This window comes from Phodopus roborovskii, unplaced genomic scaffold (genome assembly GCF_943737965.1).
Source record: "Phodopus roborovskii unplaced genomic scaffold, PHOROB, whole genome shotgun sequence".
NCBI classification, from domain to species: domain Eukaryota; kingdom Metazoa; phylum Chordata; class Mammalia; order Rodentia; family Cricetidae; genus Phodopus; species Phodopus roborovskii.
The window spans coordinates 24,404,787-24,693,144 of record NW_026126470.1 but is presented as its reverse complement, the minus strand read 5'-3'; the positions used below and the strand labels follow the sequence as shown (position 1 = coordinate 24,693,144).

Here is a 288,358-nt window from a genome sequence, read left to right as displayed (position 1 = left end):
ATAATATTTGCTACTCTGCCTCCAAATAAGTTCTTCCTTTTCAACACTGGGTTATACTCTGCAAGCATATTATTGAGCAAAGAATCTTGGGTGGCATATAAACTGATCCTGGAGGAAAGCACCTGGGGGGGGGGGACAAAAAGATGATGCCTTAAGGAACTCCATGAGCAATCTATTAAGATGGAGAAAGGGCTCCCTGAGGGTTCCTCCCAAGCCCAGCACAGAAATGAGCTCTTGGCCTAAGGCATGGGCCATGGCATCAGGGCAGGCAGGCAGGCAGGGTGCACACCTAAAACATGGGTGTCCTTTAGCTGTATGTCAAATTTATTTATGTTTATTTGTTTGTAGCTCAAATTTTAATTTAAACAGCAACTGAAGACACAAAATGTTCCGTCCTCTTACGTATCACAAAGGAAGTGGAAAGAAAGGTCCAGTGACTGGAAGTAGAAGCAGCAATAGAAGGAAAGGAAGACGACAGGCCTCTGGCACCAGCAAGGGCCCCTCCCATCACCGTGCTTCTGTGCTCAGTGACTTCTGTTTCTCTCTTACTTTTCTTTGTTCTTAAGATATGGCTGGCAGCGTAGGCCGACTTAGAACTCACTCTGTAGCCCGGGCTGATCTTGAATTTGTGAGCTTCCTGCTTCAGCCTCCCAAGTGCTGGGATGACAAGCATGTATCCCAGCCCCTCCCATGTGCGCCAGCCGAATCTTTCCAACAGATGCCATGTGTGAAGCACTCAGGACGTTGTGTCAAGCCTTTCTATGACTGATGCCCTCTTACCCGCTCGCTCCTTCCAGAGAAATGTGTCTAAGAATGATACCAAAAGACCATTTTTATTTAAGACACAAGGCATTTTTTAAAAATAAACTAGAAAATGATATTAACAAATAAAAATATCGCCCTAAGTTTTATACTCACAATGGAAAGAAGATGTCCCTAGTTCTACATGGTCTATCACTCCAGCTGCCAGCTGGATGTCACTGCTTAAATATAAATTAATTAAAGTTTTAAGAATATTTAGCATTAGTTTGGAAATAACCACCATTTTGGACAGCAGACACATAGGACAATCTTCATTATCACAGATACAAGTGTCAAAGGCTTGAAAAAGGAAAATATCATTCCTCATTTATTCATTAATTTATTTTGAGTTTTTTGTTTGGTTGGCTTTTGGTGGTTAGAGACAGGGTCTTACTCTATAGCCCAGAATGGCCCAGAATTCCCTCTGTAGCCCTGGATGGTCTTAAACTTGTAGGGATCTTCCTGCTGGGCTTCCTAAGAACTAGAATTACTGGCACGGGTCACCTTGCACAGCTCTTGTTACTCATTTTAGGGACAGGCTGAGTTTCCTTGATACTTCATTTTTAAACAGCCTTTTATGGCCAACAGACAAGCAGAAATACAGAATTGCAGAACTTCTTCCTGGAAGCCTGACTCGGCTCCAGAACGCTGGCTGGCAAGCCGTTCAGATCTCCTCGGGGAATCTGCTGAGCTGTGTGATGTCATGGACAGGCTGTTTCTGAGAAGCTTCCATGGCCCCTCTGCTAAGCACACTGAGCTTCTTCGTACCACATTCTTTACCCATGGCTGTCTTTCTCAGTTTCAGTTCCCTTTTATGTGAGTCACGATTTAAGGCATCAGCCCCCCCCCCCTTTCTTTTATGAGTAGATCTAACTGTGAACATGGATGAGAAAGGAACATTCCGGAGTATTTGGGGAACTCTGTCATCTTAGAGACTAAGAACACAAGAGGCTTATTTATACTTACTTTAGACAAGAAATATCAAGACATTTGACAATCCGAGACTTCAGGTCCTGCACACTGCCTTCCTTCCTGCCACAGAACAAGCTAAACACGTCTTTGTCAACATTTAACTTTTCCTCTCGCTTCTTCCTCTGGGGAGGAAATACATATATATGATTAGATCATCCACAACCATTTTTATTTTCCAGTGAAGATTCCTTGATATCTAAGAGACCTGATGTAGTGTTAAGTTGGAAAATGTCTTTTAACCTTCTATAATGGGAAAAATCTGCACTTAAAACTACACCGTGTCATACCAAAAGGACAAGGTCCCTTTACAAGCATCAGTCGCCACTAGAGCAACCCTTCACCTCACCCCGGGGGAGGGCAGCCAATAAGGAAACAACCTTGTAAGACAATTCATGTGTGCCTTCAGTGTTTGCTGTACCCTTCAACTATATGGTTTCGGGACAAGCAGACTTCTGACGTTTAACTAACACAGCAAAGATGTCATTTTCATAGTTGTAGGAGGTACATTTTCTAACTACTGGAGAATTTGACTGAACAGAAAGTGATTCCCAGTTTACCCCTCCAGCCCCTTCTTACAACCGAGGAAAGGCTTAGAAAATCCCACTTTGGAAAACTACTTGATAGGCTTGAGTAATTTAAGGAACTTGAAACTGTTTGCTTCTTACAGTTCCTGAGGTCTTCTGAGGATTTTCCCAGTGTAAAAAGAAAAATAAAGCCCCACATATAATAATAATATAATTCAGGGAAAGAGGAATGAAGGTTAGGCTGGAAATGAATGGTAACAATTTTGAATTTCCAGGAAGTGAAGAATTGCAAGGAAGTCTAGGTGAGAAAAAGGAAGTGACAGGAACAAGGCCACGACCCACCAGGAAGGGGAATGGAACCCTGCAAAATGCTTTTCAAAACTCAAATATAACAGAGACTGCATTCTGCTATGATGCAACTGTTGGTTGGGCCCCTACATACATACACACTTGGCTTCTAAGGGACATGACAGCTGCTGCTGTGTGGCCCACATTTTGAGTACAGTGCCCCCAAACCACCCCAGTTACCACAATCATTAAATAACTCAAGTTTATATTGATGCGTTACAAGACTGGCCTTCACGTATTTTGCATGGGTGTGATTAAGTGAATAGGACAGGAGTCTGTGAGATACTTCGGGTAATTGTAACTATTCTATGAAAACATGGCAGAAGAGGCTCGGGGGACTCAACTCACAGCACCTTGTCATTTGATAAATCCTTTTATCAAATTCTGAATCTCACCTCACACCTGTATTTGCCCTTCCCAGGCTGGATGAAGTTAGATACTTCAGTAATAAAAATGTTCTGGGCCCAAGTAATTTGAAAGTGTTGTCTTAAAAAACAGAGGGAGACGTGATGAGCAAAGGGGTCAAGACCAGGCTAAAGAACCCCACAGAGACAGCTGACCTGAACAAGGGGGAGCTCATGGACCCCAGACTGATAGCTGAGAAACCAACATAGGACTGACCCAGACCCCCTGAATGTGGGTCTCACTTAGAAGGCCTGGGAAGTCTAAGGGACCTCTGACATTGGAACCAGGATGTATCCCTGATGCACAAAAGGACTTTGGGAGCACGTTCCCCATGGAGGGATACTCCCTTAGCCTAGAAGCAGGAGGGAGGGCCTAGACCCTACCCCAAATGACTTGACAGATTGATGACCCCTCCTGGAAGGCCTCACCTTTCCTGGGGAGCGTGTGCCTGTGTGTGTTAAGTGTGCATGCATGCCTCTGTGTGTATATGTGTGAGTGTGTGTGTGTGCGTGTATGTATGTGTGTGTGCCTGTGTGTGGTGCTTGCAGAAGTCAGAGGTCAGGGAGGACCTGAACTAAACAGTATCTTCTAGACGAGACAGGATACTTTATTCATGATCTCCCAGCAGCCATGCTTGTCTACACAAGATCACGCCAGTCAACATTCCAACTCGGAAGAGCGAGGATTAACCGTTGGTGGCTTCTGGGGAACGGAGAGTCACTTCTCTTTAAGGGCACGGCTCCTGGGGTGTCAGCCATGTTCCAGTGGTCAGCTCCATACCCAGGAGTCTATGGGCAGTATAAACTTAATGTGTTATTAAAATAAACAAAAAAAGGAACATGAAGTGTGGGGGTTCAGGAAGAGTCGGAGAAGGGGTTGGGGTGAATATGATCAAAACTTTGCATGAAGTTCTCAGTGAATTTATAAAATAAAATTTAAAAAAGAGACTTGTCCACAGAGCCCCATGCTGTCATCACAGGAACCTTCCTCACAACTGCTATGGAAGCATCCCCACACTGCGTGACTTTTAAAACATGTTATTTAATACACAATGCATATAATGTGTTTTGATGAAATCCACTCCCCTATTCCTCCGCCCTCGCCCAATCCCCCCCCCATCCCCCCCCCTCAGTGGTAGTTTTGAATGAACTCATTTTCCTATTCTACAGACACTGCTTAAAACAGTGTAACCAATATATAAAAACAAGTTAGTAATGAGGTTCTGAAAGGTGGTGATCACCTTTGTAACAGTCGATCCGATCGGGTCATGGAGAAAACAAGGGAAACAATATCATGCTGAGGATGTTCACACACAGTTACCAAGCTGAGACTGTTCAAAAATCACCATTTCACAGCTGCCACATGACTATGATCTACAAGGAAATGATAGTGGCCACAGCTTTCCAGCTTTGCCCACACAGCACCTCGTGATCTCCGCCTTTGAGGGTAAAGATAAAGACGAAACAACTCCCACATGCAGACCTTGGAAATCTTAACACACCGTCATCCGCTAGGGTGACTAGGGGAACGAACGCATCTACCTACATGAAATGTTTGACGCCCAAAGCTACAAAATTGCCTCTTGGATCTTTCTTTGGGTTGGTCTTATCGGAATAACTACTAGATGGCGGTTTCTCCCACAGCAAATAGACCCAGGCGATTGACAGGCCATGAATTCTAGATATGCAGTTAATGATTTGTTCCTTCTAATATAAAACATGACACCACCTTTTACACAGAGATAGAAAAGAAAGTCACAAATTTGTCCCACTGTGGCTAGATGAGCCCCCCCCCACCCTGTCCAGATATCAATGATCTCTTTTATAGGACGCTGTGTTCAATAAATCTCAAAACCTGTCTGCCTCAAAGTCACCCAGAGGGCTACAAGCCAGCCCGGAGTTTCTGTTCAGTGGGCCTAAGGATCTGCATTTATCAGAAATTCTTGTTGCTGCTGTTGCTCCAAGAGGCATGACGTGAGGGCCCCAAGCACACACACACCCATGATGACCTGGCCTTCGTCCACTGCCTTAGACAGAAGAGTCTGAGGCAATGATGAACTTATAACTCACGATGGATCCAGTAAAGCTCCTCAGGCTGTGAGTCCCGAATGTAAACCCTGTACTCTATGGCTCTGTCTTCCCCTGCTGCTTTAGTCATGAGAGCAGCCTCAAATTGTGGTGTGTAGATCCTCCCCACACAATCACCCTCTCCATTCCCTTATCAGGAAAAACTGAGACTTTGAGACGGTCGGCGGAGATTACTGTGGGTCCTGTCTAGTTTTCCAGGCTACCTTCAAGGCCTTTTACTGTCTTTCACCTATTTTACGACTCTATTGATTCTTAGAACTGAGAGTAATGAATATGACTCTGTTCTGAGAAGCGAATGGATAGAACCCCTTAAAATACAATCACCTGGGGGGGGGGTGGCAGGTTCTGCCCAGGTGGCTTCCAGGTGACCGATCTGAAAGCAACAGCTGCCAGGGAATTATATGAGACATATTTTTACTAAATCCTTTATAAAAGATAGTAACTTTGAACACCACAATTGCAGCCTTGAAGATTCAAGTCTATCTTACCCAGAGATCCAATCACCACAGGCTCCAAGAGGAAAAGACCGGAGCCATATAGCTTGGGAAAACCCCCAGCTTCAGGACTCTCTGAGCCTCAGGCATCCCCTACCATGAGCCCTGAGCCCCTACTCCCCGGACCCCCGTGACTTTCCTACATCTGCTAGGCTAAATCATTACAAACAGCACAAATCTGTGAAAACCCACTCTCTTACAACTGGAGAAGTCGAAGTCAGACATCAGCCTCGATGGGCCACGGTCCAGGTGGAGCACTGTTGATCTACTTCCTGCCTTCCCCAGCTTCTAGGGACCCCACATCACTATTCTTATAGACCTTGCTTGCATCGTCAAAGCCAACTGCACAGCCCCCCACCCTCTCTGATGCCGAGCCTCCTGCCTCCTGATGAGGACCCTTTGGTGACGATGGGCCCTAGATGGCCTGCAGAAGTCCCCATCTCAGGGTTCGTAACTTGATCCCATCTGCCTAATCTCTTTTTCTCTGTGACATCATATTCTTAAGTTCTAGGAATTAGGAAATGCTGGTCTTCGGGGAACAATGTCCTAGTGATCATAGCAGAAGCAGACCAGACAGTTCTGTTCTTTGGATGGAGTGTGAATGCCTCATTCGACACTCAGAGTCCATGTGTCAGGATGATTGATTGGCTCTCTGGAGGGTGATAGGAGAGATAACAGACTTTGGAAGCAGGGTTCCAAGGGAGGCATTTAGGCCATTGCAGGCACTGCCCTCAAAGTGATTAACAGAGTTTTCTGGGGACACTAGTTGTTCCCAAAGGTGCAGTGGGCATAAAGAACATGCCTGACCCCTCCCTGCACACCAGTTTTCTTGCCCCTTGACCTCTGCCTCTACCTTGTAATTTTATCATGTCATTCATGGTGTGACACAACCAAGGGGCCCTCACCAGCCAAACATCAGACCCCTGAGCTTCCAACACTCAGGGGAAAAGAAATACCATCTTTCTTTATACCTTAAAAAAAAAAAAACTACAATTGATTATTTGTCTGTAAGTGCTACCAAATATACATTTATTTATAAAACTGTCATATGTCAGCATTCTTACTGCCTGTGTGTATGTGCATTTTTAATCGTCTTTTGGCCTACAAACAATTCTGTAAAATTTATAAGAATCCCTCAAGAATTTCTGAAATAAAATCTTAAGACATAGTTTCATCAAATGTTTTTATGGCTTTTGTACTTTATGAGCCCGCCTTTTATTAAAAATAATCTTTCAGCATTCCATAGTCTCCTAAAATGGAGGGTGTAGTTCTTGAGTGACAGAATAAGGAATACCACTCACACGCTTTTCCGTAAAAGCGGTGCGATCTGTGGCAAGGATTACCAAAATCGAATTTCTTGAGCCCTAGAAACTAAAGTGCTGCAATATTGTATTGTATGTGCACATTTATGAAAAATGATTGAGTCTCGGGAAGAATGCTTGGTGGCGGTTCTTGCTCGACATAAACCCTTACCCTCCCCCTAACCTCCTGGCTGCGTAGAGTGTTACAAACCAAGGCCCTCGATGGTAAGGAAGCTGGTCCTACTTTATGTTTGTTGTTGAGGTAAAACACCTGCCAAAAGCAACTTGAGGGGGTGGGGCTTATTTCATATAGCCTCATCACCAGGGGAAAGCAGGATGGGGAGCTTGAGGCAGCAACCTCAAGAAGGCAGGAACTGAAGCAGAGGCCGCGGAGGAAGGCTACACACTGGCATTCACCCCCTAGCTTGCTTAGCTGCCTTTGTGATACAACCCAAGCCCATCCTCATAGCGATGGTGGTACCCAGAGCAAATCCTCCTATAACAATTAACAATCATGAAGATGCCCCCAGCAGACATGTCCGCAGGCCAATCTCGAAGAGACGTTTCCTCTTCCCAGGTCACTAGCTTGAGTAGAGCTGACAGCCAAAATCAAAACAGCTACGAGAACAGGTAGTCAACAGCCTCTAGAGAGGAAAGAGTGGGCTGGGAACCTTCCCGAAGCCCCATCATGGATAAAAATTTACCTATGCAGCTGCTTGTTGAAGACTTCCAATTTCAGGGCTTGTCTTTATTTTAGGTGACTCGGAAGTTTTTTTTTTTTTGGTGTGCCAACAGCTAAAAGAAGAAGAAGAAAAAAAATCAAGGGCAAACCAGGTTCAGTGGCAAATGCTTCTAGTTCCAACCACCAGTGATGCTGAGGTGGGAACACATAGCTTAAGAATTTGAAAACCGGTGAGGGACTTGACCTGGACAAAGAGACCCAGGCGCAGGCAGTCACCCCTGGGCTCCAAGCAGAAACACGGCACCAGGAAGGTGGGCGGGCACTATTTGGTGAGCAAACATATGGTGCCGCATGGGAGAGAGAGAGAGAAGGGTTCGTTTCCTGTAGACAGGCACATCTGAAGAGGTGAAAGCAGGCTGAGGGTGGGTGACTTGATTGTCATGGTGATGCGTGGGCCTGGGCTGCTGCTGGGACCCGTATCTGCCTTCACAGCCCTGATGCAGCCATGGACTGTGATGATGTCGGTAGCTCCTGACACCGCCAAAGGCCAAGAGGGCAGTTGGTCCCAACTCTCACCGGATGCAATGCTAAAGGGAACTAGTCCCGCCTGTCCCGCACTGGCTGAAGCACTCTGGAGAGAGGGTTCTACTCCTCAGCTGGTCACAACAATAGAGCTGACCCTATTTGCAGGAGCATGGGTAGGCTGGATCTGACCCGGGGGAGGGGTAAGAACAGGAGAGCAGGTCACACCCCTGTCATGTGCCATGTGCTGGCATAGGTGATGGAAAGATGCCCTCCCCTCACCCCTTAACAGCTGCAGCTGGTGGGGACCTGACCCAGCCCCTTACCAGCTGCAGCATGGGAGAGCGGGCCCTGAACCTCGGCCAGGGAGGGTGTGGGTGAGCCAGCCCTGAGGGCATGAGTGCCTCTGTCATCTGGGTGTGGTGGTGGGGATGAGGGAAAGATACCTCCCCCTTGCCCCTACCCGATGCCCTCCCCACTTACCCCTACCCCCTCCAGATGTTGAGTGAGCTGATCCTTCGCCTTTACCAGCTCCAACACTCTGGAAAGCAGGCCCTGTGCCTCGTCCAGGCGGCACAGCAGAGCTGACCCTGAGGGCAGGAGCTGAACCTGCCCTGAGAACATGAGCTGGGAGATCTGGTCCCCCCCCCCCGCATCTGCCAGAGAGATCCCCACCCCGGCCGCCTGCGGCACGTGGGAGAGCTGTCCCTTGCCTTCACCACTTGTAACACCCGGGAGAGTGGCCCCTGAATGTCACAGTAGAGCTGGTCCTGAAGGTACAGGTGTGGGAGAGTTGACCCTGAGGGCCTGACGTAAGAGAACTGGCCGCACCCCTTACTCACCCCTGCTGGGGCCATGAGCTTGAGCAGTGCCGGTGGGCTCACCCTGGTGATAGGGACAGGGGAGAGCCGGTGGGCTCACCAACACTGCAACTACCCAGGCCCAGAACCAGGGTTAGGAGTTGTCCCTCTCCAACACCCACCCCATCTGTGATCTGCTGGAGCACACGAGGAACCGCTGTCAACTAGAACGCCTTCATTCTGTTCCCCATTGAGACCACCCCTCCCCCACGTTACACACTTTCCCTATCTTCCTGCCCCTGGCTGATGGGAGATGTCATTCTGTATATGTTTCTCATACTGGTTAATGAATAAAGCACTGTTGGCCAATAGGAAAGCAAGATAGGTGGGACTAGGAGACAAGGAGGAAAGAGGAAGTGGTAGGGAGGAGTCAGCATGGCGAGAACAGAGGTCCAGGCCCCTCTCTCCGGTAAGATGAGACCACACGGAAATACTTAGATTAATAGAAATGGGTTAATATTTAAGACAGAGCTAGCCGATAAGAAACTAGTAACAGGCCAACAGCATTATATCAAATACAGAGTCTCTGTGTGTTAATTGGGGGCTGGCGCCGCTATGGGTCCAGACCGGCAGGGAAAAAGTACTTGTAACACCTATCCAGAGAGATGATTCAGTGAGGGGATTGAACGTATCCTCCCCTTCACCACAGCAATCACTGGGCCACCTCCCGTCACCCCCAGAAGCCCTTTCTATTGGCTAAAGGGGACACCTCACACCATCCTTTAGAACCTCGGTGAGAAAACATCGGTAAAAACTGAAGTAAAACTTAGTGTATCTTCATCATAGAGACAACACCTTGGGCGTCCGCCGGGCACTTGGCACATGCTCACACAGGCTGGTGTGCTGCTCAGGTTTTATTGTCAACTGGACACAGCCCAGTGTCACCTGAGGAGGGAACCTCAACTGTAAAATTGCCCCCATCAGATGGGCCCAGGGAGCGGAGTGGGCTGGGGCATTTTTGTGATGGCTCATCAGCCCACTGGGGGTGATAGATACCATCTCCCAGCTGGCGGACCTGCGCTGTGTAAAAAAGCTAGCTGAGCAGGCTGGATGGAGCAAGCCAAAAACGCAGCATTTGCTCATGGCTTCTGCTTTACTCCTGCCTTGACTTTCTTCAGTGACGAACTATGACCTGGAAACACAAGCCGATGAACCCCTTTCCTTGCCTGAGCGGTCTTTGGCCACGGTGTTTTCCACAGCAACAGAGGAGGCGACCATAAAGTATGCATGCACAGGAAACACAAATGGCGTGCCCACTTCTCAGCAACCGACCTTGTGAGAAGAAACGGTGTTATCTCACCCAGCCAAGGGCTTCTTCTCTCCGTCCTTATTTCTGTTGTTGCTATTTTTAAACAAATGGGTACCTACAGAAGAGCTCTGGGGGTGTAGGCAGAAAACCCCACTCCTGTGACCCAGAGCTAGAAAGTGCCACCCCAGCACAAGAGGAAGGTTGGAAAGGATTGAACGGGGGCTTTCCTGAGGTGTGGCAACACTGAATGACTCATGCCACTTCCTTATTCTAGCCCTTTCCATTGCTAGGGTGGAGAAAACTCAGACAGGCTGGGAAAGCGCCCTTAGAGGATGGCCTTGGAGAGCTGAAAACCTTTTGCTTTATTCTTGCAACAATGCCAGGCAAGAAACTAAAACTGCAGGGCAAGATGGTGAGGGTTTAGAACTATAACAGATTCAGTGCTGGGAAAATGCCTCTCCACCCTCCCCCCTCCAGGCTCTGCCGTCTGTATTTCCCGCTGAAGGATGCTCGACAATGCCTCCTCGGAGGCCCTGTTGAGCTCGATGCTTCCCACTGGAGGATGCCAGAAGCAGCCTCAGAACCAGGATGTCTCTGACCTCATACCTTCCCGCTTCTTCCCTGAAGCAAAGCATCAAAACAAGAATTCATCTGCGTGCAATGGCTCGTGGAAACCAGAACCAATTTTCATCAAGGGAAGGCATAGAGCGCACGATAGCATGGTAGCTGTCTCCAAGCTCTCTGTAGGAGCCAAACAAATAAAGACTCTAGCCTACCAAACCATAAGACCTCTACTCCAGAAGGGACCTGCCATGTGCTGAGGAGGAAGGGATGCTGCGTGGCAGCCAAGAAGACTCCCAACAGGCTGGGCTTGCTGAGTCTCTATAGTTAATGTTACACACAGGTCACACCCATTTCACACATCAGTCCATTCTCTTCTGAACCTACACACACACACACACACACACACAAAGAGAGAGAGAGAGAGAGAGAGAGAGAGAGAGAGAGAGAGAGAGAGAGAGCCTTTTCTGAGCCTAAAACTCACATGAAGTAAACCTCAAGTGCTTGTCTCTTATTTTGCGTTTGTTACAGGAACGTCAGCCATGACCCTTGAGAAAGAATCAATTCTGTTCACCGCAGCAGGTACAGGAGCCATCTCTGAGATCAATTCAACACAATCTAAAACTAGTTCCCCACTGTGTATACAACTACAGAAAGGCTCAAACTCAACACATTCGTCTTTGGGAAGTCAGGAACGAGAGGGGCTCAAAGCTCACAAGGCAGGCAAGGAGGCCAGACAAAGAAGAACGGACAGAGGAGCTGTAAGGAAGAGGTTACCCTCCATTAGTTTTGCAGACTAGTGAGCCTAGGACCACCTCAGCCCCCCAAGCAATTGGATTTCCAATTTCATTCTGTGACTTTCTGAGGTTTCCTCTCTCGGCAGCTAGAGAAGATAATGGTTCCAGACACGAAATCCGTCTGAAAGCAAAGCGCTCACGTGCTCACAGACGGGAATAATTGGGCTTTTTTATACCTCGTGAGGCTTTCAAATCACCAGAGATTAAGCATCAGCAATTATATAAATCCATCCATAATTCAAAAAGAATCCAAGCTGTTGAGGAAGCCAGAGCCAAAACAGAATGGCTCTTTGCTTCATGGAGCAGTGCTGCTTTTGAAATGCTATTATTGAGCCCATTCAGTAAAAATCGCTTGCTTAAAAGCTCCTTGTTGGAAAGAGGAGCGGAGAGTAGGAAATCATAAATTGCTGTTTCATAAACAGGCTCTGTGTGGGTACAGAAGAAATTACATTTAAAATTTTTTGTGCAATACCTACTGCAGTGTGGGAACCTACGAAGGGACCAGAAAACAAACAAACAAACAAACAAAAAGACTTGGGTGTTGTAAGTATTGTGCCCTTTATCATTTTTTAACTCCACAGGTAGATTTACGAATTACAAAGACTTTCCGGTAGCTGTGTAACTCACCCAGATCACCCAGAAGGCTCACAACTGACCTCGTGGTCCACAGACAAACTATGTTCTGCGAAGAAGCTCTGTACGTAGTAAAGACCCTGAAGTTTGTTTGATGCAGGATGCAGAGAATATTATGGTGGCGGAGAGTTTGGAGATCACCTATCAAAATCACCTTGGGCCACATTATGCCTTCAGTACTCAGTTTATTTATTTATTTATTTATTTATTTATTTATTATTATTATTATTTTTTTTTTTTTTTTTTTTTTTTTTTTTTTTTTTTTTGGTTTTTTGAGGCAGGGTTTTTCTGTGGCTTTGGAGCCTGTCCCGGAACTCTGTAGACCAGGCTGGCGCCTCGAACTCACAGAGATCCCTCACAGAGATCCTCCTGCCACCAACCCCCAGCTTAACTTCTTTTGTTGTTGTTGTTGTGTTTTGTACTTCATGGACATTGTTGTGACTAATAGATAAACTTCTCAGGCAGTTATCACAGACCTCTCTCTTCTGCCAAACACAAAGCTAAGCATGTTTTAACATCTGACACCTTTAGAACAAATGTTGCTATTTTGCTGTGACCCTGATGATCTGCCAGTGTGACAGGGAAGTGTGCTGACTTGTTACTCCTGTTCTGCGACCATGCAGATTCATGTATCACCTTCCACAGGGAAGCATGCCATTCAGTGAAGTTTAGATACAGCCGTGTTCCCCGACTCAGGGTCACTCGATTGGCTTTGAATAAATGACCTTCTTATTTCTTTTGGTAGAGTATTTTATGTCGGTACACATAGGGAGAATTAATAGTCATGTTTCCTATCAAACTATAACTAAATGCCATGCCCTCAAAGAAATCCTTGTTATTATCTAAAATGAATTGCAACTTCAAATTCCTGAATGTAATTTTTAATTGTAGGAATTATTGAGAGTGTTCCTGACCTAGAGAAGATACAGTCCCCTCAAATAAGCCTCTTGGTTTTTTGTTTTTTAAAGAGAGAGCGAGTGTGTGTATGTGGAGATGTGTGTGGTAGGAGATGAGTTAGGGGAAAGTATGATCAGAATTGTATGAAAATGAATTTCTCAGTTAAAATAATAAAAATAATTTTAAGAAGCTTAATCTCCATTGATACCAGGAAAAAAAATGGCTAAATCACCAGAACTTGTTATTAGTGGGAGAGACACTCATTTAAGCTACAACTTCTGCATCCTGGTGCAGCAGAAGATGGCAGCTAACCCAGAAAACAAGGCCACACCTTTGAATTACTGAGTATCCCCCATGAATGCACAAGTATACCATTGTTGTTAGACTAACAGGCTGGCACGCCTATTAGTTTATATTAGATGTAAACTGCTAAATTTCTATGGTTTTCTTGTTGGTGTGCCTTTTGTTTTAGAGATCTGACCCAGTCAAGCCCTCTGAAGTATTAAGAGGAACTTAGGTTTATCACCTATGCATCCCAACAACTAAATTTATCCCTTAGTTCATTTCTGTCTGATTAACCATTGCATAAATATCAGATATACCAAGATTATCCTGTACAGAAAAATTACACTAAACATGTGAAAAAAAAAGGGGGATGGCTCTGTGGTAAAGTGTTTGTTACCCAAGTATGAGGACCTGAGTTCAGATCCCAGCACTCACATAAAAACCTGGGTGTGGCCACGTGCAGACTTGTAACCCCAGGACTCCCCAAGAGCAGGCAGGGGGATCACTGATGGTTGCTGACCACCTTCCTGCTTCTGATTCAGTCAGAGGCTGTTTCCAGGAAATTATACAGGAAATGGCAGAGAAGGACAACCAATGTCCTCCACTGGCCTACACACACACACACACACCACACATGCATATACACACACCACCACATACACTCACACATGCACATACCACACACACACATGCATATACATACATACACACACACCACACACATGCATATACATACACACACACACCACACACACATACACACACATGCATATACACACACCATATACACACACACCACACACATGCATATACATACACACCACCACATACACTCACACATGCACATACACACACACACCACATACACACACATGTCACACACATACACATACCACACACACACACACATCACACACACATGCATATACACACACCATACACACACATACACACACATACACACACCACACATGCATATATATACACACCACCACATACACTCACACATGCACATACACACACACCACATACACAAACATACCACATACACACACACATGTTGCACACATACACATACCACATACACACATCACACACACACAGGTACATATACATATACACACACCACACACAGGTACATATATATCACACACACCACACACATAGACCACATACACACCACACACACACCACACACACACACAGGTACATATTCATACACACACAAACACACCATACACATATGTGCATATACATACACATACACCAAGACATACCACACACATGCATATACATATACACGCGTGTTTATATACACACACACCACACATACACACATGCATATACATATATACATACACACACTACACACATACACATATAGAAGTACACACATACACATACAGAGGTTCATACACACAGAGGCACACACACACACAGCATGCACAAGAACTCTAAGTTCAAAGTCAGCTTGGTTTACATAGTGAGATGCTATCTCAAGAAAAGTAAAACAGTTTCAAATGTACTAAGTAATCTGTTTGGGCTAAGATTATTTACCCTTTCTAGACTATTTTGCAACTCTTTAAATATACAAATTAGGACTGCAGAGATAGCTTAGTAGTTAAGAACACTGGTTTCTCTTATAAAATTCAATCCCCAGCACCCACCTGGTAGCTCACAACTGACTAGAACTCTAGTTCCAGGGAATCCAATGACCTCTTCTGGCACAAGGCACATAAATGGCACACAGACATACATGTAGACAAAACACTCACTAAATAAAATAAATTACAATTTTTAAAAACTAAAAATAAGCCAGGTGGCTGTGGCACACACTTTCATCCCAGCACATGGGAGGTAGAGGCAGGTGGATCTATGTGAGTTTGAGGCCAGCCTGGTTTACAGAGTGAGTGCCAGGACAGACTCCAAAGCTACACGGAGAAACCCTGTCTCAAAAAAACCAAAAAAAAAAAAAAAAAAAAAAAAAGAAAGAAAGAAAGAAGAAACAAAAACTAAAAATAAGCATACAAATTAATTTGGGAAAGTTTGAGTAGAATATAAATAATTTCCGTGTAGAAATTAAAATTGAGTTTTCATATCAGGACTACCTGTGACCTGTAGGCCACATGTGTCCCAGGATAGGTATGAATATGGCCTGACCTTTAGATGACAACATCACATCACAATGTCAAAAGTATGGACACCTTTGGCTTAAATAACCGTCATTCTTTCATGGCTTACGGAGAAACACATTCACTTTCTCTCCAAGGCCATAATAGTGTCCTCCTTCCTGCAGCTTCTGTGGAGTCATCCTCAGAGAATCTGTCAGTCAAAGACGAGTGACTAAGTGTGCAGGGTAAAGAGCCACACCCTGCCATTGTGAACGGCATTTTCCTACACGAGAAACACAACTGTGATGCTTCCAAGTGTAAGCCATGAGCAAAGCAGGAAAGGAGGCCACCTTGGAAAAGGATTCAGAAGCCAGACTTTGTCATCACACGAGCGAATTCACAACAAAGATGTTCTCTGTTTTGAGAAAGGAAAACAGTCAGAACTCTGTTTTGTTTCATACTTTACCACTACAGTTGCACTTCGAAAATCACAGAGGAAGAATGGATCCAGCAACTTTATCCTAGGAAACACGTGGCTGGCATGCTGAGTTTTGTTTTTAACTTTAAATCATATATAATTACAGAACTCAACATTTTACAGCTATAATGTCATTCTAGTCATGGATCATTTTTTGCAGTTGAAATAATTATACAGGGGGAATTTAATTAGCCCATCCATACAACAATTAATGTCAGTTATAAAGAAACTTAAAATATATGTCTATATGGATGTGTGGTGTTTCTGACAAGAAAGACACCACGTTATAATTTTATGAATAGATGATGATTCTCGATGATCATTATTTAGTGGTGCAGCTAGGGAATGCTGAATAGGAAAAAAAAAAAACAAAACAAAATTCTGTCTGTGCATACAGTGAGGCACACTCAAAGGGAGAAGGTAGGAACCTTCTGATAGCTAGTTAGAATTCCTATCGTGTCTATTTTAATTATTTAAACATAAAATTGTCAAGAATTTAATTGTTACATGCTAATATTTATTTCTTTTTTTTTTATTAATGTGTGTGCTGTGAAGATCAAGGGTAATGCCATGCTGCCATCTGGAATATAATAAGTGATCAATAAAGGGTTAGTTAAGCATTTCCTTCTCTTTCCTAATCATCAGTGAGCTTCTTATAAGTATTACATAATATATAGGTATATATATATATATATATATATATATATATATATATATATATAGTGTGTGTGTTTATATTTTTAACTCTACACGGCATGTGTTACAAACAGGTACACATTGATCATGGAGTACACACGCTCATCACTATACGTTTACTGTATAAAGCGAAACAGGTGATGTAAGAGAAGACAGGTACCAGTGAGATGACAAGCACCCTAAGACTCATGCCTCTCACACGGTCACGTCTTCATTCGCTAGGCTGCCATTGGAGTTCACTTTTTCCTCCACATCGCTGTTTTGATAGCAGTGTTTAAAAGCACACGCGGAAACACTGAGCAACCTAATAATGCTTGCAAAATGTTCCTGGCCTTTCCTGTTTATAAGGAGAGGCGGGTGTTCAAGCCTCATTAAGTATGGATAAAATATTTGCCCAGGGAGAAAGATCTAGTTCTGCCTGTCTGTGAAGGGAGGCAAAGGGGCGGGGCAGTGGCGCTCAGGAGGTGGGGACTGCAGAGTAGGAGGCAATGACAAATCCTGCATGATGGTTCAGCTTCACGGTCACCGGTCACCCCCTGTCACACACACACCTGTCAAGCCAGATGTCAGCCAGTCTTGAACATGCCATTCTGGGTGCTTTGTCACATAGGGATTCTTCCCCCACGACCACCCTTCCTTGAGTTTTGTCCTGTGATCTCTGCAAACCTTTATCAAGTCACCTACTTACGCCCACTATCCCACCCATTCCCGAAAGTGGGGGGGGGGGGAGAACAGAAGTGATGTCTTAAAGCCCATTCCCTGTACTCTACGGAGGGTAAAATATAGGCGGTTCAGACACATGTGAATTCTAATAATTGATAAATAATGTGGATGATGAGTCTGTCTCCAATATTCCACGAGATAGTATGTACTACTTACTTAAAGTTTCACTTAGATTGTAGTTATTCTTACTACTGATTTGTTGCAAGTTAGGCATTTGACCTTACTAGAGAATTAACTATTTTACTCTTTATTAATTAATTCAAATAAAATGTCATCATTTTCCGCTTTAAAAAAAAAAGTTTCACTTGGCACCCTGTATTTTTATTTGCACAATCTAGCCTTCCTGTTGCTCCTTGCTGTGGAATGGTATTGGGCAACTTGTCTCACAAGTAAATATTATCATGCTGCGGTCTCTTCGAGGCCAGGAACGGCACCCAACCCTTTTGTTTCATCACTGCCCCTATGTCACCCCCCCCCAATTCCCATAACAACACCGCCTTAAACGCTGGGAAAGCAGGAATGGGCTCCCCATCCATTCTCCTCCTCCTTTGCACTGAGAAACAGCTGCCAGGCACTGAAGATAACACCGGAAACAAGACTCAGCATCAGCAGGTTGCTCCCAGCTCCAAGAGGAGCGTAGACAGGTCAGAACCCTTCCGTCACTGTGCAGGCTTGAATGCAGGTGAAAGACGCCAACCACATGCACTCTCCTAGGAGCAAGCATCAGGCTGAGACTTAACGACTCATGGCGGTTTGCACAGCTGACAGCACACAATGAGAGAGACAGACACTGATGATCAATGCGCTCAGCTTCCCCTTAGTCCAAGCTCGCTCTGACTTGGGCCGTCGCTCACTGTCTTGGAGGCCTCGAGCTCTTGTTCAAGTCCTTCAAGAAGGATTGATGGCGTGTTCTTCTGTGTATATATGTTTCTCTTATTGGTTGATGAATAAAACACTGGCCAATAGAAGGGGAAGATAGGTGGGACTAGGAGATGAGGAGAATTCTGGGAAATATAGGCAGAGAGGGACCACAAAGAGTTGCCATGTCGAGACCAGGAAGATAGGATGCACCAGACGTTCTCTGGTAAGATAAGGCCTTGTAGAAATACATAGGTTAGTAGTTATGGGTTAATAATTAAGACAGAGCTAGCCAATGAGAAGCCCTAGCCATCGGCCAACAGTTTTATGATTAACATAAGTCTCTGTGTGTTCATTTGGGGCTGAAGCAGCAGGATCTGGAGGGGAAAAGAAAACTATAGCAACAAAGGATAGCTCCTCTGCTCTTCTTCCCTTCTCTAGACCTGGGCTAGACTTTCTCTCTCTGTACAGCCTTGGCGTCTTCAGGGATACAGAGCTGAATGCAACCAGGTGTCTCTCCCCACCTTGCCGCCCTCCATCCAGCTTCCCCTCGCTACTCTACCAGGGGTTCTTGTTTTTCTTTACTCCCTCCACCTCCCATCACCGAGCTGACACTCCCCCTACTGCCGCCTTCTGATCTTTTGAGTGACACTCTTCACTGCTCCTTCTGCACTTCCTGCATCAAAACAAAACCAAACCAAACCACAACACAATGGTGGTTGACAATGACATTTGCAGGTCCCAACTCTGAAAGCACAGTCACAAGAGAAAGCAAAGCACATGTCTAAGGAGAGGCGCACAAAGTGCGGGAGGAAGTTCTCAGGTACAGCCCTTGAGTCGCACTTCCTAGGCAGTATCTGTGAGCCATGAGGCAGCTTTTCTTTCTTGCTTTTGCGTACCGACCCGTGCCTAGCACACACATGAAGCTGGAGGTGCAAGGATTTACATGTAATTAAATCCTCAGTCCCAATTAGATGTTGATATAATTAATGTTTGATGATGGCCAAGTGATAGCATTAAACAAATAATGAACAGTAGCTGCTTTCTGTGCTATGTGTTGAGCAAAATTTTACAGGGTGTGAACTGAGGTCTTACACAGAGCCCAGGAAAGCTGACCTACACAGAATCTAATCACAGCAACTAGACTGTATTTGGCTTCTGGAGGCCCTGTAGCCAATTAACTAATAAAGCTATAATAAATAATTAACAGGTTAGGCTGTAATCAATCGTGTGATTGGCTGACTAAGCTGGGACAAATTAACTTGTTTTCTATGACATGCTTCTATTTTCCTATAAGTGCTGTCAGATCACACTGTTGGGAGAGTTCTGGGAACCTGCTGTGACCCTGGCAGCTGCTGCCCAATTTGTGAATCGGCTGTTTTTTGTTTTTTGGCGTGCTAAACTTAATTGGTCTAAGGTACTTTCATTTTAACATGTGAAGCCAGGAATGTTGAGTGCTTTGAAAAAAAATCTGTGACAAGAGAGGGTCTACAATGGTTAATTTCACATGTCAGTTTCATGTTCGAGCAATATTCTGGATGTTTCTATGGGGGAGTGTTTTTACATGCAATTGCTGGTATTTAAATAAGCAGAGAAAAGCAGGGTCCCCTGTCTAGAGCCGTATGCTTTTTCTGAAACAAAAATGCTGGCTGTTCTCTAAGCATATAAAAATTCTTCCTCCTTGTTGCCTTCATAGGAGCCATGGGCTTCCCCGGAGTCCTGAGCCTCCTGCTCTATGGACAGGCTTGAGGCCTTTGGCAATTCCTCAGTCTCCAGCTTGCTGACTAACTCTACACGCACTTGAGTACTCTCCTGTCCTATAAGCTAAATCCTTTTTGCACACTTATGTGTGTAACATACATAGATGATAGCTGATACATAGATAGATAGATAGATGATAGACAGATGTGTCTGTATTGTAGCTTTACACACACACACACACACACACACTACTGATTTTCTTTCTGGAGAACCCTCATGCACTCTCGCTGAAAGCAAAGCAATCAAAAGCCACTTTGAATAGAAAACTCATCTTTAGTTTTACTGGCAAACCCTTTTGATTCAGATGTACCCATCTCCCCATGTTCTCCTACACTAAATCAGACGATTTCATTCCTACAGGTCATTTTATTATTATTATTATTATTATTATTCCCATATTCAATGTCAAGGAGTTTTGAAGAATATTTGTAATTAATTATGTCCTTAGTAATCCTCTAACCAGAGGCAAGGGAATACTCACCACATGTGTAACTAAGACTTCAAAGTAGGTGAGGGGATAGCGTTGTATTTGAGGGAGAGTCAGAAGACAGCGCAAAGTCTGTGAGCTCTGCTATTCAAAGATCAAAAGGAGACAATCTGGGTAAAGCTAGCTGAGACTTCTTCATCAGAATTCCCATAGTCCATGATAGTACTTTGTTTGTTTTGCAGAAGTGAAGGTTCTGAAAAGGATGAAGAACTCAGTTGGGGGGGGGGGGAGATGAGGTGAGAGGTTTAGTAAGGATGTTACTGGGATCCGGATGCTGAGTGCATCTCACTGAGCAGCATCACTTACAGATGTTCTAGAGTCAGGTGGGTCCCGAATGGCCAAAAGCTCCGCCACTGCATCGAGCTGCTGTATAATATTTTCTGTGTTGCTCTGGGCCCTGGAAGTTTATTCATTTTCCCATCCTATAGTGAATTTGATGGCCCACTGATTGCAAAGCACACCGAGGTCCCATAGTCTCCTCTTTCTCCCCATGGTAGGAGGAAAATCCAGCCAGCCATGAGAGTCACCATCAGGAGCTGTGTCCAGGTAGCCTTGTGCAGGCATGAGAAAATACGAGTAGCTATTCCCCGCTCTTACAAGAGTGTAGAGGGCTGTTTCCAAAACCAAGGTGTGACATCATCTGCCACTAGCTAGTGAAATGTCTTACAAGTCCCCAGACCAGAAACTGAGCAACATGACAACATTGTCCACACCTTCATTTGTCATTCCTCACCTCTGATGAACTTCTAGCCATAATAAAAGGAGTGAACAATTGGCCCTTATTATTTGATATTCAAAGGCAATGAGTCTTAACTCCACACTATGCTGAAGGCAGATCAAATAGATTATTTCCATTCCATAGACAATGATATCAGTGCAGTATCGGTACACTGGTAACAGTGTTATCTTTGGAGAGATGTTTGCATTTGAAATACCTTGGATGTATGGTAAAAATGAAGGAGTCTACAACTGAATGATAGCTTCTTGAACTCAGAGGGCAGATGCTGTGATGACAGAGGCTCAGACTGCTGAGGTGGCAAACGTAACCATTTCCTTAAGTAAGAGAGGATGCCAGTATGACTCGTGGCTACTCTGAATGGTGTGAAATCTACTCAACACACACACACACACACACACACAGACACACACGGAGAGATGGAGGAAGGGAAGGAAGGAGGGAAGGAGGCAGGAGCTGAAGTTTGAATGTGGAATGCCCCCCACAGGCTCTTGTTCAAACATTTGGTCCCCAGGAAATGTTTTAGAGGTTGGAAAACCTTTCAGGCAGTGTTCTACTCAGATGAGTCTACACTTGCTTTACTCAGCTCTTCAGTTGACTGCACATTAGGGTAGGCATCCTGTGCTACTCCCGTGCTCTTAGAGACACATTATAGAATGTCGTTTGACCAAATAACGCTCCGTGGAGCGCACATTTCAAATTAACCATCAAAGCCGTGTCACCAGAAACGCCCTGCAGCGGCTGACAAGATGGCTGCCCCACTCTTCCCCATGTCCCTTCCCTGGCCTGGATCACTGTGTGCCTCCATTTTGGATGGTAAGAGAGACAGACGCCCCTCACTGTAGGCCCTGAAGACTTCCTGCAGCAGAACCTCAGATCGGTCCAGGACTTGGCATCCGTCTCATTTACGTAAGAGAAGCAAGAAGCACTGCCTGCTTGCAACCCTGCCCTGCATAGCTGATTCTCATCCTTTCTCAAGGCTCCCGCTGCCCACAAAACGCACAAGCTAGAAGAAATACCTCTGTTCAAGTTCAATTTCTGTGGCTGGGGTAAAACACCTTTAACAACAAGCAAGTTAAGGAAGAAAGGGTTTGTTTTATCTTGGAATTCCGATTCACGGTCCACCAACGCAGAAACGCCAAATCCGCAGGACCTAGCCGCAGTCGCATCACACCCACAGCCACGAGCAGAGAAAATGCTTAGTGCTCAGCCCTCTCTCAGAGCTCTCACACCGTCCAAGGCTCCAACCAGGGAGTGTGCTACCCACTTCAGGCTGGGTCTGCAGGTGATCAAGTGTCCCCCCAGAGGCCGGCCTGATATAGACAATCCCTCATGAAGATGAGATGTTCTTCCCAGGCCCTAGATTGTATGAGGTTGACAATTAGAACTGTCTCAGCTTGTGATCAAATATAGAGAAAAAGTAAGACTGTCCGGTGAGGGAGTGTCCCAACTGCGTATAGGACAGAAACATACACATTCTGTCACATCACTTCCTATCATACCAAAGACGACCACAGAGAGCTGGCTGGCGTTTTATTCCCATTTTTCTTTTCTTTTCTGAATGTTGACAGTTGCATCTGCTTAGACAGCAATTTGGTTTTAATTGACTCCTCTTATTAAGCTAAGCAAAGACATCACATATCAAGCAAACAAACCAAATGTCTTACTAAATGGAAGGCTGTCACTTTGGACTCTCCTACTGGGAGTTTTTTTTTTAAGCTGTGAGGCAAGATTAGGAGATATAGATGAAATTCTACTTCAGCATGGTGTTCAATTTAAATTGTGTTTCAATGAAGACCCATGGTCACAGAAAAGCAAAGACATGGTAAAACCTGCCGCCTGTTTGCCACAGGGTCTTTTGCCGAGTTATTGTTACTGTTGGTGCTGGGAATCAAATCCAGGGTCTGGCTCACTGCTCAGTGATAACCCCAGCCCCTGGGTTCAGCAGAAAGTAAGGAAACAATATTATTGATATCGATTGGTGTTAATATTAAATATCCCAGAAACCGTCACACCGTGAGAACTCTTGCTTATGCAATGGTTTTATTTGGCCTTATTCTACCTTCTCCTCCTTCTTCTTTCCAATATACGTTTCGGTATTTTAGGCACTGGTGTTGAAAACTCACATTTTCCCAGAAACCCCTTACCATACCTTATTCCTAAGAGCTTTTCTTTCGATCAGGCGTGGGCCAGTAGAGGGAAGCATCAGAGGGTTTGGGCAGTGATACAGATACGGTTGCTCAGCCTTCTCCACACCGGCCCCTAATCAGGATTACTTACATGTCTAAAATGCACCGTTTATCCCACCAATCAAAACTAAGACAACTACCCACAATTTTGAGCCAAATTTGAAGCAAGCTTTGATTACATGCTGGCCAGGAGGGTTGGCTCTGGCCAGGAAATGGCCATGAGTCACGGTTTTTTGTTTTTGTTTTTGTTTTTTTTTCCTTAAAATGGGCAAAATCATAAGGCCACCATATTTCCCATCAGATCCAATCAGAGGCAAGCATATATCCTGATGTACTTCGTGCCTGTGTACCTCCCACCTACATCCAATCAAGTGAAGAGTACATCTTGAAGTATTTCCTGCCCACGTAACTCCCACCCACGTGTGATCAATCACCTCTGGTGCTGATGAGTCGGACAAACAGGAACTTAACTGTCTTAACTGAAAACAGAACTCTTAACCTACAGGTGATATTTTCCTGTTTGGTTTCACAGTACACTGGCCGGTTAAAAATGGTTTTCAAATGAACAGTAAGATCTTAAGACAGAGATCCATGCCAGGCAAGACTGGGGGCATAATTATAGTAAAAGCATTAGCAGTTGTCCCTGTGAATCCTGGGATTTCGCTGAACAGCCTGTATTTTCTCTGGCAACTCTACCCCGATGTCCTGAAGAGCATCTGCTTGCTGTTTTCATTCTGACTTGTGTATTAACAATGCTTCGCTGCTAGTCTGCCACAGGACCAAATGTGACCAGCCTGAGCATCTTGTCCTTTTGTTTGCTTTGCTTTGCTTCTTGCAAGAGTCTCCTTCCCCTTGCAGTCCTCCTAAACTCAACCTCACTGGTACCCGAATTACAACGGACACCACTGCCGGGTGCAGCTTGACCCCGTTGTGGCGGTTCCTTGCCACTGAAGGCGGTCCACCTGTTGGAGTTGGTCTGTGCTAGAGATTCATCAAGTCTTTCCTCCGCCTTGCTCAGTACCTGGTCCAGTAGCTGACTGGGTCTAGCGAACCAGGCTCCTGGCCTCTTGCTTGGCCAATGGGAACCACCCAGAGAAGATGGCAAAGGGCAGGAATGAGACAGATATTCATCTTCTCCTTTTCTCTTTGCGAAGCCCTGATAAGCTGGGACTCTGCTCCACCCAAGGTCACACTCTGGAGGCCAGTCAGTGGCCAGGGTAGGGTAGGGAACCTCCCCCATAGACACAGCTCAAGCACATCCATCTTGAAGCTTCCTCCTTTGTTCATCCTTGAAGGCCAAGAAGCTTTCCCTGGTGGCCAACCCTAGCCCCGGGGCCTTGCGAGCCCCAAGGCCTGCCTGCACAGCCCTTCTGATTTCCCTGGCTCTATGCCCTGTTCTTTAAACAGTCCCTCCCTGGGATTGTCCTTGGTGGCCCTTCTGACTGTACTCCCCTCCCTATCTGGACCCTGGATTTCCTGATGTGACTTACGAACAGCTGAGCTTCCCGATCTCAACATCGCTTCTGGTGTTGTTGGGGTTCCAGCATCCATGTAGCCATAAAGGGGGCCTCCCCCTGGCCCCCCACTTCTGACTAATTCAGAGACCCACGAATGCCTTTCCCATTGCATAGGCTGAATGTAAAACGTTGTTACTGTGATGGTCAGCATTGTCACCAGCATCCTTGATACCACATGTAGACTGAATGGTTACTGACACCTTGGAGGTGGGGACCAGAAGTTTTCGTTTTTATTATTCATTTTACATACCAAGTACAGTTCCCCCTCCCTCTCCTCCTCCTGCTCCCCCCACCTCTCTACAACCCCCCCTCCTCAGAAAGGGGAGGTAACAAAGCCTGGGGACCAGTGTTTGTAAGTGCAGTCAATGAGCATCTCTATAGAAAGGTCGAATACATGCCTGTGGGCCTCATGACAGGCTGGAGGCAGAGGTCAGGGTAGGAGGGTGAACCTTGCCTCCTGCCTGGGCTCTGAGGTCAGACCAGCAGAAGTTCGGTGCCCCTGTCAGAATGCAGGAAGGCCTGAGGCATGGTTGTGAAGCTGCCCGCAGGACACTTAGACATGAGGCAGTTTACCCGGAAAAACTAAAACAAACAGAAGAAGCCATCCAAAGAATCTCACCCTTATCCCCACGACCACCCCCAAACCAGCTATTTTAAAATAATCAAATCAACCACTGCCGTATCTGTGGCATTTTGGAGATGGCGGGGAAAGTGAGTCATGTCCATATTTACAGGAATGGTGGGGGAAGACGGCTTCTTCAGCGCTCTCTCTGTTTATGAGCCCTGAACAGCAATCAAGAAGCTGGGGGGGGGGCGTTTCTCATGCAATTGCACCTCGTCCCAAAGTCTGTCTATCTTTGCCTTCTCAGGACTCTGACCTGAGAGAAGAGCCACTGCCCAGGCACGTTTTGGTGACATGGTGCTGGCCTGCCATCCTGGAATCTTGTCTTGGCTACAGAAACTTGGATTCTTCCTTGAACACCCTGACTCAGTCTCAAATGTCATTCCAGACCGTCCCTGCCCACAGTCCCTGCGAAAGTCCAACTCCTGAAGTGGGGGGGGGGGGGGGGACTCTGTGTTCCAGTGTGTGTGACTCAGGTGATCACCTCATGGCACAATCAGGGCCTGGGTAAACAGCCAGCCCTCGTAAAAGCAACCTTTATCTGCTGGCCTTCAGAGCCGCTGGAGCGGGACACGATGAGAGACCTGAACACAGCGTTTCCAACATCTCACCGCAACACTCTCCTTTCCCCCCAAGGCCAGAACTGGCTTACACTATGGGAAATGAAAGAGCATACCCCCACTTAGTAAGAAGAGGGTCAGAGCCACCGAGGGACAATGCTGTCAGCCCCGGGGTGTTTCCTTAGCCCAGGCAGGCTTGGATCCACTGACCCAGGCTGACCTCACACTCATCTGCACCTTTGCACTCTAGAACTTTCTTCCTGATGGTGTTCGTGTCCTCTGCTCTGACAGCCAACACTCTTCAAACACAGCAAAGATGACAGCTGGGCGTGGGGGGAGTGTGAACCTGGAATCCCAGCGTTCGGGAAGACGAGGCAGGGATTTTTATGAACAGCAGGGTATGTCCACATGTAACATGCTAATGGAAACAAAAGAGACAAACTCAAGACTATTATCCTGCTAGGCAATGTGGTATTGCTAAAGGCTGGTTTATTCTCTTCTAAGAAGTATACTCATTAAATGGTTTTTAAAATGCACATCAGTTCTGCCTTCTACCCGTCATCCATCCCTCCATCAAAATACGTACATATATACATATATACATATTACAAATAATTCTACACACCCTTCTAAGTAACATAAAATGAGGTAAATTTGTAAAAGGAAACCCTTAAAATCCACTATCCTAGCAGTGATTACATTACCCTTACCCTTGTAATGTAACACACTTAAAATTCCTGCATAGTGCCACTTTGCAATTAGGACTGAGACCAAACAAAGCAAAACAACAAACAAAAAAGCTCCCCAGTATTGAGAATTTCACACATAAAATGTGGTTTGATGGAACCCATGCCCATCTGATGCCCTCCAGGTCTTTTTCCCTCCCAACTTCAAACCAACAAACAAAAAGCGTGGAGTCCACTCAGCGCTCGCTGCTGGGCGCACATGGCACAGAGCTACTGGAGCTCGCCAGCCATCAGTTACCAGTGGCTTTTCAGGCAGTGGCTCCTGCTGGCCACGAAATGCCATCAGGCAGGCACACTGGCCTACCCCCAAGTCTCTAAAGCAGTGCTGGGCCTTTGCATGTCCAGATCTTCTCCGCCTCCTTCTGTGCTCCATAGCTCTTACTCATCCATCAGATCTTATCTCAGTACTCATCCACTGCCAAGCCATCAAAGATTCCTCGTCTCATCCCTACCCCCGTTTTATACGCAATCATAAATGCTATCTTTTTCCTGTTTGGCTCTTACCCCGTTTGGCATATTCCTTATCTTTTATTGCTTAACCAGTCACCCCCAAAATTTAGTGGCTTAAAGGCACAAGCATTTGCTGTCTCAAACTTCGCAGGAACCAGGAGCTGCAAGCAGCTTGCAGGTGGGTCTGGCTCAGTCTCTGATGAGCTTCTGGCAGCCTGCAGTCACCGGAAGTCCTGCCTAGGGCGGGAGGCTCCGCCCTGCTCATTTCTATGGCCGTTGTCAAGGACATCAGTTTTAACCCGGGGGCCTCTCTACCCCACCCTGATCTTCACAGCCCAGCACGCTAACCCAGAGAGAAGGCCAGGGAAGGCACGCCATGCCTACTGTGCTTTGCCTTCAAGTGTGGCCTCTCCCTACATACGTATTAAAAACACATTTTTATGTCACACCCATACTCTCAAGGAGAATTGGAGTCCACCTTTTAAGGGAATCTTTTTTAGAAATATTTTAAGCTGACCTACATGATTACTTAAGTAAACATATATCTTCCTTCCTGGATTAAGAATTTCTTGGGAATGGGTGTTAACGATAAATCGAGAGGGGAACATTGAGCAGATTCCAAGGCAGCCGAGGATGCCAAACAGAGATTAAGTGATAAGTTTTGTTAGAAAGGAAAGGGGGGGGGGGAGGAAAGAAAAGAGAGGTAGAGACATGGAGACAGAGACAAAGACAGAGATAGGACAGAAGGGAAGAGGGAGACAGGAAAAGTCCTGTCTGCCCCAGGGGAACAATGGGAAAGAGAGCTGTAAAGAGAGATGGGGGTGGGGAGCATAAGTGGCCAGGTCTGTCTTTTAAAGGGTCCTTTGCACCAGCTTGCAGACTATGCAACCATGGAACCCTGGGCTGACCAGGGTACTGCCTGCGTGCATTCTGCCAGGTGACATGGGCAGGCCAGCATAATGCCTACACACACACACACACACACACACACACACACACACACACACGCGCGCGCATGCGCGCAGCCACGCGCGCACGCACGCACGCACGCACGCACGCACCATTCCCACTGTTCTCTGCCAGAGGCCTGCAAGTGCATAGCTAGTGCATATCTGTGCAGTAATGTTTCGTGGATGGGAGGAAAGATGGAGGGGTTAAAGGAGTAAGGGATGGGCGGCAAGGCCAGAGGGGTGGGGGCGACATGAGTGGGAGTGGGGTTGGTATCTTTGTAACTGAATCCTAGAGCTGGAGAATTTTGCATGAACTATAGAATCTTAATGTTCTAGTTTGGGTGAATGAGTTTAAGCGCAGCCACTTGGTGGGGGCATATGTAAATGGCATGGTGCCTACAATATGACAGATATGATTTGTATGCATACAGCATGAAATACAAGAGGAGTGACTCTAAAGGGGTTGTCTGCCGGAGAAGCACAGCAAAAGAAATGACAGAGTACATATTTTCTCTTCATAGCAGACCCAGATTTAGTCATGTACACACACAGCTATATCATGTGTCTATGTTGGGGGTTCTGTGTTTCGTGACCTGAAAACCTAAGAGGGGTTATAGGGAGGCAGGAAGGGGACCAGCCAGTCACAGTCACAGGGGATTGAGGAAGTCCAGTAGGGGAGTACATTATGAGCAGAGTGCAATGAATGCCTATCTGTTTTGTATGAAAATATAATAACAAACTCATTTTGTGTGCTAATTGAAAATTATTTAAAAGGTGCTTCTCTTGTACAACAGATAGCACAACGAACATGTAAGAATTATTCAATTATTCAATAGCTAGATGACACCTGGACCTAGAACACCCTTCGAGTGTGACACAGAGGGGCCTCTGGGACCACTGAATCTTGTCCTCCTCCTCCTCTGTTCAAGTCACGTTTGCCGTCTATTTGATGTGGACCCCATTTCGGGTGTCTTTCCCATCCCTCCTAACTGCTGGTACGCCTCCACGGCTATTACTCCAGGGCCCCTGAACATTCCTATGAGCCTTCACCAATTTTTTTTCTAGTACTAGCTCTCTCTTTGGGGCAACCAACACGCTACAACCGGACTAGTTACCTTTAACTCTTTATACCATTCGCTTCCGCAGTCTCTGATGTTGCCGTGTTTGTGAAGTATGTCATAGATCTGGCGGGGAGGTGAGTTGCATTTGAATTTCAAGTCCATTCTGTTCCTTGTTTGTACGGAATTGATAATATACCCTAGCCCTCTGTGACTTAGAGAAACAAGCTCTGCCAGTTCCAATAGATTTGGCCACTGGCCATATTTGATCACATTCTTTCCATGTCTGCACAAACTAAATGGCCCACAAATAGCAGATCTTTTAGTAGAGCAATTGCAAAGTATAATGAGATTTTCATCCTTCTTTAATTCTAGCTCTGAGCCTTCACACTATGGCTATTAAGGCCTCTGTGTTGATTTTTGACGTTCTGTAATATTAACCATATTGCTATATTAGGAATTCTTTCATTCTACTTTTCCTTTTTGTGTTGCTAGGGATTGACTGTAATGTCTCACTCAGTGCCAGGCCAATACTATAACTTTGGCTCTATAATGTGAAAATGGCAAATTCTCAGTGATCTGTAATAGACAGTTAATATGCGGTGGTAAGTAAGATTTGTGGGAAGTTGTCAAAACAATGACAAACGCTGCCTTTAGGTTTCCCAGACACTCAATAAAATAGATGATACTTTGGAGACAGGCATTTCTGTCCCATCCAGTCCCACAGCCATTTCATTCCAAATAAACACACAGAGGTTTATATTAATTATAAACTGTTTGGCCTATTGTTCAGGCTTCTTGTTGGCTATCTCTCTTTTAATTATTAGCCCTTTTTTATTAATCTGTGCATCTCCACGTGATCTTGGCTTACCGGTGATGCCTGGATCTCTTGCTTCCTCAGCAGCAACATGGTGTCTCCCTGACTCTGCCTAACACACACACACACACACACACACACACACACACACACACACATATATATATATATATATATATATATATCCTTGTTTGGATTTCCCACCTGGATAAATCCTTCCTGTCCATTGGCCAAAACAGCTTTATTCATCAACCAATAAAAGGGACTTTATATTCACAGCACACAGGACACCCCCCATCAATATTTCATGTTTTAATAAATTGAAATCTACTGAAAACACATACACTCAGGGCAAATTTTGCTTTGGAGGAACACATATGTATATTTTTGAAACATTGACATTAGCAGGGTTTCTAGTGTTATTCATACAATGATTCTGTGCCATAACCCCGGAGATACCCTGTGGTAGTTTGAATAGGAATAACCCTCATTGGTTCATAGATTTCAATGCTTGGCCATGGTACTTCCTGGCAGGGATTAGGAGGTGTGGTCTTGTTGGAGGAAGTGTGTCACTGTGGGGTGGGCTTTGGAGTTAAGTCAGGCCCAGCGTCTCTCTTCCCACACTTGCCAGCATTGGTTCAGCTCCTCTCCAGCACCGTGTCTGTCTGCAGCCTGTCACGCGCTCCACCATGATGACAATGGACTAACTCTCTGAACTGTAAGTCAGCCCCGATGAAACGTTTTCCTTTGTAAAAGTGGCTGTGGTCACAGTGTTTCTTCACTGCAGTAGATCACTGACTAAGACACATCCCAACAGTTTTACCTGCTCTAATATCCCTCCTGCCAGAGTGGGGACTTAGAAGCTATTTCCCTGTCCTCGTCCTCTGCATAAGGTCAGGACTGCTCGAGTTCTACAGACGTGTCCAGTGACGGAGCTCAAAGCCAGTGTCCCAAGCTTAGTGAGGCGCTCTTCTCCTGCTACTCAGGGAGCCCTAGAACTGTGTACGTTTGGTAAGATCCCTTCCTGTTGGTACTTCTAGGCTTGGTAGTTACTACAAAACAAACCAAAGCAGGCTCTATCCAGAATCACAAAGTTTTGTTTGTTTGTTTGCTTGTTTGTTTTTGCTTTGTGTCAAGTATTAAAGCAACAAAAGGTGTTCTGGCCTCATGGTCCCGGAACCATACACATGAATCTGCCCCTGGCTTCCCAGTCTGTGCCCAAGATCCCCAGTGACTGGTTCAGCATGAGGAAACATCACTCTTTGTCCTGCTGGCATGTCACTGAATGGGATAACTCTTTTTGAGGGAAGGCCGCCCTGAGTGTGGTATCATTCTTAGGCTTTGTCCTCCATACTAGTATTGTCCTCTACCCTTATTGTGGAAACCAAAGATAAAGGGGCTAATGTGTGATAAATAAATATCTTGGAAATGATAGGCTGACGGATGTTTATTCCGGGAGAAATCACTTACACCAGAAACAGATGACCGCTGCAGGTTCCTGTCCCAAGGATGCCTCCGGATGCTCTCTGTCTCTGACCAGGAAGCGAAAGAGAGTGAGGGAGCTGGGGTCTGGGACCCCAGACCTAGTCCTCCCAGGTCACGCCCACACCTGTCCCCATGTCCTAATGGGCGTGGTCAGTGCAACAGGTTCAGGCAGGGTGGACATCTCACTACAAGGGGCAGCAAGATGGCTGGGCAGGTTATTGCTGCCAAGCCTGAGGACCTGGGTTCAGTCCCAAATCACTACAAGGTAGAAAAAGAGAAGGGATCCAAAAGTCATCCTCTGACAACTACATGGGCAGCATTGCACTCTCGAGCGTGTGCACACACACACACACACACACACACACACACACACATATGTATCTTTAAAAGGAAAGGAATGTCTCTAGACACTGCCAAGTATCCCCGGGGGTAGGGGGGTATCATGCCTGGTTGGGAACCGCTGTCTACATCTCATAGTCAGTATTAGTGCTCTGAGTATTTTAGATGAGGACCCTAGGTGTTTGCCTGGAAAAGGACATCATTTCTTTTTCAACGCATAACTGCTGAGAATAAATTCTAACCAGGGCAACTCCAAGCACACAGGGCTTAAGGCCGAAGCAAGACACGGGGCTGCGCGTTTGATACACGTTTAATGAAAAAGAAGTCGTGTGAATAGAAATGGACACAGAACAATGGGTGGGAAGTGCGGTAGCTGGAAGGAAGGGAAATCACTTTACCCCTGAATTCACAAGCACATTCCTGTCAGTTACCACTGATCTAACACGTTTCCGGAAACCCCAAACACTGCAATAGCTGTGTCGCTCTACTGATCTGCAGACACCCAACCGAGTAGTGTCTGAATGGTTTCTTTCCACTTTCCCCAGGCCCAGATCCCCAAGACACACGCAGCAGAGGCGAATGTGTCCAATGTGCGCTAACTAGGAGCGAAGGAAGCGCACCAGCCTCAATTCTTCATTACACAGCAAGTCAGCCCTGGCGGGCACGCTTTGGGCATGGACACAATGCCTGCTAACGTTTTCATGAGAAAGCACTTAGGCTATGCAACCATTTATTCTTAGGACAATCGATCACGGGAGAGTTACGTCTGACTCAACCAACTTCAGCTATGTGGAGAGAAGTTTCTATGGTTTGTCGTTAAGCAGACTTGAAATAGGAAAAGGCATAAAATTTTAAAATACACAGATGTGAAACTACAGTGAACATCCTCCTGGCTTGTTTTACGGCTCGTGGTTTTCAGGGAGACCAATCAGTATTCTATTTTTTTTTATTATTTTCTACTATAATGTATAGTATGATCACATCTTTCTAACTAGGAAATATATATATATATATATATTTATATAAATCTTTGGAAAAGAACTCTGATCTCTGAAAATATACACTGGTGGTGACAGCTTTGCATTAATGACCCCCCACTTAAAATAAAATATCCCTCTCTCAAGCTGGAAGCTAGGCAGCACTAAACTCATTCTAGACATTTGCCATGTGGGTCATAAAGAGAAGCAGCAATAGATTTTGCTCTCTGTCCCTTTAAGATGCAAATCTTGTTGGCTAGCACATGGCAGCCAGCAGCCTCGCTCCTCGGCTGAAGCTAGGACGACCCTTGCCTCTTCTGATACTGGATTCTGAGTTTTTCCAGTTGTTCCACACACTGAGACTGGGCCATCTTCAGCGTCCGGTTCTCCTCCGTCAGAGCCTCAAACTCTCGAACCAGCTGGGCAGCATCCCTCTTCTCCTTTTCTGCCTGGTCCAGCTTGGCGATGAGCAGTTTTCTGAAAGTCAGGGCACAGGGCAGAAAGCACAGGCTTCATTGCAAACATACCCAGCAATCTGCGCGCCTCTCTCTGCACTTCTCAATTGTACCCAGTGACATACCTTTACTTTTCCCTCTCGGTTTCGTTCTCTTCCCTTTTCTTTCAGTTTGTCTGTCTGTCTATCTATCTATCACCTATCTATCTATCATCTATTGATCTATCTATCCATCCATCATCTATCTATCTATCATCTATCATGTATCTATCATCCATCTATCATCTATCTGTCTATCTATCATCTATCAATCTGTCTATCCATTCATCTATCATCTATCTATCATCTATCTATCATCCATCCATCATCTATCGATCTATCCATCCATCCATCTATCATCTATCTATCTATCATCCATCTATCTATCATGTATCTATCATCTATCTGTCATTTATCTATCATCTATCTATCTATCATCTATCTATCGGTCTATCCATCCATCTATCTATCACCTATCTATTATCTATCTATCATCTATCTATCATGTATCTATCATCTATCTATCTATCCATCTATCTATCTATCTATCTATCTATCTATCTATTTTTATTAGCTTACAAAGCAACGGGTTTCCTTCCACGTGGGATTTTCCCGCGTTTCTCACTCTCCCCTCGTCTCCCTGTCCTCTTTCGCCCACTGTCCCCTTGGCCCCCAGGCCTCACTTCTACTTTGTTCTGTTGTCTTCTCCACATTTCCCTTAAAGCCATTTCTTCCACTTCATGGGCCTCTTTCCAGATTCACATTTACATCCTCCTGGATGTGTGTATTTACCAATTAGAAGTTAGGACCCACACACAGTGTTTGTCCGCCTGCGCCTGGGTCGTCAGGACGCACATACGGTACTTGTCCATCGGAGCTGGCTTACCTTGCTTGCTATGCTTTCCAGTTCTAGCCATTTTCCTGAAATTTTCATAATTCCTTTTTTTCTCCACAGCTGAATAAACTCCACTGTGTGTATGAACCACACTTTCATTATCTGTTTCTCTGTTTATGGCATCTAGGTTGGTTCTATTTCCTTGCTATTGCAAAAGGAGCCGTGATCAACACGGATAGGCAAGCGTCTTTATAGCAAAATGTAGAGCCCTTTGGGTGTGTGCCGAGGAGAGGTGACTAGGTCATGGGCTAGGCCTATTTTGAGTTTTGGGGAAGCCTCTCACTGTTTTCTGTTGTGGTTGTAGTAGTTTATTCTCACATCGACAGGGGATGAGGCAGGGTCTCACTCTACTGACCCAAGTTGGCCTGGAACTCACTATGTAGCCTAGGGTGACCTTAAAATGTATAGCAAACCTCCTGCCTCAGCTTCTCAAGTGCTGAAATTATAGTTGTGAACCATAATACCCTAAGCACTGGTCTTTTTGTATTTTAATCTATCCCAATTATAAGTTTTAGGACCTTTTACTTGGTACCTCCATTAGACACATCCAACATGCTAAAATTGTTCCAAAGACCCATAGGTCTTTCAATCATCCGAAACAAACTGTGTGTGTGTGTGTGTGTGTGTGTGTGCGTGCGTGCGTGCGTGCGTGCGTGCGTGCGTGCGTGCGTGTGTGTGTGTGTGTGTGTGTGTACATGTGTATTGCCACAGCCTGCACTGGAATCAGTTCTTTCCACTATGGGTTCTGGGGCTCTAACTCAGGTGGCCTAGCTTGTGTGACAAGTGCTTTTATCTGCCAAGCCACATCATTGGCCTGTGATCTTGTTGTGGAATATTTGACTATGCAACAATGTATTGCATTTCTTAACTATGTAAAGATTGTTGCATTTGTTTAATGAAATAAAGATGTGATGCTGTCTTACCTTGCCTGCCTAAGGCCCCTGACTGGTCTAATAAATAAAGTTGAGTGGTCAGTAGTGAGGGAGGAGGTATATGCAGAACTTCTGGGCAGGGAGAATGACTAGGAGGAGGAATTTAGGCTGGGGAGGAAAAAAAAAGGAGACATCAGGGAGACGACAGGGGCCAGACAGACAGACACAGAGGAAGCAGGAAAGTAGGACATACAGAAAGAAAGAAAGGTTAAAAACAAAAACAAACAACAACAACAACAACAAAACAAACAAAAATATAGATGAATAGAAACAACTTAAATGGTTAAATAAAGTTAAAAGAGCTAAGCATTCATAATTAATAATAAGTCTCTGTGTCTTTATTTGGGAGCTGGTTGGTAGCCCAAAGAAAATGCCAACTACATGACTTATTTTTTGTTAAGCGCAATAAAGTTAAGTGTTGGCTGCTTAAAAGACAGCTATGCATTTCTGTTTCTGAGAAAGCAAATATTAAAGTTTTTTAAAGGTGCAACAAGTTATTGAAATTACTACTTTTCAAAGGAATGAAAAGACCATCAGTTACTAAGGCAATACACGCTAAGGCCCTGCCTTCTGTCTTGTGGGGAGAAAGCTACTTTGTCTCTTACTGGATCTTTGTCCTTGGAACTTAGTGCTTAGCTTCCTTTGTTGTAGATATCAGTTTAACAAATCTTTATGAGGGTTTGGAGCTGGAGGTCAGTGGCAGAGCACTCACCAGCCATGCTCAAGGCCCTGGGTTTGATCCTGAGGATATAATTTTCCATGTCTTTCTCTAGTCCTCACACTCATACAGTAATCCTTTAATACCCATCAGGCATTGAACCCAGGTCTCCCATGGATCTGCTGATGCTCAAATAAAATAGCGTAATATTTTTATGTAACCTGCACATGTCCTTCTGTGTGTTTAACTCTGGATATTTTTAAATGCCCAACACCACATGCATGCTAAGGAAAAAAAAATCAAAATGCTATTTTGTATTGTTTGGGAAAATGGGACAAGAAGCCCTAAGAGCACAGCATCTTGATGTGCAGTTGGTTGGATCATGGATGTGGACCTCTGCACGGGAAGGACCATACTCCTGAAAGTCTTTTCTCTTTGTTCTTACACTACCCTGATACTCTATAAGATAAACAGAAGGATGGGAAAATACATTTCTACAAATAATAACACTCATGTTTATACTGAAAATAAGTCAGGGCGACTAGAGCAAGAACTGTTTCTGATCACAAACCCTATCTGTAATGTTCTAATAATCCATAAATAGAAGATGACATGACTGTCCTATTCAGCTGTATCTCCCAAACCATTTGAGCATTTAAGACTATTAGTTAAAAATTATATGTGATGGGTGCATGCCTGTACTCCTGGCCCTTGGTGGCCTGAGCTAAGTTACATAGAGACACCCTATCTTAAGAACTAAAAAGAAAAATTTACTACTAGTTAACACACACACACACACACACACACACACACACACACACACACGGACTATTTGAAATCCAGACTATTTGAACACATGCATACTCATTCATGAATTCTGTATGTGTTAGTGTGTTCTGTATACTTTAAAGCATACTCAAACATGGATATGTAATGAGCTAACACTGGATGTCACTCACTACTGAGGAGATAAACAGGTGCCACATGCCCTGTGAGGAACATGCATTATATCTGTGGTCTTTCCTACCAACCCAAGACGCACACAATACATCTAACCACGAGGAACATTAGACAATAAAAGAAAAAAATCCTTCACTGTTCAGGAAGAACAAGGCACAATTAGGGAAATTTCTAATAGGAAACCCAGTAAAGGACACATTTGGTGTTTTCGGTACATTTGAAACCATCAAAATGATCCCCGGAGGGACAAAGTTAAATCAGAAGAGAAATTCTAATATTTTCTTCCTCCGCCTGATAGACTCCCTTAGCCACTCAATTTGGTGTCAGCTGAGCAAGACCAGCACAATAAAAGGAAGACCCAGAAGGATCGAGGGGGAGGGTGTGGAACACACAGGCACATACACTAAGTTCTTGAGCTCCAACTGGTCTCTGGGTCTTCCAAGATGTTTAAAATAGAACAGCTTCCCAATAAACACTTGATGATTGAATAGCTGAAGAAAAAATGTACTTTGGGGGAAGATCATTTATACCCTAAAAGAAGGGAAGCCTAACTCAAAGTACTCCATCTAATTAAAAAGCCACACAGCTAATAAGTAAAGGTAGACATCAAGCTGATCCTGATTATAGGCTCAATGCTCTGTGTCCCTGAGCACGGTCAAAGCAGAAAATGCCGATAATTAAATATTGATCAGTAAAAGTTCTCTTGTAACTATCTTAAAGAAATTAATGAGAGAAAGGGAAAACAAAAACCTACATGGGGTTGAGAAAGAGAGCTGCTCAAATCCTCCATGCATTAGGTCATCCCTGGTCTGGCTGGGGCCCCCTGCCCTTCAAGTCACCATTTAGTTCTAAATAGAGTTCTGCTTTCGCTGTACAGTCTGGGGGTGGGTAGTAGCAGGTGTACGATGGCTATTTTCCTGACTCCTTGTTTGACTTCAGTTAATCCCCTGATCCCATTTGTCTGTCTTCAGTTCTGATTTTTAAGGATGACCAGCCACAGAATTACGGACTTTGTTACTGCAAGGAACGGGTGAGAGACTGTCTAGTCCCATCTTTCTGCAATAGAGAATGCCAATAATAATAATTTCTTCTTTACCACAGTCAAGAAGCCTCGGCTGATAGGTTTCCAAATTAGCTTCATGTAAGTAATTACATAGATAGCCAATAAAAACTGCCAAGATGTCTGCTGTCTCCTGTTTGGGACTTATTTACTTAGACACATTTATGTTCATCCATTAGCAAGTCATGAGTAAGCCTCAGCACACCAAGTTACTGAAACTGTTTCATACACGGATGATTCCAAGAAGATTCATTTTTTGCAATGAGGTAAAATATGGTCCCAATTTTGATTTTTCAGGCTACCATGTCTATCACTCACTCAGTGTCACAGGAGGTGAGGTGGAGGGCCATAGCTACAAGAATCTTACTTTGATGCTAAGAACCTGTAGTGTAACACTCTGTGTACATGATGCATCCCAACAGTCTGAGGGCCATGCCCGTGGGATCCACCACAAATCATCAGATGTTCCCATCCTAAGCCACAGACCTGGAAAGAAAAGTTTTACTTGGAGAGAGAGAGGGAGGGAGGGAGAAAGAGGTAAAAGTGTTAGTAAAGAAAAGATTAAAAGTGTGTGGAAATGAATTTCAAAATGTAGGAAATTCTTTAGGTTCCAAGAAACTGATTCAAATATTTTTTTCAACTAGAAAGATCACTATTGGGGTGGAGAGGTGACTTAGACATTAAAGGCTCGGCTCACAACCAAAAAATACAAGAGTGGGAAGATCACTATCAAGATCCTCAGTGCTTGCAAAATTAACTGAGGATGTTTGTTGAGAAAAAGTTAAAATTCTAGATGGTTTGGCTCTGATAAGCTAACAGGGTAAATTTTTTTTTTTAATCCTTGAGTTGGTGGTACTTTTATGTTCAAAGGGCGATATTTATATAGAGGAGAAAAAAACAGATGCCTCAAGATGATTGAAGTATCTTACCTTCCCCCATTTTATTTATTTATTTTTTTATGATGGAAAGATAACAAATGGTATTCAATTGAAGCTTGCAAAACTCAATCTGGCGATGGCGCTGAAAGCTCATGAACAGTGAATGCTTACGTGTACTAAGATTACTAAGGTATGAGGATGCAGAAGCTGGGGGCAAGGTGAGATTAAGTCCAACCAAGGGTTTGTTCAGTTTTAGTATGATTGACAATTGGGCCTGACGAGTCTGCCCTAGGCAATGGCATTAGAGGAGGCTTAGCATCATCCTCAGCTTTCCCTCACTAGATGCTAGGTAACATCCTCACTTCTTGGCCATGAAATCAGACATTTCTCTAGACATTGGCCAGGTCCTGGGTTGGAGATGGGAGCAGGAAAAGCCCCTTGTGAGAAACACGCATTAAATAAAGGAAGCTGCAGGACTCACTCTGTCAGTCACCGCGAGCTGATCCTGGTGTGGGGATAAAGTTTAAAAAGAAAAAAAGATGTTTCCTTGTTCTGCTGCTCTGGAGATTGCACTGGCACTACCTCGTTGGTAAAGGAAATAAGGATATACTCATTCAGGGAATGTAAGTGTCATGTCGCTTTTAACAAGGTCTCAGGCAGAGGGTAAGAGAATTCTAGTCAAGAGGCTGGACAGCCCTGGTGTTGGAGACCCAATCGTTATGACTGGGGCATTATGACTGGAATGTTGATATTCAACAAAAAGTAGCTATTTAAATGGAAAAAAAAAAAATCCTTCTGACCCTTTCTCTGCCTCCTCAAGCAAAGCCTTCAGCAATCCATTTCCAGGGTCCTCTAGTCGCTTGCTCAACAAGCATTACGTCCAAGCCCAGACCAGGCAGTGTGTTTATTCCTGCTGGTGGGCTGGTCTCGGGAACCACATCCTCACTGCTGGGAAATGGCCTCAAATCCCATGCTTTACCCAGCCTGCATCACGTCAGACATCACCGGAAAGAGAATAGATGTTTGTGCCGAGGGCCCACCTATTATTAGAAACACCTGTGGGACACACCACTTACATTGTTTCTTTATGACCACGAAATCCCAATTTCTAGACTGAGTAAATGTGTCAGACCCATATACCTGGAGGACAGAGGGGGGGGGTGTTCTGGTCTCTGTATGTTCACACTACACAACCTTCTTTTCAAGCCTCACCCCCTGAGTGGAGTGGTGCAGATAGCCCTGGCCTTTCTCTGTTCGCTCTGTGACAGTGGCCTACTAATATCCTCTCCATCCCCAAACTTTAAGAGACTTTCCCAGAGCTGGTCTTAAAAATATTTCTTCGAAAATGATCGAAGGCAACAAAGGTTCCTATTGAGACACAAAAATCTGTTGGCGGTTTCAGAATGAGTTAAATAACATGATGAGAAGCAAAAAAGAGGCTAGTTTTCACATTAAATTTTTACAAGTAACCTAAGTACCCCTTCCTATGTTTCAATATTCCCCTAGATACTATTGTTCTCCATAATCACTGTATATGCTTTAATAAGACATGACATGAGCGAGCAGGTCTTAAAATGTTTGTGGGTTCCCAATACAAAAAAACACAAACAAAACAAAAAAAAAACCCTTCTAATGTTTCAATTGACCCCACTAAAGTTATACGGACCTTTTACTCAATGACAGAATGAAAACCCTCTTAAAATTGGGCAATATGTCTAAATAAATATTTCCCCCAAGAGAACAGAAATGGCCCAGAAGTGCATGAGAAGTTGTGCAACATCACAGCCATCAGGGAAATGTAAATCAAAACCACAATGACACACCATTTTCCATCTGCCAGCACCGGTGTCATCAGTACACAGCAAGCACATGCAGAAATGTGCGACAATTAGAACTACTCACAAATGTGTATAGCAGCGTTATTCAAAACACTGACTGGTGCAAATGGCCCAGATGTACATTAACCAACAAAAAGCAAACGAGATGTGGACAATAGTGTATTATCCACAGATAAAAGGAACAAGGCGTGTGGTATGTGGATGAACTCGAAACATTAAAAAAAAAAAAAATGTCCAGCAGCAAGGTGATGGGCACAGTAGACAGGTTTGTCTGCTAAAATAGCTAGGAAATAGGGACAATGAGGGGCCGAAGAAAATCACCCACAACCACGACAGCTGTAGAACACTGGGTCACTGCAGGGCCCTGAACTGTCAAATGGAAAAGTTCATCTGTAGCAATGATCCTTTGCCGGTGTTGTCCATCTCCTCAGGGCAGTGTGCATAGAGATCGGAGAGCTGCTTTCTCCACCAGACAAGACAGGATCATGTCTAGAAAACTCAGCAGCCTTTATAGCAGGTTGTATATTTTATATCATTTCTGTCTATCAATCAGTGCTAGATTTCTAAAGCTGCATGCTGTACAAAAGAAGCTATGTATACTTAGAATGAAAATTCTTATAGGATATATCAGAAAGATACATCATGTGTGCAATCATAGGGAATATGATCACATGCAAAAAGATCTAGATGTTCCAACTAATATGGAAACTGATGCTATACATCACTGCTCATAAGCCAGAAAGAAATTTAAATAAATAGGATTTATCCCATGGTGAGTAATCCATGAGAAGGTTTGGCTATCTTTATCCACCCAGCGGACATGCCCAGTAAGAGTTACACCAAGTCTTGGCATCTCGAATGTAAGTTCTCCCAAACTTGATCCAGGGAGACCTCCTCTGGAAATATGAGAGAAGTTCAGTCTCAAGTTCAAACATCAGGCTGTGCACTGCACAAACAATTCCAAGACAGAAAACATATCTTTTAAAATACCTTAGAATCTTTGTGTCTCACTTGCATGAGACAGTTGTCAAAGGCATCAAGTCAGCCATACTTTATGAAGTGTTGGAAGAGAAATTCTCCTCAGAAATCATTTTCTTTTTAATGGAATGCTAATTGCTTGGGTCAGATCCATACAGCCTGATTTATCTTGCTTGGAAACAAACACTTCAGAAAAAGATCTGTTACAAAATGAACCACTGGTAATGAAAAACAGTACAGCTAACAGCCCTCAGAGGACAGATTCCGTACAGTGATGACTCCAACCACACTTTGTGATTTAACGGTTATCTTAGTAACTTTTACTAACATCAACTCCATATTTTAACACAGGACCATAGCAATACAAAGAGAATATGCTTATGCAGAGAGCATTGCGGCAACCTCTAATGAATGGGCTACCTTAAATCAACCTCATTCATATTTGACATCTATGATCAGATCCATGGTGGATGATACGGATCCAAAGAGACGCTAAAGGAAGTGGGTGTGTGCCTGCAGGAGAGACGGAGCATCATGAAGATGGGAATAAGCTTAAAATGATTACTGGTAGCATTAGCTTACTGAAAGTTCAAAGGATCGTACGTTCACTGGCTCTTTCATGGCTGAGGAAAAGATCTGGTCACCGTGGGCAAGGGCATGGGCCAGGCCTTCCGACAGGAATTGCTGCTGGTGTAGCAGACACAGCTCCATCCTGGGAGAGCTAATAGGCCTATGCAGTTGAGGCAGGGTCAAGGTAGGAAATTCTGTGGAGGTTTCCAGCAATATCATGGTAGGTGGTGAAACCCAGGGCAGAATTGGGAGTGAGGACTTGGAGCCCAGGTCAGTTTGTAGGGTGCTTGCCTAGCATGCAGGAGGTTCTGGGTTTGACTCCCGGAACTTCAAAAACCAGGTGTGCCAGCACATGCCTGTGACTGAGCCCTTAGGGAAATCAAGGCAGGGTGACCAGGAGTCAGGCCATACTTGGGTATATAGTAAGCTTGACGCCAGCCTGAATCCATGGGAACGCCCCGAGAGAAAGAAGGAACAAGGGGGAAAGGAAGACGCAGAAGATGCTATTAATTTTAAAGAAACGCACATATACGCACAAAGAAAATCAGTTATAACATCGCACCAGCCAAGACTTAAAGCACAAAATCTTAAACCCAGTTTGTCCTTGAGTTCTATGTAGCCAACTATTTAGAGAATTTGGATACAACTGATGAAGGAATAATAAGATGACTTCCACAGAAACACATGTGACCGTGAGTCCCTGGCAGGGGAGGGGATTCTCCTTAGTTCTTTGGGGTCCTGGAAGGTTATATGAGGCTTAATGCTGCTTTCTAAAACCAACTTTTCCCTACCGGGCCATCCCCGTTTGTGTGCGCGCGTGCATGGGTAAGTATTGCCCAGGCTGCTCATCCTACGTCCTCCTGTGGCTACGACACTGGTCACTGTCAGAAGTCACACGGTGCTGACAAATGCAACCTAAATAATTTGGACAGCTTATCAAGGCTCTGCAACCAAGAAGAAAGCCTCGGACTTTAAAACCCGTGCTTTCTGATTCCCTAACAGTTTTCAATCCCGGATAGCCAAAAGTCCCAGGTCACTTTTTGTGTCTCAAGGGAAGCAAAGCAGTGAATCAGGAAGAGGCTGAGTTCATTTGGCAAATGCAGTAGTCTGCTTACAAAACCCACAGTTTATAGATATCCTACCTCTATACCGCAGTCATCGAGAGTCCTAAGGTTTTCTTAAACAAAACACATTTCACCTTCTTTCACTTAGAAATTAAACAATATAAATACAGTGTGTCACTGCAGTAAAAAAAAAAAAGGGGGGGGGAGAAGAAATAAAATGTTTAAAAAAAAAACCTGCCCTGCTTGTGAGTTCTACCTCACACCCAGGCAATAATGCGTTTAGCATTTAGGTGTACATGATGGGCAAGGCTTCGGGAACTCAGCAGTGAGAAATGTCTGTAGCTATGTTTTAATGTGATCACTTCTTAGTCTGAAGTAAGAATACTACCAACAGATCTCCCTGGTAAGTGTGTAAGAACAAAGTGGCCAGTGGGTGAAGACACAGTGTTTACTTTGATGCTTTTAAGTCACTGAGGATAGATGCTGGCAGAACCGAGCACAAATGAAATGGGTTTTTGCGAAACAGTCCGTAAAAATTAAAGTGCTCTAATTAATTGAACTTTATAACTTTCCATAGCAGAACTATAATGATAATAAATGCTATCATGATAAAAACGTACTGGGACTATAAAATGCAATTAGTTCACTAATACATTTACATAACTCTATAAAGGGTTTCCATTTAGTGTGGGACCTCTACTGTTTGAATATCAATTAAAATTCACCCCAAGTCAAAGCGCCCTGAGGCGCTGGGTAGAGCCATAGAGAATACCGCGACTCTGGATGGTAATGTTAATTTCTTTAACTAAAATCTCTCCTTTAAAAAACAATTGAGTTCTCAGTGGAAGCCTACCCCACAGCTCTCCTTCCTAGTCCACAGGCAGAGGCACTTGACTTGCTGAAAGGCTGTTGCCTCTTCCTCCATTCCCCTCCATTCCCACCAGCCCTCTGGGCAGGGAAGTACTTACTTCCTTTCTTCCAGCAAGGCGATCTCCTTTTTGACCTCATGGTACTCCTCTGCTATTTGGCAGTGCTGTTTAAACACCTGCATGGATTCTACGGAGTCGTGACAAGGTGGCAGAGGCTGCACAAACAAGGAGAAGCATCAGTCCATCGCATCAGAGAGCCGCACTAACAATGAACGCGGCACAGAATGGGCGACCTCTATTTGAGGGAACCTAGAGAGAGGCGAGGTGATCATGCTGACAAGGACTATCCTGTGACATTCATGGGCATCTCGTCCCAGAGCCCCGAGACCTGGTGCACGTCGGCTACCTGCCGTGTGTGAGTGAAAAGTAAGTTTCCCATTGATTTGTGGTTCTCCTTGGAAATTGTAAACTGGCTTAGAAAAGACCAGGGGAAATACTCCTGTTGTTTGTTTCAATGTCTCATTTTGTCTACGCCCATGATCCTGAGGCACAAGCCCAGAACAGCCCTCTTCTGAGAAGCGGCTCCGCTCAGAGACAGGCTGGAGGGTATGGAGGACCAGACCCCTAAGTCCTGCTTGTCACACAAGAGGTTGAACAGAGAACAGATTTGTATCCCATCTTCCCTGCCATGGATGAGGAAAATAGGTCCATGCATCACACTTTTCTACATATAACAGGGAAAAGAATCCCTAACTCCAGAAATTATTTTTAACTAAAGCTGCCATGAGTTTTTTTGTTCTTATTTCCACATTAGTAACGTGTGATTGAAAACACTACTATCTGGAAACATCTGTAAATCCAACTCCAGGGGAGTCAACACCCTCTTATGCCCTCTGTGGGCACTGTACTCATATGGTTCATGGCATACGTATTCAGGCAAAATACCCATACACATAAAATAAAAAAGCGAAAATAAAAACCAGAAACAAACAAACAAACAAAACCACTACTGTTTGGAATGGTAGTTACTTGTCTTTTAAAGAGTTTTTTAAATCACCCCCTAGTTACTTATGGAAAAAGATCTCAAATCTGAGAAGCATGGAAGTTTGTTACTGAACAAGTTCTTTGGTCTTATCTGTCACTGTGATCTATGTAGGTAAACTGTGTCTGACTAGGTACGACTCTGGCTCACTTATACTAGTAAAGTGTGAACGGATGGATTTCTTATCTTAAGCTCCTATTGGTAAAGTGTAAACAGATGGATTTCTTATCTTACTATTTGCTCCTATATTCTTCAAAAGCACACAGATTTCTTTAGGTGTCATATTTACTCAGTAAGTAACAGCAATCCAATAAACTGTGTACTCTGGGTGATAGCTAAGAGGATCCTTCTCACTCAAGGAAGCGAAATTCTAAATAGACATATGCATTATTGACACGTCACACTGAACGTTGTTAATATGCACGATGAATACATAATAATCATAGTAAGTTCCACAATGTTCTCCAATTCTGATTAGGACAAACTTTACATTTGTGTGAAATCCTCCTTGTCACTTAACTCGTGTGGAATCTAATAATCACTTTTTGTAATGTCTTTCCCTGGGCCCCTATGGGCACGTTCACATCATCAACCCAGCTGGCTGTAACTGCTACACTTTTTAATACAGAAATAATTGGAAAAGCAGAACACAGTAGTATGACAATATAATTCACCCCAGGGGATGAAGTTGTTGCCAAAGGAATTCAGAACTCCCGGCTCCTCCAGCCCGTGTCCCAGAAATCTCAATCCCTTTTCACCTGTTACCCTGGCAGGCTACCAGGTTGTCACAGTGAGTGGAATGAAAGTAACATACCCCAGGCTCCCGAGCCAAGCTTTTAAATCATCTGTGCCCTGTTAAAGGACTTGGCTACTGGCAGCCATGAGATTGCACATGCCATCCTGCTCTCATGAACGCCACATAAGCCATATTTGTTCAAGCATGATCCAGCACGTCGATTGCCACTGCGAAGTCTGTGCACTGCAAATATAGCAGCTGCCTAATGTCATAGTCAAAAGAGTCTAAGGTTCTGCACAAAAGGCTCTGCACGTCTGGGAGATTAGAGACGACAGCAGTCAAGGCAGCAATGTCCTTTCTGCTCTGCTTCAAGAAGAAAACTGGGGGCTGGAGAGATGGCTCTGAGGTTGAGAGCACTGGCTCTCAACTTCCCGAGGTCCTGAGTTCAGTTCCCACCAACCACATGGTCTGGTGCCCTCTCCTGGTGTGCAGGCAAATATGCAGACAGAACACTGTATACATAAAGAATTGATATTTTAAAAGGAGGAGGAGGAAGAGGAGGAGGAGAAGAAGAAAATCACAAGTACACTTCCTTGTGTGACAGTTCCTCTTTGCTTTGCACCTTGCAATTCTTTTAAATAACTGGGATTTTACCCCCTGCCCCATGGCTTTGGTTTTATTTTTTAATCTTATGAGTACATGTGTTTTGCTCATGTGTTTATTTGTGAACCACATGCATGCAATGCCTGACAAGCCAGAAGGTGCTGGATCCCCTGGAACCCGAGCTACAGACTGTTCTGAGCTACCATGTGGATGCTGGGAATCAAACTCCCATCCTCTGGGGGAGCAGCCACTGTTCTGAAGTGCTGAGCCATTTCTCCAGCCTCTTTCCTTCTGATTTTATTTGCACTTTAGCGTGCTACCACTAAGTGACATCTTGAGGCCTTTTGCATTTTTTTTTTTTTTTTGGACTCGCACAAACTAGCCTTGAGTTCATGCATTATGTCTCCCAGTGAAACCTGTCTCCTCAAACTTCAGCTCTCAAGCAGCTGGGATTACAGGCGTCCACCACTGCATCTGGCTAACTAGCATCTTTTAATTGTAGAAATTAGATATTGTATTTTAGAAGAAGGAGGAGGCCTGTGGGAGAGAGGAAGAGGAACAGGTAAGGATAGTAGAAGGAATATAATCAAAGCACTATGTACACAGATGAAAATGCTATAATGAACTATTTTAAATGATTTTTTTTCCCCTAGGCAGTGAGGTCATGTGGAACTAGCTGGGCGGCTGAACTGTACACTCGGAATTGTTGTCCGTGGTGATGCAAAGACAGTTTTCTATGAGTCGGTTCCCTCTCTCTACCTATCCAAGCTGCTTTCCTCCTGGAGTCTGCTGGCTGAGTCTCACTTCATTTCTACTCAGTCTCTTTTTGTCTGCCCTGACCCTTTTACCCGTGAACTTCACATTTCTCACCACTTTAAAATTTCACCACAAATGCTGGGCAAACCAAAAACATTTACTGGCCAGCAGAACCGACTGTCATCTGGAAACGCTAGACATTTATCCCAGCCCAGAAAATTCACTGAAGAATGTGTTGACATGCATCCGGTTTGCATCCTGGAAAGAATTCCAATCAGTGACAGTTTTATAACTACAGCAATCCAGGATAATGATGCGCTGCCCTGAGCCTCCTACTACTCGTTGCCATTTTCTTTTTTACAAACAGGTTCTCATGTCACCAAGTTGGCCTTGAACTGACCTTGTAGCTGAGGGTGACCGTGAATGTCTGATCTCCCTACCCCTACCTCTCTGTGCCACCACACCTGGTGTGACAACAAGCTTGGGGTGTGCAATACTGGAGATTAAACCTGGCGCTCTCTTATGCAAGCAGGGTACCAACTGAGCTCCAACCCCAGCCCCTCTAATGCCCTGTATAATACTACTGTTAGAGCCCCACAGCCGGTAGCTCTCTTTGGCCTTCTCAGGGTTAAAAGAGAAAGGGGCGTGACCAGCAGGGTTCACTAAATTAAAATTCTGCCTGAGGAAATACATCCCTAGTATCCAAGCATACGCATATGACGTACAGTTTAAAAACCGAGCCACCAACTCTCAGTTGAGAGCCATCCCACACCAAGGCGGGAAGATGGTATCTGCCAGAAAAGAAGATGAAAAAGTCTCTGGAGCTGACCAATTCCAAGTTCCAATTTGTCATGAAAACTGGAAGTTCATGACTCTGAGGATGAGCAGATGGAGGAGAGTGAGATTGCTCATCCTTGCCAACTGCCCAGCTTTGAGGAACTCTGAAATAGAATATGATGCTGTGTTGGCCAAAACTGGTATCTGTCACTACAGTGGCAGGGATACCGAACCAAACATCGAGTGTGGGAATACCATAGAATGAGCACCCCGGCTGCCATTAGACACATGTCAGCACAGGCTGGAGAAACGTAAACCAGGGATGTTTCTAGTGAAAACTTACTAGAGCTTGTTTAAAAACAAATGAATATCCAAAATTTAAAACAAAAACAGAACTACCAGTAGGTTTAAATAATGGAGCCTATAATTGGGTTTTTTTTAATCCTGCTTAACATACGCTCAAATTGAAAACTAAATATAATCTACAAGAATTCCTGGAAGAGCTGGACAAGAAAACCCACTAACTCTGGGGAATAGAAGTAACCGTTTCTGCCAGGTACGGTGCACACCTACAGTCCCAGGACTTGAAGGTCAGAGAACCAAAACTTCAACAGTTACCCTTGTGTACTTACTGGGCTCAGCGCGAAACAACAATTAAGAAAAATAATACCGCTTTTATTGCCAGCACTTGATTTAAAGTGTTAGTGGTAAGCCGACTTCCTGGAGTGTTTTCCTCTTCCATGAGGAGGAGGAACTTCCCTGTTACCCTCTTTACCATTTCCTACACTTTGATGCATTTAGTCCACCCTCTCCTCAAAGGGATGAGGCTGCATTCCAAAGGAACCCCAAAATAGTGAACAATGAAAAGGTACAGATATTCTTCCCAGCATCCTAGAGCCCGAGCGACCAGCAGCAGAGCCCATGCCTAGCATTTGGGAGGCCTGGGTTCCACCTCCATGGCCCTCACCTCCACCACCACCCCCAACCAACAGCAATTGTTTAGGATTCTAGAACATAGCTGCTGTGTTATCACAGAAACTGCTTCTTGGTCTCACTCCTCATGGAAGTCTCTTACTGGAGTCTGAAACAGGTAAATAAAGATGTTCTCCCAGCCTTGCTTCAAGACAGCTTTGAAATACTGGTTCCCAAGGCACGATTGGAGCTTGGATGAGGTCAGACAGAGCCCCCGGAGGGGGGGGAGCAGTCACTTCCTCTTCACCCCCTGTCCTGAGAGAACTGAGCTTGCAAAGGCTTTAAATTACACCCCAGAGTCAGAGTCGGGGCAACTGTCACAGCCTCTGGGACCTAGCCCGATCACCAGGACTAATTTAACACGATGAAGTAAGAGAGAAACCAAACCACAGGCTCCTGTTCCAAGAATGCGGCTTGAACATCTCAGCCATCAGTTCACGGCCTCCAGAAGTGTATTCCATCCTCTGGAAATGAGCCCGTGAGAAAGCATGCGGCCAATCCCTCAGCAAGGGGCAAAGCCGGCTTAAGCGTTTCCGTTTTGTGCTTGGCTACTTCAGAAACTACTGGCCCTGTCCACTTCAACAATGCAAGAACTGAATTCTCCTACCCCAGCTTCCCACACAGAAGATATATTTAGGAAGCCAAACATTCTACAGTGGTTGAGTGGACTTTGTATTTATTCCCTGATTCTCAGCATTACCTATGGGGGGGGGGGGGAGAACAGAGGTTACATTCCACTTCAGTGCCTGTCAAAATTAACAAGCAACGTCTGCTAAGTCTAAGAGGAGAAACCTAGTCCAGGCTGGAGGAAGGAGGATCTTAGAGTACATTTAATTATGGTCACTTGGATTTTATTATTTTAAGTCGTTAAAGGTTTGAAATAATATTATAGTAACAGCCACTTCTACAACATACAGCATGATCCTAGTGAGTGCTGGAATTTATACAGCTCGGTGTAAAACACATTTATGTCCTTTCTGTTGACCCAGAGAATATAAAAGCGCAAAGTAACTCAAGAATTCTGAGACTTTTCCCACAAGGTACAGCCTATTCACCAAGCTTTCAAAAACCTACTTCGGCAAGGCTCCTAAGTATCTATCTATATATGTTCTCTGAAGTCCGCTTGGCAATGTGTGGCCAAGAGAGAACATGTTGGCTGCTTTCAGTGACCCCCTCTCCCAGTCCCCCCCAGCTTTCCTGTCCTTAGTTCCAAGAGGGTATTAAAGGTATCATGGTAGAAGAATCCAGGAATGCTGGGCTCACTTGTCTTTCGGCATTTTCATTTCCCAGGTGTCGAGTGATATACTGAGGAAAGTACTAAAAGAAGTTTCTGGAGAGGCTGCCCGGATATCAGTATGCTGATACTCAAGGGAAACTGAAATAGTCTATTTGTAGAGGTGACATCAGATTGTTGTGGACTTACTGGACCCTGTCTGAGAAAAGGCGAGTTCAGTGTGTACCACAGAGACACCTGTCACCGCCATCCCATCAGAGGAGAGGACGAAGGCTTTGAAGCTATTGCTCAATTTAGTTTTATTTTAAAGCAGGTCATTGTTTTCCAAATGCCTGGGCCTGATGAAGAGATCATCCAAAGGAATCCAGAGGCATGCATGCATGCATCTTTGGGTTTGCTTTACACATATAAAAATAAGTCACTTAACCTTAAATCTTTTGTCCAATCAAGAATTTCACCAAGGAAGACTATTTATGTTTACTGAGCAATTTTTTTTCAAGGACTTCATTAGCCCTCCTTAGTACATCTGTCATTCCTATCACAGTGTGGGGTAGCTATTGTTAACTCCAGGTACTGGCTGATGAGAGTGATTGTTTGGGAGTGCAAGCTTTGAGTTAAACTATAGTGACCAAAACATAACTCTTCTACTTGGGCTATAGCATTGGCCTTGCCCTGGACCATGGAAGAATTCCATCATCTTTCCAGACACAGAAAAGACAGAAGTCCATCAACACTGTTCTAAATAGAAGAAAACCACCTTTCCCTAAAGTAATATGTTTTCATTCACTCTCCAAGTGGACATCGAATACCTCCTTTTATTTCCTGCCCATATAATCTAAACCTGCTGTACCAAATATTGCTCCTGATACCCACAAGGGGTTTGGAGTGTAAAATTAGCCCCCCACCCTTCCTTCTGCAGGGCCTAGAAATGAACATTGTAATGTTCATTTAATTCCACCTTACCCTGAGGTCCCTGACCCAGAATTTTGCATTAATAGAGACATCAAGAGAAAGGTTTGTCATTGCTATTCTTGCCCAGGGCTTTTTTTGGCTTCTGTGAAAATAGAAGCATCACGAATTACATGTTCAAACACGTCCACATTCTTGGCAAAGCAACAGAAAAATCTTGGGGGTCAAATCCGTGTTGGAGTATCTACCAGATAGATGCTTTATAGCTACACTTTATAAATTACCAAGGAATGTGCAGTGGCCATCAGAAAGTCCCAGCAAGTTTTACAAGGCGGCTCAAGAACCACATCATGGTAACCTTGCCAACCAGAAACAAAACAAAGCTCAACTTATCGAACTAATTTAAACAGCCATGTGCTCCGCAAAGAGGACTAAGAGAAAGATCAGCAAATGGATTTACACCAAATTTTGACCTCAAGTTTCTCCCGTATAAAGTGAAAGCAGAACAGCTAGTTTCTATAATTATTGTGAGAACCAGGGGAGACAACATGAAGGAAAATGGCCGTTGCCTGCTTCAGTGTCAATGTCTAGCGGTGGGCTTCACCTGGGGTTTGCAGAGAGAGCTGGTAGTAATGGCTGGCACTGTTTGCTCTCTGCTTGCTGAGTTTCTAAGTCTCCTGCACAGTGACATCCACAAGGCTCCTCTTTCTTACTGGTGTTTGTTTTTCCACAGTGGATTATGACAGTCAGTAAAATAAAAATTACAAGATAGAAGCACCCAAGTCTAATTGTAAGGAAGGCCTCTTCCATGTAAAAAAGACAGTTCCTTTTGCACATAAAGCAGTTTCATTGCTGTTAATGTGGGACTTCCTGATGTAGAATGGCTTTGTGTGTGTGTGTGTGTGTGTGTGTGTGTGTGCTCTTGCATGCATGTGTACAGGAGACAGGTGCATAAATGGACATTATAATCAGAGGACAACTTGTTGGAGTCGGTTCTCTCCTTCACCCTACAGGCCCTGGTTTGGTGGTGTCTTTGGCTGCTAAATTATCTTAACAGGCTGCACACAGAGCCTTCTTCTAACTGTGGAGCCCCAGAACAGGAAGATCAGAGCAGTCGTTAGTGAGCCCGAAGACATTTTGTGAAGGCAGTAAGTAGATTTGCTGAGTGCTCTGAGACACTGCTGGGGGGGGGGGCATATTGACTCAGGAAGAGCTTGAAGTAATAAAGCTGATGCTATAGAGGATTTACTAATGCACCTGCTTAGGAAATATTAAGTTAACCAGAGTTGAATCTCTCTAAGGCTCACCGCCTGTGTGGAGCACAGAGGAACAGGAAGATGTAACTGATGGCTTGGGGATGGCATCCTTGGGATTACAGCACCATTCCATGATAGCTGTGTGGGTATCATACTACCTTCCCGCTTGCTATGCGGGACCTTACACAGACTGGCTACTGAAAGGGAGTGAGGCCGGCCCACACCTGAGTTGTTCTGTGTTGGTTCTGAGGTACCTCCCCAGCAGCTAGGAGAAGTGACTGCTCTTCTAGAGGACCCAGGCTCGCAACCATCTGTAACTGAAGTTCCAAGAGATCTGACAATGCTGGGCTCAAAGGAGGTACACACACAGTCAGGCGTGTAGGCAGAAACCCTGTAGCATAAATGTTTAAATTTAAAACCTCCTTTGCCTAATGCCAGAATATGCCATCTAAAGAAACTAAAAGTAAACGAACATCTTTAGAAAGAAAGTTCTGCCCAGGCGGTAGTGACACACCTTTAATCCCAGCACTCAGGAAGCAGAGACAGGTGGGTCTCATGAGCTCAGCCTGGTCTACAGAGCCAGTGTCAAGACAGTCAAGGTTACACAGAGAAACCTTGTCTCAAAACAAAAAAAAAAAAAAAAAAAAAAAAAAAGAAAGAAAGAAAGAAAGAAAAGAAAGAAAGAAAGAAAGAAAAAGAACAGAAGAAAAAAAGAAAGAAAAGAAAAAACAAAACAAACAAAAAAAAAGAAAGAAAAGAAAAAGAAATATTCCATGTGTTCTACTGATGTGGTCTCCTGGAATGACCTTTTCATATGTCATCTAGAAACTATTTCCTCATAGGCTGAACCAACGCTTTTCTGAAGGTCTATGTTCTATGAGAGCAGCGGCTCTCAACCTCCTTAATGCTATAACCCTTTAATACAGCTCCTCATGCTGTGACGCCCCATCCATAAAATTATTTCATCTGCAATTTTCCCACTGTTATGAATCCTAATATAAACATCTGATATGCAGGGTATCTGATATGTGACCCCAAAGGGGTTGTGACCCACAGGCTGAGAACCACTACACAGGAAGTTGTCATAGAACCAGGAAAGAAGCAAGTAGCAGGGGAAAAAATAGTATTCCAAAGACTTGGCAATATGACAAATTTTCTCTGCAAGGTCTAATACTCAATCATTAACCCAAAATGGACCTAAAGTCCAATGGCCCAGAGACACTGTGGGAAAGGAAGGTGGAAGTTCCAGCTACTTAACTCTGAGCATTTGAAGTCCAAGGATCACAGCTGGGTAACCAGGGCCATTCCCTAGCTGCTGCTATCTGACCTTGGAGCTCCACAATATCAATGTTTTTGTCTTAGAAGCCCTCTGCCCTTTGTATCAATCCACCTTTCCCACCTAGCCGCTTCCTGGCTCACTATTTGTGGCACTACAGAAAAGCAGGCATATGTTTGCAGAAACCTTACCTGGAGCTGTTGCTCTAGCTCTGGGAAGACCAAAGGGATGGCATCTTCAGATGGTGTATCATCTAAAACACGAAAACACAACGGTTACCCAGCATGCCTTGTGTCTCATTAGCATCGCCCTTCATTATCTGTGCACACGGAGGCACATCGAGCTTAGCTGGCCTGACACAGAGCTTTGAAGAGGGAGAGGGAGAGAGGCAGAGGACTAATTTGTGTCCTTAAATGTCTAGTCCGGTAACTCTCCAATTGAAAAGGGCTACTTAGTACTATCACATTAGCCCAAACCAAAAGATGTGATATGCTTGAACGTGCCTTAACAAGGTGCTCACAGGGCAACCAGAACGTCAATGGGGACAAACAGCAGCCTGGCTTAGAGAGTTTCACCCCTTACTCTTAGCTTTACAGACCACCATTTACAAGCATCTCTCCAGGGTTCAGTGGAGCAGCCAGCAGCCCAAACAGGGAATCTCTCCCCAGAGTGTCAGGCCTGGAGCAGAATCCACAGCAGTGTCTCCAAACAAACCTGAGCCCACACAACTGTGGCACCTCTATCTTCAGTGGCCTAGACATTCCCTCAGACAAACACAGAAGCATCTTAATTAACCATAAGCAGCTCCTGCCCCTTCTAAGGATGTCCGTGGAAGCCTGTGAGGAAGCCTGGCAGAAATGTTGCCTCAGATAGTCATTACTCCAAATTTCTTCAAGAACAGGATGCTAATCCATCCTTGGTGGTTTGTTAAGCAAGATCCGTCTGTCTAGAGAACTGTGGCTCCGTAGGGACACCTGCTATTCATTTCCAAACCCTTCCCCAGCACATGCCTGAGACACCATACATACATACATACATACGTACACCACAAAGTCACTCCAAGTCTTAATAAAACAAGGAAATACATCAGTTTTTATATTCTCACTAACATAACCAAATTCACTGGTAGAAACTAATGTTCATTTTTAATTAATTAGGTCACACACAGCAAAGAGACAGAACCGTCATGGTTGCCATCCGTGGAGATTTATTTCCATGAGTCCTCACGGATAAAAGTCTGAGGATGCTCAACTCAAATCCTTTATATGAAATAGAGTGTCTGCATATAATTTAAATGTGTCCTCATGCATACTTTCATCTCTCGGTGACTCCTAACACAGCACAATGTGATTGCTATGGAAATCGTCGTACTATACAGGGTAAGGGATCACAAGAATAAGAAGTCTACACCAGTTCATGACTTTAAGGTTTCCCTACCCTTGGTTGAATCCAGATACAGTACTCACAAACACGCAAGAGGCCAACTATATCCTTTCCCAGCTCACTGAGAACATAGTCCAAAGTAAAACGTAGTAAATACACAGGGCATTTGTAGGGAATCACAGCTCTTTGATGGCGTGAGACAGTCACGCCATCACCTCAGGATCTGGTCACTCAATAGCAGTTGCTATATTGTGGTCAAGAGTACTGACCACTTAAAAGTGACCTAAAATAATGGCCCTATATCACTAACATGGGACTTCAGTTGCGCCGGTCAACGGATGCCCAGGGATCACTGATATTCCTAAACACAAGCTTCACAGAAGGGTAAAGCCTGTGCCCCATGGATACTCCCTTCCTATCAGAATGGGAACATCAGATTCTAGCCAGTTCCTCTCGCTTTCTCAACCCACACCATCACTGGCAAAGAAACTGGGTGAAACTATCACTGCCCGACACGTGGTGGAGAAGCCTTCCATCGTGAAGTTTAGAAGACGGATCTGGGTCTTTGGCGCATTTAATTTGCTTTAGTGCATTTTCAAAAGCCTAGACATCATGATTATTTGAGCTCATCAGGCCCAGGACCAGAGTGATTTAGCACAGTAAATAGGAGCATACTGGACTTTGGCATCCCAATCCTGGTTACCACAGATGAGGAGGCAACTGGAAGGAGAAACCACTTCCATAAAATAAATACAAACAGACAGGGCATGCTAGAAGATACTACGGACTGGAGCTCAGGGCTTCCTGACACTTAAGTCATCCTGCCACTATGCGACCAGTCACACTCCTTGCTTCATTATAAAATTAAAAAAACGAGTGGGGGGACAGTCAGCTATTCACTGCGCTGCCATATTGTAAACAATACCTGATATGACTCAAGACAAGGGACAGTCAGCTATTCACTGCGCTGCCATATTGTAAACAGGCAATACCAGTTATGACCCAAGACGAATGAAACAATGTAGAAATCAATGTCTTTCTACACAGCCACCCATGCTGAGAGACACATGTGACTCTACACAGCTAATTTGTGGCTAGATAAAGGCTTGCGATTGGACAGCTTTGGCTGAAATGAAAGTCTAATCGACAGAATAGATGTTTTACAGACAAGCAGAAAGGAGGCAAGACTTTTGTTTCAGAATGGATCAAGCTGGATTAATCCAAGCAGGAAATAGCAGCGGAAACAAGAAAACCGAAGACAGATGCGAGGAGTCTCCCGGCTCTGAAAGCCAACCGGCATCTCCCGCTCCATGCCATCTGCTTTGGCTGGCAGCCTCGCCTGCTAGAAATTTCAGGGTTTGAGAAGCTGCTCTCAGAGCTCCTCCGTGTTGGTGTGAAGGGTGTTTACTTTTAAGCGGCTGCCTTCTTTGACTGCTTTTAAAAATAGGCAAATATTCTAAAAGCAGAGTGATGAATCACAGGATTGGGCCAAAAGGAAAGAAGGAAAGTGACTCAGGCGGGCTAGTAGCACAGCTGTCGCACAAACATTTGGCCAAATCGTTGTAAAACATTTCCACCACGATGATGGATCAGAGTCCCTGAGTGCTCAAGCTTATTGTGGCAATCCCAGAGGCACACAGCAGACTGTACTGTAGCTATACCAAGAGACCCCCCCTTGGCATATCTAACTGTTATCTTTTCCCCAATAGAGAGAGAAAGAACAGTTACTAGATACATTGATAATGGGACAAAATCCCCAAAGACTGAGTTTCATTATGACCTAACTGCCGGGTATTTACTGTCTACCGTGTGGACAGTAAGGAGTCAACCCAATGCTAGCTGGAAAACTGCTTTATCCTAGTTTTTACTGAACTGAGAAGATAATATCAAAGCAATCTGGACTTCACAGCCCAGACGAAGATGGGGGCGAACTGCAATGGTAGAATGTTCATCCGATAAGCACAAAGGCCTGTGGCCAACTCCCAGCACAACCTAACAGAAAGAGCAACCAAAGTCTGACCTAAGGGATTTCTTCTTTCTTTTGGAAAAAGGTTTTCAAACTTTTTTGTCTGTTTTGTGTATGGGTGTTTTAGCTACATGTATGTCTCTGTGGCACATGCATACCTGGTATCTGCAGAAGCCCAGAAGAGGACATCTGATCCCGAGATGGTCATTACAGACGGTTGTGAACCGCCATGTGGGTTCTGGGAATTGAACCCTGATCCTCTAGGAGAGCAGGCAGTGCTCTTAACCACTGAACCACCTCTCCATCAAGGTTAAAATACACAAAGCAAAGAGTCAGAAACGAGAGGAAAAACATTTAATACACAGATGTGCACTGCCTGTTTGGCAGTTGTGATGTGTCTAAGCCAACGTGGTCCTTAAGATAGAACTTTCCTGTTGGTATTCCAGCCACACTGACAGGACACAGCACATTTAAGATTGGGCTTATCTCAGCATCTACTGAGCAGCTGTTGGTTGGTTTCCAAGGGCATTCTTTTCAGATTCCCTTAAACCATTTTATCTATGTTTCTCCATGAAGCAGATAATGGAAATCTATCGAGTCTGTAAGCCAAGCCTCCATGTTATCTAGGAATTAGCTACTCCGTCTGAGTTGTGACAGAAGCTGAACTGAAGGGGCTGAGGGAGCATGTGGCCCGGTCCACTGAGAGTAGAGTAAGGGACAATCCAGAAAAGGAGGAGCTCTATAAAACACCAGGACTAGTGGCCTTGTGAGATGAGGTGTCTCCCAGCCCAGGGTTCCTTCCACAGCACCACTCTGAGGTTCACCTTCTGGCCAATGATTTCCCAGACTTGTAGTTCATAAACCCCAACAAATTCTCCTGAAATATTGGGAGTCATACCTTAGATTGCATGCAGGTTTTTATTTGGCTTGTGAAGGTAATTAGGAAACCATTACTGTACATTCTTTGTTTCCCTGTGCATCAGAGAGCAAGTTTTAATATAAAAATGAAATGAATCTTAGAATAAAGAGGTGGCCATCATATTGGTAAATTTTAGCTTTTCATGCTAAAGCAATATACTCTAAAACCCCATCGCTACATCTGGTTTTATTTTGTTTCAAGTGAGAGAGATAAAAGCTTAATCTGCAAACCAACATTTGAGAATTGCTATCTTAAATTGCTCTTGATAGGGCAATATTTTTACTGGACTTTGGTGTAGTGAGATAGTCCTTCTGTGGCACTGACCACGCCCATTGGGGGTGGAGCCATGGGTGGAAGTGACCTGTGGAAGGAGGTCGGAGGGAGAGCCGGGAAAAGCTCTCTTGCTGGCAGGAATCGGACAGGTGAGTATCTGGTGGAATTTGCTGGTGTTCATCTGTCTAGGCTGTAAATTATTTCTCCCTGAATAAACATCTAGTTGGCCTATTTGTTTTTCCTGATCCTTATTTAACAGCAATATCTGGTGTCAGAAATGGGATCAATACTTTGGGGTCAATTATTCCTGCACAGACACTGTTTTCACGACAGATATAACTGGAGTGTAGACCTTGGGTTTTTATACAGGGAGCCCAGAAGGAGACAATCCACATTTAGAAGACACTTCCAAGCCCATCCCACGCCCCATACAGAACACAAAGTGTCCTGTTCTGAATCCTCTGAAAAAACTCTATTTTGTGGGTGAGGACAATAGCCCAGTTCATACAGTACTTGGTGTATAGGCACAAGGGTCTAAGTTTGATGTCCAGAACCCATGTAAAGGGCTAAGCAGTGTGGCTCAAGCGTGTAACCCTGGTACCTGGAAATAAATGGACTTCAGTTTCAGTGAGAGACCCTGGCTAAAAGAATGAAGGGTGCATATGCATGCATATATATATATATATATATATATATATATATATATCTGTACCCTAATGCATCTCTGCACATATCTAAATTAGCATTTTATACCACATACACAACACAAAACAACAACAAGCCAACAACACAGCACACATAACATACACCAAAAAGAAAAGACAGGGGGGCTGGGGGCATGGCTCAGTGGTTAAGAGCACTGGCTGCTTTGCAGGGGACCTAGGTTCAGTTCCCAGTACCGACACGGTAGTTCACAGACACCTGTTCATGCCAGGTATGACCTAGCACCAGGAGAGCCAGAGTCCTCTTCTGGGCTTCTTTGGCACCTGGCATACACATGATGTATAGATATGCATGCAGGCAAAATACCTACATACATAGTGAGGGCAGGTCTGTGTGTGAGCTGTGGGTCCACCTTAACTGGTAAATGTGAATAGTCGGTATGATTTACTTCTTTTGCAAATGGCACGAGTAACCTGTTTTGGAGACTTGGTATTGATGAGGCAATACACACGTCAATCACTTAGCCTGAAGCGTCACTTCTAGGAAATGGTCGTTAACAAGGATGAGTTCTTGATATAACTGAGTTTCATTTCCATTCCTTCTCATTCTAGACCTGGAAATGGGGCAGAGGTGTGTGTGCACATGTGCTGGGGATATTCCCATTGGAAATGAAGACAACGTATGTGGGTCAAGGTCTCGGCTTATCTACTACCCCCACCACTGTTGAGGGGGCTTCCCAGGAGTAGCCAGCACCTCTGTTCTTGTTATTTAACTGTCTTCATCTACCCCTGAATGTTAGAAGATCTCTCCTTCATTCCCCCAACAAAGCAACACTTCCTTCATGAAATGATAGCTGAAAAACTGAACTCCTACAGAGAAGTTCTTTAAGTAGCTTCATTTAAAATGAAGATGGCTCCCATGTTTCTAATACATCATCATCAACAAAACGTTCCAAAAAAAAAAAAGAACAAAAAAAAACAGATAGCTAGTTACTCCAACTCTTGTCAGAGCGTCACAGTTTTAAGCTACATCAAAATACATTTTAAAATTGTGCTTCCTGACTCCTAAACGCTACATGTGAATTGTGTGATACGAGCTGGGTTTTCAGAGCCACGGAAGCCAACTAGAGAGGTGGACAGGGTGGGCAAACTGGCATGGTAAGGAGAGACAGCTAGCAGCCCACCCGGCCGCTGTTGCTTCTTTACCGCTAACAAACACCCTGTTACCTGTGCCACCGCGCAGGAATAAACTAATGCTATTTCTTTGCAGGGAAGGACTTGATGCCGCCTACAGCAAAGTTTGTTTCTTGGAAGCACTGTCTGTTCCCCGTTGTGGCCCCTGACAGTTTGCTGATGCCGTCATTTTTCCTTTTTCTCTCTCAGAACGTTTTGATGATGATCAAAACACGATCTTACTCAGATCACTGGTGTTCAGTTATCCAAAGGCATCGAGCATGGCACGTTACCCACAGCTGGCCTTCTCTACACATGTATATATATATGTGTAAGTTCTACACCTGTAAGTCCAGCCAATCGTAGACTGAAAACTGAAAAAGCTATGTCTGCACTGACATGTTGCTATTTCCTAAATAATAAAAGATGGCAGGTATTTACACAGCCTTCATACTGCATGCGGTGAAGTTGTCCAGGGATGAAACATGGAAGGATATATACAGGCTGTGGAAACACTATGCAATTTTCTATAAGGGACTTGAGCGTCTGAAGAATTTGGTGCTTTGGGGTGTCTGGGATCGAGGACCTCAGAAACCTCCAAAAGAGGATGCTTACTGCCTAGCACCCCACCAAATACATTTCACCTCTCCTTTTCCTCCTACTTCCAACAGCATACCATGAGCAACCTCCTCCCATTCTCCCCCTGACAACTGGGGAGCTCTTTGGTGTCAGGAACATTCGTGCATGGAAAACAAAAAAAAAGGCAGCATCTTTATTATCTAACTTGAGCTTTCCTGGAACTTGTGGAAATCTTCCTGCTTCTGTCTCGAGTTCTACAGGTCTGCCGAACCATGCACCAGTACCTGAGTTCCTCTCATTGCATGGGCCCTACTTCTGACTGGGTAGTAATACAAAAGCACCCAGGACCTGGCTTTGAAGTGCTCCTATCTATTAATTGCTGGTTTGGATCCTTTAGGCAACATTTGCACAAATGGTTTCAAAACCTCCTATGGCGTTGCTAGCAATATGAAACTGAGGTGATAACACAAATACAAGTGTTATGTATTCCATAAACATCCACTTCCTTTATAGCCTTTCCGTGAAAACTTACGCAGCAGGTTCTAGCAGAACTCTCTCTTCGTGCTCTGTATTATCGGATAAGTGAAACGATTGAAGAACAGACTAGCTATTAAAGAATAAGCCTCAGTATTCACTGTGGTTACTCATAAGGCTTCCCAGAGTCTTCCCAGAGAAAAGAGACTGAGTGTAGAGAGAAGAAAGTATGAAGAACATTTGGGCCCTTAGGAGAGAGGGGGATATAATATCCAAAGTAGGGATGGTTGATGGGAGGAGACAGCGGAAAGTAACATTGCATCTCAAACAGTCTGTCTGATAGCCACGCACACCTGGACAGGACAGCCACTGCGCCACGTCAGAGGTCATGCAGCGGCAGCTGCTTCAGCTGTGAACACCGGATTTTTGTAATAAAAACAAATACTTTTAGCAACTCTGATACACTGGGTGCTGGATTTTTAAACTAAATCCTGTGTGGTTAATCTGTGCCCTAATGTGAGAATTCTAACTTTAAAAAAACAAAAAAACAAAAAACGTTAACAGCTCCCAGTCTAGGCTGATACCAGTATGTTTGGAGAGAGAGTGGGGTAGAGAGAATGAGTACAAAGTCTAAATATATATGAGAGTATGCCACCTTTGTAACTCAGTTAAAGATAACGAAAAGCCTGTGATTAAATGGAATCCTAGCATCTGTGTAACTCTTAAATTCTCTCACACTGGAAAGGGGCCTGTAGGCAGGAGATGGAGGTGATGGTAGCACATGCCTTAAATCCCAGCACTAGGGAGGCAGAGGCATTGGTGGGGGGGGGCGGAATTGGGATCGCTGTGAGTTCGAGGCCAGCCTGGTCTACAGAGCGAGTTCAAGGACATCCAGGGCTACACAGAGAAACCCTGGCTCAGAAAATGAAAACAAAAGAAGTCTGTGATTTTCACAATAACTCAGGGCAGTGGGTTCATACTGTAGTACATTTGCTATTGTGAGAACTAATTCAGTGGGGGGGGGAGGGACTCAGTTAGGAAGTTAGCATTTTGGAATTCCTGATTTGGAAATAATATTGAGCTTATTGAAGGCAGGGATGGCCGCCTCCAAGGATTACAATTATCTAAGTATCATTTAGTGAAGGGTTCTGACAGTGGCCTGGAAAGAGACGGTACCTTATAGGATTCCATGTATTTCTCCCCAATGCCTGCTTCTGTACTTTAAGCCCTTGGAGGTTCATGGAGACTCTGCAAGCCCGTGGCTCATTTTCTACCACCAGTTTTCACTCTCAAAAGCCAAACTGTCTGTCATCCAGCTGTTCCAATCCTTCTTTTAAAATCTTTTCCAGACTCCATCACTTCATCCTAAACCCGAACTCACACCTTTTTTATAGAACATTTCTTCGATTCACCCCTCTCTCCACATTCTAGACACTGCTACCAATTTCTACCCTTATGTTATATCGTACACACCCCTGCTCAGGGAGTTTGCAGGCTCTGTTGCTTCTGACTGAATGCAAACTTGTTTGAGGGGATCTCTGGTCTGTGACTACCTAAGCAGGTATCCTCTAGGGATCTCCTGTACCGTGCTCTGCTCAGGTGTGATAGGATTCCACGGCTCAGCTTGTGTGCTAACGGACGGTGGTTCAGTGTTTACTGAATAGACCATGATCTTCCTGACTCGTGGGTTTTGCTCATGACTTCTGAATTAGGAAGAAAAATGGCTAAAAATAGGTATTCTTACGTATATGCTTTACACCTAAAGATTGTGTCTTCCTATAATCCACCTTTCGGCCCGATTTTATTGGCAGCTCTTTCAAAGGGCTTTGACAGTTTCTCTACAGGACATGAGCTAATAAGCAAATCACAGCCTTTTAGATTTAGGGAAGGGGTCGTGTTTTGCCCCATTGTGTGCATCCTAACAGCCTTGGCAGAGTATTGAAGGCATAGGAAATAGGAAAGGCCAGCTTCATAGATGGGTAATACAGCACTAGCCACCCCCTGGATTACCAATCCCCCAAACAACAGCGGGCAGCCACACTGTGAAGTATATCTTGGCATCAAGGAGCAGTGGGGAATATCCATGGCACACACGCTCCCTAGCAGTTTATACTTGTCTTGATATTCCACAATCAGTTACCCTAACTATGGGGACAACTTGAATATTTAATTTGTGGCAAGCACTTTGCTAAATGCTTCACCTGAAGGGAAACTGAATTCCAACAAGATTGGACAGCTAGCTTATAATGATGAAGATAAGCCTCTAAGTTCAAAACCCTAAACTTCTATATTAAATGTCTCAGGAATATATGTCAAAAACTCTAGAATTAATAGAGTCCTAACTATATTAGTCCCATAAGAAATGAATGCTTGGGGGCTGGAGAGATGGATCACAGCTAAGAGCACTTACTATACAATGCTGAGGGCCAGAACTCTAATCCAAGCACTCCTGCTACACTGCATCCTGAAACTGCCTGTGATTCTGGCTCTAAGAGATCCAGTGTCAACCTCTAGCTTCAGCTCTCTCTCATTCTCTCTCTCTCTCTGTCTCTGTGTGTGTCTCTCTCTCTGTCCCTCCCTCCCCCCCCCCACACACACACACAGTGGTAAACAAAATAATAGAAATGAGTGAATATGATCAAGATACATTTTATACAGGAATAAAACTGTCAGAGAACAAACGATCTTCAAAAAAAGAAACAAATATCACTATTCACCAGTAGAAAGGTCTCCCTTTCCCTTTGTCCCTGCATATGCATCAATAGTAAATTCAGCAGTGAGGGACCCCTCCTCAAAAGGCCAGGTTCCTCCCCCCACTTGCTGTAATCGTGTAGGCCACCTCCCTTTGCTTTGTTTTGTTCTCCTTCCTAAATATGTGGTCCACAGGGAACACACGGTGGAATTCAAAAGGCATGTATAGCTTGCATTATGGCAAATGTTACTACGCGCCCGTGGGACACTCCACACACTCCCCATTCGGGAATTCAGAGGGAGTGTCCCAAATATCTGCAACTCATCCTTTGGTGAACTGACAACTTCATATGCACAGAAGATTTCCAAGTCCTCGGCTCTGAGTGATTTTGCACATCTGGAAATTATAAACACATAAGAGGGCTTGACTTCCTTCCTCAGAGAGATGCAGCGAGTCTCCAGGATCAGCCTTACAGGAGTATGCATGTGTTCTTTTTCTTAATATTCTTATTTATTCTTTGATAATTTCACACATTTAGACAATGTATTTTGAGCACATCTACCCACCATTACTTTCTCCAAGCCCCCTGGTGCCCTCCAACTCATCTCCCTCACAATTTCATGTCCTTTTGTTATTGTTTTTCTAAACATGTGTTCTTAATGGATGCTCTCAAGTGATATAATCAGGCAGGGTAGAGAAACACTGAGAACTGCCCTCTGCCTTCGATTCTATAGGCAGACAGCATTCCAAGACAAACTGAAACACACTGATCATAAAAGCTAACATAGGCATGGCAGTTTCTTTTGTTGGTTTAGGTTTTTGTTTTGTTTTGTTTTATGAGACAGAATTTCTCTGTGTAGCCCTGGCTGTCCTGGAACTCTCTCTGTAGATCACGCTGGTCTCGAACTTAGAGATCCTCCTTCCTCTGCCTCCATATAAGCCCCTTACCATCTTTTTGTAGTGGAAGTTAAGAATTACTTAACGTGTAAACTGTTCTTAAAGAGATCTATTATGAAACATGAATTTCCAAAATGGACATTTTGAAAACATTTACAATTCTAAAAGGAGACTGAGAACATAAATTTAAATGTATTGATTAAAAGTGTTCAAGATAAATTAATTTTAAAAAACGTTTAAAGAATGTTCAAGAACTCTCAGCTAGGATCGAAAGAATTCAAAGACAGTGCCAAGTGAATCTCAAGTTTACATTTTGGATTTCAAAGAAGAGTCTATTCACTCAGCCCAAGGATAAGACTCAGCTCTCTGCATTTCTTTTCTGGTATGGTACATTTCTTTGTCTTATCCAAATCATGTAATGTATTTACTTGGGTAAAGCAAGATTTATGGACTGAAAATTTCTTTGCAAACCTGTTTATTATAATGGGACATGTCCCACTCTTGTGGGCCATGAGTAAAAGGGAAATTAGACTCCTTTCTTCTTGGACTATAGACTTGCATGTGTGTGTCTTGAGGACTACTCATATTGTGTGAGGCCATTCCTTGAAATTTGGAACTATGAAGTATGTTACCAAGAAGGAATTTCTTTGTACTTTTTAGAGAAGTAACAAGACATAATGAAGGGACTTGGACTTCTAAGTCTAAGGACCTGTGCTTTGATCATAACTCAATTATTTAACTAATAGTGTGATCTTGAGACCTCAGAATTCTACCCTGTAGATACATAATGCTCACACGATAAAGATGAATTTCTAATACAAAGAGAATCAGAGTGGTAGTGTTTATTTCTATGTTGGAGTGGATCTTCCTAGTGTGGAAGTCACTCCTCACCAGTGTCTCACAGAATAACTCTTGAGTGGGAGACACAGTACTTGAAAACAGGTCATAGTTAGACTGTCAGAAAACACACAAAAATGGGCAAGATGTCATCTCTTCCTACTCTAGTACATCCTCCACTGGTGACCATTGTCTGGGAAAGTAGACTAATAGCTATATAATCACCCAGCAAATGGCAGTGTCACACCACAATTTCCAAAGCCAAATTTCTTACTTTACATTATTTCGCAATGATTTTGCCCCTTTTCACACATTAACTCTCCCTTCCTCCCCCCCCCCCCGTGTGTGTGTGTGTGTGTGTGTGTGTGTGTGTGTGTCTGTGTCTGTGTGTGTGTGTGTGTCTGTGTGTGTGTGTGTTGTGTGTGTGTGTGTGTGTCTGTATGTGTGTAGGCCAAAACCCAACCTTGGATGTCATTGTTCACCTGCCGCCCACCTTGTTCTTTGAGACAGGTCTCTTACTATCCTGGAACTCACTGGCTAGGCTGGTCCAGGGAGCCCAGGGATACTTGTGTCTCCTTGCCGGATTTATGAGTATGCCCAGCTTTTTCACAAGTCTTTTAGGGAACTGAATTCAGGTCCACATGTTTTCGTGCCAAGTACTTTACTGGCTGAGTTATCACCCCAGCCGTGAAACATTAATCTTTAAAACGTCACTCTATGTGGACACTACAGGGGGAGAGAAAGAGAGTATCAGAGAAAATAAGACCTGGTTCTCCCAAGACATCGGTTTCAATGGTGATGTTTGAGGAGGTGGTTTTAACAGATGACTGTTTAACTAAACAACGGTTGATGCCGATGGCCGTAACCCTTACCTTCCTTTCATGACCATTGTGACCTCTCCCACCACTTGAGCCCCTCGTTCGGGGGTGCTGCAATTCTGCATGTGTGTTAAGAGGTCACTGAGGGGGGCCATGACAAAGGGCTCTAAATATGGCAGGCTCACCTCAGACCTCACTCGTCTGAGAGGCCCCTCCTCACCTGTCCCATTCATCATCCCTGGTGAAGTCTGTTTATTCAGCCGGAAGTGTTGGGGCGTCAGCGAGAAAGCAACGTCGCACGCATGCGGCTGGAGTAGGGACGGTGATATTTTTACATTACCTAACCATCTGCCCGCTCTTAATAAACATTTCCGCATGCCACTTTGACAATGACACCGTTTTCTATCCTTAGAAATCGCTCCATCTCTATGGTTCTTATCCTAAGAGAATGCTAAAATGGGGAGAGGGGGAGGAGTTAAAAACAACCCAGTCAGAGCGGCAGGAACACAGCCAGCCACAGTCTAAGAGTGTGGGATGGAATTACCATGCACTTTTCATCGGGCCGTGCAAACAAGCAATTTTAAACATTCTCCACGGAATCACAAAGTACGGTGGGATTTCTGGAAAGGGCAGGGGCGGGGAGGGGGCTGCATATCGTACCTGGGGCATCACTGAGGCTAAATGCGATGCTCACTGGTTTATCTGCAGGTACCCTGGCTGTGCTGATCATGTGGGCGCCTGAGGCCCGGCCTTCTCCTGGGGCTTCCAGCTGTAAGGACAAGAGATAGCCATTGTCATTTCACCAAACACTGTACCGAGACCTGAGACACCCCCACGGACCCTTAGAGATTAGAAAGCAAAGTTAGTAAGCTGCCTTTTTTCTCCACATTGTTTTAATTTTTTTTAAGGCTTCTACAAAAATTACTTTGGTAAGAGACATCCAGAATGGATGAAATATGGTTTCTAAAATCTCTCATATTTTCAATATCTTTTCCCATTGATGAGTTTAATCCTGGCTTTGAGGATCACCTATGTTGCTTTTTTTTTAACGGCAACAATACAGAAAAGATACAGTCTTAATAGACTGACAGAAAGATTTAGACTTGGCTACTTTTCCATGCTTAAAAGTCAAGTTAGGGAGTATGGGAGATGTCTCAGCTGGTGAGCAAGCAGAAGGACCAGAGTTTGATACTCGTGTAAACAGGAGGGGGCAGGGTGGTTCACGCTGGTGACCTCAGTGATGGAGAGACAGAGACAGGCAGATCTCTAGGACCCCCCCCCCCAGAGCAACTAGCCTAGCCTAATTGGCAGCAAGCCCCAGGTACCAGGGAGAGACCAGGTCTCACAGAATAAAGAAGATGGGTCTTGAGGACTGACCCCAAAGGTTGACCTGTGTCTTCTACATGAATGTGCACACCTGCATGCCCATGTAGACACACAAACACATACACACAAAGCCCAAATTAAATACAATGTTTTGTTTGGGCAGTAGTAACGGATCAATATAATGTAAATTTAAAGTAAAACCCAAGCCATTTTAAACCCCGTTACAGTTGTAGCATGAACATTACATTCTTAACTATCTGATGACCTCGAAATCTACCAAGCCTTTATGCCTAAGGCGTCACTTCTTAACAGCAGGGTACAACCCAAACGAAACTTGTCTGTGTGGCACACATCGATAACCACCAGCACTTGGGATGTAGAGGTGGGCAAATCAGCCGGTCCAAGGTAATATTTACTAGTGAGTTTAAAACCAGCTTGGGCTCCATGAAGCCCTGTCTTTAATACAAAACAAAAAACCCAGAAGACATCCAATGTATGTTTGGATCAACCTATTAACTTATTATTTAGTTAACAAACTTAGAGATAATGAGTGGAAAACATCCTTTGCATAAGATGGCAAGAACAAAAGCTGTTCTTAGGAGAATTTAACCCAATTATGCTTTGAGGAAGATATGTAATAATCTGACGTTCAGTGGGATTAGGAAAATGTGTTATAATAAACACATGATATGGTTGTTATTTAAATGCATATATTTAACATTTCTATTTTTGGTCATGCCTTTTCTAAACTCTCTCCCCCTTTGTGTCATGTAGGCAGAAAAGCAAAGGAAAAAAAAAACCCTGCATGATATTTTAAGGAAAATGTCTCCAAAAATGGCAAAATATAAATAATGTCTTTAGCCATCCTTGGCAGGATCCTGGGAACTGCTGTAACAGAACATTTTCTCATGGCCAGGTTTTTTTCACTCTTTCCCATAGCTTCTCTGTGTCTAAAAATAGTATCCAGAGCACTGAGTGTTGTTTTTACAATTACTTACGTGGACAAGTTCAAGGCATACATTTGTACAAGTGCATTCAGATGTACACGCATTTTGAACCATCTTAGGTACCATATGGAAAGAAAATAGGCTTATGTTAACCACCCAGTAAGGCTTAACAACACAGCAACTGTTTATGAGCCACTTAGAATCCTGTTGAACCCATTAAGTTAACCCTACAAACAGCTCTGAGCACGGGACATTCTTTACACCATGGCATGCAATTAAAAGTTACAAAACGACGCTCTCCTAAATTTGCTGTGCCTTGACGCAGGACTTCTTGCTTTTACAAAAACAAGCCTCTGGCACATCTTTGTGTCGTTTCCTTAGCTTACTATCAAGTGTTCTCTTAGCCACCTGTTTCTGAAGAAACAGCACAGATGGTCTCCAACGAACAAAACACACAAAAGACCCCCCAAAAGTTGTAGGTGAAAGGGAAAGTCTTGCTTCTGGGCATCCTACAGTAGCCAGCCCCCCCTGAGCGTGACTTCTAGGGATGGGAAGCTCACGCCTCTTCAGGCACATGCCTTTGCAATTTTTCCTGCCTCAAGAAGCAAAGCCCGTGAGGTGAGGGGGAAATCCGCCTCTGGGGTTCACTAACAGACCTCTGCTCTGGTCTCAAGCCGGAGAAACGAAATGGATGGACAGAGCTAAAGGAAATATCTGTCTCCCTCGGAAAGGGTGATGCTGAGGTCCTGTAGATACTGAGCGTCCACAACTTGCCTGTTCATCACACCTCCTGGGGAAACCAGCTTCTGGTCCCTTCTGCTGGTGCTGTTAACAGAGCCTTAGGTAAGTCGCCGGTGCTCGGAGCGGTTAATGGAGTCTCACACCTGCTGCCTTACCTCACTTAGTTGAGAGTCTGTGCTTGTGTAATCCAGGGCCAGCCACAGCCTTGGCCAGTCGTTGCGTGTGTGGAGTCAAGACTCAGCGAGAGGCCCGTCTGCGCCTCCTGCATAGCAGCCCTGACAGACACTCTGAGGGGCAGAGACAGCTGTCCAGGCTGCGCACTACTACCTGCTCTGCCCCAGACCCCAGAGTCCCAGCCCACGGGACCTCCCTGTTCCGCTTCCTTGTACAGCCCCTCTCTCCTTTCCTTGCTACCCCAACAGCCAGGATGTTGTCATGTTTCTAGAAAAAGCGAGAGCAAAAGAAAAAACCTTCCTCCTGTCAGAGGCATTGATAAACAGCAAGCTGTAGAGAGTCCAAATGTTTGGATTCATTAGTCCTGGCAAACCTAAAATACAAACAGTCTTGCTTCACGAGACAGGAATGTCTTCGTGGTGACCCAATCCGTGTCTGTGTCTATTCCAGCACACTGGCAAAGATAGCATGACTCTAGTCAGCAAAAATGTCAGCTCAGCTAGACCCAGCCAACTTGGACAGGCCACTAGCTGGCTCTTGGACTGTAGTCGTGATGATCCCATCAAGGAGGCGAGGTCTGAGGTTGAGCCTGGCCTAAGCTTGATGACTTGATCCACTCTACAAACGCCGACATGCACAGAAGGGGTCAGTGGTGAACAGGGAATATGATGATCCTTCAAACTTCTTTTTACAGTTGTAAACTTGGATGTCTTGGGCATTTAAAAGTAACTGAACCGTGATGCTAAGGTTGCATAGTTAAATATGAAAAAATATTAACAGGGTGCAAGACACGCCACAAACTGAAAGAAACGTCTTTGCAAAGTGCATGTGGAAATTCAAGGTATGCAAGGAAATCTTAAAACTGAACGGCAGGAGAGCAATCAAGTTCAGAAAAGGGGGGACAAGTGTTCTGAACAGACATGTCACTAGAAAAGGTAAATGAATAAGCAGTAAACCTATGAAAGATGAACAGCTTTTGTGTTATTAGAGGGTTGTGGCCTGGAACAATGGTGCATCACTGTGCACCTGCCCCCAAGGCCCACATCCCAAAACAATCGGTGAAATACGTGTGTAGGAGTACTTCTTCATTTCTAATAAGAGTGCAAACTGATAAAGGGACCTCAGAACGCAATTTGATCATTTCTTACTAAACTATCACAGGCTGTTTAATGGTCCAGCCTCCAGATTCACTTGACATTAGATTGTAATTATCGTGAGGCAAACATTCAGCCTCAAAGGAATAAAGGTTGTATGTCTTTTGTGTGCCACATGGGAAGTGAATAGTTGTCGTGTCTTGAATTTTAAATGCCATCCAAAGGTCCATGCATTAAAGACCTTCTCTGCTACCCATAGCAAGACTTGAAGGTGATGGAAACTTTCAGGAGGAGTCTCACTGAGTGTGTCCTTAGAGGAGATTATCAGTGTCCCAGCCTCAACTCATTCTCCTCCTCTCTCTCTCTCCCTCTTCCTCTCTCCCTCCTTCCCTCTCTCTCTCCCTCTCCCTCTCTCTCTCTCTCTGCCTTCCAGATTTAGTGATGTGAGCAGTTTTCTGTATTACATGCTCCACGATAAATTGCCTGTCCACAGACCCAAAGGCAACAGGACCAAGAGCTACAACCTCTGAAACCATGAGACTAAACTAATCTTTCAATCTTGTAAGTTGACTTTCTTAGGTCCTTTGCCAAAACAATGCAGACTAATGCGACACAGTATCTTTATTGGTTCCCGCCTCACCACCACCCCGCCCCCAGGTCCGCTTCTAGAAAAGCTGATGGTGACACTGATGTTGCTAAAGTTATAGGTATCTGCTAGCATCTGGAGTCCAGTGAAAGTGACAGTTAGGGGTGGGACAAACGGACTGAAATAGCACCTTTCTTAAAGTGACAGTTTATATTAAATGCATGGAAATCACCTCTTTCCGTGAGGATGTAACTAGTACCTGATAGATGCAGCATCTCTCTGTCCCAGAGTCACAAAAGTGATCCCAGAGCACGGGCTGTAATGTTGACGGTCCCATCTTCTAGATGTCAAGGATGACAGGGGTGGAGCAGATGCTATGGAGGAAAATTTGACAACAGTGAGTAAGGAATAAATAAGAAAATGTCTAAATACTCCGTCTGTACCTGATGACATAAATTGAAACTTTTCCAACCATATCTATTAACTCTTCTGTTGTCTTGTGAATGATGGTGCATTTCTGGACTTGTTACCCAAAACACGTTCAAGACAAAAACAGATAGGAAACGCAAACAAAGTCCGTTTCCATGACTGAAAACCAAAACAATCACACGGCACTTTAGGAATGCAAAACAAAATTATAGAAATTCAATCCAGAAAGGATATATGTGCACATGAAAATGTTAATGCATTAATAGTATGTTTCTGAGTGGTACCAATGCCCAAAAAATTTGTTTTATTCTTTCGACAATAAATATTTCATGGTTTGTATCGATCAACTTTGTATACCCATGACAAAATACTCGAGATATTTCATGTTAAAGAAGAAAGGACTTGTTTTGTCTCATGTTTTAGGGGCTTCCATCCATTGCCATTTGGGCCCACTGATTGGAGCCTGTAGCAGAAGACTGCATCACTGCAGAGATATTTGATGGAGAGGGTGCTATCTCTCATGGAAGTAAGCAAGGGAGAAAGTCCAGCAGTCTCCTAAGTGCCCCAAATGAGGATCAAACCTATAACATATAGGTCTGTGGAAACACTCTAGAGTCAAACTAGAGCATTGTTACATGAGAAGTTATTTTTAATAAAAAGGGATTTGGGGCTGGGCATAGTGTGCTTGCCTTCAAGTTCAGCACTTAGGAGGCAAAAGCAGGAGCATCTCTGTGAGCTCAAGGTCAGCTTGGTCTTCAAGCTATATTCTGGACCAGTCATAACTGTACAGTCAGACTCTGTCTCAAAGGTGTGGGGCAGTATCATAGTAATTACATATATAAGCTGCTTCTGAATTATGACTGAAGTTATGACTTAGGATATGCTCGTAATAAAAAAGTATTATGATTATTTTGTGATATAAATATCTCAATACAAAACAAGCATTCCCAAACTTGCTTGCTTGGTTGCTTAGGAGGCACCGTCAGGACTCAGGAAGGTCGTCTTCAGTCTCCTCCTGCCCCTGACCATAGTCAAGCCTCAAGTCCCCAGAGCCTCTTCCTTCTTCTTTCCGGTTTGTCACAGTAACACGGTGACAATCCAAAACGAAAGCTTCGAGGCTCAAGAGCAAACACCAGACACTGCCCAGTTAGCTTTGCTTCTACCTTCTTGAATGATATACAAAAACTGCATAGATTCTTTACAGTGTGTGTGTGTGTGTGTGTGTGCACCACATGTGTAGAGGAGCCCTTGTATGTCAGAAGAGGCATCTGATCTCCTGGACCTGAAATTACAGGCAGCTGCAAGCTGACATGCAGGTGCTATGAACCAAACCTGGGCCATATGTATAAACATGGTCTTAACCACTGAGCGCCACCCCCCCCCCAGATTGTATAGATTTTGGATGTAAGAATTTCTGATTATATCTTGTCAGCAGCACCCTTCACTTTGAGGGAAACTAAGGTGATTTTCCTAATCCCAGTTCCCTTGAGGTTTTAGTTAGTGAGGTGACCAACATTAGGTGATTGTTTTCCCGAAGCTCGAGGCTAGAAAGGGCAATGAGAAGTGGTTTATCCTTCATGAGCTTTATCAGAAAACGATGGTAATGTCTACTAGATGTTCCGGCTTGGGGAAGGTAAGATGGAAGGTGAAAAACTGTGGCCTATGAGTCTGATACAGGCTGCTGTCTGTGTAAACAAACATCACTGCAACACAGCCACACCTGCCATCATTAATTCCCTGTTCTTCTCACTTAAGTCCGAACCAGCATACAATATATAAGAATCATGATCCTCCATGGGAGGCCTTATCTTCTCTAAGGAGTGGATCAGGGATGGGATGGGGAGGTGGTGGTGGGAATTGGAGGATGGAAGAAAGAGGGAACTGGGATTGGTATGTAAAATAAGATCGTTTTTAACCTAAATAAAAATCAATATTTTGTTTAAAAAAAAAACAATATATAAGGATCTAAGGGCCTGGTTGGCTTGGTCTTGGTCTGGCTCTTCCCTCAGGACTTCAGTTAAACCAACCAAGCAATCTATGTTTCAGTTTCCCCAGGTACAGAGTGGGGGCTTAATTTATGATTATTAAGATTAGAGCTAATTTAAATGTATGCAAGAACGCAAGAAGTATAATAAGAGTTAGTGTAAGTAGGAGTCATTATTTTAAGGGGGTAAAAAGACATTGGAGAAATTCACAGGATAGGCATTTACACTGCATATTTTAAGGCTCAGAGAACACTGTAGAAGAGGGGTCAGAAAGAATGTAAGAGTAGCAGAAAGAAATGATACATCTACATCACACACACACACACAGGGAGAGAGAGAGAGAGAGAAAGGGGGAGAGAGAGAGAGAGAGAGAGAGAGAGAGAGAGAGAGAGAGAAAGGGGAAAAGAGGGGGAGAGAGAGAGAGGGAGAGAGAGAGCCTCTTTCTCTTGCTCTTGTTCTTCCTCTCTCTCAATAAACAAACACAGAAGGAATTGGACATAAGGTTTATATTTTAAAAGAAAAAATCATTGCCAACCTAGTTGCATAGACGTACAAACTATCAACCATATTTTAGAGTGAAGACAATTTTATCTATTTTTATTATTATTTGTATGTGATGCACGTGGCTGTTTTGCTGGCAGGCAGGTCTGTGTACCATGTACATGCCTGGTGCCTGCAGAGGCCAAAAGGGTGCTTGATTCCCCTGACACCTGTGTTTGTAAGTTGTGAGCCACTGTGTGGGTGCAGAAAACCGGGCCAGGGTCCTCTGCGAGAGCAACAGATACTCTTAACCACTCACCTACCTCTCAGTCCCTAACAGATACTCTTAACCACTCACCTACCTCTCAGTCCCTAAGGTAATTTAAAAAAAAAATCATACTCAATGCAGTTTTTTTTTTTCCATAAAGTTACTGGGTAAACCAGGAAGAACCAGCCGGAGACACAGGAAACAGAATGCTCCAATGAAAGTGACACCAGGTCCCACGGAAGTCGTCTGATGGACGCAGGAATGGCTTCACTGGGAAGAGGATATGCTTAGACTACTTGATTGCTGACAGGTTAAGAAGCTCACATCTTTACACACACACACACACACACACACACACACACACACACGTGCGCGTGTGCCCCTGAACACGCAAGTAAGATTCAGAGGAGTGCAATGAAATTATTCTTAAAAGTCAATCCGATTTACTCTTTCCTGGAGGGTAAGTCCTGTATCTCAGTGCTCAAACCCTGTGTGATTTACTTTCTCTTCCGGGTTCATCTCAGGCTCCGCCCCTACCCATGACAGAACCACTGCACACTCCTTTCGGTGTCCCCAAACATTCCAGCTTTGATGTCAACCTTGTGGCTTTGAGGATCAAGCCCCTTATTGCTATCACCTTCTCTGTGTGGGACACCCAACCTTGTCCTCCAAGTCCTTTGCTCATTCTCACAATAAAGCGCTCAGCACACTGTGTGTCCCCTGACTTACAGATTTGCCTCCTAGCGTTCAGAGAGTGTGGACACCATTCTTGTATAGCGTCACAAAGATGGATGGCATGATCACTGCAGTGACCAACCAGATGGGAAGCTGCTGAGAGGGCGGTGAGATTTCCTGTCCGTGATGGCCCACTCTCAACGATGCCGAAGTCAAGCATATCACTTTGATTACCAGTTCAAATACCTTTGGGTGTCTTCAGAAGTTAAGGTCAAGTGTAAAACCACATGGAGGGTGTGGTGGGGAATGAATGCCTTAGCTATTCGCTACTGAGGGAGAAAGTCGTTAACGTAAAATATAGAGAAGACCAATTTCATGTGTGGGCTCACAGCATTCCACGAGTCTTTCATCTCGGTTTTGTCTCTTACTCATTTGGCTATATTGAGACTGTTGCCTAGCATCTCTTGGCCTTGTTTTCTCTTTTGGAAGGTACATTTAAAAGTGATAGTTTACAGCATTTCTTATAACTCTAACTTGGTTAATTTTAGGAGACAAAGCTGGCCCTTAATTGAAGATGTGATTATTCACAGAATTCTTTCCCTCACTTGGCTTCAGTAGAAAGAGTGAACTGGTTTGTAACAAACCAAAAATAACATTTTGCAGCAGCCATCAAGAAAAACACAGAATGGAGATAATCCCTTCTTTCCCTGCTGAAGCCAAGCTACCAACACAACCTGCAATTTCACTGCCAAGCCCACTTAGTCATCAAATATCTGGTACCCAAGCTATATCCATTCGGTCCCCGATTATACATGAAACCTGAGGACATCCAAAAAAAAAAAAAAAAAAAAAAAACTGACAAGGAAGTGATTGTGTTTTGCTCATCAAAACACTTTTCAAATTAAGCCATCACATCCTAAAATAGTGTATTAGAATCATCCATCAGGACATCTTCCCGAAGGCGGGGCATCAAGCACCATGCAGATACAAAAATGACTAACAGCAGAAGCCTAACAAGACACCTGTCAGTCCGCCCTTTTTTAGCTTAGCTCCTTCCCATTCATAGGAGTTGTCTGACACAAACAGCATTTTGCTGACAGTTCTGTGTGTGCCTGAGCAATGACACCACTCAGATCAAAATGGGGTTTTGGATATTTCCACCCACTTCTTAAAAGGACATTTTAAGAATTACAGTATTAACCACAAATGAATGGCTGCCCAGCCTTTCAAATGAAACACGGAAATAGCATGTTAAGCCCATCTGTGGAGGACCAGCTCCCACTGCTGCTGCAGCTAAATGGGGCTGAGGATTTCCTAGAAGAGTCCAGGAATAGAAACTGACGTTTTCCTGAAACAGAAAAATCCAGGGAAAGTCAGGAGAGTATCTCCTTTAGGGACGTAGGAATCCCAGATCTCATGATTTATCTGAATATTAGTTGTGTCGAGTAGGAGGAACACACCAGTAGCTAGGATGGGTTTTACAGATGCTTTTCTGTTGAGATGGAGGCATAGCACTCAAGATGAGCAAGGCCCAAAGGCAAAGAGGCATTTTTGTGGGCTGCCAAATTAACCCACACAAAGTCAATTACACAGATCTGTACTGTCCTCTGTGGTCTCCGTTCCATGGAAATGAAGGTTTTTTATGTATCAGGAAAGCATCCCTCTTGGACTAACTATAGCCCTATCACAGCCCATATGGTAAAATCAGTTACACATCCAAAATGTTCAAAGTGCTTTCTGCACAGCCCAATTAGCATGATTTTAGAACCTTCTTTAAAAATGTGGATTCTGAAATTCACAATGGACAAGAATGGCATCCCTTTTCAAGAAAATGTGAACAGAGAAGAATTAGATTCCCTTTGTAATTTTTAAATGACGGTTTCAAGAAAATTTTATTACCCATTGACCTGAGGGTTTTAAGAATAACTCCCTTAAGGATATATTAGAGCAAAACACAGTAGCAATTCTTTAAACTAAGTCCCCCCCCCCCACTTGTCTCTACACGAAAGGCGGGAAGAACTGGGACAAGTAATCATAATGGATGCCAGAGCCAGCCTTCTTTCAGCCCATTCCACCATCCCTTCATTTAAAGGAGAACGATCACCTGTCACCTACACTTTTTACACAGCTACACTTACAAGTTTTCTCCCATACTTTGATACTCAAGTCTCAGGGACATTTTCCGTGGTTCTGGAGAGATGGCTCTGAGGTTAAAAACACTTGCTGTTCTCGAAAAAGGACCAAGGTTTGGTGGTCAGCACCTACACGGTAGCTCTCACAACTGCTCGTTACTCCACTTCTAGGGAATGTGACACCCTTTCTGGCCTCCATGGACATTTGCATGCACACAGGGCACGTATATACACTCAGGCAAACACAAACAAACACACATACATACATGATTTTTTTTATAAAAAGAACAATGTGGCCATTAAGTAACAGGGTGATTATAGCATGAGATTCGTTCCAACATGCTATAGTAATGTAAATAAAGAATATAAGTCACATAAGAATCATGAGCTACATGTGACTGCTGGTCTTTATTGTGCATGGAATATAGAAAAGCATTCAAATATGATGTCCATGATTGCCAAGAACAGTGGAGTATGCAGGGAGCCTTCCTTCGGGTACAGCCCGTCTTATTCTACTGTCACACTGACCTACTCATAATCCTTCTGGTCCCCGCACTATTCAACCCTCCTTTTGTAGTTACTGATATTTATAGGGCATGTAAGTGCCAGACACTGCTTTCAAGGCTTCTAATACTAATTCACTGAATTCTTACGACAATGCCGTAAATAGGGCCACCTTTCTGGGCAGTGACACGTGGTCTCACTTCTGGAGTCCCACCACTTGTGTGGTGCCCTGATGTGGTCGATCGTCTTAAAAATCTGAGCAGGGGATCCAGATTTCCACTTTATTCCAACGTGAAGGAAAGGCTCTAAAAACGATGTAGCCGGTCCTCTCCAGGTTAAAAACTTTGTTTTTACACCTCGGGATATGAAGGCAGAGAGAAGCTAAGCAACCACCCTGAAGAACGACCATGGTCAGATCCAGGGTGCGGCCCCACTTTACGCACACGAGGGAGACAATGGAAGCCATCAAGGCTCGATCCTCAGCATTTCTGCGGAAAAGTTGGCTTCCCTCCCAGGCGCTTTTCAGAGGGGCAGAGCTGTGGTGGGTAAAGAAAATAAAGAAAAGGACGCACATTCATGGACAAGTCAGATCTGAAAAAGGATCTGCTTAGCGAGATGAGGGGTGAGAGGGGTTTAAATGGTCCTGGCAGAGGCTTAGCTATTTGACCGACAAGCTAAACAGGATACCTCTGGGGGCTACTTCAGACTCTCATCCCCAAAGTAGAGCTTTTTAGGAGTGGGAGCTAGAGTCCTACATGGGGAAGACCAAGTTAGCTACGAATAGAGGCCAAGGCCCAGCGTGTCACATCAAAGCACTCTACACTGCCTGCAGGCAGCCCAACCACCCTGTTGTCCAATGGGAAAACATAAATCAAAGACTTGCATCGGCTGAGGATCAAATACTAAAGAAAAGAGGGCTCTGAGTCAAGGGCCAGCTCCCCTGTGGAGAGCAGCTTCCAGCCTTAGAGCAGAGTGTCTGGTCCAGTCCTTTCTATCTCACATTCTATCTACCTAAAGTAGCTGCGGGTGTCTCATACTGACTAAAATCTACAAGCCAGAGGAATGGAATGTGGACATCGCCATCAATCCAGGTCCTGATCTACCCATCTAAACAGGCAAATCACTAGGAGCATCATTAATATTTGTGATCATTTTGGTTTCTGTCTTCACTGGTTTGGTTAGGTTTGGTTTGGTTTTTAAAAGACAAAGTCTCTACTATGTACCTCTGGCTGACCTAGAACTCACAGAGATCCACCAGCCTCTGCCTCCCAAGTGCTGGCATTAAAGGTGTGTGCCACCACACCTGTCCCCTCCCTGCTGTTTTCATAAGAAAACGAATCTTTCATCTTATCTAGTGAGACATAACTTCCAAAGGTCAATGAAACTATCTCTTAGATTTGGTCCAAGGAGAGCCATAGAAATCTACTATTCTAAACCAAACACACTCTGTTGCCATACACCTTGCCCAGCACAGACCAGAACCAAATGAGAAATGCCAAACAGACCTAGAAATGAGTAGTAAAGTCAGTACTATATGAAAACGAGTGATTTTTAAAGAAACCCAAGAGTCTTCCAGTAACATGTACGTTCTCTGTGTGGATTAAATGAAGCCAACAGAAACCCAACCCTACTTATGCTACTATGATGTTATAGCCAACAAGGCCCTCTTCGTGTGTCAATATTTAATCATTAGAAATTTAAGCCACCCATAGTCTCCTTATGAGGTCTCCCAACACATCACTCTGCTCACAGAATCCAATGAACGGTTAAGGAAAGGGTCTTTCTTGAATTGAAATACATTCTGTATTTGTCTCTTATAAGACAACCTAACGTAGAATCCCCTCAACAGCATTGTGGTTTTGTGTGTAAACAGAAGTTCTAAAACACCAACCCCAAAAAGAACAGAGTAGAAAATGCCTGTAGTAAGGCCCTCGCAGACAGCAAAGGTACTTAGGAAGGATTGCCTAGCTGGATTTGTGGATGCTGAACTGAACTCATCTGCAACGATACAAATTCAGAATGGAATTCAAATCGGGAAAGGCTCTTTGCAGATTCTTACCTGGTCCTTAGATGCTGTGAGCAGGGGTGTGTTCAAGACTTCACTACAGGTACTAGCATCACCTTGCTCTTCAAGGAGGTCAGAAAGATAGAGTTGTGAATAATTTGAACGTTCGGGAATGTCCACAAATTACTGTAGCCTTACTGACAAGTGCTAACCACAGGGGGTGGATGGATGAGGACAATAGACCCCCAGAGCTAGGTTTATACCACATGTTTGTTTCATGACTGGTATGTTAGTTAACTTTTCTCATCGCTGTGACAAAAGAGTGACAAAGGCAACATAAGGCCTGGCCAGGGTGGCACACACTTCTTAAACTCCAGCACTCGTGAGACAGAGGCAGGCGGGTCTCTGTGAGGTGGAGGACACCCTTGTCCACAGAGAGAGTTCTAGGCCAGCCAGGGACACTGTTCACAAGAAGGGGAAAAGGGCAACCTAAGGAAGGCAGGCAGGCTTTGCTTTGGCTCACAGTTTGAGGGTTCGTCCATCATGGCAGAGAAGGTGTAACAGGGAAAGAAGCTCTAGCTGTGGTAGCAAGAGGATGAGGTGGCAGCCGCACCATGTCTACAGTCAGGAAGAAGAGACCTAAGTGACAACGCCCAACTGGCTTGTTTATTCAGTCCACAACTCCAGCCTGGGGGATGGTGCTGCCCACATTTGGAGTGAGCCTTTCCTCTTCAGCTAAACCTCTCTATGATCATCCCTACAGACATGCCCAGAAGTGTGTCTCCGAGGTGGTTCTGAATCCAGTCAAGTTGACAATGAAGAATAATTCTCACAGCAAGCTTCATAAATCTTACTATGTGCCCCAAGACTGAGATATCATACCAGGAGTTTTGCCTAACTCCAACCACCAAAACCCAAAACACAGACACCGAAAGACTTTGAACCGGACATGTGAGAATGCCACCTTTGTTTCCTCAGCCACAGAAGTCGCTTAGACGCTGCTTTAAGAACACGTTTTTAATTGTATGGATCTGAGCAATGAGTGCGCCTTTCCCTCGATCCACCAACTCCAATCCCTTTGTCTCTAAGCACACAAACGCCATGTCACACGTGACTGGGTACAAGGAAGGTTTTGCACCTGCACTATATGGGAGAGGGCCTGGGGTCCGTTTTCCCCCTGTAAGTTAAGACAGAAAACAGGCACAGGAGGGCACAACCCTCCCTGGTGAGTTGTGACAAGATATGAAGACAGACATGAAGAAACCCAGCTTGGCTTGCAAAACTATGCAACCCACCATGGAAATGATCTTCCTAAACTTTAAAAGGTTAACTGGGCATGGCCTGGTAGCACAGGTCTACAATCCTAGCCAGGTAGGAAATCAAAGCAAGTTGGTCACTAGTATAAAGGTTGACTACCCTATAAAGTGGGTTCAAGGCCAGCCTGGACAACTTAGTGAGGTTCTCTGGCTCAAAATCAATAGGAATATAAAATAGTGAAGGGAATAGCTTACTGGCAGAGGGTTTGCTGAGCCTATCTGAGGTCCAGCAGCACTGGGGGAAAAAAAGTGGGGAGACCTCAGCTAACCTTGAATTTGAGTCTGGAAGAATGTAAGCAAAGCAAAGGGATCTCACACAAGTGTCTCAGCAGAGTTGCCCCTTCTGATCTCTTCTGCTTTCTGCCTGCCCATGAGACAGGGCTGCCAGCACTGGGAGACCTGAATAAATAAATGCAACTCTACCATAGTGAAGGTGGAGGAAAACAATACAGGAGGAAGCCCAGCTTGGGGGGGGGTCACAATCAGGGAGTTCAGATTTAGCACTTAGCAACAGAAATAGAGACAGAGGAGGATGCTTAGGGGAAAACAATGAAGGAGGTCCAAACTCAGGTGTAAGAACACCCCAAGGCTGAAACAACAACATTCCGAACTCCCAAATCACAATGCATGGAATGGGTTAAAAGAAAGAGAGACAGCACCGTGAGCCCAATATAGCGGTGGAAAATATCTAACGAATAAATGTCTTAAAGCAAAAGTGAAAGTGTTAACCAGGAACAAGTGACAAAGGGAAACGATTTTGGAGGGAAAAGGACTGCAGGCCATAAATCCCAGGTTCAAATCGCCTGCCATACAAATCACGACAGTGGCTCTGAAGCAGAGAAGAAAGCGAAACCAGAAAACAATAAAGGAGGTAGGTGATGAGCAACGTACAGAGGAGACGCTGTGCGTGTGTGTTCAGAATATACAGTGCCGTAAGATGGCTTTTAAGAAAGATTGTACTGAGACTCACAATAGCAGGGAGAAAGGTTCGTAAATTGCACAGAGAAATAGATCCATGCATCCCTCCACAGCATGTAAATGCATAATGACGCACCCCCTAGGAATGGGTAGAAAATATTGATGAGCTTATGCTAATTTTCTCACAAAATCTATGAGGATGAAACCAGCAGTAACTCCATGCACGCTGTATTTCTGTGTGTGCATCATGTGCATGTGTGTTTGTGCATGAACCATTATACACATGTGATGGTCAAAGAACAAAACAGCTTTCAAGAAAGAGTCAGGTCTCTCCGTCTACCATTGGTCAGGCTTGTCAGTAAGCACTTTTACCTGCTGACCCTTAAGAATTTTCTTACTACCATTTCTTTAGGGTTTTTTCCTTCCTGTGAAGAGACACCATGACCATGGCTTATAGTTTCAGCGGTTCAGACCATCACCATCATGGCAGGGAGGGAGCATGGTGGCATGTAGGCAGGTGTGTTGCTGGAGAGGTAGCTGACAGTTTTGTTTCTGTCTGAAGTTAAAATAAATGGGATTATTATGTTTTTGTTTTTGTTTTTTTTTTTTCTCTGCAAGTTTACTATACATGTATAGGAAAAACTGCTGGTTTTTTTTTTTTTTTTTTCTTTTTTTTTTTTTTTTTTTTTTTTTTTTTTTTTTTTTTTTTTTTTTTTTTGCCCCTATGGTCCTGCTATGTTGCTGAAAGTTTTGACCAGATTTAAATTTTTCTGGTGAGGCTTCTATGATTTCTAAGTACAAGATCCTATGGTCTGCAAATAGGAATAGCCTGGCTGTGCCTTCCTATTCTATCCACTTTATTAGCTCTCCTGCCTTATTGCTCTGCCCAAGAGCCCTTACAGTATGCGGAAGAGTGTAGCAAGTGCACACTCTTGTCCAGTTCCTGCTTTACAGGAAATGATTTCGATTTTTCCCCATTTTGTATCACGTTGGCTGTTTGTCCCCTGTAGGCTTTACTGTGCTGGAATGCATTCCTTTCACGTTACAAGCAGTTCAGTTCCAATACAGTTCTATTCCTGAGATTCCATCTTCCCCTGCAGACAAGTTCTCTTTGTAAGGCAGACTTACTACAGCTCAGTTTGTCAACACTGCCCTCCCCTTAGCAGTCAGCAGTAAAGTCTAGCACACCCTGGCTTCTTTCTTTTCCAGTAAATCAGACCTTGGATGGGGCTGGTCAAAGTGTTCAGAAAGAGCAGGGTAGGATCTGCGGCTTAAAGGCCTGGTGGTAAAGGAGGCAGGTTCTCCTCATGGTGGCTGAGAGACACAGTCAAGCTGGGTCTACCCCGCTGTGGGGTCCGAGGCCCATGAGAGCTTGTGTTCTTAGACAAAGCAGAGGCAGGAACTGGCCTGGGACCGTGCATCACAACACATACACACACAGACTTGGTACCTATGATCCCAGTCTCAGTTCTGAGTGTCGGGAGCTCAGTGGAACGCAGCAGAAAGAATCCTCTCTGCTGAAGGCTGATCGTGGCCATGGCATGGGAAAGGGGCATCGGGGAAAGGGGAGATGAACTTGTAGGTCAACTTTCCAAGGAAGCACAATTTTTAGTGCTGGAGCCACAGAGGGCAGAGATCAAGACCAGCCCAGGACTCATCAGCAACCGGGTCTGCCGGGAGAGGCACAGATGCTTGAGCGGAAGTCACGCTGTCCCCAGAGGAGCAGGCACTTCCAATGAGTGTCTCCTCAGGAAACACAACCTCCCAGCAGGAGACACTCCTGCCTGTGGCCACCGGGTCTTTGTACAGTGTCCTCCAAAGGGAGCTAGTGTTTCCCCCAGGGAAGCTGGTTACCTACTAACAAATTATATATATATATATATATATATATATATATATATATATATATATATGTATGTATGTATCTTCTTTATAATTTATTTATTCTTAAATTTCACTTTATATTCCAAGCACAGTTTCACCTCCCCCTACCCTGTCCACTCCTCCTCACAGGTAAGGTGGGGGGAGGGGAGTAAGGGTGGGAGGGATGGGGAGGGAGAGCAATGAAAGAGAGATCTTGATAGAGAGAGCCACCATGGGGTTAGAGAGAAACCTGGTGCTAGGGAAGTTCCCAGGAATCCACAAGGAGGACCCCAGCTAAGACTCCTAGCAGTAGTGGAGAGGGTGCCCGAACTGGCCTTCCCCAGGAATCAGATTGGTGAATACCCCAACTGTCATCATAGAGCCCTCTTCCAGTAATTGATGGAACCAGACACAGAGGTCCACAACCAAGCACCGGGCTGAGTTCTGGGGATCCAGTGGAAGAGGGGGAGGGAGGAGGGCACATATGAGCAAGGGAGAATCCTACAGAGACAGCTGAGCCAAGCTCGTGGAAATTCATGAACTCTACTAACAACTCTGAAGGAACACGAGGGAGCGTGGTGTGTGCGTGTACGGGGGAGGTGTTATCTTAGTTCCCTGTGCCGCAGAGAGCGGGCCCCCCAAGCATGAGAGGACTGCAGGAAGGATGCTTTTGGAAAAGATGCACATGCATAAAGAATCTCACTAGGTGGATGGGGATTAGTGGGGGACTCGCTGCAGGGCATAGCGATGGTACCTTAGGCATGATGCTTCCTGGTGTGCTGTAACGGGAGAGGCACTGCACACATTCTGTACTCAGACAGGTCAACAAATACCCAGCCCTTTCCTGTGCGTAAGCCCAGATACTCCTGGCTCAGGACCGTGTCAAGTTTCCATCCTGGACTTTTCTAATCCAGACGGGCTTTCTCTGCCTGGGAAGGGAAGGAAGTTCTCAGATTCAAAGTGAGTAGGTAAGGCTGCTCAGAGCAGAGTCACGGATAGCTAAGCTGGTCTTCACAAGAATCTTTGGCCCGTCCACAGTGAACTGAGCAATGGGGCAGCGACCACCGGGGAAGCAATTGATACCTTTAGAATTATGGGATGGGGCTCTTCTCCAAAGACTGCAACGGTTTATACAAACCACAGCTCTTGCTTTGAGGAGATACAAGATTTAACTCTGATAACTCTGATAGGAAAACAGAAATAACCTCAAGTTAAAAAAAAATTATAGATGCAGTAAAGATAACTCCAACTCTAGAGGCATCTGATACCTCTGCACCGGCATTCATGTGTGCGCGCGCGCGTGCGCACGCACACGCGCACACACACACACACACACACACACACACATACACTTGAAAGAAGAAAAATATTTAAAAAGAAAAATGTTAGGCTATAGGTGTACCTCAGCTAATAGAGTCTTTGGCTCGCATGAGACCATGGGCCTGAGCCTCAGCCCTGCGCACGCCAGGCATGGTGATACACATCTGTTGTTGTAATTTAAAATTCGGCACGAGAGAAAAAAATACCATGAAACAGAGCTCACGGAGAGGGCTTTTTTTTTTTTTAATTAGGGGAAAGGGAATAGGGAAAGGGGGAGGGGGAGGGGAGAGGAGGGAGACTGGCCTCTGGGGACAGGAGCAGCAGAAAAAAAGAGGTGAGGAGGGCAGAAAGGCAGGCAGAGAAGCAGAAAGAGAGAGAGAAAGGAATAGATGGGGAGGGAGAGAGGGAGGGAGGGAGGTGAGCATAGTGGATGTGGGGAACATAGGGAATGTGCACAGGTGATGCTCTTAGTGGATGCAGCTGAGAATGCATCCTGTCAGAGCCCCATGGCAGGCCAGCACAGAAGCCTGAATGCTAACACCAGTAGTCCAGGTATTGGAAGAAAGAGGTTAGAAGACTCTACTTAGACAGCATGAGACTCTACGGTTTTCTTTTTTCTAAGGAGTTGTCTGGACAGGTGCTGATGCTGAGACCACGAAGGACAAGCCTGGATCTGGTTTTCAGGAAAACATGGATCAGGAAGACATAAAGAAGAAAGCACCAGCATCACAGAGGAACCTGTGGGCCGGGAATCCATCCCCTTTCTGCTCCCCAGGGAGGGAGAGGCCTTCCACGGGGGATGAGCAAAGTCTGTCACATCCCATGTGTCTAGGCTGAGAGAGTGTCCCTCTATGTGAAAGGAGCTGCCAAAGTCTATTCATATACAAGGGATAAATACTGATCTACTTCCAGAGGCCCCATAGACTGCCAGGCCTCCTAACTGACACCATGTTCAGGGGGCCTGGGTCAGCCCTATGCTGGTCTCCTAGCTATCAGTCGGGGGTCAGCCTAATTTCTTATAGGACCCGGAACCACTAGCCCAGGAATGGCACCACCCACCATGTCCTGGGACTTCCCCCATTGATCACTGATTGAGAAAATGCCTTACAGCTGGATCTCATGGAGGCATTCCCTCAACGGAGGCTCCTTCCTCTTATGACTCTAGCTTGTGTCAAGTTGACACACAAACACCCAGTACAGACCAAAAAAAGTACAGTGTCAAGTCAGTCATGATGCTGTGGCCAAGGGTGGCCCCATTTCTACAAGTGAGATCTAGCCTTTCTCCTGAGGCTTGTTTCCACCATGTACTAACTTTCCCCTCCTTTGGGCTCAGGTACATCAACTGACAGGAAGTTGCTGAGAGTCTTTCGGCGCTGGGAAGCTACAGGCCTGCCAAGCTTAGTGCTACAGCTTATGTCTGTAAAAGACACATCAAAAAGGAGGCGTATGATGACTGAAGTCAAGGCTGCATCCAAATCCCACAGAGGAAAGCAATGATTTTGTCTTTCCCGTGCCCAGAGGGATCATCTCTGTAAAGCTCTCTACAAGGTGATTTCAGAACACTCGCCTTGGGGTGCTAAGTGTTTGCATGATTTATACCTTCCTTGGCATCGTGTGCAAATCCTGACTTTGCCATCCCATCCACCACATTCTCCATCTCTCAGTCACTTCCTCTGCCAGTGGGAGGGGTAAAGGGGGGAAAGAGAGAGCCTTTGAAATAAAGCATAATGGAAGGCATATATATATGCCTTACCATTAGTTAGTAGACTAACACTGACTGATAGTTTGTAAACATATATTGAAATAAGTGCTTAAAATTTGTATTAATGCACCACAGTGAAGAACTAAAACTGGCTTATATGACCATTAAGTCACTGCTAAAAGTTAGTACATTTTCTCTGTGTGTAGTCATTCATGTGTGTATTGTGTAAGGGCATGCACATGCCGTAGCTCATGTGTTTTTGAGAATTAGGTTTCTCCTTTTTCTTACAGGTCATGGGAATAGAACACAGGTCCTCAAGCGAGGCAGCAATTTTGCCATCCCCAGCAAAAATTTTTAAATGAGATCAAGTGAAGACCAGTGGCTTCAGGCGATTATAGACAAGATCACCTGATCATGCACTCAGTGTGACCCTGTGTACTAGCTAGTTTTATGTCCCCTTGACAGTGTGACACAGGCTCAAGTCATCTGATAGGAGGAAACCACAATGCCTCCAGAAGACTGGGCAAACCGGTAGAGCATTTTCTTAGTGATCGATGAGGGAGAGCCCAGTAGAGCACCCTGGATGGTGGTCCCAGGTGCATAAGAAATCAAGCTGAGCAAACATGAGAAGCAAACCTGTAAGCATCACTCCTCCATGGCCTCTACATCACCCCCTGCCCTGTCAGAGTTCCTGTTCTGACTCCCTTTGATAATGAACAGGTACATTCCAACTTGCTTTTAGACATGGTGTCTTATCACAGTAATAAAAACCCTAACTGGGACACCCAGCATCTAATTCTGAATCAACTGTTAAGCAGCAGGAATGCTCCCAAGCACCCCAAACTACTGTTCTCAATGAACATACATCGCCTCCTCTTTACACACCATTAATGATGTTTTGTATGACTTTGTCATATATCCTTAGCCAGAGATATCCAAGCGAACTGTACCCAGCTTCCTGACCCATACACAGAAAATGAGAGACAAGGAATAGTTGTTTAAAACTTAAGGTCCTTTGTAATGCGATGATGTGAAACGAACGTATTCTCGTAGATGATGAGCCAGTTGTGTCTCCAAGCCTGTGGCACCCAACGACCTCACCCAGGTCACACTACCTCCTTTTACAGAGGTGGGAGCAGACTCGGATTGTTTCAGTGAGATCCCCTAAATTCAGAGCAGCTAGGAACTCGGAACCAGGCTGTCTCCGAAGCAGCTCTTTTCCTTCCTCGGGAGACTACACCCGCTCCCCCGGGCAAAGGAGTCCAGTCTCAGTTTGCACTTACATGCCTTTTACAGTAAGGAATGCAGAAGGGGGAGGCAGAGGACTTAAAGATCACATTATTGGATTGCAAAGCATCTGATTCCCAAAGCTGTGAATCCTGCAGCGGGTGTGGCAGATCCCTGTGCAAGCTGCTGCTGCCACATAGAGGATGCAGGAGGAAGAATGGCTCTGTGAGGAAAGAAAGCCGGGAGGGGAGGGGAGGTGCACACCTGTCTCCCCGGACTCAGGAGACCGAGGCAGGAGGAGACTCAGTTCAGCAGTATTCTCAAGAATACCGCTAGTACTAATAATTACTATAGTAATTATTAAGAGTAAGGCAGGCTGGCGGAGGAGGGCTTTAATACGACTTTAATATGATGCTCAGGAGCATCTGATGCTCACTGAGATCTTCCCAGCTGCCATGAGCATAACCAAAGGAGTCAAACACGCTTTTGTTACAACGTAGCACACAACTCTGAGGACAGAGGGCGGGAAGACATGGAAGCATAGAGAAAGAGGTAACGCCGCGGTCAACAGTGTGGTCCCTGTCACCGTGCCCACCTGCTCTGAGGCACTGCCGTTTATTTTTGATTATCGCAGGCCTGGCGTGTGAGCTGCAACGACTCTTTCAATCCTTTCACTGTGCCTTCAACTCTTGTCATATTTTCAAACTTCGCCTCACACTCAAAATGAGAAGGCCAGGCCGCTAGACCTCGGGAACACAGGTCCAGGTCGTCGTAGGTAAAGGTCTACATAGAAGCAGTGTCAAAGTTCTACCCGTCATGTTGGCACCTTTAATCTTTAAAGGGTGCTTAAGGTCACATTCTCATCGCAACTGAGGGTGTGGCGCCCCATGCATGCATAGGTAAGGGCAGATGCGCAGCAGACTCCGTCTTCAAAGCAAAGGAACCTGGCAACAGACGTCCTTTGCCAGGCAGCCCAAGTTACACTTTCTAGACTTCATGGCTGTCCTGCCTTTCCTCAACAGTGCTGCCAGTCCCTAGTGGGAGAATACAGATAAGCTATTTGCCTCCTCTGGAATTTAATTTCTGTCCTTGGGGAGAGGCGGGAATGATAGCATCTTTCTTACGTATTATAAAGACTAACGGTGACTTATTTTTAAAAGACGGTGCAAATTAAGTACAGTGAAAATGCAACAAACTTGATTTTCTAATTGCATATTTCTTTTTGTTCTCTTTGATAGAAAAAAACAAAATAGCATACAGCTTTTGAAATTCACTTCAAGCATATGAAGACCATACACAAATGGAAATAACAGGAGAATTTTGAAATTGTCTAGATTGGAGACCGTATTAACCCACTTTCTGTTGCTATAGCAAAAGTTTAGAGTCCGGTTACTTTATTGATAAGAATCTTATCAGCACACCGTTTCAAAGATCCAAGAGCAGTTCAGTTCTCAGAAACTCATCCTGACTACATCTCACCATGGCAGATGACATCATTGCAAGAATCTGGACAAGTCAAAGACCTTACAGGATAACACAGGGGGCCAGAGGTACTCGGGAACCTGGCTCGTTTTGTTTCTTTAACAACCTGTCCTTGTGGAAACTAATTAGAGTCCTACAACATATGCATTCCATCCAGAAACACCCCCATAACAAAGCCACCTAGTACCTCACCTCTTTCAGAGTCCACCACTCCCAGCACTTGCCACCAAGATTCCAGCAAATGAAACCCGGAGCCACACTCAAACCACATGCAAATTATAGCAGAAGTAAAAATGGGCTCTGGCAGAGTTGTTACCAGCAAAAGAAAGATATGGGGCTGCTTTGGAGTATGCTGCACTCCAAAGATTTGATGATGCTTACATTGGGACACAAGGAAGGAGAACCCTATTAAGAGCTTTATGCAGAAAGATGGCTCAGATAAGAAACAATTGTTCTTATTAAGGACCCAAATTCCACTCTCAGTGGCCACAACCACCCATAACTTCAGTTCCAAGGGATCCAGTGCCCTCTTTTGACCTTTGCAGGCACCAGACACACATGGCATGAACTTACAAACATTACGCAGGCAGGAAAAAAAAAATACAAAGAAAATAAAACAAATATTTTGTCTTTAAAAGAAGTTTTATTTGACTTCTTACACTTCAAAGATAAAGGGGTGACTTATTGACGCTGTCAGTTAGCATCATCTATCAGAACTGTGTGTAAAGAAGGCAGTATTTAATATGTCAGATGCTCATCTCATGAAATCAAGTGTGGATGCCAGAGGGTAGTCTCAGATGGCGCTGGGACCTGCCCACCTTCGTTTTGTTTTATTTTGGATGGGACTCTCACAAGGACCTGGCTCACCAACTAGGCTACATTGGTTGACCAACAAACCCCGGGAATCCTTTGTCTCTCCCTCTCCAGCACTGTGATTACAAGCTGTGTCGCCATGTACAGCTTTTTCCTTTGGTTCTGGGGATCAAACTTGCGTCGTCATACCTCCATGGGAAATACTTTACCAACTCAGCTCTCTCCCTAGCCCCGAGAACTAGCAACCATTTTGAGTAGTTCGGGTCTGAGTAATATACAGCCTAGACTGTTTCCTTACGGGTTACTTAAATTGGAGCTGGGAAAATCACTCAGTGAGAAAGAGCATTTACACAAGCATCACAGAAGCTGGGGAACTGCTGAGTTCAGATCCCCAGCAACTGCACAGATAGATGCTGTGAATGAGTATCTATAACCACAGCACACGTTAGAGAGAAGCCCCTGTCCTGAGGGAACATGGGGTAGTGGCCTAGAGCAGGATACTTTACATGCTTTCCTGACCACTCTATTTACATGCAGAGGTGCACGTATGCACCTGCGTCTACACCCGCACACAAACCACAAACATACATGACACACATACTCTCACAAAAAAAAATAAAGAATTCCCTAAGTTCACAGACACAACAATTCGCCGAGTCTACTGTTTGCTTTGATGGGTACTTCCATGATCTTGTCCAGTCATAACTGCTCAGGGCATGATATCTAAGCTAAACTCTGAAAAAAAAAAAAAGATCAAGAGCTTTCCTACTTCTATCAATTCCAACATTGTGGCATTAATGGCTGTCCCCCTTCAGCTGGTTGTAAACACTGCATAAATTACAGCTTTGCGTGTTTTAATTAAGTTGGAGTAGTGTTCCTCTGCCTAATTTATGAGAAATCAATTACTGTAACTACATATCACCTGATTTGATCATAATGCTCATAGATTTCAAAAGGACTCGGAAAGAAGGCTATGAGCTAGACACACTTGTAATAAATCTGCCTCCTCCAACAACTGTGCTGCCGCCACCCTCGGATGCTGAGCAGCGCCACACACTCGGGTGCTGAGCAGCGTCTCAAGGGCAGTCACAGTAACTGCAAGGAAAGCACATTTCATCCTCATGTTTTGCACAGAACAATAACCTGTATAACTTACAAAGGCTTTTCCCCCTTCTTTTCCTTCCCAGGCATCTTTCTGCTCCCATACAGTACAGATGCCGAATTGGTATTCAAAATCAAATCTACCATTTAAGATGTAGTCAGAGAATGTCCTAGGCCAGATGGTGTGGTGCCATTTCTAGGAAGTGTAAGGCAGGTGGATTGTTACAAGTTCAAGGTCATCCTGGGCTATAGTATGATATGAGACCCTGCCTCAAACAAACAAATACATCTAATGTGTAGACCAAAGAAATGCTCAATGGGTAAGAGCACATACTGCTCCTAAAGAGGAACTGAGGATCTGGCAGCTCATACTCACCTCTAACCCTAGCTCCAGAGTATCCAGCGCCCTCTGCTGGCCTCCACAGTCACCTGCACTCATGTGCACAAACCTCACACAGACATGCATAATTAAAAATAATAAAAAAATAAACCTAAAAAAGTTAAGTTCAGTGTGTGGTTATGATGTGAATACTCCCTCCAAATTCCTACCACACACTTTGTGGAGTTAGTCCTCTCCTTGTACCATTAATGGGTTTCAGGGATCAAATCCAACTTGCCAAGCTTCTTCAGGGAACACCTCTCTCTGATCACTGAGCCTTCTCACCCCTATTGAGTGCTTGGAGCATATCTGCCCACCATCACTTTGCAATTTTGATCCTGGTGAATGCAATTCTTTTTTTCCATAGCCTATGACAACACCCTTGTGATTCTGGCGGGTCAGCCAATCCTCAATACTCCTCTCCGAACCATAGTCATTGGGTTAGGACGGCACATAGTGCTTGCAAGATCCAGTCAGAATTCCTGTGGATTTTACTAACACATTCACTCTGGAAGACAGGAAGGAGTCCTCACCATTTTTGCAGTATTGAGACTGGACTGCTGTGTGTCCTGAGACAGCTGAGACCATATCATTTGGGTTTCCAAGCATTCCTCACGTCACGGAGGGAGAGTAAGAGCAGATTACCGGGGGACGCAGAGGAGAGGAAGCCAGATCATCTCTCTTCTCTGTGCCTAGGGCCAGCTCCACCCATGTTCCATTTACACAGCCAACAAGCTATCCTTTTATACTTAAGCTCCTATGAGCTGATTTCTGCTACCTGTAATCACATGTGCCCTGTTAAGTCCTGCTCCACCCCAGACCCACAAAGGGTTAAGCTCCTCCCACCCTCTGTGCTCAGGCTTACTCTCTCTCTGGTCACGTGCTTCCCATCAACACTGGACCTCTGGTCACACCAGGAGCCCTGCTGACAGATTCCAGCTTCCTCACCACGTGTTAAGAAGTCCTCCACCCCACCCCATCCAGGGCTGGAGAGATGGCTCAGCAGTTAAAGGCACCTGTTGCTCTTGCACAGGACCCATGTTCGATCCTCAGTCCCTACCTGGTAGATAGTTAACAACCATCCAGAGCTCCAGTTCCAGGGGATCCAGTGCCCTGTTCTGACCTCCATGGTACCAAGCATGCATGAGACACACATGGATACACGCAGGAAAAACGCACACAAAATAAAACATGTTTTTTTTTTTTTAAAAAAAGATCTAATTAAAAATAAAGAAGGTCCCCCTCAAAGTGTCAGAGAAAGATCATTCACCGTGTATAACTTCCTGGCCCCGGGTGCTTTTACTATCTCTAATCCTCAATGTCAAATTCTCATATCTCTAATATGATCAAAGTTTATTATCAACATGCATTTAAAGTGTCACAATGAAACCCAGAACAGGCTAATAGGAAACAAAGGAAGAAAACAAAAGCCTTACCCTACTTACCATTGTTGTCTCTCTGAAGTGTGTCTTGATTAGCAGACTGCAAGCTTCATGGTAGCAGGGAATTGCATCTGCCATGTTCCCCAAAGCCAAGGAGAGGGCTTGTCCCAGCACCTAACGAAGAAGCAAACAAATGGTGTTTCTCTTCTACTTTCTCATTTTAAACTGACAACAAATCGATGCTTTTGTCAGTATATTTTTGAAACACAGTAGATATTCTCCACTCTAATTTTTAACAGAATCAATTTTATAGATATCAGGTTCTCAAGGCCCCCCAGGACTCCCAACCTAGCTCACTTCTCACTATAAACATCTGCTTCCAAAGTATTTTCTGTGCAAAAAATAATAAGCACTACTGTGGAGTCAGGGTTAAGTATCACTATTGCAAAATCAACATATTTATCTCTCTAAGGAAGCTCTACCGGTAGAATCGCTTTGTTTTGTTTGTTTCTTTGTGGTATCCCCCTGAAAATCATTAGTTGTTACTCCAAACATAGTCCTTCTTCCAGCACAATCAGCATCACGCAGACATATTTAGAAATGCAGACTCGAAAACCCCACTCCAGACCTACGGGATCAGAGACTGCCTTTTTAACAAGAATTCCAGATAGCAACAAGGAATAGTTTCCACTTCTTTCTGGAGAAACAGGCCAGACAAGATACTCTGAACCGTAAAAATGGTATTCACTGTGCATGGGTGAGGTCATAGTAAAGAATGACAAGGATAGTTCAGGTGACACCTGCGCAGGTAGGAATTTACCTTGTGTTTGTTTGGTTGCTTTGTTTTGGTTTTTGGAGACAGGGTTTCTCTCTGTAGCCCTGGCTGTCCTGGAACTTGTTCCAGGCTGGCCTCCAACTCACAGAGATTCACCTGCCTCTGCCTCCCTCCCAAGTGCTAGGATTTAAGGCCCGCACCACCAGCACCCAGCTAGGAGTGGACTTTTGAGAAGAGATAACCCCTATCGGGTCTGCTGCCTTTCTATATATAGACTCTTGGGCTGAGAAAAGAGGAGGAAGGGCCAGGAGGAAAAAAAATCAAAAGTGAGTAAAAGTTGAGTCATGTGCCTGAGAGAATATGGAGCCTGTGTCCTTGCGTGCACCTGTCTTCAGAACCCTGCAATACAGTGGACAGTCTGTTATGCGGAGAGCAGCCCTGTGAGGTAGAGGCTTGTCACTGCCCACATTTACAGGAAGGCTTCCTGATCACAACACACCTCTTGATTCTACTATGTAAAGCACCCTATCAAATCAGCCAGGACGCTGGGCGGTGGTGGTGCCCGGGTTTGAGTCTCACTGACCACTCCGGTCCAGGACCCCACAGTCTTGGGTTCTTACGGAGTAGTACACAAAAAGGCTGCACTGCCCGTGACTTGGTGACTTTCGGAAAGTAGCTGGAGCATCATCCCGAGGTGAGCTGGGGATTTCCACAGGCACAGTAATAGACCCTGGCGACCGGGTGAGCGCCCAATCACCAACAGCCAACTCGCTGACCTTTGGATGGTCCTCCAACATGGCCAAACTTGTTGCAGAACATAAAACTAAAACGCTAAATAAAGATCAAGGCCAAGTCAAAGTCACGATGAGACCAATGACCTCACGCAAACCCTTCCGTGTCAGTTTTATTTTGCTCTGCGAAGAATCTGAAACCTCTTGCTTCCTCTTAGGACAGGGTCATTAAATGGTCCTTATAAACTAGGGTTTAAATCTGGAAACTTTTCTAATAAAGGGAAAGGCCACCACGGTTGACTCAACAGAGTGAGCTCCAATCCTGTATGTTCATGGGAGAAGCCACTCAGCCTCCCTCCACCCCAGGCAGGAAAGTGGGTTTTGGGTTTTTTACCCTGAAAAAAAAAAAAAATCAGAAAAGCCTGACGGCAGGATTACTGAGCTCTTGCCTTTGCCTTTCTTGTCAGGTAAAATAATCACCCCTTGGGAGACACTATTACCAAAGCTGTGGGCCTCAGATTTGGAAGTGTCCGCGTCCAGCTTGAGATCCTAGCTTAGCAACCCTCTAACTGGGTTGCGTTGATCAACAGCTCTAAGCCTCCCCTGCTCGATTCCCAACTTTTAAAACCGAGGGGATAATAGAAAGACCTGGAATGATATTGTAAACAACAAGGGGAGTTTTATGTGTGAACAGTTAATTAGGCACACGCTCCAGCACACAGGAAATACCCAACAGACAGCAGGGTTCACACACTTGCAAATGAATACTCAGGAGAATAAAGAAGGACACCTCACATGGTGAGGGATCAGAGCCACTGAAAAACTGACTGCTAAGAAATGCTACTTCCAACCCAGGGAAAAGAGGACAGATGTCAGTGACTGTCACAGAAGAAACTCAGGTTGTGTCTGGCCTTTCCTACACTATCCAAACTGGTGAATCATTCTACATGAGTGTTTTCTGAATGTAAAGCATTTTTTTTGGTAGTGCACTGCTCTCTGTTAGTGTGGTTGGGGATGAGGCAAGGGCATGAAAGAAGGAAGTTAGAGAGATGCACTGCCCAGTTCAGCAGGTGCTTTTCCCATATTGCTATTGAACAACTGAATATGATCATTTTAATTTGGAATGTGCTGTAAATGTAACTTATCCACCAAAAATAATATCCATTAATGTTTTTGTATTGCCTATGTGTAGGGATGCTAAAAATATAAGTTAGAATAAATAAAATATATATATAATTAATGCACCTGTTTCCTTTTGCTATCTAATGTGACTACAAAGACATTTTAAATTATATATGCAGATTGCATTGTATTTCCATTGGATAATATCCATACAGAAAGATGGACAGATACAAGCATATTTCAGCATGAAAACACAGAGAGACGGAGACAGAGAGAAAAAGTAAGATAAAGATGGAGCATGATGGCCCACATCTTCAACCCCAGCTTTCAGGAGGCAGGGGAAAGCAGATCTCGGGGTTCAAGGCCAGCCTCGTGTATAGCAAGTTCTGGGCCAGCCAGGGTTGCGCAGTGAGACCCTTTCTTGGGAATAAAAATGAATGAATGAAAAGAACAAGGTGAAAAAGGACGTTGCAGGGAGGCAGTCATTTGGGAAAGAGGCAGTCCAGGAAGGAGGTGGCAGCTTTGTTTTGCTGGGAATTTCACACTTGGGTACTGAATTTACATAATCTGCATCCCACCCTCTCAGCCTCTCAACTCATCTCATGTCCTTCCCACTCCCACTCAAATTCATGACTACTTCCAACTGGGAAACTTACTAAGGGTTAGGAAGTACCAAGAGAAGACTGGTCCTCCCATACTTAGTTGCCATGGTTGCCTCTAACTCTTTCATCTAAGGGGAGAGGCTTTCAAGATTTCCCTCATCCACTCAGGCTGTCAACTGCTGTTGTCTTGTTTAGGTAGCCACAGCGTTGAGATTTCGTAGGTGTGGCTTCCTTGTCCTCTGGTTGTTACAACCACCCCTCGTCGTGTTCCCTGAGTCTTGGGGACTTTATTGTATTGTGCTATATTATACTGCACTGTACTGAACTGTAATGCACTGTATTATACTGTATGTAGAAGTATCCTTTGGGCTTGGACACCACGCAGTCAGTTGTCCTCTGTATTTTAACCAGTTGCAGATTTCCACGATGGACACTACAGTCTTGATTGATTTTTCTGTTATTGAAAAGCCTAGTAAGAAACTTTCTCCACTGTTATGCCTTTTACGTATTCCGCTTTCCAACATTTAGTAAAGAAAAGCAAAAGGAAGTCGAATCCCCTCTACTTCTCCACTAGAGGATTAATCTTACAAAAAAACCTTCCTGTTCTGCTCCAGCACGAGGAGGTGTAAAGTAAGGAAAGTGCGCCCTCTGCAGGTTACTTCGCATACTTCGGAGGGAAAAGGCACAATTGGACATAATGAGTTGGTTACCACCCAGCTGGCCTTCAATTTCTAACCCTCCTGCTTCCACCCTTTGAGTGAAGGAATTACAGACCTGGCCGGTGTTGAGGATGGATCCCACAACTGTGAGGCAAGTACTCTGCCAACTGACTCCGTCCCCATACATTTAAAGATCTGTGCTTTTTTTTTTTTTTTTTAATTTTTGAGATAAGGTTTCACGAAGGCCAGGCTAGTCTTAAAATCTCTGTGTATCTGAGGTTGACCTTGAGGATAGCCTTGAATCTCTGGTTCTCCTACTTCCCACAAGCTGGCATTAAACACATGCACACCTGGTTTTGTGTGATGCTGAGGACTACACCCAGGGCTCCATGCATCCGAGCAATCATTTACCTGACTGCGGCTCATCCTCTGCCCTACCAAGTCTCTACTGAAGGACTGTACATCACAGAGAAATACAGCAATACTTGTCAAGTGTTTGAATGTGAGCAATGTCTTCAAACACATTTCACTCATGTGAGGATAACTCCCACTCAACATCTATCACCACGGCAGAAGCCATGATTGTTTTCACCAGTAGAAGTGAAACTCAAGTAGGCACACAACTTAACTGTCAAAGATTCATGATTTAAAAGTTTAAACATGAGCTTAAGAAAAAGCAACAAGTCAGGTGGTCGTGGCAGCGCAGGTCTTTAGTCCCAGTGCTTGGAAGGCAAATAGATAGATAGATCTCCGTGAGTTCAAGGCCAGCCTGGTCTACAGAGTGAGTTCCAGAACAGCCAGGATTACAGGAGAAACCCTGTCTCAAAAACAAAAACACAAAGAAGGAGGAGGAGCAGAAGTAGAAATAGTGTTGTTCAAGGTCATCCTCAGCTACCTTGCAAGTTCAAGGCCAGCCTGGGCTACATAAGAACTTGCCTGAAGAACAAAAACAAACAAAAACCTTTTTACCACCTTGGCAGGAAGTGATGGGGCGCACAACTGCAATCCAACACACACACACAGAGAGAGAGAGAGGGGGGGGGAGGGAGAGAGAGAGAGAGTCTCAGGCATCTAAATTTAAATTTCTGTCTGTATTCTTTACATACAACAGGTGTGGTGTCCCTGCTCTCTTGATGAGTGTTCTGCAGAAAGATGATGAGGAAATGTATCCTTTAAAAAAAAAAAAGATAAGATTTATTTATTTATTTACTTATTATATAGAGTTTTTGCCTGCTTCTATGCCGCACACCAAAAGAGGCCACCAGATCTCATAGATGGTTGTGAGCCACCATGTGGTTGCTGGGAACTGAACTCAGGACCTCTGGAAACACAGCCAGTGCTTTTAACCCCTGAGCCATCTATCTAGCCCCGAGGAAAATTATCTTTACAGTTAAGTCTGCATTCATCTTGCTCAAATTGTCCAGGTCAAATGACCTAATACAGAAACATCTTAACCTGTTTGAACTTCAGCTTCATCACCCAAAGCTTGGTTCCAGGACACTTGTGAACTTCTGAATCTTTAGATGCTCAAAATTCAGATTGGTTGTTTTAGTAAATACTTGCCATATCTCAATCACTATTTTAAAAAAAAGAACAGAGAGAGAGAAACAGAAAGAGAAAGGGGTAGGGAGGGAGAGAGGAAGGGATGGAAGAAGAGAATTATTGGAATACATGGCTGACTGACACCGTTGGTAGAAGTTGCAGTCTACCATAGCCTGACAGCTTTTCCTAAGCTTGGCAATATGGGAACTCCCTCCCTCCACAGCAAAGCTTCCCACTCTCTCCCTAGCCTTCTCTGGAGGATGTCTCTAGGCCCAGGATGTCTGACTTATCCCAGGAATGACCCTTGATATGATTACCTGCAAATGCTCTTCCTCTGATGACCCATATGGTAGTTAGGCAAGTGCTCTAGCCAAGTTGATAGGACCCTACTGCCCCATGCAAAGGCTTGCGATAGGAGCAATAGTAATGTGCCATTTAATGCAAATGAGGGTTTGTCCCCAGACAAATATTCCTTATACTGTGGAATAAAGTTGGGCTGACTCACTGAAGTCTGTCTCCGGGAGGACTGTCTCCGTTCATAATTATGGACCATGTACAAAGCTGCTGCTTCTGCCTCTTGCCCTCATGGCTAACCGATCAAAAGGGAAAAGGACTCCCCACACAAAGCAGTAAAAAAGAAAGAGAACATTATCATAATTAAGAAAAGATTTTGCTCAAATTATCAATAAGATTGAATTCCAATTGGTAGGTATAAAAAGATCTGTTGTTCCTATTTTAAATGAGGGGTGTTTGTTTGTTTTGGTTCATGATTTCAGGAGATATCAGTCCATCATGATGGGACAGGCATGGCCATGGGAGCATGTCTGTCCAAGGCCGTGTGTTTTTAAGACACATGGAATTGTACTGGCAGATCTGATGAGGTGGCTCAGCCAGCAAAAGCCTTGTGTGGTAAGATGCCTGTAATTCTAGCTCTCAGGAAGTGGAGGGGTGAGCATCAGACGTTCAAAGTCATCCTCAGCTACACCCTGATATTCTAAATTCTGAGAACCCAAATAAGGAGAAAGAGGACTGACCCCTGAACGTGAGTTTCTGACCTACACACACACACACACACACACACACACACACACACAGAGAGAGAGAGAGAGAGAGAGAGAGGTGATAAATAAATATAACTTTTTGAAAAGAAGGGAAATGTTCTAGCTGACAAATGTTCTTCCACGTCTGTGAATTTCCCATCTGTGAGTCCATCCAACCAATTTCAGACAGAGAGTAGTTTTTAAAGTTGCATCTGGAGCAAACATGTACACATGTACTAAAGAGTAGATATGACAACTACTTAGGTGACATTTTCCTGGCATGAACAACTATCAGTAACGGAGATGACGTAGAGTATACAAGATGATTTGTGTTACAGCAAACACTGTGCTGTCTACTCTGAGGGACTGAACATCCATGAATTTTGGTCTCTGTACAGATCGCAGGGCCCATGTCTGCAGGTTCTAAGGGATGACACGTTAGGTCTTAGAATGGAGATAAGACAAGGTGATATGAGAGAGAATGATGAGTTTTTTTTTTTTAGACGGTGTTTTCAAAGAAATCCTCTGTGAGTGAGTGAGATTTGACCCAGCACCTAAATAACAAGGAGGGGGGTATCTACGGTGAGGTCTGAGGGAAGGACAGTCTGGACAAGGGAAGCCAGTGAAGAGCCCTACGGAGGGAATGAGTTTGAGACGGGCACCTTTCAAGACTATGAGGTCCACTGCACAGCTGTGTTAGGGTGAGTGGATAGCACAGTCCACGAGAAGGCAGGCACAGCTCATGCTGGGTCCTATAAACCCTCATATAGAGTTTCAGTTTTATTTGAACTAAAATGGGGATTCATTGAAGGCTTTTTGTCAATGTGCTTTTGAAGATCAAATGAAACTACTTGCACAAAGCCCTCGGCATGGGAGCATTTGGCATTTAGTGGCGTTACCACCATCATCGCCATTATACAATAAAACCCTGATCTGTAATACCATGAAATTCAAAAGCAGTCAGTCTTATATGGAAGTCAGGATCCAGAGGCTGAGGAGCAGATAGGCACCAACTGCTTATCGCCATATGGCCAAGTCACTGAGAGCATGCTTTACTATGTATTTTATTTCCATTTTCACCATCACCATTATCATCAGCGAAATGGAAGGCCAGCTCTGTTCATCACTTCCGTGAAACAGTAATTTGCCTGTGGCAAAATGACTTTGAAGAAACACTCCTAAACATTACGATCATCAAGAAATGACATCATGCCTTTAATCACAGTACTTTGGAGGCCAAGGCAGGTACAGTTCCAGAGTTAAAGGCCACCCTGTTCTCTACAGGGAGATCCAGGCCAGCTAAGTCTGTGTAGTGTGCCCGTCTCAATAGAAAAGAAGAAAGAAAAGAAGATGCCATATTATTGATCAATAGTTAAGAGTGATTGCTGCTTATCCAGAGAACCTGAGTTTTCACCCTCAAATGGCGGTTCACAGCCACCTACTAATGACAGCTCCAATGGATCTGACACCCTCTTCTGGCTTCTCGGGGTACCCAAATGCACATGTGCACAAACACACAAATATGAACATCAATAAATATTTCTAAAGGAAGAGTGGTACCACCATCCTTCTAAGAACATTGATGGTTAGTAGACTGTCCCTTTTAATAAGCACAGTCCCTTCTCAGGGCTGGTGGCAGCACTCACCGGGCTGCGGATGGACGTGAAACTTACGCTGATGTGCCAATGTGTTTGGTTTGGTTTGGTTTGGTTTGGTTGTTCTGTTTTGCTTTTCTGGCCTCACTTTACTGACCACACTTTCTCTCTCTGTAAGGATGCCATATAAAGCTGCCCTTGCCCCATGGATCATCTAGTTTACTAAATCATGGTTTATTTTTTTCCTCAGGATATCACATGCTATTTTAGAGTCTGCTTTCAAAAGGTCTTAAATGACTTGGCTCAACATTGGTTTTTATATTAAGGGAAGGAACTGGTGTCCCAGAGCCTCAATCAGCACCTAAAACAAACAGGCTATGACCTCCCTCAGTCACCCACAGGTTGCCAACAGCTGTGAGCTGAGATACAGCACAGGTCCATATCTTCCCAGTGATCTGCAGTTTTCCCACTCTACTACCAAAAAACAAGAACACAGTTGGCAGTTGCGGTAAGGGTTGTGAGGAGGGCAGGTGAGCAGACTGTAAGACCAGCTGCCTTGTCCTAAAGAACTTCCACGGGTGCAATTAAAGAAACTACCAGGGTGCTCTGATATAGAGTTAAATGATTTAAATGCAATGGCTTCACTCACTGGGCGAAATTACATTCTCTAGCTTTGGGGTCTTCTGTATGTATGACAAATCCTTGTCTGATGCCTGTCATTACCTGACACGTCTTGCCACCATCAATAAACCTGACTCTTCTTAGCTCATGCATGCTCATATCCATTCTTATTTGTTCTATGTAAGGAAGGACACCCAAGGCTTGTGGCAATTAAAAGTATTTTACAACAATTCTTGGTCCAAAAGGCGTCAGTGAAGTGCATTCCGTGTCCCAGAAGAGAATAAAGAATATGGGCTCAGAGAAAGATGTTTTCCTTGCCCACATTTTTCTTTCCTTCTCTATTGGGATTTCTTTCCCCCAAAGCTGAGCGTCATCTTAAGATAAACGATTGTGATTAGATGTTCTAAATACATAGTTATACCTCCCCTTTCTCACTTCCAGTTCCTAAATAAAGGTTCTTTTCTTCTCTCGGAGTTCAATCTTAATCGTTAGACTTCATTTTCCCATGTCATCGCCGTATAACAGCATTGAACAGATGAGCATTTTGGGAAGGTAATTTTGGTAGCCAGTACTCTCCATCTGCACAGAAATTGCTGGTGTGACTTAATATTCTCAACCGTGACACAGCTGGACGCGCAGTCAGGGGAGTGGGGATCTATTAAGGAACAGGAAGCGCGGGCTGCCACATAGCAATGAGAAAATGTAATTGCTCTAGCAGACTGTTACATAAATAGACATGCTGATCCTCTCTTAATTTTACCCCCTGAGACTAATGACTGACTCCACTGAAAACCCTAGTGGAAATCATTGCAATAAAAATAGCCAAAACATTAATAACAGGAGGACCAAGAATGACAATAGCTAATAAGCACTTGAACCATCAAGCATCCTTACCAGTCCAGTCACAAAAATACGTACTGTCTCATGGGCTAAGCACCGAAAAGAAACTATGCACCAGCGGGACATGGGGACCTATGCCTACAATCCTAGCCCTGGGGGAGCTGGGGCAGGGAATCATAAGCTCGAGGTGAGCCTAGGCTACATACTATGACCCTGTCTCCGAAACCGAAGCGCTGGCTGTAGCTGAATGGTATGGCACTTCCTCGGCATGGACAAAGCCCTGGGTCTGATCTCTAGCACGAGCAAAGGATGGAGGGAAATAAATCAGGAGCCACCGTATACGCAGTAGCTAGTGAGCAGGGGAATTCGACAGTGGCCCTGCAGTTTCTCTGGTTTTTAATGACATCTATGCATAATAATGTAAGGCCCTCTCAAGTTTTGTACTTTGGCATTGTATTATTCGTTATGTGGTTGTGTTTCTTAGTTCAAGCAACAAGCTGTAAATTTTGGGCTGATAAGGTGGATCATCAGGTAAAGGCACTTCCAGCCAAGTCTGGTGGCCAGAGTTCAATTCCAGCCAAGTCTGGTGGCCAGAGTTCAATAATCCCTGGGACCCATATGGTCAAAGTATAGAATCAACTCCCTCAAGTTCTCACACACACACACACACACACACACACACACACACACACACACACACGAGAGAGAGAGAGAGAGAGAATAAATGTAATTAATTAAAAACAAATTGTAAATTCTCCCTATGTTAAAATTTTAAGGTTCTAAAATGAAGATTCCAACTTTTAAATCATCTGTAAACCCATATACTAGTAACTTTGAAAATATGAATATCCCACTGAAATCAATCAAGGCTTTAATCTGGCTTATTAAAAAATAAAATAAAATCAGTCAAGATGTTTGGTTGTTGAGGGTGTCTTACTCACTTTTCTATTGCTGTGACAAAACACTATGACCAAGGCAATTTACAAAAGATTTTACTTTGTCTTGCAGACATCACGGCCACACTGGCACGGTCTGTTTTGGAGAGGACTCCAGAGCCCTCAGGCTTCCTTGGACTGAGCAATCTCTCCAGGTCCTTTTCTGTTTCTCTTAATTTTCCATATTATAAGATATAATATGCTGGACAGTGATGGATCTTATCTTTAATCCTAAGACTCTGGAGGAAGAGGAAGAGGCAGGTGGATCTCTGTGAGTTAGAGGTCAGCCTGGTCTACAGAGCGAGTTCTAGGACAGTCAAGACTACATAGAGAAACCCTGTTTTAAAAATCCAAAACCAAACAAAAAGAAAAAAAGATATGATGGGGGGGGGGAGGAGTCGATTTGTAGCCTAAAGAGATGACTCAGCAGTTAAAAGCATTTGCAGCTCTTGCATAGAACATGGGCTCACTTTGCAGCACCCATATGGCCACTAACAGCTATTTGTAACTCATGTTCCATAGGAACAAAGGTCTTCTTCTAGCCTCCATGAGCACTGCAAATATGTAGCCCATACATAAAATGCCAGCAAAATGCCATACACATAAAAAGTAAATTACTTTCTAAAGGACAATTTATCAAATTTTAATTCTCCAAAGAACAAGACCTTTAGCGTCTGGCTTGATCCAAAGGCAAAACTATAAATTTATCGTTGAATAAAAAGTCAGCACATGACATCCAGAGAATTTCACTCAACACGGACTTCTGCAAGTAGACTTCTATCATGGATTGGAGGAAGGGTGCTTAAAAGATGTTACCAAGTTCCAATCCAGGGTATAGACATGCCATGCAATAAACTAGGGGAGAGAAAGCTGAGCCATGGACAAAGGCAAACAAACAAGTGCCTTTAGGAATGGCTGCTAGGGCATCCTCCAGAATGATCTGATTTCATATCAGAACATGCAGGTGGAGAAGTGAAACCACAGCCCGCCAATGATTGATGGGGAATGTTCTTATGTATATATGTTGGTTAAGGAATAAGGCACAGATTGGCCAGACAGGAAGTGATGTAGCTGGGCAGAATCAGGATGTAAGCAGGGACCAACCAAGCTATATCCACATCTGTCACCCCGCACTGAGAGGGAAAGACACGAGAGGGTCCCTGGGGTTTGCCAAGTCAGCCTTCAGAATGACACAAGGTCCAGACACGGGTACAGGTTCAGGGAGAACTCTGTCTCAAAGGAATTAGGGAGTGTGACGAAGTATACACAGGCACAGGTACCCACCTACTCATCTACCCAATACACACACACACACACACACACACACACACACACACACACACACACACACACACGTTCATGTAAGAATGACTATATGAGGGGCTGGAGAGATGTCCCAGGGGTTAAGAATACTGCTGCTCTTTCAGAGGACCCAGGTGGCAGCTCACAGCCATCTGTAACTCCAGTTGCAGGACATCTGATGCCCTCTTCTGGCCTCTGTAGGCACTGCAAGCACAGGATACACAGATATACACACAAGTAAATACACACACAGTCTTGTGGGGGCTGAGAAACCCAAAATCAAAGTGTGGATGGGTACACTGAAAGCCTACCTTCTGATTCTTAGGTGCCATCCCACGGTGGAGGAGCAACATGCTCCCTTACGTTTTATAAGGGTGCTAATCAGCTCCAAAGTATTTCCTCTTATGAACCAATCGCCTACCCCAAATGTTTCACCTTGTTGGTGGTTAGGATTTCAGCATGTGAATCTTAGGATGCTAACATTGCGATTCCCATTCGTTGTGTAATTAGATATCAAGAGCTCTTATTTCATTCAATGTTCAATTTTGAGTTCAGTTCATGCAGTGTTTGCCTAATAGCTGAGAAAGATTTTTGACATTGCAGCCATGTGAAATGTGATGGAGAAGGGCAGAAGTGATCAGAGCAATAACCAGGAAAGCTTGGGGAACGATCTTAGGCTTGCCAAGGAAAACGTTATGCTTACTTACGTGGAGTTAACTCAGTCAAAGGAGATGGAAAGATTTGCTAGGTAGAGGGCATCATGGGCAACTGGCCTCTCGGGCTTTATACACTAGAACCACTGTAATTTTGCATATCTCCTAGGCCTCCAGAGAGCCCTGCTGGAAGAAACAAGGAATGAAGAAAACTGTGAGCTATTCTGGCTACTGTGGCTAGGATTCACAGGGTATAACCAAGCAGGGAAAGATATAGTGTAACAAGCAGAGGCTAGGCTCTGGCTGGAGCCACACTGAGGGTTTGTGCCTGTTTTCTTCTCTCCATGACACATATTCTATTTAAACCCATCAGGGTACCCTGATTCTGTGATTATAATAAGTACAGTGTAACCCACATTAAACAGAATTAACAAATTTAAAAAGAATTACTGGCAATTAAGATCTAATTCCTTGACAAAAATAACACATAGTAGATTCAAATTGATTTTAATTTTTTTCCCATTTACTGTCTGTTACAATTAATGCAAAGTTAATTCTTGTTATTGACTCTTCATGAAAAAAATGTATCAGTTATCTTGAACACAAGTTTGGTTTTTCATTATCAAGTTTTTAAATTTTGCCAAGATTTAATTCCTCATAGTCACTTTTAACGAATCAGATATCATTTTAAATCCCCTTTTGCTTTTACTTTGTATGAGGTTTTACAAAAAATTGCAAGTTAAAGGCAGACTGAATCTGTCCCAAGTTAAAGAAAACCTTAATTTCTATGTGTCCAGAAGACTCACCAAAACGTTTCAAATTTTCTGTATTATTTTTCTTTTAACCATAAGAGCGTTTTACTTTCTCTGTGAAAACTATTCTATTTACATTAGTTGTATTGATTTGGAAAGACATAGCAATGATGTGTGAAAAAGACTTCGGGAGAGTAGAAAGGAAACATTATTTATGTATTTATTTATTTTGCCGAGACAGGGTTTCTCTGTGTAGCCCTGGCTGTCCTAGAACTCATTCCGTAGACCAGGCTGGCCTCAAACTCAAGAGATCCACCTGCCTCTGCCTCCCTAGCACCGGAATTTAATTAAAGGTGTGCAGCACCACCGCCTGGGGTAAAAGCAAAGAGCATACAAAGTGCTTAAATATGCACACTTTGCAACCACCCAGCCGGGGTAGGAATCCTGGTTTTAATATTCAGTGGCACGTAACTTAAATGGAGGTAATATTCGTTTGTAAGGCTGACCAATAACAAGGACAACTGCCCTGGAGCAAACCACGCAGAACTGCCACTCACGGGGCACTGCACATTTTGCAGTCCTTGCTAGCATTTTAATTATCACCTTGGGCCATTCTTGACTGCTTCCTACAGTGCCCACCCAGCACAGAGGAAGGACGGCCACCAGCAGTTTGCAGGGACGAAGGAAGGGCAGGTTCGCTTCGCCCGGGAAAGCCAAGCCTGTGCCGGCGCTGCACGCGCAGGACTACGTGCAAATGCAGCTTAAAAAGTGGCATGCCGGCCTCAGACCAGAGTTTCCCCATAACGAGGGCGAGCGAGCCATCGCCACAGCCGGCGGCGGCGCACGCGTGCAAGAGGGAGCGCGCGCTCTGGGCTCGGCCCGGTCGTTCGACCTGATCGGTGGATCGGCAGGTTGGGCCTGGCTGCGGGAGCCGCTCTGGGGCTGCCCACGCTCGCTCGCTCGTTCTCGCGACACTTGGGGCGGGGGGAAGGGGCGGGGCGGGGCGGGCGGAGGTCGGGCCGCGTGAGGGCACGCGAGGCGGCGTTCCCGGCAGGCTGTGCGCGCACCTCGCGGGATCCCTCCGAGCGCGTGAGCGGCTGACTGCGGCGGCCCGGCCATGGCGCTTCACGTCCCCAAGGCCCCGGGCTTTGCCCAGATGCTCAAGGATGGAGCGAAAGTAGGTGGCGGAGAGAGGGTGCGGCGTGGGGGGAGAGAGAGCGGGGCCTGCGCAAGGCCCGCGGGCGTGTCCCGGCGCCGCCATCCGCGGCCGGAGAAGGTTCTAGAAGAGGGAGTGTGCTCTGCACGCCTGGCCGGCCGCGGGGACCCGCGGGCGTTCCCGTTAAGTCCCCGGCCGGGGACTGGCGGCGCAGCGGATGGGCTAGGGCGGAGGGACGGGAGCGCGGCCGGCGTAGCAGGCCCTGGCCCCGCTTGCTTCCTCCCAGACGAGGATCGGGCCGCCCGGGCCGACCCTGCCTCCACAGCTCGGTCTGGCTGGAGTCCACACCTCTCTCGTCTTTGAACCCTGACTGCCTCACACGGTAGCCCCCAGGATGAGTGAGCCCCCCCCCCGAGCATAATTTCAGAAAGTGTGCGCGTGTTAAAGTGTCACACTGCACGTGGAACCGTTTGCGAGACATGTTCAAGCTGCCGCGTAATTTTGTTTTCAGCATTAACTAAGACTTGCAGAAATAGATTTAAGTGAACTGGATTGAATCGAAGGCCTTAGGGGAAATAGAGGACCCGTAACCCTGTTAAGAGAGCTGGGTGGTGGCCCGGGCATACTAAATGGAAGTCAGGATTTTCGTGGGAAACGACGGTGGCGATTCCCTTTGCATCGGGGTGGAGTGTCACGGTTTACAATTCAGGTCTGCCTACCTCGATCGCTTAGATAGACAAACTGGCACCTTTAAAGTATTTGTCGCACTCAGACCGGTACTTTAACTGGGGTATGTTATGTGAATCGCCACTGAGAGGACTGAAGTGAAGACAGCCTTTAAGTCCCCAAAAGAGTTTCAAATTAAAAGCAGGTACCAATTGGCTGGGATTGTTGCGTAATGGTAAATTGATTTCTTGGGTTCGATCTCTGAGTAAGGGTGGGAGGGAAGAATAGTCTTTGAGTGGATAGATGGTTCTAAACAATTTGTCAGCTAGAAGTGTTAGTTGTCCCATTGTTTTACATAACAGAAAAAAATTACCTGGACCCTGTACTAAAATGGGGGGGGGGCGCTAAGGCTACTTGGACTCCAGATTGTGCGTGCTAAATGCATGTGACGGTGGTGCTTTATTAGACTCATGATAAGCAGACATACCCTGTGTTCCATGATCCTTCTTAAGCAGATGTTTTCTTTTGCAGCATTTTTCAGGGTTAGAAGAGGCTGTGTATAGAAATATACAAGCTTGCAAGGAGCTTGCTCAGACCACTCGTACAGCGTATGGACCAAATGGTAATGGCCAGTTTCAGACTATAAAAGACATGTTAGCTTCTGTCTCATATTCATCTTGAAGATGCTAAATGTACAGGGCAGTTCTAGCAGGTTGTTTGAAAGTTGGCGCTGCTGATGTGCTCCTAACTCCCAGAACTTAAACTTTCTAGAAAAATTAAAGGACAGTCTTCCTAGCAGGTGATACGCTCTCACTGTTGCTGTAGTGAAAGATGGAGCAGTTTCAAAAATGACGTAGTTTAAGGAAACTCTTACCTTTAACAACCAGTTGAACTAAAGATACAGACTGGCGGATTAAGCACAGACCAATATGTTTCTCAGCATATTAATTTTGTGTGTGTTGATTCCCATTCATTGAGTTCTTTCTGTCTGCAACACATGTGGGTGTTGTCAGGGTTTAGTCAGGGAAAGCCCATGGGGCTGTGTGGTGGGGCTGCAAATACAGAGCTTTAAAATAGAAATGAATCAGTACAGCTTCACCATGCCTTCCCTTTGTTGGCTAGGACAATATTTGAATAATAATAATGGTTTTTCTCTCTTTGCAACTATTTTTTTGAGGCATGAACAAAATGGTCATCAATCGCCTGGAGAAGTTGTTTGTGACAAATGATGCAGCGACTATTTTAAGAGAGCTAGAAGTAAGTCTTTCCCAAAAACATAAAAAGAAAGAATTCTGACATAGATGAAGCCCTGCTTCACTTGGATAATAAAGGGCCGCTCTCCCTCAAGCGTATTGTGAAGACTTAGAAGTGACAGTTTACTGCTGTGGCTGCTCAAAAAGCTGCCCTAAGTTAATTGTTTGTGGGGATGTTGTGGAGTATTGCTATAACTAACTGATTCTTTGATACTGTACAAATCTTCTCGTGGTATAAAAGTAGTGGGTGACCATTGCTGCAGTTTTGGTGTCAAGAGGGTCTGTAGAGTAGATTCTTAAAGAGGACACACAGTTTTGATGCTTTGTAAAATTTACTTTCAGACTTGGGATGCTTTTTAGTTTGATTCCCAATGATGGCACACACCTATAACCCTAGGCCTCAGGACCTGGAGACAAAAGGATCAGAAGTTCAAAATCCATCTTTAATCCCAGCATTCAGAAGTGGCAGATGGGTCTCTGGAGATGGACACCAGCCTGGTCTACAAAGCAAGTTCCAGGACAGACAGACAAACCCTGTCCCAAAAAGCAAACCAGCAACAACAAAAGGGCAAAGTCATCCTCAGTGATAGAATGAGCTGCATGTACCCTGTCTCAAAAAAAAAAAAAAAAAGAACTAAGTTTTATGTTGCTTTAGATTTTTAAACAAGAGCATGTTTAAGAATAAATGATGCTGAGACTGTTAAATGAAGTTGCGTGATGTCTGTTTTAGTTCTTCCAGAGACTTGTTGGTTTTTGAGACAAAGTTTCTCTGGGTAGCCCTGGCTATTCTGAACTGGCTTTGTAGACCTAACTGACCTCAAACTCAGAGGCCTGCCCATGCCTCTTGAATGCTGGATTAAAGGAATGGACCATCTCTATCATACCTAGCTTCTCTTCTGAAGACTGTTTAAAATTGCTAACTTTAATGGTTGGAAACACATTATTTTCTAATGTAGGTAGAAATGTGCTAGGCCTGTGGAGCTGTGTATAATGGATGACTGTCAGATATGCTTTGAAATTGTTTTTATTTGTGCTGATAGGCAATTGTATAATTGATCAGGTGGCATTTACCCTCAAAAGAAGTTTGTCTGTTAAGAAATGAAAATGAATGACTTCATGTTGCTCTAAGTAATGAGTGTTTTCACTTGGTAATCCCTTTATATCAGGTACAACATCCTGCTGCAAAAATGATTGTGATGGCCTCTCACATGCAAGAACAAGAGGTCGGAGACGGCACAAACTTTGTTCTGGTGTTTGCTGGGGCTCTTTTGGAACTAGCCGAAGAACTTCTGCGGATTGGTCTGTCAGTTTCAGAGGCAAGTGTTCCTTTTATACTTTAATTATAGTTAATTACGTGTGTGCCACTGCTTGAAGGGCACTCCCACTAGGGAGATAACTCAGTGGGTAAAAGCACTCAAAGGCAAAACACAAGGACCTGAGTTCAGATCCCTAGGACCCATGTATTACTCAGGTATGCCCATAATGCCAGCATTGTGGGAGGAGTGGAGGCAGGAACATCACTGGAACTAGATGATGCGCTTGGCTTCAAGTTGAGTCTGTCTAAAGGGTGTGTCAGGGATAGAGCAGGATGCCTGACCTTTCCTTCTAGCCACCATGCACCTGTATACATACATCACACTTCCTCTCATGTACATACTTACTGTGTACAAAATGAGTGATTTAAAAAAAAAAAAAAAAACCTTTGAATCCACTAGTAATATCTAACATTGAGTTCTCTATTACACTGTGCTAGGCATTGGCCATAGCTTCACATGTGGTGCGGTTTTTGTCCTCCAGAGTCCAATTGCTAAGCCTTCTTAAACTCATTCTGTTTCATATGAAGAAACAGTTTGAGATGGAAAAATCTTGCTCAGGTTCCTATAACTCGTAAGTGGTAGAATCAGGATTGAAATTTGTGTTATCAAAGCCACATAATTCATAGCTGTTGGCTCTACCGTGTGTCTTCTACAAATACTTTGGTCATTTCATGTTGAAAATACTCATTTATTGGGTTACCAGAATAAGTTATGTCTATTAAAGTTTTTTTTCATGGTTTAGGTAATATCGGGATATGAAATAGCTTGCAAAAAAGCTCATGAGATTCTTCCCGATTTGGTATGTTGTTCTGCAAAAAACCTTCGAGATGTTGATGAAGTGTCATGTCTGATTGGAACCTCTGTAATGAGTAAGCAGTATGGTAATGAAGCATTTCTGGCCAAGCTCATTGCTCAGGCATGTGGTGAGTTATACCAGTAACAAAAAAAATCCAAAAATACATTAGTTTTAATTGTGACAGGAGATATCTTCTTTGTTGTCTAAAAATACATTTCATTTTCTTGACAGTATCTATTTTTCCTGATTCTGGAAATTTTAATGTTGATAACATCAGAGTATGTAAAATTCTGGTAAGTTTCAAAAATGCATTCCCATTATCCAGATAGGTCTTAGAAGGGCTGTTGTTTTTGTGGTCCTGGGGAGTGAAACCAGAGTTTTGTGAGTGCTGGGGAAGTACTCTACTGTGAAGCTTCATTCCTAGTCCAAGACTGGTTATTTTGCCTATTCCCCTGCTCCAAAATTAGTATGTCTGTGCAATTGTACACAGTCCCCGGAAGATGGCATCAGATCCCTCTGGGACTGGAGTTACACAGATGGTTTTGAGCTACTATGTGGGTACAGGAGTCAAATCCAGGTCCTCTGGAAGAGCAATCAGTACTCTTGACCACTGAGACATCTCTGTGCCCCCCCACCTTTTTTTTTTTTAAACCATTTTAGACTTAGTGCTTACTTAACTGCCTTTTTAAGGCAATGGTTCTCAACCTTCAGTGCCATGACCCTTTATTTATTATGTATATAGTGTTCTGCCTACATTGAATCCCTGCATGCCACAGAGAGCACCAGATGTCATTTTATAGGTGGTTATGAGCTAAAATGTGCTTGTTGGGAATTGAACTGGAAGAGCAGCCAGTAAGTTTAACCTCTGAGCCATCTCTCCAGCCCAACCTTGAGTTGCCATGACCCTTTAGTACAGTTCCTTATGTTGTGATCCCCACCAGAAAATTATTTCATTGCTACTTGATAACTGTAATTTTGCTGCTGTTAGTAATTATAAATATCTGGTATATAGGATATCTGATAGGCAACTTCCAAAGGGGTTGTGACCCATGGGTTGAGAATTGCTGTTGTAAGGCATCCTTTTAAAAGGTTTTGGTGTTAATAAATTATGTTGCCACCTATTAATGGAATGTATTTTCTTGTGAAGTAAATTTCCCCGAGTCCTAAAGTAGAACACTATAATAGAATGGGGCTGGAGAGAGGGTTCCTTTGATGAAATCTTGTTTTTCTAGTCTGTCTATAGTACATTTGAGCCAAGTGCTTGGTGATTAGGTAAATAAATGGCTTGCTTGCTGTCTACCTTGGTTTTCCCAATATGCTGAAATGTTTTCCTCCATAATAGGAGCTTATTCTTCGGTGCTCCCAACCTTGAGAAGAATGGATTGTTCATGCCTGACCCTCTTATCTTCTTAGCCTTAGTATGCTGTTTACTCCAGTGACATTTTCGGTGTTTGACTCCTTAGGGCTCTGGTATCTATTCATCTTCAGTATTGCATGGTATGGTTTTTAAGAAGGAAACTGAAGGTGACGTAACATCTGTCAAAGATGCAAAAATCGCGGTGTACTCTTGTCCCTTTGATGGCATGATAACAGAGACTAAGGTATGTGATTGAAAAGTACATTTGTGTTGAAGTGGGATTAGCTGTTAAGCCAGTATGTACTTCATAATAAGTTGAGAATTGTTTTTTTCAGAGCATGAATATTTGCTTTAGCTACCAATACTAAACTAAAATCCTTGTATGGTGGCATTATTTGTGTTCTACATGCAGCTCTTCATATTCAAGCAGCATTAATATTATGAGCATCTTGTGTGCCCTTGGTAAATGACTAAAATGACTTCTTATGAATGTTGACATTCTTTTAAAATGCCAGTCAATGTGAAAATGATAAATTGGTCTTTAAAACTATATGTTTTGGATTTATGCCAAACATTCTTGGCAGATTCAAGTTGTTGATTTTGCACGGAGGGGAGAATAGTTGTGTAGTCTGTGTTTTGAGGACAAATTGTTTTGGTGATACTAAACAGTATTTGAAAGAAGGTATTTCTAAGGGAGCAATGTTTCTTTAACTTTTCATCAGTGCAATGTGATGAGGAAGTACAGGAACAAGCTAAGGATCCAAATTTCATACATTTAATATATTTTGCTTTATAATAAAGCATTTGTTTTTGGATTTTCTCTCAGAACTTTAAATTATTGGATAAAACATTATCTTACAAATTTGAACATCAAAATTGTGAACAGTTTTAGCGAGAGCTTGATTGTTTGCAGGGGACGGTGCTGATAAAGAGTGCTGAGGAACTGATGAACTTCAGTAAGGGAGAAGAAAATCTTATGGATGCACAAGTGAAGGCCATCGCCAGCACGGGTGCAAATGTCATCGTAACAGGGGGCAAAGTGGCAGACATGGCTCTTCATTATGCTAACAAGTACAATATCATGTTGGTTAGGTAAGAGCTGCATCTGTAAATTATACTAAAGTTCTTGGTGAAATCTTGAGCAAATTCTATAAATTGAAGATAGCTGATAGAAAATGAACATCAAACAGAAAGAATTTATCAAGAAGTGACAGGTGGACCTTACATTTAAGCTGTGGGGGTCCAAGAACCATTGAGGAGGAAAAAGCTTTCCAGGCAAAAGGAACATCTTAAGGGTTAAGGTAGCAGCTTATTATTCCTTATCAGCTAGGGTATATATGAGCCAGGGAAAATGCCTTTTCATTGATGAACACAATTGGGGCATGTGAAACAACTTTTTACTATTTAACTTCAAATCACAGACATGATAAAATCCCGGCTTTTTCTTACAGATTGTGCAATTGCACATGTAATGGAAAAATTCTTTTTTTTTTTTTTTTTTTTAAAGGAGAAATTTCTTAAATAGTAACACCCTGGTTAGAAGTCTGTCAGACTAAGATAATGTTGTAATGTTTACTTATCTGAGACAGGTTCTTACTATGTATCCCTGGGTAGCCTGGAACTCTGTGTAGACTCTGTTCTACCTGCTCCTCCCAAGTGCTGAAATGAAAGGTGTGCACTGTTACACTGGCCCCAGCTTTTGTGTTCTTAGCTGCCATGCACTTCAAATGTAGCATTGCTGGCTAGTTTGTTACATTCCTAACTCTGCAGTGCAGATGTGTTCAGTTAGAATAAAGCAGTATTTCTTACTGGTGTTTTTGTTTGAGACAGCCTTAGCTGACCTTGAAGTCAGAGAGATCTACCTGCCTCTTAAAAGCATGTGCCACCTTTTCCAGTCTATTTTGCTCTTTAGTCTCTGCATTTTGTTAATATGATTGAATTAAAATTTGTGTTAATTTTTTTTTCCTTTTGAAGGCTGAACTCAAAGTGGGATCTCAGAAGACTCTGTAAAACAGTTGGTGCCACAGCTCTTCCTAGATTGGTATGTATTTTGGAAAACAAAAGATAAATGAACACATTTGAATCTTTACTACAAGGATCATTTTCTTGTAGACTCCTCCTGTCCTTGAAGAAATGGGGCATTGTGACAGTGTTTACCTCTCAGAAGTTGGAGACACACAGGTGGTTGTTTTTAAACATGGTATGTTATAATGGTAAGTTGTGTTTTGTACAATTATGAGGTGCATTTTCTTTTATTTAATCTGCAAATTATTTATTGGCAGAAAAAGAAGATGGTGCCATTTCTACTATAGTTCTTCGAGGTTCTACAGATAATCTGATGGATGATATAGAAAGGGCAGTAGATGATGGAGTTAATACTTTCAAAGTTCTCACAAGGGTCAGTATTTGCAATTTCAGAAATTTGTGATTTCTTAAAAACACAGTTGGCATACTCAAACTGAGATCATCAAGATGTGTGGTTTAACACATCAGTTGATAATGAATATGTTACTTTCAAAAAATAATTGTACAGAGTATAGAAAGTAGCAGGCAGAGCTATTCCTGAGTGTGGACTGCTATATTCGTGGGCTCCTACTCTTGAAAGCTTGACATAGTCACTTGATTAGTGGTGCAGTATATAAACTATAGTCTGAAGAAATACTCCATTTTGGTCATTTGTTTTTTTTATAGGATAAGCGTCTTGTACCTGGAGGTGGAGCGACAGAAATTGAATTGGCCAAACAAATCACATCATATGGAGAGGTATAACTTTTTCTGTGTCAATCACCTTTCTGTCCGTTTCTTTTCTGATAAAATGCATTGATAAACACATTTTGTTTTAGACATGCCCCGGACTTGAACAGTATGCTATTAAGAAGTTTGCTGAAGCTTTTGAAGCTATTCCACGGGCGCTGGCAGAAAATTCTGGTGTGAAGGCCAATGAGGTTATCTCTAAACTTTATGCAGTACACCAAGAAGGAAACAAAAATGTGGGGTTGGATATTGAGGTAATTGTGGAAATTTTTTATTTTTGTGAATATACTATCTAAACGTAGAAGTTGTGTGTGTAAAGGGGGAATTGTAAATTAGCCATCTTGTTTTTAAAAGCATTTTTTCTTAATTGATCTTTTAAGTTCATCTAATAGGAAATTTTAGTTTTGACAGCATTGGGGTGAGGCTTATAAAATACTACTTAGTTAAGTTGTATTTTAGGAGCCTTTAAGTTTTTCATGTTGAATGTAAACATTTTCATATGTAATAAATTAACATAGTTTTGTGTTGACAGGCTGAAGTTCCGGCTGTAAAGGATATGTTAGAAGCCAATATTTTAGATACTTACTTGGGAAAATACTGGGCTATTAAATTGGCCACTAATGCTGCAGTCACTGTACTTAGAGTGGATCAGGTGAGTGAAAAATGAAAATTGGGTCTTGACAAATTGGTGTTACACTCCTTTAATCCCAGTACTTGGAGGCAATGGCAGACAGATCTCTGAGTTACAAGCTAGCCTGCTCTACAGAGCAAGACCTTTTGCCTCAAAAATGAAGTTTTCAGGTTGGGGAGATGGCTCAGATGGGAAGCATGAGGGCCTAAGTAAAATACTAAGTCAGGCACAGCAATGCATCTTTAACCTCACTGCCTGGCCTGTAGGTGTCAAAAACAGGCAAATTCCAGAGACTCAGCACTGGCTAGACAGGACAGTCCAGCTAAAACTTTCAGTCAGATTCAACAAAAGAGGCAGCTTTCATAGTAGATACAACTCTAACCATGACATTGCTGACAGAAAATGGTCTTAAACTTAATTTGGATTTTTGTTGCTCAGATCATCATGGCAAAACCAGCTGGTGGGCCCAAACCTCCAAGTGGGAAGAAAGACTGGGACGATGACCAAAACGACTGAAGAACTTTTTGCTGTAGGTGAAGAGTTGTGTTTGTAGAGCAGAGCTTCCCTGATCTTTTCTTAGTCTCCTTAAGTTAAGAAGTATTCGTGTTTGTACTCTGCTGAGTAGTAAAATAAACGTGTTAATCAGTTGCTGCTTATGTCAGCCTTTTTGTTTAAAAAGCTATAAGCCTTAAACACATAAAGCTGTAAGCAGAGCAAGTCACTCACACAACTTTTTTTTTTTTTGCCTGGCGTGCTTCTGAAATAAATTTCTGTAACCATCATACCATGTGTCTATGTTGCTGGCAGTTGCCTTCTACAAGGGAATGGCAGTTTAAAATGGCTGTAACAGGAGACCAAAAGAGGCAGAAAACATTTTTTTTTTTTTTTTTTTTAATGTGATCCTCTAGACTAGACTTCCAGAGTTCTCCTCCCAAACCCACACTTTTGAAAGCCTTTCCACCACATAATGGTTGGCTTGACAAGATTTGGCTGGCATATGGAGGCAGCACTTTGCACAGCACAGCTGTGGGATTGCATAATGTCTACCCAGGTCAGCTTGTGTACACTGACGCCAGGATTTCACATAGCTCCCAATCACTGCTGCAGACATAAACTAGATATGAAAAATGAAAAGTTAGATATCACTTTATTGATGTGTTGAGAACCACCACCCACTCAGATAAACACAGGATATTAGTAATTCAAATTTCCTTTCTAAAAATGAAACAATAAAAATCAGTATGACAATATAAAAACTTGTAAATTAAGTATTTTGCCCATATTTAAATAAATGAACATGATTTTGTCATTTAAGTGAACATAATTTAGTTTAACTTTTTATTATTATTTTTGTTATATAGCCAGTATAAACACCATAGCTGTATTTCCAGAGAAAGCACTTGTTATTACAGTATTCTCTCATAGAACAGGAGATATGCTTGTGAGTTTAGAACTTTGGATACGGGCACAGCTTGCACATGGGTGTCGCTGATGTGAAACCACTGCCCTTTGGTTGATTCCACTTCACAATCTGTAGGAAACACAAAAGGAAAGATTCAGTCTAGGTGCTTTTGGTTTTGGCATAATCTGCAAAATGTGTCAATTATCCAAGATAACTTACCTTGTGGAATGTCACCATGAAGAACAAAATTAGAGAGATGACTACTTGCAGTTCTTGCCTTGGCGTAGGCAGTGTAATGTCCTGACCTCATGGTACCGCTGTGTTCAACAACTCCATATAAGGCGTACAGTACTCTTGTACTTTCTTCAGCAACATTCTTTAAAAAAAAAAACAAAAACAAATCAGTGTTATTCTTGTCCCATTTATACAGATGACCTTGGAAAGGTACATTCACAGCATGTCTTTCTCAGGAAGTTGGAATTGTTGGTTCCATGGTGCAAAAACTAGGTCATGGGCCATGTGATGGGATCATCGTTAAATGATATAGATACTGAATTCAGCTTGTCAGTTAAAGGCCTCAGGAGGGTTCTTAATACCCTTGGCCATCATCCTGGTTGTAAACCTTGTAAAAAGCTAACATTTAGGTTAAGCTTGGAAAAAAAAAACTTGCATTTCACTTTATTAAGACCCTGGGTGGGGTCATACCAGGTCCGCCTGGTTCCAGGACAGCTAGCCTGTCTTTTTAAAAAAAGATCCCAGTTACCACAGGTCTTAAATGCAAATCCCCTCAGGCAGGAGCTGTTTTCCTATGTGCTCTGTTGAAAGTGTCACTGTTGTAAAATAGTTCTGTACTCTGTACCTGCACCTTTTTTTTTTTTTTTTTTTTTTTTTTTTTTAATAGCCTTGCCAAGTCCTGCATTTCACTGGAGAAGTATGTACCCTGGTGACACACATAGAGTTTCAGTGCCATCCCATTTAGCCATGATGGACTGGATTTTGGACTTGTTCATCAAGAGATCTTAACCGGCCCAATCTCTGTAGTGGTCTATTCCCAACTCTCACTTCAACTATTCTGCACCATTTACAGCTCAAGTATCCAAGTAGCCCGTGAAGAGCAATGGCAATGCCTAATAGTAAAAATGACAATTGACTGGCTGCACGCCAAGTATTCAGCACTTAGTTTTTACACACCAAGGATTAATGTGCTTACATTAACATAGTGCAAGTACAGCAGCATAGCTTATCTGAGCCTTGTATTCTTGTCTGGAAGACAAATCGTGTGTCTTCCCCTCTACCTTCATTTCCACTCAAATGTTTTTGAGGCTGGTCGGCTATATATTATCTGCCAGGCTCAACACAAATGACATCTCATTCTGAATCACCATCTACACATGATTTCCTATCTGTATCTCAAGCTTTGGCCTCTTTCTTGGGTGTAAGACTTGTATATTGGAAATGCTTCCAAGACATTGTACTTGGGTATCAAAGATAGCTGAATTCCAACCTGTTGTCTTAAGTTAGGGTTCTATTGCTGTGAAGAGACACCAAGACAATTCTAACAAAGGGGAACACTTAATTGAGGGCTGGCTTTCAGTTCACAGGTTCAGTCCATCATCATGGCAGGAGTATGGGAGCTGTGAGAATGGTGGCAGACAGTGCTGAGAATTTACTTTGACTAGAAGGCAATAGGAAGTAGCTTGTCCTGCTGGGAACAGCTTGAGCATGTATTTATGAGACCTCAAAACTCACCTCCACAGTGACAGTTACACAACACCACACCTCATAATAGTGCCACTCCACTTGGGGGCTGTTTTCTTTCAAGCCACCAGGACCTATCTATGACTGCTTTCCACTCAAAAAAAAAATTCTTTTTTTGGGGGGGGGGAGGGGGAGGGATTTCTGTGAAGCCCTGGCTGTCCTAGAACTCACTTTGTATATCTCAGGCTGACCTTGAACTCAACAGATCCACCTGCCTGTGCCTCCTCTGAGAACGCCTGCCACTACTGCCTGCCCCTATCTTTATTTATGGTGCTCCATGTGTTCAGTCACTCAGCTCTGTGCCACATTCAACATCCAATTTAAAGGACTCTGCCTTCCTAACACCAAACAAAACATTCTTCACCCTCTTTCCCCTGCCTACTTATGCTTTATGACTTACTGAATCGATTCAGTTCCCTCCTAAGTCAATGCCTTTTCAGTTCTCAGGTCCAGCTTCCACACTAGAGCAAATAACCTAGGCAACACTTGTCAGCAAATTGCTTTACCATTGTTCTGTGGCTTCCAGTTGCATGCCTGGTAAGGCTGAGTTTCTTGGCATGAAAGTCCTCATTCCCGTCATCTTTGGCCTTTTGAACCCATATGCTGTGAACTGTAAAACTGCTGGCCTTTGGCAGGTACCACCTTATTTCATATTGTTACATACCTGATTTTTGTTTGTTTTATTTATTTGTTTGTCTGAAAACTTGACTGAGCATACTAAGTTTTACTCCTTTAAGTATAAGCTTAGGCATGCTCTACTTTATATGGCCTTATCTGAAACACCAACATGTTGGACTTGGTATACTGTAACAACATTTATTTTAAACTGAAACTAGTAATATATATCTGCCTGTGTGTGTGTGTGTGTGTGTGTGTGTGTGTGTGTGTGTGCACGAGGGTATGCATGATGCCCTCAACTATCAGGAGAATGTGTACCATAAAAATTGTTCAAAATAATTTTATGTATATGGTGGTTTCAATGAGAATGGCCCTATAGGCTTCTATGTTTGAACACTTGAACTGTTAGGGAGAGTTGTCACTGAGGGGTGGGCTCTGAGGTTTCAGAAGCCATTCTCACTTAGTTCTCTGCCTCAAGATGTGAGCTCTCAGCCATGCCTGCTTGCTGTCATGTTCCTGACCAAGACAGTCCTAGACTCTAACCTCAAACTGTAAGCCCAAATAAACACTCTTTCATATGACTGGCCATGGTGCCTTATCACAGCAATAGAGAAGTCACTAAGATAATCTGAAATAATCTAATCCTCAAAATGATTTATCACAGATCTTGAAATTATAAAGGTATAGTGATCAAAGTCCCACTCTATAAAACAGCTATAAGCAAGCACTCTCTTATCACTCAGCTACATCCCTAGCCCTTCTTCAAAAATTGGTGTCAGCTTCATACTTAATGTAAAATACTGGAGGACTAATTGGTGGGTTATTAACAATTCCTGTAAAAACCATTTTTACCTACCTTACATTTAAGGGTACAAAAAGGAGCCAGATCTAAGATTTCCGGGAACTTTATGTGTTTGTTAACTTTGCGTAGGTTAAAACCAGCCTGAAAAAGGAGGATTACAGATTGAGTTCTTTTCCGGAAAAGCGGTACAGATTTAAGTAATTGTCCCCTCTAATACCCAAAGAACTCCCAACACCCAGCCCTAGTCATCTTTCTAAGGAGACTTTCCTCATTGGCTTGCTTCCAAGTAGGTTTTTCTTTAAGTACTACACATTACCAAAACTACTCTACGAGATCTCCCTGACTCTGCCTGAGTCACCTCAAATGCTAGATAATTGGTTCAGAGATGCTGAGTTCCTAAACGTCAGCAATAGCTGACTACTTTCCAGTGAAATACTCTTCAGCTCATTCATGTTTTAACCATGCTGACACAATTGCTAGTGAGACTCAACCAGTAAGTCAAGCCAATGCTTACCCAGTAAGAGGGAAAATACCTATTTTTAAAACCCCTGGAGGATTTGAAAGTTGTAGTATTATGCCAAATCTTCCAAAAAAGATCTGGTCACAAAAATTATGAAAAGCCAATATATGTATTTTTATCAAGTCAGTAAAAATAAATAATACACAAAATAAAAAAATCATTTAAGCAGTAAACTTGTGTTTTTCTTATCTGAAGTTAAGCCTAGGGTAAGATGTTACAAATGCATTCTAGAAACCTAGGACCATTTAAATTTCTCCACTTTGACAAACCTATATATTTCTCTTCTAAATTTCCCTCTTTGTGAAGTTAGAATTAAGAAAAGGCAGAAGCAAATACAGAAAGAGACAAAGCACGTCTTACATATGTAAACAAAGTGGGTTAGGAGGGTACCTGCTGAAACCTCTTCAAATGGAGAGTGAGGACAGGGGGGGCAAGGGAGACCAGCATCTGCTTCTTTGCATTGGTGTAAACGTGTTTCCTCTCACCTACAGAAAGGAGGGATGCTAGCACATCTCACAGTTTGCTATAAAAATCTCAAACGTAAACAGGATTAACAAACTTCAACAGAGAATGTGGTAATATTTGTGGTATAATTAAACAAAAGCAAGGACATTTTCTTGGTATAAATACAATCTTGGAAACAGCGACTCTGAATGCAGTGTACCAGAAGAATACCATGTAGCAAGCAACACATTTAACTGGGGTTGGAAGTAAGTGTCCATATCATCAAGTCCTTTATAAATAGCACCACTGAAAAGTTTTTGAGGGGGTGGGGACACATGGTGGCACATGCCTGTAATCCCAGTACTTGGGAGGCGGAGGCAGGAAGATGGCAAGTTTGAGGACAGAGAGGTGTTATATAATAAGACAGTGTCTCAAAAACCATTTTTTAAAAAGGCTTAAAGTACAACTCACTAGTAAAATGCACAAGACCCCAGTTCAATCCCAGACACCAAAAAATTAAGATGCTTCTGAGGAGGTGCTTGGTATATATCTCCCTCCTTAAAAAGTGACCAAAAAACCAGGAAAAAAAAACACATTTTAATTCAGAGACTATCAACAACAGTATTAGGCCTACTGATTTTTGCTTGCCTGCCATTGTCTACTCTAAAATAAAATCTCTAAAACAACATTAATCTTTGTATCTACATGTAAAAAAATGACTTTAAATTACTTAAACTTCAGTGAAAATGACTTTAAATTAAAGTTCAGTGGATATCTTTAACGATCTGTGACACTCTGTCCCATATTAATACCACTTATTCAAACATGAAGAAAAGGGCAAGGCCAGAGGATAGTGTCAGTATCTCTGTTCTACATTTCAGGGAGATTAAAAAAAGAAGCCTGATGCTTTCATGCCGAATGTGCCACCTAAGTACCCTGAGAACCTCAAGTGTGACTTCTCCCTGGGTGTAAGGGAGGCGAGGGCCATCACCGGCGCTGGGCAAGGAAATGAGGGCACAGACTCAGTCACTGTCAGGTGTGAGGAGAGAGAACGGCACCCGGCAAAGACACAGGGAAACAAGCCGCTCTGCTTCGTCGCTGCTAGGTACCAGTGTATTAGCCACGCCAAAAAAGTTTTTCCTTCCGTTGCAACGCTTACACACAGGAAGGCACTAGCAACTCTCCAAATCCCGATGTGATTATAACTCTCAACTATTCTCCTGCAAAATGTGCACGTTGATACCAATTTTTACAGCAAGAAAACAGTCTAAAATACCTTTTATATTTGCCTTTGGTCCATTTCCCTGCCGTCTTGTGCACACGTCACAAAGTAGCTTATTTGCATCCTGAAGTTTCTCATTACGAGTGAACTGATACAAGCAATGCTGGACAGAACACTCAGCAGTGCTGAAAGCTTCCCGGTTCGCAAGGGTGCAGAAAGCTGTTTCTGGATCCTCATTCATGACCTCACACACCTTCGTAGCAGAATGACTGTCATTCAGAATTTCTATATTTATTTCATCAGGATGAATAGCAGCATTCAAATTAAGGTTTTTTAAACCATTGGTAATGTCAAGTTCTCCATTGGTACTTTCCTCCAGGAAGGCATCATTTAAATCCCTAGTACATTCAGTAGCAGATGTCAAAATCCCCAAATCAATCTCACTTTTCACACCTAGGGCCTCTGGACACTTTTGACTGTCAGTTGCACTTTCTATCATTTTCTCTTGGCCATTCAAATCTTTCTGATTAACATCAGCTTCAGTGTGTATGCCCTCCTCTTGAGAAACATGGTTGGATTCAGCATCCACTCCCACTCCCGGAAGTGCCATTTCAGTTTCCTGTTCCTTGTCTTCAGTATGGTCAGTGGCACAGATAGCATTTAAGTGAAGAACTTTCTCTTGAAGTTTTTGTTGCCTTCGTTGGTTCTGTATAAAAAGTATAATATATATAAAGAGAGAGAAGAAAGAGAGACAGGAAAAGAAAGTACACATACCACATCAGGTTTTGTTGCTTTTCAAACAAATAATTTCATAAGGACTGTTTGCTTTCAAGTTCTGATTTTAAAAATTCCTTTCTCATCAGAGTTTAGATAAATTATAACAAAAAGTTCTTTAGATGAAATCAAGAATAATCACTATTCACCAGACACTGGACTACCCTGCAAATAACAATACAAGGCCATGATGCCTCCTCTTGAGAGGTGAGCTAGACAGAGTCCTGTAACTGAGGACTGAGCAGCCATGGTGGTGGCTCTGATACACTCTGGCGGTGTGAATGAAAGTGGCTCTCCCTCCCTCTCAGGTACATGTGTCAGTATTTGATCCCCAGTTGGTGGAACTGCGTGGAAAGGAAGGATTAGGAGGTGTGTTGCTAAGGGCAGGCACTGACGTTTCAAAAGCTCATACATCCCATGCTCTTGCTCTGTTGAGTCTTGGGATAGGCAATGGGGGCTCACACCTTCGATCCCAGCACTCGGCAGGCAGAGGCAGGCGGGTCTCTGTAAATGCAAGGCCAGCCTGGTCTGCAGAGGGAGTTCCAGGGCAACCAGAACTTCACAGAGAAACCAAGTCTCACAAAACAGCAACAAAACCAAAAGGTGTGAGCTCTGAGCTGTTCTTCACTCTGCCATCTGGACCCTGACCCTCTGAAACTGGAAGCCAAATTCAACACTTTCTTGTTAAGTTGCCTTGTTGCTGGCATAGTGTCACAGCAATAAAAAGGAACTCTTCAGGAAGATGTACCTATGATTTGTTATTACTAATCAAAGTGTCACTAAAAGACAACTGAATACAGGATAGATAAAAATTCTAAGGGAAAACACTGGCTAAAATTTAAGAAGCAAAAAAGCTACATGCACAAGTCCAGGGGGAAAAACCCCTGCTGGATTCACCTTTCTGTCTGTATGGGGGACAGGGAGGGAAGAAGGGCACAGTATACACAGGGAGTAGGGAAACTGCTCAGTCCTAGGGTCTATTCCAGCATTCATTCTCAGGGCAGCTCACAACCATCTACAACGCCGTCAAAGGGAATCTGATGCCCTCTTCTGGCCTGCATGGGCACCAGGCTCACCAGGTGCGCAGACATGTAAACAAAACACCCATTCACATAATATAAATAAGATATATATATATATGTGTGTGTGTGTGTGTGTGTGAGAGAGAGAGAGAGAGAGAGAGAGAGAGCTAACAGCCACCTTCTGCATGCTATTTTTTTAATTAGAGAGAACAAGTAAATAAATATACAATAAATAAAAGAAAAGCATAACTTTCCTTATCGTTACCCACCTTGGCTTGCTTTTTGGCTTGCTTCTTTGCTTTCTTCTGTATGTGCTTGCTTGTTCCTGAAGGAATATCACTTCTTGTTTTCATATAGCTGTCATCTTTTTCTTCCTCACTGTCTTTATCTTCTTCCTCCATTGTCTTTTTCATATTTTTATCATTTATATTTTTCTTACCACTCTATAAATAAGGAGAAAAGGAAAATGCTACCACTACCGTTAGGTGAAGGAAAATTTATATAGCCTAATGTCTTACTCCTTTATCATTTTTTTTAAAGATTTCTTTATTTCTTATGTACAATGGGGTTTTGTCTGCCTATGTGTCTGTGTAAGGGTGTCAGATCCCCTGCATCTGGAATTATAGACAGTTGTGAACTGCCCTGTGGGTGCTGGGAATTGAACCCAGGTCCTTTGAAAGAGTTGCCAGTGCTCACTCATAACTGCTAAGCCATCACTCTAGCTCCTTATCATTTTTCATTTTCACAATACATGAGAAGTTATATAAAGAGAACAATCATCACATGCTGAGAAAATATGACACACCACAGCAAACCGTCAATATCGGGGGCTAAAGAGATGGTTCACCAGTTAGGAGCAGCACTCATCCCAGGTGACTGACAATCACCCTTATTTTCAAAGTCACGTGCAGTCAGGTGCACATATCCCCACAGACACATAGACAGACAGACACAGAGACAGACAGAGACACAATCTCAAACAAGCAGTATCACATGTAAATATATTAGAAACAAATATAATGAATTGTATTGGATACATGTCAAGGCATATTGTATAGACGTCCTTTTGTAAATATGCTTTAAGTTTCTTTAAGTGGTTTCTATATCACACCATAGAATCCCTCTTTGTGGTTTTTTTTTTTTTTTCTTTTGCTTTTTGTTCTTTGATTTTTCCCTGCATGTAAATGATAGTTTTAGAGAAAGTAAATAAGGTTAATTTGGTAAGACTTAATTATTCTCAGTAACAGGGCAAAGAGTTCCTAATTCATATAGACTTGAAAAATGATTTATTTGATACTCATATTTTTAAATTTAGAGGTAGGGTTCTCACTTTGTCAATCTTTGTTGGCCCAGCCTAGAACTCCCTATATACAAATGGCCACCCTTCAATTCAGAGACATGTTTGCCTCTGCCTCCCCAGACCTGAGATTAAAGGCATGGGAGTCCATACCTGGTAACTTTCTTTTGTATCTTTCTGATTGACTGATTGATTGATTGATTGATTAATGCAGTGTTCTGTCTGCATGTGTCCCTACAGACCGGAAGAAGGCACCATCTCTCCAGCCCTCTTTTGTATCTTATAACCACTTAAAAGCAGTGGTGGCACATGCCTTTAATCCAAGAACTCCTTGGGAGGCAGAGACAGGTAAAGAATCTCTGTGAGTTCAAGTCCAGTCTGATCCACAAAGCTCCACAGAGAAACCCTGTCTCAAAAAGCCAAAAAGAAAATAAATTAATCAATTTAAAAAAATTTTAAAAAAGTAAGGAACCAAATTAATATGGTATAAAAACTAAGATAATAAGATAATAATTTCCATTTACTCTTTATGCACTTAAGACTACAAGGGACTTGTGGTCAGCCTTAAATAGTGAAAAAAGAAAAACATAGTTCCCTGTGTTCAATACAATCAAGATAAAACCTATAAAGAATTCTAGACACAGCTTTTTAACAAAGAATATAGTGCATAGTTTTTTAATCCTAAAATTTATCCCATCTCTAATAGGCCCTGGAAAATGTCTTCATGGGCTAGCTGGTAATATACACATCTTTAAAAAGTATGAGGGTATACCTCATACAATCTAAGGAAGGCAAAGTGAGCAATGAATAAGTAAGCATGTAAATAGGCAAATAAATTTTGTTTGACAAAATAAAATAGTCTTACCTGATCATCTAAAACTGGGAGAGACAAATCAAGGAAAGATTCGTGCACCAAAGAGACCTTAACCAACCAAACGGGCAATGTAAGGAAAAGGAAAAAAAAATCATGTTACATCTTACTGTTAGATTATCCCCATCCTGGAAAGAAAGACACTCATGTTAAACATTACCTATTAGGATTCCTTTCCCACCACCAGGGAAGAAGGGTAGGAGGCGGGATTTAATAAATAAAGGAACAAGAAAAATTGAAATAAAAAAATTATGGAATGTTGAGGACCTTGAACTGGGGAAGGAAATTAAAATTGCTATAATTTGTCAGAGATTTTCGGGGTGTTGTATTTCCAGTGAAGAACCATTCACAGCAATAAAGAACACCGTGTAAGAGCAGGGCATGGGGGGTGCACAACCTGCAATCCCAGGGTATGGGGGGTGCACAACCTGCAATCCCAGGGCACAGGGGTGCACAACCTGCAATCCCAGGGTATGGGGGGTGCACAACCTGCAATCCCAGGGTATGGGTGCACAACCTGCAATCCCAGGGCACAGGGGTACACAACCTGCAATCCCAGGGCACAGGGGTGCACAACCTGCAATCCCAGGGCACAGGGGTACACAACCTGCAATCCCAGGGCACAGGGGTACACAACCTGCAATCCCAGGGTATGGGGGGTGCACAACCTGCAATCCCAGGGTATGGGGGGTGCACAACCTACAATCCCAGGGCACAGAGGTACACAACCTGCAATCCCAGGGCACGGGGGTGCACAACCTGCAATCCCAGGGCACAGGGGTACACAACCTGTAATCCCAGGGCACAGGGGTACACAACCTGCAATCCCAGGGCATGGACGGGGGTGCACAACCTGCAATCCCAGCACTCAGACAGCTGGGGCAGAGTGCACCCTGAGATGTGCTCCCAGCCAGCCTAGGATACACAGCAAGACCTCATCTCAAAACACACCAACACCACCACATGCAATTAGCGACTTCAGCTTTAGAAAAGAATGGAGATTAACTGTCCTCAGTAAGAATTAACGCCCGAGTCCCCGCACACGACACCCACTTACAGTCCTGCACTCATCACACATGATTGTACTAGTCAGTTCACCACCAAAGATGCGGTCCACAAAACTTGGCATTGCCTTTTTCTTTTCATACTCTATAACAACAACAACAAAAATTAAAATTATTTCTTAAAATTAATTGAGAAAAGTTTAAATTACTTATCTAAATTTTCATTTTTAATATCCTGTCCCTAAACATTTTCCCACTACTAATAATTATGTGTTGCATTTGTAAGCTGTAAATTAGCAGTTTATAGTCTACCGCCAAGCAAACAATTAACACAATCACCTTGATAGAAATAACTTAAAAAATATAAATGTTCTTATTGAAAGTCTATTTTTTAGTAAGGAACACACTACAAATCAGTGAGACTTTCTTTCTATTACTGTGTCAGTAGAATGACAAGATCACACTCTGCTAGCTGATACTACCATTGCCTTGTTCCAGCATGGACACCTAAATACAACAGTGCTGATAAGAAACTGCAGTTCAGAAAAAGAAAAGAAAATGCATAACTTGATTTGTGAACTCTAAACCGGACTTTTCATAATTACCCTTCGAACTATCAGGCACAATGATCCCTTTGATTTTCTACAGTCCTAGCAATACTTTTGACATGTTTAAAGTCAGAGTATTTTAAAATCTAACCACTTAATTTTCAAAATTCATGAAACATGTAAGCATTACTCAGGTGGTATGTGCCCATATGCAGGCGGATACAGGTACATCAAGGGTCCAGTAAGCACTGTTTGGTTATTGGCGAGGCTCACTGGAACCTGAGCTTCACAACACTGTATCCCTTAGTCACCATGGCCGCGTACACTTAACACCAATTAAATAAAAGTCAGAGTGTGGTTCTTGCATTTCATCAGTCACGTGTCAAATACTCAGTAGCTACGTTAGGTAGTAGTGTCTGTGCAGATGAACCCTGTCATCACACTAAGTCCCATGGACAAAGCCAAATGTGAGGCTCAGGCCTGTAATTCCAGCACTCAAGAGGATGAGGCAGAAAGATCTGTGAGTTTGAGACCAGTCTGAGCTAGAGTAAGACCCAGTCCTAAATCCTTAAATGATACACAGGAGCTAAGACAGCTTTATGATTAATAGTTATTGATAAGTCAGATTAGTGCCAATCATTTACTGTTTGTTAATCACAATTCAATTTCTTAAAAATAAAATTGTGATGTTATCTTAATTCTACTTTTACAGATCTCAATATATTCCTGCATAAAAAGACTTTCACAAGTTAAAACTTCTCCAAAATATTGATCAGGGGAGGGCCAATTAATTTGTAAAACTCATGGTGACACGGATAAACTGTGCTTAAAATAATTCTGGGATTCAAATATATGTGCCAGTAGTCTTGTCCTAAGGTAAAGAAGAATTCAACTATAGTGTTTTAGTTCAAAAAGTCAGACATTACCTTTAACTTTATTTTTTACTTCTTCATCCAATTTTTCAGTAGAATTACCAAATGCTTTAAGAATTCCTTTACTCACTCTCTAAAAGTAATAAAATGAATATATATATACTATTAAATTTTAAAGTTATTTTCCTTAGAAAATATGTAATAAATTCAAGCTGTAGCTTCCTGAACTTACTGAGATAACCACATTTTCAAAACTAATTCAAGAAGCTAAGAAAAATTATGCCTATTGAGCCTATAAAGCAAACTTCTGAATACAGGTAAGGCCTTAGCATTTTGAAACCTTCAGCCTATTCAACACTGCTTTTCAGAACATGCCACTACCTCAGGAGGACCCAGCTCTAACACTTACTGTCTTGCTGTGTCATTACTGAGTGACTTAAACTAAGCACGGGACATTTCTACACCACCCTGTGGGGTAAGAAAATAGCCTCCCTCATAGGATGGCTGCAAGAACTAGGTAAGACAACTCAAACGAGACAGAAGTGCCTGGGAGAATAAGTGCAGAATTAAGTGAATCGTTGCCACTATTACTAATGCAACTAATTAAATTCATACTTCCAAACTGCATCACATATCCTGGTAATTAACAAAAGTTATTAGTCATAAAAACTGTCCCCCGACTCTTAGTAAAGTGAAAATGCTCCCAGACTCAGTGCTTGTATTAAACCACACTCAGAGAAAGAATGTGCTGCAACAAGGACTGTTGGGAAAATGTTTTCCAGCGCTCTGCATCTACCCTGGCGGAGTCCAGGGTAACAGAGCCCTTAAAGACGGTACTGCTGCAAGTATCCAGTAAACGAAACCATCTCCTCGTTTAAGAGAATCAGCTTAATCCTGACCACTTATTCTAATGAAGAAGCGTATTGGCTGGAAAACCTGGTATAAGTAAGTGTCTAAAAGCACAATGGCCTCTGTGCCTGGCGGGACATGGCAGGCGAGCCCATGAGATTACAATACAGGAGTCTCAGAGTATGCTAACTTGGTGTTCTTCCGCTCTCATCCCATCCAGTAAGTATCGAAGCAGCTCCTGGCTGTCTTGTTGCTGGTACCCTTTGAAACGTGTTGCCCTGAAGAAAAAACAGAAGAAAAGCACAGATGGGTTTACTACTTTACAAAGACAATTTTAAAGTCTTAGAATTACATCCCACGTAACAGTGTCATGGTTTTCTCAAAATCTGTGTCTGCTGTAACAACACCTGAGGCAGGGTTAATTATCACAGGAAGCATGCTGCTCTCAATTGGACCGGGTATGTGTTTATTCAGTTGGTTCCAATGCTCTCTGCATCTCACTAACACACTGAAAGCACAATCAAGTGGATACTCACTTTTTACAGACCTGAGAAAAGAGCTCTTTAGGCGTCACAATTCGCTTTTTGTTCTCTTGCATCTCATTAAGAAACTGGCTCATGGCTAAAGTCAGAGGACCTGGAGGCTCCAGGTTTACTTCTAATGGTTCCTGAAAACAGGAATAAAAAATTATTTCACTCAAATGTTAGAATCGTTTACTTACCCAAAATGTAACAAGCCAATGAATGATATTGATGGAGTTGCCCAACGTAAACATCCAAAATTTACACCAAGAAATACAGAAACTATCTGTTCAAAAATTCAGCTCTGGGCCAGCAAAAAGGCTCAGCAATTAATAAAGTACTTGCTGTGGCGCCTGACCACCAGTTCAGTCCCCAGAGAGCGATGAAGGAGGAAGGCTGAGAAACCACTCCATGAAGTCATCCTTTGATCTCCATATGTACACCACAGCACACCTCAGACACACATCTCCCTCACACACATACCACACATAGCTCCTCACCACACATAACCACCCCTCCCCCATCACATACTACACACCCCTCCCCCCACCTACCTCACACAGCCTTCCCCTCCATACCTCCCCCCACACTCCCCCCCTCCAGACCTCCCCCCACACACACCTCACACACACCTCACACACACCTCACACACACCTTACACATACAAATACCTCATACAAATGATAATATTTTTAATGGAAAATTGAGCTTTATCTTACTTAGTTTTGAATGGATAGTAACTTATTACCTAAGAATTAAGAAAGCAAAGGCAAAATATATCTAATAACAATGGAGAAGGTAAAATGTATCTGAATACATAGATAGCACTTAGGTCACACTGAAAATGTCAAACAGAACAGTGCAGGCCTGGGCTTCAGAATTATCAACATTCTCAAGATGGAGGCAGAAAACATACACACACACACTCCCCTCCCCACACACACACTCACACACACACTCACACACACACACACACACACACACACACACACACACACACACACACACGGCAAGCTCATAGCAAGCAAGCATAAGGTTCTTTTAACAGCTATTAGTCCTAAATTGTTTATCTTAGAGTGAAATAAAACCAAAGAAAAAAGGCAGAGATGTTTCAATTACTCAAAACAATTCGGAATATGAGTATTTACAAAGACACTTATAAGACAACTTTTAACATTTGTCTTGTGTACAGAAGTACGTATAGACGCTGTGCTGTGGCGTAAGAAAACACAACACAACACAACACAACCTGGGAGTGAGTTCTCACCTTCCAGCATGTCAGTTCCAAGGGCTTGGCAGCAAGTGACTTTAACTGTCACAGAGACATCTTGGGTCAATTGTAAAAGTCTAGCTTAGCATGGTAGCACACACCCCAATCCCAGAACTGGGAAGGCTAAGACAGAGGCCTGACAAGATTTGAGATCAGATTGGGATACAAGGGGACTCCCTTAAAATGAATAAGAAATGCGTGTGGTGGCATACTCCTCTAATCCCAGCACTCAGGAGACAGAGGTGAGTGGATCTCTGTGAGTTCAAGGCCAGCCTGATCTACAGAGCAAGTTCCAGAACAGAGCTCCAAAGTGAGACCCTGTTGATGGGAGATGTCATTCTGTATATGTTTCTCATACTGGTTAATGAATAAAGCACCGTTGGCCAATAGGAAAGGGAGATAGGAGGGACTAGGAGACAAGGAGGAAAGAGGAAGTAGGAGGAAGGAGTCAGCATGGAGAGACTGGGGAGAACAGAGGTCCAGGTCGCTCTCTGGTAAGATGAGACCACGTGGAAGTATTTAGATTAATAGAAATGGGTTAATAATTAAGACAGATAGCCGATAAAGAAACTAGTAATTGGCCAACAACGTTGTATCCAATACAGCATCTCTGTGTGATAATTGGGGCTGGCGCGGCAGCGAGAAAAACCTTACTCACAACATCCTGTCTCAAAAATAAAAATTATAAAGTTAAATTGCATCAAATACATACTGTTAGTGCCAGGTCAGGTGGCTCTAGTTTCACAATTGTTCCAGACATTTTCACTTCTTTGAGTAGTTCTCTAAGCACCGGTGTTTGTGACAAGTTCTACAATGCAGGATGGAAACAAAAGGAAGGAACAATTAATTACATAACCAAGTCATTCAAGCACTTAAGTGTTTATTCTAGCAAAACTGAAAACCACAACCAACACTGACTCTTCATTACCTCTCACCTAGGAGAGGAAGCATTAGAGCTCTCCACGGCTCAGGGGGATCGGGTTTGGGCGCACATATGACTTCGCTATGACTGGGATGTAATGACTCAATGGTAAGCACTGGTAGTAATGGACTTTTAAACAGTCACTCTGAATAGACAGGAATTTACACAGGGAGGATACAGCCTGAGAGAAGAAGAAAACTTTGTCACCTGCATAACAGCATTGAAGAAACAAGTATTTCCCAAATTACTGAGTCCTTTCACAGTTATCTGGGAAACAGAGTCCATGGGAATGTTTTCTTTAGCCTTGTTTTCCGATTTCTCTCTCTCTTGTTCATTTTTACTCTCTTTTTCCAATTTTTTATTTTCAAGTTCAATGTGTCCATTATCTTTCTCTGCTTTAAAAAATGAGAAAAAGATTTGGCAAAGTATAGAATATGCCCATGCCAAATGTAAAGCTCATTTAGGATACTCTACTAGAATTTTTTTATTTTTAACTAGTATCAACTTACTGGCGTCAATTTGATTGATTTTTAATAAGTATTGGTAAACTCACAGAAGTGATAAACATTCAGAATTGATGATATAAGCAAGTTTGACAAGTGTAAAAGTAGCATTTGCTCTGGTATAAAATTGTCCCACTAGTACATACATATTCTTCACATTGAAATATATATTACCATGTAGAATTAGGACACAAAACAACAATGTAAACACATGTTTAAATGAATTCTACCAACCAAAACCCAATTCTGACATACATAAATAACTCTGGCTTGAAAAAGATACTTGTCAACGTAAGTATCTAAAGAATAAACTTAAAGCAAATGCTGCACACCATGCCAATTCATTTACTTCTCAGAACGTATCCAAGATTCTGACTGTTAGAAAATGCCACAAAGGGAGTTAGGGTGTAAGTTAGGAGGGTGCCTGCTGCCTAGCATACATGAAGCCTAGGGTTTGACTGCTAGCCCCTCGTAAAACCAGAGTGGTGATGCATGTCTGTACGCCACGTGCTGACTTGACAGGTGAAGACAGGAGGGTCAAGAGCTCAGTATCATCCTTGACTACATGTAAGGTCAGTAAGGGCTACACACATGACTCTACCTCTAGCATGACAAGGTGGCACATGCCTTTAATCCCAGCACTTGGGAGGCAGAGGCAGGTGGACCTAGGTAAATTCCAGGCTAGTCAGGGTACAAGAGACTCGAGTCTCCAAAACAACCAAACACAACCTCTGTCTAAAAACCAATGTATGTGTGTGTTCGTTTTATTTAACAGACAGACTGAAAATTTTCTACTTCAAAATATACCACTAAATACAGTTTAATTCGATCTATAGGCATTCCCTGGAAATTCTAACACCAGCCAAGAAATGAGGTGTGCAATCAATCTTCACTCTCCTCCCTACCCTACAGTCCCAATCCCCTAATCTTATCCCCAGCTCTGTAGCAGACCATCTCTGTGGCCTCTCTCCTCTCTGCCCCCATCCCCAGGGGTCTAGGCAGCCTTCCTGCCTCCCTCTCTCCTTCCTTCCCTCCCCCTGCCCACCTCTGTCTCAGCCTGATAACAGCAGGAAGCACTTAAGCCAAGACAGCCAGGGGTCAGGTAGGCGATATTTATTCGCCCTCCTGCCTTCCAACTTCAGTTCTCCAGTCTTATCCCCAGCTTTGTAGTAAAGCATCTGCTCTGGCCTCTTCTCCCTCTGGCCCATCCGAAGAACTACACAGACCTCAGAGCACACCCCACTTTCCTCCCTCAGCACCCTCTTCTAGCCCATCCCTATTCCTCGTCAACTCCCAATACCTGGAAACACTTTCAACCTGGGATCCAAAGTAGCCACACCTGACAGAGTCTCAGAAGTACTCCCCATCAGGCAGCCCACAGCCACCACAATCTCCTGACTTGAGAGCATAGGGCCTGCAGGGGTCTGCGCCAGATCGGGCCCTCCTCAGAGTGGAAGTGGACACACGACTCTATCTCTAATCCGGAACTATCTTCAATTGATAACCACTCGAAAATGAAAACTCAGCCTCACCATGGAAACAAACTACTTTTAAGAATAAGCCCCATGCCAGCAGTAGATGAGCAACACAAAACAAACTCAATGGCATTTTGGGAGGTTCTTTGCCTCCCAATACTTTATCAGGGCATGCTTTCCCCCCTTACAGATCCTTTGAGTAACTACTATGATTTCTAGCTTTGTGTTTTTATGATATTTCTGTTTATGTGAACATGTATGTTTCTGCATCTATGTTTCTTCTGATTTTCCTCTAGATGTTATTCTTATGTTTGTTTTGTCCTTTTCCAATTTGCTTTTATTTTACCTTATTGTATCACTATTAGTTAGATTCTTGTTTGTTTTCTAAGGAGAGAGAATGGGTGCAGATTTGGATGGGAGGAGATGTAAAGAATCTGAGAAGGGTGGGGATTTGGGAGAGGGCAAAGTGTGATCGAAATAATAGAATAATAAATTTAAAAAAACCCTACTTTCAAAAGAGAGAAAATAGAAAAAGAAAATCCTTATAGTTCCATCACACACACACACAAGTTGCATACATACACATGGACATGTATGCACAAACACACACACACTCACTCACACATGGTCTATAGTACATTCTGGAGCCAGAGTTATGAAAGCAGTGCCTACTTCCTTTGACCTTCAATGACCTCAGTCCAAGCCCTTTAATCACATGACTAGATCATTTCTCACATCTGTTTAATTGTAAAAATGGCTTCTCAATTTAAAATGAGTCATAGCTAATATTACCTGCTATATGCAGTACTAGAGGCTACAAGTTAACTGGATGTAATCCAAGTAACCAGAGGCTGAGGCAGGTGACTCACAAACTCAAGGCCAGCCTTATCTACAAAAAGATGTGATCTCCAAAGTAAATGAATGAGCAGGGCTGTGATGGCGCACACCTTTAATCCCAGCACTGGGGAGGCAGAAGCATATGCTTACTTCTGAGTTTGAGGCCAGCCTGGTCTACAGAGCTAGTTTCAGGGCTACAGAACAGCTAGAGCTATTACACAGAGAAATCCTGTCGCAAAAATACCCCACAAAAACAAAAAACCCAAAAACAACAAAAAAGTAAGTGAATGGCTCAATGTGCTGGTGTACATCTTTAATTCCAGAATTTGAAAGGTGGAGACAAGAGGGTTCCTGTGAGTTCAAGGCCAGCCTGCTCTACAGAGCAATTTCCAGGACAGTCATGATAACATTAGCAAGACCCTGTCTTAAAAAAAAAAAAAAAAGTAAAGGATTGAATGAGTAAATAAAAGCAGGTACACAAATGACAATTGCTGTATCTATTAGGAAACAAATGTTTTACCTGGTTTTGGAGTTGTAGTACCAGCTTGTTTTCTAACAAAATCAACCACTTGGCCCAATCTGTTTGAACTACAGTATTTGACTTCCTCATCACACTTGTAACACCTATAACCAGAGGGGAAAAAATGACAAGCCGACAACTACAAGAGGGAGAGACAAATCATTTACTCTGGAGAACCAAAGATGTTTAACTGACAAATTATTCTACTAAAAGTAATGGAAACAAGGCTGGCAATGGCTCAGTGGATAAAAGTGCTCGCCTCAAAATCCTGACAACCCGAGTTTGAACTCCAGAACACGACAGAGTGAGAACTGATTCTTAAAAGTTGTCCTCCGTCTTCCACACATGCACTGTGGCAAGCCTGAGCCTGCACAAGAGTGCTCACACATATGCACATAACATACAACATAAACACATCATGAACATAATAAAAGAAATGAAGAGAAACTGAAAATAAATTTTTTCTAGAGTGTGGGAGAAACAGCTCAGCAGTTAACTAGTATGTACCACTTTTCCAGAAGAGCCAAGTTTGGTTCCTAGCACCCATGATGGACAGCACACAACCATCTTTAATTCCAGCTCTGGGAATCCTGTAACTTCTGGCCTCTGCAGGTCTCTGCACTCACAAGCCTAATCTGCACATACATGTATATATACATATACATATATACATATATATATGTATGTACAAATATATAAATATATACACACACACACATATATATATATGTGTACTTAGTTCTTAAAAAAAAATTAAAAAATGTGCTCTCCTTTAATACAAGTAGGTGTATATGTTAAGTCTGATTTATTAGTAAGATTCACTACAATTACACTACATGTAAGTATAATGGAAATTCCAAGTTCAGGGTACATCATTAAAATCAAAAGGTGTGTTTGGTCTTTTTCCCACTCATGTGAGGTTCTAGGAATGAAACACAAGGTCTCACATACGCTAGGCGAGTGCTCCACAGCTGATTTTTCACTCTCAGTCCAAAGTCTTGTCTGGTCTCAGGAGATGGCTCAGTGTGTCAGAGCACTTGCTACACAGCATGAGTATCTGGGCTTGATTCTCTAGAAGCCTCTTGCCTGTCACTCCAGTATTGTCCAGTGGAGCTCCCTGGCTACCCAGCCAAACCAACCAACTAAACACACACAGAGGACACCAACAACCCTCCCCACCACTGAGAGAGTCTGTCCCAAGGCCGAAGGTGGTGAGCAACAGGGGAAGACACCACCTGGCCTCTACGTAAGCAACATGCACACTCACATTCATGCACTATACTGCACACAGTCTTTTGTATACATTATTTACACTATATAAGTGCCAACAAAATTAACGAAGTCTACAAGTGACATGATATTCAGTGAATATATGCTGTAAAGATGGTTTTTATGAAATAAAAAGGTTTTAATGTTACAATTTAGGAGACACAACATAATGGTCTGACAATGGTTTTATGGAAATTAATTATCTTTGACTACATTCTTATTGATTTTGAAATTTGTTCTTGATGTCCCCCTTTAAATTAAAAAGCACCACCACAAGAAAAGGAAACAAAGAGTGATGATCCCTGCGCTTTCTATGCACTTGTTTTGTGTTTATGCAGTTCTGAGAGATAGAGAAGTCTAGGTTCACTCTTCTTGCTCTTAAATATTTCCAACAGTCTCATTGTCTAGTACTTTGAATAGTGTCTAGTCAATCGGCACAGGGTTGAAGCTCACCAGACGCTCCAGTTGTCCAAACTAAGCACGAGGTAGTGAGGCTCAGATCTCGGTGTCGAGTAGTGCTTCAAGGCGTGCTGCTCCTGAGAGTCTCTGCCACAGCCCTAGGGAGTCACCATCATGAGCCTCACGGCCACCAACTCACCAGTTAGCGTAGAACCCACCGGGAATGCGCGTCCTTCAAGAACAAGTGCTAAGGCAGTGAGGACAGCTCCACAGGGCCCGGGATCCCACTCCCCAGGGCTACCGAAAGGACAGGGCCCAGCCGCCTTCTGATCCCATCCCCACTGGGAACCCAGGGCAACAGAGTCCCTTACCATCCCACACACACGCGCACACGCACACACACACACACACACACGCACGCACGCACGCACGCGCACACACGCACACGCACACACACACACGCACACACACGCACACACACGCACACACACACACTAAATAAGAATGAAAAAGAAAAGACTCTATAGAGTTTGGATTTTTTTTTTTTTTAATGAAACTCAACTTTCCATAGGCAACTGAGGGAATTCAAGGAAAAGTATATTTTAGCACTAAAATTACTTCCTTTCCAACCACTTGTACTTTGCAGTCCTCATTAAACCACATGAACATAGTGGTAGTACATGTGCCTTGTGCAAGAGGACCCTGGTTCTGGTTCTGTCCCCATCACACCCACCACATAACTCAGATCTGTTTTGGACTCCACAAGAGCCATTGAAAAGGTTCTCTTCAGCTTCTTCCATCACATGCATATTTTTCAGCTTAATATTCATAAAGCAATAGTCTTTTTTTCTATACTGTTCAACTCAAACAGATGAGTTGTTCCCTAAGCTCCTCAACAGTCCCTCCCCAACCTCCTTCCCAGTTAACTCCCGGGTTGTTTGGCTAAAATGTGCCCAAAGCTTTCACAACGGTATAATCTGCTTCATGCTATTCCTTTAGTCTTGGAATCCTTTACAGCACTGCCATCTGAACAAATCCCACCCACATACCCTGCTTCCAAGGCCACCTGCACGAGCAGCCTAAGCCTATCCATGTGAGAAGAAACTATATTCTCTCCATACAAGATCTCCACAAGTATCAGTTTGGTTGTTCCTTATTGTTTTCTCAAGAATTGCTGTGTACCCCTGAAAACATGATTCATATTTGTTCAGAGGCTTTTGCTGGGAGAAGTAGGAAAGAAATGTGAGAAGGGTGTGTGTGCATGTGCGTGCGTGTATACTGAATATGCAGAAGGAGAAGCGTGAGAGATGGAGAGAGAGGTGTTACTTGGCTGTATGTAGAGATGGAGAGGTTTTCAGAAAGGGATTTTTAAGTTGAAATAAAAGAGAAGGTCACCATCAGGAAAGCGTATGCTTGTTCCTTTTCCTTAAGTTACCATCAGAACTTCAGACTGACAAGAGTTTCCTCATTTACCCTCAGAAAAGTCTAGTCTTCAGATAGAGAAATTCTCAAGATGCAGTCACAAAGGAAGTTACCTTCAGAACGTGTGAGCCTTTTCCTAAAGAGATACCGTCACCACTCTGAAGGCTGAGGCAGCTGGCCAGAGAACATGACCTATGCCCGCTGACAACGGGCAGCCAGACGGTTTTCACATAAGATCTACTAAGGCAAACTCGGAGCTTCCTAAAATCTCCCATTTATGAAAATTCAAGCATACCTGATGGCCACATTTAAGACACAGCCAGACTGAAGGGTCTTCTGCCTCTCCCCCAGGCCTATCTTTCACTTTATTGTCAGTCTTACAGTCCTGGCAGGCATTCCACTCCACATTCGCTAAGGCTTTTTTCAGGTTACCTTGTTCCAACCCCTTTCTCAGGTGTCTGCACATTGGTTCTATTGAAAAAAAAAAAACAGGAGCAATACGTAAGATCCAACTTAGCTTTTTAATTGTTAATAGTGAATGTATACAAATTTCAACGTTAAACTTACTCTATGAATGAGCCTTCAGAACATCGTCACCTGACTGACATTGACTATTACACGATTGTACTAGAAAGACCCGTGTGAGTGGTGGTAGTGGTGCTAAGTCAGGGCAGCGCTGTCAGCTGAGCTGAGCCCTCGAAGACACAGGCCCAAGGGAAGACCATGTCAGCGGCGTGAGCAGCTTTACGTCCTTTTCCCTCTGTGTACGGAAGAAGCTGGCTGGGGCCTCACACCCTGAACAAGCACCACCTCTGAGCTACATCCAAAGTCTTCCAAGAAAGAGCCACAAGTTTAAAATTGACTTTTTCTATGTACTGTGCACATGTGTGAATGTGTATGGGAGGGTGTGCATGCAGACCTAGCCCAGAGGCCAGGAAAGTGCTGATTCCTTGGAACATTTATGGCTTGTGATGTAGGTGCTGCAATCCAAACTCCAGTCCTTATGACTGCACGGCAAGCACTCTTGACCATTTAAGCCTTCTCTTGAGGATGTCCTAAATATAATCACATCTACAAATTTATTTCCAATTATCTGGATATTTTCCTTAAAATAAGGCCTACTATCATATATTTTTTTATTTAATTAATAATTTATTTTGCTCTTTGAACAACAGGAAGAGGTTCTCCACTTATTCTATAACATACCTACCACTATAGGCCACACACTAAGCTAGTTCCCAGAGAACCTAAAAGTAACCAAGCCACACCTCTTCCTTTTTGAGCAGCTCATTCCATCAGGAGCAGAAACTAAGGCAATGTATACAAATTCCTCAAACTGTCTATCTGACACAGAAGAAAAGTGTAATACCACAAAAATTTCAAGAGGTAGCTAAGATGAAGTGTTAAAAAATATTTACAGTAATCAAAGTTTCTGATATTGAGTAAACATATCCTGTAAACTGTTTTACATATCTTCATCTCATTTAACTCTCACAATTACCCAGAAGGAAGACAAACAGAAAACTAAGTATGTGAGACCAAGTAACGACTGAATGACTACACTAGAATTTGGACTCGAGTCCTTTTAACCTCTAACTCTCATGAAAACTATGTCCTTAAATAGTGAAGGCTGCCAGGCTAGTGATGCACACCTTCTAATTCTAGCACTGAGGAGGCAGAAGCAAGTGGATTTCTGGTAAGTTTAGGTCAGCCTAGTTTATACATGGGAATTCCAAGCCAGCAAAAAGTATATAAAAAGACCCCATCTCAAATAAATAAATAGACAGACAGACAGGTGGATGGATGGACAGAACTGAAGACTAATCCCCATATAAAAGTATGTTAAAAAAAAATGTATGCTATCTCCCTAAATGGTGGAGTGATATACTGCACAAAAATGTCAGCCAGACTTGAGACTGAAAATCAGGTTAGGGACAAGTGAATAAAGGGCTTTGGAATGAAGACTCTGAGATGTTTGATGGAAACTAGAGTCTTACAAACTAACCAAGTATCACGTCTGGCTTCCTGTCTAATGAACACACATCAAGATGTTAATACAAACGCAAATAAGGTCATGGAGAAAAACCACTGAACCCCAGAAAAGAAACAGATTAAGGGGGAGGGGAGAGAACAATCCTTTAAAACATCAAATCAGCAAGGAGTTTTACCACTGATACTGACCAATATTGGTACGTGCTCAGGAAAAGAGACATTTTATTGTGCTAATAGGGACCATTATTGTTCCGCTGAAACACAAAAGATAAAAGATTTCTACATCTATAACGGTAAAGGAGTGGCTGAATGAATTATAACATATGCAGTCATGGTCCTCGATATCAATAAAATATCCAAAGTGAATGTAAGGCAGGAGATGATGGTTCAGCAACAGTGAAGTGTACTCACTACTCTTGCAGAGGACCCAGGTTCAACTCCCAGCACCCACACGGAGTCTCACAACTGTGTGTAAACCCAGTTCCAGGGAATCCAATCTCTGTTCTCTCTCTTCTAGCCTCCCAAGGTACCAGGCAGACATGTGATGGAAAAACACACGTGCCAGCAAAACACCCATTAACAGAGAATAATAATTGAAAAGATGAATAGAGAAGGCAAATGGCATACACAACAGATATTAGAATAGGGCAGCCTGATGGCCTGAGCCCCAAACCCTCAGTGGCAGGAGGGGGCTACCCCTGAAAGTGGTCCTCTGGCCTCCATATTCTCACTACCCCTCCTCTCTAACACACATGCCATCGTAACAACATCTAAGCTGGGGTGGTTGTGCACGCATTAATCTTAGCACTTGGGAGGAGGAGGACAGTTCAGGGCCAGCCAGAGCTACATAATGAGACCATATCTTAAAAGAAAAGGGCTGGAGAGATGGTTCAGTGATTAGGAGCACTGGCTGTGTTTCTAGGGGAACTGAGGTTCTAATCCCAGTACCCACATGGCAACCACCACCATCTACAGTTGCAGAGGCTCTGGTGCCCTCTTCTGGCCTTTACAAGCACTGCATGCATATGGCACACAGACATACAAGCAGGCAATAATATAATAAAAATAAACAGTAAGACCCTGATTACATAACAATACATATATCACTTACATATCATCTAGGGGGCTGGACAGACAATTCAGCAGTCAAGAGCAATGGCTACTCTTCCTCTTCAGGCCTCTGCGAGCAATGCATGCACACTGTGCAAACGTACATACAAGGAAAAACACACAGTACCGTGGGACATTCCTCTACACTGTGTGAATATGTGCCACTCACTGTAATTGGGCTAATTGGCCAACAGCTGGGCAAGTAGAAGTTAGGCGGGATTTGTGAAGGAGAGGAGGGTTCTCAGAATCAGGAAGAGATGGGAAGAAATGAATTTGTCTACTGACAAAAGATGACGAGCCACATGGCAGAGTGTAGATAAGAAATACAGGTTAATTTAAAAAGTAAGACTTAGCTAGTAACAAGCCTGAGCTACTGGCCAAGCATTTATATAATAATAATAAACCTCTGGATAGTTAAGTGGGAGCCGATTATGAAAAAAAGACAAACTGCGCCTACACAGCACACACACACACACACACACACACACACACACACACACACGAATAAATGTAACAGACAATTCATTTGGGTATAGTAACGGGCTTTAACAACGAATGGTAACATACCTGCAGATTCAGAGGCAGTCTTAACTGGAACACTTTTCCCCTTTGTTCGTTTCTTTCCCATGTTGGCTCTTCATGGATTGTGTACTGACACAAAATTACAATCTAGAAAACAAGATAAACTCAGCTTGATCAAAAAGACAAAATATGAAAGAAAAGATGATTTATATGGTTTAGAAGACAAGAATTTAACTAAGCCACATTCAATGCTTTGAATGTTTATTGTACTTCACAGCTCAGCCTGGGTACCACTGGGATGTACCATCAAACTTTTCATAGTAACTCTCAAGTGCACAGCATATTCAGTGTCATCGTGTTTTTCAGACCATGGGTAAGTGACAAAGTTAAGGGGTTTTCTACAATGTAAAGGTCGAGTTGCAATCTTCTTATGCCTATCCTGAAATGCTTCAATGTCTAATATTAAAAGGTATTCAACACCTCATTACATAAATTAAATATTGTTCTGAAAATAATTTGCTAACAGAGTTTGAGATTTTGCAAGATAATTTAAAAAGAAACAAAACTTTACAATTCTCTGTACGTGTCTTCTGGATATTAATGAGAACTGATTGCCTATTGTGTTACCGACAAACCCAGTTTGGAAGCCTATGGATAATCTAACTACACATTAAATCTTTGCCTTTTTAGTTGAAATTTCAAAATTAGGAAATGTCAAGAGTGTTAAAAGAACTTACAAGTCTGTCTTGAAATACTGATTTTGACTGTATTTTATATGCTTCAGAGTAACTTATTAAGGCTAAAAACTCAATGGCTGCTGTAAAAAGCTGTTTTCACCTGAGATGCTTATTGAAAGTTTGGTTGCAAAATGGAAAGCAGTGTCTGCAGAAAATATTTCCACTTACTTTTAAACTAATACTAAACTACAACCCAGCCCTACTTCCAGTTAATTCTAAACTTTCATCGACATCCTGGCATAAAGTCTTAGAAATAGTCCTTCAGCTCTTAATGAAATAATGTTATTAGTGCTATTCAAGACATCTGTATTTAAAAAGAGAGAGGGAGAGAGCCAAGTTAAGTAATTATCCTCTCCCAGGAAAATCTTCATTCAGCTTTTTGTCCTTTGCACTGCTGGACATAAATCCAAGCCTTGTGCATTTTGGGGAAAATGCTAGGCAACTACTGAACTAAGCCACTAGCCCTTCCTTTACCAAGGATCATCTAAAATGTTGTAAAATTAACTTTTTGGTTTTTGATGGGAGCTAAAGATATAGCACAGTATGTAGAATGCATATGCCCACAACACAAAGCTCTGCCTCAGTCTCCAAAACCACACAAGCCAGTTACCCTGGCATTCAGAAGGTACAGGCATGGGTGTCAAGAATTTAGGGTCATCACCAACTATTGCATACTGAGCTTGACAGCAGCCTGGGATATATGAGACCCTGCCAATCTAACCCCCTGTAATCTGTACTACATTAGTGCAGGACTCATCTTCAAATAATGCCATCTGTAACACAGCACTCTAACGAACTCATTAAAAAGCCAAAATTACGCTCTGGTACTTGTCCCTTTTAATTTGGCTCCAATGCACAAGCAATCCTGACTCATGATTCCTCAACATAAATAATTAAGTGAATTCTAATTAGTGTCCTTCCCAAACCACCATACCCAATTTCCACAATAATCTTTTAAATGAGGACACTCGCTAAAGGAAGATATTCTTAAACAAAATGGTACAGGACCACAAGGTAAGCAGAAATGCCAGCCTATACAATTCAGTTCTTTGAGTTCCTACATTCTTTTTAGGGGGGGAGGAGGAGGGTTCAAGACAAGGTGTCTGTGTGGACTCGGCTGTCCTGGAACTTGCTCTGTAAACCAGGTTGGCCTCGAACTCAGAATCCTCCTGCCTCTGCCTCCCTAGTGCTGGGACTAAAGGCAAGTGCCACCACCACTGGGCTGGTTCTTTGGGTTCTGAGACTAAAACTTTTTTTTCCCTTTTGACCAAGACCATCTCTTCAGTACTTCCTTGTCCCCACGTCTGCCTGATACCCAAGGTGCTTTTTCTCTCTCTAGCCAAACCTTACCAACCCTCCCTCTCCCATTTACCTGTTTCTCTACTGCAATAAATTGCTTTTCAAACCTATAATCCGAACATGTTGGGGTTTTTTCTTGTTTTTTTCTCTTTGCAATCTAAATTTTAGGAGAAAGAACTGGTTCTGGGCAGTACTTCTATGTTGCCAATATCATACTGTCAGCACATAGTAGGTCAAGAAAAACTTGTGTTAATACACCATTTAGTGCCTGAGACTGGGCGTGATGGCACGCACACACTTTTAATCCCAGCACTCCTACAGCAAAGCAGGCAGTTGTGAAGTCCAGGCCAGCCAGAGTTACAGAGTGAGGCCGTCACACACACACACACACACACACACACACACACACACACACACACACGTGTCCAGGTCAGCCAGAGTTACAGAGGTCGTCTCAAACACACACACACACACACACACACACACACACACACACACACACCCCTACCTCAACACTAAACTAAACTAAACTAAACGAACAATGAAACACTAGTACCTGAGAAGAGAAGGCACGGACGGGTTCGGGTGAAAAGGAAAACGGCAGACAAACAAGTCGTGGGCCTGCAGTCGTGAAGACAGCACTAGAAAGTCTGGTTTAAGGACCGCCTCTTTCGTTGAGTCAGCAAAAGAAAACTTGAGAGACAAATTTTAATTAGGGCAAGCGGCGGACCCGAAGGGGGGGGGGGGTCAGTCAGTCGGTGCTACTGAACGAGCTACTACAGTACAATTCTGACAGCTACGGAGGCAACTGACAGCTCGCGGGGGTGGGCGGGGGCGGGGTGGGGAGAGTAGCGTGGACCATCGATACTCGGCCGGGCTTCCAGGTGAGCTTTCGGATAAGAACGGGCACCTCGGGCCAATCAATCAACCCATCAATCAATCAGCCACCCGCTCGCGCCTGCACGCCGCACGGAAACCAAAGCTCCGGTCTCGTGCCCCTCCTCGTCCCGAGCCGATCGCTTCCCTCCTGCACCCGCCCCGGTCTCCCTCTGCCTGAGCGGCGCCATCCCGTCACAGATGCGTGCGGTGCGGGAAGCCTGTGCGGCGCCGAGCGGAGCGGCGTGGCGGGTCACCCGCGGGTGACGGGGACCTCGCACGCCAGCTTCGCGGCGCTCGCCGGCCCCTACCAACTGCTCTGCGAGCCCGGGGCGGGCTGGGTCCCCGGGCCGGGCCGGGCCGGGGTCGCCGGCACCGCGAGTCGTCACCGGCCGTCCGTCCCCGGGACTGACAGCAGCCGCAGCCAATGAGGCCGCGGCGGGAAGGCGGGGAGCCGGGAGCGGCGTGGCGGGCCGTACTCACCCGGGACGACGGCGCCCATAACTGCCTTCCGCGACGGGCCCGGGGCCGGCTGCCAGCTCCGCTCCCTCCCGGTGACGGAGAGAGAGCCGGAGCCACGGCGCCGAACCAGTCAGTCGCACGTCCGGAGAGGCGGCTTCCGGGACGCGCGCGGCCTTGTGGGAAATGGCTCGGCCCCGCCCCGCCGGCGATTCCGGCGCCCCGGACCCGCGCGTGCGCGGACCGCCCGGGATGGGGTTTAGGATCCGCTTGTGGAGTTGCTGCAGCCCTCGGAAACGGGGGGCGGGCGGGCGGGCGGGATATTCACTTAAAAGTGAATATCATCCTCATCATTTCTTTTTCTTTCTTTCTTTCTTTTTTTTTTTTTTTGATGCAAGCCATTTCTAAGAAGCCACGACAGTACTCAAACTTAGTGATCCTTCCAAACTCAGCCTTCACTTTGCTGTATCATAAACCAAAACTGAAAGGAATTAAAGGAAAATGTTGCAGTGTAAACTATTCTGAATATTTACTGTTCGTTGGTGAATTTAGTAAGTGCACACTTTTGCCAAGCCTTCTGTAACACGAATTAAACAGACCGAGAAAGTTACACGTGTAAGTCGGTAGCAAGGTAAGCAACACAATAAAGGAACAGTTGGTTGTGAGTGCAGGGGGCTGGGGTAAAGAAACCACTGAAATGATCCATTGGGGTGGGAGGAGGTAAGGAAAAATGTTCAAAGGCATCTGGAAGAGTCTAGAGCAGAAAGAGGAAGTAGAGTGGACATGGGCAGGGTTGGGGAAGCAGGAGAGTGGGAGAGAAGATTGAAGATAGCAAGATTAAAAACAAATAATCTGAGTAGGCAGGGGCAGGAGTATCAAGAGTCAGGGTCTGAGCTGAGAGTGGCCAGGAGGCCACTGTGAGGGCTTTGAAATGCATAGTAGATATTTATGAATAGGGACTGAGGAAGCCTGGGAGCTAACATGAACTTTGAAAAACTTGCAACCACACGTGTATGCTATAGAGAACCATCTATGCCCCTTCGGCCAAGAACAAGGGAAATGAGTCCTTTGGGGGAAGAGGGACAAGACATAACCTCATGTTTCTGAGGGATGCTGGCTTTTGTCTAACCACCAGAAATCTCTCAATACTTCAACTTGAACTCATTTCTGTATATATGGACTTCTTGAGACCTAACAGATTATGGATGAACTATTCAAACATTAGTCATCAGATAAAACTGTATTAAGATAGTCACATGGGGCTGGAGAGATGGCTCAGAGATTAAGAGCACTGGCTACTCTCCCAGAGGTCATGAGTTCAATTCCCAGCAACCACAGGGTGGCTCACAACCATCTATAATAAGATCTGGTGTGCAGGCAAACATGCAGGTAGATGTAGATGGACTTTCTGTCCCACCTGGTCCCACAGCTGTTAAGACCCAAATAATCACACAGAGACTTATTTATAAACTGATTACCTGATGGCTTAGGCTTCTTCCTGGCTAGCTCTCTCTTAATTATTAACCCCTTAACTATTAATCTACGTATTTCTACATGGCCTTATCTTACCGGAGAGTGCCTAGGCATCCTACCTTACTGGTGGCTACATGGCATCTCTCTGATGGCTTCTCTGAGTCCTCTCCCCAGAATTCTCCTCCTCTGTTATACCCGCCTATACTTCCTTTGTGGCTACTGGCCAATCAGTGTTTTATTCAACAACCAATAAGAGAAACATATATATATTAAGAAAAAAAAAAGAGAAACATATATACAAAAGGGTATTCCCCCATCTGGTAGAACACCATATACATAATAAATAAATAAATAACAGATAGTGTGATAAATGGTTAAACTGGCAAGTGGAATGTGTACTTAAACTTAGGGTTTTTTTTTTTTTTATTTAAATTTGAAACACCAGTTCCCTCACCCTCCTGTCCTCCCATGCCCCCCCCATCCCATCCCCTTTCTGCTCCCCAGGGAGGGTGAGGCCCTTCCATGGGGGATCTTCAAAGTCTGTCTTATCATTTGGATCAGGGCCTAGGCCCTCACCCACGTGTGTAGGCACCTTGTTTTTTACTGATGATAAAATGTTGTGGGTTTTATTTCACTTACTTATTTTGAAACAGGATTTCATTATGTAACTTTGGCTGGCTTGGAACTCAGTATGTAAACCAGGTTGGTGGTGAACTCACAGAGCTCAGCCAGCTTCAGGCTCCTGACTAATGGGATTAAAGATGTGCATCACGGCCAGGTGGCAGCACACACCTTTGATCCCAGCACTCCATCAGGAGGCAGAGGCAGATGGATCTCTGTGAGTTCGAGACCAGCCTGGTCTACAAAAGCTAGTTCCAGGACAGCCTTCAAAGCCCTAGCTATCCTGAATCTAGCTCTGAAGACCAGGCTGGCCTAGAACTCACAGAGATCTACCTGCCTTGGCCTCTCAAGTGCTGGGATTAAAGTTCAGGGGATAGAGAAGCAGGAGCAGAGCATAGAATGCGGGAGGGAGAATAGTAGAATAACAGGGTTGTAAGGAGGATAAGTAACTCGTGTGGGCTGGAGAATATATGGATATATGTGTGTGTGTGTGTGTGTGTGTGTGTGTGTGTGTGTGTGTGTGTGTGTGTGTATGCGCTTGAGTATGCTAATAGGTAGCACAGGCAGTCACGTGTCCCTGCTGCCAGAGGTAAAGGATTTAAGGATTTAACTCTTTTTTTTTTTTTTTTTTTTTTGCATAGGCTTCACACGTTCCTGACGAATGCTGGCTTTTATCAAGTGTTAGGAATAAAATCCAGGGACCAAGAAGCAGCACCAGGAGGGTCAAAGCATCCCTTAGCTGTCCCACACACTGTCCTGCATCCTGAGCTAGGAGCGAGGGACTTCCTGCTTCCGGGACTTGCGTCTTGACGCGCAGGCGCCTGCCCGCAGAGCTGGCCTCCCTCAAGGAGGGTTCAAAGGTCGCACCGTTCTCTTTCGTGTCTCTGCGGGTGAGACCTGAGCTGTGGGTGCATCCAGCCCCGGGGTGTGGGCAGTGCGGCGGTCTCGGCTCTGGGTGAGTGTGGCATCGGATGTGCATGCTTAGCTGAACTAAGAGCATCTCCCCACGGGGGTCTCGAACTGGCGGGCGAGGATGCACACTTGCGCCCATTGGTCAGAACCGACCTCAGTGTTTGGCCCCGCCCTCAGCTGAGGTGACACGTGGGGACCTGAGCTGTGGTCTCGTTCCTTGAGTTATCGATCTGCCTCACGAGGGGCGTGGTGGCACGTCCCGGCAGGGGGCATGCGGAGGAGCCGGGTGTTTGGGAGTTTTAGGCCACCCTGGTCTACATAACGAGTTCTAGGCTGGCCAGAGAGACCCCTTCTCAAAAAGGAAGATCCCCCCCATTGAGCAAGTTCACATTTTCATTTAGCAAAAAATAATTTGGCAAGTAACTAATTAGCAACTCCGTTCCCGCAGCTGTCCGAGCATGGATTGCCTTTGCTGCCTTGGTTTGCTACTTCTGTTTACTTCCAAACCCCCATACTGACCAAGGCCTTTTCCCTATTTCAGTTACACAGGCGTTAAGGGTTGATGGCTTGCCTAAATGCTTGTCTCCCCTCAACTGTATACCTGACTGACTGCTGGATGTTGATACTGAATAGATGTATTAATAGACACTATTACCTAATGTGCAAAGGCCAAGTGCACATCCCCACCATTATATCCATCTAAATCAATGATAAACCCATCCTTTCAGGAGTTTAAACTCTGAGGACATTCTTACATAGCTATATACTTTATCATCAAACCCTGTTGATTCTACTCTCATACTTTTTTTTTTTCACTTAAAAAAATAAATTAGTTTACGTGAGTTTGTGTTTTGCCTGCCTGTGTGTCTGTGTGAGGGTGTCAGATCTCCAGGAACAGGAGTTACAGACAGTTGTGAGCTGCCACGTGGGTGCTGAGAATTGAGCCCTGGTCCTCTTGGAGAGCAGACGGTGCTCTTCAGCCCTGAGTTGTCTCTCCAGCCCATACTCTCCTATTTCTAGAACCTGACCATCACTCATGTTGACCACCACTACCCTAATCCAGCAAAAGGCGGCAACAGGGACAGGGTAGGTGAATTTCTACTGCCGTGAGCAGACCAAGAACAGTTTCCTTCTTTTCCTCCTGGTTATCTGGGCTGTTGCCGAAAGATGCCTCCCGCGTTTAGGCTGGGTTTTTACCAGTTAAAAGGAAACTGATCAAGAAGATCCCAAATGGAAGTTGATTCCAGACAGATGTAGTCAACTTGACCAAGACTAGCCACATAACCTTACATAGCCTCACACCCCTCAGCCAACTATTGCTCATTATTCTTGCTGTGTGTTTATTCTCCATCACAGTTATTCACTGAGCACAAGAAAACTTTTAATGCCAAGAGTTCCTTTCACTAGATCTAACCTCTGGGGCAACAGGGATGTTTGTTGTTGTTATTGTGACTCTTATTCATCATTATAGTCTTATTGTCAAGTACAATACCTGGCACACATGTGTGTTTGAGAAGCATTTGTTGGACTAATGACTGGTGCCAATCATCACAGGCGCTCAAAATAATACTTTATTGACAGGAACCACTTTGTTTATTTTGCTTGATTTTTGACACAGAATCTCACTGAGATCATCCTACCTCTGCGTCCTAAGCGATGGGACTAAAGGCATGCGCCACTACACCTACCTGGCAGTCCACCCATCCGTTTTCCAGTTGGCCGTACTACTTTCTCTTCACAACCTCCATGTTGTTCCGTTTTAGAAATGGGAACTAGCGGGAGCTATATCTTTTGCATGTCTGAAGGTGTGTAAGTTAGGAAGTACAAGTCTTTTTTAAACATTTTACACATTTATTTACTTGCATTTTCTGTACATTGATATTTTGCCCATATACCTGTCTGTGTAAAGGTGTCAGATCACCTGGAACAGGAATTACAGACAGTTGAATCCTGGAACAGGAATTATAGACAGTTGAACCCCGGGCACCTGGAAGAGCAGCTGGTGCTCTTAACCACTGAGCCAACTCTCCAGCCCAGAAATATAAGTCTTTCAAGTTAACTATTTGGTTCATTCCTTTTCTGACTTTTCTCATGCATATAGGATCATGTACCAAAAATATCATTGCACTAGATCCTGGTTCTGTTTATTGCTTTAAGGTAGCCTTTTCATGAACATTACAATGCGTATTTTAATGACTTTATAACATTTGTTTACATATATATATTTATTAAAGTAGGTTTTTTTTCTTTGGGGGGGTTGGCTTTTTGAGACAGAGTTTCTCTGTGTAACAGCCCTAGCTGTCCTGGATCTTGCTTTGTAGACCAGGATGCCCTTGAATTCACAGAGATCCTGCTGCTTCTGCCTCCCCGGTGCTGGGATTAAAGACACACAGCATAAACTCCTGGCTGCCTCTGGCTTTTTGACTACATAGTTTGTTTTCTTCAAAGAGACTGGCCATTGTAACTAGAAATGTCAGCTGAATTGTCTAGATAATTTACTATCTATATAGAATAATTTACTACATAGATTTTTATGAATTTCAGTGGATTGCCTCGTACTTAATTTAAATAGAGAGAGAGAGAGAGTGTGTGTATGTGTGTGTGTGTGTGACTGAATGCCATTATGTCTGCCATTACTCCTGGAGGGCATAGGATTCCAGGGACTGGAGTTGCAAACCATTGTGAGCCACTGCACTTCGGACTGAACTCTGGAAGAGCAGGAGTTTTCTCTAGCACTGGCTCATAGCCTCAGCCTGTAGCATATAATATCCGAAGTAGAATAACACACAATATATGCAAGCAGAATTTTGTGTATTAGAATATAACAATGGAAGAGGAAAAACTTTGGCTAATTTTTTCTTTTATGAAGGAACTAAGTATTTTGAAAGGAAATGCCCATTGGTGCTACTGCCTTCTCCTAAGACTCTGTGTATAAATCCTTACTCTTACCTGTAACTCCTCAGGAAATTGCAGACGTCTCAGCATGGTTGAGATAGAATGGGCAGAGGCCCAGCTCTCCGAGTTAGACCTCCTGGCCAGTATGTTCCCTGGGGAGAATGAGCTCGTAGTGAACGACCAGCTGGCATTAGCGGAGCTGAAAGACTGTGTTGAGAAGAGGACGATGGAGGAACGGTCATCACACGTTTACTTCACAATCAATATGAACCTGGACTTCTCTGAGGAAGCAGTGGTAATTCTGTTGTGCTTTGGAAAGACCTAGAGCATGTCAGGACTTAACACAATGCTCAGAGCACTTTTCCCTTCTCTTCTCAGGAGACGTTTTCGCTGTCTTGCATTCTTCCCTTTAAGTACCCTACAGCCCTGCCAGAGATTACTGTCAGGTATGTTACAGAGACCAAGTCCATTCTACAGCTCACAATTAATGTGAGAAGAAAAGTAACTATTGCATTTGTTTCCTTCTCCAAGAAAACTATTTTTTTCCCCCTTGTGTCTCCTTATCAGATCAGCATCACTGAGTAGAGCCCAACAGACTCAACTGAACACAGATCTGATAGCATACCTTCAGAAGAACTGTCTTGGAGATGTCTGTATACTGAACGCCACAGACTGGGTTAGAGAGCATGCCTCTGACTATGTCAACAGAGATGCCTCACCTTCCCCCGCCAAGGAAAGCCCAGCCCAGCCCCTGGATCTCACCCTCACAAGGCTCTGGATTTATAGCCATCACATCTACAACAAATGCAAAAGAAAAAACATTCTAGAGTGGGCAAAGGAACTGTCCCTGTCTGGGTTTAGCATGCCTGGGAAACCTGGTGTGGTTTGTGTAGAAGGCCCACAAAGTGCTTGTGAAGAATTCTGGTCAAGGTGCGGTTTCTCCTTTGTTAGATATCACATCAGTAATTATGATTTGAAAGATGATACTAGAGTTGTAGAAACAAGTAGAAATAATGTCCCAGGGGAGATAATCTTCATGGGAATTCAGTCTCAAGTGGATGGTAAGGCTGAAGTCACATATAGTTGCCATTACTCTCCCCACCTAGCACAATACACACTCTGTAAATATGAGCTGAATAAATTAACCCCCCCATGCTGTCTAGGAACTTATTAGTGTCCATGAATGTAACGAATATGATGATATTAGAATATGATAATAACATGTCCCTTATCTGATGAATATGGTAAACTTTCAACCTATGAAATGGGGATTCGTTTCAAGGATTAGGCTAGCCACTTGTCTTATTCCTCTATTTAGTTTCTGAGAAGTTCCTTAAGCAATTTAAGAGTCAGCAATTTCTACAATCCTAAGATATGTGTAGCAGGGGCTAAGTTTGTAGCTCAGTTGGTGGAGTGATTGCCTGACATGCACAAGGCTTTGGGTTTCACCCTTAACACCATGTACACCAGGCACTGAGGTATGTCACACATTGTCCCTTTGAAGCTAGAAAGGAGAAGATCCAGAGTTCAGTGCTACACCTTGGCTACATATCAAGATAGAGGCCAGCCAGAGGTTCACATAATACATAAATATTAAAAATAAAAATCACAAAATAATGTTATTCACAAAATAATATAATCACAAAATAATTATTAAAAATAAAAATCAAGTTCCAATGGAAGCTCGTAATGATTATCATCATTATGTTCAGATGGGATCATAACCAGAACCCTCTGACAGAAATAAGTCTTTGTTGGCTGGAGAGATGGTTCAGAGGCTAAGAGCACTGGCTGTTCTTCTAGAGGTCCCGAGTTCAATTCCTAGCACCCACATGGTGGCTCACAACCATCTATAATGGGATCTGATGCCCACTTCTCAAATGCAGGTTTATGTGCAGACAGAGTATTCTTACATTAATAAATAAGTAAAAGAAAAAGAAAGAATATAAGTCCCTGTGAGATTACCTCTATATTTATGGAAACATAAGCTGGCAAGTCGGTTTTTGCTGTTTTGTTATATTTTATTTTGTTCTTTTAGACAGGGTCTCCCTATATAACCTTCGCTGGTATGGAACACTGTGTAGACCAGGCTGGCCTTCAGTTCACAGAGAGAGATCTGCATTCTGCCTCCCATGTGCTGGGGCTAAATACCTGTACCACCACTCCCAACTCTGAGAACTGTACCTTACAAGTTCTACCTTGAAAATCTATTTTTCAGACTCAGAAAACTAAACTGGAAGAGGATTTTAATTCGCCACCGAGAAGACACGCCTTTGGATGGGACAAAGGATGGGATGGAGAAACAGCGGAGATTTGCCAGTTTTGAAGAAAAGGTCTTCAGTGTCCACGGAGCCAGAGGGAACCACATGGACTTTGGTCAGCTGTACCAGTTCTTAAATGCCAGGGGGTGTGGGGATGTTTTCCAGAGGTACTTTGGTGTGGAAGGACAGTGACTGAGCAGAGGGGCAGCGTGACCTGTTGGGTCACCTCACCGTTCCTCCTCCTCTGGTTGTTTTTTCTCATTCTTTCTCGAATTCTGATTTTTGTTCCACTCTAGAATGTTATGGGGCTGGGGGCATAAGAAGACAATTAATGTAGTTGAAATGCATCTGTTAAAACATGCCATAACTGAATGAAGAACTGAGCGAGGTTCAGGTTATGAACTTTACTAACAGAGAAGCCTGGAGAAATGGCGCAGAGGTTCAGAGCATTTACTACTGTCACTATGGTCCTAAGTTCAGTTCCCAGCAGCCATGGCAGGCAGCTAATGATCACCTATAACTCATACATCCACGGTATCTGATGGCCTCTGTCCTCCGCAAGGGTGCATGCACAAACATATATACATACATGTACGCAGGGCATCAGATCCCATGGAGCTGGAGTTACAGGAGGTTGGGAATTGCCCAGTGTGGGTACGGAAGCCAAACTTGGGTCCTCTGCAAGAGCAATACATACTTTTAACCCCTGAGCCATCTCTTCAACCTGGTGGAAACTTCTTGACATGAGCTGGACATGATGGCACATGCTTGTAATCCCAGCACTTGGAAAATAGAGAAAAGAGTATCAGCATTCAAGGCCAGCTTGGGCTACACAAGGCTGTGTCTTAAAAAACTAAAACAAAGTAATTCATAGAGACTTTTCAAGGACAAATTATATGTGAAGGTAGTTTCGGTGGTTCAACTTGCTAGGCGTTTCCAACACCCGTCTGCCTTTACTGAGGAACCTGGGAACCTGTCTGCCCTTGGCCTTTGTTGAAGCTATTATCTGTCTATAGGTTACAGCTGCAGGATTTCTGAGGATGAATTTGCTCCTCTTTCTGCCATGAATCTTGAAGGCATGGCAGGAGAAGGGAAGGATGGCCCAAGACAACTGCAGAGATGCCATTGCTACTTACCACGTGGGGACCCAACATTAATCCTTGGTGATCTTCAGACCTTTGAAATAAAGTGAATTTTTAACGTCTCTGTGCTTGTTATCAGCAGCCAAAGGTTAATCTGTCAAGCTCCCCACCCCCAAAGCTTTGGCTTTGAAACTATAACCTACAAACACTAAATTTTTTCCTCATCGGAGTTTATGGTTCATTTCTAAAGCTGGGCACTTAGACCGGGCCCCTATTTGTGCCTGCTTCACTGAAGAATGAGGCATGAGCAGAGCTGAAACACTTTTTTGTTGTTATTATTTCTTTGCTTTTTAGGGCATGGCCTCAATGTATTGCCCTGGCTGACCTGGAACTTACCATTATATCAGGCTGGCCTTGAACTCACAGAGATCTGTCTTCTTTGGCCTCTAGAGTGCTGAGATTAAAGGTTTGTGTGTGACACTACACCCAGTTTGAACTCAGAAGTTTTTCAAAAGTCCTTGAGAGTTCAGACTCTATATCTATAGAATTTAATTTTTGCAAACTAAATTTAAAGTTTGATAATTTTTCATTCTGGAAATGACTTTCTGTAATTTTATTTGGGTTGATAACCAACCATTTCTCTTACAAGCAATGTGTATGTCTACCGAATGAATGAATTAGTAGATAAAATACAATATTTATTATATAGCACAGTGTAGAATTCAAAGAGACACAGCGAGGCCATTTGAATATGAAGGAGGGCAAACACAGATGAGAATCTGAGTGGTTTTTAAGCACAGTGCCCATGTTTATGTCTCCCGCATCTCCTCAGGTTCCCCCGTTACCCACTAGCCCTGGGAATATCAGTTACTACTCTGCTGTTAACATACAGCCAGACCAACTGTCTTACTTCGGTTTTTATTGCTAAGAAGAGACTATGATCACGGCAACTCTTATAAAGGAAAGCCTTTAACTGGGACTGGCTTACAGTTTCAGAGGTTTAGTTCATTATCATCATGGTATAACATGGTAGCATGTAGGCAGACATGGTGCTGGAAAAGGAGATGAAAATTCTGCATCTAATTGACACACTGGGTGTAGCTTGAACAAATATGAAACCTCAAAGCAATACCCCACAGTAACTCACTTCCTCCAACAAGGCCACAGCTCCTAATAGTACCACTCCCTATGGGCCAAGCCTTCAAACACAGAGTCAATGTGGGTCATACCTATTCAGACCAACACACCAACTATCTGTGTTTGAGAGTTCTGACATGACCTTAGCAACTAACAAAGTTGGGTAAAATCTGATATCCCTAGAGGCTGCTGCAAGGACTTGGTGCGTGCGTGCGTGCATGCGTGCATGAGTGGTGTGTGTGTGTGTGTGTGTGTGTGCGTGTGTGTGTTTCACAATGCATGTGGAGGTCAAAGGACAATTTGCAGTTCTTGATTTCCGTCCTGTGGGTCCTGGGAATTAAACAGATCATCAGATTTGGAGGCAAAGAGGCAAACAAATTTACCTGCTGAGCAACCATGCTTGGCCTAATCCTGTTGATTTTATTTTGAAATATTATATTGGCCAGGTTTGGTGGGCATACCTTTGATCCCAGCACTCAGAAGGCAGAGACAGTTGGATACCCATGAATTTGAGGTCAGTCTGATCTACAAAGTGAGTTCCAGGACAGCCAGAGCTGTTACACAGAGAAACTCTGTTTCCTGAAACAAAACCGAAATAATATGAACAAACAAACAAAAGAAACTTTTACATTGTATAATGAAGGTAGTAAGAATGCGACAATGAATGGCCACAATGTTAAGGTCCAGATTAAGAAGTAAAAACTTTTCAGAGTTTCCACTCTGTGCTGTTGGTCAGTGTAACCCTCTGATGGTTCCAGATCGCTCATGAAAGTGGACAGCACTCACATATTTCCCTCATGGCATGTATGTGTTTCCATATGTAATATTTCCTCCACCAACTCCAAGACAAGGTTTCTCTGTGTAAGAGCCCTGGCTTTTTTAAGGGTTAAGAACCCAGCATGGTGGTGCACGCCTTTAATTCCAGCATCTGGGAGGCCGAGGCAAGTGGATCTCAATGAGTTCTAGGCCAGCCTAGTCTACAAATCAAGTTCCAGGACAGGCTCCAAAGCGACATAGAAAAACCTTGTCTCCAAAAACCAAAAACCAAAACCAAAACAAAGCAAACCCTTGCTGTGGAGGACTCAAGTTGAGTTCCCAGAGTCCATGTCAGGCCACTTCAGTCCTGTAACTTCTGCTCCAGGGGATGCAATACCATGTTCTGACCTCCATGGGCATCTGTACTTGCGCGCGCGCACACACACACACACACACACACACACATTCTCACTCTAAATTTAAAATAAATAGAAAACTTTATAGAAAAAATTCAATTTAAATTCACATTCCTCTACTTGGCAGATAATTTGATTCAAACAAGATCCACACATTTTATTTGCATGATCTGTCTTATTAGGTACATTATTTCCCCTTCCCTACTCCCACCCTATATATTCGTTAAACCATTTTTCTTGTAGAATTTCCCACATTCTGAATTCTTGGTCTGTGCCAATGTCATTTTATATACTCCTCTGTATTCTGTAAATTAGATCTGAAGCTCAGCTAGATTGCTTTGACCTTTTTTTCTTTTGTAAGAAGAATACTTAATAGGTCTTAAGTACTTTCTGTTGCGTTATATCAAAGACACATAGTAGATAATCTTTTGATGCACACAGAATTCTTAGAGGATGCTAGTGGTTTGACCAGGCTTTTGTGCAAGCTAGGCAAGCACTCTCCAAATGAGCCAACTCGTGCCACATTTTAGTGTGGAAGAGAGGGGGAGATCTACAAAATAACAGCGTAAAACAGTATCCAGAATTTAGTTAAATGTAGAGCCCGACTGTCTACCCTGAGAATCAGTTTTTTCATGCCGACGATCGCATCACCGCCTTTACTTCTAGCACTTTTTAGCACAGTTGCTACCATCCATACGGCTCCATTGCTATCTTGTGCAAGAACATAGCCGAAGTCAAATTCCCACACACCGGTACCCAGTGAAGTCGCCGCAAGTACCCAGGACAGGATTTGGCGCGGCGGACCCAATGCCGGTTTCTTATTGGTCACCGGTGACGCCACTCACGCGGGAGGGGGGTGGGTGGTACTTCCTCTGTGACGTCTCAGGCAGCGAGTGGCCGGAGTCCTGACAGAGAGGCGGGAGCGGAAGTGGGCTGCCAAAGGGTCCCCCCCCGGTGGGCGGGGAAAGTCGCTACAATGAGCCCCCTTCCGGCGCGAGGGACCGGAAGTTGTGGCCCGGCGGTGTCAAGCTCCTCTCCGCAGACCGAGAGCGCGGCCGCCACCGCGACCATGGGCGGGAAGAACAAGCAGCGGACCAAGGGGAACCTGAGGGTGAGGCCCGGCAGGCAGGCAGGCAGGCAGGCAGGCAGCCCCGCGGCGCGCGGCCCGGCCGTCCGCAGGGCCGTGAGGGAGGCGTGCGACCTCGGTGTGTGCGTCCCCGCGGGCGGCCGGGCGGCCGGGCGGAGGAGTTGGGACGCAAACGACGGCGTGCGAGCGCGCACGGCCAGCTGTCCCGGGGAGACGGGCTCAGCGTGCACCCCACCCCGGGGGCGCCCGAGGCTGCGGGCGAGCTGTGGGAAGAAGCGAGCGTGCGCTCCGTTCGCTCGGAAACGCACGGCGCCCCCCGCCCCCGGCCCGCCTCCACCCCACTGGCCCCCCACGGGCCCGGGGCGGCCGGAGCCCGCGGACGGCGCTGTGCGTGCCCCCGTCCGCGTCCCCCCATTGGCGCTCCGGCCTGGCCTCAAGCTCACCTCGCTCTTCATGGCCACCGTGGCCCGGCCCGGCCCGGCAGGTCCCTCCCTGATGCCCGTCTGTTAAGGTGGCTGTAGACACCACCTCAGTGCGTTCTTCCTCCAGTGTCAGCACACGCGCGCGCGCACACACACACACACCACCACCTCAGTGCGTTCTTCCTCCAGTGTCAACACACACACACACACACCCCCGCGGGCGGCGCTGTGCAGGTCCCTACACACACACACACACACACACACACCCGCGGGCGGCGCTGTGCAGGTCCCTCCCTGGTGCCCATCTGTTAAGGTGGCTGTAGACACCACCTCAGTGCGTTCTTCCTCCAGTGTCAGCACACGCGCGCGCACACACACACACACACACACACACACACACACACACACACACACACACACACACACACACACACACACACACACACACCCCGCGGGCGGCGCTGTGCAGGTCCCTCCCTGGTGCCCATCTGTTAAGGTGGCTGTAGACACCACCTCAGTGCGTTCTTCCTCCAGTGTCAGCACACGCGCGCACACACACACACACACACACACACACACACACACACACACACACACACACACACACACCCCCCGCGGGCGGCGCTGTGCAGGTCCCTCCCTGGTGCCCATCTGTTAAGGTGGCTGTAGACACCACCTCAGTGCGTTCTTCCTCCAGTGTCAGCACACGCGCACACACACACACACACACACACACACACACACACCACCTCAGTGCGTTCTTCCTCCAGTGTCAGCACGCGCACACACAGACACACACACACACACACGGTTTTATAGAACTAGTCCACTGTTCCTGGATCAGTTAACTTTAGTGATTATAGTATCAAAACATTACAGTTACAACAGGTTAATTCCCATGTTAAATGTTTTTCTTGTATTCTTGTTTAATTGTCACAGCATGTAAACTTTATTCACTTGAGGGCAAGAATATTAGAATTAACAATTTGCATACCTTTTTTTTTTTTTTTTAAAGTCGTTTCCCGTTAAAGACATGGGCCAAACCCAGAAACCTCCATATTCATGGAATCACCGGCTGTTAATATTTGTTCACATGTCATTTTCTCTCTTAATTTATAAACTTTGCTGACTCTTAGGAGAGTTAAATTCAGTATTTAACAGCCAGGTTCTGTGGTATACTTTAAAAACAATGCCATCCTTCATGTACCATGCAAAACTTTTAACTGTGATGGGATCTTCAAATACAACGTGCAGACTTAACAATTCATATTTCTGCTCACCTCTACATTTTCAATTCTGATTTTAGGTAATAACATTTGAAAAGCATTTGTGGCTGTGTCAAGTATCACGTGTTCCCGTTGGTTGCCATTTAAGTCTTTAGAGTTAGACAGTTTCACATTTCTTGCCCCCTTGAACAGGTCTTTTATGTCATAATAACCAGGAAGAGGTGGCCATTGCTTTGCTGTATTTAGACTCATCTGATTGTTATGTCAGTTCAGGTTAAGCCACTTTGACCAGAGTACTTCATATGGTGCCGTTCTCAGTACATCACACCAGAAGTGCAGGGTACTTGCTGCTTTTGTTTCTTTATCAGTCACATTTGCTTACTGTTGACCATTGCAAAATTATCTTTTTCCATTGGCTGACAACAAATGTGTGATGTTGTAACTTGAGGTTGAATATACTCATCTATGAACTTATCTCTAAAGATTTTAGCACCTGAGATGATTCTTGCTAGGATCACTTATTACTATGGTAGTTAAAAAACTTACTTTTGATATTGAAAATGATTTGAATAGTGAATTAATTGCTCTTACCTCATTTAAAAGATGAGCTAAGTGGAGTTTATTTGATTACGTTGTACAGCCTGGAAGCTTCAGAGTTGGGGTTGAAGTTTAGTTTTTTTAAAATGTTGTTATTAGTGTGTGTATAGGTTAGAGGACAACTTTTAGGGGTCCATTCTCTGTACCCCTTTACGTGTCTCCCAGGATGGGACTCTGGATTGTCAGGCTTGCATGGAAAGTGCGCTCACCCTCCTAGCTGTCTTAGTGGGCCTAGACTTGAACTTATAGTAGTAGTTGTTCAATAGAATATAGTGCTGGGTGCCACATGTATTTGTTGATCATAGATACATGTCTGTTCATTGTTTTTCAAGACAAGCTTTCTCCGTGCAGCTCTGGCTGTCCTATAACTCATTCTGTAGATCAGGATGGCTTTGAACTGACATACGACAGCGTGTGCCTCCTGAGTGCTGGGATTAAACCTCAATGTGCACCACCTCTACCTGGTCGGCCAGTCTTTCTTTTCTCTCTTTTTCTGAGATGGAATTTTACTGAGTAGTACAGGCTGGTCTAAGACTTCTTAAGGTAGCTCAGGCTGTCCTCAAACTTGTGATCTTGTTGCAGCCTCTTCAGTGCTGGGATTACAGGTCTGTGCCACTGAGGTGGCTAACTGCTGTTGTTTTGTTTTGAGACTGGGTCTCATATATACCAGGATAGACTTGAACTCATTATATAGCTGAGTCTGGCACTGACGTGCTGCTGATTCTCCTGCCTTGCAAATGTTGGGGATATGGGATTACAGATCCTCGCCACCACTCCGCTTCTGGTTGCTATTCTTGAACTATGAGTTTAATGGCAGACATAGATTTGTAAGAGAATAGGAGTGTTAAGCTATGATGAGGCAGGCATGAATGGAAAGAGAGAAGCGAATGGTGGCTGGTCTGAGGGAGAACAGCAGACACTCGTGTCTGAAGGATACAAGTTTGTCAGTCAGCCAAAGGAAGCGTCTTCAGATGGAAAGAAAGGATTATGTGATTGAGTTATGAAAGAGCATATTAAGAGGCAGGCAGAGCCTGGTCTACAAAGAGAGTTCCAGGACAGCCAGGACTATTGCACAATCCTGTCCGTCCCCCCCCCAAAAAAAAAGTCTATCTTCTATTTTCACTGGTACGGTGGTGGTGTATGCCTTTAATTCCAGCACTGGGGAAGCAGAGCCAAGTGGATCTCAGTGAGGCCAGCCTGGTCTACACTGAGTTCTAGGACTGCCAGGACTAGAAAAACCCTGTCTCAAAAAAAAAAAAAAAAAGCATACTTAGGGAAACCTTGAGTGGAATTCAGGGTATTAATTGATAGAAGGGAAGGATGGAGGGGAAAAATAAGACGGTAGTAGTAGAAGATGAGTCTGAAAAGTTGAAGACAAATGATAGAAGGTATTATACACCTTAAGTTTGCTCTTTAAACCATAGACTTAATCACTAAATCAAGTAGTCTTAGAGTAGCTAGGTATAAAGAATGAACAGATATAGGTATAGTCTATGGAAACTGCCAGAGATAGAGTAAGGTTCTTAATTTGTGTGTGTGTGTGTGTGTGTATGTGTATGTGCCCATACATGAAGGTGAACCAGTGTGAGTGCCCGTGGAGGCCAGAGGTCAACCTCAGGTCTTATCCCTCAGGAGTTATACATCTTGTTGTTTGAGCCAGATTTCCTCCTGGCCTGGAAACCCAGGGATCCTCTTATTTCGACTCCCTAGCAACTAGTATTACAAGTATGTGTAACCAACCAGGCTTCTTTATGTGGGTCCTGGGGGTCAAGCTCAGGACCTTGTGCTTGGATGTGTGGGCAAGTCCTGTAAAGACTAGGGGATCACTCTTGCCCAAGGTTCTTTCTTGTTTGATTTTTGAGACAGCGTTTCTCTCTGTAGCTTTGGAGCCTGTCCTGGAACTTGCTGTGTAGAACAGACTGGCCTCGAACTCACTGAGATCCACATGCCTCTGTCTCCCAAGTGCTGGGATTAAAGGTGTGCACCACTATCATCACTGGCCAAAAGTTGCTCTTGACTACTGAGCCATCTCTGCAAGCTAAGGGTGTGTCTTTTGTCTTGATCACATCATTATATTGATTTTTATGTGTATTATAGTAATTTTGGCTTCTAATATGGTAAATGGGCTTATCTGCTCTCAGGGGATTCAGTCTAGCAGCATATGGCATTAGATGTTAGTATGATACATTTCTTGGGTGAGTAAAAAGACATTAGAAGGTATACGTGTATACAAATACTGTCTATTTAAATATTTTATAAGTAAATATAGGCTTTGGACTTTCGTTCTTTTTCTTTAAAATGTTCTCAGTGCCCATTATATTGGTATCATCAGCCACAAATGGGTTATAACTATAGTTTTCAAAACCTTGTGATGGCATATGCTTATAATTTTAGCTCTTGGGAGACTGAAGCAGGAAGGTCAGGAGTTCAAGGCCAGTGTGACTACATGAGACTGTCTCCAAAATTAAGAGTTGTTCTAATGTTTAGGAAACTAGAACTGTTGAGAGAACTTTTGATGGGCTCTTATGACAAATACTCATTTCCAGTGAATATTGCAGGCTAGGTCCAGAGTTGTAAAGGAGTAACTTGTGAAGGCGTTAAAGAAGTAAATTAGTTTCTTTGTATAGTTCAAATATTTTTTTCCTCTAGCAAAAGATCCCCTAACTTTTAGAACTAGTGGAATTGTATATTGTAAATATCAGGCGAACCACTAATTGTGATTCAAAACAGGTTATTATCTTTAAAAAAACAATTACTTTTAATTTATGTATGTGTGGGAGTGTGCTCTGACTTTCCTTCTTTCCCTTCTCATCAGCCATCAAACAGTGGCCGAGCTGCAGAACTCCTTGCCAAAGAACAGGGAACAGTGCCTGGATTTATTGGTTTTGGAACATCTCACAGTGACCTCGGCTATGTTCCTGCCATTCAAGGAGCTGAAGACATAGACAGTCTTGTAGATTCTGATTTCCGAATGGTGCTGAGGAAACTTTCCAAGAAAGATGTCACAACAAAATTAAAGGCAAGTTTCACAAACAAACAAACAGATTAAGAATGAAGTTTTAGCTGGGTAGTGATGGCACAAGCTTTTAATCCCAGCACTCGAGGCAGAGGCAGGCTGATCTGTGAGTTGGAGACTAGCCTGGTTTACAAAGTAAGTTCCAGGACAGTCAGGGCTGTTACACATAGAAACCCTATCTCGTAAAACCAAAAAAGAAAAAGAAAAAAATGTAGTTTTGTTAGAATAAATGCTTGCTATATTTATCATAAAGAAAAATTGTATACAATAGACAGTTATAAATTTTTTTTTTTTGGACACATAAGTTTAGTTGACACTTATTTTTTGTTTTTTTTTTTTTTTTTTTTTTTTTTTTTTTTTTTAATTTGCTTTTCAAGACAGGGTTTCTCTGTGGTTTTGGAGGCTGTCCTGGAACTAGCTCTTATAGACCAGGCTGGTCTCAAACATTTTGAACCACATTTTGGAATCCTGGCTGTGAAGTTATTCATGGAAGAGGAATCTATGTTGAAAATTTTAGGGTTTTGTTATGTAGCCCTCACTGGCCTGGAATTTATTATGCAGACCAGGTTGTCCTTATATTTGTGGCCGTCTTCCTGCCTCCACCTTCCTAATTCCTGAGTGCTGGAATTACAGCTGAGAGCCATCATGCATGGCTATTGTTACTTATTTATGTATTTGAGTATTTTGCCTGAATGTATGGGTACCATGTCCATGTGTGTGCCCAAAAGGCCAAGAGAAGTTGTTGGATCCTGTAAGGAGTAGGGTTTTTCCTCTGCCGCTGTTCTGGTCCCGCCACTGCGCCAGCCCCAGTTAACACATAGAGACTATATTTGATATAATGCTGTTGGCCAGGTACGAGTTTCTTATCGGCTAGCTCTGTCTTAAGTAGTAACCCATTTCTGTTAAATATAAGTACTTCCACGTGCTCTAATCTTACCGGGGAATATGGCAGGCGTCTCGTCTCCCCAGTCTCTCCATCTTGACTCCTCCTTCCTACTTCCTCTTCTTCCTTGTCTCCTAGTCCCTCCTATCTTCCTTTCCTATTGGCCAACAGTGCTTTATTCATTACCCAATAAGAGAAACATATTTACAGAATGACATCTTCCATCATCGCCTCTTTTCTATTTAAAATAAAAAGAAGGGTTTTAACCTTAACAAAGCAAAATATATAACACAACATTTATCAAATAAGAATCACAGTTAACAATATTTAGTCCATTAACATTTAGCAAGATTAAAAGAAAATATTCCATCATCTATCCTATCTTTGTGAGTCTGAAGTCCTATATGTAATTTATCTTTAATCCTAACTAAGGAAAACTATAACCATAACTATTTGTCTTCAACTCCCTCAAAGACCACAGAAGGATAGTATATAAACTCTAGAAATGACAGAGACAACTCACTGCCCAGTCAGTCACCCGAAGTTCTTCTGTAATCTTCCATCTTCAGCCCATAGGCCATAGTGTCTCTGGCAGACTCCAGCAAAGCAGGAAACTTTAAACTGTCTTCTTGTATTGCCAGTTTGTCAGTCATTTTTTCTCTATGTCCTGTAGACTGTCTGGCAGACTCTTCTATGAAGCAGGAACTCTGTAGCAATGTCCATCGTGAATCAGCAGTCACTTTTCTGTGGGGTCCTGCATGTCCAGTTTATACAGCATAAAGTCAAACAGTGCAGACAAAAGCAGTATCTTGTCCAAATGGCTTGTCTTTCCATTCTAGAAGTAAACTTCAGAATGCGTTTCTTCAATGTCCATCTTCCTTTCTCCTTTCTGGTGCAGGTGGTGTTGCCAGGAGCATTTATGTCTCACTGTCAAGAAAATCCCTAAACCATTTTAAATGCCATATTCTGTATGTCTTTGAAAGGTTTGAAGAATTCCTATCTATCTCAAATACATCTCTGTATTTGAAAAACCAAACTAACTTAACTCTAAGCTTTGAATATTTAAAATCTGTATTAAATTATATATTACATTTCTAAATGAGCTATGCAAACACAATATCTAAACAAAAGAAGAAATATACACATCACAAAATTGACCTTAAATTATATCAAAAAATGAAAATCCATTCTAAAACAAAGTATTCATATCTATACCATAATCCCCTTTTTAACCTTTAAAAAGATGGTTGTGGTCATTAACCATTTATAACCAACCCCATTTAAATGAAAACAAACATTTATAAACAATATTTGGGAATTTGGGCATCATTCTTTCCAAACTACTTCCTGCTGATAGGGGGCGCTGTCATGAGGATGGTAAGAAAACGCAGATAATCCTGGCTGTAGTCTGCAAGGCTGCCTTGTTCAAGCTGTTTTGAATGTTGGATCACCAGGAACGCTGTTTCGGGGGTCTGGCTTGCTCAAACCACATTAGTCTGGAAGGAATCCACAACTTTTCATTTTCTGTGGAAACAAAAATAGAAATACTTTTTCCCAGTAACTTGTCCTTAGACTTAAATTTTGTAGTTAAAAGCATTTTTACAATATATACATTGAATTAATTCAGCAGCATTTGTTTTAACAGTTGTTATTTTCTCAGCAGTCAAAAGATACAAAGACAATATAATACCATACAGTATCCAGATTCTCTGCATCCTGGCTTTTTATTACTGTGTTTCTTTTACTTTTATTTTTTTTATCTTTTGAGACAGGGTTTCTCTGTGTAACTTTTATCCGTCCTGGAATTTACTCTGCATACCAGGTTTACTTTGAAATCATAAGAGATCTGCTTGCCTCTGTCTCTCGAGTGCTGGGATTAAAGGCGTGTGCCACCATACCCAACTCCTCACTGTATTTTTAAAACGATTTTATTCCTTTTCTCTCCCAAGACTACATATATTTTAGAACACACTGTAAACCTTTAGCGCTTTTTCTTTTTTAATGGGAATCTGTCTTTACTGTAAATCTTTACCTTTTTCTGGCCACGAGTCTTTATCTGTTAAACAACAACATTGCTAAAATGAAAGTCATAGCTGTGTCAGCTGCGGTTTACCAAAGATGGCGGCGGGTACCTTTACCACCAGCAGTGAGAGCTGTGGTCATTGTCTTGGTTTACGCTGCATGTTGCCGGCTAGGAGATGTGGTCACTGCCATTGCCAGCTCTCATACACACCAATAAATTGTTAGCAGTGCTTCTTAAAAGCCGTGTGGTTTTTTCCACTTATGCTGAGTCAGGAATCCTCCCTTAAAGGAGCCGCGCAAATATCTGCTTGTCTCTCACAAAGCAGAGTCCAACCGAGAAAAATGCTGCTACCAAGAAACCTTGCTTGTCTCTGTTCTTTTGTTTCTAAAACCCTTTTTTAAGCTTTTGTTAAATTTTAAGTGGAAGTTCTTATTAGCCACGTGGGCGCCATATGTAAGGAGTAGGGTTTTTCCTCTGCCGCTGGTCTTGTCCCGCTGCCGCGGGATCCTGTGGAACTATAGTTATGGCCGTGAGTCACCATGTGGGTACCTGGAACTGATCCTGGGTTCCTTGAAGAGAAGCCAGTGCTTATACCTGCTGAGCCATCTCTTCATACTGTTTTTATGTGGTTGAGATGCATGTTGTGATACTACTGAGCTCTTCTGAGGCTTCTGGATGTAAGTGGTCTTCTCTGCTTCTGGGTAGCTGATGCCACTCCTGGCTCAGCTCTGTCCTTTTCATTTGTTTTGTTTATGGTAAAGTCTAAAAGTCAATGGTTAAGTGTCTGCTATAGTGAATAGTGAAAGAATTTCTCATGCTTCCTGTGGCACAGATAGAAATACTATATTCTCCTTTTAAATAAAGTAGACTAAGCTTCCAGAACAAAAGAAAAAAAATCAGTAGGCATTGTCAGGTTTGTTAATCTTTGATGATGTTAATCACTTTCAGGCAATGCAAGAGTTTGGGACTATGTGCACAGAAAGAGACACAGAAGCTGTGAAAGGGGTTCTTCCATACTGGCCAAGAATCTTCTGCAAAATCTCGCTTGTAAGCATTAGAGTTTATGATCCTGTTTTTGTGTAAGTGATTCATTTCTGGATAGAGTTTCCCTTCTGTATTTGCTATAGAAGGTTGGGAATGAGTTCTTTATAATTACTCATTTGGATACAATCTCATTGGAAAGAGAAAGGAAAAATTATTTCATATGATTGTCAGTAAAGAAACCCTAAATCAGTCTTTCAAAGCAAAACTGCTTTCTCTTTATTTATTTATTTTTTTATGGCTTATAATGGTCATAAAACACATGCTCCAAAATAAGTTATTTTCCTAGCCTGTCAAAAGCTAATATTAGTTTGATTATATGATTATAGATGAAGTCTTACTGTGAGTCATTGTAGAATACTTACAAATGTTGGTATTTGTTTTTAAATCACATTTCTATTTTCAATAGGATCATGATCGCCGGGTTCGAGAGGCTACACAGCAAGCTTTTGAAAAACTTATCCTTAAAGTAAAGAAGCACTTGGCTCCATATTTAAAGAGTGTGATGGGTTATTGGCTAATGGCTCAGTGTGATACATACCCGCCAGCTGCAACTGCAGCAAAGGATGCGTTTGAAGCCGCTTTCCCTCCAAGCAAGCAACCTGAAGCCATAGTGTTTTGTAAGGAAGAAATTACAAGTGTGAGTTTTTGGAATCATTCTTTACCTGTGTTTCTCAAGTATCTAAAGGCTCTCAGGCATATAGTGGTAGCTCTTTTATCTACTCTTGTAAATGTGTCAAGAAGAAACAAATTGTGTCTCTCTTGTCATACACAAGCAACATAAAAGATTACTATCACCTCAGAAGGTATGGAGAGACCAGCATGATGGCTCAGCCGGTAAAAGTGTTCCTTACAGCCCTCATAAAGATAGAAAGAGCTGACTCCGCAGCTGTTCCCTGGCCTGCACGTGTGCATAGCATGTGTTCTCTGTAGGCCAGAGATGGGGAAGGAAAGCAAACCCTAATGTCTCTCAGGGTTATTAGCAGCTCATTATCCCATGGTACTGCAGCAGTAAGAGTAATGGGTAACAAATGGCTACCAGTGTTTAGTGGGAAGTTTCTCTCTTCTCTCGATGGTAATTGGAGCCGTCTTTACCACAGTAGCAGCCAATGTAGGGAATACATAGGAAGAGAAAAATGGGCAAAGTACAAACGTCTTAGTAGGTGGTTTGACGGCATTGGGATATTTATTTATTTATTTGTTATTTTTGTTTGTTTTGAGACAGGGTTTCTCTGTGTAGCCCTGGCTGTCCTGGAATTCACTCCATAGACCAGGCTGGCCTTGAACTCAGAGATCCAACTGCCTCTGCCTCCCAAGTGCTAGGATTAAAGGTGTGCACCACCACTGTCTGGCAGGTATGGGAATTTTAAAAAGTAAATTTTCCCTATATCTGATCATCATTGACAGTTTCATAAAATCTCAAGGTTTTGATGGTTTTCTCCTTCAGGTACTACAGGATCACCTTCTGAAAGAAACTCCTGACACACTCAGTGACCCTCAGTAAGTTACACTGTTTCTAAGTCACTCACTGGAGGCATCTACTTTGTTGGTATTGTGTGTAATTTCAGTGTGACTTGTTCTAAGAAGGAGAAATTATTTCAGAGAATGTTACTTGGTGCCTGCTATGTGCTTGAACTTTGCCTGGCTGTTAAATTTGAGTTTTTGGAGCAACATACGTAGTTGTACTAGAATTTTACATTTTCCCCTCACATACACCTTTTGGCAGTCATAGTAGCAGGAACTATTTTAAGGTTTGGCATACTTGAAGAAGTTATTAAGTAGTTCTGTTAAAGAAGTAGTAAAATGTCATATTTAGCTGCATGTTATATTGTGATTAAACTTTCAAGACTGCATCAGGTAGTGAGGTTTCTTTCCGCCCTTCGTAGACTCGCCCAGCACATGCTGCTGAGAGAGCATTGTGTTCCCTTCCTCCGTGTGTGGGAGTGAAGCATAGGCGTTTACTTGTATTAGCTGCAAAATATGCGATTAAAATTGTACCTGTGGGCAGCCAGGTGACTCCTCAGGTAAATGTACTATCAGTCAGTCCTAAAATGTGGAATTCAAGCCCGAGGACCTGCATGGAGGAAGGACAGAAACCACTCCCCAGTTTGTCCTGACTTTTGTTAGGCCTGCCACCCAGCTCCCAAATAAATCACACAGGGAGGCTTATTCCTAAGTATAAACACCCAGCCTTGTCTTGGCTTATTTGTAACCAGCTTGTCTGAATTTAAATTATCCCCACCTACCTTTTTGCCTCTGGGCCTTTTCCTTTTCTTAGGTCTGTATGTCTTACTCTCACTCTTCGTCTGTGGCTGGCTGTGCAGCTGACCCCAGCACCCTCCTTTCCTTTTCTTGCTCCTCCTCCTTTTCCTCCCGGGTTTCTCCTTTTTAATATTTCTGCTTGCCAGCCCTGCCTGTCCTTTTTCCTGCCTTGCTATTGGACATTCAGCTCTTTATTAGCCCATCAGATCTAATAACATTGCTTCACAGTTAATCAAATGCAATGTAAAAGAATGCAACACATCTTTGCATCATTAAACGAATGTTCCACAACATAAACAAATGTAACACGTCTTAAAATATTATTCTACAACAGATTTCCATATGTGTACATGCATTAAAAAAAAAAAAATCCAAAAACCCAAAGCTATTTATTTTTCAAATCCAGAACTGTTCCAGAGGAGGAGAGAGAGGCTAAATTCCATCGAGTTGTAACATGCTCCTTATTGGCGCTAAAGAAACTGCTTTGCTTCTTACCTAACAATGAGCTCGATTCTCTGGAAGAGAAATTTAAATCACTTTTATCGCAGAATAAGTTTTGGAAGTATGGAAAACACAATGTACCTCAGGTATCGTAATAATGTTTAAGACTCCTTTTCTGTAACATCCCCCTGGTTCACTGCATTTACGCTCCTGTTTATTGTGCTTACGTCTTTATAGTCAGTTAGTCATTCAGGGCTTAGTTCCTCTTTTACTGTTACCCTATGTTCTCCTTTGTTGTTGTTGGGTTGAACTGATTGACGTGCATACTAGGTCTGTATTTTCACTGTTAATTCATGTTGGGCCTCAGTTTAAAACTAAACCACTTTGCGTTATTCATGACACTTTAGAATTAGTGCTGTATGCAAGACTCTTGTTTAGTACATTTTACCCCTTTGGTTGCTTTCCCTTTCTCCACCTTCTAATGCTTTTAATGTGTGCATTTTGCTTGTGTAGGCCAGTTTCATTCTCTGTAGTAGTTACATTCTACAATGTTAGTGTAAACCCTGAATTAGAGAGTACTGAACCGTTCGTTGTTCCTAGGTGAAATACAGGGTTGGGTTCCTGTGAGTTGTTAGTTACAACAGTTTCTGTCTTTTCTTTGTTTTCTTTTGCTATTGTGTTACCCTCTGTAGACTAGGCTACAGAGATCCTCCAGTATCTGCACCTAAGTTTTGGTAGGCCTGTGTCACCCCTGCCTGGCTCTTAACAGTTTCTTTAATGAGTCAGTATATAGCATTTATGTAGGTGTTTCTGTTGAAAACTATTTGTTAAGCTTGAACTGATGACCAGGCACTGGAATTCTTGCCTGAATTAGGTTTATTCAACACAGTGTTTTTTTTTTTCTTCTGTGTCACACACAGAAGTTTTATCTGTCTGTCTGCCTGTGGTGTGTCTGTGGTGTGTGTATGTGTGTGTGTTCTATAGCTTTGTACATGCAAGCATTCACCATTTAGCTACAAGATCACTGCTTGAAGCATTTACTTTGCAAGTCATAGCTTAGTCTTCTTGCATTTTAATACTGCATTTGGAGCCACACTGGCAAAAGATGAAAGGATGCCTGGTTACAACATGAGAGCTGCTTTTCCTTGCCCATCCTTCACCCTACTCTCAGTGCTGTTATCTGTAATCTTAACTAAAAAATTCAAAACAACAACAAAGCAAAAGACACCCAAGAAGCAAGGCATTGGTTTTGTGTTAGCTGACTGCTCATGAGAGTGGCGTGAGCCCTGGTTAGTGGGTGATAGAACCGGTGACACTCTAGGGGAGTGTCACCTCCCATCAGGTATCCATTGCCACCAGTGGGATGGACTTTGTACTTGCTTCCCCTGCTCTGAGCCCTGATTTTGTCCGGCTTCAGGCTGTGTAGGCCTTGCGTGTGCTGTCACACTCTGAGCCCAGTGTGTCAGCCCCAGTGTGTCTTGGCACTGTTTCTTTGGAGCCATCCACCACCTCTGGCTCTTAGCATCTTTCTGCTTCCTCTTCTGCACGGATTCCTGAGTCTTGCAGGGGAGAGGTTAATAAAAGCACCCACTTAGGGCCGAATGCTCCCCAGTCTCTCTCTGCACCGAGTCCAGTTGTGGGTCTCTGTGAATTCCCATCCACTGCAGGGAGAGGCTTCACTGGCGCAGGTGAAACTGCAGCAGTATGTCATTGGGCGTGCAGTGTTGTATATAAGCATATATAGCCATGTTTTCTTTCTGTTCTGGTTTTTGACACAGAGTTTCTCTGTGTAACAGCCTGGCTTTCCTGAAACTTGCTCTGTAGACCAGGCAGGCTTGGAACACACAGAGATCCGCTTGCCTCTGCCTCCCAAGTGCTGGGATTAAAGGCATACGCCAACAACGCCCTGCTTAATAATATTTTCAAGAGAAAACTTTAAAATTTGCTGCCTTTAAAATGTCATGCATAGTTAATACTTTGCTGAATTTGATTTGATAATATTTTTGAAGAATATACATAAATATTTTGTAGGGCCAAATATTTATATTTTTATTAATTGTTTATTTTTTGAGATTATAATGTAGTTGCATCATTTCCTCATTCTCTTTCAAATTCATAGCCTATTTTTCTTTGATACAATCACACACACACACACACACTCATGTACGTATGTACGTACGTTTAATGTTTCATATATTCCTAAACACATAAATACAATCTGCTCAGTCTGTAAGTTATTTGTATGTGTATGATTTCAGGCCTTACAATTGGTATTGGATAATCAGTTTCTTTGTTTGGTGTTTTTGTTTATTTTGTTGTTTGAGATAGCCTCACCATGTAACTCTGGCTACCCTGGAACTAGCTTTGTAGACCAGGCTGGCCTGGAACTCACAGAGGTCCACTTGCCTCTGCTTCTTGAGTGCAGGGATAAAAGGCATTTGCCACTATGGTGAGCATTTATTGCATTTATAATTGCATTTATAAAGGTGATGTTCTTAAGATACCTGTCTGTACAGCAGTTAGGTTTCAGCATGTGAACTGAGTTTGGGGGAACATTAGACGTAATGCTGGCCTTGAGCTATAAATTTAATTTTATTAGGTTAGTACGTTTTCTTTTAGGAATTATGCTTCTTTTTCAGATCTGTGGTCTTTATCCTGAAAAAGGATAGAACCCTTTTTCTGCAGATATCTTAAAATTTAGTTTCTTTTGATAAGCAGTGTTAGGAAATTTGTAGGTGACTAGTTTGGCATCTTGTATTGCTATGTTTGCCTTTCTTTCTGTTCATTGTCGATGTTGCCCTATTTATATTTGTTTGCCTATATAAGAGACCCCAAATGAAGAATTCTATTAAATGGGATTTGTGTTAAAAATATATTTTTGGATTTATTTTGCCTTGGTAATTCCGAGCGTCTTTTCAGATTGTTACTCTTTAAGATATTAAAAATTATTTTTATGGTGTTTTTAGTTACGTGAACAGAAAAATTGTGAGCCATCTTAACCTGATGCTACCATAGTTAATTATATCTGAGGCCAGTAAGCTTTAATGTAATAATTCCACTTTTTGTTTCTTCTTTTAGATCCGTTCAGCATATTTCGAGTTAGTTTCTGCTTTGTGCCAACACGTTCCCCAGGTGATGAAAGAGGAAGCTTCCAAAGTGAGCCCGTCTGTCCTGCTTAGTATTGATGACAGTGACCCCATGGTCTGCCCTGCCCTCTGGGAAGCCGTGCTCTACACACTGACAACTATTGAGGTGTGTAAGGGAGGCCATGCAGTTCGTTGGGGACTGCTTGCCTTCACTCTTGTAACTTAAACATCCCATATGCTATGAAAGATCATTAGATTGTTCTAAAACTCACCATGAAAACACTAGACAAATTCAGTAAACATGTTAAGCTGGTCATAAACTGACATACATGCTATATATATTCCCTTCCCTACCCCTTTTCTCCCTTCCATGCCGCCCCCTTGAGCTTTTGTTATTGTTGTTTTTGTTTGTTTGTTTTCAAGGCAGAGTCTGTATACATAGTTCTCGCTGTCCTAGAACTCGCTCTGTAGATCAGGCTGGCCTCTAGCTCACAGATAGAAGCTATCTCTGCCTCCTGAGTGCTGGCATTAAGGCCTTTAACAATCATGTCTGACTTTATTTTTATAAAACTTTGAAGCATCTGTTTACTTTCTCACTTCACCGTTTTTAAATCTCCTCAGGGAAGCACAGCAGTGTTGATTAGCTGTGGCAACATGAAGAGGAGAGTCTGAGTCTTTGGTCACAGTGTTTATGAGCTTTAACTTTACTTTGTGGCTTAGTTAACTTTACAACTCAGTCTCAACACTGCAGGAATGTTTCTGTATGAGTTCCCCTTGCTCAGTCATTGTGCCATTGGAACTCTCAAAGGAAGGATTTCTCAACCAGAAATATGTTTGTTTTTTTAAGAGAACAGCTTAATGTTTAAAATGTTTTAAATAATCTTCCTGTTAGCATAGCAAATGTATGCTTATTAAATGTAACACGTTTAGTTTTTTTGAGTTTTATTTTAGATGTGATGAGAGATTTTAATGCCTTGATAGTTAAAATATTTAATTTAAAAAATTGTTTTTAAGGCAGAGTTTCCCTACATCATTCTGACTGGCCTTGAACTCACAGAGACCTGCTTGCTTCTACTTCTTAGATGCTGGAGTTAATACGTGAAGATGTGTCCCACCATACCTGGCCTTATTTTTTTTTTTAATTCATTTTTCTTTGGAGGCAAGGTCTTACTATATACCAAAATATACCCCATATACCCCAATAGTCTCACAAGTGCTGGACGTATAGGTATTCCCAGCTTAATATTTGAGATTTGTTTTCTCTTAGTTTGGAAATATAATTTTTTTTTTTTTTTTAAAGGACTGTTGGCTTCATGTAAATGCAAAAAAAAGTGTGTTTCCCAAGCTGACGGCTGTGATTCGTGAAGGTGGCCGGGGTCTAGCTGCTATCATATATCCTTATCTTTTACCGTTTATCAGCAAACTCCCTCAGTCCATTACAGAGCCAAAGCTGGAGTTCTTCAAAAATTTTCTCACCTCTCTAATTACTGGGTAAGCAGTTAACGTTTTTTTTTTTTTTTTTTTTAATGTACTTATTTCTGTGTGTGTGTGTGCGCGCGCGTGTGTGTGTGTGTGCGCGCGCGCTCATTCACACATGTCATGGTGTATGCATGAGGTTCAGAATACAGGTTGCAGGACTCTCTTCTGTGTTTCCATCGTGTAGGTCCTAGGGATTGAACTCGAGTAGTCAGGTCTGGTGACATGAGCACTGAGCCATCTTGCTAGCCTAAATTCTTGTTTTAGAAGCAAAAGGAATTTTTCTTGTTTTTTATTCTCATGGTTTTCCTTATTTGAATTTAACCATTTTCTTCCCTTCCTTTATTTGTTAAACACATAAAGCTATCAGAGAAATAGGAATGATGGAGCAGAGACAGGTCTTGCCATGTTGTCTGGGCTAGACTGGGCTCAAATGAGCCTCCTGCCTCAGTCTCAGCCTCTTAGATGGCTAGGATTATAGGAAATGGAGTTGTGTCTAACTCACTTCTCCCTTTGAAAACCATCAGAGCTTCTATGAAAAGATAAATACAGTTAAGTGCCTGGATGGAAATAGACCATATTCTAAAAGAATAATGGTATTTTTATATTGACAGATACAGATGCCCATGTTCAGAAAATGAGCTGGTGAATGTTCCCTACAATTAAATGTTAGAGCTGTTTATGTCCTAGCTTGTGGCTCACCTGCCTAGTAGCATGTGTGAGGTTCCAGGGTCTGTGCCCAAGTACCAAAATATGTTACTTCTGTTTAACACTTTACAAAGTTCCCCTCGATCCTGGCAGTGAAGGCACACGCCTTTCATCCCAGCACTCGGGAGGCAGAGGCAGGTGGATCTCAAAGCCGGCCTGGTCTACAGAGCGAGTTCCAGGACAGCCAAGGCTACACAGAAACCTTGTGTCTACTAGAAGAACTTTTAAAAAAAAGTTTGCCTCTAGCTGGCTCAGTGGTTAAGAGCACAGGCTGCTCTTCCAGAGGACCTTGGTTCAATTCCCAGCAGCCACATGGCAGCTCACACCATTCTGTCACTCCAGTTCCAGGGCTTCTGACACCCTCACACAGACATACATGCAGGTAAAACACGAATGAACATAAAGTAAAAATAAATTATAAAATTGAAAAAGTTCACTTTATTTGTTGAGCTTTAACAAAATGCGTATTTTTACCATTGTCACATTTTAAATATAAACAGGTAGATTGACATATAAGCAAAAGAACTGTGCCTTCGTTTTGAAAATAACTTTTTTCTTTTCGTAATTCTTGATATTTACATCCTCATCAGATGTATATTTTGGTTACTCTCCATTCTTAGTTTTTTGCTTTTTGTTTTGTTTTGAGGCAGGGTCTGGCTGACTTGGCACTCACTCTGGAGGGCCAGGCTCCACCTGCTTCTGCCTCCTGAGTGCTGGGATTGAAAGCTGTGTCCTATCATGCCTGGCTCGTCCATGGTTTTAAGAATTTGGTTTTAAAATCTTTCTTTAGTGTGACACCCTTTTAATGTCTTTAGTGATTCTGAGTCTTTATTTTCATTTGTTGGAAGAATAGTTTTGTTTTTATTTCTTAGGCTGTCAACAGAGAGAACCAAAGCAAGCTTTTCTGAGTGTTCAGCCATCATCTCTGCGTTCTTTGAATGCTTACGGTTTATAATGCAGCAGAACTTAGGTGAGGAGGAGATGGAGCAGATGCTTGTCAATGAGCAGGTATGCTTGCAAATCACTCGTGCTGTGCACACAAAAGAAAAACTCAAGCTCACTGTGACCCGATGACAGTTTTGGTAGTTACCCTTGCATGTAAAGATTTCACTTTTATAGTTTACAAATTGAATAGTGTATTTCTGACTGGATAAGTAAAAATTCTGTATTGTCAGTTGCTAGTTTAATAGTCTTACACTAATTTATCATACCCAGGCTCTATCTAGATTTAAATCCCTGACTGCTTTATAGGAAGACAGTTCAAAACAGGTTTTGGGTGTTGTCTTGGTGATGGCTAGTGCAGGTTTCAATTATTCGGTAATAATCTTGTTATTCCTAAAATTCTCCGGTACTTTTGCCCCTTTGTAAATAGTTGTGTTTGACTTTGAGATCCAGGATAAAGAGCAGGGTCTGTGATTGTAGAAGCCTGGATATTTGTTCTTAGGTACTGTCTCTGTTTTAAAGACTTAATGTGTGTCTGTGCATGAGAGATAGGCACCTGCCAAGTCTAGATGAAGGACTCAGAGCCACTGGACTAGAGTTAGAGCTGGTTTGTGAGCCACCTGTTAGGGTGCTGGAAACTGAACTCCAACTATCTACAAAAGTAGTACATATTCTTAACTACTGAGCCATGTCTCCAGCCCCATTGTTATCATCTCTTACCCAAACCTTTCTTTTTGATTCAGGATTTCTCTGTGTAGCCCTGGCTGTCCTGGAACTAACTCAATAGTCCAGACTGGCCTTGAACTCACTGGGATCCACCTGTCTCTGTCTCCCAAGTGCTGGATGTAAAGACATGGGCCACCGCCCCCTAGCTTAGTGCATGTATATTTAAGTGTGTGTGAATGCCAAAGAACAACTCCAGGCATCATCTCTCAGGAATCTATAGGAATCTACTCTTCTTGCTTTTTGAAGCAGGCTTGACACGCAGATTTGGGTAGGCCGTCTGTCCAGTTAACCCCAGTGACCTGCCTGGCTTTTTAAATTAACTTGTTTTCTTTAGTGTAGAATTTGGGGATTGAAGTGAAGTTGTCCTTATCCTTGTATGGCAAACACTTCAGTGACTGAGCTGTCTCCCTTGCCCTCAAATAGGAGGCTTTATTGTGTTTTAACCTTGTTTAAACTCTCTTGGAGACTGAAGTTTTACATTTTTACCTTCTTTTTTCAGTTGATCCCGTTTGTTGATACCGTCCTCAAAGACCCAGGAATGCAACGTGGGCCTCTATTTAACCATTTAGCAGATACAATAAGTTCTTGGGAAGCCAAAGCAGATGTTGAAAAAGATACTGAAACTGTTTACAACCTGGAGAATGTTCTGCTGAACTTCTGGGGAAGACTATCAGAGATTTGTGTTGAGAAAATCAGTGAGCCGGAAGCGGATGTGAGGACCGTTTTGGGTGTGTCGACCCTAGTAGGGGTCCTTCAGAAGCCAAAGAGTATGTTGAAGTCAAATAGAAAGAAAAATGGTAGGGTCAGGTTTGCCAACGAGGAACCTAGAGGTAAAAAGGAGATTGAGAAGTGTGCGTCTTCAGAAGAGGGCAGTGAAGGCTCTGAGGGAGCGACTGAGTCTCCTGTCACTCATACATCTTCAGACTTTGTGTCTCCTTTAAGGAAGAAACCTCTGGAAGACCTAGTCTGTAAACTTGCTGAGGTCAGCATTAGCTTTGTTAATGAGCGGAAGTCAGAGCAGCACCTGCAGTTTCTCGCTACGCTGCTGGACTCCTTCTCCTCAGGCCAAGCATTTAAAGTTCTCCTCGGTGACGAACAGAAGGACATTGTCAAAGCCAGACCTCTGAAGATAGGCAAACTTGCACAAGAAAACTCTGCAGTGCAGTTCTTGTATCATAAGCTGGTCGGGTGGCTAAATGAGAGTCAGAAGAAGGATGGGGCCTTCCTGGTGGACATCTTGTACAGTGCTCTCCGATGCTGTGAGAGTGACGTGGAAAGGAAAGATGTCTTGGATGATCTGACCAAGGTATCATATCATATACCTTCCATGAACATTTTTATGTTGCATGATAAGAATAAGCCTGCATGGGTGCTGTTTTCAAATTACTTGACCTGAATGTCAGTTGAAAGACAAACAGTATTCTCTTCTCAGTTTTAGGAAGTACTGAACAATTCTATAACTGGTAACAAAAGAGAGTTTTTGAGTTTCTGCTCTTTCAAGCTGGGCTGCCTAGTGATGTCCTTTTTCTTTGGATGTGTGAAGCTTCAGTTGTGTTGTTAAAGCGTCTCCATTTGTCCTGTAACTTTCTAACTCTGTTTCTCCTTTCAGGAGGACCTGAAATGGAGTTCTCTTCTCCAGGTCATTGAAAAGGTATTTTAAGCATCCCTTCCCCCCCCCCCCCCACCTTTTCTTTTTCTGTTTCTGTGTGTGGAATAAACTAATTGAAGCCAAGTCCTCTTCTCACACGGTAGCCAAGCGTCTGATAGAGCGCGTCCTTACTATTATTGTGAATTGTAACTCCAGGTCTGAGGAGTCCAGCTTGTCTCTTAGCAGGTGATACAACACTGTGTGTGTTCTAATTGAGACTGCACGGTTTCTCCCCTTTTTGTTCTTAGAAGTGAATGAATTGTGCTATCTCAGTCCAGAACATGTCTGGAAATTGTTTTGCTATATGGGAAATTGTTCAGAGTATGAAAGTGTTTCAGCATTATACAGTTTGCCATTTGATGAAACAAGGAAATTAATAATAAAAGTAGCAGGATGAAATCAAGGATGCAATTTAGGAAAATTTCAAATAGCTTTAGTCTTCTTTCCTAATGCTGATTTAAATGATGTAAATTTCCACCTGTAGGTGCTCATAGTCAACCACTTAAGAGACTTCCTCTTACGGCACATTTTACTAATTTTTCTCTTTTAAAATAGTAAAAGGTACAAAACAAAATTAGCTATCCTAAATAATTTCTTTTTCCTTTTTGCTGTGTTGGGATTGAACCCAAAGCCTCCTCCCACTTGCCAAGCAAGGACTCTGTCACTGAGCCGAGCTATGCTTCAGTCCTGTGATGTTTTTATGACAGTTCCGTGATAATGAGTACAATCACATGGTTGTCCAATTCCCCCAAACTTTATTTTGTGAGCTACGTTGTAGTTGTTAGTGTAGCTCAGCAATAGAGCTTGCCAAGTGTGTTTGAGGCCCTAGGTCTGATTCTTAGCACTATAAAAAATAAAAAATAGACAAAAAACCCTTTTAATTATGTTCATTGAATAGTATTTCCCAGTTTCACCAAAAGTATAAGTGCAGAATATCTTTTACTGTTTACTGAGAGTTATAACAATTATTATTTACTGTTACTGAGAAGTACAACTTATCAAGCACAGCATTTACATCTGTTTATTTAATATCCTGTAAGCAAGCTACATGAGGAGCCAAATTAGCTGCTTGATAAGTCTTGAATCAAAACAGATAGTCAGTAATTTGATAAAAATGAGCTGATATAGATTCAATGGATAAATGTGTCTGCTGAGCCTGATGACCTGCGATTGATCTGAGGGACCAAAAAGTTTGTCCTGTGATTTCCACACTTGTGCCATAGGTTGTGTGTCCACACATACAATAAGCAAACATGTCTCACACACACCACAAATGTAAGTTTTAAAAACGAAGAAAAGAAGGAGTAAACGTCTATCCATGCGGTTGACCCCAGCTGTGTCTGCCAGCATGGAAGGTGCTTGTATCCATGGACACCATCTTCCTGTGCAGTGCTTGTAAGGTCCTAGTTCTCTGGTTTCCAGGACTCCTAGCTATCTTGGCTTCTTACAGCTACAGGGAGTCTGTCACTAGCTATGGTAATGCCTCCAGACCCCTACCTCTCATGTCTTGGTAACTTGAGAGACATTCCAAGTTTCTCTACCAGGTGAGAAAAGTTTCTGTAGATTAAACCTATTGGTTTACAAATTAGAAAATAGGCCCCGGTTTGTAGAAATGTTTGCCAAAGATCGAAAGCTAGCTTAATGATAAGGCTTAGATTGAATAGTAAGCTCTGATTATCTATACTTTTTTTTAGCATAAGAGATAAGCAGTTTTTAGTCACTACCCAACGTGCACTTGGGTTTTCTTTTTTTTCCAGATTGCTTTGAAATGAACCAAGTTGCAAATTCCTTTCTTCTCAGCCTTTAAAGCAAAAGAAGCTCTGGGAACATGGATCAGCATGGTTTTGGGGGTGGATTTACAAGTTTTTATCTCTCACTTCCCCACTTAGTGAAAATAAAACAGCTGCCGTTAGATACTTGGCCCTAGGCACTCTGTTTCAGAGACTCTGGGGAAATAATTACCCCACCGTTAATGTTGAAGTGATTGACTATTATACAGTAATTGTCCTTTAACTTTAGAAAAATCAAGAGGCCATTTATAAATGTATCTTCAGACTTCATTCATTGTTCACTGAACATATCTTCAGGGTTGGTAGCAGGTATCAAAGAAGTTTAAAACTGTCTTCTGGCAAGGAACTCACAGTCTCATTGGAAAGACAAGACAGAGATGAAACATTTATATAATACGATCTTCCCGTAAGTGCTTTAGTCAGGGAGAACTAGTGATCATCTGGGTCTAGAGTGGATGGGGAGATTTTGAAAAGCAGGTGGGATTTGTGCTGGTTTTCAAGGAGTCACTGGGATTTTGATATGTGTGAGTGTGTGTGGTTGGGGGATAGTATAACAAAGCACAGGAATGATTACCACTGGGGTTAGTGGGGACAGTGGGAAGGAGGAAGAGGATAGGGGAGAGTTGGGACCACATGATGGAGGGAGTCAGTAGGACCCAAAGAATAATCTGGACACACCTTTTGACCTTGCTACTAATCTTGAATTTTATGGTTTTTAGGCATGTTCTAGTTCAGATAAATATGCTTTGGTAACTCCTTGGTTAAAAGGCAGTATTCTTGGAGAGAAATTGGTTACCTTGGCAGACTGCATCTGTGGTCAGGATCCAGAGTCTACTTCTTCAGAACCTCACTCCTCAGAACAGTGGACTCTGCTAAGACTGGCATTGTCACAACATGTTAAAAATGGTAGGGACACACTTTTGCTTTTTAGCAGGGTTGATACTTCTTTCTGTCTTCTGGGGGTTCCATGCTTTAACTTGAATACTGTTGGTTAAGAGATGTTTTCTCAAATACTGTTTGTTACGTGGTATGACTTGAATGAATGTAATGTTATTAATTTTGATTTAAAGTTCTTTGAATGTAACATAGTTGCTCACCCTTGGATTTTGTAGGCCATTGTTGGGTTTTAATTTAAAATTGCTTTTTAAATTTGAGGTATTAGAGGACAGATTGACTTTTTAAATGTTTTTGGTGTTTAATATATACATATGTGGCCTTACAAAACATCAGAAAGATCTACATGATTGTTGGCCCAGGGTAAGATATTTCAAAATGCATTGTTAATACTCTTTATATTTGTCTGTTTGGATTCTTTTCCTTTAGATTACTTGATTGGAGAAGTATATGTTGGAAGAATTATTGTTAAACTTCATGAAACTTTATCCAAAACAAAGGAGTTATCAGAAGCTGAAAATAGTGACTCTTCAATGTCTTTTGTCTGTGATGTGGCCCATAGCTATTTCAGCTCAGCAGGAGGCTTGCTAATGCCAGCATCTGAAGATTTGTTGTTAACTCTCTTTCAGTTATGTGCTCAGAGCAAAGAACGAACACACTTGCCAGGTAATAGCCTACTGCTCAAATGTTTTGTTGGGGATCTCCGGCTCTGACCTTCATAGTGAGTGTAAGTGCCCAGGCTTTATTAATTGAATCAAAATGTGTTTGGTAGTTTTAAGAATTTCTAGAAAATAGTTCTGTTGTGTTTTTAGTTCTAAAAACCAAGCTAAAAATAAACATATAGATGTTGTTTCTAAAGTGCATGGTTGATATCAGGGAAACAATGTGCAAAGGGGCCATACTGGATGATTTAGAATCTTAGCCTCTTAGTAGCACTAACAGGATACTTCATTTCCTTTAAAATGTTACTCATTCATTTTGTGTGTGTATACAGGTATGTGTGGGCGTTTGTGGTTCTTGAGTATGTGCCACTCACTGTGTATGTGTGGAAGTCAGAGGACAACTTGTAGGAATTGGTTCTCTTCTACCACATGAGTGTCAGGAGCAGAACTCAGGTACTTGGGCTTAAGGCCAGCACCTTTGTTTGCTGAAGACACATTATCAGCCTGGTACCTCATTTTTTTTCCCCTTCCCTCCCTCCCTCCCTCCCTCTCTCTCCTCTCCCTCTCTCCCTCCTTCATCCCTTCTCTCCCCCCCCCCTTTTTTTTTTTTTTGAGACAGAGTTACAGTATTTAGCTCTGGCTGTCCTAGACCAAATTTGCTTTGAACACAGAGAGATCTACCTGCATCTGTCTCTCCAGTGCTGGGATTAAAGGCATGCACCACCATGCCTGCTGTATCTAATTATTTGATACCTCAATTTTCTTATTTGGGAAGGGATAATAATAATAATACTGAATCTTTTCTATTATAGTAAAAAGTCATTGAGCCTTGATGTATGAAAAATTAAATTGAGATTAAATTGTCAGGACTAAGTTTATCTAGGAAAGGGACATAAAAAAATAATATGGTAAGATTGGGCATGGTGTGCATGTCTTAATCCTGGCACTAGGGAGGCTAAAACAGGAAGGTCTCTGAGTTTGAGGCCAACCTCATTAATATAGCAAGCTGCAGGCTAGCCTGGGCTACCCAGGGAGGTCATGTCTCAAAAAGGAATAATAATATTACTGGATAGCTCTCTTGCTCTGACCCTTTTCAAATACTTTCTGATGGACTTGTTATTGTACCCTCAAAGCCAGTTCCCTTTGGTGAAGAAGTGTGGGTTAGGGAAAATGGCTGTCTTAGCATTTTCCGTTATGGTACAAGCTAGCTTGCATTGTGTGAATGTGACAGTTGCTTTTGGTAATGAGAGTTTAATTTTGTATTTTGTTTTAAAATAACATTTTAAGATCTCACATCTGCAGCAAGTTTTATTTCAGATGTTTTAAGAGTTCTGTCAGTGAGATTACAAATTATTGCTAATTCCTTGATTTTTTTTTTTTTTTTAGATTTTCTGATCTGTAAACTGAAAAGCACTTTGCTCTCTGGCACAAAGCTGCTGGTCCATCAAACTGCAAGCACACATGGGCAGAGTGCTTTCCTGCATTTGTCTGCTCTGTGGCTGAAGGACCAGGTTCAGTCTTCCGCTTTGGACAACACGAGGTAACCGTTTTGTGCATTTCCCCTTATGTAAGATCTCATTCTGGCTGTGACAGTGCATGCCCAAGTCCTTAGCACTCAGAAGGACCACAGCTCTAAGATCATCTCACTGTAGTGAGAACTGGTCTTAAAAAGATCAAAAGTTCATGATAAGTATCTGCTCCAATCTGCTTAAGAAGTTTCCAAAACTAGATAGTCCAGATTTTTCAGAAAATAATTTTTCTTAACATTTTCCATTTTAGATGTCAGTTGAACCATTATTTATCTGCTAAACTATCTGTGGTCAATGGCATGGTTGTAATATTATTATCTGTATTAAAGATTTTGGATTAAGATTCTGGATTACAAAAGTATTTTATATAGCTGACCATATATTGACCTTCAAACAACTCATATACTATCATTGGGGTTAGTTTAAATAATCATGCTTTTGTCATTCAGTAAGGTAGTTGTGTTTCAAACACTCCACATCTAAAGATCTTCATTCATCTATCCTGAGATAGAAGCATCACTCAGTTTCACATTACAAACATTTGATTGTACCCCCGGTTTTGATTCTGAATGTCTTAGGTATGGTGAGGGGTAGGAAGGATCGCCTGCCTTCTCTGTTTCTGTCTCTCTCTGCTCAGTGTGCTATTTCTATAATTGGATTTGTAATATGTACTAGATTGTTGAACCTAGTTGACCCATAACTGCCACAGTTCTTTGCATTATTCTCAGTCTTCAGGTCCTCTTGTCTGCTGTTGATGATTTGCTGAATACTCTTGTAGAGAGTGGGGACACTTCTCTTCTTGAAGTCTATATTGGAAGTGTAATGCCCAGTGACAGTGAGTGGGAGAAGATGAGACGCTCTCTTCCTATTGAGGTATGTTTAACATTGCAGAGTGCCCACCTCGTTCTGAAGTTTTATTTCATGTATGCTTCAGTATTTTTATCCTGGAAAGGAGAAAATAGTTAAAAGCTGTCTTAGAATTTCTGTTGCTGTGAAAAATCACTCGATCATGGTGACTCTTACAAGGAAAACATTTAATTGGGGCTGGCTTACAGTTTTAGATGTTCAGTCCATTGTCATCAGGACAGGGAGCATGGTGCAGTCAGATGTGGTGCTGGAGAGGGAGCTGAGAATCCTACATCTTGAGGCATCAGGAAGTCGACTTGAGGCATCAGGAAGTCGACTGAGAAGAACATAGGAACCTCAGAGTGGGCCCCGGAGTGACACACTTCCTCCAACAAAGCCATACCCACTCCAGCAAAGTCACACCTCCTAATAGCGCTATTCCTATGGGAGTATGGGGGCCAATTACATTCAAACCACCACAAAAGCATTTTTTTTTTTTTTTTGTTTTGTTTTTTTTTTTGGTTTTGTTTTGTTTTTCAAGATACCATTTCTGTGTAACAGCTCTGGCTGTCCTTGAATCACTTTGTAGGGTTGGCTTGCCTCAGACTCACAGAGATCCACCTGCCTCTGCCTCTGAGTGCTGGGATTAAAGGCCTGTGCTGCCACTGCCTGGCTTACAAGCATTTTTTTTTTTTTTCATTGCTCTTATAGCTCTGAATATTACCAACAGGTGTTATTAATGCAAATATATCATTTGACAGTGGTATAGCCTCATGTGCAGAGGAATAAGGTCTATTTCTGTCTTAGGGCATCTTAAAGAAATGTGCATGTTGATGCTCTGATAAAAACCAACCTAAGTGCTACTGAGGATTTATATAAACTACATATTCTAATAGTCTCATTTGAACACAGGAACAGGATGAATACCTTAGTCAAAATTGGAAATGTATTACTAATAAGCAATTTAGAATATGTGATGAATTTGCATATAATTTAGTGTGTTCTGTTTACAGTGGTTATACAGACCTCTCTTAGAGGGAAGATTGAGTTTAAATTATGAATGCTTCAAGACTGACTTTAAGGAACAAGATACACAGACACTTCCCAGTCATCTGTGTACATCATCATTATTGAGCAAAATCATCTTGATTGCTCAGAAAAAGAAAATAGTCCTAGAAAACAATACCCTTGAGAAAATAAGTGAGTATTTATGAAGACTCAGATGGATAAATTGTATAAATAAGCAGAACTTATGGTTTGGTTTAGGCTTGCTATAATACTGTTAGCTGTCCAGCATAATTTGGTATAAAATCAGTTATCAGTTATTTTATTCAAGCTGGTATACCATCAGAGTAAGGATGCTATGTCACACTCCGAAGGAAGTAGGTGTGATGCTTGGTGTTTTGTCAGGATTCTTGGATTTTGAACATACACTTTTATACACAGGGCAGGTAGAGGCTCAAATGTTGAATCTCAAGAAGATTTAGAGCCCCAGCAGATTTCCCCCATTCGTGGTACTGTAGGTATGTCCTGTGCTCCGTGGAGGAGAGGTGAAACATCATTTGGCTATGGAGTGCCACATTTAGTTTACATAAGACTAGAAGTTGATGATTTTTTTTCTTGTTGTGTTACCAGTTTTAAGTGGTTGTACTAATTTTTGTGTGTGCACATGTCGAAACTCCTGGAAGCCAGAAGATCCCTTGTTGAGTGGGGCCAAGGTGTGGGGGTTGGCAACTGGGTTCAGTCTTCTGGGAGTGCAGCAACTGCTTTTAACCATTGAGCCATACCTCTCTAGTCCCTTCCGCCCAACTTTTTTTTCCTTTGGAGGCAAAACTTTCAGCCTGCTTCTCAAGTATGAAGATACGTAATCGTTGTCATCTTTTTCTGCTCACTGATGTTTTTTAGATAGGGTCTCAGTGTATAGCTCTGGGTGGCCTGCTCTGTAGACCAGGCTGGACTCAAATTCAGAAAGATGGACTTGCCCTCTGTCTCCCAAGTTGCTGGGAATACAGGTCTGAGCCAATATGTCTGATAAGTGATGTTTGTTTAGTCAGTTATATAGGGTAATTGTCTTTGCTAACTTAAATAGTGCTTGTTAAGGTAGATCAGACTCCATGGCCCACATGGTTTCTGTGCTAGAAACCAGTGATGAAGTTTTCTGTTAGACTCTTGGTCCTTTTATTCTCACAACAGTCCTAAGGGATTTTACTGCAGAGCAGTCTACTACTGAGACACATGTTTGCTTTTTTTTGTTGGTTGTTTTAAAGGCAAGGTCTTACTATGTAGCCCTGGCTGGTGTCACAGAGATCTTCCTTTGTTTGCCTCTTAAGGGCTGAGGTTAAAAGCATTGTCCTTTTTGAAAGAGGAGTGGTATTTGTTTTGACACGGGCCTCACTAAGTTGCTGTACTGGTCTCTAATTTCTCCCACCGCAGCTTCTTGGGTGCCCGGGACTATGGGTATATGAGGTACTGGCAGTTTTTGTCACTTTCAGATCTCAGAGCAATTGAAAACGAGCTGACTGCTGTTTTTATATGAGTGAGCACAGCTTTAGAAATGGGGAGAGGAGTGAACATGTTCCAAGGCCCAGCCACCGTGTTCTGTGTCGTCAGAGAGTCTACTCTGGCTTGCTTTACATTTTGAGTGAGCAACTTTATTAAGTGCATAGCCAGCAAAGGCGAAGGAAGAAGCAGCATATAATTAGCCAGACATCATCAAGTTGAAGAGTCACAGCATCTAGCAGAGGTGGCTGCAGTGCCTCGATTGAAAGTGTGAACAGAGGTAACACAAGTTCAGCTTACACATTTCTAGCAAAAATCTACTGGGGAAACACAATTGAGTGCTACGTGGAGTTGCTGTTGAGCCTTGGTCAGAGCAGTGTTGCCCCCAGTAAGTCTGCATGTAAAAGAGTGAATGGCAGCCAGTTACGTCATCAAAGCAGGCACTTGGAGCCATCTAGTGGATATCAACTGAAGGGGGCCCAGGTGGAGGGTCCCCTCGGGCCTCTGCACGGTGGAAACAGATTGCTTTCTCCCTGTTCTCCCCACGTGTTTTCAGTGCCTGCCCTCAGCTGCCTGCTAACTTTCTCCTTGTTTTACAGTTAGGAAGCCAGCTTGCCCCAGGACAAGGAGTTGTGGAGGAGACGAGGGAGATAGTCCATGACACGCAGTCAGCATGGGGACTGTACACCGTGTGCCGCTGATAACTGGCTGTCCCCATTCTCTTAGTTGCAGAGCTGCTGTACTCACTGCAGTGGTGTGAGGAACTTGACAATCCACCACCTTTCCTGATCGGATTTTGTGTGATGCTTCAAAAAATGGATATAACTTACGGCAACTTATCTGTGCTGGGTAATACTTGTAGCCTCTTAGAGCTGTTATTTAACAGGTGAAACTCCCTTTCGATTTGTTTTTAAAGTATATATTTGTGTGTGGCTTTGCCTTATATAAAGTGTGAGCCCAGTTTGTGCTTTTGATCTAAATCCTTTTAATACTAAGCACTTTTTATAGATTTTTTTTAAAGATTTCATTTAATCTTCTAGGGAAGGTGTTTGGATTTTGCCTCTTATTTAACTCATAAATACATTGAGGTGGCGGAAGACGAAAGAATTAGAAGACTGTAGACTCTGTGAAATTTGTTACATGTGACTGGCCCTCCCACTGCTCTCAAATTCAATGTGTACTTTAACTGTGCACATTTAGATGTTTCTTAATGCTGTAGCCTTGAGTTTCTCTTCCCTAGATGAGGAAAATGGATTATGAAAACATTTCGTCCTTGTAACATTATAGTAGTTAGATGTGTAACTTTTTGAAATAACATTTTTCTTGTTTTAGTTTACCAGTCTTTTGAACACGCTTTACAATATGAGGATACCAGATTTCCTCTCTTAATTAACACTGGTCCATACTAACACTTTCTTCTTGCTGGGCATGGTGATGCAGGCTGTTAGAGGTAGGCAGATCTCTGTGAGTTGGAGGTAGCCTGGTCTATGTGGCAAGATCCAGGTAGCCAAAAAAAAGCCAACCCCTTTCCTCAGGGTTTTATTAAGTGCTTCTTTGCCCTTCACTGAGACTCTCAGTTACTCCAGTTACTCTCAGGGCGACAGCCTTCTCCCAGCCGTGGCTTCTTATCTTCAAGTCAGCTGTTTAAGGTTATCTCCTCAAGGGTCTTGAGTGAGGTACTTTGATAAAGTCTGGGAGTGAGAGCTCAGTTCCAGTTGTGAAGAAGTACCTTTGGAAATTAGTGGCAGTTGGGTACAAATTTATTTAACTCTGTAAAAGAAGTCCTGATAATCAGTGTTCTAAAATCCTAACACTTTTCAGAAAGATTGATCCGTACCTTTTATTTATTTATATATCTATATATCTGTATATCTGTATTTATCATCTGTGTTTTTGCCTCTCTTTAGGTCTAGGAAAAATGGCACACTTTGGTCTCTTATTATTGCTAAGTTGATCCTTTCCCGAAGTATTTCATCGGATGAAGTGAAACCATATTATAAAAGAATAGAAAGGTATTCTTAATTAATATGCTCCCGCTTTGCTATTTATTGCTATAATTGGTTACTTTGGCTGTCTGTGATTATTTAACAGTGTAGTGAATCAAGAAAACAAGGTTGGGGAAGCAAGTGAATGAATGGCAATGAGAAGTGAAAACGGACAGGCTTGAATGGATTTTGGTTGGAGTCATAGTTGTTTCTCGAGACAGTGTCTGAGACGGAGCAGTCCTAGTTCACCTGGAACTCATTTTGTAGACCAGGCTGGTCTTCAGCTCAGAGATCTGCCTGCCTCTGCTACTGTAGTGCTGGGATTAACAGATTTATTTATTTATTTTAATGGGGCCTTTCTAATTTGACATGTCATAAAATTTTATGCTTCTTTCAAAAGAAGAACATTTTATAAACTTGATTTCCTCAGAAATCCTTTGTACAGAGCTAGAGAGAGGCCTCATTAGTTAAGAGCACTTGTTCCTGCAGAGGGCCTGGGCTTAATTCCCAGCTTCTGCATGACAGCCAACAACCATCTGTAACTCCAGTTACAGAGGATCTGGTGCCCCCTTCCAGTCTCTGAAGGCACCAGGCATGTAAGTGGTGGACAAAGACATTTGGGCAAGACGCCAGTAAACATAAAATAAAATGAACTCCTCTGAAGCAATACTTTTTGTTTTCAACATACCACCTTATTCTTTGGGAGTTTGAGAAAAGAAATTGCCCCCCCCCCCCAATAGCTCTCTTTCTTGTCTCCCCCGGTCTCACAGCCTCTACCTTTTTGTTGTGTTTTGTTTTGTTTTTTTTTCCCCCAGACTCACACAGTTTTTATTTTATGTGTTTACTTACATGGACATATGTATACCATATGTATGCTTGGTGCCTGTGATCCCTTGGAATTAGAGTTACAGATGATTGTAACCAGCCTTGTAGGTGCTGGGAACTGAACCAGGGTCTTCTGTACAAGCAGCAAGTGGTCTTAAGCTGTGAGCCATTTCTGTAGCCCCCCTTTTTTAAACGAAGAACCATTGTATAAAAAGTACATGCCAGGATGCAGTAGAAGTGTAAGACAAGCAGGTTGTGGTGGCTTTCCTGCTACGTTCAACGTTCAGATTAATGCTTAGCTGAGGCTGAGCACCACACATTTTGAGTGTACTGACTTAACTAGAATTCTGTGTGTGTTCTGGCACTATACAATTGTTAACTCAATTTCAGGGCTTGTTTGTTTTCCAGACAGGGTTTCTCTGTGTAGCATTGGTTGTCCTGGAACTCGATCTGTAGACCAGGATGGCCTCGAACTCAGAGATCCTCTGCCTCCTGAGCCCTGGGATTAAAGACCACCACCTTTTTAAATTTCAATTTTTTAAATTTTATAAACAATAAAGTTTTATTTGTGGTAACTTGATTCACTTAGAGGAGGTAATACAAACAATAAAAATAACAAAGGATAAGCCTTAATAATATATTTGCCCAGCTTCACCCATTGGTACCAATCTAAATAGTAAGTTTTGGGTTTTTGTTTGTTTTCTTGATGGATGTCAGGGCTTTGTGAATGGTAGGCAAACAAACTCCATTATTAGGCTATATGCAGTCCAGCCAACTGGCATAATAACAGTAAAAGGTTAAAAATAATCATCAGTTCCTGGAAAAGTAAATATATATATATTCATTCATTTCAAAAATGAGAAATAAGCAGAAAAAGATACAAAGCAAAAAAAAAACCATTTAACAATCGTCAATCTTTTTTTTTTTGGACTAGAATTTATGCATTAGACTTATTTTCCTTTTGAATAGTCTGAATAACAGATTTTGTGAAATAACTAATTATTTAATGACTACAATTAATATTTTCTCTCTACAGTTTCTTCCCTTTAACAGAAGGTAATTTGCATACCATTCAGAGTCTCTGCCCATTTTTGTCTAAAGAAGAACAGAAAGAATTTAGCACTCAGGGTATACCTGCTTTTTTGGGCTGGACTAAAGAAGACCTCTGCAGTATTAATGGTTAGTTTCTGGGTAATATGTTATCACTTTCATCATTCTTGAGTTTAAAAAGTTTCTTAATATGTGAAACCAAAGGTACAGGTGGCAGAGTATATTTGGGTTCATTGCTTTCCACCTTGATAGATACCTGCAGGAGTGACTGTTGCCTCTTTTGAACAGAAGTGCTAGAAGCCTGGAGGGAAAATTTATATCCAGAAGTATCCTATAATCATTTACTTTCCATCTGTGGCCATTTGTCACTTGATACTGGGGTACCTAGGGCCTTTTGAATGCTAGTCAAGCCTTCAGCCACAGAGCAGCTGTATCCTCAGTCACACCGTACAGCTTAAAGCTATGTCTCATCTCTCTAGTCAGCCAGCGATTGAACATGTGTATGCACAGAATAGTTTTGGGGACTGGAGAGATGGCTTACCTTTGCAAAGTAGACTTTGGTTTATTAAAGCTATTTAAAATGTATTTTCCTTTTCACTCTGAATTTTACTTTAGGAGCTTTTGGACATCTTGCCATTTTCAATTCTTGCCTGCAAACCAGAAGTGTAGATGACAAACAGCTATTGCATGGTATATTAAAAATTATAATAAGCTGGAAGAAACAGCATGAAGATATTTTTCTTTTCAGTTGGTAGGTAATAATTTATTTCCCTGATATAAAATGTGGACTCAGATTCTGTATTTCATGTTTACAATTTTTTGGCGTTAACAAAATTTGAATGGATATTTAAGGCATCATCTATGCCTGCCAGGTTTAAAGTGAACTATTTTCTCATTGAGTGTCTTTGCCTTATCACAGTAACCTATCAGAAGCAAGTCCAGAGGTGCTCGGTGTGAACGTAGAGATCATGCGGTTCCTTTCCTTGTTTCTGAAGTACTGCTCGTGCCCTCTAGCAGAGAGCGAGTGGGACTTCATCATGTGCTCCATGCTGGCTTGGTTGGAGGTAAATTAACCTGATACGTCATCACCTCTGTCGGGTCTGTGTGCACACCTGTCTTAACTCTTTCCTCTGTCTTTAAGTCATGATAGTAATTAGTTCCTCTGTGTAGAAAACATTTAAAATACTTTGTAGGTGTTCCTGCACTAGCTATTGCCGGATGGACCAGAAAAAGAATAGCGGCTTCATGAGTCTCAGGCATCAGATCTCCACTAGTTTTTTGTTGTTTGTTTGATCTTTGGGGATGTGTTGTTATTGCTGTTATTATTATTATTATTATCATCATCATCATTATCATTCTTTTGAGATAGGGTTTCTCTGTATCCCTAGCTGTCCTGGATTCATCATCATCATCATCATATTTTTGAGATAGGGTTTCTCTGTGTATCCCTAGCTGTTCTGGAACTCACTCTGTAGAGCAGCCTGGCCAGGGAGTCAGAGATTGGCCTGCCTCCTAAGTGCTGAGATTAAAGGTTTGTGCCTCCACTGCCCAACTGGCTGTGAAGTATGACCATACTTATTTATGAAAAATAAACATTTATAAGTTTTATAAAATTATATTTTATAAGTGTTAATTATTTATATTTTAGAAACTATAAAATATAAAAAACTATAATTTATAATTTATAGTTATTATAAATTGTTTATCTTTTACAAATTTCATAAAATTTATAAAAAATAAAATTTATTGGGGGTCTTAGTGTTCTTTTCATGAACCAAAGCAATTAGAAAAATAGTAACTTGTGAGGTCTGGGAGAGCACGTCAGTCAGGGCTGCTGTGGTCTGGGTCCCCTCTGCCTGATGACCAGCTCAAGAGTTAGGATTTTAGCTCCTTTCTCATTCTAAATTTCTTGGGTGGTGGTGGTGGTGTGTGCCTTCAGTCCCAGCACTTGGGAGGCTGAGGCAGGTAGATCCCTGTGAGTTCAAGGCCAGCCTGGTCTACAGAGCTAGTTCCAGGATGGCTAGGACTACACAGACAAATCCTGTCTCAAAAACGAAACAAACAAAAGAGAATGTTTGACTTGTAGAGCTCCGAAGCATATGTACTTAATGTATTATACTTGGCAAATGCAAATATTTTCTTCCACACTTTACAAATTTAAATAGTTCATGCAGAATAAATTATTCATTGATAATTGTTAATTTCCTGGTATTTAATTTTGAAAGCTGTTTTATGAAAACATACATTAATTTCTTTTGAACTGTCTACTTCAGCAACTACTTTTCAATGAAGATGTTCTCCATCCTGTCTTGTTGGTGGTATTCTGTGGTATTCTGCTTACCTGTTTCATTTCTATTGTTTCCTTAGACAACCAGTGAGAATCAGGCACTGTATTCTGTTCCACTAGTGCAACTGTTTGCCTGTGTCAGCTTTGATCTGGCCTGTGATCTCAGTGCCTTTTTTGATTCAATGACTCCAGATGCCATTGGCAATCTTCCTGTAAATCTAATCAGTGAGTGGAAAGAATTTTTTTCTAAAGGAATCCACAGTTTGCTGCTACCTCTTTTGGTGACTGCTATAGGTAAGTGCAAAGGGGCATAATAATGATACTTATCAAAGTGACAATTGAAGAATTACATAAGCGTGGTTTCATAAAGGCAGTCCCCATGCCGATGCTCCATGGTACAGATAAAGGGAAAGATGGCTTGGCATCTAGAGACTGTTGCAAGTTAAGATACATTGTTGAGCAGAGTACATGACTAGGATTTCCTCTACAGAATTGTTACTTTCTACCAAGCATACAGTAGAGGCCATTGTTAACAACTGAGGGTAATAAAAACTCATAATCAGCTTGGTTTTGTTAGTGATTTGATCTGAGGTGTGTGTGTTTCTTCATTTGCTGTCAGGAGAAAACAAAGACCTGTCTGAAACGTCCTTTCAGAACGCAGTGTTGAAGCCCATGTGTGAGACATTAACATACATCTCCACGGAGCAGCTGCTGAGTCACAAGCTCCCTCTGAGATTGGTTGCTGGGCAGAAAACAAACTTGCCAGAGCACCTCCAGACCTTGCTAAACACTTTGACTCCACTGCTCCTCTTCCGAGCCAGACCTGTGCAAATTGCTGCTTATCACATGCTCTACAAGTAAGACATCTTCAACTGGATGAGCGTTTTAGTCTCTAAAACACGCTGTATAGTTAGTTACTCTTTTTTATTTGCTGAGCCACCTTTCCAGCCCCTGATCTGTACTTTTAATCTTTAAAAAAAAAAAAAAAAGATTGAACAGGAAGTGAAAGAAAGTGAATAGTAGCAGGGAGGACAAATTTTGGACGCTATCATTTTTTTGTCCCTGTGTAATTCATATTTAGATAATCTTGGCCATAAGTAGTTCGTTTTGGAAGATAATTATTGAACATAAGCTCACCACAGAGTGTGTTTTGTTGGCCTAAGGCACGAGTTAACAATTGACAGTTTGTTATGAAGTGTTTAAAGATGGTGTTCTGCTTCTCAGACTGATGCCTGAATTGCCGCAGTATGATCACGATAATCTGAAGTCATATGGCGATGAAGAGGAGGAACCTGCCTTGTAAGCATGTTCAGCCTGTTTGCTTTCATTTCACTCTGTTCTGAGTGTGTGCGTGTGTGCGTGCCCTGTGTTACAGGGCAACATTGGGTGTGGGTCCTCACACCTTGTCGGTGGTAGTCTCCTGTTTGCTGCCGCAGTTTGCCCTACTTGTTGGCCACTAGCCCCTCTGTCTCTACCTCCCGTCTTCCTCTGTGAGGCCTGGAACTAAAGAAATGTGCTGCCACACAGAGCTTTTTCTTTCATGAGCTCAGGGATCCAAATTCAGGTCTCTAAGCTTGTACAGTGAGTGCTTGCTCACAAAGTCACCCAGTCCCCCTTTCCTTGTACAGTTTGGCCTCCTGGGTTCTTATAAAGAAATGCTGACAAACTCTGACCTTGGGATTTACACTAATTCATTATGCATACCCTTTTGAAGTTCCATAAGGCAAATGAAAACCAAAGTTCGTGTTAACTATTTTCTGTTTTTAGTTTTAAAATAATTTTACACGTATGGGTGTTTTGTCTGTATGTGTGTCACTGCACCACATGGTATGCCACCAGCTGATTCTGACAGAGGGAAAGCATAAATTAGCAAGGTGGAACCCTTCCAGAAGTCAGGTAACAGTATTGGATGGCAGTATGGAAGCCATTTCGGACCTGGTGACAAGAATAGGAAGGCTCACTCCATAGGTGGCAGACGCTTGGAGAAAGCCTAGCTTATGAGCTAGCTAGCAGCAGGGGCCAACAGGGAAGACCAGCACAACAGTGGAGGAACAGGTCAGAGAGCTGTGGAGAAGAGTTTGAACGGCCAACGGTACCGAGTTTTACCGAGTTAGGTGATCCAGTAAAGAAAATGAACCACATTTGAATTAATGTGGATGTCAAGTTTCTCAGAAGAGAGATGCTCAGCTTAAAATTAAAAGGATCAGATAAATTGTGATCATCTTTTTGACATGTTGTAATTGCAAAGTAAGCCGACAGTGGGAACCAGAAGTGGAAAGTATGTAAGGCTGTGTTCAGTGCTGCCTCCTTCCTAACGGTCCCCTGACCTGCTTTTACACGAACCTGACTTGTTTTCTTAATTATGCAAGAGAAAGTTGGGCAGGAGTCTTTTTCTTCAACAGTGTTCTGGTGTTGATGTCTAGGGTCTATTTTTATAGCATGGGAACATCTTTTTGGAAAATGGGAAGTTTTCTTTTTGTAATGCTTGAGTTTTTAAGTACTTATAATTCGCTGAGAGACAAGTAAATAGTTCTGTGTGATCATTGTCTCCTAGGTCGCCACCGGCAGCACTGATGTCTCTTCTTAGCACTCAAGAGGACCTGCTGGAGAATGTCTTGGGCTGTGTTCCTGTGGGCCAGATAGTTACCATTAAGCCACTGAGCGAGGATTTCTGCTATGTTCTGGGATACCTCCTTACTTGGAAATTAATACTTACTTTCTTCAAAGCTGCTTCATCTCAGGTAAATGAACACAGGACATCTTTGGGAAGCTGGAGGTGCTAGGGAATAAACCATGTGACTGACAATTTTGGGCTGCAATGTGTCTCAAAGTACCTTCCTTCCTATCTTTTTGACTCAAAATGGGATGCCCTACATTTTAATCTAACCCTCCCTGTTCTGCCAGGTTCATACACCTGCCATCAAGGTGGTTGCTCCTTTTTAAAAATATTTATACTTTATATGTGTTGGTGCTTTACCTACATCTTTAAGGGTGTCGGACTCCCTGGAACTGGTATGAGCTGCCATGTCAGTGTCGGGAACTGAATCTGGGTCATTTGGAAAGCCACAAGTACTTAACCCCTGAGCCATCTATCTCTCCAGCCCCCTTCTGCTACTTTCTTACTCTTCCAAATGCATCCCCCTCCCCCCTTAGGCAATCTTGGAAATAGGTCTGGGCCATTTTCCCACTAACAGAATGTGATCAACTAATTTCGTCACCTTAGGGAAAAATCTTTTTATGATTTGATTTTGATTTTGTGCTAACAATGATTTTAGAGAATTGGAATTAGGTCTTGCTGTTTTGGAAGCCACCATCTTGTTTTTTGTTTTTTTTTTTGGGGGGGGGGGTTTGTTTGTTGTTTTGAGACAGGGTTTCTCTGTGTAGCCCTGGCTGTCCTCAACTCACAGAGATGTGTTTGCCACTGCATCCTGAGTGCTGGGATTAAAGTGTGTAAAACGCCCCACACACACACCTCCACCCCCCCTTGAGAAGCCACGATGTAGCTACAGAGATTCAGTCCCTACATCACTAAAAACCAGTGTTCTGAGTTCAGGCTTCAGAAGACTCCTCAATGTCTCACACTGTAGCGTGTCTGTCAAAACATCAATCCAGTGCAAATAGCCCAATATCCAGTTACTGTAACAGCCACTAGATGTCTCTGTTACTTCACATTTCAGAAGAAAGCTGTTCCTCTTCCTCTATCAGACTCTTCCCTTCTTTCATTTTTCGGGTGAAATCTTGTAATCTAGACTGGACTTCAACTCAAAATCTCCTGCCTCTTCAGTTCTGACATTATAGGTGTGTGCTATCCTGTGCAATTTTTCCCTTCATTTCTCTAGAAATTACTCACATTTCATTTAAAAATAAGCAAACAACAACCAAAGCCCCTCTTTTTGTCTGTTTTGAGACATCGTCTTTATCCTGTCTTGGCCTCCTGAGTGCTGGGGTCACAGGTGTACACTCTCATTCCAGTATCAGACTGGTCTAATCAGCTTTGGTAAGTGTCTTCTGTTACAGTCAGTAACGAAAACACTTAGTTGAGGACTTCCTGTTAAAAGTGTACTTAAGACAGGTGGTAGTGGCCCCGAACTCACAGTAATCTACCTGCCACTACCTCTCAAGTGCTGGGATTGAAAGGTGTGCACCACCACCACCTGGAAAAATTTGTTACCTTAAAGTCCCCTTGTTCCACATTATCAGGAAAATGGACATGAGCCATAGTTTTGATTCTCAAGAAAGAAACAGTAACTCAAGATTTTCTCTTTAAGAAGCTTTTCTCTCTAAGACAAGGTCTTCTGTGCAGCTGTGGCCTGAAACTCACAGATCTGCCTGCCTCTGCCTCCAGCATGCTGCCATTAAAGAAAAGCATGCGCACGGGCCCAGCAACAGCAACTTTTTTTTTTTTTTTCCTTTGCTTGAAAATACTTTTCTTCATACCATATATTCTGATAATGGTTTCCCTTCCTCCACTGCTCCCAGTTCCTCCCCACCATCTCTCCCATCCGATCCATACCCTTTCTGTTTTTCCTTAGAAAACAAACAGGCATCTGAGAATAATAACTAAAAAACAAATTGGAACAGGACAAAACAGCCAAGCAAGAAAAAGAGCCAAAGCAAAAGCACAAGAAACAAACACACATTCAACACTCAGGAATTCCATAAAAACTGAAAACTGGAACCCATATTATACACACAGAGGACCTGTAAGGTAGAACAAAAGCAAAAACAACAAAGTGCCTTGATTTAACATTGTGAAACAAGCAAACAAACAAAAACCCTCCGAAGATGCCATTGAGTTCACTTCTGTTGGTCATCTACTGCTGGATGGGATAGTTTGTTTGCTCCGTAGGACTTACTTAGAGAAAGCTAAGGTTTTCATTTGCAAGTAGTTATCAATTGTAAATAGCTTCTGGGTTAGAATGGGAGTGTGTCCCAACTTCTAGCAGATCTGGGACCCAATTTGGTGCAGACCTGTGCAGGTGGTATACATGAGTAGCATTTATTAATGAGCCTGAAATGTGAAAGGAGATGTAAACAAATCAGGCAGAATCACAGAACATTATACCAATGAGCTGAATTCTGAAATGAAGTGAAAAAAATGTAATGTGTTTCAAATCATGGGTTGTCTTAGCTACTCAAAAAACCCTTAGCAAATTGACCTGAATTGAAACAACCCCATGCGTATTTTCCTTGTCTGTTATTGTAACAGATCCCCTCCCCCTCTCTATTTAATCCTCCTATTGTAGTCTCTCTCCGCTTTATCTCTCCGTAACACTGTATTCCATTTTCTCCTTGGGAGAACTTCTCCACAGCTCCCTTTTTAGCTATTTAACCTCTGCGTATGTGTATTGAAATACACACAGCTGAAGCTTAAAGATAATGTCCACATATAATAGAAAGCAAGGGTCTGGGTAACTTCAGGATGGTTGTTTCTAGATCCATCATTTACCTGTAAACTTCAGAATCTGACTTTTCTTAGCAGCCAAAATATTACTCCATTGTGAAAAATATACCCACATCCTCTTTATGCAATCTTCAGTTGGTGGACGTCTAGGCTGTTTCCAGTTTCTGGTTATTATGAATAGAGCAAGAATGAACAGCAATGGGCAGGTATCTCTGTAGTAAGATGTGGGTATGCCCTACACCTGAGCATATGACAGACCACTTGTTGTACAGTGAATAAGTGTTCTTTCCCACATCCTTGCCAGCATCTGTTACTTGTTTTATTGACCTTAGCCATTATGACTGTGGGTAAGATGAAAATTTGCATTTTCCTGATGGCTAAGGATATTGAACATTTCTTTAAGTGCTTCTCGGCTATTTGTATTTCATCTTTTGAGAATTCCCTGTTTAGTTCCATATCCCATTTTTAAATTGGTTTACTCCTTAATGTAACTTTTTTTTAGTTCTTTGTATATTCTAGATACTAACCTTTATCAGATATATACTTGGTAAAGTTTTTCCCCCCATTCTTTAGGTTGCTGCTTGGTGTTATTTGTTGTACAGAAGCTTTTTATCTTTGTGAGGTCCCATGTAATAGGTCTCTCTTGTCAGACTTTCTTGGTGATTTGTTATTAATTATGAAAGCTTGGCCTTTAGCTTAGGCTTGTTCTCAGCTACCTCTTGTAACTTAAATTAACCTGTTTCTATTAATCTATATTCTGCCACGTGGATTTTTACCTCTCTTCCACTATGTATGTCTAATTTGCTCCGTGTCTCACTGGCGTCTCCCGTGAGTCTAGATTCAACCCCAAGTGTTCCTCTCTCTTCCCAAAAGTCCCACCTATTCTTTCCTGCCTAGCTTTTGGTCATTCATCTCTCTATTAAACCAATCAGAAGGTACCTTTCAAATAATATGATCAAATATTGCGGAACATCCCACTAACATTTATAAATTGTGATCTTAGTGCCTGTATTATTAGTGTACTTACTGTTCAGAAAGTCCTTTCCTGTGTCAATGAGTTCAGGAGTATCCTTTTATTCTCTCTCTCTCTCTCTCTCTCTCTCTCTCGTTTTGGTTTTTGAGACAGGGTTTCTCTGCAGGTAGCCCAGTCCAGTGCTTTTTAGACCAGGCTGGCTTTGAACTCACAGAAATCCATCTGCCTTAGCCTCTCCAGTGCTGGGACTAAAGACATGTGCCACCACCACCTGCATCCCTACTTTCTCTTCTATCATATTAAGCATATATGGCCGTCTGTCAAGGTCCTTGTTGCATTTAGAGTTGAGTTTTTTGGTAGTGTAATAGATATGGATCTATTTCATTCTACATGCAGTTATCAGGGTTGACCAAGGCTATCTTTTAAAGATGCCATCTTTTCTCCAGTATATACTTTTTGGCTGCTTTGTTTAAAAATCAGGTGTCCATATATGTGTGGAGTTATTTCTAGATCATCAGTTTTATTCCACTGACCGACACATCTATTTTTATGCCAATGTCATACTATTTTTATTACTATATTTTTATAATACAACTTGAAATATGGTATGTTGTTACCTCCAGCAGTTCTTTTATTATTCAGGATTGCTTTAGCTATCCTGGATTTTTGTTTGTTTGTTTGCTTGCTTGTTTATCAATATGATGTTGAAGATCTTTTTTTTTTTCAATTTCTGTGAAGGATTGTGTTGGAATTTTGATGGGCATTGCATTGAATCTGTAGATTTCTTTTAACAAGGATGATCATTTTCACAGTATTAATCCTCCTAATACACGAACTTCTATCCAATTTTTGAAAATGTTTATTTTATTTTTAAGTATGTATGTATCTGTGTGTTTGTGTTGTGGTATGAGCTTGTGAGTGTGGACACCTTTGAAGTCCAGAAGAAGGTATAGGATGTCAGATCCTGTGTAGCTGGGGTTACAGGTGATGGTGAGCTGCCGAGTGTAGGTTCTGGAAGTCAAAGTCCAGTCATCTGCAAGGGCAGCAAATGGTCTTAACTGATCTTTCCAACTTTTTTCTTTTTAAATGTCTCACTGTGCAGACCAGACTGGAACTTACTGTCTAGCCCAGGCCAGTCTTTAACTTGTGGCAGTGTGTCTGTCTGCCTTACCTTTCCAAGTCCTGGGTTACAGACATATGCCATCCCCGCACTGGACTTCCAGACTGTTACAACAAAATCACTCTCACAGAGATGGAATTATTATTTTATTTTTTAAAGGATTTACTCAGTTTTGATTACGTGTATGTGTAGTGGTGGGTGCCCGGGAAGTTAGAGCCTCTGGAGCTGGAGTTACAGGCAGTTACATGCTGCCTAACATGGTGCTGGGAACCAAACTGAGGGCCTCTGCAACATCTGTGCACACTCTTAACCACTGAGCCATTTCTGTAGCCCCTTGATGTTTGTGTTTTTGAGACAGTTTCATGTAGCTAAGGCTGGCCTCAAATTCATGAGGTGGTCTAGGATGTTCATTAGCCTGCACCTCTCAAGTGCTGGGATTACAGGTGTGTGCCATGCCTGGTTTACGCACTGTTGGATTGAACTATGGAGCACACATGAAGGGAATACATTTTCTTGCTGGCCATTGTATTTACTTTTATCTATTACTTGAAAACATACCATAAGCATCAGGATGCTTTACAGAAGCAGTTAACCATTTGTTTTGTGTTGCACAATTTGGGTTTATTGCTTTCTCCTCGTTAATTTTCAGCAGAGGTACTTGCCACAAGTAATGTGGCATGCTTCCTTAGGAGGCATATTAGTGCCTGTGCTGGTGTATTGGTCACTTGGGAAAGGTGTTTTGTCTGCATGTCTTAAGAATCAGCTCTACAGCTTATGCTTGAGGTGTGTGGCACAAAGAGAGGAATTAAGATGGGCTGCTGCAGAGACCAAAGTGCTAAAGAGATGAGTAGTTAGGGGACACGAGTATCACACAGGGTTTGGGTGCTCCCAGGGTGCCCGGTTTACTAATGTTAATAGGGACTAGAAATCCATATTTCTATGTAGAATTTCTGTTTGGTGGTGAAACAATCGTGAAGACATTTTGGGTTACTCATTCGTGTGTTCTGTTCTAAACAAATGCTATGTAATATTTGATATAAAGTCAACCTTGAGAATTAGATTAGTTTTATTCAGAAATTTGCAAGATTAAAGTCTGGTGTGGAAGGAATGTGTGGGAGGGTGTGAGTTAGTCTGTGGGGAATAGCAACTTCATATTCTTGGCTCAAATGTTGCCTGCGAACCAGTGGGCCGTATTGATGGGGAGGTGATTTGAGAAAGTATTAGAAACATATATCTAATAATGAGGGGCAGTGCTAGTTTATGAGGAAAAGTACAGTGCCATGTCATGTAGCGCATTTGGGAAGTAGGGACATAGGTGTCAGTTATCGGGGTTTCGGTCTCTCTGCCGTGCTCTCTTTGTCTGTTGGAGAGAGCCTACTGTCTCAGGGCATGTTAGTGCTCTGCCACTGAGTTACATCACTGGCTCATCCTTGGAATTCCAAATGTTGATACACTTCACAGTCTCATTGTATAATCTGTTAGTTTGACTTGTCTGTTGTCTTGGTTTGGTTTAGTTGAGTTTACTAATACATTCTTTGCTTCCCACCAGCTTCGAGCTCTGTATTCAATGCACCTTCGGAAAACAAAGAGTTTGAATAAATTACTCTATCATCTGTTCAGACTTATGCCAGAAAACCCTACTTATGGAGAGACAGCTATTGAGGTATCAAATAAGGACCCAAGAACATTCTTCACTGAGGAGCTTCAGCTGAGCATTAGAGGTCAGTGGTCTACCTGTGTGCATTGTTCTTAGAGACTCACTGAGACTAATTGTACTCAACTCCTGGATGTCTGAGGATAACCCCAAGTGGAAGTCTCATCTGTAAGGGTTCTGGAATGCAGGATCTTCCAAATTTACCTAATATGACAAATAGCTGGATCTTATGGATAAGGTTGTGAAGAGTTTCATTTGTTTTTGAAGCTTAGTATTCTATATGAATTTTTTTTTGTTTTTTTTTTGAGACAGGGTCTCACTGTAGCCCTTGCTAGCCTGCAATTCTGTAGGCCAGGATAGCTTTGAATTCATAGCATTCTGTCTACCTCCTCTGGGATTAAAGGCATGTGCCACCATGCCAAGCTTAATTAATGGAATAAAAATAAGTTTGGAGTTTGTGTTCTTCACCTTGAAACTCAACGCTTTAGTTGAGGAGACAGCCATGCAGTGCACCTGGCTATATTGTCATATTATAAACATATCTATGAAGAAGGACTGCTAAAAGTCTTTATTTGAGGGTGCATCACGTGGTGTGAAGATTGGTTTTTGTTTCTTTGTTTGTTTTACTCTTTTAGGCTTTTTATTTTATATACATGAGTCTTTTGCCTGCATGCATATGTACCACGTTTCTGCCCACAGAGGCCGGAAGAAAGTGTCTATTCCCTAGAACTGGAATTACAGACAGTTGTGAACTGGAAATCTAGTTCCTCTGCAAGAGCAACAAATGTTCTTAACCATTAAGCCATCTGTTCAGATCCTGATATCCTTTTTGTTTGTTTTTGTTTTTCAAGACAGGGTTTCTCTGGGTAACAGCCCTGGCTGTCCTGGAACTCACTTGGTAGACCAGGCTGTCCTGGAACTCACAGAGATCCACCTGCCTCTGCCTTCTGAGTGCTGGGATTAAAGGCATGCACCACTACTGCCCAGATGCAACTTTTATAATTTAAAAAAAAAAAAGTCATAAATGTTTCTTTAAAAAAAAAATACTTGTCCCATTTTATTTGTAGTCTTTTGTTTGAAACATAGGATATTATTTCTAGACTTTTCTGTGTCAGTGGGATTTTCACTTCTATGTCTTGTCATTGTGTTTGAGTGTGTGGGAGGATGCTAATACTCTTAGAGTTGGGGTCTTTTCTCTGTTTTATGACCTACCACATTGTTGTTGAGCAGTGATGGAGTCTTTCTAAGGAATATATTGTTAGTCTGCTCTTGAGAAGTACACATCACTAACTTGGACTTTGTTTTTTCCTCAGAGACAGCAACCCTTCCGTACCATATTCCACACTTGGCATGTTCGGTCTATCACATGACTTTAAAGGATTTGCCTGCCATGGTTAGACTGTGGTGGAATAGCAGTGAGAAGCGTGTTTTCAACATTGTAGATAGATTCACAAGCAAGTATGTCAGCAATGTTCTTTCTTTCCAAGAAATATCTTCTGTACAAACAAGCACACAGTTATTCAATGGCATGACGGTTAGTATTGTCTTAACCTTTTCCAGAAAACAAATACCTTTGCTGTCTTTGATTGCTTTTGTCCTCACAAATTGTAACCTTTGATTCAGAATTGATAGAAATTATCCACCTTACTTTCTGATTCCTCTGGGTCAAGAAAGACATAGTAGTTATCCAGCTGACACTGCTCTGGGTGCTTTTGGCTGTTCATCAATGCTTTGTTGTGTTAAAACCTACCACAGTTAGGTACTTTGTTTGAGCAGTTGTAAACAAATTATAAATGTCATTAAGAGACTCTAAAGCATGCTAAATTCTTGAAATTTTTTGAGACAGGGTGTCGCTTTTAGCCTTGGCTCCCCAGAAACACACTCTGTAGGTGAGTTTAGACCACAGACACCCATGTGCCTCTGCCTTCAGGGTGCTGGGTTAAAGGCGTGAGCCATCCCACTCTGCCACACGCCAGGCTCTTAAACCTGTTTCAATGCTTGGTGTCAGATAAATGATGCCTTTATCTCCTTTATCCTCCTAGATAGTCGTCAGCTGTAAGTTGACCTAACAAAGTGTTTTGATTTTGGAATAATTGGAAGCTGTTTGGCAAAGGAAAACCACCTCTCTTGTATTGTAGGTTAAAGCGCGAGCTACTACTCGAGAAGTGATGGCTACTTACACCATTGAAGACATAGTCATTGAACTTATAATACAGCTGCCTTCCAATTACCCATTGGGTTCGATAACGGTGGAGAGTGGGAAGAGGATTGGGGTAGCCGTGCAGCAGTGGCGCAACTGGATGCTGCAGTTAAGCACTTACCTCACCCACCAGGTGTGTTTCTGCTCACACCTTTGTCTTTCCGACAAAGTGCAATCTCTCTGCTTAACGCGGGAATTAAGAGTTCCTGATGACCTGAAGCTGCCCCTGCTTTAACTCAGAGAGCTCTGTGACTCAGTCTCTTTTGTGTGTCAGGGACGGCTTCATGCACTGACCTTGCACAAGATGCAGAGCAGTACACGGGGTTGTAGATGTCGAGGGACCCTTAAGAGGGACTGGGCTGATTCGGGTTTTCTCAGTCCTCCCATTCCAGCATTTCAACTTTCCTCTGAGCTTTAACCTAATTACGAATCTCCAGTTTTGTCTGTATGTTGTAAAGTATGTATTTTAAGTTCCTTACAGTAAAGGAAGTCAGTTTAAAGCAAATCCGCATTCATTATTGGAATCAGTTCAGGTCGGATGATGCCATCACTGTCAGTTGGAAATTAGACAAGCTGTTCTGTTTACTAGAGAAGCTGAGAGCCTAACCCTTAAAGTACTGCTTCGGAAGGCTTTCCTGCATACGCACACTGTATGTTGAGCATACCCACTCTGAACTTCCCTCCCCGCCCAACACCCTCAGTTCATCTCCCTTCTGCTTTCCTGTCTGTAGCCGTCCCCACCCTGAGTCCAGTTAAGGCTCCTGCTGCACTCCCTGCTGACTGAAGTCGTAGGCTTGACCTTGTGCAGGTTGTCACAGCTGCAGTGAGTCCCTAAGTGCAGAAGCCATGTGTCTGGAAGACAGCACTCCCCATGTGCTCTGGGTTTGGCAGTCAAATGCCATTCATTCTGTCGCATTTGACCAGCTATGAGTTTGTATTGCTACCCACTTGAGGAAGGGCATCACTTATCTGTGTGTTTGAAACATAATTGTTTAGAAGGAAGTTTAAAAATGTGCTTGTCATTTAGCAAAATACAAGTAATAGGGCCGTGAGCTTTTGATCAGGTTTACAGACCCGGATTTGAGTTCCCTACTGTGAAGCAGCCCACCGAGCCAATGAGAAAGCTGTTGTTACCCCACAACAGTCTGCAGTAGGCAGGCACATCTTGCCTGTAAAAAAGTCCGTATGATAGCAGAGTCCAGTGCTGGGTTAGCCACTTGATGTCCTTCCTCTCTCAGTGGCCTGCATAGCACCTTCTGGCACTATGAAAGCAGGGAGGAAGTGCTCAGGTCAGTTCTAGCTTGAGTTTTCTATGTCTTATTATTTAGTTCTGGTGGGCAGCCAGCGGGAATGGTTATAGCCTTTGTTGTTTGGATGCCTCTGGGGCCTTGCTAATGAACCATTCATGCAAAAGTAGCATTATGTTAAATTTTTTAAAATTACTTTTTTAAAGAGAATACAAAGTTCAGATGGGGATACATAGGTAGAGGAAGATCTGAGTGGAGACTAGGGAGGAGCTGGTAAATATGTTCAAAATACATTGTGTGAAATTCTCAGATGAATAAAATGCCTAAATAAATAATGTATATATATTTACATAAATATGCATTTTTAAATGATCTTAGAAGGTCTGGGTTTCTATAAGGATTTCTCATACTCCCTTAGCTTTGGTTCACCCACTTCCAACCTCCCCCCCCCCCCTTCTTCTGTGCCTCTGCCTGAATTTCACTTAAACGTTTAACCCCAAGTATTTCCTATAAGAACTGTCTTTATTGTGAAAAATTACATTTTTTTCCTATAAATTCAGAGATTATTTAAAACAACATTTGGAAAAGTTAGGAGATAACATAGCCAACCATGTTCTCTTCCTTCAGAATTAAGTTATTTGTGGGATTGAGTAAAGACGATACTTGGAGGCCTTTACTGTACGGTAACTCTTTGCTCTTCCCTAACAGAATGGAAGTATTATGGAAGGCTTAGCATTGTGGAAGAATAATGTAGACAAGCGTTTTGAGGGTGTTGAAGATTGTATGATCTGCTTCTCAGTTATTCATGGTTTCAACTATTCTCTTCCAAAAAAAGCCTGTAGAACATGCAAGAAAAAGTTCCACTCAGCTTGCTTGGTAAGGCAAAGAGAAATTTTTTATATTTTTGTGCTGTGTATGTATGCGATATTTACTTGGAAGATGGGTATAGGGCTGGTAAGATGGTTCAGCAGGTAATGGAAAGGTACTGGCTGACTGACATCGGCAACCGTGGAATGGTGGAAGGAGAGAACCAACCTGACAAGAGTTGTTCTCCGACCCCATGCCCTGGTCAGTGCAGATGCACACAGTTTAAGGGAAGATAGTATATGTTTCCAGGAGACATTAAGAAGTGAATTTTCAAACTGTAAAAGATTGTTAGTGATTTACTGAGACCGAACATCAAAGCACTTTCATGAATGGATAGTCTCATAGACCTCTTAGCACTCAGTGAATTGATGGTCTTGTGAGATCTCAACCTGCAAGGGAGGCTACAAGACTTGACTTGGGCCATCCATCATCAGAGCCTTTGGCTCTTTGTAAACATCATATTGAAAATGACATAGGTTCATTTCTTCCTAGATCTTCCTTTTACCTTAGTTTTATGCATGAACCTAAGTATGTAGGGCTAAGGGATCAGAGTGTAGCCTAGAAAGAACATTTAGTTATGTTAATTTTGGAGATGGGAAGGCAAAATTCTTAGTATGTTTCTATTTTCATTTTCTCATTTACAGATTACCATATGTGTGTGTATGTATGTATGAATGTACACATACACACACACATATGATAAAAGCTTTAAAAATTTGTTCTAACATTAAAACCTTTTCTTTTTCAGTACAAATGGTTTACGTCTAGCAACAAATCCACTTGTCCACTCTGTCGCGAGACCTTTTTCTGAGTTTTTTTTTTTTTTTTTTAAATTGTAAGCTGTCCCTGCAGTAGGTCAAGCCAGAGGCAATGGACTTGGCTCCATCTTGAAGTACTGATGTGCGGAAGCCCGTGAGCGGAAGCCAGTGAGCATGGCAGAACTGCCATCTCTGTTACTGTGACCTGGAGTCAGGCTCACTTCTCTTTAGGCTGCTTTGTAAATCTTTGGAAACCTTTTTCTTTTACAAGAGAATATTACATATTTGAAAGAAATATTTATATTAATGGTTTAATTTCTTTGTATATTTAAAAATAAATATCTCTTCTCAAAAATACCCTAAATTATAGAACTGAAATTTGTGAGAGCATTAGCTATATTATAACTTATAAATCATCAAGTTTGTTGGTCTGTGTTGTAGAACAGTCCAGGTGTAAAGCAAAATTTATTGAGAGCTGATTTACATGTACAGATAATACTTAAGATTTGTTAGTGATGACAGAAAAATTAAAAATTATTCTGGTTTTCAGATTGTTTTAATGATGAAGTAACACTAAGCTATTTATGTCCGTACCCAGAGCTATTTAATTTAAGTGCACGCTGAGATCGCACATGAAGAATGAACTGCACTCAAGGGGCTCTGCGAGCAGTATGAAATTTATACATTATACCCATGATATTAACCTTTTGCTTGTGAAGAGAATTATTTCCATATGTTAATGAGGTTTGAATTGTAAATTTGTGTGTGAATTTGTTCCTCACTTTAGTGGGTCTCCAGAGTAGGAAGTTGAGGCAAGCAGTTATTTGATTGATTGTGTAGTAAAGTAGTAGTTGTCTGTCAGAAAGGAACAGACAAGCATGGTGCTGTGTGGGATAGGCAGTATTTAAAAATACTGTAGGAAACTTTAAATGTTGCAAGACAAGTTTGCTATCCTTACTGGCCATGGTTACACCAAATCAAGACCTATGGGAGCTAATTATTTGAAACCATCAGAAATGAAGGATTTAGTACTAAGTTAAATTAAGTCTTTAGTTTTTTGTTTTTGTTTTGAGACAGGATTTCACTGTGTAGCTCCGGGCTGGTCTGGAACTCACTATGTAGACCAGACTAGCCTGGAACTCAGAGATCTGCCTGCCTCTGCCTCCCAAATGCTGGTATTAAAGGTATGTGCCACCAATCCTGGTAAAATGAAGTTTTAATAGATTGAAGTATATAAACAAGTTAAAAAATTGCCTTGGCTACAGTACCATTGCCTTTAAAAGTCTGTATCCAAAGTGTGAGGTATGGAAGTTTGGATCTTAGACTAATTTTATCACAGTCTTCCATTTCATATCTAGTAGTTAGGACACCTACAAGGTCGGTTCATCTCTGCAAATGTCTAATTAGAAGGCGCAACTCGTGTCAAATAAAACTGCTGCTTACCATCAGCTGCTCAACACGACTGTTACTGAAACGAATAGTACGGATTTAGTCAGGGTGACAGTCCAGCAGGACAACTGTGTGTGGATTACAGGTGCAGCATCGGTTTGTCTGTCAGATGCTGAGTTTTCCCTGTAGTATTTATCATCATACAGTCTTGAGATTCAGAGACAGTGAAGGGTGGACATCAAAGCTCTACTACCTCTTCTTAACCCCTTTAAGCATCTTCTTACCTTCCTGTCTGCCTCTGACACAGTAATCTCAAGGACTGTGTAATACCCCTGTAAAAATTACTCCTTAAAGTGGTTTCACAATAAAATTTTCTTTCTAACCCTTCCAGTATTGGTTCTTCTGCTGACCTATAGAGCCCAAGTAGCAGAGACGGAGTAGCACAGCTTTGGCTTTGGCAGCCATGGGAGGGCAGCCGCTTAGGGCAGGACTCTGAAGACTTCTGTAAGCCTTGTGAGGAGAGCTGTCGGCTCACTGCTGTTGCTATGCTAAAGAAGGCTTGGAAGCAACACTGAAACAGAGAATTCCACATTCAGGATTTAGTCAGTTAGTTTTGATGACACTTAACAGACAGGATACAAGCCTGAAAGTTTAATTTTCTTTTCCCCTCGTGATTTAATATATGTATATGCTTTTCTGTGGTTTAAATGTTAACACTTGATAAATTTTTATGGTGTGAATAATTTTATGTCATTAAATTCTTTCAAATAACAAAATATTTCAAATATACATAAAGTAGTAATTAATATAAGCCCTTGTACTCTTCCCATACTATTTTGCCATACTTGATTTCTGATTTTTAAAGAAATAAAATGTTACTCTTTTGTACTCTCTGACCCATTCTTCCTTTCCCAGAGCCAATTTACTGTTCTGAAGTTTGTGTACTTCCTTCCTATTTGAGGGTTTACACTTTATGCTATATGTTTGTATCTATACATAATATGTAGCTTTCCTGCTTATCATCTTTTGCCTCCTGTTTCTCCACTTAGCTGCTATTTAGCCTCATTCCTACCAGTTCCCCTAATATCTCTATTTTGGTGATTTTTCCCTATTTTGAGCAATGCTGTAGGGTATATTCTATATCATCTTTCCTCAGCAGATGTGGTAGGTACTCTGAGGCAGGCATTACAGTGGAATTCCAGGTAACAGGATGTATAAACTGTTGGCTTACATGATGACAAATTGCTCTCACTTGGCTACATGTGGGCATGTGTCATAGTACAGTAAGAGGGTTTGGGGTCATACTTGGAACTCATGCTTAGCCTTAATGAAAATTTCTAGTTTCTAATTGGAGAGTTGTGAGCTAGGCAAGCAGTGTACAACTGCCCTACATCTCCTATCGTCTTTGTTGTGATTCATATTTCCCTAACTGTGGGGAGACCTAGTTTCATTCATTCTTGCTGGACATTATTTTACAAATGTGTCCATAATGTATGCTTATTTTTCTGTTAGGTTACTTGCATTTTAAAATTATAGTCACATAATGCTTTACTATCTAGCCAAGCATATACCTTGTCTTCAACATGGTACAGAATTTTTCCATTTAATTAAATTGATCATTCTTTTCCATTTTGATTTAGCCATATTTTTTGTTAATGTTTTTATTACTAAGGGTTCTCTACAGAACTTATAGAATGAATGTATATATTAGAATGGCTTATAGACTGTGGTCCAACAATGGCTATCTACCAATGGAAGGTCTAGTAGTTGTTTAGTGCACGAGGCTGGGTGTCTCAGCTGGTCTTTAGTATGTGCCAGAATCCAAAGGTAGGCTCTAATGCTAGTGAAGAAATGGACTTAACCTGCAAGGGCAAGCAGGCAAACAGAGAGCAAAAGCATCCTCCTTCCATGTCCTTCTATAGGCTGCCGCAGAGGGCGTGACCCAGATTAAAGGTGGGCTTTCTCATCTCAAGAGATCCAGTGATTTAAGAAAGATCCCTCAGATGTAGCCAGGTTGACATAGGCATCCCAACATTCTACAGTTTTGTTCCTCCCAGGCAGCCAGCTCTTCTGCCCTCCCCAAACTTTATCTCACAGGTCTGTATACATCCGTTCCTTTCTTCTAGTCTAAATTAGAGGAAGAAGGAATGTTATGTTATCTGTGATGGACTCCTTCAGTGTCTTTAGATTTCTCTATTTTGTAGGTATTCCTTACAAAAGGTGCTCATTTGCTTATTTACTGAGAACTTTAATACAGACTCCACCCTGTAATTTGTCGTTGATACCCCAGATTCAATAGAGTACTTGAGGGTAAGAAACAACTTAGTTTCACTGAGTTAGTATATGAAGTAATGGGCTTCACTATGGCATTTCCAGGTGTCACTACACTATTCCATTTCATCTCTCCTCAACATCAACAGGAGACATGGATACTGCTCCATTGCAGTCTGGTAAACATAATGCACACCAAAAAAGAGGCATGCCAGGGCTTCCCCAGTCCCTGTCCTCTATCACAGCACACATTTGGTACGGACCAGGCTGGGCCCACACTGATGGAGACACCCCAGGGTTTGTTCTAATTGCTGTGCTGTAATAATGTGTGCTGCTCTTGTGCAGGAGACTGATTCTGCCTGCCAGCAATAAAGTGTTGTAACGAGTATGGTTTTTCCACCCGCTGCCCGGTCTTGTTCTGCCACCGTACCAGCCCCAATTAACACACCAAGACTCTGTATTTGATATTATACTGTTGGCCAGGTGCTAGTTTCTAATCGGCTAGCTCTGTCTTAAGTATTAACCCATTTCTATGTATTTCCACGTGGTCTTACCGAGAGCGGAGGAATGGCGGTTCTGTTCTCTCCAGACTCTCCATCCTGACTCCTCCTTACTTCTTCCTATTTCCTCCTTGTCTCCTAGTCCCTCCTATCTTCCTTTCCTATTGGCCAACAGTGCTTTATTATTAACCAGTATGAGAAACATATATACATAATGGCATCTCCCATCATCTCCTCTTTTCTGTTTAAATAAAAAGAAGGGTTTTAACCTTAACATAGCAAAATATATAACACAACAGTTATCAAATAAGAATCACAGTTAATATTTAGTCCATTAATATTTAGCAAGATTTGAAGAAAATATTCCATCATCTATTTTATCTTTGTGAGTTAAAGTCCTATATGTAATTTATCATTGAATCTTAACTAAAGAAAACTATAACCATAACTATCTGTCTTCAACTCCTTCAAAGACCACAGAAGGATAATATATAAGCTCTAGAAATGACAGAGACAACTCACTGCCTGGTCACCCGAAGTTCTGTAATCTTCCATCTTCAGCCCATAGGCCATAGTGTGTCTGGCAGACTCTTTAGCAAAGCAGGAAACTTTAAACTATCTTCTTGTATTGGCAATTTGTCAGTCACTTTCCTCTGTGTCCTGCAGACTGTCTGGCAGACTCTTCCATGAAGCAGGAACTCTGTAGCAATGTCCATCTTGAATCAGCAATCACTTTTCTGTGGGTCCTGCATGTTCAGTTTATACAGCATAAAGTCAAACAGTCCAGACAAGAGCAGTATCTTGTCCAAATGGCTAGTCTTGCCATATTGGAAGTAAACTTCATAACGCGTTTCTTTGATGTCCATCTTCCTTTCTGACGCAGGGTGGTTTTGCCAGGAACAGTTATGTCTTACTGTCAAGAAAAACCCTAAGCCATTTTAAATGCCATATTCTGTAGGTCTTTGAAAGGTTTGAAGAATGCCTATCTATCTCAAATACATTTCTGTGTATGTTGACTGCTTCCATGGCTGTATGTTCAGTGGAATAGATAGCTAAGGTTTGTTTTAACTAGTATCCTTTCTGATGGACATTTAAGGTGATCATATTACTTTGCTGTTACAGCTAATGCTAAATCAAACATCCTTTCTTTCACATATAAATATAACAAATGCAAATCATAAATAGAACATCTTTTTAAAATTTATTTTGTTTTCTGAGTATGAGTGCTGTGTATTATGTATGTATACCATGCGTGTGCCTGGTATGATGGAGGTCAGAAAAGAGCAAGACCCCTTGGGACTGGAGTTAGGGTGACTGAGCCACCATGTGGGTGCTGAAAATTGGACCCCAGTCTTCTGTACTAGCAGCCAGTGCTCATAGGCATTCATCCAGCCTCACCTTTTCTTTCCTTCTTTTTCAAGACCAAGTTTCTCTCTGTGTCCCTGGCTGTCCTGGAATTGTCTCTGTAGACCAGACTGGCCTTGAACTCAGGTCTGCTGGCCTCATCTGTCTTCTGAGTGCTGGGACTAAAAGCGTGCGCTGCCACCACCCCGACTCTATCTTTTTTGCTGTGACAAATTTCTGATAAGAATTCCTTGGCCAGAGGATGGCATCAGTCTCAGACCTACTGAGGGAGCGCATTCAGCTCCAGGCAGTTCTCCGAGTTCCCTGGTGGCTCTCGGGACACTAGGACTTGCTGAACCTGAGCACTGACAGGAGTTCTTGGCCTGCTTGCCTGCAAAGTGCTGTGGTCCCTTGCAGACCTTTTGTCCTCAGTATTTTAAAAATTTCTTCTAAAATGAAAAAACAAAAGATAAAACTCAGTCAAATCATTTGGTGATATGCATGAACACGAATCAATTTGATAAGATGGTAAACATTAAATTCCTCTGATTAAACAATGTACATCAAATAAATGTTAACGAAAGCTTGGACTTCAGAGAAGTAGGACACATGTTTGTTTAAGATGCTCTGGGGATTCTGATGAGACTTTAGGGCCTGATCTGTAGTGGTGGCCATTTCAGACTACACAGGACCATTAGTTAACCTTGTTATTACGGCCACATGTTTAGCTGGTTGGTGCCAATCTCTGCCGTATATCCTTTCTAGGAAAGGTCAATGAGAATATGCACAAACTGAATCCTGACGGTACCCAGAGAGTGTGAATAAGTTCACTTTTGGAAATAAAACCTAGGCTGGGAAGGTGGCTCAGTGGTTAAGAGCACTAAGACAGCTCTTGCAGAGCTGTCTTCAAGTCCCAGAGCTGAGTTCAAGTCCCAGCACTCACATGTTCACTCACACCCATCTATAATTATAGTTCCAGGGGACCCAGTGCTTTTTTTCTGGCCTTCTTAGGCTCCTACACACACCTGGTACACATACATACATATATACATACATACATACATACACACACACACACCTAAAAATCTAGAAAGGACAAAACTGATCTAAGGAAAAAAAAAAAAAGTGAACTATGAAAATACTACCAAATAACCCTTCACACACAATGAATGAGCTATGTCCTTCTCAGTTACACAAAAGGATCCATAGACCAACTCCACGAACAAACATTACAGGCCATTGCCAAGGCTACTGTTTACCCTGCAGTCTTGAGGGTTCAGTCCACAGTGCTGAAGACTCCACACTCAAGAAAACTAACTGGTTCTCAACTGGAAACTTCATCTCTACCGGCTAGTGATCATGTGCTAGGACCACACACAGCTGGGGGGGGGGGGGAGTAGTTTTCAATCCCATGCAGCTACGAAGCCTGTGATCTACAACAGCCGCCTGTAGTCTCCCGTGCCCCCCCCACCCCCCAGTTACTGGAGTAACCATTTTCTCCCATCTTCTCTATTATTATTACTGCTGGAATGTAACACCTACCCCATGAGATGGAACTACTCTGAGAGTGAAGTCAGAGAAGTCAGTTTATATTTGAACGTTAGTTCATGAGTGCGGGAAAACTGCCCTGTCCTAACCTAAGGAGACAATGGGTTTTACAACATGAGCATTTTACCTCTCAAGTCTTTCTCTTCTTTCAGCACGGACTTCTGGCTACATTAGCTGTTGTCAGTAACCAGACTGCTCAACAGCCCAGGCTACTTTAAACGTTACAGTTTTCTACACTTTCGTTGTCAACAAAGTAAACAGTTAATAAGGAAGCTGGTTTTTCTTTTATTACCTGGATTGTTTTCTTTTACGGTAACTAAGTAGAACAGTCCTCTTGGGGAGAGAAGTTCTGGAGCCAGTGGGAAGAATCTGTCCATGACTTCCCGACCGTTTCTGCCACCAGCCCAAGCTGCTTCTATTCCGTGACTTCCTACCTGTGCCCAATCAGGGAGACCTCATTGAAGATGCATTGAGATTACACCAAACACCAAACGAGGACGTGTCCCCAAACGAGTGTCCCTTGGCTTCTGAAGTCTTTCTTCACTAGTGGTTCTCTCAATGTGCACTGAGACCATGGCCATGGACTAACCGCCCTTGCTCCACACACGGGCTCATGCTGTCATTATGAACAGAATGTAACAAACCTTTGTCCATTTAGTTTTTATCCTATTGCTGAATGATTTGTGTTTGTTTGGAAACAGGGTCTCACTGTGTAGCCCTGGCTGGCCTGGAACTCAAGAGATCTGCCTGCCTTTGCCTCCTGAAGCATGCATCACCACACCTAGGTATGAAATGATTTTTAAGATTATATCTTAAGGGCTGCAGTTATTAGATTGAAACATTTTTTAAAAATTGTATTTATTGATTTATTGTGTGTATGTGTGTGCATGTGCATGCGGGCAGAGGACTGTCTTTTGGAACTTTTACCATGTGGGTCCTGGGGACTAGGGTTAAGGGCAAGCCTTTATCCACTAAGGCACCTCTGGCCTGGATTGAACCATTTTTATCACAAAGTTCATTTTCCATAGCTTCTTCTTCAGCTTTAAGTACATATTTTAGAAACTTGATCCCCTACTGTTATGCTGATGGCATTTGGAGCAGGGATAGGAGATCATGGGGGTCATGAGGGATTAGTGTTCATATTAAGAAGAGAGTGTTCATATTAAGAACATCTCCCCTTTGTCAGCATGGGATGTCTCTCATAAAACGCAGCAGAAAGGCCTTGGCCACAGTTTCAATCCCATGGCCTGGATCTGGTTGAGAATTCTGACTAGATGGGTCATGGATTGTACTTCCATGAATGAAATTCATTTTCTTCTGTGTCACTCCAAGTATCTGGTACTGACAACCTCTGTATAGTCAGAGGAGTGTTAGCAGCCAGAGACGAAAGTCAGGTGAAGTTCATCTTGTCTCACAAACAAAACAGCTGGAAACCATGCCTACAGTCTGCTATGGGCCTTACCTCTTCAGGAGGAGTCACTACATAGGGGGGGTTAAACACCAGCAGATCAACTTTTCCCTTCAATCTGGGCAGCAAGCCTTGGACCTGAAGGCAGCAACAATACAGGTTAAGCTCGACTCTGATTTAAATAATACGTTTTTTTTTTTTTTCTTTTTTTAAGATTTATTTATCATTTATACAGTGTTCTGTCTGCATGTGTGCCTGCAGGTCAGAAGAGGGCACCAGATCTCATTTCAGATGGCTGTGAGCTCATGTGGTTGCTGGGAATTGATCTCAGGATCTCTGGAAGCGCAGACAGTGCTCTTAGCCTCCGAGCCATCTCTCCAGCCAAATAGTAAGTCTTTAAAAATACTTTCTCAAGTTAGGCAGTGGTGGCGCACGTCTTTAATCCCAACACTTGGGAGGCAGAGGCAGGTGGATCTGTGTGAGTTCCAGGCCAGCCTGGTCTACAAAGCAAGTTCCAGGACAGCCAGGGCTGTTACACAGAGAAACCCTGTTTTGAAAAACAAAACCAAACAAAAAAAGTAGTTTTATTATGTTTTCAGTGGAGGAAAGTAATAAAGACAAAACATCTTAATTTTTCAATGCTGATGTAGCATTGAAAGACACCTCAGTTTCCATATCTGTTTCCAAAGTCGTCTGGGTTTGTTTTGTCTGAAGTTTTACTATTCCATCAAAAACCACATGTAATATCATTACGGACACACCAGGGAACATGAAGTCCTACATCACCATGCTGATCTAATGTGAGTAACCTGAGCACCTTTCTCAATACTAGTTTTTGTGGATAGGAAAAGAATTTCTTGTCTCCTGGGGTTAATTCTAACATGCAAACTCTTTTGTAAATGTGAAACAGTATTAGGAAAGCTGCCTGTCCTCCTCAGGGTAAGAACAGCCCTGGCCAAGAAGCACTCACGGCTGAGTGTGACGGCGCGCACTGGTAAACACTGGTAAACCCGGAACTTGGGAGATGAAGGCAGAAGGATCAGTAGTTCAAAGTCACCTTCAACAAGAGACAGTTCAAAGCTACCCTGGACTTCATTATGAGTTTTGCTCATGAACAGCATTTCACTGTTACACATAAAAATATTCTGCAAATCTAAAAGTATCCAAATCCTACTAATACCTTTAAAATATTTTTAACAACTGAAACTTAAAAGGCATAATCTGAACTTCTTTAAAAAAAAAAAAAAATAGAGGGCTGGAGAGATGGCTCAGAGGTACTGTTCTTGCAGAGGACCAAGGTTCAATTCCCAGTACTGACATGGTGGCTAACAACCATCTGTAACTACAGTCCCAGGGGATCCAGTGTCTCCTCCTGGCCTTTGTGGACACTGGAGGAATGTGGTGCAGAGACATACATGCAGGGTAAACACCCCTCCCTCAACACACACCGCTGCAACAAATAAATAAAACTTTCTTAAGAAGTTATAAAAAATAAACATGAGTGGGGGGGTGTAGTGGTCAACTGGGGGGGTAGAGGCAGGAGAAAGTAGAATTAATTACACGGAAAGTTCCAGGGCAGGCTGGCACACAGTGAGAACCTGTCTAATGAACAACAGTTGTCCCAAAGCTGTCACTTATTTTCACTTGTCCCTGGGACCACGCCCCTGTGTTTCTGCTTACATCTCCTCTGCTTTTGATGGGACCACAGAGGTCTGAAGAAGGTTGGCATCACGGGCTCCTGTGGCCTTACTGGAGATGTGTCACTGCAGGTGGTTGTTGAGACTTTCAGAGTTTTCAAAAGCACAAGCCAGTCCCAGTTTCTCTTGGTGTCTGTCTGTCTGTCTGCCTCCCCACCTCCCCACCTCCACTTCTTCACAGCAATAGAGAAAGAAGTAAAAATAACTAAGATGGATATTTTATCTCATCTCACTTTCCACTCAAGCCTGGACAGGATGTGTGTGCAGTATGACTGTGGGACATGACCCAGGTCAAAGCCACTCTTCAAATGCCAGTTGGCCCAAACAACTCTCATTCCAAGTATACTACTGAGATGCTTCTTTTCACAGGGAGCTGCCAATAAATAAGACACAGAAATACAAACATCTCATTACCGTGAGGGTGTGAGACACCAGAGAGACACTCAGAGCCAAGAAAAAGATGTGCCATGTCATCTGAGTTCCCCTGTTGGTTATGCCTAAAGCCTTTACAATTTAACCAAGTGTGAACTGGATGCAGTGTCGCAATTAGTCGCTGGATGCATACCTCGTAACTCTGAACTCCAACATCTACTGAATACCAAATGGTCATGCTTAATGAATACTTAAAGTAACATCATAAAGGCTGAGCGGGATTTACGAATATGTGTGTGTATACATATACGCAGTAACAATGGAAAAAAGAGGTCGTGAATTTGAAAGAGCAAGATGGGGTATGTGGGAGGGTTTGGAGGAAGAAAGGGAAGGGGAGATTAGGTACTGATAATCTCAAAAATAAAAGAAAAATTTTAATTAAAAATAAAAATAGGCAAAAAAAGAGTTTGGGTCATCTTCATCTACACAGTAAATTTGAAGGTAGCCTGGGCTACATGACTACTTAGGTAAGACTGTCTCATAAAAGCAAAAAAAGTTAATCACTAAAGAGTATTTGTTGCCCTTCAGTTAGGTGAGACGTAACCGATCGCCACTGAACAAGGATTAGAGCTTACCAAATCTGTAATCACTGGCTGAACTTGAACTCTGTTACAGCGGGCTGTCTCCAGGGTACAGGCAGCTGCCTGGGGGTTGATGTCGGTGCACCTATTAACAGAAGAAAGAAGAGCACGGTAATGTACGGAAGCAAATCCGTTAGTCATTAGTAATTGTTTGTTAACTCTATGTGGTATGGGAAAAATTAGGATGTTTTCAGAACAGCAACGGAAAAGAGAACAGAGGATCCTTATACTGGTGACAGACAGTGCTAAAGAAAAAAGTCTGTTTACACTCACTCCCAAAATTTATTTAAGCATAGCTTGAGCACCCAGCAAAAATGGAAATGGAAACTGCTACACAAAATACACAGGAAATTAAAAAACAAAACATATTTGTTCTGTGTATGGTAAAATTTTCTGATGACCATTCCCCGGCTTTTGTATTCTCAAGTTCTCTGTAAAGAGATTCAGCTTTCCAGCTATCTACCTGAAAACAACTCGACGAAGTAGAGACAAAAATGTTGATGCTTCTAAAATCACAAAGCTTGAAATAAACATGAAAATATAACTGGGGTGAGCATAATTTGTGAGTTAAGTAATTACTGAAACACTATCAGAGACACTGTCTACTTAAAATACTTCCCCAAGCTGCCAGTCATAGTAGCCTGGGAGAAGAGGGCGAACATGTACTCACACGTAAAAGGCCTGAGGGCCTATCATGGAGGCCAGGAATGCAGACACCACACCAGACCCTGCTCCTACTTCAAGGCATATTTCCACTCTAGGAACAAAAACCAAGATATTTCGTTCATTCCTGTGAGGGTACTCTTCATGGAAGATAACTCATGCCACACAATGCATTTGGCAGGTACGTAAATAACCCGAGCTGCACATCCTAGGAGTAAAAGAACAGATGTTCTCTATTAAACTGGGCAAGCACCTCAGTGGCTAGTCTTAAAATGCCAATAACCTTAGGTTTCTAGACAAAGACCTTTATATTATTTTCCAATAAATGTATTCCCTCGATCACTGTACAAGTATCAAAAGCACTACTTAGTTTCCACGACTAATGGGCCTCGTGACATTTACATGAATTCCTGGCACTTAACTTTTCAAACAATTCTCAAGAAGCAGTTACAGGGCTTTTAGCCTTGGAACCACCCACATATCTGAGAAGTCATCCTAAAATTTGTGAATCTTTACCAGGTGGCTTCTTCTTGGAAGTAACCATTACAATCTCATATATAATTAGAATTCCAAGCCTTTTTAACAAGGCCAGCTCCATTTACAGCACTGTCTGCAATGTAATGTGTAGTTGTAAATCTTTCTGGGCTATTCTGAGCATACAAGATATGACCCAGTGTCCTGTAAGATAGAAATGCTCCAGCGTCTATGACGAAGGACTGATTTTAAGAGCATTTCGGGGGCGGGGGGAGAGACAAAACTTAAGGGGAGTAAACATGTTGGCTATTTTGTTCTGGAGAAACCCAGTTCAAATCCTGGCCATTACGTTAATGACCCAAATCCTTTCAGCAAAATGTTTTACTAGATTTATTGTGTGTGTGTGTGTGTGTGTGTGTGTGTGTGTGTGTGTGTGTGTATGTGTGTGTTGCAATCGAACGTGCAAGAACCACGGGCACGTTTCTCTCCTGCCATGTGGGTCGTGAGGATTGAACTAAGGTCCTCAGGCTTGGTGGGCAAGCGCATTTGCCATCTGAACCCACTTACCGGCTCCCCACTCAAATTCTTTCACTGCAAAATTAAAGTTATGGCCAATTCTTCGACAAGTCAGGCTGGTGAAGATCCCACAAGCGGGTGCATGTAACTATTTAAATCTTTCATGATGGTCCTAACTACATTTCAACTGAAAATGCGGGTTCTCGGCTGCAGTAACATTTCAAGCCCTCGGTCGTTAACACGCGGCTAACGGCTGTGAAGTAGTAGAAGTAGAAGGGACTTCACTACTTCCATCATCCGTGCCCTTCGGTGGCCGGAGGATGCTATCTATTTATGCACTAAGTTTGCTACTTAAAATAAAAAACGTTGGAAAGCAGCGATGCTTCCGGAACGGCGTGTTTCTGGTCGTTACAATACGTTCTGCACAGTCAGGGCTGAAAGGCAGGCAGTGCAGGGTGACCGCCCGCCCCGAGCAACACCTGAGCCCCGCGCAAACGCCCGCACGCCGGGCGGCTCTTCCAGCCCGCCCTGCTGTCAATCACCAGGACGTGGGCCGACCCCCCACTTCCGGGGGAGGCAAGACTTCCGGCCGCCGCCTCTAGGACACCCCGCTGTCTCCCGCTGAGGCGCGCACCCTCCTCGCACCCGGCTAGCTCGGCCGCCGCCGCCTCGAGCGCGTCCAGTAGCAGGAACGTGTCCTCCGAAGGCTCGTACACGTCGCTGAAGGCTCCGCGACCCACGTGCCCGTACAACGGCGTGGGGAGGCTCGGCGCCGCCATCTTCCTCTTCCGCGTCCTACCGGCCTGCGTTGAGTGCGCACGCGTCAGGGGTGCGCATGCGCTTTGGCCTGACACAGGGGTTCGGGGCGCGGTGCGTCTTGTTGAGTCAAACCGCCTGCAAGACTCTTCTTGGGACTTTTAAATAGTTACATGTTTTGCAACCCCCTCACATCAGTTTTCATCTTCTGAAAATTTTGCAACTATCCTAATACTGAGCATTCTGTTATTTTTTTATTAAGGTGACTGCTGCTTTATTCTAATGACATTTGGAAATTTTCTTCCGTTTCTTTTTCTTTTTTTTTTAAAAACTTATTTGCAAAAATAGTGACTCCTAAGCTTTACTGTGTTTTAAGGCGCTTACATGAAAATCTTGATCTATAAGATCAGTACTTTTATTTGCTTTATTTTGGTATGCAGTCTCACTATGTAGTCACAGCTTTCTTGGGACTCTGTAGATCCAGGCTGGACTGGAACAGTGATCCTCCTGTCTCTGTCTCCCGAGTGCTGGGACTGAAGGCTTGTGCCACCACGCCGAGCTTTTTAAAATGATTTTAAAAATTTATTTCTTATTTGATTATTTCATGCATACATAAAATTTATTTTGGTCATTTTCATTCATTAAGATAGCTTGGAAGCCTGGTGTGTGTGTGTGTGTGTGTGTGTGTGTGAGAGAGAGAGAGAGAGAGAGAGAAAGAGATAGAAGGAGAGAGAGAGAGAGAGAGAGAAGTAGTTTGGAAGCTGGAGAAGTGCTCCGTTGTTGAGTCCTTGTACTTCACTTGCAGAAGTTTGGTTTCCTGCACCCTTGTCTGGTAGTTCACAGATGCCCGTAACTCCAGCTCCAGGGGATGGGTGAGGTTCCCGACTCTATAGAAGGGAACTGCTGTGTATATACATTCATGGAGACAAAACACTCATGCATGAAATAATAATAAATCTTTAAAAAGTGGTGGGGCCTGGAGAGGCATTTCTGCGATTCGGAGTGTTAGGTGCTCTTCCAGAGGGCCAGAGTTTAGTTCCCAGGACCCACTTCAGGCGGCTCACAACCACATGTAACTCCAGCTGCAGGGGATCCACACCTTCTGTCCTCTGCCAGCATCTGCACACATGTGCACAAACACATAGATACCCGCGAGTACACGTTAATACAAATTTAAATATTTTAAGTCATATTTACTAATATCTTAGTGTTTTTTTTTTTTTTTTTTTTTTTTTTTTTTTTTACAAAAATTGCCATCTTAATTCTTGAGTTACTTGTCACTTGCACTGGCTGGTTTTGTGTCAACTTGACACAAGCTAGAGTCATCAGAGAGGAAGGAGCCCCAGCTGAGAAATTGCCTCCATAAGACTGGGCTATAGGCAAGCCTGTAGGGCATTTTCTTAAAAAGTGATTGATGGGGGAGGGACCAGGCAACTGTGGTTGCTGCCATCCCTGGGCTGGTGGTCCTGGGTTCTATAAGAGAGCAGGCTGAGCAAGCCATGAGGAGCAAGCCAGTAAGCAGCATCCTCCATGGCCTCTGCATCAGCTCCTGCCTCCAGGATCCTACCCTGTTTGAATTCCTCTCCTGGCTTCCTCAGTCATGGACAGCAATATGGAAGTGTAAGTCAAAAAAAAATCCTTTTCTCCCCAACTTGCTTTTTGGTTATGGTATTTCTTCACAGCAAGAGAAACCCTATTGTAAGTTTTTTGTTTTTTTTTTGTTTTTTTGTTTTTTTGTTTTTTTTTTTCAAGCAAGGTGGTATGATTTTCTTTTAAAACTGTCAGGGCTGAAATGCCATCAACACAGCTCTTTTCTTGTTGTTGTTTTGTTTTTCTCTGGATTATGCAGTCCTAGTAGATACAGATTGGACTGGACGTTTCCTGAAACATTTGCTAGAATGCATTCCAAACTGCCTTCCCTTGATGCCTTTTCTAATGGATGTATAGCTGGCATTTGGGCCATGTGTAGGTTAAGTGCTTCAAGTATTTTGTACTTTTTTGAAGTCAATTTCTGAAATATGTTTAAAATTAAATATTATAACCTAGCTTTTAAAGTTAAACTTGAAAAATAAAATTACAGAAATAAGGATGGCAAGCTGTCTCAGCAGGTTAAAGTCAGGCACTGCCAAGCCTGAGCATCTGGGCTGGGACCCTGGAACTCACACAGGGGAAGGAGAGAACCTATTATTCCTACAAGTTGTCCTCTGACCTCTGAGGGTGTGGCGGCCCATGTGTTTACAAACAAGTCTAAAAGCTACAGACATGCTTATAAAAGTGCCATGTGCCTTTAGAATGGACTACTAATATTTTCTCATGTATCCTAAAATGCCTTTTAAGTACAAGAAATAAAATGAGATGACTGTTCTTTCTGTGCTCAACTTACTCTGTGACCTGGATTTTTCTTAAAGATTTATTTACTTTTATGTATAGGAGGGTTTTACCTGCATCCGAACCCCTGCAACTAGAGCTACAACAGTGAGTTGCCACGTGGGTGCTGGGAATCAAACTCAGGTCCTCAGGGATAGCACCAAGTGCTCTTAACTACTGAGTACTGCGCCTTCTCTCCAGACTTTTTTTTTTTTTTTAATGGTTCAGGTTTAAAAAAAAAAAAACATTTATTATACTTTTACGTATGTTATTTTTTTTTGCCTGTGTGTATGTATGTGAACCATGTGAATGGCTAGTGCCAGAGTAAGTCATGGAAGGTTGTGTACTGTCATCACGTGGGTGCTGGGAATCAAACCTGGGTCCTCTGCAAGAGCAATTAGTGTGCTTAACCACTGAGACATGTCTCCAACGCCCTGAATTAAAAACAAACTTTGCAGGAAGAGCAAGTGCTCTAGACTGCTGAGCCATCTTTCTCTTCCCTGACCTGAATTTCTTGGAAACTTCTTAGGGATATAGTGTGTAACCATTTAACCCATTCGTTTGTACTTTTGCATTCATATGTTCATATGTAAAACGTTCTGATAAAGTGTATTTTAAAAGTTATATAAGAGGTTGTGTGCGTGCATATATATATATATATATATGTATATAGAAAATATTTGAAATGTGCATTGATGCTTTACCTGCATTTGTTATTGTGTAATAGTGTTGGATCTTACATCTCTAGCCCTGCATATATTATTTTTCTTTTTCACTCAATTTCTTTTTCACTCAAAATTTATAAAACTTATGGCTTTTTAACTTGTTTTTTGTTTGTGCATATATGTATATATGTGCATATAATATACATATACATACATACATACATATATATATATATATATATATATATATATATATATAATTCCATGCTTTCCCAGAGCACCCACATTCAGCTCCCAGCACTCACATGAAGCAGATCACAACCTCCTGAAATTCCAGCTCCAGGGGATCTTCTGGCCTCCCTGTGCATCCACACACACATGGTATAAATCTACACAAATACACATACATACATACATATTTTTTTTTTTCAGGACAGTGTTTCTCTATATTGCTTTTGAGGCTGTCCTGGAACTCACTCTGTAGACAAGGCTGGCCTCAAACTCACAGAGATCCACCTGCCTCGGTCTCCCGAGTGCTGGGATTAAAGGTGTTTGCCACCATCACATGGCTTTACTTGTTATTTTTAAATCTCTTTATCATGCCTTCTGATCTGAAATGACTGAACCTGGAGATCTTAGGACAGTTACTTTATATTTCCCCAAGGCTCTGGTTTTAGAAGTGACTTAGGTCTCACCAGTACAAGTTACTTCAGTTAACTGCTGTTTTTACTGGCAAGTAGAGTTGGTTTTCCTGCAAGGGCTCTGTGGAATCCCAGCCCCTCCAGTGTGTGGACAAGGCACAGCTCCTGCATTTTGTGGCTGTAAAAGTGGTGGCTTGGGTGGCCTGGGCCTGGAGCCATCAACTGTAGCAGTGCGTTCTTGATTCCACAGTTTTCTGACCAAGGCAGGGCCAGAAGCTCAGTTGTCCAGTGTGACTCTAGGACGTACTCTTGCAAGCTCAGCCCAAAGCTTATCTTTAGACCCCCACCCCCCCCACTCCCAAAGCTGGCTGTCTCATCCCTTGGCTATCCTGTAATGAATTCCTTTTAGCTTAAACTAATTAGAAATGGATCCCATGAGTGCCGAAAAACTGCCACGGATGCTGTTGATCCCTGTTGTGTTCTGATGTGGTGAAGTCATGCCATGTTCCCAGGAGGCTTAAACTTAATTAATGTAAGGGTATTTGGTTTCAGCCCTGGTCATGGTTTTGGAAATATGGTGTTAAGATCATGTACCAGTCATCCATTTACTATGGTTAAGGTTGTACTTAGGAATATATACCTATATACATATGTGCATGAAGATAACAATGGGAAAAGGCCATGAATGAAGGCGAGTGTGGAGGGGCACATGAGAGGGTTTAGAGAGAGGGAAGGGATGGGAGAAATGTAATTATATATTATAATCTCAAATGCAAAATGGCATAGGCATTTGGAACACCGTTCTGTAGTTTTTTACAAAACCGAATTTTACTGCCACCCAGCAATGACTCTCCTTGCTGTTTACCCCAGTGCCCACACCAAACATGCACACAGATGATGTCACACCTTTATTCACGATTCCCAGATGATACCCGTGGTCACACATTGGCCCCTGCACTGAAGGAGCAAGTACCTACAGACTGAAGTGTGCATCCGGCGCCCGTCGACATAGTAGACAACCACGGAAAACCGGAGACTCCCAGTGCGTCCACGCTTGGAAATTTAACTCTTCAAACGGAGTCTAAAGATCTCTGCAGGTGGTCAGATCTCAGGGACCTAGGAGCAGATGACGTCGTCGCTTTTGGCTGGTCTAAAATGTTGTCTTTGGCTCCTGTACCCTGTATGAAATCCTGTTAATTATGATTATTTTTCCTAGTTAGAATTCCTTTTGGAGACTTTTTAAAAAAATCTCTTACATAACTACATAAAATATTTTTATTGGTGTCAGAATGTCCAGTGATTGCCAAGCAGATTTCATTTCTATTTCTTAAAATTATTGGAAGGTTAATACATTTCAATGGTGCTTGTGCTGTAACATGAACTCATGTGTTACTAAAGTTCATGGAAATCTTCATAATTACATTGTCTTTGTCAGAACAAAGTACCAGCAGTTCCTGTGTCTGACTGTTAAACACCTTCTCTTAAAAAAAAAAAAAAAAAAAAAAAAAAAAAAAGAATGAGTGGAATTCATCATTTTTCTGAAACTGACTTTTCTTTTTCTTTCTTTCTTTTTTTCTTTTTCTTTCTTTCTTTCTTTCTTTCTTTTTTTTTTTTTTTTTTTTTTTTTTTTTTTGAGACAGGGTTTCTCTGTATTGCTTTGGTGCTTGTCCTAGCTTGCTTCGAACTCACGAGATCCCCCTGCCTCTGCCTCCCGAGTGTGCCACCACCGCCTGGCCTAGAAATGTCTTTAAAAATAAAGTCAGGAAAGAAATTTATTTTATTACTTAGTCGTTTGGTTTATTCCTTACTGATATTGTAAGGGAAAAGGGCCAGCTAAAGAAACACACTCTGAGCAGGGTCAAAGAAACACACTTTGCCCCTGCAATTAGAGCCAGTGAGGGAAATACACCCTAGTCCTAAAATTAGAGCCAAAAGGCTAAAAAGGACCAGTGAAAGAAACTCACTTTGGCCCTGAAACCAGAGCCAGATCTGAGGCCAAACCTACGCAGAAAACCAACCAATCCCTGAGCAGGAGATCCAGCCAGTCTGAGCTCAAGGATTAAAATCTGACCAATCCCCACCCTGGAAATCTCCCTGGGAAAACTCCAGCCCAAAGGAGCCCTATATAAACCTGTGTTTGTTCAGCTTGTGACTGTTGGGCCTCCTTGGCTGTCGGATAGGGGAAAGCCGCTGCATGGATTCTTCCCTCCCAATAAATCTCTTGGATGAGGTTTGGGTGAGAGCGGAAACCCTCTCCTGCCAGAGCAGAGCTGATAACACTGGGGAAGCTTCCCTAGAGCAGGGCTGCAAGCTGCTATGCTTACTGTGGTATTCCTTGGCTCCCGGGTGCCAAAGTCCCATCCCATCCCATCCGAGCCGTCAAAACTCACAGATAATCATCCAAGAAAACACAACGAGACAGCCAGGCGCTGCTGTGGAGTAGTATTTTAAGGTGTGTTACTTTGGTTCATGCTCTGGAACATTTTTTTAATGATGCAAAGGCGTGTTTGAGTAAATAAAATGCACCTGCGGTCAGGAGGCTGGGTCGGCAAGCAGCTGACAGGAAGTTGTAGGGAGGAGCCAGGCGAGCCGGGCAGAACCAGTCAGAGAAGGCGAGAATGAGCGCGAAGACCTTTGAGAGGCGCGAGGTGAGCTGGGTGAGCCGCTTGCTATGCAGCCTCCCTGGGAAGCAGGGTTCTACCCCAGCCTTTGAATCCTGAGCGCTTTAGCGGGACACAGGTTTAAATCAGTTTCCTCAGTAGCTTTGAAAGAGCCGGTGCCCGAGGCAGCAGAATTCCCTCAGACTTGGGGTCTTGACGCTGCCGGTGGCCGCAGAGTTGCAGTTGCTGACTAGCATAGGGCAGCTTAAAAGGCAGCCACAGTTAAGAAAGGAAAACGACAAGGCATGGTGTCTCATGTCTGAAACCCCACAGTTCCAGGGGCCTGAGGAGAAAGGTCTCTGGAAGTTTGTGTTCACCTGGGCCACAAAATGAAATCTAGGCCAGCTTGCTACAGGAAGGCCCTATCTGAGTAGCACTGAACAGGCCACACGCAGTCTCTCCAGATAGCGCCGGGAGGTTAGAAGTGTTTAACTTCAAAGCTATAGTCTCTGTCTTCCTTGGAGTTGTGGGTTTACAGATATGCATTGGGTGCAAAACGCCCTTTGGATGCTGGACACGGAGACCACATTTTGAGGACCCGAGGAGTAAGCTTCAGTAGAAATTAGGTCCTGTGTGGTCATTTTTACAGCACGTAGAAGTCACCAGTCACCGTAGAGGGACACTCATGGGAGGGGCTTCAAATAATGGGATTTCAGATAATGGTCCTTGTGAGTCAGGGAAGCAGGCTTTAGCATTAGGATGATTGTTTCAGTCACCTCTTTCTGAATATGTAGAACCTCAGCATAACAGACACTTAAAGCAACAACCCAGTGGAACCACTTACTTAATGGCCAAGCCATCCTCCAGCCCGAATCACTTAATTTGTAAGCCAAACTAACAGTTGTCCACCCTGATATGATAATGAAGAGAAGTATTAGAAATAGCCATTGTTTTAAGATGGAATTACCTTTTTAAAAATCTAGCAATTTTACAATGGGTTTATAGCCAAAGCAGATGGACACTCCCACACCCACATTCATTGCAGTAATATTCATACCAGATGCAATATGGATCCATCCCAGATCCAGTGAGTGGGTGAATAAAGAAAAGCATTTTTATACAACAGAATACTACTAGGTCATATAAATAATGAAACTGTCACTTTTTGGCAGTGTGGACGGATCTGGAGGTCATGGTACTAAATGAAAGGAGCCAGGTGCAGAACAATGTTCTCACCCAGCCCCACTTTACTCTCCGCCCAGTCATGGTGACAATACTCTGACCAAGTGTCTTGGAGGAGGAAGGGTTTATATTAGCACACAGTTAGTTCCCAGCTACAGCACACCAGAGCAGGGACTTCAAGGCAGCAGGGGCCTTTGAAGCAGCCCCTCACATCCTCAGTCAAGGCCGGTGGAAGAAAAGGAAAGGTGCCCGTTCATGAAAGCCACCAAACCCAGAGCGAGGACTTCCTTCCCCCCTGGAGGCAGGGTCTTCCCCTGAAGCTGTGCTCGAAGCCTGAGTGATCCTCCTGCCTCTCTCCTCCTTGGAGCCAGGGGTTATAGGTGTGTGTGTTAGATACCTAGTTTGTTATGTGCGTGCTGGAATCCAAACTCTGACCCTCATGACTGTACAAGCAAGTGCTCTTAACCACTGAGCAGTCTATCCATCCTGTTTTTCTTTTTCCTTTTGCTCTTTGTTCTTTGCTCTTTTGGAGGCCTGCCACCCAGCTCTCAAATAAGTCACACACTTATTTGAGGCTTATTCTTATAAATGCCAGGCCTGTTTGGCTTATTTCTAGCCAGCTTTCCTTAAATTATCCTGTCTACCTTTTGCCTCTGGGCTTTTATCTGTCTTATTTCTGTGTACCTTTCTTTACTTTTACTCTGTGGCTATGGCGGAGCTGGGTGGTGGCCCTTGATGCCCTCCTCCTCTTCTTGCTCCTCATCGCTCTTGCTTGCTGATCCCTCTCTTCCTCCTTTTTTTGTTTATTGTCCCTGCCTGCCAGCCCTGCCCATCCTTTCTATTGGCCATTCAGCTCTTTATTAGGCCAATCAGGTGTTTTGGACAGGCACAGTGACACAGCTTCACAGAGTTAAACAAATGCAACATAAAAGAATGCAACACATCTTTGCACCATTACACAAATGTTTCACAGTGCAAACAAATGTAACACATCTTAAAATAATATTCCCCCCGGTGTTATCCCTTCCCTAGTGCACAAGTGCACTTCAGGAACTCATTCCCCATGGAGGGATGCTCTCTCAGCCTAGATACACAGGGGGAGGGCCTAGACTCTGCCCCAAATGATGTGACAGACTTTGATGATCCCCCATGGGAGCTCCCTGGTGAGCAGAAAGGGGATGGGATGGGTTGGTGGAGGGTGGGTGGGATGGGAGGCATGGGAGGGAGAGGGAACTGGGATTGATATGTAAAATAAGATTGTTTCAATTTTAAATAAATTTACACAAAAATAATATTCCACAAGGCCCTCCCCTGCTGGTTCTTTAAAACAGCAGCAAAAAATTGTCAGTTCAACACAATGTGTATAAGAATTGACTAACAGCACAGAATTCCCTGCACATAAAAATAACTGACAGTTGAGGAGGTGGAAATACTTAACTCACCATAGGATAGTCCATAAGTGTACATATTATGTTCCAGTCAAAGTAGAACTCTTTTGTAAGGTGAACTTACAGTTTAAGGTGTGACAATCTGAGCTGGGCACCGGATTTCTTATGTGTTTCTTGTTTTTAAAGTTTTTTTGGGGGGGAGCCAGGGGTGGGGTTCTCTGTGTAACAGCTCTGGCTGTCCTAGAACTTGCTTTATTGACCAGACTGCCCTCCAATTCTCAGAGATCCACCCGCCTAAGCCTCCAGAGTGCTTGGACTAAAGGCGTGGGCCACCAGGCCAGGCAGAAGATTGTTGTTTTTAATTTACGCGCCTGTGTCTCTCTTCCCTCTGTGTGTATATAGGTACCTGAGGCGGCCAGAAGAGGGCGTCGGATCGCCTGGCACTGGAGGTAAAGGTAGCTATAGGTTGCATCATGTGGATGCTGGAAACTGAGCTTGGGTCCTCTGAGAAAGCGGTCACCTCTCCAGCCACCGTTGAGGTGCTTTGACACTCGGTACGCCCCCTGCCCCCCAGGCACGCCCCCTGCCCCCCCCCCCCGCATGCCCTGCTCTCTTAGCCTAGCTCCGATGAGCACTAGACAAGCATGCGGAACATTTCATTAGTTATGCCAAAATACTGAGGACACGATGAAATAAACCCATTTTGTGTTAAATAAGATGTTTCCCATTTCTCTTTGCTAATTTTAATGTGGCTATGAGAAAATATAAATATGCATGCTTTGTTCCTATTGGACAGGGCTACTCAGAGTACATGATTCTGTGTACGATCTAATTAATTCCGTATCAGTTATGACCAACTAATGATTAGCCAGTGGCCTTATCAGTGAAGTTAGTGGATTTATTTAAGAACATTATATGGATTTCAAAATGAGTATCTCCATTTAAAAACCTTCATATCCTCTCAGAGTCTGGTCTCCACAAATGCTAAGTTAAATCATGACTGTTGAGCCAGATTTTGAAAGTTAAAGACCCAGAGGGAAAGCCTAAGGGGTTGTGAGGAATAGTTTTGGCAGTGCAGAGGTGGCAGCTTTGGATGAGAATCAGGGAAGGCTTTCTGTGGTAGAGGAAGGTGATGTCTTTGTACTGTTTGTTGCTCTCCTTTTCCCCGAAGGATGGAAAGGTGCTCTGTAATACGAAGACGCTGTTACTAAGAAAACATTAATCTAGGTAATGTTTCTTTGTAAAATCAAAAACATATTTTTCCCTTTGGCATAGGAATTCTCACAGGCAAGGCATAGAATTAAAGAAAAAAATAAAACAGAGGAAGGTTGCTGGATAAAATATCCAACTGAGGTCATTAGTAAAAGCCAGGGGCTTCTGGTTTCATTAACACAAGTGTATCTGGGTGGGAACAGGGTATGATGTCAGTCAGGTGACAAAGTCAGAGCTGCCCAGATAGTGCCTGTCTGCTTGGCTCAGGCGTATGCCTGGTGGGGTAGCTTGGGCATTTGGCCTTTTATTCATGGGCTGCCAGGGTAGTTTAGAATCAGTTTAGATGCCTTTGTCTTTTTGCAAAGGCTTCTGGGTATAGCATCTTTCCATCCTGAGGAAACTCACTTCTTTTGAAACCCAGTTATTATTTCCAGCCAGTGTACATTGTTAGAGAGATAATAATATCTGTTTATGTGGATCCAGAAATTTTAGGACTATTAAGGAGGATTTGAGGGAATCATATTTTGGATGGAGATTATCTTAACATCTAGAGTAGAAAAAAATTAATGTATATATTATATTTATGTATTTTGTATATATACCTATTTATTTGAATGGTATGAGAACTGCCCTACAGGCTTGAATCTTGGGTTCTTGTTCTCTGGCTGCTGCTTCTGTTTTGGGGGGCTATGGATCCTGTAGGAGGTGAGCCTGGATGGCAGACCTCAGACACTATGGAGAAGGCCTGCGAAGGCTAAAGGAGGCCCTGGTTTGGTCCTCCTCTTTGCTTCCTGGACCGCAGTGATTTCAACAGTTGCTGGAGTTCGTTGCCACGGACTGAATGCTCTACCTGTCTTCCCAGTCACTGTGGACTTGCAGCTGTTTCCGACAGTGAGCCCAGATTAACCCTTCCTCCCTTAAATTGTGTCTGTAGGATTTTGTCACAGAAATCAGAAAAGTAACTATCCTAGTACAATGCAGGAACAGATGCTTAATAAAAACCACAGACAGAGGCTCAGTCTGTACAGTTTGGCAGTACACACACACACACACACACACACACACACACACGCATACACAGAGAATTGCACATACTCCATACCTGCAGTGAATGAGTGCTATAAATGATTCTTAGTGAACCATCCCCCTCCCACTTCCTCCTCCAATGCAGTCTTCTCCATAGTGTGGGTGCTGCACACATAACACCTAACTGGTGTGAGTGTTGCCTTCCTGGGCTGGTCTATAACGAAAGGGCAATCTGAAAAGGTTCCCACTTGGTGACAACGCCTGTGCACATTTATCATTGTGGCACACGTACAGGGAAGCACTCAATGCCTTTTCAAAAGGCAGTGTCATTGGATGGAAGTCAGCTGTCAGACACAATACCCTGAATAGACTTCAGTCAGCATGTCTATCTCTTAACAGATGGGCAGTAGAATGTACATATTTATTTATTTCGCTTTTCAAGGTTAAAAAGACATACTGTCCATTACACTCGTTTAGCTTTCATGCTTCAAAACAACTGCCCCGATTTCTCAGAAAACGTGAATGTGCCTGTCTCAAATCTAGGGCTGTTTTGAAGTTTGGAGCCTGGGTACTCTGCCTCTGGTCTCCTGAAGCTGCTAAGGTAGGAGGCTACTCCAGGACACAGTGGCTTACCTGCCTCTGGCACTTCTGGGAATTGTTGGCTTCCCAGGAGCCATAAAAGTTTTTTATTGTGCTTCTACATATATCATGCCATGAACTGTGTGGCCTTCTAGAACTTCAGCTGCTTGTAAAAAGGCACAACATTTTTGTTGGCTGAGGTGCAGGGTGCAAATTGCTCATCACTCTTATATAGCAACTGGAGACCTCTTTGGGGGTCATTGGCTAACCTGTACCAAGGGCAGTTAATGAACCAGTGACGGAAATGCTAACATTACATTAAATATTCGAACAAGGATTTCTAGAAGCAACTGACAATCTAACCAGGGTGGGAATACTCAGAGCCATTCTAGGAAATAGCAAGCGCTTTGTTCTTTTCTGAGGCACGCAGATTGCTATCCTTGGAAAGAAAACAGTCAGGGTCACCTTGAGTAGAGCAGAGGTTAGAAACCCTGGGCTTGGCTTGTCCTAAGCAGTCTTTAATTGCATGTGGGCAAAGAAGTCTCTCTGAAGAGAGGCTTGCTGGCTACACCGTGAGAACTTTCATAGTTTGCACTCAGAATCAATGCCATACATTTCTATCATGTTTAAAAATTGAACTTCTTAGTGATATAAAAATAATGAGTTCATGAAAGTCAAATACTTAAGACTTCTGTGAGGTAAGTTTTGATATGTTCTGGCTGGACGCATCTGAAAGGACGGAACCTCAACCATGACGATGGATCCCTAAGATCAGACTGTAGGTAAGTCTTGATCGATGACTGATGTGGACGGCCCAGCCTATCATGAGTGGTCCGACCCCCGGACAGGTAGGTGGTCCTGGGCTGTGTAAGAGTACAAACTGAGCAAGCCAGGAGTAGCAAGCCCATAAGCATCACTCCTCCACGGCTGCCTCTTCAGCCTTTGCCTTGAGTTCCTGCCTTGACTTCCCCCAGTGTTGGAGTATGAGCCAAAAGTTTCAAGCTGAAATAACCCTCCCCCTCTGTCTCAAGTTGCTTCTGGTTGTGGTATTTATTACACGGAGCCAGGGCGCTAGATGTCCTTTCTTGGTAAATCTCACTGGATCCTAAATGGCTGCTGTTGCACCCATTGGCCTAGAAGACGGAACACTAGGCAGTGGCATGTGGCATCGGTAGGCCCGGCCCTGGAGTGCAGATATTCAATCCCCAATTCTTTTAAGCTCTATTTGACAGACAGGAATCGTAGCATAGAGACTAGCAATGGTCTGGGGCTTTGTTCTTCTCATTTGGTTGTATGGAAGAGTCATGTATTGCAGTAATGACATCAGATAAAATATCAACATACTGATATTGCTTTAGAAGGTCGCTTGTCAGCAAGCCAAGAGCAGGGTTTCTAGATGAACGGTCCATGGGAAATGAAACAGGACATGGAAGTGATTCTGAATCCGAGACCTGTCTTGGCTCCTTAAAAGAGTTTTATAATGTAACCTACATTGAAACAGTCAGTGTCTTCTCTGATTTTTTTTTTTTTTCTGGTTACCAACTGGCTTTGCTTATTTTTTGTATTTTCAGATTTTAAAATTAGTCATTCTGTCCTGATGGGTAGGGATTTGTTGGTCTTACTATGTTCTGATCACCAGTCTATGGTGGGCTGGCCATGAGACAGGTCTTTACCCATAGGTAAATCAGAAGTAGTCACGAAGGGAGCTGCCTTCTGTGTGTGTGTGTGTTAGGTGTGACTGGAGTGATGACTGATTTGTCCAACAGTCCTAGGGAATTTGATGTTGTAGATCAGATCTATCTGACTCTATGTTCATTCTGATGACATCTCTCCACCATTAATGGGGCACAGGTAGGGAAGACAAACTATTCTTATGAACACATCTGGTCTGTAGAATGAGATTCAGATGCCTTCTCCATGTAAAACAGTGCTTTTAAATGTCTCCCCTGAGGACAATGAGATGGGGATCATCTTGTAGATAAATGCCAAAGTGTAACCTGTTGTATCAAGGGTTCAAGTAGGCGGTATGCTTTTTCTGTAAGGCTTAACTTCCCCGGACACAGGAGTGTTGCCAACACTCTGGCAAATCAAAGGCGGTTGGAGTTTGGTAGGAAGCAGACAGTGTCAGGGCATTCTTGGAGATTACACCTTGTCCCATAGCTTAGCCATTTGGGGGAAACCAATGGGCTCCATTAACCTTGTTTCCCTCACTGTCCTGTGTTAATGTCTGCTGCGGGCTGAATGTGTCTTGTTGCAAACTTAACCCGCACTGGGACAGTATTGGGAGTGGGACACCGGGAGGTGTTTAGGGCACCAGGGTTCTGTCCTAGTGAATGATTGGGACTGTTGTAGAAGGGCTTGATGGAAGCAGTTTTTCCCTCTGTATCTCTGACGTCTGACCGTCACCAGGCACCACACATAAGCTCTTAGTCTCCCCAGCCTCAAACCTGTGAGAAATGTCTTTTCTTTGTAAGTTACTCAGCTTGCCATGCCACCAATTAGACTCGCACATCATCTTACTAGGCTGTTCGTGAAACACATGAAGGAGGTAGGCATAGGATGGATGATCTTTTTGAATAAATTCTTGAAATAAAACAAGTAAAGGGGCACCGGTATTTAAACGTACGCAATTTACACACCCAGTTTACAGATACATAAATCGGGGCCCAAAGAAGTTAGTTCCTTTGTTGACGTTCACAAGCTACTTAATCAAAGTTGAAGCCAGGCCTCCTGCAGGGCCCCTCCAGATTTCTCCACACATCTCAAAATTTGTCATTAAGGAAGTTACCCCATCTCTGTGACATTCCATTTGTTTCCAGTGAATTAGATATGCCTTTATAATTAGACTGAAAACTAATGGGAAGCTTTTTTATTTTTTTTATTTTTTTAAGTCATTGTTTATTGGAAAGCGGGCACACCCTGGATTGCTGGGTGTGTTGGTGCAGTTTGTATTCCAGCTATAACTCAAGTCTTTGAGGAGTGAGACTCAGCCAGGAGGCCTAGAGCTCCCTGGCTTCCTGCAGTCAGTCACTGTAGCCAGTGCTTGCCTTGTGGGCATCGGAGGACAAGGAGCAGAGCCAAGGCTTCTAACAGACAGTCAGACAACTCTGGACTCAGAAGCCACTCAAGGTGGTGTGGACTCACCTGGCTGGACATCACTATCCAGAAACAAGATCCTTGCCTTACATGCCTGTGCCATGCAAGCCAAGTGTGGAGTCTCTGTGTCATCTATTCTATTTTAAACCACCAAAGAGCTGACTTTTGAGAAATGTTAAATGACTAGGTTCCAGATCTTCACGGCAGAATACAATAGGCCTTTCCACATAATTGTTGTTTTCTTTGCTCAGGAGTACAAGATTTTCCAAGCATGGCTTTCTTCTAGTTATTATACTTTACTCACCAATTCCGAGGATCTGGTTTGCACAAAGTACCATCGGCATACAAATGATATTTGGTGTACTTTCTATTAATGGAATTTAGTTTCTGGCTGAGAAGAGAAAGGGGGACACCATTAAGTCTAAAACTTTGTCTTCAAAAAAAAATCAAATAGAAGATTTAACTGACATGTAATATTTGTATAAATATATGGGTGTTGTTTCTTGCCTAGTTTATCACTGGACTCTAGTGCCAGAGTGGTGTCTGAGAGAGACCAGGAGTTTAGGAACTCTTCTCTCAATGTCTCCCTTGCTGAAATAATATGTATGGTCATCCTAACTGGGTCTAGACTCTCCTAGGGAACACACCTCTGGGTATGTCTGTAGGGGAGCTCATTAGGATTAACTGAAGAGAGAAGACACACCCTGAATGTGGCTTCAGCACACTATGGGGTGGGGTTCTAGGCTGAATAAAAGTGGAAAAAAGGAGGATGCCAGTTAAGCACTAGAATTCTTCTTTTTCTGCTTCTTGACTGTGGGGGCAACATCACTACTTGCCAGAAGCTTCTGCTGATGAAGCTCTCTCATCTCTCTACCCCTCCAGCCATGACAGGCTGTGCTCAAACCATGATCCAAAAACAAGCCTCTTCTCCATAAGCTGATTTTGCCAAATGTTATGCCATGTGAAAAGTTACTAATGCACATATAGGCAAGGGTGGTCATATGCATGTCTGTGCCTTTACTGTCCTAAGTGTAGTTACTTGTCCCATTTGAGTTTTACAATCCTACAAGCTAGACTATTAGTAGTTTCAGTTTACAGATGGGGAGACTGTGGGTTAAAGTTGTCCAGTGATGTGATTCTTGATTTATCCCATTGTCCTCTGGCTCTGAAATCTGTCATCTTAGTTGTTATGTTCTTTTGTCAATGACTGCTAGGTTGCTTTCTTAAGGGCAAGTACATTGCTTACATGTTTCTAGAACATACAGTGTATAGAGAGGTGTTTGTAGCAGTTCCTCACCAGAGATAGAAGCAACTATGGAATTGGAAGCTTTATGGATGCTGAACTACATGCAGAACTAAGGCTGTTCTCAGGGATAGGAAGGCTTTGAACAAGAGTGGAGCTCATCGCCCTATGACATGAAAATTCTGCCTTATAGTTTTGGTAGTGCTTTCCATCTTTCACCTGGTTTCATCACCTGTAGTAGCTCATGTAGGCAAGAAGCCTGCCTGGTTCAGATTTATCCCTTCAGTCCCCTCCCTCCATCCCTTCCTCCCTCCACTCCTTCCTTCCCCCCTCTTCCTCTCCTCTTCCTGCTTCTCTTTATTTTCTTTCTTTGCTGAGACACGGTCTCACGTTCCCTAGCTTGTCCATGAACTTGCTATATAGCTAAAGATGGTCTTGAACTAGCAATCCTCCTGCCTCTACCCAGTGAGTCTCGGCGTTACAGGAATGTGCACCACACAGGGTTCTCCTCACCTTTTCCCTCTACCATGTCCCCTTCTCCATGTCCCCTTTTTCTTGACCTGTCTCTCTTTCCACAGAGTTCCATTATGGAGCCCCAGGTATATAGCTGGGGTTGGCCTTGGCTTCAAGATCTCCTGCCTCAACTTCCCCGGGACTGGGATAATAGGCTGTGTCACCTATGCCATCTTGCTCATGTTTCTGTTCAAGCTCAGCACGGTCACTGTCTCCTTGATTGACGTGCGATTGCTTTACTATTGGGTAGTGAACTTGTTGACGGTTCAGGAAGGCTCACTGTACTGGGGTATTCTCGCTGAACACCAAATTTTGGTAACATTTCTTTTTTTCATGCTTTCCTACAACTCTTTCTCTTCTTTGGAAGAAACACAAACACACAATGGTTCATATGAAATCATTTTTTTTGACATCTTCAGAGATTTCTCTAGATTCTTGCCCAAATTTGACTGTTGTTTTATTCCACCTACATTCTTCTTGTACTTGAGGGATTTCAAAACATGCACTCGGTCATTTGGGCTTGTTTTAATTTTCTCTAACCTATCTACTCATTTTTTTCCCCCTCAAAGGTTAAGAACATTTTGTGAATGTTCTTTACAGACATCAGATCAAATTCAGGACATTTCCCCAAGGAAAGGAAGGTCACACAGGGGTCAGGTGATTGGCTGAAACAATAATGCAAGAGAACTAAAATATCTGTCTGGACCAGTTCTTAAGGCATTGCTGCCTTTCACGGTGAAACATGGACCGATTTGTGCTTTTTTCTTTTTGAAGTAAAACTCTGATGGGAAGCGGAGAACTAGATCTTCTCTATATTCACACTAACTTTCTTCTTTTTTTCTAAACACATTGCAACGAATTCAGGCATTTTTTTTTTTTTTTATCCCCAGTATGTTTCTAGAAGTTTCAGTGACCAAAAAAGGCCACTGTATCTTTGTAGTGAGTGATTACCAAGTCAGTTTATTCCTGGTTTGAACTTCACTCTGCTAAGATGAGGCTTCGTAGGCTCAGGATCTGTGCTCATAAACAAGTCTATTTGCAAAGGTTTGAAATCCGAGGAAGCAAGCCAACCAATGACTTAACTGATGGGTGACTGAAACTAGGAAACTGAGAAATCTGATTAATGTTTCTTGAACATTGATTATGTACAAAGCTAAACTTCCCATTAGGATTTTCTCCAGATAACAGGAAGGGTATAGGGGTTTGGGCTGGGTAATTAGTTAGGGACGCTTCTTGTGAATCCCTGATAGGAATGAGCTCCTGCCATCTTGTGTATTCTAACTGGATAAGAATTTAACTGACACTCAAATTTATCATTTTTGGAATTAATGCAGTATGATCTTCCCTATAACATTATTCATTTAGCTTAACAACCAACTGTATTACACTTTTACTACTACAATCATTACTTGAGACAGAATCTTATGTAACCCGGATGTACACTAACTCACTGTACACTGAAGATGTCTTTGAATTCCTGATTCTCCTGCCTCCATCTCCCTAGTGCTGGATTATAGGCATTTACCACCATGCCTGGCTTTATGTGGTTCTGGGGATAGAGCCCAGGGCTTTGTCAACTCTAGGACAAGCCATGTTCCTAGCTCTAACTCAGATTTCTCATGATGGTTTTCATTTTTCCTACGAAACTTTCCCCATGCTTCTAGAAGACTTACTCTTATGTATTTGCGTAAGTCAATTTAAAATCACTGATCGACTTATCCTTGTCCCCAGGATAGCTGGAGTGAGAGACTCAGGATCTATAAACATACATGAGTTCTAGTAACTGAAGCAACAATAACATACTAGTACAAGTAGTGGGAATAGAAAACAAGCAGATAATGCATATTAAGTCCTTTCTACCAAGGTAAGTGCCTCATTTACAATAACAATTGCACTGTTGAGGAGAAGAAATCATGGGTTAGTACGACAAAGTGGCATATTGAAATTGCACACAGTGCCAGGGATGACAATGGTAAAGAAGCAATTTCTTGAAAATTCAGCAGCAATGGCGAGGGATCCACCTGGGTATCGTTTTGTTTTGTTTGTAAGAGGGGGACATTTCTCACTTCTGTTTCAATTTCCCATTTTTATTGTGTCATTTCGTGTGTTTGTCTGCATGTATGTCTGTGCACCTCTGGCATGCCTGTGGAGAACAAAGAGGGTGTTGGATATCCTGGCACTGGAGACACTGGTTCTTAGACACTGCTGTACGTTCTTGTGATCTGAGTAAGAAATGTGTCCCTAAGCTCAGGTAGTTAAACCCTCTGTCCCTTGTTTGGGGTTGTTTAGGAGGTGCATGTTGCTGGAGGGCGCTGGGTGTGAAACCCCAGTCCTCTGAAAGAGTAGTCAGTGCAGTAAAGGCTGAGTCATCTTCCTAGCTCCAGCTTCCTGCTTTTAATTGAGTAAATTTTCTTCTCTAGGCTTAAAAGCTATACATTTTCTATAGTTTGCATAGGAAGGGCTTCCCTAAAGGCTTGTGCTAGAAGCTTTTCCCTGAATAAACATCTATTCGGCCTGTTTATCCTGATCCTTATTAAACCGCAATAGTTGGTTTCCAGGGATGTTGGGAGTTGGCACCTTTAAGAAGCGGGAACATGTGATGGCATTTAGTTTGCTGAAGGTGGTGAAGGAGTGTGGTCTGTCCACCTCTCCTCTCTTTCTTTTTCTCCTTGGCCATGAGGTGAAGAATTTTGCTCCACCACACCCTCCAGTTATGATATGCTGTCTTGAGATAGAGCCAAAACAAACCACTACTCTGTGTAAGGTGTTTATCTCACGTATCTGTTACAGTGTTGAACTGATTAACTTAACATTCTATTTTTAACCTTTTAAATTTGTAGTGGTCAGATTTATTATGGTGATTGTTTTATTTATTTTCATTTATTTAATTCTTATACTTTTCTATGTCCATATTTCTCCTCCTACAAATAAATAATTTAGGATACCTGAACTTATTTTGTTGTCTTTCCCCGACCACTACTTCACATCCTATTTCTTGGAATAATTATGGGTCACCATGGACACGTGTTACCTTTTACTTCACATTGGTCTTTTAAAGACCATGCTCTTGTTCAGTCCTCTGGGCCCCTACTGATTGTCCACTTTTCCTATCGATTCCATTAGAAACAGAGAGAGGTTTGGTAAGGTCTCCCATTATGATTGTGGCTCACTCCTCCCTCCCGTCCCCCTCTTTGTCTCCCCCTATCGTTTACCTTTTGAACCTATGATAATAGATGGCCAAATCTAATATGATTTATTTGCATGGTGAATTAGCTGGTTATTGTGAAATGTTGCTTTTAATTTTGTAAAGCTTCTGAACAAAATATCCATTCTTCTTTCTTTCTTTCTTTCTTTTTTTTTGTTTTTGTCTTTTTTGTTTGCTTTTGAGTAAGGGTTTCTTTATGTAGCCCTGGCTGCCCTGGAACTCATTATGTAGACCAGGCTGGTCTCAAACTCATAGAGATCCATCTGCCTATGCCTCCTGAGTGCTGGGATTAAAGGTGTGCACTGCCGCCCAGCTTAAATGTCCACTCTGTGTGATATTATTCTTGACTACAAGTCTTTTATTCATGTGTCATCAGTAGATGTCTCAGGCAATTCAGTTTGCCAAGGGCTGCATAAATGACAGGGATTTAGTTCCAAGTTCTAGTGACTCAAAGTCTGAGATCGTGGTTGGGTTTGCTGAGGGCCCTTTTATGCAGTTTCCCCTTGAGGTGGCAAGAGGAACAGAAAACTGTAGGTTCTTCTGGTGATTTGAATGAGAAATGTTATCATAGGCTCAGGGATTCAACCACTTGGTCCATGGTCGGTGGCTCTGTTTGGGGAGGTTTAGGAGGTGCAGGTTGCTAGAGGAAGCATGTCACATGACCAATTGCTTCCAGCTCCTTCTGCCATGTCTTTCCCAGCATGATGAACTCTACCATCAAACTGTGAGCCAGAATAATAAACCCTTCCTTTAAAAAATTATTTACTTATTATGTGTATTGTGTGTATGGGCATATGCATATGTGTTCAGGGGCACATGAGTCCATGCCAGAGGCATTAAATCCTTTTGGAGCTGGAGTTGGGAGATTGTGAGCAAACAAACATGAGTGCTAGGAGCCAAACTCAGGTTTCTAGAAGAGAATGTTGCACCTTTAACACTCAAGCCATCTCTCTAGGCCCTAAACCCTTCCTACTTTAACTTGGTTTTGTGAAGGATTTTGTCATAGCATCAAGAAAAGTAAAACTGCATAAAGTCAGGGGTCAGAGCAGAATCCTTCCCTGTTGCTTATGGAGACATTTTGTCTGTGTCTCATCATTCATAACCACTGGGTTATATGACCCTTTGAAGCCAATCATTTGAAATGGAAAAGAAACCACCACAGCACTGGCTTAGCCCATTCAAGACTCATCCAGAACTGGGAACATTGTTGGTGAGCGAGTCAGATTCAGCAAGCAAATACTTTCCAGATACCATCATGTTGCATCGTCTTGAGACACCGGGAAGCCAAGGCAGAGGCACAGATGCCCTCCTGTTGATTGCTAGCGAACATTCGGTTATTTCAGTGCACATATTGATACTCTTAGTAGTTAGGGTTTCAGTCCATGGGGGTCACTGAAAAATAGCTAGAGCTACAAAGGCAAGGGAGGTAAATAAATGTTTATAGAAGAATAAGGAAGAAAGAATCATCTCAACCACCTATTAGCAATGTGAATAGTCCATGTAGTATTTTTATGATTGTAAGTGGCATTCAGTTGTTGTGGGGAGTGAATGTATTTTACTCTGGTATAAATGAGCACTCATGACATGAGCACAGCCATGTCAAGGACCCCAAAGCCTCAGGCCCATACAAATAGTTGGATAAGTCTCACAGGAATGGCAAGGCCTCCCCCTTAGTAAGTATCAAACATAACGTAATCCTTTGACTGCCTGACATTGGGAGACCGCCCATCAAGGATAGCCCATCTATGGTTTTGTTCAGCTGAGATGATGGGAGATGTCATTCTGTATATGTTTCTCATACTGGTTAATAATAAAGCACTGTTGGCCAATAGGAAAGGAAGGTAGGAGGGACTAGGAGACAAGGAGGAAATAGGAAGTAGTAAGGAGGAGTCAAGATGGAGAGTCTGGAGAAAGCAGTATGCCGCCAGCTCCTTGGTAAGAGAAATACATAGATCAGCGAAAATGGGTTAATAAGTAAGGCAGAGCTAGCCGATAAGAAACAAGTAACAGGGCCAACAGTATTGTATCAAATACAGAGTCTCAGTGTGTTATTTGGGGCTGGCTTGGTGGCGGAACAAGAGCAGGTGACGGGCTGAAAAACCGTACACCTTACAGGCATTCAGTTGTTGTGGGGAGTGAATGTATTTTACTCTGGTATAAATGAGCACTCATGACATGAGCACAGCCATGTCAAGGACCCCAAAGCCTCAGGCCCATACAAATAGTTGGATAAGTCTCACAGGAATGGCAAGGCCTCCCCCTTAGTAAGTATCAAACATAACGTAATCCTTTGACTGCCTGACATTGGGAGACCGCCCATCAAGGATAGCCCATCTATGGTTTTGTTCAGCTGAACATAATAAACATGCTGAGTTTCCGGGCTTCTGGAGTGTCTTCATCAGAGTGTACAGCCCAGCCGACCTAAGTTTTTCTAGACTCGTCATTTCTTCATCCCCTATGCCGCAGTCAGATCAATCCCAAAGCCATGCAGGTTACTGCCAATTGTGGTATTAATAACTCTTGGCTCAGACATTGTATTGAGCACTTTGTACACCAACAGAAATACTTTGCTTGGCCAAATATCCGTCAGGCTTTTGAAATTTCTAAGTCCACTAGGCATTTTCTTATAAAATCTAGTTTTAGCCAAGAATACTACCAAGTGAGTTTAACAAAACTCCTCCATTAAGACTCCTTTAAAATCTAGGCACCATTCACCAACTTTGCTTCTCATCCTCCACCAATCCACAAGTGATGTCAGATCCCCATAGTTTGTCTTCAGCAAGGATCCTGTTAGGGCAGTTGAGACAGAAGATCCTTTACTGTAACCATTCTTCTCAGTCATTTTCCATCACGGTACTGCGGCCATTAACTTACACTTGTTCATTCTTTATTCAGAGTGAGCCTAGTTTCCCCCTCTGGCAAACCTGGCGTTTATCATCAATCACATTGTTTGCAGAACTGTCCAGACAAACCAGTGAACTTTGGCTCAAGGCTCCCAGTGTGCCAAACAGCCTTCCTTCTCAGGACATCCTAACAGTTTAGTGTTCAGGAACTGGCCAGAGGCCATGAACACAAGCCCCCATTGAGGATGTGCTAGATTTGAGTAACTCAAATGTGGGGTTAACGCTTTCCTGTGCAGTAAGATATTGTTGAAATGCTCATTAGACATATGAAGCATAGCAGAAGTTCAGGGATTCTCACTATCACTCTGCTGCTATTGTGAGGAAATACCCCAACAAAAGCAGCTTAAGGGAGAAAGGGTTTATTTTGGCTCATGGTTCCAGGGTTCAGTGCCTTGTGATAGGGAGGTCACGGCAACAGGAGTATGAGGAGACTGGCCACATGGTGTCTATATTCAAGAAGCAGAGAATAAAGGGTTGTATCCAATTTCTTTTTTTATTTTTTAAACACACTCTAAGGTTTCAGCCTAGAAAATGTTGCTACTCACAGAGGGTGGCTTTTTTTTTCTTTTTAATCTCTAATCAAAATAATCCCCCACAGTCATGCATAGAAGCTCATCTCTGAGGTGGTACTAGATCTCATCAAGTTGACACTTGAGATTGACAATCACAGTGATCTTCTTCAAATGCAATGAGAAAATGGCAGAATTCAGACCTTACGTCTGTGTGCCAGTGCCTGAGCTGGCAGCTTTTATGACATGATGTCATTCACAGAGACTGTCATCTCAATATGTCAATAGCAGAATGGTCAATCTGAATTGTTCTTTGTTTTGCAGTGGGATGTTTAATGAGAGGACACCCACACTCCTCATTTATGATGGTCCAAGAGAAACTATTCAAGGAAGTCATATAGGATCCGTGTAAATAGCACCGGTGCCTTCTGTTTTAGGTGGAAGCCAGTGAATCCGTTAAGTACTCAGGAAGAAGGAACGCAGCGCCAACCCTCAATGCCTGTCTCTGACAAACACGTGCCATTTGTGAGGTGGTTAAATAATTCGTGGTATGTCCACAGAATGGAATACTACCAATCATTTACAGAGGACCATAACAGATTTATAGATGTCAGTATAGAATTATCCAAAACATTTTGAACAGGAGAAATGTGCTTGTATTTGTGACAAAAAAAAAAAAAAAAAAAAAAAAAAAAAAAGAGAGAGAGAAACATTCATTCATGCTGATTGTGTGTATGAAATGACGTGTACATACATATCTGTACAAGCATAGAATGTCTTATAAATGTATGTTAAAGATTATAAAATCAGGGAAATTGGAGGAGACGTATGGATTCATATTCATTCATATAGTTGGATCTTTTTTTGAAAAACATCAAGATATTTGTCATTTAGAAGGTTGCCATTTTTTTTTTCTCACTAAGCACTTTCTTCTCACATGGGTGAAGATGAGGAAGTCCATTGTGACAGTCCGCTTTAATGTTCAGCTTTCCACAACTTAGAACACCTGGGAAGAGAGTCAACATAGGACTGCTCACATTGGGTTGTTGGGGGGGGCATTCTGATGTGTCTGTAGGGATTGTCTTAATTACCTGGGAAGAAAGTCAACACTGATTATTCACTTCGTGGTTGGGAGGGGTGACTGGTGTGGGGGAAGACATGGATGGAGGTGTCCTGGGGACCGGACAAAGGACATGCAGGGACTTGTCATAATGAGTGAATTGATGTGGGAAGACCCACTCCACAATTCCCACTGTAGTGAGATATCCACCCCACCCACACCTGTTGTACTGACCACACCCACTGGGGCGTGGGAACAGGTGTGGGCATGACCGCTCTGGGTTTTCTGGTCTCCGAATGGAAGCATAGGTTCATATCCTACTTCTGACACCAGATAAAGCAGGTAATACGATTCTAGGACACAACACAGTTGTGTTTTATTCGGGGAGAATTCACTTACACAAGAAACAGACAACCGTAGCCTTCTGGGTCAAGACTCAGACCTAGACTCCACAGGTCATGCCCACACCTGTGCCCATGCCCCAATAGACGTGGTTAGTACAAGTATGGGCAGGGTGGATATCTCACTACATCCCTAGGCAAGGCATCCTGAACTATATGAGTAGAGAAGTCAAGGTGAGCACAAGCAAACAAATATGCAAGTGAGCATTCATTTCTCTCTGCCTTTGACTGGACGTGATCTGCACAGCTGTCTTGAGTTCCTGTCTTCACTTCCCCACAAGGATAGGTTGGAGTTATATGCTGAAATAAAACCATTTTCCTCCAAATTGCTTTTTATATGGGTGTTTTATCGCAGCCACAGAAATGACACCAGAACTCTCAGTGGAGAAAGATGCTTACATTTCCATTGCTGGAAGCAGTGGTGCCAGCATCCGAACCCTGGTGGTCCAGCCCAGAGCATGTGCTGTGACTCAAGGAGCCAGCATCCAAACCCTGGTGGTCCAGCCCAGTACTAGTGCTGCTACTTAGTGTGTGTAGTTACTACTTCCCACAAATTAGGTAAAATGAAGGTAAAAACCTCCCCAAGTTGGACTGAAAGATGGCCCCTGGGTTAATAGCACCAGATACTCTTCCAGGAGACCTGGGTTCATCCTGAACACACACATGACAGCTCACAACTGTGTGTAACTCCAGTCCTCTTCTGAACATCCTCAGCACCAGGCATGTATGTGATGCACAGACATACATGCAGCCAAAACACCCATACACATTAAATAGAGTATGAAATTTAAAAATAAAAACTTACCAAGTGAAAATTTCAAAGTTGATGATTAAAGAAAAGTATAATTTATGGTGGCACACACCTTTAGTCCCAGGACTCGGGATGAAGATGCAGATGGATTTCTGTGAGTTCCAGGCCAGCCTGGTCTACAGAGTGAGTTACAGACTGTTTCACAGAGAAACAAACAACAACAACAACAACAACAAAAAAAAATTCACAGAAAAAAAATTCTGGACTGCACTTGGTAAATCACTCATGGATTTTTTTTAAAATTGGTTTTAGCAGTCAACTAGATACAACATAGAGTCACCTGGGAAGAGTCTTAATGATGAATTATGTGGATCAGTTTGCATGTCTGTGCAGGACTGTCTTGATGGTTAATTGATGTAGGACCCCCCCCACTTCCCCCGTCCATGGTGGTACCCACCCCTTGGCTGGATCCTGCGCTGTGTAACAGTAAAGCAGGCAAACTAGCATCTGTGTATTTGTGCTCTCTCTGCTCTTGACTGTGAATGTGATGTGACAAACTGTGATGCATTCCCTGAAATGATGAACTATAACGTGGAGTTGTACGTCCAACAAACCATTTCTTCCCTGAGTTGCCTTTAGGTAACAGGCTTTTTATCATAGCAATGGAAATGGAAACAGCTGTCTTAGATACGTCCTAAGAGTTGCTTTGAAAGATATTGAGAATATGCCTATACCCCTTCTAGGACCTGTCATACTTGTCTGTTTAGGTCACCACTGTCAAGTCATTAGTGGTTGCTCTTGGCCACCATTGGGGGTTAGATGAGAAAAGCCATCAAAGTAACCAGTCCAATACTTACCGCGTGACAAATACCTTCATAAATTAAAATGCTTTTAGCCCAATGCCTCACATGTGGCTGTCACTTAGAAAATAGGATGAGGACCTTAATGTGAGTTCCTCGAGACCAGCCTCTCAATGCATAGCTGCTGCTTAGTTGTGTGGATCAGTAGATATAGTTATTATTGGCATAGCCATCTGTAGGTAGTTCAACACTTAGGTCTCATCTTCTAATGATGGGCAAGTGAGACAGGCTAAGAATCCATCCATATTATTAATATCGCCGTGCAGATCGTGGGGCTAGGTAAGTTAAGGTTTCTATGGGAACATGATGTTTTAGAAGAGTTTTAATTCCTGCAATGTATTGAATTCAGAAGTCCCCCCCAATTTATATCACAATATAAATTCCTTGTAATAGAGTATGTCTACTCAGTGATTCATTTATTTTATTACTGCCATAAAATCTGTGCCCAAGAATGCACTCCAGTGATTTTCGTTCTGGCTTTCCTTACTAATCATTTACATCAGTGGTAACTGATCCACAAGGTGAGGTGAATCGGAGATAGGGACAGAGAGGACAGGAAAGCAAGACCCCAGGTGGCAGGGGTATCCCGATTGCTGTTTCCTGTCAGCCTTGCCTTGTGATAGTGTCACGGTCGCCATACCGTGAAGCTTGACTGTGCTTCTTTGTAAGACTCCAGAATGTTTTGTCCTACAATGTGAGACCTTGTGTCTTTGCCAGGGAAGGATACTGAAGTCTAGCCCTGATAATTAGGCAGTGACTCCAGGGAAATATGCCCAGTGTCTGCACCCTATGCTCGTTTATGGTGCAAAACTGTAACCCCAAAGCCTTACCCGTAGGAATGATTGTTTTACAGTGTGAGAGTACTAGATAAATATACGGCCCTTAAAGCAAAACAAAATAAAACATAGTAAGTTCTCTTTAGCAGTTTGTTACTAAATTAAGTCTTCTCACTTGTAAATAAGATGTTCTAAAAGTAAACAACTTCAGTATACATATTACATTAAAAAAAAAAGTTTGGACTAAGCTGTTTCTTCGGTTCCTGTCTTCTTCATAGACAGGGAAAGTGACATTGATCACAGGCAGCTGTGGGGCGTGAGTCTAACCATTCTTGGCATGGGAAGATCAGTGGCCAACCACCATTTGAAAGGTGATACTGTTCTGTTTTCTAACTTTTTAATTTCCAAGCATCTGGGATTTACATAGTCATGACATCATGTTGTATTCTCTCCTGTCCTCACAGACAGAATTATACCCATTTACTGAATACCAATGCTCACCAAATTAGAAATCCTTAAAGCCGAGTCCTCAAAAAATAGGACTGGAATAATACACAGATGACTTTAGAAAAGGACACCTCGAAAGGCTACCATAATTCTCAATAGTAGCCTGCATGCATCTCTTTCTGTTGCATAATAACTGATATCTGTCCACAGAAGAAACTTGAAATGCTTCCAGCATGCCAGCTTATAGTACTAAATACCTTAGGGGATCTGCATTCCAAAAGAGGATCCCTTGCATTTAAACATTCTTTGACATTTTAATCATTTTGAAATATATGTTCACTCTAGGTAGTTGCTTATTATTTTTATGGTTATGGGGAGACAAAAAAACAAAACAACAACAACAAAAAAACCCCTATGGGATATTCTGCTAATATTTACAGATGTTATTTCCCCCCTGGCTGAACTGTGTGTATCAGGCCCTTTAAGGCTATACTTAATGCGATCTTAAGTGTGTGTGATGATTGTCAAAAGGCAGGGAGGACAACTTCCATCTACGGGGTGTCTGGCTTGTTCTGTTTGTACTGAACTATCCCACTTTGGGGAGTTTAGAAAAACAGCAAGCCTGGGTAGTTGTTTAACATGTTTTGCCCATTTAAAGCAAATGCACTTCAGTATTGCAGGCCATATTTCTGGGCACCCTGTTCCTTTCTCTTGAAGGCCATATGTTGTAACAAGTGCTCTGGCTCTCCATCTCTCTTTAGCGGGGTCCTTCTCTCCTCACTCAGATTGTCCCCTTTTATGGTGGAGCCACAGGACCAGAAGATGAAGGTGGATGTAGATTCCAGTCTCCTAAGACCATATTTGAGGTGAATAGCTGGCTAGAACTGAATTTCCAATACACACACACACACACACACACACACACACACACACACACACACACACACAAAACTTATTTTTATTTTGTGTTCACTCATGTTTTTCCTGCATGTATGTCTGTGTGAGGGTGTCAGAAGCCCTGGAACTGGAGTTACAGACAGTTGTGAGCTGCAGGGTGGGTGCTGGGAATTGAACCAGGGTCCTCTGGAAGAGCAGCCCGTACTCTTAACCACTAAGCCATCTCTCCAGCCCCTGAATTTCCCAGGCTCTTGACTTATCATGCCACAATTAGGAAAGTTTGGGAAAATCAGAATGGTTAACCACCTGTCTTTTAATCCTTGCTTGGGGATCTTGAAGAGTTGCTGATTTAGTAGCTCTCCATGCTGTTGGGTTATTGTTCATATATGGAATTTTATTCTGTTTCTAAGGCTAAGACCTACCTTTCACCTACATCTAGTAGAAAGGTCTTAGCCCTGAATCTTTCTGATTAATGTCCTTTTCTGTTTTTCTCTGTCATATTCCGGCTATTCGTAGCTGCAGTTCTACATTAGTTCAGATTCACTCTGGACCCATGTCCCCTCTTCACCTAACATAGCTTGCTTCTCCCTCTCTGGTGCGGAGATAACACCCACCTGTGCTCAAGTGCAGGTCTGCCTAGCACTGGGCCCCAGGATCTAAGTGTGACCCTGAGATCAACAGCATGGGCATATGAGGATGCGTGGGAAGTACAAATTCCCAAGCTCCTCTCCATACTCACTAATCAGAAACTGTTGATAGAGTCAGTGATATGTGTTTTAATATGTCCTCCGGGTGCGTCTGATGCCCACACACTTAGAGAACCATGGGCCTGAGATCCTGCATTGTGCCCAGCCCAGTCTACTGATTTTGATAGTAGTTGTCTTACTTCCTGTTTATTTTTGGCAGTTTCCCCTTCAGGCTTGAGCTCCATCTCTGCAGCTCTTCAAAGTGTGGTTCAGCTTCCATCTCTGATAGAGCTTTTTGCACACAACAAAGGCATTTACTAGACATTGGTCTTAAATCCCAGCAAATAGATGGATGGATGAAGATCCTACTTGAGCTTACCCGTTAATGTGCCCAGCACGGCTGCCTTACAGCAAAGTGGGAACTAGGATTAGTGTCCCTTCATCTATCTCCCTCACAACCCAAAGAAAAAGACCCTGAAGAACGCTGAAGTTTCGAGGGATAGTGGTGTCGGTGGTAAAATGAATAATTATTAGCTTTGACCATGACTCTCCAAATATTCTTTTCTTGTTTAGGAAGAAACTCAGTGGAGTTTGACTCTTAGAATGACCTTGCCATCTGTCCTCAGGAAAAGTCCTGTTTGTTTGCTCTGCAATTTGGGTAGTAATAAAATTTTCTTCTAATTACATTTCAGGGGATGAATTGACGATAGATGAGATTAAGAGACATCCATAAAAATATTCTACATCTTGGATGGATGCTACATAAATATGCCATTTTATTAATAATAAAGCACCCACACTCAGCACTCTCCAAAGAGAACATAATGTCTTCCCCGAAGTACAAGAGGACAGCAAATGTAGACTCTGGCCACTATAGATCTCCTTTCTTGAATGTTTACAGTATTTATAGCCCGAGACTGCAGTTCTTGGTCTTGGATGTGTCTTAGGGTTGCCTGATGTTCTTAAAACAAAACCCAGCCAAGTAACATAAACCCAAACCTAACATGCAACAGCAAGAATTCATGAGGCCTTCTCTTCTTCCTGAGGGTGTGATGTAGTTGGTCAGCTGAAGTACCAGGTCATAGGAGGTTTTAAATTTAGTGGGCGGTTCAATGTGAAGCCAGTTTGAGACTAAAATAGTTCTCAGGCACTAGTTGAAAGGGTCATCAGGGGAACTGTGAGAAATGCAACTAGTTGCTACCCCTTCCGTCTGGTTAACTAGATCTGGGAGTGAGGAATGTACTTAATACAAAATTTACTTGAGGACTCCAAATGGAGTTATTTGGCAGCTCCAACCACTTTTAGAAATGTTCAACTCTGCTATTCATTTTGCATTGTGTTGGTATACCAGTTTAAATTTTTTTAGATTGATTTATTGTTTTGTGCTTATGAATGTTTTGCCTTTGTGTATGCATGTACACCATGCTCATGTCTGGTGCCTGTGAAGGTCAGAAGAGGGCATTGGATCCCCTAGGCCTGGATGGTTGGATCATCATTACAGATGGTTGTGAGTTACCATGCTGGTGCTGGGAATCAAACCGGGGTCCTCTGTAAGAGCAACAGGTGCTCTCAACCACAGGGTCATCTCTTCAGCCTAGTTTTTCTTCTTGTTTCTGTGACCAGTACACGTGATAAAAGCAGCTTAAAGGAGGATTGGGTTTTGCTTTTTTTTTTTTTTTTTTTTTTTTTTTTTTTTTTTGCTCACAGTGTGAGGGTGCATGCAGTTCATTATGGCAGGACCGGGAAGTCATGATGGCAGGTGGTCACATTGCTCATGCGGTCAAGCAGAGAAGGGTGGACTCTGCTGCTCACTCCGCTTCCTTCTTTGCATTCAGCCCAGAACCCCGGCTTGTGGAATGGTGCTACACACAGTTCTGGTGGGTCATCTCCGGGAGCTCCCTCAGAGACACACCACCTAGGACTTTTTTCCCTAGATGAATATACATCCTGTACACGTGCCAAGACTCCTATGACATGTAGTTTAGCTTTGCAGAGGGCCTGGCATAAGAGAGGCACTTAATAAATGCACGTGGACAGAGCTTATTGATTCCTTTATCATTTCTAGTGGCTTTAGCCTTAGGGTACAGGACACTAAGCTCCTGGATTGGGGGTGGTGGCAGTGGTGCAGCTCCTGACACCTCTCTGCAGAGCCCAGATGCCTCTTCCCTCCGGGAATGTCCCAACAGTGGGTATGTGACAGCACATTTCTAGTTCACTTGTAATGTAGTTTTCAGGGTTCAGTTTCTATGCTGGTTCAGTGGAGACCCAGCTAAGGCAAACTTGAAAAGAGCCAGTCAGAAAAGCTAGCACAGTGCACTAAGATACCCGAATCCATGATCTTACTTAAAATGTCTCTTCTCCTCGAGCCTGCTTTCTAGATGTCAGGTCTGCAGACAATGATCCATTGAGCTTGCTAAGTGTTATCACTGCCTCAGAAATGAGAGCTCAGGGGCACTGTTGAAAAAGTCACCTCACAAAAGTAAGGTTTGCAGACAAATATCATCAGGTCGACATTTTAATAAGACCCACCCTGTTTGCAGACAAAGGCTGGAAGTCCAAGACACACAGAAGCCTTCAGCAGTCACTCATGGGATCGGCCTCATCACCCTATGCATTTGTCAGGCCCCATAGCCATCTTTCCTGGAGGAACTAACTTTTTTCTTGTCATTAAGCTGACTTTTGTTTTCTGAGCCATGCCAACATTCCAGCCACATGAGAGAGCCTGAACCGACTTAAACCGTAATTCAGAGTACTGTGTGTACTACAAACATGTTACAGTTGTCAGCCAGCAGTACACAAACACATTAGGGGGTGAAGGCAATGGAAACTGAGCAGATGTTATTTCCTGGGGTTGGCTGCCAGGTGTAATGGCATAGTTGGGAAAATTTGCCCAAACTGTGATCGGCTTCCCCAAAGTCAGCTCTGTTGAATCCCGAGGGGACCAGTTTTGTGGATGCAAATTACAGCGGCACAGCTCGATAATTAAGTCAAACCTTCAGGAACAACCGAGGACAGGCAGGGTTCCAGCTGGAATTCCTGGGCTTTTTCACAGGAAAGCCAGCCTAACAGCCCAACAATTATGAGGGCTCAGAGACACTCGTATGTATATAAAGTACACTGGAACCACTTTTATGGTGTGGTTCATTTTAGGGAAATAAACTAGAGAAATTCCTCACATATTTCATCCCACAAACCTATAAAATCCCTGCTGCACTTGGTCTCTTATTATATCTTTTTAAAATGGGAGCCAAGAAATCTGGCATTTTAGAGCAAATTACTATTTCACATGATTTGTGATTTTTAAAATTGTGCTTCCTTTAATATAAGCCTCAGAATACAATTGCCAAATAATTAAAACAGTATTACCTCATTTTCTGCTTAAATTTGGGCCCACGCCATTAGGTAAATTTGTTAAGGTCCAAGGAAATGAAAGCAAGGAAAAACTTTCTCACACGCGAGGCATGTGGCACTCCCCCCCCCCCATGCTTCTAAACCCACCCGATACGCTAGGATCAAGTAGAGAAATGGCTTTTCAAAGTGTGGCCAATCTTCGGACTGCCCTGGCGTGCTGCTGCAGGGAGAAAAGCCTGGGAAAAGGAGATAATTGGATAAAGGAGCTCTCTACTGGGACAGTTGCTTTCCCAAGTACCCCTTTCAGTTATCCTACCTAATATTTCTCTCTCTCTCTCTCTCTCTCTCTCTCTCTCTCTCTCTCTCTCTCTCTCTCTCTCTCCCTCCTCTTTGGTCCTCCAGCTGGAACTTTAGTAAACTAGTACCCAGCTCCAAAGAAATACATATTAAAAATAACTAAATTGTTAATGTTCCATATAGCCAAGTGGAGGTGGAGAAGGTCTTAAAAACCTGGCAATCTGTTAAAAACAAAACAAAACAAAACAAAACAAAACCCTTCTTAGACTCGAATCCATTGGTCATATTGAAATGTTCTGAGGTTTGAGCCACCAGTAATGTTTTAGCAACAAGCAAATAGCAGGGTCATGGTATTATCATTGGAGACGAAGGGGCACACAGCAGAAAGAAACTCTTGGGATTTTGGAGTCCGTGGAAACTTGGAAGAAGATTTTTAATACCCCCCCCTCAAATGTTTTAGACTCTTTGGGAGTCTGCCACTAAGCTTTACATTGTTAAGAACACTTATGATGGTCAAGTGGTGTTACAGACAATCTTCCAAGTTGTTGTTTTTGTTCCTTTGTGGTGTGCGTGCATGTTCGTCTTCATGTGTATTTAGGTGTGAGTGTATGTGTATGGAAGACACAGAATGAGCACCTTCTAGGTTTTTCTCAATCATTCCTCACCCTTAATTTTTAAGACAGGATTGCTGTCCAGACTGAACCTGGAGTCAGATACCGAGTCAGTGTGGTGGTTGGAATGAGAATGTCCCTCATAAGATGAGAGTGTCACTCAGGTTCAGATGCTTGTATACTGGTCCCCAGTTAGTGGCATAGTTGGGCAGGTTTAGGAGGTATGGCCTTGGGGGAGGAAGTATGTCCCTGAGGACTGGGCTCTGACGTTACAAAGCTCACTCTCTTTTTTGTGTATACAGTTTGAGACGTGAGCCCTCAGCTTTCTGCTCTGGTAGATTTACCTGCTTCTCCATCGTGGACTACATTTAACCCACCGGAACCAAAAGCCCAGACAGACTCATTCCTTCTTAAGTTGTCAGGGTCATGGTGTATTACTCCATGGAAAAGTAACTAATAAACTCAGGGACCTGCCATGGCCTTTTAAAGAAACCACTGGTGGGTTGGAGCTTTATCCCAGTGGAAGAGTGCTTGCTTAGCAAGTATGAGGTCCTGGGTTGAGTTCTTGGCACAAGGAAAAAAAAAAATTATTAGAGACCACGGGAGGCTAAAAAATCAAAAAACAAGAACAAAAAAAAAAAAAAAAAACCAAAACCTTACTCAGTTTCTTTACTATTTCACTAACTAAAAGGAATTTCTTTAAGATAAATGACTGAACAAATAGTCTTATGTGTGAATTATATATGGGTTATGTGATTTTTTTTACTTTAAAATTAAAAACTTGAAATTTGACATATACCAAGCATATAAAATACTTTTCAGCATATGAATAACATGGATCTACTGACTGGAGCTGTTTTTTCCACCTTAGCTAAATAGTTGCCATTGCGTTCAAATGGCACATTTGACTCGGCAACACAAAAGACTCTGTGTCCTTATGTCATGGGTACCCAACAATACCCATCTAGTTTTACTTGAGGCTTTTCTATACCCTACTATTTGCTGGCTTTTTCTTGAGCAACTACCAGAGCTTTGAGAATTCCCAGTTTCTTCAAGTATTCACTTACTGAGGGTAACTAAAACATTAATGACCGATTAGAGATTCCACAGTACTTAGGCTTGGAGAGAGGGATGAAAGTACATGTAGCAGGAAATTTAAAACAAAACAACAAATAAGGATGACAGGCCAGCATACCAAAAATCAACTTTTCCAAGAAAAGTATTTTTATTTTATGAGCATTTGTGTTTTGCTTGCCAGTATGTTTTTGTGATGATGTCAGATCCTCTGGAACTGGAGTTACATACAGTTGTGAACTCCATGTGGGTGTTGGGAATTGAACCCAGGTCCTCTATGAAGAGCAACCAGTGCTCTTAAACTCTGATCCATCTCTCCAGCCTTCAAAAGCCATATTTTAAATTAGCCAAGAACACTCCTCTGTATTTATAAGCTTATGTTTTTCAGTTTTAAGTCTACTTACTGAATAAACATTACTTCTAAGCAAGAGCAGTATGCTCTTATTTTGGATATAAACTGTCATATTGAATTTGTGATTCTGATTATAGGTGATTACTAAAACTATGAAGCATGGGGTGGAGAGATGGTTTATTGGTTAAGTGCATGTACTGACCTTTCAGAGAACTTGAGTTTGGTTCCCACAGCCAACATTGGGAGGCTCACAAACACCTGTAACTCCAGCTTTAGGAGATCCAATGAGATATTCTGGCCTTCATGGGCACTTCCACTAACACTCACACACACACACACACACACACACACACACACACACACACACACACCCATGCACACAGGAAATAATAAAATACTTCTTAGAAAATATGTGCCTGGGATGAGGCCAGCCACTTGGTAGAGGACTTGTGTGAAGTCCTGAGTTTGAGCCTCAGTACCAGTAAAACAGACATAGTAGTGCATGCCTGGAATCCCGGGACATAAGGAGTTGAGGGTCATCTTCTTCTACATTGTAAGTTTGAGGCCGGTTGGGCTACATGAGACCCAGTCCCAACAAACAAACAAACAAACAATAAAAAGCTTATTGACTTTTGATATAGCCACCTTTTCTTCCCATTCCACAGTTCATTGCATTCTACATTTGTTGTTGGCTGTGTTTTTACTCTTTGGGCTCTCTCTCTCTCTCTCTCTCTCTCTCTCTCTCTCTCTCTCTCTCTCTCTCTCTCTCTCTCCCTCTCTCTCTCTCTCTCTCTCTCTCTCTCTCTCTCTCTCTCTCTCTCTCTCTCTCTCTCTCTCTCTCTGTGTGTGTGTGGTGGTTTGCCTCCTAGCTTCCAAATAAATACACACAGTCTTATTCTTACTTATGAATGCCTAGCTTGGCTTGTCTCTAGCCAGCTTTTCTTTTTAGCCAGCTTTTCTTAAACTATTCTGTCTACCTTTTGCCTCTAGGCTTTTACCTTCCCTCATTTCTGTGTATCTTTTCTTGACTTCTTACTCCATGGTTGGCTGTGTAGCTGGGTGGCTGTCCCTGGAGTCCTCCTCCTTCTCTTGCTTCTAGATCTCCTTTGCTCTTCCTTTCCTTTTATTTATTCTCTCTGCCTGCCAGCCCTGCCTTTCCTTTTTCTGTCCAGCTATTGGCCAATCAGGTATTTAGACAGGCAAAGTAACACAGCTTCATAGAGTTAAACGAATGTAACATAAAGCAATGCAACACTCCTTTGCATCATTAAACAAATATTCCACAGCATAAACAAATGCATATTCTTTTCATTGATATCATCATGTTTCTAGAAGCATTCTTGACAAATTATTTCAGAAAAGGTGAATGTCTGCATCCTTGATATCTGAGACTGTATTTATTTTGTGTTTGAAATTTGAGTAAGAATAAGGTTCTTGGTCCAATGCTAGTTTTTCATTAGGATTTTAAAAATGGCACTCTAGCATCTTCTAGCATGCAGAGCTGCTGTCCAGATTATATATTCATTAAATTCCCAATATTTATACATGCCATCACATACTCACTCCTTGTAGACGTGTGGGATTTTCTTTTTTTGTTGGACAGCATAATGTGGACATATTTGCTGTGGTTCTTGTATTCACTCTACTTGCCATTTGATTATTTATTTTATTGTCGGTGTATGTGGATGCTTGCATTGGTTTGAATACATTAATAGTAAACTCGAAATTACCAATAATGCATCAGTGTTGTGTTAAGGAATGAAATCAAAGCACTTTCTCTTGGTGTCATTTAACCAAGAGCGAGCCCAGATTTTAATTCTTTGCTCTCCCTGTGTAGTCCATTGTTCCTAACAAAGGGCTTCTGCTGTCCTTACTGAGCAGCGTAGAAAGTCTCACATGGGGAAGAAAACGAGGGACACGTTATAGAAATCCCTAACAGAGTTTTACAAGGGGTTAACTTCCTGACTCTGACTGACCCAGATAACAAAGGTCAAACACAGTGATATCTGAATGGTGTTTTTGGCATTTATGGTGGATAGTCATTTCATAAAACTGCATTCAGCCTGTTTTCCCGAAAGTGATTATCATAACACACATGAAAAACACACGTGCGTTGCTCTGAGACAGGGGCATTGAAGACTCCATAGACTGCAGCTGTGGTGTATCAGCTAAGGCTGTGAAAGCTAACCCCCCCCCCCCCGGGACACCTGAAACAAAGGGCTGTCTTGCTCCGCCTTGGCTCACTCATTCTCTCAGACGCTGACTGTTGGGCTGGGTGACCTGGTGCCGTTCCTTCACGGGTTTGGTAGCTTTGGGCTGCTTGTCTGTGACACTGTTGCCTGCCTGAGGGTGCTGATTATGGTCATTGCGGCTGACCTGCTGTGGTTTTGGGTAGAAGGGAAGGCTCTGCTAGGTGAGAGATGCGATAGAAGGGAGTTCTCCTTCTTTTTGGGTCAGGTTTTTTCCTTTTTTTCTATAACTCATTGCCATTTACCAGAGGTTTTTTTTTTCATTTTTCCCAGTATTTTAATTTAATGAGGTATAGTGCAATAATATCTTTATACACATAAACAGACCATAGCGGTGAAATCAGAGTTATTACCATTTTGTCTTCTTAAGCATCATTCTAAAATTTCTAATTGATACAAGATAAATGAACATATTTCATTGTGATGGCTCAGTGCATCAGTTTAGGCTTCCTTTTCCTTGTCATGCCACCATGTTTGGAGCCTTGAAACACCCCTCTTCGAGTTATTTATAACTAATAGGTTTTATAAGCGTATGGCGCCCTCACTGTCCTGTAGACAGGAGAACTTGTTCACAAGTCCACTTTCCTGTAAAGGACAGGCATTGTCTGATTTTTCTCATTGCTGCGATCAGATGATCAGGTACCTGACAAGAAGCAACTTGTCAGGGAGGAAGGGTTTGTTTGGGCTCCTGACTTGAGGGTCTGTCCATCATGGTGGAGAAGGCAGGTAGCCAGGGTGGCTTAAACCTGTTGTGTGTGTGTGTGTGTGTGTGTAGCTTATTACCTTCTATACTGATTAGGAAGCAAAGGGGAATGCTAGCAGTCAGCTGATTCCCTCTCTTTCCCCCTTTTTATTTAAGCCCTGCCTCCAACCCTCAGGAGGACGCACCCACATTTAGTGCAAATCTTCCCTCATCAGTTACTCTTTTCATAACATCCTCAGCAGACATACAAACCATACTTCATTAATGCTTTAGGCATCTCCCAGTCCAGTCCAGTTAGCAATCAAATGGCGATCATAGCAAAATGTCATATATGTATGCATGTATATGTATATATTCCATTTTTCTCTTTTGTGTTGTTATGCTAACACAACCTGTTGCCATTCCTTCATACAGCTTTGTTCATGATGAGTCAATGAGTCTTCAGAAAGAGGCCACTGTGGACTTTGACAACGGGATTTGACCTGCTCTAAAGATCCTTAAGTATCTTCTGTGCCCTGGGCCCCAGAACTGATGCTGATTTAGCTCCATTGTCAGCATCTCTCCTGAAAGCTGTTTGGTAGGTGTGGAAGAGGCCAATCAATCTCTTAAAGCCTCCTTCAGATTCTCCTTCATTCTGTTGATTCTACAATGCCCAGAACAGTATGGGGACTTCTGCTGAATTTATTTTATACTTTTTTTTCCCCCATGACTGAAGGGATATGATTCTGTCTGATTATTATCTTTCAAAAATTCCTCAAAGATATTTTGAGTGGGGGTAGGAAGCACAACTTAGAGTAAGTGTTGGAGAAGCCAGGACTATCAATCAGAAGGGAATGAAGGATTCCTGATCGCCTAGAATGCTTGAATGAAGTGGTCAAAGAACTTGGTGATCCTTTGCTATTCTACAAGGAGCCAGCCTCCGCCTCAATTCCCCCAATATCTTGAGCATTGTGTAGGACCTGACCCTGAGCTTTGTCTCTCAACAAAAGGAACATATCCTAAGAAAGGCGGTCCATGAACTTTGCACCCTCCACCAATAGAATCTATCCTTATTTGCGACACCGATCTTTCCTCTACGCCCTAGCCCGGAGCTCTGGTTATCAGCCAGTAGGACTCATTCTTTTTGTGACAGTCACAGGAGCTTTGCCCCCTTGCAAGAGAATTTCAGTGCAGTCAGCCCTGGAGCTTTGTTATGAGAATGGTCATGTGGAAACCCCTTCCCACAGTTTTACTGTGCTCACATGTGTAAAAAGTGTAAACAGTGAGGCCAGTCTCGGGAATGCTAGACCAGTGCCTGCAAAGATTGTGCTTTCATTTGTCACCTCTAAAGCATTATCTCCCCACCAGTTATGGGCTTTCCTTTTCTGTCCCCCTCCCATCCCTCTCCCCCCAGAACGCTGGGAAATTCTTTCTTTTGTTCATTTTCTTAGTACACCTTTTCTTTTTGTGGAATTTGTCATAGGACTAATAATATGTATGTACACGTGCATATAAATATGAGATCAACCTGGGGTTTCTCTTATATTATCATTCAGTAACATCAAGTGTTTACAAGCTTTACTATCCACAACTATCCAATACCATTAATATCTTTAGCTAGATCATAAATACTTGTGGACTAATTTCCCCAAATCTCCAATTCTGTCTTCCTAGGACATTTTTATTTCTGATGTTTCTATCTCCACATTTCTTCATAAATCAGGTATGTGGTGTTTGAAGTAACTGAACAGTGTGAACACAAGAACATTAAGTAGCCAGCGAGAGATGTGAGAGACACTTTCTGATTGTTCATGGAGATCCTACTGCGTAGTTGATGTCATATTATGTACCAGAGAACCAGAGGTTTCACCTAACAGTGGCACTTGCCCCCAAGTAATTCAAGTGAGGGATCCAGCGCACAGAGCCAGGCGCTATCACCATAGCGTTACCATAGAAGAGATGTACTCTCAGGGTCTGGAGGAATGAGTGAAATTCCTCTAGAGGTAAAGGGAATCCCTTCTCAAATCTGCCCTCTCCATGTATTCCTCTCGTGTTGGAGTTGACGAAGTACTGTACATACTTCTGGACGTTTTGTTTGTTCTTGGCGTGTTCCACGGAACACTCTTTGGTATGTATTGCATAACCTATTCTTTTCATGTTAGGGGATTAATCTTGGGTTTAGTGAAAACGTCTCCACATGAGTAGTCTTCCACCTTTCCACCCTTCAATGGCTTGCACAATGTTATTTGGACTCCGGACAAGTGGCTCTTTGGAAGATGAGGTGTAGGGCTTACTGTTTTCCATGGGTGCAGCAGAGATGATTAAAAGAAGGACCAGCAGAATGTAGAACATAGAAAGGAACTAAACAGAGTTTTTTCCCCCCTGCAATAGTCTACAATTCTAAAAGAGTTCTTGAAGGGCGAATACCACAACACTGTTCTTCTATGTCCTATCCAGCCTGTATGGCAGAAATACTAACATATTACAGTATGCACTTTAGCATCATTAGCAAATTCCAGGCTAATTCCCTCAGTGCGAGGCATGAGTATGACTTTGAGAAAACAGTCCGGGAGACACACGTGTCTCCATTCACAGTGATAGGCACTGAATGGGGATCAGCAGATGAAAGAAGTAAGGGTTAGCAGATGACTGCCCAGGGGCCTCCCAAGAGTCTGCCAGTGGGAGCTAGGACAAAGTTTCTTGTATATTTGCCTTTTCTGATTTATTGAATTTAAGTAGACACTCGCATGACTATTTATTTCTCAGTTCACGCAACAGCTTTGTATGCCTGAGTCCCTTTAAAGTATTCCTTGGTTGAAAAACCCAGGTGCTTTCAGTTTTCCTATGGACTCAACTGAGCAGACAGAAATGGCTGTCGTTTAAATGATCAGGAATGTTGTGTGAGTCACCAAGTACCCACCCTTCTAGAGACAGCTTTGGCAAGAATATTGCAGAATGAGGGGACATAGTTTTCTGGCAGTATGGCTTTGATACTGTACATAGGACATCTTTACTCCAAAGCCACAGGCAACATGACTTCAGGCATCCAAACTCAGATGTCATGTCAGTGGTCTTTAGACCATGACATTAGCCAGATTATTGATAATCCTATAAGGCTTCGATCTAATACCGGTCATTCTTTGAAAGCGTTCTTATTTGAAAGCATTTTTTTTTTAGCCCACTCCAGAGTATTTTAAATCTGATACTCTTTTCTACACTCATGGTAGATCTAACATCTTGAGAATTGTACTCTTTAACAGCTTCATGATGAATTTGCAACAAAATATACCCAACTATCAAACTATTAGAATTCAAGTTATTTTCTGTTTCTATTCAATAACAATTTAATTCATATAGCAAGAATTATTCATTGAGTTTAGAATATTAAATGTGCATTTTACATGTATTAAGCCATTTTAGTAACATACGATATGATGAGGTCTTCTAGTTGTGGCATTTAAATGAAATTATCAGCATGGCTTCAAGGACATGTCTTTGGCTATGAAAGCAAACTCAACCAAACAAGACCATAACGTGTCCATAGGTGGGAAACTATCCAGCCTTAGGAGCTGTAATGGCGATCTCCTTTCAGAGGTCACGGTCTGTGACCTTGGAATGTTTTTCTTGTGGTACGTTATTATGTAAAAACCTTGAAGCAGAGCATTAAGCCAATAGTCCACTGTTTGGGACACTGTGTTATTAGCTGTCAGTGTTCCTTATGAAATTTTTAACTGTGTACACTCACAAGGTGCTTTATTCATCTTTACCTTCATGTTTACCCTTGCTCTAGTCCTGTATCTTTCCCACCTTAACCAGAGCATCAGACTTTCTTCAAAGGCTAATTTAGACATCTTATATCCAAAAGGATTTTCTACAGCAGTTTGGTCCATCTTTTGCAGTTAGACTGTATAGGTTGACTCCAAAAATGTGACTGTGAATTCCTTTAGCACAATTCTTCCGAAGTAAAGTAGTATTCTGTTCTGCTACCACTCTTTAAACAAAAGTTAGCAAGAGAATTAGATAGAATTTGCTGAATGCAATGCATGTTTTAATCTTACTTGGGCATGGTGACTTACATCTGTAATCCTAGCACTTGTGAGGTCAGAGGGTTACCTCAGAGTTCAAGCGTGGTTTAGGCCACACAGTGACACCCTGTCTTGAAAGTGTGTTTTCAATACATGGTATGATTTAAATTTAATTAATTAATTGCTCCTTGTATTACGAGGGTTCTGAGGATTGAACTCAGGTCAGTTAGGTTTGGAGGCAAGCATCCTGTGAAGCCATGTTGCTGACCCACGTGGAATTTGAGTTTACACACACACACAATGAAAATGGATGGATTTGAAAAGCATTATATTAAGTAAAGTAATGCAGACTTAGACAAATGTTACATAGTCTCTTTATCTTGTGGTGGACCTTAACTCTTAATAGATGTGTGTGTGTGTGTGTGCGTGTGCGCATGTGTGTAGGTCATACAAAGGGACTATAAGAGGAAAAAGAGGTATTATAGGATGGGAGAAGAGAGTAATATAACACAGTAACATGGAGACAGAAGAGGCTGCTCAGAGTGGGAGGGTTGAAAGGGGTCAGGGGGTGATGAAGCAGACAACGGAAGATAACACAAATCATGTTTGAAAGTCTTGCAATGAAATCCAATCCTTTGCACATTCATTAGTAAAAAATAAAAAGTTTTAGTTCTTGGGTGTATTGGAAAATGAATTACCTCATATGAAAATTAATAAACCATTCTTAGTTAAAACACTTTAATTTGAATCATTAAAGTGCTTTTTGTTAAAACATCAAGATCAGAAAGGAAGATATAAAGTTGCCTCAATCATGAATGGTGTGGTTACGTGCATTCCTAAAGCATCTTTTGCACAACCACAAAAGCACATAACAATTCAGCAAGGTCATAGGACATAAGGCTAATTAAAACTCATCTTACTTCATGTAATAGCAGTACATAACATTTCTGTCTGTTTTCACCTACTGTCTCCTGTGCGTGTTGATGTTTGTTTCCAAATTCCCCCATTTATTTTGAAATTTTATTTATTTAAATTTTTTTGTAGTGGTGAGCATTGAAGCCAGGGCCCCAAGCATGTCAGACAAGCAGTCTACCATTGAGTAATATCCTCAATACTTCTTCCCCCCTTTTTTTATATGAACACCAGTCATATTATTAAAGGGTCCGTCTCACTCCAGTACAACCTCATCTTGAGTAAGAATATTTGGACCTGATAGTTTAAAATAAGGCTGTATTGTGAGATCATGGAGGATAGGATTTATGTATATATTCTTGGAGGTATATAATTTAGTCTGTGACAGTCTCCTGCATTGTTTCCCCATCAAGTTTCCCAAGTTAAAAGGACATTGTCATTTGACAGTAAAGATGTTTCTAAACATCTTCTTACACTTTGGTATAAAGCTGTGAACTTCATATATAAAGGAAGTACTGAGGGAAGATAAAGTACTTTTATTAATTAAACAAGGATATTATCAAGTGATGGTCATGTTTCATAGCACATTCCGTATTTAATATTAACTGTCATACTACATCCATCGAGCTGAGTAAATGATGGCACAGGATCCCTGACATTTTATCAGAAAGTCGATGTGGAGAACTCCAGGAGGCTTGCCCTCGCTCTGGTTGGGACAGTGGGCCTTGGAGATGGCATTCTTGGAAACCAGCCTTGGATTCCATGATACAGTGCTTTACCAAATTTGTAGATCAGAGTTGAATAGCTGACTCACGCTCGTGGAGTTTTGGAAAACAGACACTACGCCTCAGTACATAGTGATGTGTACACTCAGAAACAACCAGGAGGCAAGCGCTCACCAAACCACCGCAGAGCAGGCTGAAACACTATGTACTGCCGAGTTCTTGGACAACCTCAGTTTCAACTTTCTGTCAAGGTTTTGCTTAAGTGCCACATCATCCCTCACAGCGGCATAGTTTAGGAGCACACACCACCTATAAATACACTCACAGAGATAAGGAGGCAGAACGTTTAAACAAGAACATGTAAAGCCAAGAAGTGTCTGTGGTGACATTACCCAACTGAAAGAGTCCTGCACCCAGCCTCCCTGCTTTGTTTGAGAAACAGTTCGGCTGGCAGCAGCCTTCAAGCTCCTGACACGTTGCCGGCGATGACTTATGGCTAATTATGATTCCCAAATATTTTGGTTTGAAGCAACTCTGTGTACTTTACAGAGATATGACTGAGAGCAACTAGCAACTAGAATGTGGCACCCATTAGTTCAACCCCATGCTGAAGCTACTGAGCAAAACTGTAATATACTAACTGTGATAGTTTAATTGTCAACTTGACTCAATCTAAAATCACCAGTCAAAGAAGGAATTCCAGAGCAGGTTGGCCCGAGGGCCTGTGTGTGAAGGATTTATTTTCCTTAGCTGGATTGACCGAGGTAAGATCCACCTTGATGTGTGAGTCCCATCACTTCATGCGTGGGGCCCTGAACAGTGTAAGAGTAGAAAAGCATGCATGCATTCATTCCTCTCTGTTCTTGACAGAATGTGGTTATCATTTCAAGTCCCTGCCTTGACTTCCCTAGAACGTAACCTGGAACTATAAGCCAAACACACCCCTTTCCACCTGAAGTTCTTCTGTCAGGGTACGTTGCCACATCAGTAACAGTGGACACTAACCAGTAAAGCAATTGAAGATGCTATGTGGTGTCGGTTTTGAGGGACAGGATACAGGAAGGAAGAAAGCACAGAGGACAGCTCGTACGCTATGAACTAGGGACTGAGTGTCCCTCCCTTTCTTTCTCTCTGCCTTTCTCTTCTCTTTTGTAAAGATATGATCTCTTTGTGTAGTCCAGGTTGGTTTGGAGCTAGTTTTGTGGATCACACTGGCCTCTAAATTGCAGCGCTCTTCCCTACCTCTGCTTCGGGAATGCCGGGATTACAGGTGTGGCTCGTGATAGAAATGCACACCAAATGCGCACCTGAAGCTGTGATTGTGGGTAGAGAAACGCTGAAATGTGAAAAGTGTCTTGCTGCCGTGTGGCCCGGCTCGGTGACAGCATTAGCTTTGGGGACAGTATACTTGACACTGAACATCTAGCTTTGCCTTGGTCCTTGGGAGGGCCTTGACAAGCTGCTTAAATTTTAGTGTTTCTGTGAGGCAGGGACAATGAGAAAGCATGGTATAGTGTTGCAACAAGAACAATATTTTGTTAAGACAGATAGCCGAATCTCAGTCTAGCCCAACTCTGTTTGGTGTTTCACAGACAAGGCCAGGCAGGGGTTCCATACATGGAACAACCCAGCTCTCTGTGTGTTCTAAGTTGTCAAGGTTCTCTGAGAAATATGAGCTATAGATGCTAAGTGCCCGACAGGGTCTTTGTGTACCTGGCATCCTCTAATGTTTTTGTTTTTGTTTTCCTATCCCATGTGCAAGGGTGGAGGGCACGTGTCTGTGTCATGTGTCACACTTGGACAAGGAAGCAGGGCTATTCTTCCCATGTTCACATGTTTTCAAGTGTTGTGAGTAATAGGACATTTGGATTGGATTACTTGCTTGTGACCCATTGGCCTACTAAGCATCGTGTTCTTTCCACCACAAGGCAGGAGATCATCATAAGGGAGCACGTGCTACCTTTAAAAACAGCCTCAGCCCTTTCATCACATAGTCAGGACCATTGCTGGGAATTACTCAGCTGACAGATGAAAAAAAAAATCTGGCTGTCCTTACCTTTATTTCGAGTCACAAAATGTTCAAGCCTTGTTTGTGCTTTTTGCTTTTAGTAGTGTATCTCTAGTTAAACTTACGTGACAACTGGAGATACAGCTCAGTGCTGTAGCAGTGGGGAAGGCCAGCCTGCAGGACTGGCTTCCTGCAGAGGAGGGTTTCCAGACGAGTCAGTATGGGCAGAGGTGGAACTAACTGTGAAAGGGTTTTACTGTGGATTTAAGCACCGAGGGGACAGAGGAAAGATAATAGTTCATGCCCCATAGCAGCATAGGCTCAAGGTGTAACAAGTCCTCAGACATTAACATAACTGACTCCATGATGGAAGTACCATTCAGACCATAAGACTCAGAATGTACATAGTACCATCTGCCAAAATTTAAACAAAGACCTAATCCATCAAAGACCGTAGTTCTGGGAAAGTCTCTGAATGTACTAACTTTGCTTTTTGACTTCTGCAGGTCTGCTTCTGGCTAACTGTTCTGGTTAACTGAAGTATGTCAACCCAGAACGTGGCTTTTGTGCTTAAATGCTCACCCTGAGAAAGACTCAGTGTCTCACTGGGATCCCGGACACCCAGTGTAGTCTCTAGTTGGCTAATAAATGCTTTCTATGGGCTTAAACCCATGTCCAAGTTGTCTTCTCTGGTGGACACCCCACAACAAGGGCAGGCAGTCACATTTGTGTTTTAATAATAAAAAAACACACACACAATTTGGTGACTTAAATTTATTTATTTATTTATTTGCTGTGTGTGTGTGTGTGTGTGTGAGAGAGAGAGAGAGAGAGGAAGAGAGAAAGAGAGAGAGAGAGCACATGTGGATATCAAAAGACAACTTGCATGTCAAAATGTGCTATCTATGGAGGTCAGAGATTATGAGCTGGGGGTGTAGCCCAGGTGGTATAGTGCTCTCTCACCATGCACCAAAGCTTTGGGTTTAAATCCTAGCACCACTTAAAACATTGTGGAGGCCCATGCCTATAATCTTGTACTTGGGAAATAGGAGGGTCAGAAGTTCAAGAAGTTCAAGAACTTCATATACATATTCAAACTTATGTACATACATACACATATTCAAACTTATGATAAATACATATGCATAATAAACATAGAAAACATACTATATTGTTCGCCAAAGGGGCTCCATGGAAATTCCAAAACAACTCACGCTATTGCCAAAGATATTGGTTGCTCTCTGCAAACTGATATTCCAGCCATATTGCTGAAGACAACATTGACATATTCCATTGAACACAGAGGAGTCTATCTGGTGCTTACCTATAGCCTTCACCCCTAATGACTGGTGTTCTTGATGCTGGAAAGTTCTGTGGATACTTCCAGGAGAGAAAGGCAAATACCAGCCCCGCTACAAACTTCTCAGTTTACAAAGGTAACCTGTGTGTGATGTACTGTTACGGTAGTGGCACAGTGTTGGGGAAGTAGCCAACTATGATCTGATTGGATGTAAGGCCACTACATGAAATGCAAACCCATGCCTGACACTGCTTGGTGGCCAAAATCTGAGACTAGATAGGCCAAGGACCAATGGAAATACTACTGTTCCATTAAATTATCATAGCAATAAAATAAATCCTAATGGACTCTGCTATATCATTAGATCAGTGTCTTAATCAACCTTCACCAGAGAAGCTTCCTCATGCAGTGGAAGGGAGCAAGTACAAAGACCCACAACTAGACAACATACAGAGAGCGAGGTACCTTGGAGCTCTTGGCCCTAAATGAGATGTCTTCATCAAACCCCTCCCGTCAGGCCTGAGGGAACTATGCAGAAGAAGAGGGGGAAGGTTCTGAGAGGGGGAGGGGATGGACGATACTAAAGAACAGTGCTTTCCAGACAGGGCTGATGGACATATGAACTACACAGACTGTGGCAGCATGCACAGAGCCTACACAGGTCAAAACCAGATGGGGATCCCAGCGCTGAAATGGACAAGTTGGCAGGAGCTTCTATCCCCAACCAGGAAGCAATCTAACTGATAACCACTCAACAAGAAAATAAACTTTTCCTAAGAGAGTCTCTCTGGGTATATAAACCACATTTAAGGACAGGGCCATGCAGTAGACGATCAATGCAAAATGAACTCAAGAGTATTTTGGAGAAGTTTTTGGTCTCATTTTGCTTTGTTTGGGTATTTTTAAAAATCTTACTGGTCTTTTGCTTGTATATAACAGTTTCTGATATTGTGTTTTTATGGGTTGTGTGTGTGTGTGTGTGTGTGCACGCACATTTCTTATGTTCTTCCTTTGTTTAATTTTGTTTGCCTCTGTGTTTTCTTGAGAGAGAGAGAGAGAGAGAGAGAGAGAGAGAGAAGGCGTGGCATTGGGAGGGTGGGAAGTTGGAGAGGATTCTGGGAGGAGATGAGAGAGGGTGAACTGATTAGAAGATACTGTAAGAAAATTTACTTATTATAAAATTATTTATTTATTATAAAAATAAAAAAGCATACTACACATTACATATATTTAATACATGTCAATTGTAAACACATATTCCATGTGTGTAACATAAATTACATCACTACATGTAAACAAACATTATACATATAAACATTATCTATGTAGACACAGTCATATATGTATAGTATATGGGTACCTGTAGGTATATGTAAGCATACAGGTTTGTGATACATATACAGGGTCCATTTACTATATCCATGTATTCTGTATCTGCAGATTAAACCAAATGCAGATGGAATTTCTTTGCATAATCTGATTTAATGGGAACAGACAGTTTTTGAGCACATGTAAAGTTTTATTCATGAACATTGAAATTCAACTTCCATGCAATTTTCTGTTATAACTATTATTCTTAGCCAGGTGTGCTTATGCAGTAATCTCAGTACTCAGGAGGCAGAGGCAGGCAGATCTCTATGAGTTCAGGGCCAGCCTGATCTATATAATGAGTTTCAGGCCAGCTAGGGTTCATAATGAGACCTACATAAAAACATGGTATATACTCATCCATAAGTGCATACTAGACATAGAGCAAAGGATCACCAGCCTACAACCCACACCCCAGAGAATCTAGGAAACAAGGAGGACCCTAAGAGAGACATACATGGACCCCCAAGAAGGGGAAAGGGACAAGATGTCCTGAGCAAATTGGGAGCATGGGGGGAGGGGAGGGATGGAGGAGAAAGAGGAGGGGGAGGAGAACATGAGGGTTCAGGAAGGTCGAGTTGGGGGAAGAACAGAGGAGAACATTGATAGAGAGAGCCATTATGGGCTTAATGAGAAACCTGGCACTAGGGAATTCCCAGGAATCTGCAAGGATGACCCCAACTAAGAATCTAAGCAACAGTGGAGAGGCTACCTTAAATGCCCTTCCCCTATAATGAGATTGATGACTAACTTGAATGCCATAATAGAGCCTTCATCTTCTGGAAGCAGAAGCAGAGATTCACAGCTAAACACTGAGCTGAACTGGAATCCAGTTGCAGAGAGGGAGGAATGATGAGCAAAGGGGTCAAACCCAGGCTGGAGAATCCCACTGAAACTGCTGACCTGAACAAGGGGGAGCTCATGTACTGCAGTCTGACAGCTGGGGAACCAGCATAAGACCGAACCAGGCACCCTGAATGAGGGCTGCAGTTGAGGGTCTATGGGGCCTCTGGTAGTGTAACCGGCATTTATCCCTAGTGCATGAACAGGCTTCTGGAGCCCATTCCTATGGAAGGATACTCTCTCAGCCTAGATACAGGGGTGGGGGTGAGGTGGGGTGGGGGGATGGGAGGGCTAGGTCCTGCCTCAAATGATGTGACAGACTTTGATGATCCCCCATGGGAGGCCTCACCCTCTCTGAGGAGTGGAAAGGGGGTGGGACGGGTTTGGTCGGAGGAGAGAGAGGTAGGTAGGGAGAGAGAACTGGGATTGGAATGTAAAATAAGATTGTTTTTTATTTAAATAAAAAATGAATAAAAAATAAGATAAAATAATTTTCCATTGATTTGTTTTTATATATAGTCTTCTCATTATTTCCTAAAACAATTCAACTATATATTCAGCATTTATAGTGTATTGTATATTCTAAGTAATCTAAAATATGCATATACAAAATAGGTAAATTTTATGCTATAGAGAAGGGGCTCGTGTATCCAAAGACTTTAGTATACCTGGGGATCCTGGGGCTATGGAACGATTGCGTAGATACTTGTGTATATACATATTATACATTTATATGGAAACAGATGAATATCAGCACATACACTCATTATTACAACATTATTATAGAGGATTCTGGTCAGGACTAGAAAGAATGAAGACATACACAGTGCATGGCCTGGGAGCATCCCGAACAGGGAGATTTTATGTCCTTCCTGCAACCTCCCTTCATTGTAAATACTTTATTAGATCTTGTTTTTGCTGGACCTCATAGTGTCTGGGTTGCTTTTCGTGATACAACACCAAATCATGTGGTTCGCATTCACCCGAGTGATGATTCAAGCTGGTCAGTTTTAGGTGCTGCAGCTTCGAAACAAAAAGTCTGTCTTGGAAGCGAGAGAATCCCTTAGTAATGTGGGTTTAATTTCCCAGGCAATTGTCGGTCTTGACTGGGTGCAGCCAGTAGGATTTGTCCCACCTTGGGGAGTGCATCTCATAGCCTGCAGCACAGTGTGCTTAAAGCAGACAAAGCGAGAGGGAACTGCTGGAGTTCATGCTGTAGGCTGTAAGAGGATGCTGTAGGCTGCAAGAGGAGGGGACAGTACCATCACTGTTGCTATTACTCGGGGAAACAAAATATGCCCATCTCTCCGGCAAGGCTGGGCTTTCCGTTGCTGGATCTCACAGAACGCTGGAAATCCAGATCATGAAAGAATATTCTAAGTGTGGCCATGCAGAGTAGTATACCCGGTTACTATTAAGTGACCAAGGCAGTTTTGCGTAAGTAAAGATTCAGGCAGAGAAATGAGAAGCTAAATAAAAAATACTCACACAGAGAGCAATTTTGAAAATCTCATGGGGCTTTCCAGACCTTCAGGAATGAAACATTGGTTTGGTTATCAAAACACTGCAGGGGTTTATACTACTACTACTACTACTACTTACTCTTCTTCTCCTCCTCTTCCTTAAGGAAATTAAGTTTAGTGTAATGGCTTTCATAGTTTTCAAGAAGCCATGAGTCCTTTGTCTGCACAGTTTTGTGAATGAGGCATCTGTGAGGAAGGTCACTACAGAGACAGATGAGCACAGGAGTCACCTATGAAGAGAGTCTGTGTCTTGTCATCTAAGTTCTTGGCTGTGCAGATCATTAGCTGTTACTACTGTGTCTGAAACTAGTGAGACTGTCCCTAATGCAACCATGATCATGAGTTCAATTAGACTTTAGTGACTGACATCTCTGTTACTATCATATTTTTTTTTTTCTACCAGGCTGCCAAATAGGGCAGAGATCAAAAGGAAAAGAAAACCCAACAAAATATTAGAGACTAAGTATTTATAAAGAAAAAAGAACCTCATGGGGCTGTGAGGGTGACTCAGTCAGTAAAGTCCTGGCTTCACAAGGACGAGGACCTGAATTCAACTCTCAGAACCCAAGTAAAAAGTCAGGAGAAGCCTGGTGGTGGTGCACGCCTTTAGTCCCAGCACTCGGGAGGCAGAGGCAGGGTGATCTCTGAAAGTTAGAGGCCAGTCTGGTCTACAGAGTGAGTTCCAGGACAGCCAAGGCGGTTACACAAAAAAACTGAGTCTTGAAAAAAACAAAACAACAAAAGTAGAAGGAAAACAACAACAACAACAATCTAAGCAATAGTGGGTAGGCTACATTTAATGTCCTTCCATGGTAATGAGATTGATGACTACCTTATATGCCACCCTAGAGCCTTCATCATAGCTGATGGAAGCAGAAGTAGACACCCACAGCTAAACATTAGCTGATCTCCTGGAATTAAGTTACAGAGAGGGAGGAGTGATGAGCAAAGGGGTAAAGACCAGGCTGGAGAAACCCACAGAATCAGCTGACCTGAACAAGGGGGGAGCTCATGCACCCCAGTCTGATAGCTGGGAAACCAGCATAGGACTGACCCAGACTCCCTGAACATGGGTGTTATTTAGGAGGACTGGGCAGTTATTTATCCCTAGTATACAAATAGACTTTGGGAGCCCATTCCACATAGAGGGTTACTCCCTCAGCCTAGACACCTGGGGAGGGTCTGGGTCCTGCTCCAAATGATATGACAGACTTTGAAGACTCCCCATGGAAGGCCTCACCCTCCCTGGGGAGCAGAAAGGCTGGGTTTTGGTGGGGATGACAGGGGAGGATGGGAGGGTGAGGGAACTGGGATTGACATGTAAAACAACTTTGTTTCAAATTTAAATAAAAAAGGGGGGGAGAAGTCAGAAGAAGGTGGTATAAGCTTATAATTTCAGTGCTGGGGCTTCATGGCCAAGTAGTCTAACCAAATTAGTGACCCCAGGTTCCAGGGGGAGACCTTACCTTAAAAACCAAGATGGATGCCTCTTAAGGAAAGGAACATGAAACTGACCTCTGGCGCGCGCACACACACGCACACACACACACACACACACACACACACACACACACACACACACACGGCACAAAAGAAGTTTATTTCACTCTCGGTTCGGGAGGCAAAAGCAGCAGCATGGAGCATGCTTGGGTAGTGCCCCTCTGTGTGTGTCTCCTCGCTGTGATGTCTGGGAGAAAAGGAGAGATCCTGTTACAAGACAAGCCGCATAGTGAGCCAGAGAGTGAGGGGCTCTGGGGCCAGCCTCACTCAATTGTAAAAACTTCCTCTCAGGAGATAATCCAATGTCACAGTGCCTAGTGACCTAACTAACTAGCTAGCTAACTAACTAACTAACTACTAACTAACTAACTAATTCCTACCAGACTCCACCCTTCAAGGACCTGTCATCTCTTGGCCTTGCAGCACCAGGGCCAGGTTCTTAGTACATGGATTCTAGGGGACACACTCAAAAATATCCAAGCTGTAGGAGGCTGCACACTTTCCTGATACTCTATTTATGGTAATTGGCTTTAGAGTTTATCCAAAAGAGATGAAGAGTCAGGAGGGCAGTGATTTAAAACACTGGATTCAAACCCCATTCTGTAATACATACACAGAGAAGCCTGGGCAGTAGGCAGCTGATGAGTGATGAGCCACGAGGAAAGAACCAAACCAAACCTCTAGCAAAACTGGGCTACTTGCTTTGTTGTAGGATCCTTAGAATTGGCTAACTCTTGACAGTATCAATGTCAAAGATACCAGCAACACAGCAGATCTCAGATTCTGTTGTTTTTCCTCATGCCCAGCATCAAGAGATGATCATGCTATACATTCAGCCTGGGAAACAAAGTCAAAACAGAAATTTCAATTATATTTTCATTAAATGCATGCTACTTTCACACTACCATAAAAAGGAAAACATTACATGCCAGAACATTATAAACTAGGGACTCTTGGTACCCTGTTAAGCCTTTTAGTAGGTCCATTGAACACATACTCCGCAGAACACCTTGCTTTTTCCCTTACGAAACAACTGGGAATATCAGTTTGCTGTCCACATGCCCATTTCCTTCTTTTATGGGCCAATTTTCTTCACTTACGGTGAAGTTAAGATTAATACTCTTGGGGGTGGGGAGGTGCCATGGTCCTGCCTTAACTAGATGATGGGACAGACTTAGACTTCCTAGGGGAGGCCTCACCATCTCCGTGGAGCAGAGGGGAGGAGGGGGGAGTGAAGGGAGTGTGAGAAAAGGAGGGAGGGGGAACTGGGATTGGAGTGTAAAAAGGAAATTCATAAACAAAAAGTAAAGTGGTAATAACAAAAAATAACATGATGAAAAAAAGATTAATCCTCATATGTCTATTGCAAGCTTTTCCCTTTCTGTTTCCCTCCACACTTCAATATTTACAATGGGATTCAAAATAATTCTATTCTTCTGTTATATAATACACCCTGACAGCAATCTCCCCTCTTGCCCCTCCCCCAGTCTTTCTCCCCATATCCCTTCCTCTCCCAGATCCAGCCCACCTCTGCCTCCCTCTGAAAGAGCAGGCCTCCCAGGAACATCAACCACACAAGGCTTAACAAGCTACAATAAGACCAGTCACAGACCATCACATAGGCAATCCAGTAGGAGGAAAAGGTTCCCATAAGTAAGCAAAAGAGTCAGCTCCCATCCCCGCTCCCTCCGTTAGGAGTCCCACAAGAACACCAAGCTACTCAGACATAACATATGTACAGGGGATCCAGGTCAGACCCCTACAGGCCCCCTGATCTCTGCTAGTTCCCTGAGCCCCAGGCCATGTTCTCATGGCATCCCTGACTCCTGGTTCTCCTGACCCTTCCTCCCCCTCCTCTGCAGGATTCCCTGGGCTCTACCTAATGTTTGGCTGTGGGACTCTGCATCTGTTCCCAGCAGCTGCTGAATGAAGTCTTTCTGGTCTCTTCGGTGACAATTACATTAGGCTCTGGTCCCAGATCACTTTGTAGGCAGGATAAACTGTAGGTCAAAGATTTTGTGGCTGGATTGGTGTTCCAGTCCCTCTACTTAAGGTCCTGCCTGGTTAGAGAAGATAGCTGGTTCAGGCTCCACGTCCTCCATTACTAGGCAGCAGCTAGGGTTACTCTTGTAGATCCCATGGAGTTTCCATTGCACCGAGGTTTCCATTTTGCTCCTGGAATGCCTCCAATTCCAGTTGTTTCCCCCAGTATTTTCTCCCTCCTCCTTCCCTACCTGATCCCTCCTGCTCCCAACCCCACCTACCGCCAGTCCACCTTTGAAATCTATTTCCCCTTTTCAGGGAGATCCTTGTATCCCCCTTAAACCGTCCTTGTCACTTATCCTCTCTGGGTCTGTGGATGGTAGTTTAATTATCTCTTACTTGATAGCTAATATCCACTTATGAGTGAGTGCATACCATGTTTGTCTTTCTGGGTCTGGGTTACTTCCTCCAGGATGATTTCTTTTTTATAGTTATGTCTAATTGCCTGCAAATTTCACGATGTCACACAATGGATTCTTATGCTTCTAAGTTTATTTCTTTTTCTTTATAAAATCATTCTGAAGTCTTTGCTGATTTCTTGGCCTGCACCATTGCAAGCTGTGTATGTTGCCCATGCGTTGTCTCTCCAGAACAAGGCTGCAGTGGGCATTCAATAGGGAGGCATTCAGTCGGTACTTAATAGTGAGGCCAACACAGGGGTACAGTACAGTGGGCACCGGGCAGAGAGGCCAGCAGAGGGGCACAGTAGGCACTCAGCAGTGAGAATAACTATGGACACAGGGCTAGTGCCTTCAGATTGCCATAGGTGACTTTTGCAGGAGAAATAAAAAACAGGAGCATCTCATTAGCTGCGATCTAAGGCAGTTTGCCAACCTCTCATGTCTACTAGGAGAGAGAGATTTTTTTTGGTACTAGAACTTGTCAGAGAGACCAGAACGACCTCAGAAATACTTAGGTGCCATCAACAAAACTCAGGATGAACAAAAAGCATAAGTCAATAAAATAACAACTCTAAGAAAACTTCAGTCACTGACTAGAGTTTGGATTGAAGTACATTCATGATTGGTTTGCATATCCAAGCAAACCACAAACAAACCTTTAAGCAAAGAGCTACTTATTTCTTCCCAGCTCATATTTCTGTTATTTCCACCCCTTTCAGCCAAATCTTCAATGCCACTTGAGTGTGATTAATTTCCATCACATGTCTGAATATTACAAAATCCCGAGTCAGATTTCCTTTCTGATCGGCATCTAGTTACCTATAGCTAACGGAAGCCCAAACTACAAATAGTTCTTATTTGCTGAGTCCTGGTATCCTTTAAGTATTTTATAGCTTGACACCAGTGAGTGATGCTTATGTATAGCAATTGAAAACACTTCCAAAATGTTCTTTGCTGTCCCCCCCCACAAACTCTTCACCCTTTTCTTATACCTTCTACCTGCTCACCCAGTGAACACTCATTGGGTATCTCTTATGGATTGTCACAATACTGAATGTTATGAAGACAGTTGGGATGGGCTTAGAGAGGCACTTGGCTAGTGGTCAGTTCCTTAAAGAGAGTCTTATTCAAGGCCCTTATTAGGCAGTGTTTCCCCATTAACCAGGGGGTATCACAGGCTTTCTTTATTGGTTATACAGCTTTGGGGGCAAATTCTTCGCATACTCGGAGGACTCTGCCTCCACGGCTGTGTTACATTTCCATCAACGTAACAAGACTTGAGAGACATTCAGCCAGGAAGGAGGGAGGGTTAGTTCTGATGGACATGTTCAGAGATTTCTGTCCATGGCCACTGGGTTGTGTCACTTCTGGGTCTGTGGGACATCAGGAGCAGGGCCAGCTGCTGAACTCGTTAGAGTTGAGAAATAGGGAGAAAGGAGTAAAGGACTGAGTCAGTCCAAGGTCCCAGCATACCCTCAAAGGACATGCCTCTCCCAGTGACTTGCATTTGGGCTATGAAGTGACACAATGGCAGAGCACTTGCCAAACAGTCTCAAGGTCCTATATTCAACCACAGCATCACCCGGTGCCACCCAAACCCAACCTAACCCCTCACCATCCTCAATGTGTCACCAGCTATGACAGCGTCTTCAACCTTGAAATTGTGGGGAATATTTGGGAACCAAACCATAACAGCCACTGAGGGAAAATAAATAATCAACATTACTTCGATGAATTAAAAAAAACAAGAGCCATTGCTAGCAGGAGCAATCTAACTTTTGTTAGGTCGAGACAGAGTCTAATGTAGTCCAGCTGGTCTCCAGCTTGAGGTGGAGGATGAGACTGAGGCCCTGAATCTCTAGCTTCCACCTCTGGGGTAGCTAGGATAGCAGGCATTGCCAGGGCTCACACCTGGGGTCTCTCGGATGCCAGGGGGACCCTCCATCCACCAGCTACATCACTGTCACCAGTGAGAGCCATCACTGTCAGAGAAATTCTTGTTCTGATAAAAGGCTGGGCGGTGGTGGCTCACTCCTTTAACCCCCCGCACTTGGGAGGCAGAGGTAGGTGGGAACCTGTGAGTTAGAGGCCAGCCTGGTCTGGGGAGCCAGTGCCGGGAAAGTCTCCAAAGTGACACAGAGAAACCCTGTCTCTGAAAAACGAAACAAACAAACAAACAAACAAAACACTAAAAAAACCAATACACTGAAAATAAGGCAGTTTAAAGATGTGGAATGAATTCAGTAAAGGCAGTCCAGGTAGCATTATATTTGGGTATGATTATTGTTGAAGTTATGAGAGTCTAAAGGGGGCTGCATCATGGGGTGTGGATTTCAGGGACACCCATTAGGAAACTCTCGAGTCCGAAGTTCTATCAACATATAATGGACTTACCTTGTGGGCATAACAGAACCCATATTTCCTACTTGAGCCTTCTATTACATAGAACGCCCCCTTCCCTAAAGGGAAAACAGCCTCTCCAATGTCAGGCATAACATAGAGGCTCCTGTTGGCTGATCTATTGCCCTTCTGTGATTACTTGTGGCCCTGAAGCCACCTAATAATCTGAAGCAGACCCCATTGTGCATTATTTGGGGGATCCAAACCTGTGATATGACGCGTGGATCCCTCATGCCCTGGAATGACTCAGCTTACCTTCAATTGTTTGTAAATTTCCCTTCTTTCAGTCCCCAAATATTTAGTTACTATCTGCTGGTCCAAACAACATTTTTACCAATGCCTCCACTCAATTGTACTGACACTGTGGTTTTCAAACAGCTCATTTCATGGGCAAGTCATGAGCATTCCTGTTGAGTTTACCACGTTGTCCCGACTGTGCCTGACATTTGAACGATTCTAATATCATGTATCCAGACTCAGGTAAAACTCTTATTGCTTCATTTTCAACTCTAGAATGGGGAATGAATATTCTTTCATTTTAGCTATTTTTTTTGTGAAAACATCTTAAATGAAATATTTGATATCCAAAATGCCTTCACAAATAGTGTGTATGCTGTGAAACATTTTCTGTTGTCAATTGGACAGTACTCTGAAACACTGTAGTTCAGTAGGTTCACATGTATTCTGTTGAAAGCTTATGAGTATCAGAGTTGTTTCCAAACATGAGGATGCTAAAAAAGAAAGAGTATTTGTTTCTGAGGTCTTCCATAACAAATTACCACTAGGTGGATGTCTTAAGACAGTGAAAATTTTTTCTCTCAAAGTTTTGCAGGCTGGATGATATTTGAAATCAAAGCGCCAGTAGGATGGCATTTGCTCTTAGGCTCCGGGGCACACTTAAACTTTGTCCCTTCCTACTTTGAGTCTCTATTGCTTTGTTCACGTGACAGAGTCTTGTTCCTTCTCCCAAGTCTTCTCTCCTCCTTGTCTCACTTGAAGCGCATGTGACACTGAGCTTGGAACCGATTTGGATAATTTACTATGAACGGATTTCAAGTTTCCTAACTCAATTACACAGAGAGATCCTTTTCCCCCCCAAAAGTTCACACTTAGACGTTTCACTGCTTGGTATGTGGACACAACATTTTAAGAACCACCATTTAAACTCACCACAAACTAAATGTTTCACAGTGGGTACATGTAAACATATTATTTCTTTCCCTCCTTCTATTTCTAAATGTGCGTGCGTGTGTGCGTGTCAGCTGCTTGATGTGGGTTCTGGGAATCAAACCTGCATCTTCTGCATGAGCATTGTGTGTTTGTAGCCCCTGAGGCTTCTCCAGTTGTGTATTTCGTAACAGTAACTTCATCTTTTCATATAACCTGTGAATTCCACACATCGAAGATACCAAACAGAACGATGAAGTTGGTTTTCCTTTAGAAGTTTGGCATGATAACCATAATTTATTCATGAGGATATTTCCTTGCACAATTTGAAAGTGCAAAGCTCCTTTTACAATTAAACGCATGGGTTCTGCTTTAGACAAGGAAGTCTTGGAACCTTTAAGCTGATTCCTCACATTTTCAATTAAGAGGTAGCTACCGCTAGATGGCAGTCTTGGCTCATCAGGGAGGCAGTGTCAGTCACTGCCTTAGTGTTTACTCCAGGATGGACTGCACAGAGACCATTATTTTAAGACAGGTTTTGCTTCCCTTTAAATATGACAACAGCTAAAATGCTCAATGCATATGAATAAATGTGCACGCCACGGGAAAAACGAAGGGGGAGTTAAAAATTCAAGGAAAACAGAGTTCTCAGACACTGTGAGAATGCTTTTTTATTTTCTATTTCCCATTTTTTTTTTTTTAATTTTAGGCAAAGGCTGAAATTATAAATCCAGGCTGCTTTACACACGCCATGTCTCCTCTCCTGCATTTATTTTGGTGCTGTGGTTCTCCTGTGTGTTAATTCTTTCAGGAACTTTCAGAGTTCCTGAACTTTCAGAGTGCCCCACAGGTGATTGTAATTTGCCGGGACCCTGAGAGTGAATGCCGAAGGACCTAGAAAGAAAGAGTGACAAAGTCTAGTAGGAAGACATGAGGAGTTGTACTCTTGACTAACCGTGTATGGGGAGGTCAGGGAATGACAGATACAGTATGCAAGGTAAGAGAGTCAGTGCATAGCAGTAGCTTCTGGAAGGGGTGTGCTGGGAGGAGCTACTGACACGGAGGAGGATTGCCATGACCCTCAGTAGGACTTTTATACACCTTGGAGTCTCCTGTAGAATCCACACTTCTAGCACAGCCTCACGTGGCCACTCAGCACATGGTCACGGCCTGGAATTCACCGGGGACTCTGTTTCTTACAACCATAACAACAACGGCACCAGGGACCTTTGCTGAGGTCCATGTAGTCTTTCACTGTTCCATTTTGGTTTCATCCTTTGAGAACAGGACTTGGTTACTTACCCTCCAGCTGTTGAGCACCACGATGACTGATTTGTGGCCAACCCTGGCTGTCATAAGTGCAGGTGAAGACGGCTGTCAACTTGATTTTGGCTAACAGAAAATTATGTTTCTGCTGGCTCTTACATTCTTACTTCTTGCTCTTCAGCTGGGTTCCCTGAGGCCAGAGAGGAGGGATTTGACGGATACATCCCATTTAGGGCTGAGTGTTCCAAGCTCTCTCTCTCTGCATATTATCTGGTCGCAGGTCTCTGTGTTTGTTCCCATCTACTGTAGGAGGAAGGTTCTCTGATGATGGCTGAGCAAGGCACTGGTCTATGAGTATAGCAACTTGTCATAAGGAGTCATTTTATTGCTATATTCTTATCATAGAGAAGTAGTATTTGGTTTCCCCCTAAGTCCCTAAGCTATTTGTCTTAGGTTCTTAGTCACCCAAAAGGTCTGTCGGCAGACCTTTTGTCAGGGGACTTATTATTAATTATAAAATCTTAGGCTTTTTGCTAACCAGCTCTTACAACTTAAATGAAGCCATTTCTATTAATCTATGTATTGCCACGTGGCTTGTGGCTTTACCTGTCCTCCAGCATGTCTTATTCCCTCTTCATCTGCTGGTGACCCTGCCTTTCTTTTCCCCAGCATCCTCTGTGTCTGGCTATCACACCTATACCTCCTGCCTAGCTAATGGCCAATAAGAAGGTGCCTTGGCGAAGACACATCTTCACAGTATACAAAAACGTTATTCTGTAACGGCTGAGTATGGGTTCCATCTTGCGCAGTACACCTTAACTCAAATCAGACACTGGTTGTTTGCTCCCACAAGCTTTGTGCACCATTGTACTAGCATACCTTGCATGCAGGACACCATTGTAGATCAAGGGCTTGGTAGGGGGGCTTATCTTTCTTCTTTGGTAGCAGGCAGACTACCTTCTAATACTATGAATACTAGTCTCTAGGGATGAAGGCTCTAAGTAGGCACCAGATCAACTTCTCCGTGTTCAATGAGTTGTGACGGTGTTTTCAGGAATAGGACCTTGCCATCAGTTGCTACCTATAGTCTTTGCAACAGCCTGAGTTGTTTGTAGGCTCCCACGGGACCACTTTGGCCACAGCTCAATTAGATGTAACCCATTCCTGGTTCTTGAAGTCTCATTCGGTGGTAAGAGATGTCTGGGGTGTGTGTGTGGGAGGAACTCTGTATGTTCAATTATTTGGTGATTTAATTTAGATTGCCTTCATATATGTATATATGCTAGGAAGCTTCTACTGTCTTAGGGTTCTATACTATCTCTCAAAAGGCCCTTAATTTTAGCTGTCTCTCCCTATATTCCCTCCCTTGTTCCCTCTCTCTTCTCCTTCTCCACTTGCTCCTCCTATTCTAGCCCCCCCCCATCACCCATCAGTAACTGTTCTATTTCCGTTTGCTAACTTTGCTTGATACAGTAGTCGTATCAAGAATCTCTTAGAGTCTGAAGCACATCTCTCTAGGTCCTTGTGACTTTCAGAGTCTCTATTGAGAAGTCATGTGTTAATTAAATAGGTCTGCCCTTGCATGTGACTTAGTATTTTTTTTCTTGTGTCTTTTAATATTCTCTCTTTGTTCTGCATCCTTAATGTTGTGATTATTTTGTGCCCAGGGGGATTTCTTATTTTGGTTCAGTCTATTAGGTGTGCTGTATGCTTCTTGCACATCAATGGGCATCTCCTTTAGGCCAGGGAAATTTTCTTCTATGATGTTTTTTGAAAATATTTCCAGCTTGGTGGAGTTGGGAGCTGCTGGATAAGGCAATGAGTGCGGAGAAGAAAGTCTGGAGGGTGAGAACTGTGTGGTCCATTGGAGGTGGGGGTGGGGGAAGAAGGGAGGCTGCAGCCGATGGTGTGTACAGAGCTAGGAGTGAGACTGGGAGATTGGATTTGGATTATCCTGCTTGCCTCCCTGGCCAGAGTCATGAATCTTTTAAGAGACAGATGCCAAAACCAAATCCATGCAGGCTTTGGTTGGATGGGTGCTCAGTAAGTCTGGGAACTGATATTCTGAAAAGGCATCTGAGGTACTATTCCCATGCAGCCAAGGTTGAGCTCAACGATAGAAACTGTTCTTCAAGAACCATCACACAATGTCCAGAAAAGAAAGGACCAGCAAAATATCTGAACTCTGGCACTCCCATGGCTGTTTACAAGATGCTTGACAAGTGTGTGATCCCTGATTTAAGTTTTCTTTGAATAATACGAAACACTTCTTATAGCAACAACATGCCCACCCCAAATCCTAGGCAGAGAGTGCTTTGATGTGCAGGGGGACTTAGAGTGTGATTTCGAGAAATGTTCTTGTGTATTGCAGGCATCTATTGTCAAAAATGAAATCATATTTCTAACGTTTTGTTTTGAAAGTTGGGATTCAAAATGATTATGGAGATGTTTTATGATGTAATTCATCCCTTCCAGTTACCAAAATTCCTTTCACTGATGTAAATGTATTCTGAAGTGATTAGGCACAAAGTAGTCATAAAATAACCAGGTTTGTTAAGTTGCTAAAAACGCAACTATTAGCCAAGTATGATGATGCATACCTGTCATCCCAGACCTGGGGTTGCTGAGGCAGGAGGATCGGGAGGTTAAGGTTAATTGGACCACACAGTGAGACCTTATGTCAGGAATTCAAAACAAAACAAAACCCTAAATTAAAAACTGAGTTGTCTGCGTGAAATGTAAAAAGGTAGTGAGTGAACAACGGTGCTAGGTGATATTAACAACAAATATTCCTCATCTGGATCCTTTTATAATCTTCAAAGAGTAGACTATCATTGGAGCCCCCATCTTTGAGTGAATAATTTAGTGACTAATCCTGTCTGGTTCCGAACCTTCTGTTTTAGTCCACGGCAGTTGTCCTTTTAGCACCAGTGGAGTCTCTGTTCATTTCGGTTCACATTTACCCAGAGTGGTTTTGCCTACTTGTCTGATGAAGGCTCAAGCAAGCATGTGTAGTGAGATTCGCATCACTTGTAGACTTGTTCTTGTTTGTGAGATTATCATCCTTCATTTAATCCACGTGTTGTCTGTGTGAATGTGTTCATGTGTGTGTGTGTGCTCATGTATGTTCCTCTGTGTGTGTGTGTGTGTGTGTGTGTGTGTGTGAGAGAGAGAGAGAGAGAGAGAGAGAGAGAGAGAGAGACAGAGAGAGAGACAGAGAGAGAGAGAGAGAGGCTGAGGTTTTACCACCTGGGGCCCGTCTTTGCAGATGTGATGTGAACTGTTATCAACTCTCCCTGGAGTCATTCCTTCTCTGCCACAGCAGATTGCATCCCCTCAGACCAAGAGCAAGAATAAACCCTTGATTCCTCAAGTTGCTTCTTGTCAGGTGTTTGGTCAAAGCCAAGAGTTCAGTAACCAAAAAGATACATCAGTGAGGATGCATACTGGGAATTTTACTTATATGTTCAAGGTTTGGAAACTGGATGTTGACTTCGGACCTAACTTTTCCAGTGTTTAGCTTGGGGTGGTTGGTGAAATGTTGGGAAACTCTAAAATGTGTTGTATGTCACATCTGCTTCTGGGATTAGCTATGGAAATGAAGATTGTGCTCATTGGACATGACAATTTACTTCTTAGACTTATGTACAGAGAAGTTCAAGATTTTCACAAGCTTTTTCTTGAAGATTTTGGCCCAGATCTCACAAATGAGACTGTATAAAATTCTTAAGATGGTTTAACATCAACCCATTCAGAGAGGTTGCCTTCAATTATGTTACCAATTACCACTTTAAAAACATCAGTATAAAAGGCACAGAAGTGATACCTTAAATCTTATTGCAACTGAGTGAGATTTAGAAGCCAAGAATGAAATGGGATCAGTTACAATGTTGCTTTTGGTTAACAAGGTAAGCTTTTGGCTAACATTTAGAATGCCAGAAACAAGTGGATATTTAGATACCTACCAAAAGTCCTCCAAAGCGTCTGTCACAAATGAATATAAAGTATGGTTCTGTCTACATGCCCGTATAGTGATTCACCACAACAGGAAATTGAGCACGATGCAAGGCCATGTGGAGAACTATAGCACAGCATCTCTGGTGTAAAGAGCTAGTGTTTTGTTTCCCAAGAGGCCAGCAGGGTGGCATCATTGCCTTGGTAGATTTCATGGTTTGGCCTGGGCTTTAGGCTCACAGGCTGTGAAACTAGTTCTTGGCAGAACATGGAGAGCAGATCCATCTCTGATGAGCCGGCTTGTTAAGTAAGCTCATGTGGCTGAAGAGCCCTCTTCCCAACTGCTGCTGATTTTCCATGGTTTTCTCTTGGTTCTGGAATGTTCTGTGCTTTTGAATGCCTATGCATATATTAGCGTGTGTGCTCTTCCCCTTTCCAGGAATGTTCTGTGCTGTCATCCCTGCATCCCTTATGACCCTGGCATCCAGTATATGCTGGGTCCTTCATTTCCATCGCTGTCCTCGTGCATGAAGTTACTATTCATATAACTATTTACTCAAAGCCTACCTCCTCGCAAGATAGTGTCTGTGAGGGCAGACACAACACTGACCATTGCATAATGGCTACTGAGCTAATGGAAGAGTAACGATACCTGTACATCAGTGCTTAGTGCTGCTCTACTCAAATAGCTAAGACATGAAACCAGCTGAGACATCTGCCAGCAGATGAATGGATAAAGAAAATAGGGTGCAAATATATACATGCATGCATATATATATATATATATATATATATATATATATATATGTACATAAAGGGATTTTTATTTACTTAATAAAAATGAAATCCTGACATTTGTAGGAAAATGGATAGTAATGGGGATCATTATGTTAAATGAATAAGCCCAATTTAGAGAGACAATCTCTCCCTCTCTCTCTCTCCCTCTATCTCTCTCTCTCTCTCTCTCTCTCTCTCTGTGTGTGTGTGTGTATCTGGCATGAAAGTACAAGGTAGTCTATGGCAGGGGAAGAATAGGAGATGAAGGGAGGAAGACAATGGAATAGAATACCTAAGGCATGAAAGCAGAAGAGAGGTCAGTTTGTAGAGGGGAGAAAATGACTGGCAGGAGGAGGGGAAGGGGGTGAGGGTAGATAGTAGGGGAGGAGGATGAACAAGAAAGTAAAAAAAATTGTACATATATATGTACATATGTATATGTATGTATATGTACATATGCCATAATGGAGCCCATTATTTTATATACTAACTTAAAAATTCAATAAATAATAAAAAATTAATTGCAAGAGCTATGCTCTCAGTCCTGTGAATATTCCCACTTGATTCAAGCCATCCCTGTGTGTTTGATATTTGTCAAGAGAGACTGACAATTTGCTTCTTGGTCAGTGTGCTGTTCTGCCTATATCCTACAGGCCGATCTAGAATTTTCTGTGTAGCTCAGGGTGGCCCTCAGCTGATGGCAATCCTTTGAAATGTTGGCATTACAGGTGTGAGCCAGGGCTCCCAGCTGAAACAAATGTGTTATCCTCGAGATATCCTAATTGCTAAGCATGCCTTTCTGTCTGAGAGTTTTTCTCCTGGATAGTAAAGCTTTTTTTTATAAAAGGAAAATGGTAGATTAGACCGCAAGGAGTTTAAGAGATTTGAATCTGGAGTATGTATAAGATGACCAAAAGTCAAATAATCATTTGGAAGGAAATACTTATAAAATGTCATGGTTAATGCTGTTGTAAGCTTGGTACATCTTGGAAGAATCACCTCCACCAGATTGGCCTGTGGCCATGGCTGTGGGTGCATTTTGATTGGTGTAGGTAGGACATCCTACTGTGGGTGGTACCATCCATAGGCAGGTGAGCTAGTAGGCACCATCTCCCATGAATTCTGTTTCAGGTTCCTGCCTTGAGTTCCTGCTCAGGCTTCTCTTAACGACAGGATACAACCTGTAAGATGAAACAAACTCTTCCTTCCTCAAGTTGATTCTGGTCATGGTGTTTATCACCACGACAGTAAACAAACTAGAACACAAAGCAAATATAAAGACACAAGTTTGCATCGGGAACACACAAGGAGCCTTTAAAGTGAAACTAAAATGTCAATTAGAAAGCAGGGAAAGGCTGGACAAGCGTTTTCTTTTTGTGAAGGAGGCATGACAGTCACAAACAAGCAAGCATATGAGAAGGTCCATCATAACCGTTAGGAGAATGCCAGCTGAAACCACAGTGGAATTCCACTCCATGCTTAGCAGGACAGCCAAAGCACAGTGACAATATCAGATGCCGGTAATGATTCAGAGACTCTCAACTATCCCCAGTAACTTGTGGTGATGTCAAATGGTACAGCCACTCTGAAGATACGGGTATAGCGGTTTCTATGTAACCCAGCAACTGTTTTCAAACAAAGACTTATTAGTGAGTACTCATGGAAGCTTTGTAGCTTAAGCATGAACCAGGCATCTTTCCTCAGGTGATTGGTGTATGCATGGGGCAGCTGTACCATGGAATGCTACTCAGCAAAATGAAATGGAAGATTGAATCTCCAAGGGGGTCAGACTGAGTGAAACAAGCCAGTCCCAAAGAGCTGCATATTGCATAATTCACTTATAGAAGATCTTAGAAGTTATGAAAGTTTAGAATTAAAAATAGGCTAGTGGTTGCCATTGGCTGGGGTGTGAGAAGGGGTAGGTAACAGACTCTGAAGTTACAAAGCAACATGATTGACACCTGTGGTGTGGAGGCTTTTTAGTGTCTCGACTGTAGTAGTATATACACACCTCCAGATACATAAAACACACAGTGCTCCACACACACTCACTCAGGTGCGCGCGTACGTACACACACACACACACACACACACACACACACACACACACAAATGTGGTCAGAAGTCAGAGGCATCTTGCCAGGATTTGTTCTCTGCTTCCACTATGTAGGTTTCAGGAATTGAATTTTATTTTTTTGTGGGGGGGGGGACAGGGTGGTTTCTCTGTAGCTTTGTAGGCTGTCCTGGAACTCATTCAGTAGACCAGGCCTGTGTCAAACTCATAGAGATCCACCTGTCTCTGCATCCCAAGTGCTGGGATTAAAGGTGTGCACCACCAAAGCCCGGCTGGAATATCACTGAGGTTCTAAAAAAAAGTTCCCAAGTATAAATACAACATCTTTGCATTTGAACATGACCTTCAAAATCCCTTGCCACCCTTTATTCAAAGAATAAATATGGTTTTCTCATTTTAAAATTCCTTATCCTTGCAATGTGGTTCTGTGGTAGAGTAATTGCTGTCTTAGTTGGGGTTTCCATTGCTTGTCATAAAACCCCATGCCAGAAACTACTTGGGAAGAAAAGGGTTTATTTCCTTTTACAACCTTATATCCTGTTATTGGGGAAGTCAGGGCAGGCAGGAACTCAAGAAAGGAGCCTGGAGGTAGGCAGTGATGCAGAGGCCATGGAAGGTGCTGCTTACTGGCTTGCTCCACATAACTTGCTCAG

At 42.9% G+C, this 288,358-nt stretch overlaps 6 protein-coding genes across 11 annotated transcripts; 3 read left to right on the top strand and 3 right to left on the bottom strand.

Moving 5' to 3' along the window:
- Nucleotides 1–32,831: 32,831 nt before the first annotated feature.
- Map3k7cl (MAP3K7 C-terminal like) lies at nucleotides 32,832–70,026 on the bottom strand. The gene is made up of 5 exons (XM_051191831.1): nucleotides 69,577–70,026; nucleotides 67,068–67,176; nucleotides 53,926–53,987; nucleotides 44,273–44,388; nucleotides 32,832–33,455 (listed from the first exon to the last, which is right to left on the bottom strand). The coding sequence occupies exons 2-5, from the start codon at nucleotides 67,135–67,137 to the stop codon at nucleotides 33,275–33,277; spliced, it is 429 nt and encodes a 142-aa protein (XP_051047788.1). The 5' UTR covers nucleotides 67,138–67,176; nucleotides 69,577–70,026; the 3' UTR covers nucleotides 32,832–33,274.
- A 37,426-nt stretch (nucleotides 70,027–107,452) lies between these two features.
- Cct8 (chaperonin containing TCP1 subunit 8) lies at nucleotides 107,453–117,075 on the top strand. The gene is made up of 15 exons (XM_051191814.1): nucleotides 107,453–107,602; nucleotides 108,779–108,869; nucleotides 109,425–109,504; nucleotides 110,667–110,816; nucleotides 111,559–111,739; nucleotides 111,844–111,905; nucleotides 113,076–113,213; nucleotides 113,883–114,061; nucleotides 114,944–115,010; nucleotides 115,082–115,169; nucleotides 115,252–115,367; nucleotides 115,661–115,732; nucleotides 115,813–115,977; nucleotides 116,256–116,375; nucleotides 116,793–117,075. The coding sequence occupies exons 1-15, from the start codon at nucleotides 107,543–107,545 to the stop codon at nucleotides 116,868–116,870; spliced, it is 1,647 nt and encodes a 548-aa protein (XP_051047771.1). The 5' UTR covers nucleotides 107,453–107,542; the 3' UTR covers nucleotides 116,871–117,075.
- Nucleotides 117,076–117,678: 603 nt separating this feature from the next.
- Nucleotides 117,679–146,672, bottom strand: Usp16 (ubiquitin specific peptidase 16). 4 transcript variants are annotated; one of them, XM_051191809.1, is made up of 18 exons: nucleotides 146,515–146,671; nucleotides 143,165–143,266; nucleotides 139,791–139,966; nucleotides 138,128–138,231; nucleotides 136,406–136,509; nucleotides 133,278–133,465; nucleotides 132,861–132,956; nucleotides 130,894–131,024; nucleotides 130,548–130,635; nucleotides 129,563–129,641; nucleotides 128,142–128,233; nucleotides 127,079–127,135; nucleotides 125,186–125,359; nucleotides 123,175–123,826; nucleotides 121,845–121,939; nucleotides 120,989–121,075; nucleotides 117,976–118,132; nucleotides 117,679–117,885 (listed from the first exon to the last, which is right to left on the bottom strand). In XM_051191809.1, the coding sequence occupies exons 2-18, from the start codon at nucleotides 143,223–143,225 to the stop codon at nucleotides 117,761–117,763; spliced, it is 2,466 nt and encodes an 821-aa protein (XP_051047766.1). In that variant the 5' UTR covers nucleotides 143,226–143,266; nucleotides 146,515–146,671; the 3' UTR covers nucleotides 117,679–117,760. The 4 variants fall into 4 exon arrangements, with proteins under 4 accessions (XP_051047766.1, XP_051047767.1, XP_051047768.1 ...); XM_051191810.1 differs by having other exon boundaries at nucleotides 133,278–133,462; XM_051191811.1 differs by lacking the exon at nucleotides 120,989–121,075 and having other exon boundaries at nucleotides 146,515–146,672.
- Nucleotides 146,673–149,422: 2,750 nt separating this feature from the next.
- On the top strand, nucleotides 149,423–155,857 carry Rwdd2b (RWD domain containing 2B). The gene is made up of 5 exons (XM_051191807.1): nucleotides 149,423–149,539; nucleotides 152,460–152,686; nucleotides 152,770–152,837; nucleotides 152,959–153,321; nucleotides 154,610–155,857. The coding sequence occupies exons 2-5, from the start codon at nucleotides 152,480–152,482 to the stop codon at nucleotides 154,842–154,844; spliced, it is 873 nt and encodes a 290-aa protein (XP_051047764.1). The 5' UTR covers nucleotides 149,423–149,539; nucleotides 152,460–152,479; the 3' UTR covers nucleotides 154,845–155,857.
- Nucleotides 155,858–158,974: 3,117 nt separating this feature from the next.
- On the top strand, nucleotides 158,975–210,494 carry Ltn1 (listerin E3 ubiquitin protein ligase 1). Its single transcript, XM_051191805.1, has 30 exons — nucleotides 158,975–159,154; nucleotides 164,191–164,394; nucleotides 168,246–168,344; nucleotides 168,748–168,978; nucleotides 169,786–169,838; nucleotides 171,007–171,187; nucleotides 174,120–174,293; nucleotides 175,428–175,618; nucleotides 177,184–177,319; nucleotides 178,479–179,285; nucleotides 179,589–179,630; nucleotides 182,137–182,323; nucleotides 182,741–182,977; nucleotides 184,360–184,513; nucleotides 185,231–185,375; nucleotides 186,362–186,548; nucleotides 188,574–188,733; nucleotides 189,755–189,859; nucleotides 191,694–191,836; nucleotides 192,323–192,458; nucleotides 192,627–192,771; nucleotides 194,075–194,288; nucleotides 194,614–194,851; nucleotides 195,219–195,293; nucleotides 196,549–196,735; nucleotides 203,041–203,212; nucleotides 204,459–204,679; nucleotides 205,284–205,478; nucleotides 207,301–207,468; nucleotides 208,208–210,494. Exons 1-30 carry the CDS (start codon nucleotides 159,020–159,022, stop codon nucleotides 208,268–208,270), a joined length of 5,385 nt encoding a protein of 1,794 aa, XP_051047762.1. The 5' UTR covers nucleotides 158,975–159,019; the 3' UTR covers nucleotides 208,271–210,494.
- Nucleotides 210,495–212,867: 2,373 nt separating this feature from the next.
- N6amt1 (N-6 adenine-specific DNA methyltransferase 1) lies at nucleotides 212,868–221,847 on the bottom strand. 3 transcript variants are annotated; one of them, XM_051191802.1, is made up of 6 exons: nucleotides 221,686–221,847; nucleotides 220,058–220,144; nucleotides 219,382–219,472; nucleotides 216,732–216,815; nucleotides 215,562–215,703; nucleotides 214,009–214,170 (listed from the first exon to the last, which is right to left on the bottom strand). In XM_051191802.1, the coding sequence occupies exons 1-6, from the start codon at nucleotides 221,817–221,819 to the stop codon at nucleotides 214,064–214,066; spliced, it is 645 nt and encodes a 214-aa protein (XP_051047759.1). In that variant the 5' UTR covers nucleotides 221,820–221,847; the 3' UTR covers nucleotides 214,009–214,063. The 3 variants fall into 3 exon arrangements, with proteins under 3 accessions (XP_051047760.1, XP_051047759.1, XP_051047761.1); XM_051191803.1 differs by lacking the exon at nucleotides 220,058–220,144 and having other exon boundaries at nucleotides 212,868–214,170; XM_051191804.1 differs by lacking the exon at nucleotides 215,562–215,703 and having other exon boundaries at nucleotides 214,010–214,170.
- Nucleotides 221,848–288,358: the final 66,511 nt, after the last annotated feature.

Coding starts and splice junctions, on each gene's coding strand:
- Map3k7cl (XM_051191831.1), bottom strand. CDS start 67,137: ATGATCAGCACAGCCAGGGTACCTGCAGATAAACCAGTGAGCATCGCA. Junction 53,988..67,067: donor TAGCCTCAGTGATGCCCCAG/GTACGATATGCA, acceptor TTCGTGTTTTAG/ATGATACACCATCTGAAGAT. Junction 33,456..44,272: donor GCCTTGCTGGAAGAAAGGAA/GTAAGTACTTCC, acceptor CCTGACTTTCAG/AAAACTGCTCATCGCCAAGC.
- Cct8 (XM_051191814.1), top strand. CDS start 107,543: ATGGCGCTTCACGTCCCCAAGGCCCCGGGCTTTGCCCAGATGCTCAAG. Junction 115,170..115,251: donor GGTGGTTGTTTTTAAACATG/GTATGTTATAAT, acceptor ATTTATTGGCAG/AAAAAGAAGATGGTGCCATT. Junction 115,733..115,812: donor AAATCACATCATATGGAGAG/GTATAACTTTTT, acceptor ATTTTGTTTTAG/ACATGCCCCGGACTTGAACA.
- Usp16 (XM_051191809.1), bottom strand. CDS start 143,225: ATGGGAAAGAAACGAACAAAGGGGAAAAGTGTTCCAGTTAAGACTGCC. Junction 138,232..139,790: donor GTCTTAAATGTGGCCATCAG/GTATGCTTGAAT, acceptor GTGACTCCCTAG/GGCTGTGGCAGAGACTCTCA. Junction 117,886..117,975: donor TCATGGTGACATTCCACAAG/GTAAGTTATCTT, acceptor TGTTTCCTACAG/ATTGTGAAGTGGAATCAACC.
- Rwdd2b (XM_051191807.1), top strand. CDS start 152,480: ATGGTTGAGATAGAATGGGCAGAGGCCCAGCTCTCCGAGTTAGACCTC. Junction 152,687..152,769: donor ACTTCTCTGAGGAAGCAGTG/GTAATTCTGTTG, acceptor TTCTCTTCTCAG/GAGACGTTTTCGCTGTCTTG. Junction 153,322..154,609: donor TGTGAAGAATTCTGGTCAAG/GTGCGGTTTCTC, acceptor TCTATTTTTCAG/ACTCAGAAAACTAAACTGGA.
- Ltn1 (XM_051191805.1), top strand. CDS start 159,020: ATGAGCCCCCTTCCGGCGCGAGGGACCGGAAGTTGTGGCCCGGCGGTG. Junction 194,289..194,613: donor TCTTTTGGTGACTGCTATAG/GTAAGTGCAAAG, acceptor ATTTGCTGTCAG/GAGAAAACAAAGACCTGTCT. Junction 194,852..195,218: donor GCTTATCACATGCTCTACAA/GTAAGACATCTT, acceptor TCTGCTTCTCAG/ACTGATGCCTGAATTGCCGC.
- N6amt1 (XM_051191802.1), bottom strand. CDS start 221,819: ATGGCGGCGCCGAGCCTCCCCACGCCGTTGTACGGGCACGTGGGTCGC. Junction 220,145..221,685: donor GCGGCGGCCGAGCTAGCCGG/GTGCGAGGAGGG, acceptor TTTTGTTCCTAG/AGTGGAAATATGCCTTGAAG. Junction 214,171..215,561: donor CGTAAAAGAAAACAATCCAG/GTAATAAAAGAA, acceptor TTTTCATTTTAG/AAGAAATTTTTAAAATACTG.